At 41.9% G+C, this 272,538-nt stretch overlaps 1 protein-coding gene across 2 annotated transcripts; it reads right to left on the minus strand.

Moving 5' to 3' along the window:
- Nucleotides 1-30,233: 30,233 nt before the first annotated feature.
- Nucleotides 30,234-198,062, minus strand: ntrk3b (neurotrophic tyrosine kinase, receptor, type 3b). 2 transcript variants are annotated; one of them, XM_041935819.1, is made up of 18 exons: nt 197,821-198,062; nt 168,013-168,087; nt 164,792-164,863; nt 129,706-129,774; nt 115,291-115,445; nt 114,585-114,727; nt 113,364-113,505; nt 104,957-105,262; nt 101,344-101,399; nt 99,386-99,488; nt 67,924-68,112; nt 53,656-53,786; nt 51,183-51,355; nt 47,643-47,886; nt 47,213-47,241; nt 46,860-46,953; nt 34,551-34,709; nt 30,234-30,419 (listed from the first exon to the last, which is right to left on the minus strand). In XM_041935819.1, the coding sequence occupies exons 1-18, from the start codon at nt 198,060-198,062 to the stop codon at nt 30,234-30,236; spliced, it is 2,568 nt and encodes an 855-aa protein (XP_041791753.1). The 2 variants fall into 2 exon arrangements, with proteins under 2 accessions (XP_041791753.1, XP_041791763.1); XM_041935829.1 differs by lacking the exons at nt 46,860-46,953; nt 47,213-47,241.
- Between the last annotated feature and the right edge of the window lie 74,476 nt (nt 198,063-272,538).

Genomic DNA, 272,538 nt, shown 5'->3' on the forward strand with positions numbered 1-272,538 from the left:
GAGATGAAATGTCAAGAGCAGAGTGATTGCCAGGGAAAGGGAGATCCTAATTAACTCTCTCTGGTGGAGATCTCCCTCTACCTCTCTCGTACCCCGCGTGCCCGTATGAATCTTTCATCTCATCCTCCTCGCCTTGCCTCCGAGGACACGGCTCCACTCACAAAGCCAACCAAAGGACAGACGGATACAATGAATGCAAAGGTCAAAAAATAAACATTTTGGCTATGAATGACAGACTCTCTCTCGGGGATGGAGACAGACAGCAAACCAATCCCTCCAGGACTAAATCCAAAGCACAAGCAAGTAGCACTGAAGAAGAAGAGACATCAACTAGTGGCCTGTCATCGAGAAAAAAGGATAGCAGCCAATCGGTGGCCTCCATTGGTCGATACCATGGATATAATGTGGTTTGTTTTGGTCCTTATTTTCTGTATAATTAATACTTTACTTTGCGAAGGAGCAGAAGTGGAATTGATCTGTCCTGAAGTGATTTTCTTGTTTAGGCCATTGAAATGTGTGTTTTCTTGGTTTTCTCCTTTTCATATATTTCAAATATACCTTTGGGTTTTTAGTTTAAGACATTAGTTTGGGTGTGATTTTTTTAAGATCAAAATCACAATTTAAAACAGTACAGTTTTCAAAGAGGCATAATTTTGGGAGGTGAAACTGTCACTGGCAAAGTTACTCAGCTGCAGCTGATCAGTGTTAATACTGTGAATTGGCCAAACTACAAAACCAAATCTCTCAGCAGTTGTCTGTAATGTGGCATGTGTTTGTGGGCTGCATCTTTTTTTTTCCTGCTCAAAAACACTAACAGAGTGATTTCTGACAGCTAGCCAGCATGTTGTTGAGGAACACCATCGTTTACACTCTGCAGTCTGGTGTGAATGACAGACAGCTGATAAAGTGGTCCATCCTTTATATAAGAATTGTCTTTTGGTGTGAAAAAGAAAACGCTTGGTTTTATGGACAGAAAACAACGCAAGTGCATTATCTTATCTGTAGAAAAACAACACACTTGTGACTATGCTTGGCTCAAACAAGTCTTGTTTTGCGGTCAGAAAAACTGCATCTAGATTTTTCCTCCAGTTGTTCAGTCCTTGCTTAGACCCTAAAGTGAAGACAAGGAATAATTCAAATGAAAACATCAGGAGGGGAAAACATAGGTGAGACTTTGTAGTTCCAGCAGGGATATCCCACCAAGGATAGTCAGGAAAGAAATTAAATACCGGAGCAAAGTATCAGCTACGGAGCTTCAGGCTGAAAACCACAGTTATTGACCTTCAAATATCAGTGAAACCCTTACATCAGACTGAGCTGCCGGGTGTGTTGTCTTCGATTCTGGAAAACGATGAGAACCGGGAGGTTTCGGATCAGTATGGGGCCAACAGAGGAGGTTTCTCAGGGGACGGATCATAAGTAGCCCCCTGCAGAGTGCAGAGATCAAAGGCAACCAATTAAAAGAGAGCTTACACCTTTCTGTATTCATGCTCTTCACTGAATGAGTCCACCATTGCTACTGGCTGGAATATCCCAGGTACTTTTCTTACAGTCTCACACCACTCACAATGTATTTACAAATGCTACAGAGGCTATATATGTCCCTTAACTTGGCATATGAAGCAATCTGGATCATCAGCACATTGATAGTGGAATAAGCATTTGTCTAAATAATAGTGTGGATTAAAATCATTGACCTGCATTTATTGTCACTACAACACTAATCTTTCATTCATCTTCTCCCGTTTAACATCCTATTCATCTTATGCCTTCATTTAATTTCATTCATTTAGCAACATGCTAATCCTGGCCATGCAAATTTCTTTACTCTCGCTCAAGGCAGGCTTCTGACGGAACCGGTCATGTATTAAATTGATGGAGCCCTTCATTGCTCAGTATATTGAAGTGGGCTCTATCGATAAAGGTCAAGTGCTTCTCTGAAATGTACTGAGGTGCCAAGAAGTTATCTATCAAACAAGACATGGATGTGGCATGCATGGTTAATGAAGGCAGGCCAGCCATCACATGTATCATCTGGAAGCTGTGATGATGGACGGGAGCTACACAGGTTCCTGTAGAAAGCTTCTATATTACTATTATTATTATTATTATTATTATTATCATGAATACAGTGGGGATTATTACAAAGTAGACAGTGGATTGGATAAGGTTATATTGATCTTCACCTATTTGTATGTACTGGCAAAAAACTGCTACAGAGATGACTCATTATGAATGAGTCCATTTTGACTTGTGCATATTGCTTGATGCACATTAAGACAAAATAAACAGTAAAACCCAGTCAATTGCTGCTACCCAGCTACTGTCTGAGGTAGGACTCCACTGAATGAGCTGCCGTCTGGAAAGTGGCGAGCCTTCCACTGATGTTTATCGAGAAGGATATTGAAATGGGAATGGGTTCGGTATTATTTGATTTTCTGACTGAGCCACATTTTAGCCCTCAAGGTAAAATTGCATTTCCTGCAAGTCTGCATAGTTTATCGAAATCGTGCCTTTCAATTTGCGTCAGTGTCCATCTTAAATCAGGCAAAGTCTGTGCATCAACTGAAATGAGAAGTCACATTTACATTTTCTAAGACAACTGTTCAGTGTTGTCAGGGATGCCTTACCAAATCATACAGAGAAGCAGCATAGACTAAATGTGCAGACTGGCTGATACACAGTATATTGTGTATGCCACCCATACAAACACACTGGTTATTAGCATAAACCTTGTGTTTTCACACTTGTGGTGGGGAGTGCTAGGAGCGAGCAACCTCGCCACAAGTGGGGTGGCTGATTATTAAACGATGTGAGGTAAATCCTCGCACACAGCTTCAGCAGGAGATGTTAAACTGTCTCTTGTGTCTTGTCACTTGTCTGGAACAGGCGTACTCTTTAGTTTCCAAACGCCTGCAGGACTCCAGGAGCTGCCACCGTCAGAATCAGCTTATGTATTTTTCAGAAGTCAACACCAACCAAAGTATTAGAAAAAAAGCAACTTGCAACAAGAGAAATAGAATAAAATATTACCTGGGCTGGTCTTGTAGGCTTTGTTTACCGTGGTATACTCTTTTAGAAGAGTGACTGAATATACTAAAACATCTTTGTTTCTGCTAACACTGTGTTTTTATGCTTGAAAACATACTGCTTGAATGAAAAAGGATCAATCCAGGCCAATCCCAACGTGAGCCTTTAATCTGGGGGTTCCCACTTCTCTCTGTATTCATTTGTTTTAGTGAAATGCTGTTTCCAGGCAGGACTAACTGCAGATGGAGTTGTTTTGGCACCGTGGCTAACACTCCATCATGCTGGTAGAACCCAGTTTAAATTGGTGCATTTGGTCTAGTGGGTTTTAGATTGGAGAGCTGGACCAGTGTGGGTAGAGAAAGTAAATGTCCCCACCCTTTTTCTTACATACTGTCAATTAAGAGCCCAAAGTCAAGGGGACTCCCTTATTGCTTTAAACCCATCTGCCCCTGTGTTACTAACTTCTACACTCTGTAGAAGACGAGGTTTCGGTGTCAGTCGGGGTTTTCCTGATCAAGGCTTCTTTTGGCCCCAATCCAAACATGCCTCCTTTAATAATGAGTCTGCCATTACTGTCTGATCTATTACTTTAATTTAAATGTCAGCAGATATGCAGAGCTTATTAGATAGACATACTCACACAATGAAGTAACAGGTGTAGCCCTCTAAATTCAGTACACTCTTTTCTTCGCAAGTCGGAGCTTAAGTCTCGTTTCCACTGCACGGTGCTCCACTCACTTTTGGTTCCAGGTACTTTTTTGGATTTTGGTACCCACTCAATGTAGGCGGGATTCTTAGCTGATTGTCATAGCGACACCACATGAAACTGCTGCGACGTCTTCTATAACGCAACAATACTGACGGAATGGCGTTCACGATTCTCGGTATGTGGCTGATTCATTCTTTGATTCAGAGAGGGCTTTGGGGACAGTTTGGGAAATCCTAAATAGGAGCGTAGATAAGATTACTCTGGTTGGTACACAAGAGACGATTCTAGTGACGATTCTTTCTGACTTATCAGCACTGTGCAGTTTTCAGGTCGCCTGGAACCTCGACCAAAGTGATACCAAAGAAAAAGAACGAGGTACAATCCACATTTTTGCCAGTAAAAAACATAAAAGATTGGTTCCGAGCGAATCGAGTAGTACCATGCAGTGATACTGATGTCCAATCTAAAAAAAGCTGAACATGAAAGTAAACATAGTTGGTCTGAAAAGCTGTTTAAAGGGATGGTTTTACATTTCTGACATGCTTAGTCACTTGCTGGGAGTAAGATGACAACACTGATACCACTCTCATATCTGTAGCTTGGTTGTGTCAAAGGTCAAAAAAAAAAAAAAAAATCAGCCTACCACTTTCTTCCTCCACCGAATCCATCCCTGAACATTGTTATATTTTTAGGAATGAGTCGTGGCTGCAATCACGGACATTTTCTTTCATCAACTATTTGCTCAGACATCTGTCCTTGATTGAAAAGCAGAGAGTTGAAGAAAACACTGGGATAGAAAGTGCAAGTTCGTTCATTGATTTGGACAAATGAAAAAGAGCGACTGGAGACTGTCTCCTGGAATGAACTTGGAGAGAAGCAGCTAAAATAAAAACGTGTTGCAACAGAAGGTGAAATGGAGCGTCATATGGGATTGAAATGTGGACAGTAGTAGTTTAACTGACTTGTGCTGTTCCCATCCCTGCTGTAGTTTCTGCCTTCAGCTGAGAGTACTGTTTCTTCCCCTGCTCCTTCCCCTCTTTAACCTTGACCTGAGTCTTTGGTTTTACAGTGAGTGAAGTGTGTCTTCTAAGCTCTGGTAGTGGGTCCCAGCAGATCTGAGATGTTTCTAATGAGTCCCCGTAACAAACTCCACCTTTACTTGAAGGTGTGACCCTTCATGCATCTTCGAGAATCATCATATATGGTTTGTTTAATTTCTTTCGAATTAACTCCTAGAAACTTCTGGAAGTGCCACCTACATTATGTTTTGAGCATTTCAATCACAAATACTGGATTAAGCTCAGACACAGGACGAAGCGTCTCCCTGTTGGACATCTGTGTGTTATTGCTTTCCATTACAAGAGAGGAGGTCTCACATTAATGAGGCCTCTGTACCCAGGATGCTTCAGGCCAATGTTGACTTTTAGCTCTTCACCTGGCCGTCTTCTCCTGGAAAGCTGTCAGGACAGACAAGACTTTACGCTGTCATACGCTGTACCACCAGCATCATACTGCTGAACGACTTGATATGGTCACTACAACTGAGGGCACATTAGCAGGGAGGCAGACATGAAAACACTGCAGGGCTAACCACAGTGACATAAATGGAGGGATCAAGCCCGGCTTATTTGTTTCCATGTTCTGCAGTTTTATCTAAATATGAAAAAATGAAAAGAAGACACTGGCACCTACTTGATGTTGTTCTAGCGACTTGTCCACTGGCCATGGTAAAGCTACAGGCTCTTGGGAATAGTGGCTACAGTACAAAGTGGTTCACTAAATGCTGTTTTTGACCAGGAACTGGCAAAAATAACAGGATTCAGCAGAGCAAAAAGATTAAATTAGATAAAACTGACCTGATTTTACAAGGGAGACAAGAAACCCAACAGAAAATAAATACAATGAATAATCTTATAACTACTGCTCCAGGTAATCATACAGTGATGCTTTATAATGAGCAAGCTACCTCTCTCAGTAATAAACCCGGCGCTGATCATAAATCCTTTATGTCCAAAAGTAGAACGCATTTATAAATGTTCCCCCGAACACAGAGGATACTGTTCACACTCACTGTGATGTTGTGAAATCTTTGAGGACAGGAGTTCACAGTACTCCTCATGCTTTTTTCCCTTTCTCTCATGCTGTATGTCAGTCCTGCACATGTCACAGGTACCAGAGAACTGGAACAAGACAGAAAAAAAGCCCAGAAGCTCCTGAAATCACATCCGTATTTGACCACATCCCATTTAGCAATTTACGTCCAATGTTAACATTCAGCGACAATGCAGGAAGGAGTGAGTCCTTAACTGGGAACGTTACTTTTGAGCAGTTTTGGGCAAACTGCTTGGAAAATGTGGTGAGCTAAGCTACCAGCTACTCGACATTAGTGTGTCTGTGTGTGGCCATGTATTACTCATGTGGTGGGGACATTAATCTGTTCACACAGTCACATTGTGGGGACTCTCCTTCCTTATGGGGATGAAACACAAGTCCCTTTGATGTGAAACATTAAAATTTAGGGTGAAGACTTGGGTCAAGGTTAGGTTTAGGCTAAGGCTAGCATAAGGGTTAGGGTTAGGCAAGTAGTGGTTATGGTTATGGTAAGTCTCCAGGAAATGAATGTAAGTCAATGTAATGCCCCCCCAAATGATGGAAACACGACTGTGTGTGTTTGTTCTGTGTTTGTAGGCTAAGTTTAGACTTGGACACATTTGCAGGACTAACTTTTAACTCAAAATTTAATAACTCAAACCACTGCGTAAGAAGAATAAAAACCCAGACTCCGATGGGATCAATTCCTCGCCATCCTCAACCTCTGCCATATTTCCATCAAGTAAACTCAGGCTCTTGTGTCAGCATTTCCCTGCAGCAGAGACGTTGTAGGCATGAGCCCACGGATTGGCCAGTGATATCACAGTCATGTGGAAGTGCTTCTGTCAAATACACATAAACGTATGGCGGCGGCATCTCTTATTGATCCTGTGGCAGAAAGCTCCGCTGCGTGTGAGCTTCAGAAAAGCTTGGCAAAATGCATCTTGTGTGAAGTTACCACACAAAGTGATCAATAAAAGAGCTGAGCTGCTGAAAAGATATTTGATTCAGAAAACAGCGACGCTACCACCACGCTACCGAGAAATGTACTTTGAGAAACACTGCGATTTCAGCACCAATACGGCCCAACAATGCTCTCAAAATGTAGAATCAGAATCAGGGGCGGATTTAACATATTTGGGGCCCAAGGCAAAGGCGGGCATGGGGCCCTCTGAAATGAGAAGACAACACACAAAACAACAGGTCAGTTAAAATAAACATTTTAACAGAATACACACACACTATTTTTCTACCAGTAGGTTCTCTGATAGTGGTGAAATGTATTAATCATAATTGTAATAATACTAATAATAAAAGTAATATTTACTCAGTTGCTAGTAGAAATTTGAGGATTTCATGCAACTTCAATTTTGTCTGTATCTCAGAGGCAAATACTGCACTTTCTACTCCACTACTGAACATTATTTACATTGCTGGTTATATATTTCAAATCCGTCCTGCTCATTGGAAACCATGTTCCCCCAAAATGATGATTTAATGCTAATATTTGTGATAAACTTAAAGTCTTCCTTTGAGGGGTGACTTCTTAAGCCAAAAGTCTTCAAAAAAAATCATGTTGGGCCAGCTGGAAACATCATGACGAGGCTGAAAACAGGCTGCATGTCACAGGAAAGACTAGTGAAGATGTGACAATTGCTTAAACTGCCCAACAGTAAATTAATTCATTTAAAATTAGCTCAACCTTAAACATCTACAGCAGTAAATGATAACACATTGTACTCACTTTGGGGAATTTTGAGAGCAGCTTTCTGCTTTCCTCCTTTTTCCTTCTTTTTTCAGCACTTTAACTGCTTTGCATCTTCTTTCTCTTCTCGTCTCTTCTCTTCACGCCGTTTGTTTTCGTACGTTTTGCCGCTGTCTTCCTGGATCCTTTCTGCACATGCGCAATAAGATGGACTGATCCAATGTAGTGGAGACTGAAGGGGGGGCCCCTAGACACACATAATACAATAAGCATTCTGCTGGCATTTTATCGAAAGGATTTTAATCAAAAACATAATTAATGTGCGCAAATAAGTAATAACTATATTAACCATAAGTGTATGAGGAGTTTTATGGGGCCCTCAGGAACTTGGGGCCCTAGGCAACTGCCTAGTTTTGCCTAATGGTAAGTCCGCCCCTGATCAGAATTTAAATCGCCTTTATTGGCCAAGTATGTGTGCACAGAGAAGGAATTTGACTCCGGTTTAACATTGCCCTCAATGTACTTGCCTTGCAGAGAATGGTGAGGCAATAAACAATGTATACAATGAAATTTACAATGAGTGTTGACAGTGACAGTGAGTGTACATGTTAAAAACTGTGCGTTAATGGATGATAAATGTCCAGTCAGTGGATGTTTTGGCGACACTGTGTGACGGTTAATCAGGGTGACGGCATGTGGGAGGAAGCGGTTTTTGTGTGTGGTTGTGTCAGTGTTCAGTCATCTGTCGGGCCTTCCAGAGGGGAGAAGTTGGAACAGGTTGTGTCCAGGATGGGAGGTAACGCTCCCTGCCCGCTTCCTCAGTCTAGAGGTGTGTAAGTCTTGAATGGAGGGCAGTTTGGCACCAATGAATGAAATCCTCAGCAGTCCTTACAGTCTGCTGCAGTCTGGGCGGCAGACCCAAACCAGGCCATAAAACGCCACACATTAACAAAACAAAGCACTGGAGTGTGCAGGAGCGAGGCTGTCCTCCGTGGCTCCAACTTGAATCATTTCTATGTAATTTATTACATATTACTAGTTATTCTCATTTGAAACTTACTTTAAACAATGAATGTCTGTAATATTAATCAGTTAGGATTAATAAGTTACACTTTTTCTGTTTTCCTTTTATGGCAATGTTATCTTACCTTATGACTGGTTTTGACAGGAGGTTTGCTGTCAAGCTTTATCAGACCTGTTTTACTTTCTGGCTCATCTTATGCAGCAGATCAGGCCTCATTTTAATCTCTGCAGCTCTGTCTTCGCCGGCTCGGTGCAGCCTCGCACCTCAGCTGTGTCTCACAGGTGTAATTGCGACCCAAAGTGTTTATTTAGGCTTGAGGTCGATTTCTCCCCTAAACATGCGTAAACACAGAATTGATGCCTAATAACAAGGCACTGAATAAATATATTTATCCAGATTATGCAATCTAGGAGGAGCAGAGTGTGCTGCTGCAGCCACAAACAGTACCAAGCGAATCCTCCCTGTCAAGCTGTTGGAATGGTTTCCAGCAGGACAGACAGCAGCAGCGACAGTATGCAGCAGTTTTCAGTCAGGATTGACACATAATGTGCATTGATTACTATGTGTCATTGACTACACTTTTATTCAATATAGCATTGTTTCTGGGGAGTAGTGGAGAGATGCCATTAATCAGTTTTCATGTGTTTTTTTTTTTTTTTTCTGATCCTGCTCCCGTAACGTACAATACATTTACAGCAGTGGTGGAAAGCAATTGTTCAAGTGCAGTACTTGAGTACAATTTTGAGGTATTTGTACTTTGAGTATTTCCACTTTCTACTTCTATTCCATTACATTTCAGGGGCAAATATTATACAATTTATTCCAGCACATTTGTAATTTAAGTTTCGGTGCAGATTCACATTAATAATACAAAATATAATCAACAAATTAATTCTAATGGAATATTATGGATAAGATGATCCCCAGAGATAATTCACAAGCTGTCCACCTTTACCAGCTGCAACATTAAATTAATTATAGCATGTATTAATACATTAATAATTCTAATTCAGTAATAATACATTATTCTGAACTGGACCATTCTGATAATAATAACTTATAATACAGTTATAATAATATAACTATAATAATAATTAATAATATAATAATAGTATAGTAATTATAATAATAATAATAATTTAACACTTGTTCTAGTAGTAAAAGATTGGAGTACTTCTTCCACCTCTAATTTTAGTATGTCTGCATTCATATTTTCCTTGTGCTTCTATTGTCATAATTTCTCGCATCCTAATATATTCACATAAAATGCACAACAAGTTAATGTCTTTTTTCACCATCACAGAGGTGTTAACTCAACTATACGTTTTATCGAGGTCATTGTTCCTTTTTTTCCTCCTTTTTTTCCCCCCCATGTATGAAAATAATAATAGAAACACCTCTTAATATAATGTAGTTCAGTACATCACCACCTTTAACTATGATCTTAGTAATACACTTATTATTTAACACATTTACACTCTGTCACATTATAAACTTCATAAAAGAAGAATTCAAGGCAGAGCTGTTATGCACTTCTCTATCACCTCCTAAGAGAGACACAAAGAAGTGCTACGTTGACATAATGTTAAATTAAATGTCATCCAACAAGCGCTCATCAAAATCTCCATGTACACATTTAACCGCGTCATTATTTTCATCAGTCTAATCAAAGTTGTGCCACAGTTCTGACTCCAAACAGTTGTTTACCGAGAGATATTCTCGTTTCCGGTGTTTCTTCTTTACACACAAGAGATTGAAAGATCTCTCACTGCTGATTCAAACTGTCTTAGGGGACACTTTGAACGGTCAAAGTGGCCCCTAAGCAGCAGCGTGCTTCTTTCAGAGGAAGTCAGAATCACGATGTGAGATCTTTCTCTTATATCTGTGGTATTCTCACACATGAGCCAAGTTTTCTGGGGAGCAAAATCACATTATTCACTTCTATTAGTCACAGGGAGCCATAAACACGCCGAGTTGTGTTGTGCATCTTAAATCCATCACTGTATTCCATCAAACAGCTGTTCAAAATATGACTTCAGTTTTGTGGTCATGCACAAGCAGCTGGCCCAGGAGGCTGTTTTGAGTGCAAAGGAGCGTGAATACAATTCCATGTGCATCGGCTGTTTTCAGTCACAGGGCTTCTCTCCCAAGACCTGGTCCCACCACACGGCCGCCATGTCTTGGGAACCATCATTTTCTTTCTCTTCCACTGTATAAAGACTGTCCCTTGACACACACACACACACACACACACACACACACACACAAAAGAAACAACTGAATCCAGTCCCCTGTAGCTGAAAGGAAAGATATGGAGATGCCTCTGCAGCTCAAAGGTGGCAGCGCTGACGACGCAGCAGCCTCTCTGTCACTTGTTGTCTTGTTTACCTCTATTGTTGATTTGTTTTTACCTTCGTTTTTTTTTTTGCACACACTATGCAAATGTGAGAATTGATATTTCAATCCCTCTTTGTGTTCTGTACCTGTGGCGAAATCAAAAATAAAGTTGATTTTGACTTTGACTTAATTTTATGCTCCACATACACTATTTACATAGTTGCCAAAATGTGGAAAAGAGCTTGTCTGGGTTATTGTTGGTGAGATACGATATTTCGGCTCTACTACTCTTAAAATATACATTTTGCCATGTTTCTGTGAAGTATGTGAGTATATGTACACTTGCCAGTTAATTAGGTACACCGAGCTAAAACTAAAGCAGTCTCTAACAGTCCTGCAGTAAATCCTCCCTTCATGAAGATTATAATGTTCAGGTTTTGTTGTTTAGAGGCGTTGCTTTAACTGATTGTTCTGCAGCATACAGAGAGCTGTGCCTGACAGCTACATGCCTTGTTGCTTTCTGGATCTTTTGTAGATAACTTCGATGACTGAGGTCATCAAAGTCAGCCTCCCATGGTTTCACATGTCAGCTCTTCAACAGATAATCTATGAAGTAATTAGCTATCTGCAGTTCTACTTTCTTTATACAGTGATCTTATCACCCGTCACTGATGCACTACCGAAGAAACGATGTGTGTAATGACTGATTTAAACAAGAAACAACCTTGCTAGATACAAGGCAGCCGTGTTATGTAGTTGAGGTAGCTTCCATTCATTGTAATCAGGTGTACTGATGCTACTATAACAACAAGTCTATTAACCGTAAACAAACTTTATATGCTGGTGATAATTTTAACTATTAGTGGGGTGGCTGTTACGCTTCTTAACACCAGCTGTATTTAGCAACAGTAATTTTGAGTTCTTGTCCCCTGTGTTGATTTTTGTCAAAGGACTGACATCACTAATAGGTGTTCAACTCTGAATAGCTGGCAGTAACATGCTACGTAGCATAATGATTGTAATAATATGTGCATATCTTACTTTGCATGTTACCCCAGACACTGGTCTTTTCTGCAAGGTGGAAAGTGAAGGTGTGGAAGTCCCGGTGGCGGATGGGCATGCAGCAGTCTAACTTTTGTGCAAGAAACTGGAGTTTAGTGTATATATACAGAAGCACACGTGCTCGAGTGTTTCGTGTGCGTCTTTTCCACACGTGCTCGTGTGTGTCTTCTCCACAGGTGTTTAGATTTCCTCTCACAGTCCACAAGTCATGAATATCAGATGAACAGTTAACTGTACATCTGAGAAATGATATGTGTGTCCTGCCTCTTTGCCTCTTACCCAATGCTGGGATAGAATTTTGACTGCCATCCCACACACGAAGCTTAAAACTGCACAATATTTGGAAGTCAGTTCCCAGAAATGATGATTTAAGACACTGTCATTAAAGTAATCCTCCTGACATTTACCAACCCAGCCAATCATTGATGCTTTCTACTGCAAGATTAGAAAAAAGGAATGGAAAAGGAACAGCACCTTCCACTGGTAAATACAGCTTTCTCTGAGCAGATAGCTCACTCACTGCTGATTAGAATACTGTTTGCATTTCACTCTTAATTATTGAATGTTACATCCTGTGGGGAGCAGATTTCCTGCTGTATCAGTGTCCGTATCTGCATTTAATTTAGGCAAGCAGGGTAAATCAATGGCATCTCAGTCAGAGTTATTGGAATACTTCTCTCTTTTACAGGCAAACTTTTGATTTAATAAGACGCTGACTTTCATAAATACTAATTTGCCATGGTGCAGTTTTAAATGCTACAAATATTGTAAAAACAATCTTGAATCTGGTCTTTGATGTCACAGTCAAGCATTCGCCCATGCTCAGACAGCATGTCATTGAGAGCGTGGTTTCCTGGTTGATCCGTTAGCGGCCAGTCCTCCTCTTCTGATGTCCCTCTGACACTATCTGCTATAGTGCAGTCAGACAAGCAGACTACATGACTAGCAAATCAACCAGGAGAGACTATTTTTCCCCCCTGATAACATCTCCCTGCCGCTGTGCTAGCTGCTGTAGCATTCAGCAGCCGCTATTCAGCACTCAATCCTATTCATTCACAACCCACAGAGGATAAGAGGCAGACAGAGTGTGTGCCACATGCATGTGAAAGCAGCCAAATATGAGACCCATCTCATAGTCTGCTAAAAATGGCGAAGGAAAGGCTGTGTTTGTTAATACTATACCAGGTAACACCCGGTCTATGATACTACTCTGATGGGCAGAAGTGGATAAAGGCACCAAGCTGATATGTGGCTGCAATAAACTGAAGAATAATAATAATGATAATAATACAGAATTGCAGATTTACCACTCAAAATGTATGATCAGAGTAGGCCTACTAGGCTAATATAAACAGCAAAGCTAACTTTAGCATTGGATTGAGCTAAGTTTGTAAGATTCAAGATTCAAGAGTCTTTATTGTCATTGCGCATGTCAATGAAATTTTCATTGCAACCCCCATGTTAGGAACTGATAGTAAGAAAGATAAGAAGACTAGAAAGAATAAAATTAAGATAACTGCAATAAAATAAAATAAACCAACATGCAATAAAAATATTCGTAAAGCAATTAAAAAGCAATTAAAAATAGAAAACAGAATGAAAATATACTAAGGCAATAAAATATACTAAACAATAAACAATAAAATATGGAAGTGAAATGTGCCAACAGAATAAAATATACAAGCAGAATAAAATATACAAGCAGAATAAAATATACACAGTGAAATGTACCGACAGAATAAAATATACCAGTGGACAATAAAATATGCCAATGAAAATGAAATGTGCCAATATACTAAAATGTATATAATTTAGTTAAGTATATGTGTGGACCTGAAAGTTAAGAACACAGAAGGTGCAGGTGCAGGTGGAGGTGGAGGTGTAAAGTGCGGTGTGCAGTGGTTCACAGTTCTCACAGTCTCTCACTGCAGTGAGGGGCTGCAGGGGGTGATAGCTCTGACAGCTCTGGGGAAGAAGCTGTCCCTCAGTCTGTTAGTGGTGGTGCGGATGTTCCTGTACCGCTTTCCTGATGGTAGCGGTACAAGCAGTCTGTGGCCCGGATGGCTGGGGTCCGTGGCGATGGATCTTGTAAGCTACAAGTCTCGTCAGAAACGTGGAAGGCCCCTTCGACTGCTCACATTTACTTTTCCTGGTGAGATCGTGGTCTGTCTACCACGCCGCTTTACGGAGTTAGAGGAACACATCACTCTCCTCCCATGCTGGCATCTGTTGCTTCTGGCCACCTCACACACAGCTGTCATCTCATTGGTTGTGCTCCGAAAGGTCGGCCGCAACCGAGGTCAGCGTTGAAACAAACTGGACTCCGAGCGCAGCGCTTGGTTGCAGTTTGCACCATTTGAGCCACCGCTCCACAGTGGCTTCCGCACACTGGGAGAAGGGTGTGGGTGCGCTGTTGTGAACAGCCGTTTGTTTAACATAACCTATAGGCCCACAAAATGCAGCTAGCTATTGAAATTGTTATGTTTTCAAGGGTTTTGACAGACTCTACTGCCAAGTTCATACATATGAGACAGGAGTATGTGAAAAGAAATGTTTTTTAATGAGAGTTCAAGCAAAGCGATGAGACAGAAGAACAGTCTCTGGAGGAACAGTCTTCTGTTCTTCCGTCTCACCGGGAAAACACAGGAGCGCAAAACCTTTGCAGCTTACATTTTTGGTCTTGTAAAGGTTGAAAAAGAAACTCTTTAGATACCAAGTATTGTTTGTACTATGCACAGCGCTTTGGTGTGTGAAGAAATCCAAACCCTGACAGACATGCTGGACCCTTACAGATGTCTGATGAAAGGGTTTAACACATGGTCAGAAGTGCTCACATGCTAATCTGCATTTCTGTGGATGAAACTAGTTTCAAAACCTACGGAGAGAAGACGAGGCTTTGATCAGAAGTGTGAGGGTTATCGTTTTGTGTGTTCTAGGTCTATGGTGCGTCAACACATCAAACACGCACACTTATCTTAAATTTCAGTTGTGTGTGTTACCCTAAAAAGTGGCCGCTGTCTGGAGACCATAGAGACAGCACAGCTCATTGGCTGTATGACATATGATGAGAGTTTTCACAACAACAAATGCTGCCAGAGCTCCAGAAGCCCACGGTTTCTTTTTTCCAGATTATTTCCAAACTTTAAGAAGGTATTGTTGCTTGTTCCTGACAAAGCTGAGAGCTCAGCGTGTCTTTACCACTCGGAGAGGCAAGTCCTAGAAGTTAAAAATATTAAAACTTTTAGAAAAGGAGTCTTACAAACAGGATTTCAGTAAGCGCAGAGCAACAGCAGGAGCTGCAACCAGAGTTTCCCACAAGCATGTCTTAACCATTGCTAGACATAAAAAAGAAAACAACAAAAAACCAATAAACCCAGATCTTTGTGCATGCTGTTTTTTTTTTTTTTTTTTTTTTTATTTTGGCTCCATGACCCTGTCACTCCTCTCTCTGCAGACCCTTCCTTTCAAACACATGTAAACTGTCTATCTCATCTCTAACCAACGCTCATCCCTTTGCAAATCTGCATGTTTATTCATGACACGACTCACACTGTGGCACATCAAGAGGTTGCTGGAGGAAGAGTGGCAGGGCGCTGTGAATTTCCACGCTGACAACATGTCAAAGGCAGACAGACACAAAGGAATAAAAAATGCCCAAATTCAATTGCCGTACAACGCTTGGGATCGTGATATGAAATGAACACTCGAGGCATTATACTTGATATGTGCAGCGGTGGTACATACAAATCACCTCATCCAGGTGACGGCTGGAGCACTGCGCATTTCAGAGAAATAAACATGCTCTGTTCTCCATCGCAGATTCACAGAGACAAGCCAACATAAAAAGACGAGACAGATCAAAGACGTGCAGAGCAACAATGTCATATCCTGTAGACAAAAACGGCAAGCCCTGGGACTCTACTGCCTGTGGCTGTGCATGCTATCTGTGCCTTAAAGCTATGAAATCTCACCTTAATTTGCCAAAGGAGGGCAGAGTAGGCGACAGAAGGTAGAGCGAGGGAGGACCTATGACTCACAGTGGGTTTCCACCTTGTGCCTCTGGGTCGGTCCTGTGTTTAAACATGAAGAGCTGAGGAATGTAGTTCAACTCCTCCAACGCTAATGGGGCCTAGGTTCCACATGTTGAATAAGTAATATGAGGAAACTAACACCGTCGCGGCCGGGGAGTGTCTCTTAAGCCTCTATACATAATTCAGTCCAAAAAAGGAAAAAGAGGCTGCAGAAGGTTCTGTCAGGTTGTTGCATATTTTCTTATTCAGCTAACTTTGGCAGTGTCAGAAAGAAGTATTTTCATTTCTAACAAAGGGAAAGTTGGATTGTAAATTTCAATCTCTGAAAGAAGAGGGCAGTTGAGGATAAAAGATAAAGAATCTGCCCGAGTGTGTGCGTGTGTGCGTGCGGTGTTTTGGCTCCGAGGAGGGCGGCTGGCTCTCTGAGTCTGATGTACCGCTACTGTATCGCTACTGAAGGATTTACAATAATGTCACAGCCTAGTCTGAGAGTCGTGGAAGAAAGAGACATTTATAGTTAATGCAAATCGTATTATTATTCTGACATAAACATATGCACACATGCACAGCCACACAAACACACACACACACACACACACACACACACACAAAGTGAATGTGGGTAAGACGCTGGAATTACTGAGCCGTGAGGCTATTTGAATTTAGAGCATGTCTAATCTGTATATCACCCAAAATATGAACCAGCGCCTTCACAACCATATGGAGTGGGCAGTTTCCTGTGCACAAAATGCACACTCACACACACACACACATACACTCATACACACTCACACACATACACTCATACACACTCACACGGCATGGCAGAATATCTAGCAAATGCCTGTGAGCTGTCTGGGAAATGATTTGTTGAAAATCCTACAGTTAATGGACTATAGATCTTAAAAATATTTGCAATAAGGCATACGGGCAACGGTGCTCCGCTCCAAAGAGGCTAAAGAAAGACAAGAAAAGTCTTCAAACATCATCATCATTCACAGCCCTCAAGTTAATTGGGTCTTAATCCTTCCATCACACATCCATAATCCCAGATCAAAATGCCTTTATAGGTTGAAGGCCTGGACTTCTGCACAGCAGTAAAGTTGAGGGGACATTTAAGGCCTGTGTAATTAGACTCCAAACTTTAAGGTCTGACGCAGGTACATAAATTAGAGGCCCCAAAAACAGAGAATAGTCTCTCGACATGACCCCGCGAGTCAAGATTGTATGGTCTGTGGACTACAAGAGTGATATTTAATCTACTGAATGGTCTGCTCTGATGTCTAATATTCCTTATAAAGCCTCCTCTTCAGTCACCACTGGAGAGATCACTAACACTGTTTGATCTTCTGCTCCCCCCTCACGGACCTGAGAAACACATGCTCTATCAAACTTAGAGTATTCCAAACATTAAATGGACTCCGTGTTGCTGGGGTAGGGGGATTTATTGTCAAACTTGCACTTCATGTCATTCACAGCGTGTGAGCAGCCCGTCAGCAGGTTCACAGTTGAGTAAACTCACTTTGTTGCAAAATTTGAATTTGAATAGAGGTGCACTGATACAGAAATTTTAAAAGTAACATGCATACAAAGTGGGACACAGGGAGCTAAGAGCCAGTGTTTTGCTTTCTGTGAGAATGCTGGCGGTTCGACGTATGAGGTATGTCGGCCAGCAGAAATTCTTTTACTAATCAAGAGACGTGATATGTCGTTACTGTGCTGAATAATGTGTGCGCAGTAGCAGCAGCATCAGGAACACAGTGCATGTGTTCATGAATATATATCATATGAACATAAAATGTAGTAGGCTATGCTGAAGGATTGCTGGATAAGCACTTGGTCACAGAGGCATGTATGTGCAGTAGGTGTTTGCAAAATACCCAGGCATTAAAGGCCATGCTGTACACACTTCATATTGAGTTGACCTTGTGGTGTTGCTCCTCCATGAATGGATTTAATAGGTTCCTGTAGGAGAAGTCAAGGTAAAATGAATTAGGGACCCAGTCATTGTAGGGTTAAAAGTCCCAACCAGCTTCCAATCCAATGTCACTGCAGCAATGCTCTGATGGCCCTTTGATTGACAGGCCAGCAAATGAGGGGCAGTACCTGGGAGCCTCAGAAGCCAGGGATTGGATACAAGCTGTCTGGGTGCATTCTAATAAGACAGTGCCTTCCAGAGGAATTGGACTCACAGCGGTCCAAGGTTAATCTAGATGTCAACACCTGCTGAGTGTGTAGCGGATTGCTGTGGGGTGACATCCCCCATCTTCTCGTCCGCTGTGGAAACTTAATGTGGCAACTGATACCACCCTCCCTCCAGGAGGAAGCGTAGAGGTTAGTATTTCGGTGCTGCCGTGCATGACTGTTCCTCCTGGCACTTCGGCTGCTGACCTTCTGCTGCTTTGCTTGATTGCTCCCTACCCACTCTGGCCACACTCCCACCCTCCCCTGTGAGACTCTCAAAATATGTGTAGCATGGCATAAATACATTTGGGGTGAAGTTGGGGTGTAGTTTGTTCGTTAAAAACATATAGAAATCTATGGCATGGCTTGTTAGTAATATAATTAAATTCAAACACAAATTAAGTAAGCATACTTTTTTCCAAGTATGGCAATTTGGGCTTTCGTGGGCACACCAGTTGAACGCAGCACAGGAATGGTGGGCTCCACCACTGACCACACAAGCTAGTATATAGAGATGTAACTAATGAGTGTGCATACATTCTGCAGCCTGACAAGGTAGGAGATACACCTTTCACACTGTACACGCCGTAGCTTGTCTAGAGTGCACAGGCTCGTCAAAAACAGCCAAAGCATCATCAGTGAGTATCGCCCACTTGACCCTGAACAATTACTTTGACCAAACACTGTATATTAGGAGGCACCTGCAACCACGAAATCTCATTTCACAGGTAATTGTCACCCATTCCCCAACAGTGGAGTCACTTAACCCCCAGAAACCCTCTGAATCTCACCCCCCCTTCTTCCCGTCACACTCGCTCGTCTAATCCTCCCTGCACACCACCTCTTTTGCATTTTGTCAAAATTCATTTATTTTCTCCGCAGATCAACCTAATTAGAAGGAAGGCTTGTGGTGAAAATACGTCTTTATTGCTGTCATCATCAATATCACACTCCTTATCTGGGTCACTGCGCGCCGATTGGCTGCATGGCTAATGGAGTGGAAATTTTCCATTTTGTTGGGAGCCTTTCATGTTTCAAACGCAGGCCCATTGGGGAAACGATGCGCATATTGGAGGGTGTAAACAGTTAACAGGTCTCTTTTTCCCACAAACACCTTGTTGTGGAGAGAAAAGAAAGAGATGCAGAAATAGAAAATAGGCAAGATAAAGGTTAGCCTGTCTTCTGGGGACTGAAGGCTCTATTCAATCACACTTGATAAGAAAGCCTTGGGGATTAGTCAAAGGCATTCTCCCTGGGTGGTGAGAAGGCAGCTCTGGGTTCAGGTACTCAACAAAAACACTGTTTACAGTGCGATAGCGCCGAAGACTGCTTTGAGGCAGAATGGAAGATTATGATTTCTCAACTTATCATACGGAAGGAACCATTTTTGATCAAACAGCAGTGGGCAATTTGGCATTCAAGGTCAGTACGTTTGCTTGCGTGTCTGTGGGTAAGAAAACAGCGAGGTATTGGATTATACATATAATGAGCTTCAGTCTATCGTCTCTTTTTGTTTGTACAGCCTCTTCCTCACAAATGAGCTCGCCGCCTCATCTTTGCAATAAAAGACCAGATGCAGAGAGCTCCCAGTGCCCATTTCGTGTCCTTGTGTTTTCCATAAAGCCATCACAGTTATCAGTTCAGAAGTTCTATACCTGCTTTTATCCATGGCAAGCTGACACAGATAAATACAGTTCAGGATTATTTTGCCGAAATAAGACAGACCATCTTCGGAGTGGAGTGTGAGTCATTTCCTTGTAGTCATTTTGTGTTTTTGAAAGACGCGGATGAGGGTGAGTCATAGACTGAATACTTGAAGGTGAATGCACTTTTTAAAGCAATTTAGAAATGACGCCTTTTCTGTACATGTTTGGATTGTCGCTCAACTGACTTGGCTGTGTTGCAGCACTTGATGCTGACAAGCAATAGTGGAAAGCCGAGAAGCAATCCGCTTGAAAAACACAGTGTTTTCACTCTGAATACACTCTCAGCAAGAGCTTTCATGTCACTTGCATGGGGGACCGCTCACCGCAGCAGTCAGGTGGCGTGTATGAGAAGAAAATACTAATCACCTCAAGTTCAGCAAATAAATACTGTTTGCAGACCTGTCAGCCCTCCTGCTTTTTCTGGGATTCCCCAGTATTTTACCCCTCTCTCCAGCTCTCATCCAATTATTAATACATGTTAATATACTATGCCCGCCTATTTGATGTGTTTGCTACATTCCCCGCTGGCACAGCAGGTGGCAGTATGGAGAACATAACGTCTAGCGACGAGAAGTCGCAAACAAGAAGAAGAAGAAGACGGCTAAACGAGAGAGGGATGGAGTACCTGCCAAAACACTGAAAGTTTGTTTGTTTCTAGTTTGTATGTTGTTGTTAGGGATATTAACAATTTTCATCACATTGGTCTTAATCTCAGAGCACACGCTGCTTGAGTTTGTGTTTGTGGTATCTATCAAAGGCAGACACACACAGACACACACACACACACACACACGCACACACACAATTTCTATGGGACATTCTCAGCTTTAGTACATGTTTATAGAGCAAAATAGAAAAACTTTGTATCACTTTGTATCTTATATTACTATTCTTAGTCTTACATTTATAATACCCATAATCCATGCCTTTAGTGGATGCTTGTGGGAGAAGTTTGCTTTCAGGGCTTTCTTCCAGAAAGCCTGTTGGGGTGTTGGGGCTAAGGAAAGGCCTCAGGACAGGAGTAGGTTAGAAAGGCTTTCTGGCAGAAAGCTCTGAGGTCAGACTTCTCCCACGTGCCATGTGTCAAAGTCGAAGTCAAAGTTAGCTTTATCTCAAACAGAGAATTAAAATTATGTTACTCTCAACCTCTGTGACAAGACATATATTAAAAAGAAATAAAAATAAACACTGTATAATCTAAACAATGACACATTAAGAGAAGCAATGTGGATAGGAAGTATAACGTTACCATGGAGACCTAGCTGTTGACTGCATTGGCCCGTTTCTTTTTTTAGCCTACATGTATAGTTGTTCCATATTTGGGCAAACTGACGCCTTTACAAGTTTGCTGGGTTATCTCTTAGCAGTTCCTGTTTGCAATGTACTCACAGATGTGCGGACAACTGGATTACTTTGACACTGAAGAAAACCTAAAGACGTGATGAATCACAAGCAAATCTGGAGCCATAAGGATACATTTCCTTGGAGCTCTAAACTAATTTACTCATTTATTATTTTAATGTATTTATTTGAAGTGGCCATCGGCCATAATGGTATCCCCAGAAACTACTCCATGTTTAAATCTTACTCAGTTATGACTCCAAGAAGGAATGTGATTTTGGCGCTAATTGTGGCAATTGGGCGCTAATGCTTTAAATGTACTTTAAGTGCCTCCATGAGCTGTGTTTCACAGCAACTGCTTCAGCTCCAACGGATGACTGTGTTGATAAGTGGCCAAATCAGTGAGCCAAACTACAGCAACTAACTTCCCTCTGCCAGTACACTCACATGCACCCTCATCCACTTCTTCACCTCATGTCTCCTCCTTCTATAATATACTGTATTATTACTGAAACATTATTACTGCAACTAACTCAACTGTAAACTCAGGAGTGGCAATATTCGTTTCTGAGAGCAACTGCTCCTGCCTTCCATTCACTGCAATATTAACCCCAATCGCACTGACATAAGATGCTGTGTGCATCAGTCCCATTAGATAACCAAGGACCCGCTGCCCAGAAGAATTAGTAGTAATATTAATATGAAATATCCTCTGCTAGATATTATTGGAAATGTAAAATTAAATGAGTAACTTCATATTTTACGATTGCAGGCTATAAAACATCTCTTCTCTACAGAGATAGTGGTGTTTGGATTCCACCCTCGGCAGACAACTCAAAACAGGGGTCGAGCAAGTCCGCAACACAAAGAACGATAGAAGATAATCGACCCAGGAAAAGTCAACTCAGCAGTCACTGTGATAGATTATCTAAGTTATCTAAGTTATTTGAAAAAAATCGTACTGGAACAAATGGAAGCCAATGTCAACAATCCCATAATGCACTTCAGTGATAAGTGTCAGCGGCAACATCAAGTATACATGGTTTGCATTCAATGTGCACAACCATGGATATGGTCCTTGAACTAATCGCAGCAGATTACCTGACACATGAGTATGAAGCTGCTATGCTTGTTTAGTCAATAAAAAATATAGTGCATAAAGATCATCCAAACGGTCTTAATGCTTTAGAATCTAAAGTATCTAATATTGGTATTGACGGCATTGACTAGTATTGAAGTTTAGAATACAGAAAGTGCATGCAAGTTGTGACTCATTGACCAGACCTCATTAAAAAGAGAACATTGGAACAAACAAACACTTGCAATAAATTATGTGCAAAATAACTGAATCACCTGAATCGCTCTGGTGTATTGTTGCTCAGTTTGAGTGTGTTTAATTGCATGTGATGTTATTAGTTGTGGAGTTTTTTCTTCCTCTGCAAGTCTGTAATTTTTTAACTAATCAACCCGCAGTTTGGCAACAGATCAGTCAGCCTGCGTGACGCTGAATATCTAAAAACTGGGATAAGAAAGCACTGATGGTCAGAGCTCTTCAGTAGCGGTGTGTGTAACTGTATATCCGTGATGTGTTTACATTTTGTCTACCCTGCATGCATTTCTCAAACTTGTAACTGGAAACTTGAGACACTCCAGACTAAACCACAAATATGAGCATGCACAAACACACACACACTAACACGCTCACAGAGAAACCTGAACACACAAAACACTGTGTAATTGTAAATCAATAAACAATTAAGGTAGCGCCATCATAACACACTGCTTACTGACCTCAAATCCCTCGGTGCCGACCGTGTCTCCATTTTCCTGTTGTTTGTAAGAGGCCAGCTAAACAATAATGGGAAGGCTGTCGGCTAATATGTGGACACTTGCCAATGAAGCATGTAGCAGCGATAAAGCGTCAATGTCTCTGTGTCTTTTTGTGCATCGTCAGACTGTGAAGTAACACTTCACTGTGATGGATTATTTATCTCAAGCAATTTGAAGCTCGTGTTCATTGTTATGGGCACAGGGTTGCATGTTTCTCTGTTTCTTGATGGTGCAGTTAAATATGAGGTTTTGTGGCCAAATGGTCTCTGGTTAGATTCAAGCAAATGTTTGCGGGTCTTCTGTGAGACGTGTAATTTTCCAAGGATGTCTCTGAAACATGGAGAGTCAGCCGTGGAGACAGGCACCATTTCTTCCACCAGATATCCAGCCATAAACTGCTGTCCACAGTTAAGATCCAGTTCTGGCTGTGCAGCCATCGTTGGGCTACAGCAGAGGGTAGGGGAGGGTACAGAGGGTCATCTTTTGTGGGGTGTCACTCATTTCCATGTGCTTGATGGTAGTGGGTGTTTCAAGAGGTTTGAGGTCTTGTAGGAGACCTTCCTAAAGGAGCCCCATGTCTTTCCTGTCAAACTTAGGTAACACTCTCGAAGTATGAACTGAGAGTCAATGAAGAAAAATGAAGAGGAGGTACCTGTCCGGAAGTGAGATAAAAAGAAAGATAAAAGGAGGGCGAGGGAAAAAGAGAGCAATAGAGTATAACCGTGAATAACTGAATGCATATTCAGACGAGCTTTAACTAATGGGGGAGACACCTTAATAAGTTCAGCTAGCAACTCTGCTAACTGAAGTGTGACATACAGAGTTGTTAGAGAGATGAACTAAATATCCTGAATGGTCCACTGTGAAGTGACGTCTAAACAGATGAAGGACAGTGTCCCTCTCTCAGGACTCGGATGTCTCTGTCACGCCCGTGCTGCCGTCACTCCTCCCTGTTTTCTAGGCTCAGTTGTTTCCACGTCTCAGGGCAGCACAGCGTGCAGCTTGTGAACCCTTAATGTGAGGACATAGTGGCAACATTTGTTCTTTTTCTTCTTCTTCTTTCGTTCATTTATTGTTCTCTCCATTTTAATTCTGGAAAGATTGCAAGATTTTTAATTTTCTTTATATTCATATTTTGGAAACAGTTTTTGCTGGTGTCAGGTTATTTCTAACATAATGATGATGAAAGCTGGTTGGAGGGGCCCCTTGGTGATTTTTGCCTGGAGACCCAACAGACTCTGCCCCTCCGCCACTGTTGGCAGATCAGATGTGAGGAGCAGCCATGTTTTGTTATTCTCAATTGATGAGGAGCAGGTAGGTGTTATTTCAGCTAGACCACTGCATCGGTGAGGCAGGGGTGGCTTTAAAAGAGATAAATAATTAAAATGCTGCCACACACACACATACACACGCACGCACACACACACACACACACACACACACACACACACACACAAACACACAAACACACACACTATCCTGGTTTAACCTTTGCTGCAGCACTTTCTAAGATCATTTTGCTATGCACCAAGCTGGCCAGTCAAATATAGAAATAGCTAGATCATTTTGTACTGTACTAAGTATGTACAAAGTGATAGTGTGTCCTGCCTCAAAAAAGTGCACAAAGCTGCACCTTCATCATTTGAACCACAGGCTTATGGTGGGCTTCTTGTAAATGGTCAAGTTGTTTGTGAGTTGTACTGCACATATTGTTTACCCACTGTGAGAATGGAAAGAAGAGAGTATGTTCCAGGGATTTAGATGAAGGAACTCTGTTGATGGGACATTCTGAGCCTTAATAATATAAATACATTTCTGAAAATGCAAAACAATAACAATTACAATATTCATGTAAATTCTCCTGCTCTGTTTCTTTACTTACTTGAATTTAGAATAAACATGCTCTGAGTTTTGGGACTACAGTTCAGATTATGCATTAGGTAAATTACAGTACAGTGGGTGTGGACAGAAGGCCGTAGGTTTGGTTTCAAAGCCAAGTAGCAGCTGCGTTATAGCTATAACGACACAGATGAAACTGGTTATTGTGCTTTCTATAATACCCGTAGCTACAAAACACTTGCACTAACCCTAATCCTGAGATCCTGAGCCTTAATGATAGATAATATTGCATTTACAGTTTTACTACAAAGTACACTGTGCTTTACTGTGTTTTTACTGGTGTTCGATTCAAGCATTGTAGACTATAAACTATAATATACTATATAATACAAAGCAAACTACCTGAGTAGTGTTTTGGTCTGATATCCCTTTGACACTGAATATCCTGTGTTTAATTACATTTCACTAAATCTGCACGATGAAACGCCATGCTGCATTAGCTGCATTTCCATTGTGGCCTGCACAGACATACTGTACTGTTTTTGTACGATTTCTAAGCAGATTTATGTACGTTATGGATGTATTTATGGAAGAAACACATGTTGACAGGTATTGATGACACCACAGGAACACAAAAAGATGGTAAATATTCAACACGGTTGTTCTGACGAGGTAGAAAAACCCTACATGTGGACGAGCGTTACAGCTGCTGATGGGTCCTGACCTGATCACTTCTGGAGTGGACAGAAGAACAGCCGCTAACACAAAACACACACTGAACACATGCTGTTCAGCTGTCTAAGAGATTTAGATGAAGACAAGATTTTGTCAAATTTACACATCTTTATAAGACAGGACAAAATGGAAAAGGAGATCATCTGATTGTTTGAAGACATTTTCTTAAGAGAGTCACATTAATACAAAGATCTATCATGGAATACCAGTATTTTATATATTGCGGTTGTTATACCACATTTTTATATTCTGTAACATGTGTACATGGTAATATGCCAACTCTGCTTCAAAAAGTGTTCAGTTAGTTCATCCAAGAAAAGGAAAAAAAAAAAAAAAAACTTTTTAAACAATACTCAACTCACCATGAAAGGAGTACAATACCCTGCAAATGCTCACGGTCTGTGTCATAATGTCTTTAAGCGTTTGTCTTTACCACAAGAGAATACACAAAAACTCAACGCTTTGGGTAACTCGTTGGATTTGATCCTGCCTTTCATATAAAATACTTGAAATAACTGAATGCTCATTAATGATTTACACAAGGGGAACAGAGACAACACTGTAATACTGTGAGAATTCATGTCAAGATAATAAGGAAGAGATGTGAAGAGTTCCACTCCAAAATGCTATATTTCCAGATACAACATAAAACCGTTGCCTGAGGTTTATCATTCAGTGTCTGAGAAATCAACAGGTTACACACTGTGAAAATGAACTAATTTGGTCAACTAAGCACTTAATCATGAATGATTCTTCAAAAGTAATATCATTTGGTTTTAGGTGTTTTTTCTTTTTTTGCTGTTAAGCTTTTTGGAGGTCGTGTTTTTCTGTCACACTTTGGAACGAAACTCTTCATGTTTTCCACTTCATTAAATACTGTAATCATCAAAAATATGGACACCACACTATTAGCTGATCCCCTTGAGTGAATATTATTTTTGATCGACCGTCCATGAGTTAACACAAGTATCCACCTGCTTCAGTGGCTCCTCTCTGGTCAGAACAGAAGAGGTTTTTATCAAAGCAGTAGATGGGTGTAAAACCTCATCATTGCTAAACATGCAAAGGCCACGAGTGTGAGGAGGAAAGGAGCGACTGTGAGTCGTGTACAGTTGATGAAAACCAAACCAGCATAACAAAAAAAAAGGGTTTTATTTTGTTGTGGTAAAGGAAATGCAAGGAAGGAGGCCATCCTGTTTGTTTTCTCAGTGTGTGAATGACAAGATCCTTGTGGGATTAAACTAAAGTGTTTTAAACCAACAGTTCAACATTTTGGGAAATACAGTTGGGAAACTGGATGAGAAGCTGGATACCTCTCATCTCTCTACAGTAAATCTGAAGCTGTTTCCAGCCATGGACAGATCCAGGGGCGGGGCCACAGCGGCGTTGGCCACAGCTGAAATCTGATTGGCACCTGAGCTGCCTCTGTTCACTTCAGAGCACTTCATGTCTAGCTAATGTCAGCTGGCAAAGCTACAAAGCAGCTACATCATTGTAAGGTAACGTTATCTAATGTATTCCCGCTGGTCGGCCAAGAAATCTTTCGGCAAATAAAGTCAAAGCCGGTCAAGTCCAGGCTAGCCTCTGTTCCACGCCATACTCTGTAAGAAAAATCGGCATCCACGACAGAATTTCTATTAGAGGTTGAAACCCTTTGTGATTTTGGCAAAGTTACAGTAGAAACTGACAGCTTTTCAACCCCTCCTAGCCAATACCAAGCGGTATTATTGTTGATGCTGCTTTCGCAAAGACAACCGAATCAATTTCTGTTTTCCTCGGAGGCCAGTAACTACCAAAAACACAGGACGCTCTGTATTTGCTGCCAAATTTCAGTGAAGAAACAATCAATGACAGGTTGGAAATAAGGGAAAAGAAAGAAGAATGTTCGCTGAAGAGGTAACCGTCTTCAGTCATCATTTTATGAGTACAGCAGGGGTTGGTGTCGGGGTGGAGGGGGGAGCACCAGAAAACATAAGGAGAAAAAGCGCAAGTTCCTTTATTAATTTGGTCTATAATGGAGACACGAAAGCAGATAGAAATGGTGTCAGTGTGACTGGATCGCCAGTCAGCCTTCTTTTTCCTGGGACTACCCAATAGATTTGCACTGTGAAATCAAGACTTATAGGGAACCAATCCATTATTGTGCAATCAACATGTACTTCATAGTGATAGGTTGAAGCAAAAAAAACTTGTCTATTGCCAGTTTAAACAACAATTAATTTATTAGCATACGAAAAACTACAGCTCCCATTAAAAAGTAATTTACCAGGTGACAGTAATGCATGTTTATTTTTGCCACTACAACCTGCTCTTGTAAATCCCATCTGCGCTGCGTTGACACCTTCTTGTCAAAGGTGGAGATTTTTCCCCACTAAACTGACAATCGCAAATAGCTCAGTAAGTTCAGTCAATCCAGTGGAGCTGGGGTGACCATATCTTCAACCTTTAAGTGTGCTGCACCTTCATGCATGCACACCTATGGAGTTCATCTTTCAACAGCATGGACACCATGAACGTAGCATTGTCATTGCTAAGTACCCTGGAGCACTTAAAGACCAACTTTCTGTTCGGCGTGATGCCTTTGCCTCTGAAAGCTTGTCTATGACTCATAGGCTGGCAACAGCCTTGACAACAATACATTGATTGAATGACACACAAACAAAGAAATCAGTGTTGAATTCAGACAGCGGTGCATTGTTTATGTCTTTATACTGGGTTAGGTAATAATGATTGGAACAGAACATGATAAATGTCCATGTAAGCACGGAAACAATTATAATATTCTAATTATTATTATGCTAATTGTGGTGAAAATTTGACAATTTGATAGTGAAAGTAAAAAATATGGGACATGCGTTATACAGATATTTGTCGGGACACCCAGCTGGAAACCTGGACTAACCGGGACCTGGACCTGGTCAACGTAAGTGGATCACATAATCCTGTAATGTGCGATCCCATTTTTACTGAGGAGAAAGGTTCACTTTGCACTCGCACACATGACATGCAAACTGCGACTCCAGCCTGGTGGATCTGTTAGATAAATACAGCAATCCGGCCAAATCTATGACATACATTACTTCCTCTTGAGTAAGGCTTTGTGCCAGACTGAATTTGTATTTTTGTTTTACATTATTTTAAATGTAGGTGGGCTTTTGAATGAGGTTTAACATGTCAATTGGTGAACTGTAAAATGCTGGTTGAACAGAGCCAGGCTAGCTGTTTCCAGTCTTTATGCTAAGCTAAGCTAACCATCTCCTGGCTGTGGCTTCGTATTTAGCTGAGAGACATGAGAGCAGTATCAATCTCATCTACCTCTCAGCAAAAAGTGAATAAGCGTATTTCCCAAAATGTCTAACTATCCCCTTTAGTTACAGACTTTTCTTAGGATGTGTATGCTAGAAATACACCTGCAGCTAACATGTGGCTTATACTTTCGGTTACAAAAATGTTTTCTTCAGAGTGGAAAAGCAGTTTCACACCAAAAAGCCTGAAAATGACGGAACAGTTTCTCAAAGCGCGTGTATGAGTTTGGAAATGTGGTGTGAGATATTACTTAGCAACGCACTATTCTTGCCATAAAAAGCAAATGGACTGGAAAGTGAATATGAGGTTTCATCACCTCTTTGGAAAAGTGTCGTGTCGATGGCTCTGAGTCGTCCCCCGTTCTCCAGAGTCTCTGTGAGTCAGTGTCAGCGGACTTTCCAAACTGTATTCACTGTCGTTCACCTTCACCACATAAGATAACTTACCAGCACTGACACAGCTAATTCCCAAGAGAAATCTCCTCTCGATTAGGATGAGAACAAACACCACAGCTTTATACTTTAGCCACCCAGATCACAGTCAGAAAAAGGAACCGAAATAACACCCAAAAAAATAAGTTAACATAATTTTGACACATAGAATTTTACAATATGTACATTATTTTTAAATTAAAATAGATTTGTCGGTTGTCTGATTGGGTAGGTCCTCTACAGAGCGCTCCCTTTTTTTCAACCATCCAGTGTTATTCCACAGAAGCAGAGTTCCCATTAAAAGCTCAGTGCCAGCCAATCAGAGTGCAAGTAAGGCTACCATCGTCAAGTCCCTGCCAATAGTTTGTCGGAGATGTCTTCAGACAGGGCCGAGCCCTTAGCAACACACATGGCAGACCCTTCAACACCCTGACAAAAAGAAATAAATATAAAATATATGTAATATTTCTATATATATTCATAAAACCAAACCCAGGATAGATTTTAACTCTGATGTGTTCTCTCCATAATATAATAAAACTGTGGCCATTTTCCTATTGCCAGTCCACTTCACTTCCCTTTTCGTCTCCATTTTTGTGTATTTTTTGCAGTTTTTCGAGGGAAAAAAAGTCTTCTTCAAACCTGTACATCTTATACGCAAGTAAACAAAATGTAAAAGTGCGTGTTTTTTTGAATACGTTTTATCCACTATATCCAAAAGTGTTGCAGGCACTTAAGTCCTTCCCAAACATTGTAGGTGTTTTTCGACAGTGGAGCAGGTTGGTTTGGTTATTCCTGGATTCGTGTGGGTTGGTCTGTCTGTTTGTCTCTGTCGATCTGTCTGGCGAGGAACGGGCCACCCCGGGCCGCTGCTAGCCCAGGATGTCCAGGTAGACCGGCGTGGCTTTTCCCATGGCGAACAGGACCTTCTGAATGTCCTTAATGTTCAGTCGCTGCTGCGGTTCCCTCTGCCAGCAGCCCAGCATGATGTCATACACCTCCTTAGGACAAATCCGTGGCCTCTCCAGAACCCGACCCTGGGTTATGCACTCAATAACCTGCAGAGGAGAGAGGGCAGCGGAGTGAAACAGACGATTTTCAATGACTGATTGCTTTGGTTTGTTCATAATGAGAAAGCGGTGACACTGAGCAGGCTGTCCTTTGAGGTTTGAACTAATGAAACTGAGATGAAAGAAGTAAACAGTATGCATTCAGTCTTAAATTTGTCCAATATCGAAGGGAAAACAAGACTGAGTTTTTTCTGTCCTGCAGCACAAAATAACAATAATCCTGAATATTTGTGGGTGGATGTTTGAGATGCTGCTAAAAGGGTGATTGATCATTTCTTTGTTGGACTTGTGCTCTAATTAGCGAGATGATTCATTGCTGTTCTGACTATTTGACTTTGTTATTTGTGTCAATTCCAGGCCACTGTAGCCTAAGAGAATGGATGTGGCTCTATTAGTGTGTAATGACCGTGGCTGCACTGAAAACTGCACTGAAAAGTGTTGTTTTCTGCTTTTCTTTTTAAAACTTTTCTTTTAGCACTGCCACCACAAACAGTTTCTTTACACTTCAAACTTAGGCACTGATACCAGCTCAATGTTTGCTCTTTTTTACGTGTTTCAAGAATAATTACCAACACAGCTGAAGAGGAAAAATGGAAACCCTCCCCCTAAGACATATTATGGTGTCATGCAATTTCATGCTCTTGCAAGCTAGCAGCACAACAGCACGGTGTCAGAACAAAGCCTTTGATAATCTACTGCTATCTGAAGCCTAATTTTCTGGAAAGAATGTACGTCAAACCTGATTTGTGTTTAAATAAATCTGTTTTTATTCTCACGACCGTCAACAACAGTAAAAAGCTGAAACAAAACAAAATATTAGAACAAACCAGTGGAAAATCCTGTTCTGTTCTTCCACCTGTTTACAAGGGTAAAGCCCTGCTTTCTCTCCACTGTTGCATCCTGTTTCTCATGTGTTGTCACCAAAGGATGAGACAGACTATGTTGAGAGTGAGACTGAAGGGACGGAGCACAGACACGTAGAGCCTCTTGGCATTAATACAGATCACTAGCAAGCATTGCAAGTAAGCAACAGTAAAGGCTACAGTGGTCATGGCAACAGCACCCAGCCAAACAGATGTGAGACAATATTCAAATGATCCTGGAAGTAATCAGGAATGACCAATAATCATAATGCTGTTACTTTGGTGTTGTAGTAAATTCACATCCTGCAAAGCGACAAGATTGTGCTTATTTATTATGGTGGCAGTTTCATTCCCTGCACGTCCTGTTACAGACTAACCAAGGCATTCTAATTACATCATCAGACATTACCCACTATTTCCAGTCAGTCATCAAACTAAAACATGGCTTCAGGTTGAGGTTAACACACACACCCCCCAAGAAATGACCAAAATTGATTTTTTTTTTATTTCACACATTACCCACAATGCATTTCCACTGGCAATTCGGCTAGCAGCGGCTATTGTAGCCACAGGCTGCCAGCCTCAAACAAAGATGAGGAGCCGGCTACAGAGGCCAGAACTCCCCACACCCAGAATTTTTTTTTATTTCCTAAACCTTAAAGCCTCAAACTTTCCTGACTCAAGTGACCTCACTCAAGGCAATTTATCAGATTTCCACAGCTCCATCTAGATGACTTGTATGAGATTTTTCACATATGCAGTAATAGTGCCTAAGACCTGTAAAAAGACTTTGATGTGTACAGTTGCTGTACTTCCGCTTTAAGTGGCTAACTTAGCCCTTCAGTTTGAAGACAACATGGCTTTTTGTGTGTGACTGTGCTCATGGAAGCACAATGTGGCAGCAGTTCACTAAGTAATATAGCAACGTGATAAGTGGTGTCCAGTCGAGGAACTTTGGGCCTCGACTGGACATCACTCAAGCACTGTAGTTGGGTACAATTTTTATTCCCATTTCAGGCTAATTTATAATTGAGAGTATATATTTTCACAGAAGTGTTCTGAATTACCCTGGCTGATTAAACCTGTATTCAGCTGTAAGTGAATGCAAGCAAGGTGCAAGGTGAAGGAGATGTATGTGCACGTCCATGTTGTACTGCAAAGAGGTCTAATCAGGCAACAAGTGGAAACTCCTGTGAAGAGGGACTATAAGGGGCTTTAAGATTTTAATACAAAATATACTTGATGAATGAATCAAGCGGCAAATGTTTTGGCTTCGACCATGACAGTGGTTTTCAAAGTGCTTTCTGGTTCTTAATAAAGATCAAGTAACATGACTTTTTATAAAACTAAGGGGGAGTGAGACTCAGCTGCAGGGAGGTGCAGCAGGCTGGGAATGGATCAGTGCTGCAGTGAGTGGCAGTGCTGTTAGGGTCTAACAGGAGTCCTCCCTCATCCCTAATGTTTCTGCTGTGTTCTCCGCCCTGGTGTGTTGTGTGTGTCTTGCTCTGTTTGTGCATATGGGTGTGTCTGTTTCAATCAGGGTGTGACAAACCTAGTTTTCTCCTCCTGCGTTCTCACCTGTACACCTGCTGCCAATCCACTCATCACCTGCACCTGTAGCCTGCAGTATATAAAACTGGTCGTTCACTCGAGTCTTTGCCTGGTTGTTCTGGGTGTCATAGTGGTGCTATGTTCTGTCTTTGGATTTGCCTAATCCTATTTTACCTGTGCTTCAGGTCAATTGTCTCCTGCCTTCCTGCTCTGCCTGCTACGCCTTTATCTTTGTCAGTTTTCAGCGTTCCTCCTAAAGATTCAATCCACTGCCTGTCCTGCTCTGATTCATGATACATAGTCCGGCCAGCCTTGCTCCATCGCTCCGGATCTCTACAACTAACTAATCTTAGAATAAACTGCTCTTAGTTTAATTTTTTGTGGTCTCCAAGTCTGATTTCTGCTTTTGGCCCCTGAGTAACTACTGAAACTTAATAAGTGCAAGAGGAGCACTGCTGAATAAAAACAGTCAGAGACTGGTTCATCCCTCTGGTAGCAGCAGTATCTCTGCAAAATGTTAACATTTAGTTTACTTTTTGATTTCATTTGAGGTAGCTTCAGTGAAATATCCAAAATCACGTCCCATGTTTTTTTTTTTTTTTTTTTTTGCACCGCCATTATCAACATTATCATCATCATCATCATCATCCATCAAAAGCATCATCTTACACACATTTCCCTCAAATTTAACTTTTAGCCTGCGTTGGGGAAAGTTTTGTGGGTTTGAACAATGTTTGGAAGTTTATATGTCTGGTCTATTTGTGTGCCGCTGCTAGTTTTTCTCTGTTGTGCTTTTTTGGGAATAAATGTAGAGGAAAGTGGTGCAGCCTATAGAGCCCAGTGAAGACTGAAGCCTGTTTGAAACTAGTTCCTGCAGTATCCAGGTGATAATTGTCACTGATACCCATTTATAATCCTGCTGTAATGTACCTTTGTGTAATGCGCAAATCAGAATAGGTGAATAATACGTACAATATTCCCATGTAACGCTACCTGAAGACAAAATTACATTACAGGAACAGATAATGTGCCTATGACATAATACGATGCTCATCTTGTTACACTGTCATAAGGTTTCAGCAATGTAGTTTAAACAGCTGAGTGTCTAAATATCTCTGCATAAGACACACTGAAATGTGGAAATCCCAAATTGTGTCAAGCCCAAGAGCATATTGATGTTTCAATTGAAATACTTGAAATGGCAGGTTATTCTTTTAGGTCAATTTCATTTTCTCAATATGCTCGTTTTACAAGAGCAATCCTAATTGAATTTTATTGATTCAAAGCAGAGCCTCCAATGAAAAAACAGACCAATCATGGGTGTTATGTAATGCTGCGTCTTGTCTGGTGGCAAAGCAGCATTAATTTATCACTTCGTTGGGCCACCGCAAGTCTCAGAAAGAGAAAAGAAACAACATGAGGCAGTACATAAAGATCCAAAATGGCAGTGTTCATTTAAATCTACTATTAGAAAGCTCATGTTTTAGCCCTTGATCCTATGTGAGGGATCTATTCAATTTGTACATCTTTCTACAATTGCTACGACTACTTGTTTTTTTCTGTGATTTTAAATAAGTATCCTCCCTTAACATGAAATGTTAAGAAATCTAAAAGATGTCAGCATTTACCACTGGATAACCTAGAGCTATTATTTGATGTACAGCCCTTGATAATCTATATGTAATATGTATCTTGTGTCTTGTACCTCATTGTTCCCCAGCTGAAACCAAGGCTGCTTCCCGTACGTAAAGATCTCCCACAAGATGACTCCGAAGCTCCAGACGTCACTTTCCGTGGAGAATTTCCTGTACATGATGCTCTCTGGAGGCATCCAGCGAATAGGTAGCATGGTATGTCCTCCAACCTGAGGAGAAGAGTAGAAAAAGATAAGAGATATATTTCGCAAATGAAATGTTGTAGCTAAAACACAGATTAGGGAATGTAGTCATCAACACAACTCCCAGGCGCCTGGGGATTAACTGTCCTTGCATGTAACTGATACGATGGATTTAACGTCTCATGAATGTCTGCTGTGCTGCTGGATGTTGATGCTGATGCAGTGCAGGAAAATGCTGACTTATTTGCCACCTTCTCTGTATGTATTGAATCTGAGGATGTGAAATTCTTTAGGTTGTGGTATTAAACTGCCCCTTTGTTCATGATGAAAAATAGCAATCTGCAATCCCTTCTCTGCAGAAGTACCAGCATTAAGCAGAGGATCAGAGCCTCAAAGCATGGAATTGAATGTGTTCTAATTAGTTTTTTAAATAAATCGGTTTTAACCAAGGGGTAAGAGAACTGCTGAAAGGATCCGCATAGTAAAGAAGTTCGTATAGCATCTAAAGGAAATACAAATATTTAAATTCTCCTGTATTTTTCTCTTCACATATCAACATGTGAACCACTGCATTCATAAGAAGGTTTGCATGAGGCAGAGTACCAGCTGAGGCAGGGAAGATATAAGCTCTAAGCCCTTTTAATGGCTTCAAACCAGCAGAACATGAAATGAAGTCTCCTTTGCAAATCCTCAGAGGCGGGATATTAATCGATTAAACAATCATCCATTAATCATCCTTCCTCTCAGCTTCCATTAGCAGGCATTGTTTTAAAATCTATTTCCCATTCATCTCGGTGGCTGTGCTTTAATCATGGCGGTGATGAGCTGGACAAGACTGATGTGGGAATGAGCGGCAAAGTATTGCAAGTTTCAGATCAGAATCCTGCTGCAGTATTAATTACAGCGATTACTGTGGCGCTCAGGAGTCAAAGCACACTATTGACACATAATGTTATTAACACGCTGCTGTTATTTGATGTGGCGCCTGCTGGAGCCACTGTAGTTGTTACTGCACACTGATCCGCTGCTGTGAAATGTTTCTATCGCAAGAAAAGTGTTTGATAGAACAACAGTTTGTCTGCTTTCAACTGTATAACCACTGTGATCATGCACTAACACCTGTTATCATGCGATAGATGAAGGTCCATACTTTTCTTACATGAAAATCCATGATGATTACTCAAGACATCACTAGCAAATGCTCTCAGACCTCCACCAAGGAGGCAGTCAGTGCTCAATATAGAAGCCACTTTAATGTTAGATTTGTGAATTTGCTGAATTCATTGATATTCCACAGGCCAGATGGGAAGCTTTGTCTGGCCGGATGTGGCCTGTGGCGATCACCGGTTTAGGTGTAGCTTTAAACACTGCATTGCTAGTCTTGAATCTGGTGTCAGTCATGACATTGAATTCAGCTACATCACCATTCTTTTTCATCTTCTATTTGATTTCGCTTTCCCAGTTTGCTCCTATTATTCCCTTTTCTTTTCAATTTGTCTTTCTCTGACTGCATCCCATCAAAGTTGTCATATTCTCCAAATAGGTTTAAAGAAATGTTGAGGTCACTCTGCTGTAGTTAAATGTTAGCTTTTTGACATGTTTTGTTAGCCTTTTGACCTCCATTTACAACAATAAGTTGTAAATGTACAACAATAAGTTGTAAATGGAGGCTTTGACTGCGTCACTGTTGCTATGGTTACTCATTTTAGATACAGGCTGGTCATTAATTAACGTTTTTAATTAACGTAATTCACTGGAACTACTTAGTAGGTGTCCATTATCAAGAATAATAATAGTAATGCATATTATTTATAGGCACCTTTCTGGACACTCAAAGTCACCTTACATCATATAAACAAACACAGAGTTTAAGAAACAAATACGAATAGCAATAAAATACAATTTTAGAAAAGATTTGAGAGACAAGACAAATGAGAGAAAATTGGACTATGGTGGTGGTCAGATGGAGTACGCTAGTCTGAGCTTTGAGTTTGGATTTAAAATGTGGGAGTGAGTCAGTATTACAAAGGTCAGGTGGGAAAGAGTTCCAGAGCTGGGGAGCAGAGCGGCTCCCCATGGTAACAAGGCGAGCAGGGAGGACAGTGAGATGGATGGAGGAGGATCTGAGGATGTGGACGGATGTGGCAATATGGAGGACATCAGAGAGATATGGAGGGGCGTGGTTGTGTATGGTTTTAAGGTGAGGAGATGTATTTTGTAGTTGATACGGTATGTGATGGGGAGCCAGTGGAGCTGTTGTAGAATGGGTGTACTGTGGTGGATGGAGGAGGTGCGTGTGATCATACAGACGGCTGAATTTTGAACCAGTTGTAATTTATGGAGGGTTTTGTGTGGGAGGCCAAACAGAAGAGAGTTGCAACAGTCTAAACGGGAGGTGACTCGGCTGTGAACAAGAAATGGCAGTGGCGTGGGGAGTGAGGGAGGGACGGAGACAGTTAATATTACGTAAGTGGAAGTAAGCAGACTGGGTGGCATGGTTAATATGGGAGGTGGAGGAGAGGGTGCTGTCGAGGATGACACCCAGACTCTTTACCTGAGGGGAGGCGGAGACGGATGAGTTATCAATGAGAAAAGCGAAGCTTTGGAGTTTGTTTGATGTGGATTTTGTGCCAATTAAAAGAAGTTCTGTCTTAAGTTTTAAGTTAACCAGGATTTTATTTCTAGGAGGCAATTGGTTAGAGAAGAAGGAGGAAGTGAGAAATCAATTTTGGTTGAGAGGTAGAGCTGGGTGTCATCCGCGTAGTAGTGAAAGTGAATATGATGTTTACAGAAAATGTGACCAAGGGGGAGGAGGTAAATGATGAACAGGAGGGGCCCTAGAACAGAGCCCTGGGGCCCACCTGTGGTGACGGGGACTGGATGGGAGGTGAATGATTTTAACTGAATGAACTGAGAGTGGTCTGGAAGGTATGAATGAAACCAGTTGAGAGGTGTGTTGGTGATACCAATGAAGGAAAGTCTAATTAGAAGAATGTTGTGTGAAATAGTGTTGAAGGCCGCACTCAGATCAAGCACGAGGAGAATGGATATTGAACTGGGTTAGCTGCTTCAGTGCTATGGAGGGGACGGAAACCGTATTGTTCATATAAATTATTGCAAGATAGATGGGTATGCAGTTGAGCAGTAACTGTTTTTAAGAATTTTGAGGATGAATAGAAAATTTGAAATGGGACGAAAATTATTGAGGCTGTTGGGATCTGAGCCGGGTTTTGAGGGAAAAAGGAACAATTCCAGTGATAAAGGAGGAGTGAATGATGTCAGTAATGAGAGGGGACAGAGAGGGGAGGGTGGACTGTACAAGGACAGTGGGAAGGGGGTCTAATTGGCAGGTTGAGGATTTGGATTTATGAATGAGTTTAGATATTTCATTGACAGAGGGTGGGGTGAATGCTGAAAGTGCGGGGAAGGAGTAAATGGAATTGGGACAGGTGAAAACGGAGCAGAAGTGCAGCAGATTAAATCCAAAATGTGTCCTTTGATATGGGTGGGAAAGTTAATATATTGCTGAAGTCCGAAACTGTCCAAACAGAATGTGAAGTCTTTGGTGAGGGTATTATTGATATTGTCCATATGAATATTAAAATCCCCCAAGAGTATTATGTTCGGTGAGAGTGTGAAAAGGTGCGTCAGGAAGGCAGCAAAGTCAGGAATAAAATCCTTGTTGGACTTTGGTGGCCGATACAGAGTGGCAACAATAGTGGGAATAGGTCCAGAGAGCTGACATACAGTGACAGACAGGAGCATTCACAGGCGCTATCCTCCACTTTTCACAGTAAATTATCACAAGACCTCCCCTCGGCCGGAGACACGTGGTTGAGAGATGTAAACCCCAGAGAGGTAGCATCATTGAGTGGGGTAAAGTGATTTGGCTGCTGCCACATTTTAGTAAAACACAAAAAGTCAAGCTTTTTTGTTTTTTTCTGTGTTGCCACACAGACAACAATTCCAAAGTCCATCTACGATAAAATTAATTAAAACCAATTAAAAGTGGCTGGGGAGCAGCGCCAGCTCCCACTCCCACTACTCTGGCTTTATATGACAATTCTGAATGACCTGTGTTGGGTTTGCAGCAAAGACCACCTGACCATGTTGAAATGGCTTTGTGAAACAGGCCCCATGGAGCTTGAGAACTGATGGACACCCTGCAGCCAATCAGAATTGAGTATTCACCCAGACTATGGTATAAATATTTTAATTCCCAGTGTTATAAAACAACAGTGCAATACTTACAGTTCTTGTTGCATGGAATTTGTTGTCTTATCACTTCCTTCCTTGGTGATTTTTGCTGTCATTTAGTTTTTGATCTTTGGTTGAGTTTTGGAATTTGCTGTCGATATTGTTATCTTGACATTTTTGTCAAGATAACCGACAAGATGGATTTTTAAGCCTCTTTGTTTTCATCCCCAAGTCAGTGGAAGTGCTCCTGCAGCATATCAGACACACATCTGTCATCCATCCATGCATTCACTGATCAGTCTATGAACCATGCATCCATCAATCCCTCTCTTCTGTGCTTAAGGACAAAACTAAATCAACACAGTCACACACATACCATAAGCTCCACAGCATTCACCCTCACACGGGTCCTCTGCACTGTACCTCTGGGTTGCAAAACAATCAGATTCATTTAATCATAATAAGCTCTTCTCCAAACTCCATTTACTAGCTCCAACATCTGTGTGCCTTCAGCCGTGAGCATTGCGTGGCATTCTAAGTATCTGGAAAAAAAAATGTGGCTATGTTGAATCTCTTTACTCCTCGGCACACTGTGTTTGCAAAAGTTTTATTTTCTTACATTTAGCATATTTAAAAGTCCACAGAGGCTTTGCTGAGCACACACTTGTTTTTCAGCTCCATCCTGCTTCACATTAATACATTTACACATATTTACACCTCAGAGCTCCCCAGTATTACCACAGTCTTCCACTAATCCCACCAGGGGTTAAATACTCTGCTCAACTGCATCTCAGTTGGAAACACTTTGGTGATCCTCCGGTCACAATTCTGCTTCTCTGTGACTCGCCCAAGGGCATCTGAGGTATTAGCAGAATGTCAAAGACAGAAACATCCTTTAACTCCTAATTTTCTAACTCTTTCCTGCCAGCTTACTCTCTGGCTGAGTCCCAAACGAAACAAGCATGATCCACCACCCCCTGGAAGACAATCGAAGCTGTTGGTGTTTTTCTTCTCTGGTAGGACAGAGAATATAGTGATTAAGGTAAACATAAATTTGAGAGGTGTTTCAAGTAAAATGCCCCTTCTCTGCTTCTTGAACATACACAGTATTTACTGACAGTTCCAGGGTGAATTTTGTGGTAGTGAGAAAGGTTGGCAGTAGTTTTCCCCCACCTTCAACCTCATTTGCCAGGGTTCCACTGCAAGCTGATGGCCAAATGAACATTGACTTATACCCCAGCTGGTCTCATTAGACATGCTAGATTTTAGCATTGTGCACAACATTAGGCCAATATTGATGCTGGGACCATTTGCCCGCGTTGTGTAAAACCTCTGGGCTGAGCCAAGCTAGGTGGGCCGAAAGTGAGGTGAAGGAGTTGGCGAGGGGCTGTATGCCAATCTGTCCCCCTGTGGAGCTTTATAAAGATTAAACAAAATTAATTAAGTTCCTGTTAGTCTAAATGACTTATCTGAGGTCCACCCAACCCATTGCACGCAAGGCTAAACCTCATCAGATGCATACTAATGATTCCACTGCTGCCGCTGTGGCGAGGGGCATTAAAACTGGCTGACTCTCTGCTTCCCAAATGATTGCATGCTATCACCTTGGGTTTTTGTGACAAGGCCATGGCAATTAGCTTGGAACATGGGGGGGAAAAGGGAAAAAAAAAGGCTGAACACATAATAAAAATAAAATAATTGTGCCTGTAATTATCCTCATCTTTCTCACTCAATGTCACATCGAGAAGCTGGCAATGCTCTGCGGGGAGTGAGGAATGAGTCTAGGGCTTTTTTTTTGTTGTTGCTGTGTAAACTGGATTAGTGCTCTGCCTGTCCCACCGTGGCAGGGGACTGATTGGATTAACGGCGTGGAGAGCACAGCAGCATGGCATGGGGATAGATTACTGGCCCAGTTGGGCTCTTCGATGGGCGCTCCACGGCCTGCAGGGAGCCCTGGGAGGCCCCAGACATCTTAAAGGGCCCCGATAACCATCTATACACTCTCTCTCCCTGCTCTAACCACGCTGCTATCTTTGCTCTCCCAGCTCAAACAGAAATGAACACAAGTTCACTTTTAGAGGCTATGATGTCCGTTAGGTTTCTACCTGCTGTGCTGCTGCCAAGTGGAGATAAAGTGGTATCTACTCTGGCTGCTGCATGCCAGTGGGTGGTGAAAGTTTCTGAAGGTTTTCAAAACACACACACTGCACTACTGCTATCATGCAATTTAACATTCACATTGTCAGTATTTAGCTCTCTAGACGGTCTTGTGCAATACAATGTGTTGTGGCCCTGTGATGCTGTTAAATCACATGTCTTCTGGAACACTATGCACTGGAGAGCCTTCTACACAGTTTTTTTTCGGTGATAAATAATAACAAGACTAAGAAACTACAGGCATTCGAGGCTGTCTATTGACACATTGATGCTTTGAGCTAGATGCTGACGTCAGTATGGGAACATGCTCAAAATGACAATGCTAAGATGCTGATAATTAACAGGTTTAATGTTTACTATGCTCACCATAATAACTTTGTGTATTAGCATGCTGACATTTGCTAATAAGCACAAAACAAAATACAGCTAAGGCTGATTTGAATGTCGTTATTATTATTATTGCAATGGTGCTAAAGGAAAAATCAAAGCATCACACATAAGTATCAGTGCATCATGTGGACACCAGGGACATCTGTACCAAATTTTGTACCATTCCATCAAGAGAGTTATTGAGATAACAAGATTTAATGAGATTAATTGAGGGGCACCATGGATATCTCCATTAAAATTTCATGGCAATCCAACCAATAGCTATCAAGATTGTTGAGTCTGATGAAAAGTGGGCCGACCGATTGACCCAAACAAATTTTAGGGGAGCAATAATTCAGCATTTTAGGAAATATGCCTATCCTCTTAGAGTTACATGAGAAGATTGATGCCTCTCTAACAGCTGTGGATTAAATTTTAAGATGAAGTCGGTTATCTTATCTTAGCATAGAGACTGGAAGAAGAAGAAGAAGACGAAAAAGAATTCCTTTATTAATCCACCTTGGAGGAAGTTCATCTTTACACTCTGATTAGCACTTTAATACACACAGAGAGAGGTATGCAGAAAAACCTACGTATGCAATTGTAAAGATGTCAGAATGATGAGTCGCCACAGCGCAGCACCCCAAGTGGTTGGGGGTCAGGTGCCTTGCTCAATGGGGCCTCAGCAGGTCCCTGGAGGTAAACTGGCAGATCTCCAGCTACCAGACCCCAGGGGGAAGCTAGCCTGGCTCTGTCTAAAGGTAACAAAATCTGCCTACCATTCAGTTACCTTCACAACATAATATAAGTTGTTTTTCTAGGGCTTTGTTTGCAGAGTAAATGAAAGCAACAAAAATGACATCTTAGTGCAACATGTAACCCTTGTAAAACTGCAACCTGACAATTTTACACTTTGGTTTTTGTGTGTATTAAATTAATAATATATAACAAGCTTTAAAGGTGCTGGAAAGTGGAAAGTCACCTTTGGACATAGCCAGCTGTTTCCCAATGCTTTCAGTCTTTATGCTGAGCAAAGCCGAGCTGCTGACATCAGCCTCATATTTACTGGTATCAAACTCTCAGCAAGGAATATATAACTAACTCTAAAGAATGCAGAAAACTGTATGTCTCCGGCCATCCAAAGCCAGACTTCTTCTGAGGTCAGTGGAGCATCACCTTCATTTCTTAGATCATGCAAGACAGGAGTGCTGGACCAAGAGACAGAGAGAAAAAAAAACAAACAAAATTTTCATAGTAATAAATCTGGCCCGTGTACTCATTAGCACCAAGCTGCATACAGTTTTGAGGAGCTTGTGCTTGATAAATAATGCAGCAAAGGAGTGTCTGTTTGATCCTTGAAACAGTAGAAACCTAGGGACCATTTTTCTTCAAAGCCAAGCAGTGCAGGTAAGCAGAGGCTTCCTGGCAGAGGCACAGAGAACACTAAGTCCTTGAAACTGAGTCATTAGATTATGACATTGTTATGCAGTGTTCAATGGTCATTAGTCTGTGATTCAAAAATGCAGATTCTGGCTTTAAAACCATGTTTTATTTGCTTCTCAAATGTGATTGCTGCCTCTCTTCCTGAAGTAATTTTGCTTGACCCACGCTTTCTTTTTCTCAGCACCATCCTCCTTTACATTCAGACAACGTTACGCTCATTGACATGAACAACAAAACCCTGCCACTGCTAAATGAAAACACTCACACTGCAAGCAAGCCTCTGGAGGCAAGTCTGAGGAATTTTTAATATTCTCCACCAAAAAAGTAGAAACTGGAAGCCTCTACATCTTATCCCCTGACAGGAGCCTATACTGCATGTCACTGTTCATAATTTGGCTGTAATGAGCTGTTTTGAAGCAATTTTTCTCCTTGTCTTGACGAACCAGTGTCTAGCATTGCAATCTACCTGCAGCTTCCAGAAAACCAAACTTTAAACTTTTGCAGAACTTGTTCTCAATGCAACAGGAATTGAATTTGGCACAAATTACAAAAATATAATTAATTATTGTAACAAATCGGGGAGCAGCTTTCCTGGACCTCCTAATCAACACATCTGATGGATATTGTACAAATGTGCCATAACTGCCAAATATAAGAAAATAAGCTGTCAACATTACTGCAGTGCATATTGTTCAAGTCACTCTGCTCCGTATTAAAGAGGACATGCGATATAAAGAAACCTGTCATTACACTGCGAGGAAATAATACATCTGATAATGATATGAAGAGCTGCAGACTGACAGAGACCCTACATGACCTCCTCCATCTGTCCTCTAGGTGCTGTTCCTGAACATTTTTGATAAAAACACAGTATTTCACCCCATCTATATACCTCTAATGCAGAGGCACCTTTAGACCATTCACTGTCATTTATACCTACCTAAACATGCATAATTCATTGCTTCACTCTCTGAACTCGGGAAAACATTACCTGATATATTGTGAGGCAGCAGTATAAAACACCTACACAGCGGCACCGTGCCGCCGCCGGCCTGTGCAGGTTCTGCCGTTGTCTCTTTTGAAACAACACAAAAGCGTATTCAGTGCAGGCGGAGCAGGAGGATATGACAGATGGATGTGATTTAGGACAATATTCATCTCTTGCTTGAAGTTGTTCCCTCCTGCTGCAAAGTGTCTCGGGAGTCCCAAAGGGCAACACACGTCAATACGACTAGTCAGCAATGGGAGGATTGTGTTCCTGGCAGGGCGCTGCTATTTATAATCACTCAACACAGGGAAAGTGTCCAATACTGTTAGTAGCTCCTTATCTCTGGGCTCTGTCAATATTCCTCTGTGTAGGCGGGCAGTGATGCTATCACAGCGCACCAAACAGCAGCTTCACACAAGGCATACCACACTCTCTCTCTCTCACACACACACACACTCACCACCCCTGAATTTAAACTGACTCTGGGCTTTTTTCACAAACAGTTTCTCTGGTTTTTGCCTAATCCAACATACAGTACAGAACAGATTTGCAAGAACTATTCTCCCTTCCTCACTGGACTGTGTGTGTGTTTGTGCGTGAGTGTGTTTGTGTCTGCTGAATCAGTAAATTATTCGATAAATTATTCAACCGACTGAAATTTCCTCAATAAATTCACCACAGTTTGCTAGACGGACCAGACATTTGAGTGCGAAATTCCCCCAGACTGGCTCACTCCTCTTTAATACACTGTTGCTGTGAGGACTAATAACTCTTTTCTTCACATGCATTTAGTTTGGTCGTAATCACAGAACATGCACACAAGCACCCATTCTGATTAGTAAATAAAAAAATTTTCACCACTCGTCATTCTTCATTATCCCCTTTTATCCCAATTTGGACTGGCCTGTTCTCCTCACACTGCGGCCCTTTTCACTTCCACCTCCGTTGTTAACCTAGGCAGAGTGCGGATACACGTGGTGTCTGCATCTGCTTTTCACCTGTCACTCAGGAGTATAATGTGCTTCAAGGTCCGTGTTTTCACTCGCAGGTCCTCCCCCCTCTGCATAGACACCTGACCAACCAGCATGAGTCTCTAGTGTAGTGTCAGGACATGATCCCTCACTGCCCTCTGTGTTGGGCACTGCAATCCACGAGGGTCCCTGTAGTCGTAGGTGAGGGTTTTTACCCCACGGCACTGTGACACTCCCTTTTGACTATATATATCTTTTACTCACAGACACTTACTCTAACATAATAATCTATCTAAGAACAGTACAAAGCCCAGCTCACACAGCTCCGTGTTGTCTGGTTCGGTCTTATATCTATTAAAGCCTCTTGCAGCTCATCTCTGTCTGTCTTTTGGCTGAACAGTTAACTCACAGCACCTATACAGTATAATGGGCTTATAATTGTTCACACAAGAACAGTCAGCTGAGCCATTTAATCTTTCTTCTGAGCAGTGTCTGCCTGCTAAATCAGCTGTGACTTGGTCTTCACAGACAATTAGATGAACTGTTATTTGGGCCACAACAAGGAATCACACACACCGTTTTGTCCTTTATTTGTCCAGAGGGGCCTGAGCTCTCACTGTTCCACAGACATAGTGTGTGCTGCCCAGTACACCCACAGTCATACTGGCTGTCACTGCCATCGAATGGAGTAATAGTGTTTGTTAGCTTGCCTGGTACTATCTGCATGTTATCTGTCTGTTTTGTCTCTCTTTTTCCAATTTTAACAATACTGCGATTGATAATGTTTATTGCCATGGCCGACATAAAGTAATGGAAAATTCATATTTTAATAAAGCACACATGTAAGGCGGGAGAAGAATACCAAAATAACACAAGAAACTGCTGCTCAAATTAATAGTTTCCATGTTACACAGGCTGTGAAAAGAATGTCAGGGCTCTGCTGAAAGTAGAGGAGTGGGGAATATTAAAAGAAGATCATCTCCAAAGAAGAGGACATTTCATGCAATTGTCATCATGATCGCTCAAGTGAGAACTTTAACAATGAGATTTACTTCAACATAAACACATATTGGTCTTCTATAATTGATCTTAAATCGAGTTAGTCCAGAAATCAAAACCAAAAGCTGCCATTCAAAAGTCCAATTCAGGCTACTACAATGAGGACAAACAGAAATTCAGAGGCAGCAGATGACACACTCAAAATGGGAATGACACACACGAAATCCACGTGTGCATACTCCCACTAATGTAACAGGGAGACTTGATGCTGTAAAATGCGCACAACCTACATGCAAGATGAAGAGCATGAGATTTGCCATGGCTGCCATAAAACTGGCCTACGCGAAGCCGCCGGTGTCTAAACATCCAAATATTCTCCTCCACAAAGAGCTTATAACAAGTGTTCATGACTGTAAGTAGAGTATTTATATACCCTTGATGCTAAACCCACAATAAGCTTTGAATATCATATTTCAGAAGTGTGGCTGGAAAATGAATGTGTCATTATGTTACAGAGCACAAGAAAAGGGTCTTTGATATTCTGTAATTCAAATAGTTTTTACATGTAATTCAATTTAGCAGTGGAACTAAGACAATGTTGGACTCTATATGTACAGTATATGAAATGAACATACTGTATCTTTGTGTTGTTAAGTTTTATGTTGTTTGTGGTTTTAACAGCCTCCTAACACAGCTGCTCTGCTGTGATCAGACATCTTTAAAGTGAATTATGCATGACCATTTTTAATAAAGTCAGAGAACTGATTTTCTGTTTCCACTGAAATGTCCTCAGGGCCAGCCTGACAATTTTCTACCCACTGAGGGCAAAAGTAAGATACCGACACACACAGGAACGCAGCCTGCACTGAACAATACACACGCATACACACAGAATCCTGCCATATAACTCTTTAACAACCCAAACAAAATATTCCGATTTTGATAATATACACACCACACAGATGGTGTGCATCGAGGAACCATGTACCAAACACTAAACACATCTCGCTCAAATTTCCTTACAAATTATTTTATGTGTGGAGAGCTGCTCGCCCAGCAGGCAAGCACTTCATAACTGCTGGCGTTGCCCCCAGCAAAGTCAGAACTGGCCCAGCTGTCACGCTGGGAAAACAGAATCAGGCGCACCTAAAGTCATTTCACAAGACCACACTGTTTAAGGGATCCAGATCAGTAGCAGCCATCACTCCATAATATCCACTTATTTATTCAGCAAAATACTAAACTCTTCAGCCCAGTATTTGCTGCCCAGTTTGCAGTGTTCAGAGTTGCTAATCGTGTTAAACAGTAGAGGATATGAATGGGAAGCTATGCACAACGTAAACAAGCCTCTAAGCATCAGGCTGGAGGCTCAGCAGGCTCATCTCCTGCCACACAGCCAAATGTGAGGGCTGCACTGGGGAGGGAGAGCTGTTATCTCTCCTTTGAATCATCAGTCTGCGCCCCTGTGAAACATCAGTTTAGTTAGCAGCCCAGAGAATGTATTTAAGGTTGTTTGTTACAATCCAAGTCAAAAGTATGGCGAACACCCTCAACAGAAATGTACTTTTTGTGTCAGGTGAAATCTACTAATGCTTATACCACATATGTGCCTTATGAGGCAGGTAGTGATGGCCAGCAGCTACTTTAACAAGCCAAAAAGTGGATTGGTTAATGAGTTTTTGCCTCTCCTCAAGGCGAGGCGACTGCAGAAAATGCATTTGAAAAGTTGGCAATTTTTCCATTTTTATCACTTTGGCAGTCTGAACTCTGAAACCTCTTCAGCTCCCAGCAGTTTTGAAAGGACAAGCATAAATACGGATCCTGTAGAAGTCTTACCCTGTAGTAGTCACTGCTGTAGATGTCCCTGGACATGCCGAAGTCTCCAATTTTGACGAGCAGGCCATTGCCCACCAGGCAATTACGGGTTGCCAGATCTCTGTGGACAAAGTGCTGGGAGGCCAGGTAGACCATACCCGAGGCAATCTGGGTGGCGATGTGCAGCATCTGGGAAAGGCCCAGCTCTCCGTTGGACTGCAGTGGCTGGCCGTCGACCAGGATCATGGCGTCCGGGCCGTGGGCTCTGGGAGACAAAAAAAATAATGGTGATGAATGAGTTATCTAGTTTCTGTTTTTAAAGTTGAACTGTGGAACTTTTGCTGGACAGTGGCCAGGAGTAGTAATTACAGAGTAATTCACTGTGTATCTAAGGCATGATAAAACAGAGAGTAACAGTCACACAAGCAGGCAAAGAGTCATAACGTCAATGAACAGACTCAGTAATGTCAGTCATGAAGCAACATCTATCTCACAGCACCATAAGCCTCTGGTCATCCCAGACTGAGTGAGGCTGTAGCAGCAACACCACTGAGTGCGCTGAGTAAAGCAACTGAGTAATATTTCTTATGAATTAAATTTGTCATTTTTAAGAGGATATTTGTGTTTTTTCACTTTTAAAAGTTACATAATCTTACTTAAACATGCAGGAACCTTTCATGCCCTTTCAGCATGGCAGACAGTAACATGACTGCCCCTGATGCTCCTTACAGTGCTGGCAAACCCATCGGTGCCTTTTTCGACCTGTTGAGAATAATTAGCATAATCCAGAGAGAGACTGTTATATATATAAAAAATAACTATAACCTGCAAGCAGCTTTAAATGCAGTGATAAATCGTTTCGTGTCTGGAGTGTTTTTATTAATTCTGTGTCTGTTATATGAGTTTGTGGTGGTTTTTGCAACATTTTCATGTATTCCAGCCTGTTCACTTCAGGTTTTACATTAACCAGAACAAGAACTCTCAGGCAGTCTTTCTCTCACCATATCCCAATTTTATTGCAATCCAGTGATCTTTGTTTTAAAAGTTTGTGTGTAATAATTCTACTGCTCCACTGTAGAGGGATTAGCACCCTTCCTTAGTGTGTCTTTTTGTCTCTCTGCCTGTATTTCACTTCGCAGACATCTCGCAGTGGCTGAACGAGTGCAGGCCGCGCTCCGATTATCTGAAGGTTGAACTGGACCCGCACATCAGATACTCTGTTCATTCCTGCGGATTCTCCACACATCTCATTTGTTAAATGTGACCAACAGGACCAATAGACCAAAAATCAGCCGCGTCTTGCACCTTGCATGAAAGAATTTCATCATTCGCGACATTGCCTTTCATTTCAGGAATGATTTCCCTACAGAAAGTCTTCACGCACGCTTGAATCCACACACACACACACACACACACACTCAATCGTAACATGTCATCTTTTCAACTATTGCTCAAACTTCAAAAACGAGATAGACCGCACACACACACTGCCGCTGTCAACGCACTTGAAACAACACACTTCTATCCCAGACTCCTCCTATGCACGCTGACATCAACCCCACTGAAGCTTCCCATTACCAAAGCGCTCGCTGTACCGGCATCGTGTCGCTTTTGTTGAGGCTTATCAGAGGTCACTTCCCTCGGTACAGTCTGACATTAGGGAACAAAAGCACTAAAGCACTCATGTTTGCTAACCCAGAAAGCTGTGAGGTTGGCTGGATATTGTATCTGCAGCTGGAATTCAAACAAAAAGACAGAAATTCTAGTGTTCTTGGACTGACTTAAAGGGACGGTTCAGGATTATCTGAAGTGGGGACCTATGAGGTGCTCATCCATAGTCAGTGTCTTACCTACAGTCGGCACGCCCCCAGTTTGGAGAGGCAGCAGAAGCACTGGTGTAGAAAGCTAAGCACTGTACTGCTGTCAGGGGCAGCAGTGCAACATATTTTAGCCACCTAAAAAAAAATCCATTTCAGTTTAAGAGTCTGCTGTGTTAAGTATATTTCAGCACTTTACCTTGCCATCAGACAGCTCTCTCCTTTTGCACTACAGTTTCTCGGCCATAAACAACACTCCACACGTAACATTGTGACAGCGTTTGCAGTGATCATTTTTCTGAAGGGGATTATGTAAAACCACCGCTAAATAAGCTGCACAGACACTTGCTGAAGGGCACTGCTGTACTCAGCCATCAGGTAATATAGTGCTAAATACCCGCAAAAGCCAAACAACCAGTAAAGAAATGAAGTCTCTTTTGGCCCGTTCAGTCTCCGTCTTCTTCTGTATACTTCTACACTGTATACTTATACTGCAAACACTCATTTTTTTCCCATTTTCTTTTTTTTTTAAAATACATTTTCAGGTGTAAACTTACAAACATGTACAACCAAAAACATATAAAAGGGTCCGGATTGCTCTGTCTCCACAAAAGTTCTATAACAAGTTCATCAGTTCGTCCTCTTGGTTAAACAATGTCCATTTCTCCCATTTCTCTTGACATTTTTCCTCTTGAGTTCTTATTCTGTAGGTTAATTGTTCCATGTTGTATATTTCAGCCACAATTTCTAGCCATTCCTCTTGTGTTGGTGGTTCAGTTTTAATCCATTTCCTCGTAATGGCCTTTTTATAGGCTGCCAACATAATTTTTATAGTATTAGTATTATAGTATTTATCTTCCCTTAATATAGTATTAGCTGTAAAGCAACCAAAATACAACATTTTACACAATTTAGACATATCATAGCCCAGAATCTTGACAATAGTCATGTGAACATCTCCCCAAAATTGCAAAATTCCAGTACAAAACCAAAATATATGTGAGTGATTTGCGTTCACTACTCCACATCGTCTCCAACATGGTTGTGGTGTAGACAAATGCTTACTCCTAACACTGGGTGTAATAAAAAATCTAATTACATTCTTCCAACAGTGTTCTCTCCAAGCACGTAAGGATGTAGTAGATTGTTTAGTTTTCCAAATATTCAACCAGTCGTCTTCTGAAATAGTTATTCCTAATTCTTTCTCCCATTTATGTTTTTTTATTCCCCTTTTTCTCAATTAAATGTTGATATATCGTAGCTATTATTCTGTATTTCTTTAAATGGTAAACTCCGATTATTGTTCTAACTATTCCATTTGTATCTAAATTCACCCTATGCTTTATTCTTCTGTCAAAATAATCCCTTAATTGCAAATATCTGAAATGCATTACGATTGTTTAATCTGTAATCTTGTTTCAGAGCCTGAAAACTTACAACCTTTCCATCTTTTGTAATTGTGCATAATGCTGTTATACCATTAGGAATCCATTGTTTAAACCTCTCGTCAAGAATGGTTGGGGTAAAATGTTTATCATAGGCTCTCCACTCTCCACTCATTTTTATCGTCTTGTACCTCGTCAGTGCCCTGAGTTAAAACACTGCTAGTACAGGTAGGCACACACACCCAGCTCAGATTGCTACTGCCTGTTCATAATATGATGAATTTCTAATATGCTCAGCCAGCACTGGCCTGGTGTATCACGGTTAAATACACTGACTTAACCATCAGGGAAGAGCTGACCTGAGGAATTTGTTGAGGTCTCCATGCTTCATGTATTCGAACACCATGATGAGAGGGTCTCCATCGACACACACTCCGTAGAATTTAACGATGTGGTCGTGCTGCAGATTGGTCAGCAGCTCTGCCTCCCTCTGGAAGTCCTTTCTCGCCGACAAGTTGGGATCTTTTAGTGTCTGCAGGGGAAAGTAAAAAGTCAGATTTATGCATTCAGAGAGGGAAAACATTGGAATGGATGGTCGTCGATGAACACGTGATGCGCTGACGAGACCAGTTCAAATGCTCAGAAAACCCTTTTTCCCTGACATCTCAATCAACCTGTGTTTGCTGTCACAGGGCTTAACATCTTACCGTTCATTAGGCTAGTCATCTGTCTGAAGGTAAGTTACTGCGATTGTTTATGGACACCAGGGATGAACGCCACTGTTTGTTCTTGTTAGCAAGGGATAACAGTTCAATGGAGGTAATGTCATTCTAATAATGTATGTACATTAACTGCTCATTGTTAATTTGTTTGGCTATGCACTATATCCATCTATTAATCCTGTACTTAGTGTTTTAGGCCAGAAATGACTGCAGCTGTAAAGCTCAGGGAGTACAGGTGCAGCTGGCAGGAACAGCTCTACCCAAAACAAACTGATGTGATTGGAAAAATGATCGAGCAGAGAGTGCCTTAAACTCTCCAGAAGTAGAGCTCACATGAAACATGAGATCTTCCTGGGATGTCAGTTGAAGAGGCCAGTATCAATAAGAATAAAAAAAAAAAGAAAAAAACAGCAATAATATGCCAAACAACAGGCTCTACTGGGAGAAACAAAGCCCTTGACACTTAATCAGCAACAAGAAAATACCACATCTTGCTTCTCTTGATCTTCCTGGCCTTGAGTCCAGCTTTCCCAGCTGGCTGCTGACATTATTACAGATGGAAAGACCTTGGGATGGAAATACATGCACTTCCACTGTGTGTGCTCTTCTTGCACTGAAGTGCTGGAGGTGGTTGAGATGTACGGCAGAGTAGGTAAAATGGCCATAAAATTCTATTACCAAATCAAACCGCACTCTTAAGGAAATGTTTCTTGTCTGGGCGTCCCTCCAAAACAATACCTTCAAGTGCCCGACTACAATAAATTGAGGGAAAGAGCTGCAATGAATTTTCCCTTTGTTGACCTTTAAATGTATTCAGAGAGCTCCTTTCTGCTTTATCGCAGACAGGAACACGTTGAGATGAAAATGCACACTGCGTTGTGTTTAAAAGGACACTGTATAGGAGGCGTATTACAAAACAGACTCAAGCTCTCTAACATTCTTTTTGTTCATCCTGTAACACTAAGAAAAGCAAGTGACAGCCAGACACTCTGTCATCGCCACCTTAATTCTTACACCAGCGTCTCCTGTTGTCAAGGTCAGGGTGGTTTTCTGACAGTAATTTATTTTTCCTGGGTAGGTTTGCTGAGTCTGCAGCCTCATATTCAGCATCGCCCTGCTTCACATTCATGCACTTCCTCGTATTCACGCTGGAAGCTGCCAAGCACAACTTAATGTTGAGCGCCGTGAAGGCACCGATAGCCAGCACACAGGGGCGGTGGATCTAAATGCTTTAAGTGCTTTAAAACAAAACATCAAGTTCACTGGGGTACTAACTTTGCTCCAGGGTAATTGCTGGTCCCTCGGCTGATACTTAGACAGGTTCGGAATGGGTACAAAGACCGACAGAGGCTGGGAGAGGCCTCACCCACCAAACAGAACGCTTTTTTAAATCTCTTTTCGTCTGCATTGTGCCTCAGGCTACACATCTCAAAGCTCCCCAAACAACAATATTCATTTGTGACATTTTCATATTGGTAAATGTCCGTTTTACTTATGTATGTCAGTGGCAAATACCTGTAACTGGTTCACTGAAGAGAAAACAACGGTTCGCCCTGCTTCCCTTACTGTCATTATGAGGAATAGTTTGACATTTTGAGAAATATGCTCTCTTCTTGCTGGGAGTTGGAGAAGAAGATCAATATCACTCTCATATGGGTCCATTAACTATGAAGCTACACTCAGGAGACAGTTATCTGAGCTTAGCTTATGTGTCAGACTATGGCTGTGTCTGAAATCACTTCAACCACTCCAGTTGCAGAGTTGCTAATACCAGAGGAGTTGCTAATGAGTGGCTATTGGTAAGACGAGCATGTGTGGTGAGAACGGTCGTCCACTTATCAGAAGGTCGGTGGTTCGATCCCTAGCCGAATGTATGGGTTAATTCAGACTGTGTCATAAAAAAGCGCTTTGAGTGGTCATCAGACAAAAAGCGCTACACAAATACAGCCCATTTACCATTAAACTCTTAGAGACATAAGAGTAATGTCAATCTTCTCATCTAGCTCTCTACAAGAAAGTGAATAATTGTATTACCCAAAATGTCAAATGATCCCTTTAATGCTGTTTTAAAAGAAGCATGCACACACACAACCACACAGTGAGGATGTACCTTGACAGCCACCAGCATCTTGTCCTTGGTGGGGCTGAGGTTGTAGCACTCTGCCAGGAAGACTTTCCCGAACGCTCCCTCACCCAACTCCCTTTTCAGGATGATGTCTCTCCGCTTTATATGCTGGACAACTAAACCACAGACAGGCAAGGGGAGGAAAGAGGGGAAGAGAGAAAAATAGTGGCAGGAGTCACTTTTACAGGACAGAAAACCATGCTGGATTTGCAGAAACATATAGAAGGAGAATTTCACCCCCTAAAATTACTATTTTTCCTGTGTCTCTCAAAGCTGGGAGTGAACAGCTGCAAAAAGAGGAAAATCAGACAAGGAGAGAGAGAGAATATAACAGAGTGAAAGCCTGATGGTGTCAGAGTACATGCAAGGAGAGAGAGATGCAGTGTACTGGGTGCTCTATGTGCTGCACCGTGGCTGCAGCTACCTGGAGTATTTTAAGTTCTAGTCAAGATTTCAAACATTTCATACAAGGAAGTGTGTGCAAAATGATGCACCAGACATCTTATATTCTGTTATGATCAATAAAAAGTCCGATTTGAATATTTGAAATTTTCTCTTAATATAAGTGTAAAGTCTGAAAAAAAGCAGTCACAGAATATGTGATACTCTGAAGCTACTTAAGAGAGAATACTGGGAACATTAAGGATCAAGTGGATTTAAATCTCCAAAGCGCAAATAAACGGCGAGATGACATTGGACCTGCCGTGCTTCAAATTTCTTATCTGGATTTCCTGGTTTTAGTGTTGCCATTGAAACAACAAAGGGGGACGTCTAGTAATGAGAAAAGAATTGTAATATGTCTATTTCTGAGGGAAATGAAACAACTAGCTGAGCAGACTGAGGAAAAACAGTCCCTCTGTCTCTCTCTATACTTCTTACTCTATTTTTCCTAATACCTCAATCTAACCGGACCGGTTTAGACTCACAGGACGCTTCAGCCTTTCTTTTTTGGATTTTGTGACCCTCTGTACTTTTCCTCCCATCTTTTTATTGCTTGCAATGTTTGTGATCACAGAACTGAAGCTTGTTCTTCAGTTAATTACCGTGACAAAAGCGGTAAATCTTGCATGTTGACAACACCCACAAGAGTAAGAGGCAGAATACGTGAGAAAGAGGCAAGAAGACAGAGGCAAAAAGAGAAACAGTGAGACAAAGCATGGAGTCTGGTGGGTATTAGGCTCAGTTTGAAAGAGTTGGGGAGGTGCAGGAGTTGCTGACTGCTGAGCAGAACTGCTCTTCATACCTCACTCGGAATAACACACGACAGCTTGTAGGTTCACCATGAAAACTGTACAGACTCTATAAATGTGCACTTGAATATCTATACATAGTTTCTAACAACAACACATTCAGATAAAGATGAGAGGCACAACATGAGTGCTTATCACCACAATTTACAGGGCTGGATGTCATAGCTCAAGCAGCACAGCAGCTTTCTCTGCTTTAAAATGGGAACTAAATGAAGGTAGCATGTTTAATTCTAAACAGCATGAAACAAAGCCATAGGTGAGGGGTCAAAAGAAATATTCAATCAAATCACAATTTAGAAATGAATGGAACCTTAAGAATCAAATGAATTTCTAACATTTGCAATCAAACTACTTCAGCAGTGCACAAAGGGGAAGGCACTGAATTAACAATAACTAGTCATTATTGAATTATTCATACATGTTGTATTTGTGAGCCACTCTTCTTTTAATCTGACCCAAACCTTTTTGTAATCAAGATCTCAATGCAAAGGTGTACCAGGGACAATACATAACCAGGGAACCAGGAGATAATAAAACAAATCATGAAAGGAAACAACCCAGACTTTAAATTTCTTTTAAAATCAAGCCAGATTTAAGATAATACAAGGCTCAGTCCTGCATCTTTTATCTTCTGGAAAGAGTCATGTAGGCTAATGTGCATTATTAGCAATGCCCTAACTGTCTTTGGACAATTATGTGCCATAGAAAATATGTCTCTGAGGACTCAAGAGCACACAAGACCATCTGCAAATACTGTGAAAACACTGATACGCCCGCAGCAGGAGCGCACGAGCTGTTGGATCTGTTCCTCGTCAGCTAACAGAAGAGGGAGGCTGAAACTCAGAAGCAGGTCAGTGTTGTTTCAGCTTCTTGCGAGACCTGGTGTTATTTAATCTCTCTCTGCAGATAAAGCAGTTAATTTAGCCCACAATTTCCAGCTGACCTTTCGCTGAGCTCTGCCCCCCTTTTGCGCTGCTACGCCTGTCAAGCGTTCGGTTCTTGCGCCCCACATATGCAGTTTACAATGATAGTGGTGGCAGGATCACAGGGCCAGCAACTTTTCAATTTATTTTGGAGAGGAATTCGGTATGGTTGAGTTGGGGCGTGCTATATGAGTAGGCCTTTTGTGACATTACCCAAGGCACGGGTCAGGGTCATCGCTCCCCGACCCCCCCAGCTGCCAAATTCACAGTTTTACAGCATTTATAGATTGAAAGCCAGGCCAATAATCGTGGTCACTGATGATTAAGTATGGTTGATCAGCATACCTCCAGACATCAGTGCAACAGGAGACCAAGCCTAATCAGGATATCTGATCAGGTTTGAAAAGTGTTAATTTCAGACACTGTTATCCTGCATTCCTGTGAATTTATGAAGTCATGTTGTCACTGAAATGTGCAGATGGGAGGACAGGGCTGAAGGGGGCACTGAGGAATGGGACTCTCAGGAGGGGCTGGAAGTCTAAAAACAAACAAACTAGATTGTATTCATTTATTAGTTCCTAGCTGAACTCCTTTTTTTGGATTTGTCATATTGTCTTATTGATCATGTCAGAGGTGCTTTCACACATATTTACTGATAAGACTACAAAGGCAGCTCATCTTCTGACACTTTAGCAGCTAAACAAAGCTATTAACAAACACCAACGCATGACGATGGTTTGATTTTCATATTCGTAGTAGGCTACTCACCCCCAGGGGTGGTTTTAGCGTCACATTATTGGTGAGCCTAATTATTCAAATTAACATAACCTGCTTTAATTGCATTCAAATAATATTTTTTTATGAACGTTTCATTTTGTCATAAATGTGAAATGGACTTGTTTTTTGATGTTGGAGCATTTTGTGTGTGTCTGCACTGACTGTGTGCTTTGGGTTCTGGAAAGCAGAGTGTGTGTGCACAGAAAGCCTGTTTAGCATATAACTGTATTTTGTCACGAACGAGCGGCTTTGAGGCTCCCTCTTTTTTGCCGTCAGATGTGCCTTGCAGCATGAGAGCGTGTTGGCAGCCCTGTTTAATGTTAACCAAAAATGTATATTACTAGATTTCAGGATTAAAGTCTGTTTACATTCATGATTTTGCATCACACTGACCTACAAACCTATTACTGGGAATCGTGAGAAAGTTCCAGGTTGACAGAGACACAGGGTGTAACCATAGTAACTCTCTGTCACGCTACCTGTGAGAGGAGGGGAAGACACACTGCTGCCAGAGGAGCCTCTGACTGAGATTACAGCATGTATGGGAATAAATGACAGTATAATAGATTTGTGGATATTTCTCACTTTGGTCGTGATGGTCTGAATGACTCACTGCTGCCGCCGCTCTGTCTTGTCTGTCCGTGTGCCGCGACATTATCAGTTCTGAATTTGTTTGTCGCTGCGTGAGAAAATAGATGTGTGGCGTGAGAGTGTGTGAAAAGTGTCGATCGCATGAGTCAGTGTGTGAGAGCTGGAAGCCCTGGAATTACCAGTGCAAACTCTTAGTACAGCAGGTCCTTCATTTCAGACAGAGGTGAACGAAAGCACCTTCTCTTGTCTAACTAGTTTAGAAGACATGAAAATGCAAGAGTAGCATTGCTTTTGTATTGCAGTGTAGAGTTTCTATTCTAAAATAACCGCTTGGCTCTACTTCACTGAAAAGCCCCGCAGACTGTATAAAACATGGACGTAGCCTCCAGACTTCTGGCTAAGAGGCGGAGCGTGGGGGGTGCTGTGGTGGCTGAATGACGCCTGGTTGTTGAAACCTAGCAGCGAGCTGTCACTCAAAGTGGCCATGCCCAACATTTTTCATAACTTTAATCCATCCATCCATCCATTATCTCTACACCGCTGAATCCTTTGCAGGGTCACGGGTCACTTTAATCCTTAACGTAATTTAAAGAAGTGAGTTAAATAAAAAAGTCACTGTTTTTTGTACCAGGCTGTAAACGTGTTTGTCTCTGCTGGAAGGCTGGGTATTTTTAACATGGGGGTCTATGGGGATTGATTCACTTTCGGAGCGGAAAACTGCAGTTTTTGGTACTCCCGCATTGGCTTCATTTTCTTGCCCTGGAGGTTGCTGCTTGATAACCCCACAAAAAATAGTGTGAAATGCTCCTTGGCCTTAAAGTAACGCTGGGTTAGGTTTCTGCTGTAGGGAGTAAGCTAGTTATCCAGGCATGCTAACACGTGCAGTTTACGTTAAAGTAGTCAAACACACACTTTAATTCATTCCTCACGCTTTTGCTCATGAGTGTTCGGTTTTGGAGAAAGACGAGCAAGAGAAAAAGACACCACCATCCAAACTCTTTATATGCAGAGAGCCTCTCTTAGCACAGGCCCATGCACCTTGCTTTGAGATGCTGAGAAAAGACAGGCTGCCTAGTTATGGTTGCTCATCACTGATTGGACAGCTGCTGTTTGAGGGAGGGGTTTATCAAACAGTTTGATTAAAACATACTGTATCTGTAAGGTCACAGTTTGTCTATTTGAACTTTTGAACCGTGCTGCCTGCTGAACATTTGCCACCTGTGATCCTGTTACGTAACCTGTGATAATAAATGACTGGCACTCATTTCTTGCAGTGTTTGTCTTAGCTTTACCCAAAAGGAGTTCACCAAATGGTGTAATCTCTGAAATGTTTCCTCATTCATAGACGCAGATTATTAGTTCAGTGTGACTACTCCTCCGAGTGTTTCTCTTTTCTGTAATTTCTGCAGACCATCTGGTCATAAACATGTTGAGAAGGTGTTCATAAAAAATATCACCTGCTCCTCAGACGAAATTTTAGCCACCGTTTCTGAAATCGGTGTTAAATATGAAGAAATGTCCCAGTTTTAAAGTAGATCAGAACAGAAGTGTCTGCAGAAACTGGCAGCCAGTTTGCCGGGTGAGAGCCCCACCAGGGACACGAGCACATCGCTGCTGTCAAAGCTTCATCCTCTGAAATCTGCTCTCCAAGAGTTGAGAAAAACATCCTCAGGTCGATACACATACATTTTAATTCAAAATGTGTTTTGACTGGATTTCGCAGGCCAAAGCGTCTCTGACACTTTCCCAGCTGATAAAAGAACAGTGCGTTTTTTTTTCCCAAATCTGAAGAGACTTAACATCCATTTCCTGCTGAATCCTATCTCTACTTTTCTGCTGTACTTCCTTTAAGAATTATGAATAATCTTTATCCTCATCTTTTGCTTTAATTCTTCTCGCCGCACTCCTCCTGATCGTCATTCGTAATCATTAGAGGATCAGTGTTGGCCTTACTGTCGCCTGTCAGGCTGAAGATCCAGCTATTGAGGCTTATTCTATTGTTGCACCCGTCATTAAGCTTCTCCACACGAGATAGTTGGTGAAATGACAAAAATGTAAAATTGTGAAGGTTGTCATCTATCAGCAGGCTCAGAAACTCTTTTCAACACATGTGCGGTATGTTTCTCTGCCTAACTTTTCCTCAGAAGTTAGTATTTGATTGCTATCTTGACTTTCACTTCATTTATCATCTCCTCTGCGGTGAAGTGAGGTGATATTTCATAGATGGATTTCTTATCTCACATGTGGAAATTGTGAATTTCCGACTGTTTTAATCACATTTTATCAGTTTTATCGGAATCTCTTCACTTCTATCTCTGCCATTACACATGTAAATGAGCTGAAGCATGGTCATTGTTCATTTAACTTCACTATTTCAACAGTCTGTCTGACATGTTGGCCTCAGCTGCTACATTGGCAGGCCACCTTCACTGTGTGCTACATGAACTCTTCATGCACTCCAGGAGTTATTTGTATGAAATCCCTTCATGACACTGGACGTCTCAAGCTGTCCTCTGGTACGTTACAGGTTAAGTTAGCCAAAATGTGGCTTAAATTGTAGACTAGGTATCAACACGTGTCCAGACAACAAATAACTAAATGTCACTGAGTAGAATAAGTCAGGACTCTCATGCTTGACCAGCTGGAACACGAGTGTCACCAGATTTGGAAGCGTGTCCGACACATTTTTTAGCGGTAAACAGATTTACACTGTGTACACTAGAAAACAGGCTGATACACTGCACCACACTGACACTGCTTACAGTCTCAGACGACACAAGGATACTGTACGCCATTATACTGTAAGAGCGAGACTGACGTCGATATAAAAATGAACCCACCCGGCACTGATTGCATCTCGAGGTTTGCATATAGACGAGTGCAGGTTGAGGGGGGATGTAAACAAGCTGCTGTTACTGCGGCGGCTTCTCACTTCTCACTCACAAACCTGCACCACTATAATTTCAGACATTTGGCTTTGTAGCTGTTTTTGCGAAGAGATGTGACCTGGACACTGTAGAACCTGTTACATATTGAAAAGTATAGTCAATGAAACGCTATTGAAATAAAGGTCATAATTTAGAACACTTACAGTTTCCACCTGGATTCAGTTTGAACAGACTGCAAGAAGTCTTTGCACTTCCTGTGCTCGGCCGTGCCGGTATCAGCACGGAAAAAATCTGCAAGACTCTGATACCTGAAATTAATTTCACCCTAATTAATCTCCCGCTCTCTGTCCGTGTTTCCTGGCCAAAATTTCACTTTTACCATTGTAAGTGTGTCGAACTTTTAATAAATGATGTCCTTTATCTGATTTGGAATGCAAGAAATCATAGACTGCAAGTTTGTGCTGGCTGTACGTGACGCTGGCTTCGTTCTTCAGAACTTCTTCATCCAGACTGGAGAGATCGGACAAAAACAGCCATTGTTTCTTTAAGCCTTCAGAACTATTTTCAAACCAGGCTTATGAGACTAAAAACCTTTGCATTGGCTTATTTCATCTCTCAGAGTGGGCACTTGCCGACGCAACTGTCACTTTTTATTTATCTCAGTTTTTACATTTCGTCTGATGTACGGGAGAAAAAGAATTTTTCTTTTCTTTGTCATTATCCTGGAGAACTCACTTTCCTTAATTCAACTGTCCACTGTTTAGCCAGCAATTGATTTAAAAGACTCAAACTAATTCAGCATTGCACCCAGTCAGACACACTGGACAGTTTAAAACCATAAGGAGTAAAATCAGTGCAGCAGAATCAGAGACACCGTGTTTTTATTGCAGCCATTCTTCTCCCCTCTCAAAACCTGGTTCCAACGTAACCCTCAGAGCAACTCACCTGTATCAGAGTTTGCACAACACCCTGGCGACACACAAGGCGTTGTACACCTTTTTCCACACATGCACGCTTGCAACTTACATACAAACATATTTTGGCTGTACTAATAATAAGACTTAAATGTACCCGGTGTATCATCACCATAGCTGGGTGGGTAGCTGAAGAGATTCCAGGTTTATATTACAGTTGCCTGGCAACTGACTGTAAAACAATTAAACGTCTCCACAACAGCAGCAAATTAATGAAAGAAAACGTCTCCAGAAGACACCACAGTGCTGAAAAACTGTTCAACTTTCCATTTGTACCAGTTGCCCCCACTTCCTTATTCCCTGGATGTAAATATTCCATCCAGGTCTGTTGTATTCAGCTGCTAAATACTCACTGGCCACCTCATTCCTTCCCACTGATGGGAGTGAAGCAGCTATTATGGAGCGTGCCTATCGACGGTGGAGAGGACAAGTTACTTTAACCTTCAGCTTCCTCTGCAGGCAGACTCAGGCTGCATCCTGCAGCCTATTTACCAAGAGTGGCACGCCGAAAAGCCCTGAGATTAAATCTCCATCCCGCAGCTCAGCATCATTCATTTGTCCTGGCTCACCTGAGGCCTCGACACCAGCAAACATTCTCCCTGGAGGCCGAGAGACAACGCAGCGCCGAGATTTACTCAGCTAGTCAGGTCAGGCTGCTGGGGGAGCACAGATGTTTGGAGGGCTTTGTTCTGTACCTATGTCTGTGTGTGTGTGTGTCTGTGTGTGTGTGTGTGCGTGTGCGCATTTCAACAAAACTACCTGCCAACTTCCCCTAGTTTCAGTACGTTGTGTTTGTGTGCATATTTTAAGGTGTGTTTCCTCCGACTACCTGCCAACTTTGTGCGTTCATGTGTGTGTTTGTGCCTCACAGGTGTGTGCGAGCGTTTTTGTGCCTGACAGCCTCCCTGAGTGTGTGCGGTGGGTCGATCGATGCATGTCTCCTGGTCATTGACGACGTGTCTTTTGCAGGGTGGATGCTTTAATATTGAGAATCACCAATGCTGAAGACATCCTGCCAGTCTCATTTCAGGTCTGCGTTCAGCCACTTGTCAGGAATATAATTCGCTCAGACAATTTTTTTTCTTGGGGACATTTTTACGAGAAGGAGACACTGCCGCATTAGGTCTGTGCTCATAAAACATTACCACTATGATGTTAAATTATAACATATTAAAACTCAAAGTATCTCGTGAATGTTTATCACTGCTTATCAGCCACTCATTTTTTGATTCACGCTACAAACACAAAGAAAAAGGATTCTTTATTGATACTAAAAACCTTTAATATCTAAATTTCTTTTACTCTCCTCTGAGACTTTAGCACCGAAAAGGAAATCAAAAGAAAAATGATTCTGATAATGAGATCACTGTAATGTACTTCTGGCTCAGCTTGTCTATAAAGGGTTCCACAGGATCTTAATAGTTAGGTGAGAGGTACTCATCCAGCAGCTAATAGCATGCAAACAGCTCCCTGCCATTAAATTCACTGTAGCACAGGGCCTCTGTGTCTGTTGGCATCGTTGGGCAACTGTGACATGAACACCAGCGTTACTGTTGACTCTCAGAAGGTACCTCCACCTAACCTGCTGCAGCTGGCTGACTGCCGGCCTGTGTTTCTGTCGCGGCTGCCCGGCCTCGGTGAAGCACCTGCGCCTGGCTAAGCTGTAACAACAACAAATATGCTTCACCCATAAAATCACCCTGATTACAATTATTTCAAACTTGTTCAGAAATGTCTGGAAAGAAAGACTGAGTCCTACAGTATGGAGCCCCAAAGTGTTCATTAGTGAATAAATAAATTAGACATTATGAGATAAATAACCACATAATCAAACTGTGTGAAAAAATCTAAACGCATTGAACTCTTCATTCTAAAATGTTATTTCATCATTGTCAATTTCTTAGTAACAAGGTTTGACTGGGGTTCATTTTTATTTCATTATACTTATTTCTATTTCCCAATGTCACTATTACTTTTAGACCAAATTATATTTCAGAATGTCAGGTTTTTTTTGTACTTTGTATCTCATAATTACACATTTCATTTCATGGAGTTGTAAACAATGCCCTCCCCTTCACCGTTCAGCCAATCCCATGTCTCCAGCTGCATAGCTTTTTTACTAACAAAGAGTTTAAATAGTTGATTAAAGAATGAAGAAAGAGGACTGAAGGGAGTTCACACTCTGAAGAGGTCAAATCTCCAACAGGACTGGTGCTGTAGTGTAAAGAACATCTTTCGTGTTTCAGCTTGTGGCCTTCATCAGGCTCGTCCTGCAAGGTCACTCTGCTTCTTCAGAGGCTCAAACTCTGCCTGCGTGCTCAGCTACACACACCTGGAAAGTGGATGTGGGGTTGCTGGTTTTGGAAAGTTACAGGATTTCTGGACACTGTTCAACCATTCGAAAAGCGCTTCTGCTGAAGCATGCCGACCCCTTTACTCCCTGCCAGCTGGCTCGATCGACTTTTTGCTCATCAGCTGCGTGTCTTTGCTGGAGCGCTGCAGCGGTAACTCACATTAACCAGTTCAAACTGGGTCTTCACTTTGATGCTGAGTGATAAACTCAAACAGGGCGACCTCCCTACAGATGCTTGGCAAATGCAGCCTTGTTAAGCAAAATAATAGGAAATGTTAGTTTCTATGTCTGTGTGCAGCAGAAGCTAGCTGGTTGATTCAGAATAACGCTGGCGTTGTTGTCGGTCTAGCTAACAGGAACCAACTGGCCAAATGTGCCGGCAGTTGTTGAGCTTGCTTGAGAGGCAGGGTCCGTGTGATTGGCTGAAATGTAATTAAATAAAAAAAAAGAACTCCAATAGAAATCTGTTGAATGAAAATAAGAATAATGAAATGTCATTTAAAAAAAAGGATTCCCTAAATTATTCCAGAATTTACTCCTAATTTATCTAAATGTTTTCTACAATTTGATTAAATGGCTATTTATTTCGTATTTATGTATTCAATATTGAACACTTGTGTGGCAGCATACAACAACGCTTATTTATAGAGATGATTTCCTTTTGACAATGGCTTCTCCCCAAGCTCACCCTCAGTGTTACTGCTGGATTAAAGTTAAAGCATTAAGTACACTTAAGCAGTAAGTACTTTACATTTGCTGCTCAGGGGAGGTACTTTATAAATCCACCATAATAAAATAGCTATATCTGACATCTCAGAGGAGAGGCATGCCATCCACCCTGAGCTGTAGTCCTGTACAAAATGTCCAGAAAATATATTTATGTAAGAAAATGTTATTAAATAATATATTAAAAATTCAAGGTTTGTTTAATTCTGCTTCTAAGAAACCTACGTACTATTCATTGCAGTATTGACCTGTCAGCACTCATGACAGTGTTTTACTTTTACATCCATTGGTCCAGTGAAACAGTCTTGTTTCTTAGGTTTGTCACTAAATGGCCAGACACATGGTTACAGGCACTCCCTCTGAGTTTACAGTGGCAGGAGCCAAGAAATGTGGAGAAATGTTTTTTTATATTTTAACTGACTCTAGCTTCTGTGTAGCTTCTTGTCACCTCTCTGGTTTGTAAACCAACTGAACATGTTTGCTGAGGCATTTTTTCGCTGTTTCGTCTGCGTGGCTGTACGTGGATTGAAAACAGCAGCTGCATTTGATCTTCACTGTGTGTGTCATTACGGCTGGAGGCTTCTGTGATTGGATCTTCAGTGAGGTTTAATGGGATTCTGGTCTATCTGGATATAGTTTTCATAGGACTGAAACCTGGCATCGACGAGCATCGTTTTAGAGCTCTCCCTGCCACGAAGTTTCTGTTTGGCTCCTTTCTAGGCTGAGCTGAAAGGAACTCATCTTGGACTTCTTAACTAACAAATTAAAGTAGGTTGTTTGAGTTTTACAACTGGCTAGCCTGTGGGGCTGCTCTGTTTCAAACTATAATTCAAGGAATCACAGCCTTGGAACACGGTAACTGCCTCTCAATCAATCTTCTCTGCATTTTCATTCATTTGCTGGGTTTTCATGCTGCCAAATGACTCACTCCTTGTCTCTGCTGGTAACATTTTAATCTTCAAAAACATCACCCTGAGCATAATTATGTCTCTGTTACACCAAAAGCAGAGGGGACAGAGTGGGGATTTGTCCGAGCTGTGCCCACGTGTGATATCCCTAATAACATGGATATAATGAAAGGCTACGCGTTATACTCCAACATCAAAAGCTATTGTCTAAATTTGGCCAGCGGGATGTGACAAATCCGTAATTAAAATAGCAAGCTGAGTGATAAAACAAAGCCACTTGCTGGGAGACAGCGGATCCAGCTAGATATGAATCTGTCATTAGGCTAAAGAATTGTCCTTTGCCTTTTCTGCCCTTATCTCCCTAATGCGGCTACATTTCCCCAGGATTGGCCTTTTCCAGCTCGGCGTGGAAAAAAAAAACGAACGTCCTAATCAGTCACGGCTCGCCTGTTTACCCCAGCCAACGTCCGGGCCACCGGTTCATCTAGAAGATGAACCAATTGCATGACAGCACTTCATGTTTTTAAATTGGCATCAGGACAGCAGCTGCGCTTTTCCCGCGATGCCCCCAATCTTTTCTCTTTTTGAGCTGTTTACAACTGCATGTGTACAGGTTCAACTAGAGGGCAACTACAACTGGATGATATTTATGTCATTTGTTCATGTTTTTTTTCTTTTTTCCTGCAGTGAGGAATGACAGCAGCGCTTCCACTGTTTTTCCTGACAGCCAAGCTACTGTGTGCTCAGTCTGTCCTCTAGAACTATTAAACTAATGGTACAATAGTATGTATTTTTGCCAGGATTGACTTGAAGATCAAACACTCATGAATAATGCATGTGGTAAGGCACACTGGAATCACTGGTGTGAGCTCTGCAGCAGGCCATTTCCCATCACATGCAGCTGTTTTAACAGAAGCCAGCGTGGCAGAGTGCAGCAACAGACTGTTCCTCCTCCTCCACTGTGCTGCTATTGTTGGAGCTGATTTCAAAATGCACAGTTGGGAACACTATAAATTACCCAGAGGACTGGTGGTGGAAGCAGACTGGGACTGACCACCACTTTAGTGGACTCCTGATGGACGTAGGTAAGTGTGGGTGTGTTTAAATTTATGTGTGCTAGTGTCGCTGCTGCTGGACTAAACTAGGGAGAGGTGTGTGTGTGTGTGTGTGTGTGTGTGTGTGTGTGTGTGTGAGAGAGAGATGGGCTGGCAGCGAGCTGTTCTCCTGGACAAGAAGCTTTCAAGTAAATGAATGAATACATAATGGTTTGGTGGCTGAGCATCAATAAAGCAGCCATACTGTATGTGAGCTCTTTGCTTGACACGTGAAGCTGCAGGACGCTCAGGCTGAGTGAGGCCAGCAGGACAATAGGGACCCAAGAGACCCCTGACTGAAGTCACACATCAAACCATAGAGGAGGCGGAGGAAAGCACGCCTACATCCACATATACGCAGAGACTCATTTTCACCATCTTACACCTACACACATACTGCAGATGCACACACCGATACGTAGACATTTCCTTTCCTTGTGTATCCTGAGGGTAGAGAAAACATTCATATTCAGTGAATAATCAGCAGAGGCAGAAGCCGTTTGGAGCCATTTTGTTTTTCCAGCCGATGGCAGAAAGCAGTGCCCATTAAGACCTTGTGATGAACTCAGGGTTCATTTCCTGCAGTTTCTGTTTTCATGCGCGCACATAGAATTAAATCTAAAAAAAGACAAGGGATGCGGCATGCGGAGAGGGGGAGAACAGTCTGTAGAACCTACGTCAAAGCAGCCATCATGCACGGCCACGGTCCGACTTCCAATTCCAGGTGCACGGTAATCGGGAGAAAGTTTCATTTGCACCCACTGTCATTTATTCATTAGCTCGCGATCAGATCTCCTGTGCAAGGCATGAGACGTTATAAATCAGTCACTGGCTGCCCATTAACAATTCATGTAATTCATAATACATAAGACCCGTCATTTATTTATTTATCACCTCTAAATGGGATTTCCTTCCCTCTCATTGGCTCCAACTCAGAAGTCAACCTCTGTTAGCCTGACCACAGCCATTTTGAGAGCGGGCCAAGATGTAACAATGCTGATCTAAACCGAAAGGGACCAGGATAGCCTGGTCTCGTGTGCTGCCATTCACACAGGAGGAGAGTCTTTTCCCTGACTGAATCCGGTTGGTTTGACTGGTATCAGCTGGAAGGGAAGCAGCAGGCGCCAGGCTGCGGCTGGCTGCTGGCACAGTTGTTTTCTGCTCATTCTCTTGAGCAGTTAATGTAATTGTGAGTAATTAGGCCTTAAAGTGGTCTTGTCTTTCCCCCAACCTGGAACATGAGTCCCAAGGGAGAGTGAGTGAGTGAGGTGGAGGGGGGCTGTCTGAACACCAGCACAGAAGGCTGCTTTTGTCTAAACAGACCCTATACGAAGCGCCTGGAACGTTGCCACCAGATGCTAAAACCATATGATCACACTGACTCTGTAGATGACACTAAATTATACGATTGCCCCGAGGGTCCCAACGCCTTTCACTGTAAAGATAAACAGCAAATTACAATGGAGATGCAACGGTCGAATTGAGCCTCGCAAAGACGTGGTGCTTGATACTGGCTCTCTGACCAGATGCTGCTCTTTTCTTTGCAGTACATTATAATCTGGGAGGTTCTTGAGCGCCTGACAGCTTTAGTATACTTCGCCTCATGCTTGAACAACAATGGTTCATGGGTGCCTCTGTATCTCCATGAAAGAAGGTCAAATCATGTGTCACAGCATCTAATAGTGGTGTTCAATGGTCAACCATAGTAAAGAGGGACACATTGCCATGACGAAGGAGTGCTAGCACATGGAAATTGCACAGGGACTTACAGGTGGCTGGCTTGTTGCAGTTGTGTCCATGTCTGAAGTACTGTGGATTCTCCACCACAGGAATACGAGTCATCCCTATGACAACCGCATCAGGACCCGCATCCAGAGTACAGGGGGTAATAATCCCATGGTTGACATGATGGAGAGGGCTGGCAGAGTCTTCCTCACCACTGATTACAGCTACTGGACCTGCAAGGAGACAATGTAAATGTTAGTGAAGTTTATCTGACATTCATGTCTGTTGGTCAGTGTCATCGTTCCATAGGAGAACATAATGCAACTGTCTGAGGTATCATGCATGTAGGTCCTGCAGTTCGACTCCCCCTCCACTCACAATGTGTTTTTGTGACTTCACTAGGATGTTTAAGTTTCGCTGTGCTGAGTGATGTATGTACAGAGACTGACTCTTGAGGCTTGTTTTTGCATTCATCTGCTGAAGGAGGAGAGTATTTTATATGTTGTAAAACATGTCTGGAGGGGAACTTTAGCTAACAGTGCATGCGTCATCTTAACCAGATGACATATGGATAACTGTTGGGGGGGGGCGGATTTCAGCCAAAGGCCAGTGAAAATATTGTTATTATTATTATTAATGTGAATCTGAAAAGATGTGTAGTCACAGATAATGACTCAAATTTACTCAAGATATGCAAATGAAGTAATTAAACATCTTCAAGGTTGGATTTACAGTAGTTTCCTCCACATAAACCCCAGCATGTGGTGTCAAAATCCAATGTCACGTTTGTCAAATGTGCGAAAATATCATTCTGTTTGTTTTAAAGCTTGACAGAAAATTAACCTGCAGCTATTTTGAGAGTTGACTAATCGTTCCAGTAAATTTCCAAGCAAAAATGCCTAATTTCCTCTGGTTCCAGCTTGTCAAATGATATTATTTGATGCTTTTTTTTGTTCATGTATAATGGTAAATTGAGTATTTTGGTCTGTAAATCCAGTAAAATGGACAATTTAAATATGTTACCAGTCAGGTTGTAATTTTATGTGTAGTTTACATGCAAAACAATAAATTGATATAAAAAAATAAAATAAAAATAAAAAATATATGGAATTTGCAGGTCAATCAATAGTGAAACAGTCATTAGTTTATTCATAGATTCATAGATTTAAACATCCTTTCATCCATTCTTTCATGTTTCAGTCAGCAACATTAGTTATTACAACAACATTTCTTTATGTTTAGAGCATTATCTGGCCGTTCTCTGCTGGCTGAATTTATGGAGTCATACAACAAATTCCTGTCAGCCTGCAATAATTTCCTTTCCTTTCAGAAAAAAAAGAGTCCCCGACATGATCCGTGTCAGCTGATGTGATTCACTTTCCTGTTCCATCACCTTGCGTCAAAAGCAACTCAACAACTGCAATCTTCAGAGGGGAGGGAGGAAAGAAGGAGGGAGGGATGGGAAACAGCAAGTGGATGCAAAGTCAACAGCCAACAGTGGCTGATGCAGCGGGGCTGTGACAGTGAATCTGTTTACCCACAAAGCTGAGCCTCTCGCTCACCTTGACAACACAGTAAATAGTAATGAAGACCCAGTCATATCAAATTATAGACCCTGAGCTGCAGTTGTCAGGGGGTGGGGGGTGACACGTGAGCAGCAATTTATTGACAACGTTTGCTCTTATGCAGGGCTTTCATACCTGAGCACCTGTTTTATTGAAAGGATGTGCACGGCAGAGGCCAGGCCTTCACTGGGCGACTGTCTAGTCAACCACTGGGTACAAGTTACACTCATACAGTTACACAGCACAGGCAGTCCCTCATATCTGCAGCACACTGCTTCAAATCTCACTACACTTGAAATAAAGTCATTACATGGAAAGTCATGATGAGTAAGATGAACAAAAGTCTTTCAAAAATGAGAAAAGACACCTCAAAAGGATGATTTTTTATGTGCTTTTTAATACAACATGAAATGGGAAGAAAACCCATCTGATCAGAGTGCAGAGCCAGATCAATGTGGCCTCAGGGAACCTCCGAACTGCAGCACTCAAAACTGCACAAACCTCCGGCTTGATTCTTTGGGAGATGAAGGTTTTCCGACGTGTCAAGGGGAAATTGGACTTCTTGACTTCAGAACATCCTAAAAATTGTATTTATGTTACCTGAGTGACGAAAAGGCCCACTAGCCTGCGAGGGGGTTTTATCATCTGAGACATTGCCTGCGCACAGAATGGAATTCAGCACTGGACATTTCCCCTGAAAAGTCTATCTGAGAGTAAAGTTCCTCTCTATTAAACTAACTTTGATTTATTCAGGAGAACTGGAAAATGAAATGAACTAACTTTTGGCTATTTTTCAATTCTTTCCATGTCTCATCCTTTTCTCAGCGGTTCAAATTTTTCTAGTCCTCAAGTTATACAGTCTTATGACATGAGAGCTGCGATAATAAATATGTAAAATCCACATCCATCAAAATCAATGTATTATATATGGATGCTGAGGTCAATTTGTTTGCAGTCACCTCAACCATACAATTTGTTGGGCACAATGATGTAAAGCAGGCCATTGTCATATTAAATAAAATGTTCAGCATTTTGGGTATTTTTCACTTTCTTGCTAATATTTAGATGAGGAGATCGATGCCGCTCTGTATTAGTGTGCCCATATCAAATTTTTACACTGTGTTATTGGGGCCAGAATATCATGTTACTGTGGTATTTTGTAGCAAGCATTACTGTTCCTGCAGGGTGTTAAAACAATTTGAAAAAGGACAAATGTTTGTAATGGTGCATCGAACATAACTGGCCTTATAATTGGTCCTATAACACATAAGCACAGTCTGTCTGTCTGCACAGCCTCCACACGGCTACTAACACACACTACAGCCAGAGTGAAGATGTCCTGTGAGGAAGCAGGTTATGTGTGCAATCTTGATGCATGTTTCCTCTCTGTGAGTCAAAGAAAACACCTGATTCAGCGCCCATAAAGAAGCCGCACTTCAACAGGACGACTAGCCAACGTTAGTGCGGCAAGTCACGACCAGGGAGACTGAGATCCTGGTTCTCTGGTCCTGCTATGGTGGCCGCCGCTTTCGCTTAGCACAAAGGCTGGAAATAGGGATACAGCTTGCCTGGCTCTGTCCAAAGGTAACCAAACCCAACTACCAGCACCTCTTAAGCCACTAATGAAGACATTGTATCTCACTTTGAGTCCTTCTGGTTTTAGGCTTTTAGTTTAAAGAACCTTTGGACAGAACCTGACTAGCTGTTCCCCATCCCAGCCTTTGAGCTAAGCTAAGCTAGCCAGCTGCTGATAGGGGCTTCATATTTACTGTACAGACATGAGCGTTATAGAACTGGAGCACTCAGGTCAAAGTAAAGTGCTACGAGCTGCCCCAGAGCAGTTTCGCATTATCATTAAACAGTTATATCCCACTAATAGTCTCATTGCAAAGAAATGTGTTTGCCGATGTTGTTTTTGTTCAGTGTGCAAATGTGAACCTGCTTAAACCGTGAGCATATTTGGATAAGTTCTTGTCCGATGTGTGTAATGGGACCAAGGCTGGCATACATTGTTCTCGCAGCTTCATTGAATGCACCCCCAACTTAAAGCCTCTTCCTGTGGCAAGCAAATTGGCAAGAATGCAACTGATCATCAAAGGACATGCCACCATCGGCATAGGAATCGTTCATCTAACAGAGTAACAGGCACCAGTTTGTCCTGGGATTCCTTCTGGAAAAGTCTCAGATCGCTGTCGTTTGAGGATTAGTTAAATCTCATTGCTCACATCCTTACACACTTTGCCAGCCAATATGTTTCTCCAGCAAACATCCTTTTATTTTTCTGCTAGGGATGCATCAGCCCTGCTTAAATTCCCTCATTACTTTCAGGAGACGCGTCACTCCGGTTGGCATTCCTCAATGTCCCTAACCTAACCTTGCGCAATCCCGGTGCACCAATGTTTTATGTTTATGTAAGGTGCAGTTCGCAGGTGCATTAGCTAATTCAGTCACATCAATTGATCAAGTGTGACGTTTGCATCATCTGTTTCTCTGAGTTTAGAAGTCAATCTAATTTGCTCTACAGGAGCAGAGACAGTGTCGCCGTCCCCTCCTGGGTTTCAAAATGGACTCGTTCATTAAGCGACTGCACAAGTGCTGGGCCAGCGGGTCCATCTGTGGACGGCGCCTCAGTGATGAATTAAAAGAGCATGCGGACCTTTGAACTCGCCACCTTTCAGACACAAGACTTTTATCTCGAGGCTTTGTTCCCTTGTACCTTGCATAATCACACTGAATTAAACCCAAAACCTTTTTAACAATGCTTTAAAAAAAACTGTGACAGACAACCTCTTTCTTCTTGAAACACCTCTACACCTGCACACACACTAACTCATGACTACATAATTTATTTCATTCAGATTACCAGCTATTCATTGAGTTTGCTGTCATTGGATGAGAAGCACTTCGTGGCCTCATTGAAACTTCTAAACTCACTGTCACATTTAGCTGTTTAGTAAAGATGTGTGTGTGCGTGTGTGTGTGTGCGTGTGTGTGTGTGTGTGTGTGTGTGTGGCTGAAAATGCCAAAGGCCAAAGATCTTATAAGGTTGTATAAATCATTTATTTCTCCTTTTAAGTATCAGTGATACACACGTAGCATTAAGCTTTTCCAGATGTTGACTTGCATTTTTTTTTCTCTGGACAATAAAATCTGGTTAAGACCCTCTCACACCTGGCCCCGAATAAGCAGGGCATTATTTCCACCAGGATATGGGTGACCTCCTATTTTTGCTGCCCTCACTTTTATTGTTTCTGGTAAATTTTCTTACTCATATCGTCCTGACTCCATGATCCAGATGACAGACGATCTGAGATGATAAAAATGTTGGTGCACTTCCTTGAGTCACCTTCAGTTAGTGTACACTCAGCAGTGAGTAGAACAGGGGGTGCTGCGTGGACTTTCTTTTGCCCTGGGTTCTGCCTCTCATGCCACATGCAGCAGCTGCCCTATCTATCTTATTGGTGAAGGTTGTTGAAAGAATTCCTACTCTGGGCTGAAGAAACATTTTGTCAAAATACTCCATACTGAGAGTATTCAACAGAAAATATGCTGCACTCGTTTTCACAGGTTTAAAATCTTAAACGATGAAACACGCACATGCACACACACTTCATAAACAGCAACTACATAGATGGGAAAACACTGATTGCCTGCAAATGGCAAAAGCCTCGAAATCAAAGAGGCTATTACCTTCCTTGCCTGTAGGTGGCACACTTTAGCATGTCAGCATCTGCTTGTTTAAAAGCTAAGTTAGGTGATATTCCACATTTTTGTTATTATCCAGAAAATCCCATGAGAAGACCAAAACCAACAATGAATGAATTCAGCTGTCAGGTATGGTCTGTGTCGTCTGTGTCTTCATTTTTGTGCCATAGTCTTCCGTTGTTGTCAAAATCAATACAAACACATCAGCAGTTGCACTGTTTGGCATCCTGCTTCTCTACCATTGACACACACTATAGTTTATTTGGAATCAATCCCACATATACTGTCCTGTGACTGGAAATACTCACTTGTGGAATAAGTCTGTATTAATCCACAACTGAATATAGTTCCCAACAAGTGCTCAATTTACTCTTTTTTGCTGAAAAATGAATTATATCATTGACTTGTTTTTTATATTTACATCTTCAGAGGGAATCAATAACGGCAGAGTTGAGTTCCACAGATGTGGTAGGGAACTCAGCAAGTACTTTGGACAAGCACACAGTTGGAATTGTCCTTTTCAAGAGATAGAAATGTGGAACATCACATTTAAACTGCTGTTGTTACTTCTATAGATGCCACAGGTTGGACTGGACTGCTTTTGAAACCTCTGGCGCTGTGTCTATGGAACTGGACCACACTGGCCAGGCCTGGTTTTAGGTGCTTTGCACACACAATGATACTGTGTGTCCTCGTTGATACACTTTTCTCCTCATCGGTGACAACAGGTGTTTTCAATATGCCCATTCAGCATTTTTCCTCTTCGCTCGCTTCTGCGGGAGCAATTTTTTTTTTTACACCAGCCTCTGGGCTTTCTGGTCTCACCTACACAATTTATTGTTCCGGCTCTCAATTGTGTTTTCACTGTGTTTTTATTATAAGGATTATTTGTGCAAATACACCGCACCAGACTAAAAACCAGCAGTTGTGATTGCAGCAGAGAAACAAAAGGTGGCTCCACTGACAAAGTGAGTGCTGAAGGTGATTCTCAGGACCAAGGAAAAAAAAAAAAACCCAGTGGGTGACTCTGTAGGGTTTTCCCTGTGGTGGGGAACAAATTGTGCAGAGTGTGATTGCTTCCGTTCCACCTCCTTGTGGTAATTATCGCACAGATTTCTTTCAAAGGTAGTTAATTAGGACTGGAATTAACTTGAGGACATGTAAAATGAACAGGAGAACACAGGAAGGATAACTCACTGAGGCAAGGCCCCCCTTCCAGTTCACGATGGATTTCAGGCAAATTAAATCCATACGTGGGAAGGGTTGAAATCATCTTGCTTCTGATGAAGTGAAGACAATGGCTCTGCAACCACCAGCCTTCCAAACAAGAACGAATTGTTGATGCTCAAATAAACCAGCTCACGTGATTATTGAAAACTATGACATTGTGACTGCTAGCTTAGGAGCAGCAAATGTGCAAATCCACACAGCGAGCATCGTGGTATAAAAAGGCCAGCTAAATGCCAAACACCACTATCATTAGAAGAAGCCCTGAGGTTATGTGCAAAGCTCAAATGACAACTCTGCACTGAAGAGCTCTTCTGTCAGATGGTCTCAACCTGCTCACTCAACCTTCCACTCACAGATGAGCATGGTGAACATGTGACGGACATGCAGGCCCGCGGCAAACCCACGCTGACCCCATTTTGCGCGGTGTCCAAATAGCATCCTCTGTAGAGTGATATACCCCTGGACCGTGTTCTGCCTCCTCCACAGTTGATGGTGACCAACTGTGGCGAATACTGAGCACTTGGACAGCTAATGCTCATTCTCCTCCGCGATGTATGCTATCAACAATTTAAAGCCGTCCCACACAGCTCAATGTGCTTTCTCTTTATTGTGGTATAAACAATGCTGAACACTGAGGGGAAGGACGGCCGAGTCAAGGCAGAAATAAACACGCATTTGAAATCTGCTGTAAACCATCAGTCACCGCATCTGAAGCCACTCGTACGTCCTCTGAAATCAAGCGTCTACACCATGCTGAACATTATCTGCAATGACACAGGACTGAACCAATTACAGTTTGTGTTGCTGTGGTCTTGATGCTCAGAATGATAATAAAACACTGAGATTGTTATTCTGACTCCGTTCCCACAGTGCCCTATGAGCTTTTATATCTTTGACAGCACATTACCCTGTAAGCTCCCTGAAGACAGACGAAGCAATTTTACACAAGTCTGAAAAGTGATGGGAAATGACATCATCCAACAGTCGGGTTGTCCGGGGTCTGTTCCTTGATTTATGACTACGACAGAGTCAGGATCTTTACTAAAACTGGGACCTACGTTTTATTACCTGTTATGTGCCCAAACACAAATTGAAAACAAAATACAAAAACACACAGCGATCTGAGAATATATTCAGATCCATACACGTCTCCACTCTGTTTGGGGTTTCATTCTTCTCTCACGGAAATGAAATCAGAAAGGGCCAAATGAAAAGCTTGTGGTGGCATTGTTACGGAAACTAGTTTGCATCATAAACTCAGCAGTGAAGGCAACAGCGCATGCATACACACATATAGTACAAACAGATGCATAGCAGCATCAACACACTCGATGGCTATATTTCTTATCATGGCATTAGAATATGAAACGATTCCCTGACGTCGAGCTGCTGCCGGGGTTTGCATGCAAATCACAAAGGAGAGCCACATTCGGCCACTGCAGCCCACAAAACGGCTTGATGATTGTGCACATCAGTGCTGTGGGTGAAGCCTCTGCATGCTAATGTGTCCCATCGTCCTACTGGGGCGCAACAAGTGTGCTAGTGGTGGCGGAGGGGGCAAATTATTAGTCAGAGGGGGTGATTAGGATTTTTTTCATTGTGATAAAATGTGGTGAAAAGGTGGTTCAGGGTCTGCTTAACAGACATATATCACCAAACTGAATCAGCTCAAAGGACTGAAGCTGAACGATTCCCTATTCATAAATATTTATAACTGGCTCGGTAGCCAGACAGACAGCTACTTCACTGAGCTCCCAGGAGAAAAAAATGTTTTCACAGTCTGCACATGGAACATGAACAGTGTGTAGCAAAAAGGTATCTGAAAATGCAAAGACTCACCAATTTATCTGCAAAGCTCTTAATGTATGTGAGGAACAGTGTCTGTACATTGCTACTACAGGAAAGTGACGAATGGAATCGGGTTGCATCACACACATAAGTAGAAACTTCCCTGATGTTCCTCTGTCTAATCTCAATTCAGTTCACACATTACAAGATTATAGTTAAGATTATGGTGTCAGAGGGAGCAACCACCTCATGTAATCTGTGATCTCATGGGGAAGCAGATGTAAACAGAATGGAGGCTGACATAAAGCAACAACTTGCTGTTCTAATTTTTGCTTTGCAGTGAGAAAAAAAAGGTTGAAGGCTAAATGAGCTGGGATTAGAAACTGGTTAGGGAGACGTGGTCAACGCGGGTTATGTCAGTTTTAAAATCTGTCAACGGTAGTATGCTAGCTAACGATAGCTTCAAGTGCTGACAGCGCCACCGTCAGCTGCTCCAGAGCTTGTGGACTTGTGACCCTCAATAGACCTTCTTGGGGAGTACTGGCAGGATCATCCTGATTTTATCTTCTAAATACTGGATCTGTAAACCCCTCACATTATTATATAATTATGAACCAGGTCCCAGACCAGATTTCTCCTCTGATTGTGGATTGGGGTGAATGGGGGGTAAATCGTGTCAAAACTCCTGTCATCTCAGCCCACCTTAAGAGTCCACAGCCATTCTAGTGGCGCTGGGGATTCGAGCTAAATGCTCATATTAAGATAATATGCTAACAATGACAATGTTAACGTGCAGATCTTTAGAGTAATATTTACTTGTTCTCCATGTTAGTTAGGTATGCTAACACTTGCTACTTAGCACTAGAATTCATTTGCTGACCTTGACTAAAATTTCATGATAATCCATCCAACAGTTATCGAGCCCTTTCACTCAAAATCCAAGCTGTCAAGCTCATGGTGAAGAAAAAAGCAGGTGATTGACAAAGTCAGCAGGCATTATCTTTTAGGAACCATGAGGTCTACATGAGACTTCTTGGCAATACGTAGTTATATAGTTGTCAAGATATTTCTGCCCGGACCAAAGTGGTGGACTGACCTCAAGGTGGTCAATTAGTTTCACAGTGAGAATGCTACTGTACATGCTACCGTTTAGCAGGAACAGTGTTGACCATGTTCACCATCTTATTTTAGTGTATTAGCATGCTACGTTTTCTGCTTAGTACTAAACAGAAAGTACAGCTGAGGCTGATGGGAATGTCATTGGTTCTGCAAAAATCAAGTATTGGACAAGTTCACATTTTGAACTTGTGGTGCTTGATGAAAAGTCAGTGTTGCTACAGTTCATCCCGAGGGAAACATGTCAAAAGTTTCATGGCAATCTGCCCAATCATTGTCAAGATCATTCAAAACCACATACATGAACCTCAAGGTTGCACTAGAGGAAAAGTCAGGGGTTCACCAAAGTCACTGGGATACATTATGTGGGGACCATGAATATGTGTAGGAATTGTTAGTCAGTATGGAGATATTGCCTTAAAAAACAAACTTGTCAATCTATTGTGGACACTGTAGGAAACGTCAGGGGATCACCAAAATCCATGGAGTTCATATTTTGTGAATCATGGAGGATTTAGAGTTGAGGTGCTTCAGTCTGGACCAAAGTGGTGGACCGCCTGACATGGCCACCCCCCTTGCGTGGCTTTAAAGACACTGTCCCAGCAGAGGAGCATTAGACTCTTGTACTGTTGTGAACGAGGTAATGGTAGTTTAGAACACACCAGTGAAAAGCTGATTCAAAAGCTGGTTCAAGTAACAGAAAATTAATTGGAGGCAGCACATTGAGGTCATTCTTAACCACGTTTTCTGCACTTTGCCGCATTCAAGTCTCATTTTCTTAGTATTCATTCAGTCTTAGCCACAGACACACACACACACACACACACAGAGAGAGAGAGAGAGAGAGAGAGAGGGAGAGAGTGAAATCACTGACCCACTGTGGGATATCAATCAATCAGGTGCCAGTGTTCTTTCTTCTGTAGTAGCTCTCTTCTTCTTTCTCTCTCATGCACTCACTCTCCTTTGTTTTCCCTCCACAGCTTTATTTCTATTCAATGGCCTTTGCTGTCAGGATGTTGAACATGTTGCCAGAGTGAGTCAAAATACTAGCAATCATACTAATAATGAGTAGAAATAAAATGGCTCCAGAATGACAGAAATTGATCAAAACCTAAATTCCTCTATTAACATGTTTCACTCAAACAACTGCTGCTTCATCATAAGTTAAAAGCAGTTTTAAAAGGACTTCATCTCTCTCTGTTGTCCCTTCCTGTCAATGCCTCTTTCTCTTCCTACTTCTTGCTTTTAGCCTCAGGGGTCTTTATTCCTGCCTCACTTCTTTCACCACTGCCTCCCTGATTTGTTAGCCCGGGAGGTGGAGGAGGGAGAGGGAGAGAGGAAGACGAAGGAGGCAGGACAGAGTGTGTGTGTGTGTGTGTGTGTGTGAATGTGTGCGTGTAGGGGGGGTCATTTTAATTACATCCATCTAAGGACGACATATGAACGTTAATCAACCTTCACACTCCCTGGCTAATCTACTGCATACATCCTGGCCACCATCTCTGCTCTGTACTACGCCTGCTGTTGTGACACAGCCATGCCAGGCCCCCCCTGAGAGTATGAACTTATATGCAAATACAAAAAAATGCAAATAACTGTGTATCAATTCATTCCACAATTAACAACTGACTGACTGTAAAACATTGTAATGTCCAATGTCCAGTTGTAGCAACTGTCTTATTAGACTTTTTTGTGTTGTGTTCAAACAGTCGATCCTCGTCTTGGTTAAAAATGGATGAATTCAAAAGTGACCAACAGTAGCCCTGCGTGAAATAAAAAATGCAGCCCCCTCATTCATTTGAAAGGAGCCTGTCTGGCAGCACAGCAGGGGTGCCAACGCAGGGGACAAAGCCGGGTCGTCCGACATGAAGCTGAACCAGGCTGAACTTCTGCTGCAGCACAATGTGACATCATTTGCCAAGGCGCTGCGTAGCCCAATCAAATACATCCATACATGCAAGCAGACATTTCTGGTGGATTACTTTTTAATGTGATCATGAGATAAAATAAGTCCTGTCGTGACAGCGTCCCAGGGTTGTTAAAAGTCCTGTCTGTCCTGTCAAATACAATGTGCCACTGGCAGGTAATGTCAGTCCTGAATGTATGGATAGATGGACCTATCAGAGAACTGATCGTAACTAGTGTCAATTAAACTGAAAACAGTCCTCTGCTCTTGTTTCACTTTGCTGTCCATCCATTGCATGTCTACTGTACCTATGACATAGCATGCCGCGCCATACTCCCTGGTTGCTCCGTGTTGAGGTGCTGTAGCGAGCGAGCAGACAGGCTCTTTAATATTTCAGTCAGACTCCCTGCAGACTGATGGCTTACAGGGGCAGCCATGCAGGGCGCATAGCCAAGGTTAGCTGTAATATCAGCCTTCCTCCATTTGAACCTGAACACTGAACTACTGCGCCCCGAGAAAGGACCTGTCTTCATGGAGTCTTCTGGTTTTGGTTTCATATTACATAATGCTACAAATATGAAACACAGCTGGTAAAATTAGGAGTAAGTATTCTGTTTGCTGTTAAATGGGACTTTACAGCACCATAAGGAGTACATGTGGAGCCATTTTAACATGGTGCTACAGTATGTGTTCCAAACTGCAACTTAGAGCATTGTAGTACTTAAATTAATACTTATTTAGTTTAAGAGTCATGTTTTTAGCTGTTGGGTCAAAAATAAATGGAAAGAAAAGGCATGCAGTTTATACAATACAGTTTTTCAAACTCGATATTAGCAACATCCAAAAGGTGTGAATCATTTCATCAGTTTCAGTCTAACTTTACACTTATACTGAATTCTGTGCAATTTGTTTTTTTTCCACTAATCTAGTATATAATATAATCTAGAACCTTACCAAAACATGTTCTTTATAGCACCGAAAAGGGTTTTATAGTAATTAATGTACTTCATTTACAAATCATATTTCCTGCAAGGTTTAAGCACAGAAATTGAAGCAGTAAAAAATAGAAATTAATAAAGTGAATGGAATAAAAAAAAAAAAAAGCTTTGGGACAGATCAACAGCTCATTCTCCACAACTTTCAAGCCCTTAAAATGAATGATTTGTCTGTCTTTCTCCACATGGACGCTTCATCCAGCCTAAGCATACTGCAGGAGATGTCACGCAGGATGTACAAGAGCGTATAGGCATTTCAAACAAAACAAACATCAAAACTTCTCCGAGGGCGACTGCTGTGGGCGACATGTTGTGAAACGGAACACATCATTACCCACAGCAGGCTGTCAATCAGTGTCGTGTACATAGGGATAAAGTAGCTAAATTTAACTTTCCCCGCAGTCCGTGTGAGCACATCCTTGTCAATGTAAACACAGAGAACTGTGGACCCGAGCTCGTCTCATTGTCTGACGTTTGATCCAAATCAAACAACCAAAACTCATTTTAAGAGCAGCTGGTATGGACTGGGATCCTTCAAAGAAGCCAAAACACGACATGAGGAGGACTGGTAGCACTGAATCAAGATGGGGGGAAAAAAGCTAAACTAAAATGTAGGTCGCCTAATCCGGCTCACTGTGACTGGGGGGCACCAAGAAAGAAGAAGAGAAGCAAACCAACTAATGCAGCCAATTAAACTTCCCCTGCCCCCACACCACCCCCACCCTCCTTCAGCAAACACTTCAAAGTGCTGCCATCAGCGTATGGCAGTAAAGTGAATGAGCTGGCTGTAAATGGGCTTAGACGCCGAGGATGCTGAGGCTGGGGACTGTCAAATGATGCTCATCACACTGAGAAAACAGCGTTCCCGTGTCGTAAGAGCAAAATGGCTGTCCGACACCTTCCGCGCAGAGGCAACGCGGGGTCGGGAGAAATACACCAAAAAACACAGCGGCGAGCAGCAGCTTATTCAGTGAATGGACATTTCTGTTGATGGCCAATAGGGTCGATGGCCGTGTTTGTGAGTGCTATGAAAGGAAGGCTACATTATTAACGTACTATGTCACAATGTCCTCGACGAAAGAGCAATCTCCCAGCAGGAGCCCTGAAATGACAGCCTCTCCTGATGACCAACCTGACAGCTAAATCTGAGAAAATACAGAGCTGGGGTGTTTTTGTGAAAAGGATAGGCCCGGTGTTAGCTGAGAACAGCCGGCTCCACGAGGGACAGGCGAGAGGAGAGATTTTTATTTTCCAGCTCCAGGTAACGCTTTTTCAAAGAGCAGAATTGGGGTGTCTCATTACACAAAATACATTTCACACAAATCCCTTCCTTAACATAAAACCCTCAAGTTTCCTCTGTACTTTCAGAAGTAGTTCTATCTCTCTCCCTCTCTCTGTTTCCCTTCCAGAGCCCAGCTGTTTTTTGTCCTGCTGGGCATTCGCAACGGGACGATTTCCACGCAGATCTGAGCGCCATTTAAATAAACATCAACAGAAGATGTCAGAAGGAGCCTGTGAATAACACCAGAGGCTTATCCACTTGCACAGCTTTAAAGATAGAAGAGGAGCCATCCAGTTCCCTCATCTCTCTCTTTCTGTGTGCTGTAGCATCCAGCCATCACTGCTTTGGCTGTGTCCACTTTATGTAAGCCAGAAAGGCCACACTTCGGCTCCCAGTAGGGCTGGCTCTCCTGGAAGGGTTTCTTATAATATAGACATTTTTTTCAGCGTTTTCTCGCAGGCTCAGTGCCATGCTTGACCCTTGTTTAATTGCAATTGCAAAAGATAGACAAGACAGGGAAATCAGTTTTGACAATGTGTATTTAAACACAGTACGTGTAAGTATACTACAGTATATACACCATGGTATGCAGCATCCTTGTGTCTGACAACTACGATTTATGGTAATCCAAGATTGCAGGCGACGTAGTACAGAGTGAGGTCTTCATAGGGAGGAGATGAGGTGGATGGATGGCTTAAACACAGGAGAACGGATCCTGTCCACTGTGAAACTCACAGTCAATGTGGACTATTTTACTTACATAACGTCAATGTTACGTAACTCATCTTAGCTATGTGACTTAATTTACATTACTAATGTACCAAACCATTTCTTCCTAAACCTAACCATGTCGTTTTCATGCCTAAACCCAACCAAACTACAACCGTTTCACATCAGCCACTTTATTACTGTCACCATGATGATGAAGGTCTGGTACACCTGTCGCTGGTACTCACCAGCGGTCATATATATTATTTTGGGAGCCATTGTCGTTTATGTATGAGGTCGTGATAAAACGGCAGCTTCCATTGAAAGCATCCGAAGTTGTCTATGACTCTACTTTGAAAGTGTGCAGAAAAAAACAGCAACGACTACTCAGCACCAACAAAGAGACAGAAAAAGCATGGGTCCTGTGGATTACCACTTTAAAAGAATATAGAATATAGCCCTTCCACAATCAATCAGAAGCATCTCAGCTCTGCAAGCTCAGGACCTCCACACACCCCGAGCTAACTGCACCAACTCCTCTTCATGAACCTCTCTATGCCCACCACTCTCTCCTCTCGCTCCTTTTGTATTTGCATTACTAAGCTGTTGGCAGCGCTTGTCATTTTGTTTCATAAGTGATAGCAATTACTATTCCGGCACTCGGGATCAAAGAGACACCAAAAGGAGGTTTTTAGACAGGAGAAAACACTGCTTCCCCTCTTCTGTTTACACTGATAGAGGCTGAGGCCTAGGAGGCAAAGCTGTGACTGACAGAATGGGAATACACCTCCTGTTTTTAATTCCAGAGAAGGGGGGGATGAAGGGAAGGAGGAGAGGAGAGAAAAGGAGAGGAGAGGAAAGGAGAGGTTTCTACAAAGGGCAAACTGTACTATCAACCTCCTGCTAACAATGGATTAGTCACATTACTGATTCTTTTTCAGGTCTGGGAAAGCTGGAAGCATCGAACCGAGAAACAATTACACTTATCATAATGAGACAGCGGGGCCTTGACTTCAAATAACGAACCTCTTCCAGACATTATTTTTGCCAAGACACAAACAGACCAAAATTTAATCTGTCCGTGTCATCTACAGTACATGATCCCATTCGCCAGCCGATCTTTATGGATTAAAGAGAGGGGGCGTCCGGAAACTGAAAAACTGGGGTAGAGAGAGGCAAAATTAAGATGGAGAAAAAGAAGTCGTAGTTGTACCCTTAGGTGGGAAAGTGTGGACGTGTACGCATGTGAAAATGTTTATAGGGATTTTTTAAATGATAAAACCAGAGTAAGTAAAAATAATCCTCAAAGCCACAATGTGCACTTCAAAATTGCTCAATATGTGGCCCCCAGTAGCACTGAACAAAAATAACAGTCTGCAGACATGATAGCAGTTTTGTGAGTTTGTAATGCTAACATCAGCATGCTGACAAATACGCCAAGACAATGCTTACATGATGTTTTACAGGTCTTATATTTACCATGTTAATCATTTTACTTAAGTTTAAACACAAGGTACAACCAACGTTGTGACAATTCACCCTGGGAGGGCCATGGATGTCTGTACCAAATTTCCTAACAATCCATCAATATTTGTCGAGAGGTTTCACTGAAAACTACAAATGCTAACCTTGTGTAGGTGCTGAGAGCATTGTGGTGGACAGACCAACCAACAGAAATGACATGGCCCAGTCTGCTGCTGACAGATCGGCAAACAACAAAGCATGCAGCTACTCGTATCACATTAAAAGAGTGGTTTTAACATTTTGTTTAGCTTGGTATTTCACAGCAGTGGTTTCATTTCATGTCATGAACTCCTATTGGATACTTAAAACACGTGAAATAGTCAAACGGTGAACCTTGAAGCAGGACGATTCTTATTTTCCATTTCCAGGCTATTTTAATTGATAAATGAAAGGAAGGAACCTGCAGGCTGCAGATATTAATTATTTCATGATAAAAAAAAGCACATTTGCACACCATAAATCATCTCACTGGGCTTAGAACCAGCTACTCTATATGTAAAGTCTGCTGTGGTTTCTTGATTTAACGTTTCATCTGACAAGATGCTGTGTGTGGTGAAGATTTTCAACCACTAACCACATTTCACACCATCATCAACTTGTGGTGATGTCCAGCAAGCTCGCTGCAGAACTGATGTCCTTTTCTGGTGCACAAAGCCTTATAATTTCAGCTGACAAGACAGGTGTATTATTTCCAAAAAACTGAACTGTTGGAGTGGAAGTAACTCTAAATAAAGGCATCAGCTAATAGCCTTAAATGTCAATTAAAGTGTTGTTCCCCTGGTCACGATACATGTAGCCTACTTGTGTTGTGGGATTAATCTGCAGTCTGGTGACAAGCCCAGTCCCACAATGTGCATCGCCTCCCCTGTCCTCCCTGGACAATTCTCCCTGCCACTCAGAGGACAGCTTCCTGGCCCTTCTCCTCTCACTGTAATGGAGGCTGGATGCTGCTTTTCCGCATTTCTGCCCACATTAGCATCTCTAGTTAATTGGCACCATTTGCTCAATGGCATTGCTTGAGTTTGTAAATTACTTTTACAATTGTCACTAATTATCAAGCTCAATGAGTGGAATTGGCGCGATTGGTCCCCAGTGGAGCAGAAACACAACAGGCGGAGGAAGGATTAAGACTCTGGGGGCAACAAGAGGAGCTGGCTAGCTGAGATATACAGTAGTGCTACATGCTAATCAACAGAGGATTACATGCAAATGGTGCTACTGTAGCACTGCCTCTCCCTGCTGCATGCTTGATGAACTACTGATGCGCTTTGGCTGATCCTCAAGAGAGATCGTTCCTGGTTTTTTCCCCTCTCATTTGCACCATCATCATTTGTAACTTAGGTGAAGTTGTCCGCTGAGAAGCTGGTTGAGAGAGTTCTCTGAAAAACTATAGCAAATAATTCACAGAAGTGTATGATGGAGTGATGGAGCTTTTCTAAAACGCCTACCATTCTAAGATCAGAGTGCTGAGCCCCTAAACTGTCCCCCTTCCCCCCTTAGTTAAAGTTACCTGTCAAGATCTGGTCATGCAGGGAGCACGTGCAAAATACATTTACATTAGCACACATTTTGTAACATTGCGCCTTTGATGATGGACAATAGCAGCCTCTCAGGGCCGGTGGCGGTTGATTTTGTCAGCTGAAATAACCACTGTGGCAAACAAACTTTTGCAAGCTACTTAAGCTAATGTTATGTTATGAGCTGTTATTATTTTCTAGCTACTTGGATAAGCAATAAAAAGGTTAGGTGTTAAGGTGTGCTTCTATTTTAAAACAGCATGTTTGACTCTTAAAACATTACGAAAGAATATGATGAGTGCTAGGTTTGATGGATGTAGCTAATCTTGGGCAAAGCTGGACAAACTCTGATATAATAGCACCCAGTACCAGCTCCCATGGAAATAATGTGGTATGAGAGGCTCCTTGGTCTTGGAAGTAAGGCTGGGTTGGGGGGATGGCATGTTAACAAGAAGGATAGCATCCCCCCCTCATCCTTACTCAGATCGCCTGCTGTCTCCGAGGAAGTGCTTCTCCCCACCCAGAGTGACACACTGACAGAGTCCAGTGGTAAATCAACAGCAGACCTGTGGCTGCACTGTGGGCCCACTGCTTATCTTCAGCAGATGACAGGCATGCACAGCGCAGAGAACATTCGGTTCAAAGAAGTCTAATAATTGAGCATGGAGCAGTTATCTGAGAGACTGTTTTGTCTGTCTTGTCAGTATGAGCTAGACAGTCCAGCCTTCTCAAAGGCCAGACAATTTGCGCTCCAAATGTCATGTTGCGAGAAGGCAAACATGGCCTGGTGAAAGAAGGCCAGAGAGAGACAAAAGCTCAGGTTAAAGACGTGCCAGGCCTTATCATACAATTATTCTGCCAAAACTCCACTGAGAGTACAAACAATATATTAGCTGCTTCACTTTGTCCTACTGGAATATGCAAAAGATAAATAGTCATATCTTGCAAAGCATTAATCATTGATTAAAAAATGTTTTGCTTTTCTTGTTTTGCATTTTTTTTCTTCACAGTGTGGAGGAAATTGGATTTTGCCCTCTGGCACAGCGGCAGGATCAGATAGTGGGCTGCAGTAGTGTGGATCTTATCTTCGCTTCAGCATTGGTCCAAAACATATTGCTGCCCCTCTCCCAGTGGAAACAGGCTTCAACTGTGTCGTACTGTTGACAGAGCAAAGGTACTCGACACACACACACACACACACAAGCTATAGCCATTTCTGTTTTTGTGTGCACATGTACTCTCCAGCTATCCACGCTCAAATGTATGTTTGTGTGTGTGTGTGTGTGTGTGTGTGTGTCTAGAGGGTGGGAGGGGTTGATGGATAAATCTAACTGATGCCAGCTCTCACATGACCCAGAAAGTGCCTATTGCCGTGGTCGCCATGAACACGGTCTTAAATCAGAGCTCAGTCCCTGGAGGTGGTATTAAATCAACTGCCCCCCCCCCAGAGATGCACTGAAATGCATGTCTAGGCCTATACATATGTAAAACCCTGTAGACATGACGCGCATAAATGTGCAGTTTTGTATGCCATCATGTGATATGATGTAATCTTCAGTTTGTGTAATCCACTCTGTGGCGTGCTAATAAAACAGTCAATTCTGTGTGTTTATTTTGACTCCAGTTTTACTTCCTCTGTATATTTCTTCCCTGTAGTAATAATTCTAATGTTGTCGGATGTTTAGACCTACGGCCTAACTTACGTCCATCAGGACTACCCTCAGCTGCCTTCTGGGTAGAAGGAATTGAACCACCTACAGTGAAATGTTCATCCCAGCAGTCGCAGAGGAGAGTCAGCAGAGTAGCCCGTTCGCCCATCGGCTAAAACACAGCTGAGCCAGCCTGTCGGAGCTCCCTTAACACCTCCTCCTGCTCCTTTCATTTCCTCTCTCCTCCCTTTTCGATGCTCTCTCCTCCGTTGTTCCTCCTCTCTTCATCACATCTCCTCCTCCGTCTTTCCTCTCCATGCGTAAAGAACATGCTGTGTTCAGCGGACCGCCTTACACTGCAGCGCTGTAGCCCCGTTAGCCTGTTAGCCTGTTTGTTTAGCTCATCATCACCACACTCCCTTGGGCTGCATGGAGTTTATCTCCCTGCCAGTTAGCTGCCATGAAGCCCAAATACAGAAATAAGCCACTTTGCCAAGCAGCTGAAATGCAATATTACAGCAACAATGCGATATAACAGCACCTATTGGATTTTCAGAAGGCTCTCAAAAGCACTGCAAATGGAACAGAAAGACAGATACTCCTCTGGGAACGCTTTTTTTTTTTTTTTGTATCAAAGAATGACTGCTGAAAAAGCCCGACCTTAGCTGTTTCCATTACAGAAAGGTCAAGGTTTCAGTTCTACAAAGTGGGGTCTATTTTCATGGGAATGGATGCAAGTACAATCAAGTGTAAACTAGTGGGTATTGCTGGGAGGGTTTTTTTTTTTTTTATCAGATCTTGGTAACCAGAGAAAAATGCAAAATCTTGGTGCAGCATTGAAAAATCTGGAAGCTGCATGAACACACTGTCAGAGGGAGGAATGAGGCAGCGTCAGGTAGACTTCTGTATTTCTACTGTTTACTTCACCATTGCTGGGACCAAAAATCAAATCATTAAAATCCTTCTTATGAATGTTTCACACTGTTGTGCTGAGTTCTGGCACCGATGAACCTTTAAATATTGGTCTAACTGATTACATTTCACTGTACCTTAAACATCACTCCCCCGCCAGTGGAGCCCGCTGAGTTGTTTTAATGCAAGGCTAACTCACTGAACTATATACAGCTCACTGCTGCGAAATCCTGTTTTCTCATGCTCCGCTCCACAGGTCAGAGGTCAGGGTTAGTAACAGAACAGCATGAGTCGAGAATGGTTTCAGTGTCCTGCTTAAGAGCACCTCAGCAGGGCAACACAAGATAGACCTCTAGATCACAGAACGGTGCTTTTGAGCCAGCAAGATGTACAACCTGCAGAGTGCATACGGTCATTATGCCACATATAAAGACATGACGTGACAATCGGCCAGGGGAGAGAGAGTGACTGCTGCAGTGACTCAGAGCACAGGAAGCAACACCCTGATGCCATCTGGCTGCATCGTTTAACTGCTGTTCCCGAGCATCACAGCTTGTAATGCACATTTGAACTCAAGACACTTCTGGACTCATTATCAAGTGTCAAGGTGTCACAGAGGCGAAGGGGATAAAAAATGTAGTGACCCGAAAGACTGCGACCTGTAAAATTGACATAATCTGGTACCTTTGAGGAGCCAGTGATGACCTCTCATCACAGTGTGACACACTCCATCTTCATTTCACACCCTCTTAGAGCAGCACAGATGGCCTTGGCATTTCCTTAACAGCCTCTGAGGTCTTTCGTAAGCCTGGCTGCAAATCATGTGCATCTCCTGTTGCTGCTCACTGGAAAATATTTGAAAATGCATGGAGAAGGTGACTTCTCAATCGCCGCACAGTCTTCGAAGGCTCGGAGGTAACAGGTGTGCGCTACTCGGCCAGGTCCATCAGCAGGGTCCAGAGCAACACTTATGCAGAGCGGTAACCGTTTCCTTCCTCACAGATTCATCCTCCCATCTATTTTGCACGATTGTGTACTAACAATGCTTTTCCACGGGTTAATACACAGGTTAATGAGGTGGGACAAGGCCACTGCAAAACGCTGCTAAACCAGCCATGCAGGATAATTTGTCTTGCCTCAGAAGTGTCAGCTACTGCAGCTCCCTGCACTTTAATTCATTCAAATGAATTTTGGTTTAATTGTTTTATCCTCGGTGCTCACTGACTCCATTAGTGTGGAAAGAGAGAGGGGGAAGGAGAGAGAAGGAGATGAGAAGATAGAGAGATGGAAAGCAAGGTACAGGGAGAGAGAGAGACCCTGAGACAGTAAGAGGTAGTGAGCGATTTGTGTATGTGTTCTGTGTGCGAGTGTGTGTGTGCGTGCCTCTATGAATAATTAATCCCTAGTTGTGATTACACAACAATTACTCTGTAGAGCTAAAACTTTAACCATCCTTATGAAAGATGGAGGCTTGTTCTCTCTCTATAACACAGAGACTGCGGTCTGCCAGTCCCAGAGGTGTGTTAATGCAAACTGGTGAGAGGCTGATGGGAACATGAGCCGATGGGAATATGGGAAGATTGGAAGTGTTGCTGATGGAAGGACAGCTCTATAATTAACAGAGGGAAGGTGTTCTGATCATGATGAATTGAGGCTTACTGCGGCTCCTGGATGAGATCTAGAGGGGGGTGACTGTAGCTAGATGTGGTCTTTACACTTCATCTATAACTGCAGTTTTTGCCCTCAAAAAAAAGAAGCATTTTTATTTTTTTTACTTCTCAGATTGTTTCATGTAGTATTTCACAAGAAAAAGCAGAAATCAGACAAACGGCAGGAAGAAGTTAAGACAATGTTGTGTGGAATGCATTTCTTAATTATCTTCTTCTTCTTTGTTATCCCTTTAATACTTTGGTGACCCCTTTCTAGAACCACCTTGGGGGTCCTGACCAGCTGACTGGAACCATTACTCTAGTAGATTTTCCACTATTATTGTACAATATGGTTAATTTTAAATGTTAGAACAGCTAATATGATTCAATATAGAATTATGAATGCTTTTTAAATCATGCATTAAAAAATCCTGTCGTTGTTTTACATATAGAAATTATGACTAGAACATTTGTAGTACAATATTGTCATGCTTATATGTGCATAACATAAAGTGCAACCCAGAAAATTACAATAATAATAATAATATGCATTACGTAACAAGCCAGTTATGATAAACATCTGATAGAACTGCTTAATATATAGCAGAAATGTCAATGTAGTAGTGCATTCTCACAGCTAAAAATATACCTTAACATAGAACGGTCACTACATTGTTGTACAATACTGTCTTTCTTGTACATAGAGATGAATACTACTGTTAGATAATGGTAGAATCCTGGCAGTATTTCACATATAGTAATATGTTGTCATTATATACTGTCATTTTTTTGCCCAAGGATACACGACACCAGGAGGAGGGAGGAGAACGCTCACTACACAATATGCCTATTGAACAACATTGTCTTATATGTACATATATGTTATACAGTAGTCTAATTCTGTCAGTGTCAATAACGCCAATTATATAAATGTTCAACTTCTGACTCAATATTTACAATATTGTCATGATTATATTTGGATATATTGTAGTAAATATGCTCACTGTTATACACACACACACATATACACCCACATATATATATATATATACACACACATATAATGCTGTCATTATCAAACATAATGTCGCATCATCACTAATATAGCAAATAAATTCATTTCAATGCAGTAGCTTGTACTTTGTATCCGTCAGTATAAAAGAATCACAATCCTCTCCAGCGTAGGAGTGAGCATGCAGCACCCTACATTTGGCTGTTACATAATATGAGCTGTTTGCTGGGCCGGTGGCTAAAATTCACACTGAATTAACTAGTGGTTAGAGTGGGGGCTAAAAACCTTCACAGCATGCTTCTCCTTTTCAGTCTTGAAAAAAGATTAGACAGGAATATCATCTCAGACCCTGAAAATCACCTTCCCACCTCTGAGTGGATGCTCTCTCGGGTGGGATAATAAGCAAAGCTTCACCCTCCACGAGTAGAAAATCCCAAATGGAGTCATGCCAAGGGTTTCTGCAGGGGAACAAAGGGCTGAAATGTTGAGCTGCGCAAGCTGGAGGTTTATGATGGGGCCACACCTCTTCACTTAGCCTGTTACCAAGACTAATTTTACAGTGAAGGTTGCTGTCTCTTCAGTCAGTTAGCTGGTAGCTGAGCTGTTGTTATAGCCTGCAGCAGTCGAGGAAGTTTCTCTAGTTCTCCAATTAGGGCTTTCATATACCTATTTTAGCCCAAACTAGGCTTTAACATCGCTTTTTTTTAACGGCAACAAGAGCACCTCCTGCTGCCACTGTGTGGTCAACAGTCAGCTTTATATGAATAGAACGTGAGGAGTGCTGTACAAGCTGAGTTCACTGCACTCTGAGAGGGTTGTCTGGTGAGACTCAGTCCCTAAATGTTCATTAGCTTGGAAGAAACTCATCAGCACTATACCACATGAGTCTATTTCAAGGCCTCCTGTAAATTGCAGAAAATATGAGTGTAATAATCATTAGCCAAGTCCTCTAGGACAGGGAATACACTGTATAGTTGAGAGGTTGAATGAAAGTTCAAGACAGAAATAAATGTGTTTATGATTAATTATGAAGCTGACAGACATTCTCTCCCCTCTCACAATCAAAAAGAAAGAAGCTGCATCAACCATGGTGCCAACCATGTGATTTACACGGTTAAGCAGCGAGGTTAGAGAGGCGTTTCAGTTCCAGTCACAGAAATTGAGGGAGGAAGTTCATTATACAAATGTCCATCTTGTTAGCTGACTGTCAATGTGTAAAAACCCAGGTCATCAAAAGAAATATAGCCAACACTAAATGGCTGACAAAAGACTGTGGGCGTGCTGTGCAGGATGGATATTGAGAAATGTGCTGCTGAGCTAAATAAAGGTTTTTGAAAAGTGTGAGAATTCGGAAATGATTAAGCATTGTACTCACGTAAACTCTACCAATATACTAGATCAGAGTGGCATCAGGACAAAAGCACTGAGATGGTTAGATTCACACTACATCTATTATCTACTCTATTCAAGATAAAACACACGAGAAAAAAAATGGAGCCGCAGTTGAGGAGTTTTCCGGATCGATACTAATTGAAACATGGAAATGTAGAAGTTGTCCCTGATGCAGTTTCATGGACCTATTGTTCGGATGCACTGAAGACACTTCAGCCTCTTAAATTGTTTACAGAGGAAATTACATTTGTAGTCATTATAAAACAAAATGCGTATGTCGCTCACACACCAGCTCTTGTAACTTTCCATGGCTGAGAAAAAAGGAGCAAACATGATATTTTCTGAGCAATCCCCCCTGGGGACGGAGCCAAACTGCTGCAGCAGCTCAGAAAGCCTGCGGTAGAAAAGCCAGCTTCTTCCTCTGCTCCTACATCTGTATTCTGCCATATCCTGAAATTTTAAAGATGCTATATTAAGCTATTATTAAACTCAAAAGACCAAGGACAACCTTCTGAACTATTGATAGGAAAGACTTAAAAGGGAAGAAGCTTCCAAACACCCAGTCAAAGTGCATTCAACAAGACCACTCTGCGAGCCTGGCCTTTTACTGGAGTTACTTTACGATGCGTGGCACAGCAGAGCGGTGAACACCTCTGCAGAAAGACACCGAGAGGACAGAAGGCACTTAGCTATTAGCAGCCATGTGCTGACAGTCAGAGGTCTGAAATAAAATAAAATGAAAAATAGAAATCCTATTTGTAGCAGGCACACCATGTCCACAGCAACTACCCTGGGCCACCCTGCACTCCATATCCATCCAGGGACAGACAGCACCGCAACCAAGCTCTCAGGGACGGCTCTCATGCAACTTTTAAGTGAGATAAATAAGTAAAGGGCCCTTTTTTGTGTTTTCATTTTCCACGCGAGGTGCAAAGAGAACTGAGGAAAGACATGTGATCATGCTGTGGCTGAGAGGTTGAAGATAGTATCCAGTTCCTTTTAGGGTTTACTAAAAGCACTGGCAGTGTGTGGCATTAGCAGCAGAGAGTCTGAAAAACAACACAGTGTGACGACCGAGAGATGATGGAAGATGAACTTCGCTTCCGAAAAACGTCCTTCTTTTCTCAGAAGAGATATAACCAGGAACATTTAAAAAAAAAAAGAGAAACAAGCATTAGCTGTTGCTGTTTTCTTGAAAGTCCCCATCTGTCGCATGTGTTCAGCAGAATGAATTACAGCCAATTAAGACGGCTGGTGCTGTGGCAACTGCGCAAAGGGTAAACACCATTTGTGCAGGAAAGACAAGAGGTCTGTGATGTGCATCTCTGTGCCTCTGTTGATGACACAGGGGATTTCATATGCGCTTCGATGTTTTAAATGAGAAAAACAAAATGAAGATGGAAAGTGTTAATACAATGTCCTCTAGGTGGGCTTAGAAAACCAAAAAAAAATCAAATAAAATTTTGTTTTGAACAGCAAATTCTTCCGAGTTCGAAAAAGGCCTGAAATGTCCTGAAAACATCTGTCCAGAATGAGGAAAGCCAAACATTTAGCTTCCTCCGTTTAAAAGTCTCCATCTGCACACGATTAGCAGGAGTATTCATGAGTTAGCACTTTTCTGCCCTCTGTGACTGAGTGTGGATTTACACTTCCACTTTTTTACCAGTCTCATGGTTGTTTTTTTAAGGCTTCTTGAGAATCACTGATGATTTTTTAGCACACATATACTATGATTATCACATAGTAATACATTCGCTACTGTGCAGATAAATTATAATTGTGTCATGTATAAAACTGACTCTTAGAATCTTAGTTTCTTTACCAGTGTGAAGATGTAGATGAATAAAATTGGTGGAATATATTTCATTCATTAGTTTATTTATGATATTTTTCAGCTTATTATTATTTCTTATTTTAACTACTAACTGACTACAATAACTATTAACTATAACTGTCAGATAAATATAGTGGAGTACATTGTGCAATATTTGCCTGAAATGTAGTGCAGTAGAAGCAGCATGCGACTGAAATACTAAGTAAAACACAAATACCTGAAAATAGCTGTACATGAGTAAAGGTGTGTAGTGGCTTTCCAGCCTCTGTGCCACTGACTGTCCATTACATTTACAACTTACAGCACGTTGAATGGAATCAGCTTTTAGCTTCAGTTTAATTAAGAACGGATCCAGATTTAAGAAGGCGTGGACTTCACATTTTAGTGGAAGATCATTGGCAGAAAATGTGTTTGACATTTGTATAGACACACAGCAGGAGTGTCCGTCTGTCTGTTCGTCTGTAGATGTCTCACTGCTTGGCGGCGGAGCCCACTCTGGCCACTGGAGGCCAAGCGAAGCAGTGATGCAGTAAATGCTGCAGTGTGTGTGTGTGTGTGTGTGTGTGTGTGTGTGTGTGTGGGCTGATCATCCCCAGGCCTGTTTCGGGTAATGTAGCGGAGAGGAGGGTAGGCTGACCTGACACACACGCCTGGATCACAGAGGCCAGCAGGCAGCCGCGGGGTACGCTTTGTGTATGAGTGTGTGTGTGTGTTGGCGTAGGTGTGTGTGTCATTGTGTATCACTGTGCAGTGATTTAACTACTTGTCTTTCTGTATATCTAAAGACCTGAAAACTGTCTCTGTTGATTAAGTCAAAATTCTAATGAGAGTGGACAGGCCAGTGCCTTAAAATGTCTCAGGTTCAGTCCTCCCAACATGCTCTGCTGATCACTGAGAGAGACCCTCACCTGTGCACTCTGAGCAACAGTGGAAACTAATGGCTAGATGGTAGAAGTTTGATTAAATGTGAACAGTGTCTGCTCACCTTGACTTACAGGTAACCCCCAGCCTGGTCCCCCTGCCTGACCCTGACTTCTTGGTGTCTCAGCATTTACGAGTCAGCCATTTGCTTCGCTCAGCATTTTCAGTCTCATAGCATTAATAGGGTTAAAGGCCGAGGGACAAATTTCTTTCAGCTGCATCCTGCACTCACAGACTTGTGTCATATGTCATATGAGGTGGCCTAAGTGAAAACACTGTAATAATACATTTAATTTGGGGATATAAACTTATGTGCTTTCTTGTTAGATGAGGAGAATCTCATGTCTGTATGGCAAAATACAGCCAGCAGCCAGTTAGCTTAGCTTAGCATAGTGACTGGAAACAGAGGGAAACAGCTAGCCTGGCTCTGTAAGAAGGTATCAAGGCCCACCTGCCAGCACCTCCAAAGTGGGGCCTTACAGCTTTTCATGGGGACACTGACAAAAGGTTTGGATAGAGAAATAATAATAATAACAATACTTTCATTACATGAATTCTGCGTCAAACTAAAAATATACCATTCTTAAAAAAAGATTTAAAAACATGCAATAAAAAGAATGATACAAAAATACATCAAGTTTCACTTTGTTGAGAAAAAACATCCAGTGATTAATAACTTCCAGTGTCTTGACTTCCTAAAATGAATGTCACTCAGCGCCGTTTCTTCCATCAGTTGTCACTTCCTCCTGACATGTTTCCTCTGCCTTTGTTTGTTTACTGTACATTTTCAGTCTAAACTGCTGTGAAATGTTGCCAAAAATATCACCTGTATCATCTGCTCCTTATATAAACACACAGGGGCTGCCAACAACTATTGTGTATGAGCCCCAGAAATACCCAGAATGCAGCACAAGGTGGCATCTATTCGCAGCCCTTCTGGGATCCTCAGAATTAGTGCAGAATTTAGATCTGGGTAAGTGCCTGTATTGTTACGATGACAAAAATATTTGACAGAGAAATGTCAGATGAGAATCAGAGTATGACCAGAAACATGTCAAGTTTCAGCCTCTGACTTTTTTCAGTATTATCTTAGCTATTTAGCTGTTAGCGACTCCTAATCCCCTCCTTGTATTTTCTCAAATTGTGTTCACACAAGCTGGGGAGTAGTTAAAATCTCTTTAGTCCTGGTTAAATTTTCTGTTTAAGCAGCACAGTTTTAAAAGTCAGGTCTACTGCACCCACTCTGAAGGTAGATGGTGCACCCAATAGGCCTTGACACAAAATATAGCCAAACACGTGGCCTGGAGGAAAGGGAGGGTGACAAGATGATATACATTTTGTTATATATTGGCTGCACTTACAGCAGCAGGGGTGGTGTAATTTTCTATCTGAACATAAGAAAAGATGACAGGGGAGCATAATACTTATTACTGACATGCTGAGTGTCTTTTTCTGAAGAGGCATTATTGATTCCCTGCTGACAAAAATCTGTGTGAAAGACACTTCAAAACCCACTGGTGTGAATCACAATGTGAAAGATGAGCCTGCTGCTTAGACTGCAAGATGTTTTAGCTGGGAGGTAAGCTGACAACATATTGATCAGGGCAACAGGTTATCTACAGTATGAGTCCGCTTTCATGCATGCACACGTGCAGACACACGCACGCACACACACAAACACATGCAGACAGGCAAAGCATCTTTCATAAAACCACAATTACAACCACATAAACTGAGCTAGAGTCTATCAGTCAGAGCTGTAAATGCAACACAGTGGACAGACCTGGCGGTGGGCCTTGAATTGCTAGCAAATCAATTGAATGTAGCTCTCTCTCTCACACACACACACATTCCAGCCATATAAAAGAAAAAAAAAAGAAAAAAACAGAGTTTTTATTGGATGCCCAGAAACGGTCGGTGATCAAACTCCAACAGCCAAAAGAGCCACGGTGATTTAGTGGAGCGAAAATCCATTATGGCTCCATCCAAAGGTAATGACTTCTTCAGGCCTTCCAGCTGATTCTCCAGAACAAGAAAGGGAGGGGATAACACACACACACGCACACACACACACACACAAACACTGGTGCACACACACACTCACATTGGACAAATCAGGCCTTTGTACAGAACAGCGTGAGGTCCTGAAAGAGTCCACACCGACATCACCTCTATTTAAGTCTTTATCCCTTCAATCACTCACAGTGACAGTGGAGACAGGAGCGTCTCTATTTAAACTGAACTGGCTTATGTGCAGTAACCAGAGTCAAACTATGACATGACATGGGAGGGGGAACCATGGCAGCACTAACACTGATGACCTACCTAATCATTACATGAAGAACTAAAGCAAAGCATGATGGCAACAATGAGGTAAAACAGGGCAGAAACAATGAGTATTTTTCAGTTATGCTCCACATAACACTGACTTTAATATAAAAAATGGTAAAAGAAAAATCATCAGCAGTGGCTCAACCTGGTGATGTGCTCAACCTTCAGTATGATTATTTTTCCTGCGCTGTGACAGTAATTTACTGGAAGAGTGCACTCAGTAGAGTGCAGATCTCCGCCAGGTGTGTCTCATGGCACGTGGGTGAAGCAGTTTTTGATCAGTCCATAAAACAGGTTTTTAAAAAGTTGTGAATCGCCACAACCGCAAGAGGTCCTTGAGCATACAGACATAAATGTGCACAAAGATTGTTAAGAAGATGGGTCCAGTAATATGTTAGAATAAGACAGATACACACACACACACACACAACCAAACGCATGATCCCCTCCAGGCTCACACCTGGCACATAATAAACTATTTATTACTTTGAACATGGCAGCTAAACTCAAGTTTAAAAAAATCTGGGCAGAGAAAACTGTATGATAAATGCTTCTCTTGACAGAAAACGTAGAGGCGCCCTGGAGCAAAGCGGACAATCTTAACATATTGTATGAAGCTGTGGGTGTTGCTGGGGAACCGCGTGGAGCTCTGTGAGATGGCGCCGCGATGCAATTTTTTAAAAACGTCCTGCAGTGCCCAAGAGGGCTTTGGACCTCGCAAGCAAGGAGATGAATTACACTCTCAGCCGCTCCTGCTTGGAGAGTACTGAAACTGCATTTGAAGCACCCTTTTGAAAAGCATTGAAGTAACTCATACAGTAACGCTGGGTGCTCTGAGCATTAAAACATGCTAAGCTCTCAATGCTGCCAGCATTATGAAGCAGCGCCGCCTTTGATTTAATAGCTAGTGTGAGAATAAGGCAGTGCTGTAACTCAGATTCCTGGTAGACTGAGATTTATATGGTTTTTGCATGCTCTTGGGTGGATATTATAATATTATACTACTCTGTTGTGTGTAAAATACGTCATCTACCACATAAAGCAGCATTAGATAAAAAGGACTGATGCATCATTAGCAAGCAGCAATGACACCAATTAAATCTTATCTCATACAAACATAAACGGTCAAACTGCCTTCATGGCGTGGAGTTTAGGATGCACTGTCTGCGATCTCCTATTTGCAACAACGAGCTTTCATAATCTTTTATTTTATATCAGGATTTGTGACATTTTCTTTGTGTAGAACCAGTTTGTCAGCGCACAACTTCATATGGCTGGCCTTGACATTACAAACACGCCTGCAAAGCCTCATTAAGTATAAGACTCATCCTTGATTAGCACCAGGTTTAGGTCAATGCAATAATTGCCACCCCCTAAATAATTACAGCCGAGAGTTCTATTCGGCGGTAAGTAACGAACTCTAATCCTGTAAAGTAGCTAATTAAGGGTTGGCAGCGGCTAATGCTACTTTACACCACGCTTATGGTGTGAAATGAAGAACATGTACAGTTTGAGACGTTGAGTCGTGGTTGAGTGTTATTATTTTGCTTGAAGGGAAAAATGTGACAGAGGCGACTGAATTCAGACAAAATCAGGAGAGAAGAAGAAACGTGTACTGATTGGGATCATAACCTTGAATTCAATGCACCTTGTCATGAGGGGACTCAGGGACATGTGCTCTGTGATACACAGGCTCACCAACCACAAGCCGCTAAACACGAGCAGGTGCCGCTACTCAGCCTGCCAACTGATAAGAGCTGTAGTTGGGCGGGCAAACACTTGAACCTGAACCACAGGACCTGAGCCGCTATCATCCTCTCCCCTCCGCTCTGCTCTCTGTTCCTAGATCAGCGCTACGGCTGCTCTTGCCTCTTCCACAAACACCAATGCCAGAGAGACGGGCAAAACCTGGAGCCGACACAAAATGAAAGCTCAGCGTGCACAAAAGCCACATTAATCCTATTGAATTCCTCAGCATGATCGACAGCGCCGAGTCCGCTAATTAATTCAGGATCCCTTCTGCGATCGCTTCGCATAGCAGACACAGTGAATGTATGAGTGGCATGTACAGCGCGTAGACCTCTTTGCATGCATGCTGCTCTATAGTATTGATCTAGTTGTCTGTATGTGTGCATGTATATGGGTGTTTGCAAATGTATGGGCTGTAACATAGCTCAGTTACATGTAGCATAAGCCAACAACTCCAGTGTCCTTCAACAGTCACCAAGACCAAGCTTTATTTTCCCAAATGAGCCCTCTTGGGGATCTGCCTTAAGCACTGTTCACATGCAGTCAAAAGTGGGACTTCTACAGTAGCTGCAGATGTACATTTTCTGGTGAACAAAGGTTTTGAAGAGAAGATTAGCTGGAGGAATGGATCCTGCACAATGATGCAACTGGCAGAAAGGCGATAAACAAAGCTAGCTGCGCGCCTGCCTTTCTGCTCATCTGACTATTTGTGTAGACTTACCTTTCATACCGAATTTGGAGCGGCGGCCGTATTTGTTGATGAGAACAAAAAGGACGAGGAGGAGGACGCAAGCGAAGCCCGCCAAACCCACAGCAATGGAAACCTGAGAGAAACGAAGTGCTGTGTCAGATTCAGGCAGCGATCAGAGGACTGCGTTCACATCACAATCCCCTCCAGATTCCTGATCACCTTAAACACTGCAAATCAGAGTTTAATCCACTGGATTGTTACTACTGCTTTCTTGCAGATTACAGCAGTCTGGAAGAGCATTGAACACCTGTCTTGGCTGTGATGTATTCCAGTTGACAGAATGTAATCGAAATATGATCCATCACCTGTACTTTGACTCTCTGCACAGTTTGGACAGAGTTTTTCACAGCAGACATTTTGAAGTCATAGCAGGAAAAGCTCGGGTGTTATCGATAACATTAAAAGCGGCTGCATACCGTTTAGGTGGGATAATTCCAGGGTCATGCTAGCTAACGTGGCCTACACTTGATGGAACTCCATGGTGAACAAAACGTGATTCACCTGTGCTTTTCCTGCTATGACTAATCAAAATGTCTGCCTTGTCAAAGGTCTCTAGGCATGGCAGGCCTGTCAACCTTTGCATTTCTTCATATGTGAAAGCACCGTGCATGGAGCTGTACTAAGAGAGACACTTGGCATTTAAAGAGTTTGAAGCACACAAGTGGAACGAATGAATTTAAGACCGTGGAGCATTTCATTAGCTTACTACGTTTGTTCGTGGGGTTATAGGTTAAGTAAAAAAAAAAAAAACTATAACAAATCCACTGTTTCATATTTTCTCCGTGTGTGGAAGCTGATCCTGCATACTACCATGGTTTAGGTATCGTTAACAGCTTTGTCCTGCTCTTTTTTGGATCTGGGGAGGTTAAACTCCAGCAACCCTTCTCCAGAGAGAGCGCTATGTCTGCCAACACCTTGGTTACTCATCATCCTAAAAGCCTTTTTTCTTGTAATGCTAAAAGGGACGAACTGCAATATAATACAGTTTCTTTATCCATGTGTCTTCTATGTGCATCGTCAACTGATAAGGATGCTGTCTCTGAGCCTGGGACAAGCAGCTTTTAGCAGGACATCACATATGTAGCCAAGCGCATATTGAAGACCACTCCTGGTTAGCATTTTAGAATCGATGCAGGAAAAGAGTTTCATTAGATGGTTAGCACGCTAACTTCAGTCGCAACACAATACATAGATGACTTTGGCATAATGTCAGAACTGTTACTTCCTCAAAACTATAACTCTGGGATCCATTCCTGACATATTGCCACTTTAAAGCGAAGGTTTGACCCACAGCACACTTCAGTGATATGAATCTTAGTATTTTCTGTGTGGTTGCCCACATTGAGGCCTTTTTCACAGCGTATGTTTGCTCTTGCCATAGCAGGAAAAGGCACAGGTGTAATTAATAACACTAACAGTGGCTCAGTCCCATCTAGGTGCCCCAGCATGCACGTAACTGGGGAACAGAAACGTTCACACTCCACTGACTGCAGAGATCATTTATGTCAGTAATTACACCCATGCATCTCCTGCTATGACGTGTCAAAATGTCTGCCATTAAAAAAAGTGTGTAGTGCAAGCTTCTCTTTCTATCTACTGAACTGCAGCGGAATAACTCGCCAGCATTGGTTTCAAAAGCATCCCATATTATATAACATTTCAAAGCAGCAGCGCGGACTGCAGGATAGTGTTACCATCGTCAACATCATTAGTGTCCAAACATACAACTTGACTGTAACATGGCTTCGGTGGATTGCAGTCTCCGTACCTCAGCGCTGCATGTCAACACACAGTACAAACCCCTACAAGGGTCTTTTGAAAAATAATAAGCAGTTTAGATTTGTGTTGCAACACAGCAGCTCTCTGTTGAGTCCAAGGGCAACATCTTTAGCAGCTGTTTCACCGACATCGTCGAGGAGAAAACTCACCCCAAACGTATCTTCATCTGGTCGGCCTGCATCACCATCTGACGGCGTCGAAGGAACTGCAACACAAAAACACAGGGCAGGCGTCAGTGGCTGCGAATGAGAATTAACACCGAATAGCTGTGGTTTAGTCCCACATCCATCTACAGCGAATATCTCCACTGAACCAAACGGCTTCATTAATGTCTTGTGACAGATCTCTTTGCTATTGGAAAATATTACTTTGTGCTTTCCTCATTTGTGTGTCCCTGTATGTAAAATCCTGAAAATAAGAGTGCTTCTCATCCATTATGTAAAGTATTTAATGAATGCTAAATCCTTTGACATTGGACTGAAAGTGCCCCCCTTCTAGGAAGTGGATTGAGGTAAACAGGGAGAACCTTGCCTTGCTCCTGTTTTGTGCCATTAAAGCTTGAAAGAATGTGAGACTACGTTGATGAACAATGCATTTTTATGTGCAGAGGCTGATAAAAGGCTTTCAGTTAGAAGCCTGCGCAACCTTGACAGCCTGTCACCTGTCACGAGGCAGTTAAGAGAGTTTTTAGGCAGACCCTAGCCTCAGGTTAATGTAACACAAAAGACAATTTTCATTGTCGCACAAATGCATGCTCATGCCTTTACATACAATACACAAAGACACACACTGGTTAAAACAAGCTGCTTTAGATTCTTACACAAAAACAGAAAAAAAGCCCACACAGCTTTGAGCATCAAATGCTAAATCAGGAAAAATGAAGAACCAACTCAAACTTGACGTCTTAATGTAAAATCTCTGACGCATACTTTCAGACAGAGCGAAAGCCTGCTGGACTGAGGTCAAGTAGCTGAGTACAGTCTGCACTAATCACATTAATGTCTCAAATGTATCCTGAAATGCTCCATGTCACACTGCTGCAAACACGAGTTTTGGCAAAGAGCAGAGGTCTGGGGGTGTGTGAGGAGGAGAGGACAGAGACAGACCCATGAAATGAAATGAGCTGGTGTCAGAGAAACTCCAGTCTGAGGCCTGTAGCCAGGACATCAGAGAGTAATTGTGGGCAAATTAATGGCCACATGGTAGACTGGCTGCCACTGGCTCAGACACACACAGTACACTAAAGCGCATTGCTCTGTGTGTGAGTGTGTGCGCCCTAACCACCATCTCTGTGTCCCTCCCTCCCAGCATTCATCCCTCTCTCCTCTGCCCTCCTCTCTCCTCAGCTGCGTGAGTATCAGTCAGCCTGTCAGTCTTCCTTCCACGCCCGAACTCCCTCGCACACCGCTGCTATAATGTTTCACACTCTCATCACCCAAACACCTCCGCCTCACCTGCCACACTCCCAGAAGCTGTGTGAGTGCGCGTGTATGTGTGGCGTCATGAAGTCGTTGCCTGCCTAATGCAGCTCGCCACACAGCCGGCGTCCATCCGTCTCCGTCCCTGGCCATGCTGCAGCTTTATAATCCATGGCTGATTAGAACGAATGGCCTCATATGGAGATGGAAGAAGGCGCTGATGAAGGTCAGAGATCAGACCGGCCTACTTTGTTAGAGCCGTCAGCTGCGAGGCTGCCACAACAGCCTGAGGCCAAGCCACACATCACACACAGGAGATTTACAAAGCAGCGTGAGAGGGGCCCAAAGCGTCGTTCCGGCAATATGACTGCACTCACCGCTTCACACACGCTCACACATCGACAGCTAAAAGGGTGGGAAACTAGCTTGTTAACATTGTGGCTGGTTAGTTAGGGGTCAGAGAAGAAGTGCTATGCACACTGAGTTGCTGATGCAATTCCCTTTTACAGAGACTGACTAAAACCTGGGCTGTCCAGATGGCCCCAAAAAAAGAGGACACATGGGGCTGTGGTGGGAGCCATGCTCCACACGTAAAGAGTTTGGAGGGTGGTGTCTTTTTTCAACCGTCACATAACAAAAAACACAAGCGGTATCAGCGTTTAGGCTAACATTAGCAGCTCTGTCTTTGCCTTTATTAGATTTGGGGAATTTCCACACCAGTAACTACAGCCACCATTACCTGAGATAGCATTATATAGCATTATATTATGTTGAATCTTTTTCACTTGTTGCCTACCATCATCCATAATAGCACCATATCATGTATGCAGCCATCAAGAGCATGTAAGACATAATTCTTGCTTTATAATGACATCAGCTTGATGCATTGAAAAGTTGGGCAGGGGGTGCATTTTAAACAAACTCACTGAAATATAGTTGGTTATTATCATTAGCTTATTAGCTGATAAAATCTGTTGTCATGTCAGCGGGCATTGGCTTTGTGCTATAAAGAGGAGCATGTGTAGGCCTACCTCTGTCTGAGATAAAAGACTCATTGCTTCAAATATGACTTAGTCCTAAAGCAGTAAATCTGCCACTGTTATCATCAGGTGTAGCAAAAGCAACCGAGGAGAGCAACGCTTGGCGAACCGTTAACCGAGGCATCAAAGCCCAGCTGCTGCAGAAGCAGAAGCACACTGTGCTTGTGCAGGACACCTCGCTGCGAGAGTGCATGGAAATGTATGAAGGCAAAGAAGGGCATCACTGAAGCACCATGTGGAGCATCAATTCACCACAATACCCCACCCAAAAAAGACAAGTGTCTGAGGCATTTTTGTGAATTGGAGGTTGCCAGTTTAAATCTCTTGACTGGCTCGGGTGATCCAATCCAAGCAGGGAGAGTGAATGAGAAATGCTGCTCCATCTCTCTCAACAGCATGAGATGCCCTTGAGCAAAGCACGCTGCACGAGCATATGCAACCTTTACCTTTTCCCTGTAGATTAATGATACTATCAATTGAGCTGCGGTGCTAAGAGCTTTTCATGAACTGCAACACAAAGTGAACAAATTTCTCCATGGTAAAGTGTGTGAGTGTGTGTGAGAGAGAGAAAGTGTGCATAATGACGCCAAACAAACAAGGAGTAAAAACAAACTAGAAAAATAAGCAGAGTTAAATTGTAGAGTAAAAACACTCACCTAGTTCCACTATGTCTGCAAAAGAGACGACAGAGAAAGTCACGCTATGTCAATAAATCGACACAAGGTATTAACCTTGGAATATTGACCATGGGGAGAAATTTGCCAGTCTTTGTGGGTTTATTCCCCTTCCCTGTGAACTCGGAATGAACTGCAAGCGAACAATCTACCTGACTGAACTGTGGATGAACCCTGGCTGCGATCCAGGCAGCAGGGATCAGCTCCACAACCTGTACCCTGTGGAGGGAGATTTTAATAAAAGCTAAAAGCTCTGAATATTTACTCCGCCTAGAACAGAGCCTGCAATTCACACAACAGGTACTTTAAACAAGAATTTAGAACTAGTAAAAGACTTCCCTTCACAATGCTCAGTCACAAAAAGTGGGGCACGCTAGCTTTTGTGTGAATCACGGGGTTACTTGGCAACATTTCTTCTTTTCTTCTGTGCTTTTGTTCTTGTTTAAATCCAGAAGAATGAAGCCAGTAAAAATGTGTCAGTGATAACCCTTGCGTAAATGCCATTTTACCCAGGAGCGCACTCTCGATTGTGATTATGGGGACATCAGTGCTGCCGGCTGCCAACAGCGCATCACCCATCAACCACAAGCACAGAGAAGAATCACCAGCGAGCAGAAGTGATCCGCTCACCTTCGTCGTCGATGCCAGGGGCCGTGAGGAAGTGACCATACACCGTCTTGGTGACCGTCCCCAGAGGGTTGCTGGCCTCCAGGGTGTAGTTGCCGTTGTTGATGTGCGTTGGGTTCTGGAAGGTCAGACAGCCCTCCAGATAGTCCTGGTAGAAGTCCATCTCGGTGCGGATGTACTCGTTCTTTAGAATCTCCTTTTGCTCGTGGAACCAGCGCAGCTTGGGATGGGGGTAACCCCGAACCGTGAACTCGATGCAGGTATCGTGGCGTTGCTCGGGCTCAGCCAGTCTTAGGATGACTGGGGGAACTGCAGGGAAGGAGGAAAGAAACCATGTCATCCACATGACAGACAGGCATCAGCTTGCCAGATTTGTGTGCTATAATGTATGTTATGAGAAAGTTCCACAACCCTTGGGCTGATGAAAACATGTCCTAATTCTTAGAATAGCTTAAAAAATAAATAAATATAAGCATTAGCAGACACAAAGCTGTTTTGATTTGTTCTAAGAAATATGACATTTAGGAGGCAGGTTTTTCTTCTGTGTGCTACATATTGCAGCGGCACATAGGACGGTGAGGGAAAACAGATAGAGGGACTCCTCTTGCTTGAAATAGACAGGGGAATGTCCTGTGCATAAACAAGCACACAGCCTCTCTATCCTGAAGGGCAGCAACACACTCTGAATCCACAATACCACCAAGCTGAGAGGCAATTTATCACTTTAATACCATCAGATATATTTCATAAACAATTGATCCACTGATTTGTTTTTGCGATGAGTCACTCTTGCAGCTACATCATCAAAAGGAAATATTTGGCAGACGGTATTACCTGGCAGTCTCTCTCTGTGTCTCATTTACATACCAGCCCCCCACCAAACCTGCCCACCCACCTCCATCGCTCTCACGCACATTGTCTCGATTTCTATAGGCATGTGTGAGCAACCCTTCTAATATGGCTTGATCGTGATTACATGTGTGTTTATGTTGTCATTCAGACAACCCTGCAGTTTCATGCATGAGCTACTAAATAGTACATGTTTTTGATTTTTATTAAATCAAGAAATAAGGTTGGGAGATCATTTATTAATTACATACACCAAGTATTTGATGATCACAGGCTTGGTGCCCTTGGATTTACATAACCTCTTTGAAGGCCCCAGAGCAAAATGTTGTCGGGCCCCTATTGACTCCCCCATACCGATGACCCATTGCATTGTCTACGTACCTGCCAAGTTCCTATTAGTGTAAGAACAGTACACAAAACAGACTAACATGCTCGCATGCCAATGTTAACAGTGTGGATTTTTTTTTTTTACCATGTTCACCATCAAATTTAGCATGTTAGCATGCTAACATTTGCTAATTAGTGCAAAACACAAAGTGCAGCTGAGCCGGCTGATGGAAATGTAAGTACAACCCCAATTCCAAAAAAATTGGTTGTAAAGTGTTCCTGAGCCCATGCAGTAACATTCTTTATACAGTCATGTGTTCACAAAGTGGTGAACCTCGCTCCATCCTCGCTTGTGAACGACTGAGCCTTTCCAGGATGCTCCTTTCATACCCAATCATGACACTATCACCTGTTACCAATCAACCTGTTTACCTGTGGAATGTTCCAAATAGGTGTTTTTGGAGCATTCCACAACTTTCCCAATCTTTAGTTGCTCCTGTCCCAACTTGTTTGAAACATTTTGCTGCATCAAATTCAGGATAAGCAGATATTTACAAAAATCAATTAAGCTGATGAGGTAAAACATTAAATATATTGTCTTTGTACTGTTTTCAATTGAGCATCTGTCAAAGGGGATCAGCAAATTGTCACATTCTGCTTTTTTTATGTTTCACACAGCATCCTGACTTCTTTGGAATCAGGCTTATATGTTGTCTTAATACGTGTGAAAATAAAAATACTGGACAAGTGATGGCACTATATGATATATATATTAGAACTCATCCTCAGGGACATATAAATGTCTGAAGCAAATTTCATGCAAATTCTTCCTATATTTGTTGTGATATTTGGTTGAAAACCACAAATGTCAACCTCATGGTGGCACTAGATGATGGGTCATTAGATGACCAAAGCATACCTACAACAGTGAGACTTGAAAATAAGGGAAATTTTCTGGCACCCCGCCACAGATGTCCACATACCTTTTACAACATACCCCCTATTTAGACAAGGGTACACAGTGAAACCTAAAATCACAACTAGGCAACAATGTGCTTTAATTTTTTTAGAGCAACAAGGATTGAGTTAACTAGTTCCAACATGAAGTGACTACAGTCAGGTGGTTTGAGTCTGATACCTGGTTGAAAGTGAAATGCTGTGAACATCCCTGCATCACAGAAATGAAAACACTTAAGTACAGATACATCCAGCACTTGGTTTAAATATGTACTATTCAAAGGACAGTTCACACATCACTTTATGATTCAGCTGTGATTTTGAGAGGCTGCTGATGAGAGAGACAATTGGTAGGAGAGGGTGATTCTGACAATGGATGGCAGAGATAGTATGAATGCAGTCATTGGTGGAGCCTGTTTCTGTGCCTCTTGGGTGTGTTTGTGCATGGCAGACTTGTCGCTGTTCCCTCTGTGTGATCCACTAAAATCTATGGGGCATATTTTTCATATGCCTTCTATGCATATCCTTCTTCTTCGTCTTGTCTGTGACCGCTCTTCATTAGATGCTACAGCTAAGGGAGAAGGGGAAAATACCGGATAATCCCGGGTTAAAGCAGGAGGGTTGACGGGTTTGCACCAAAGTCAGTAGGATTCATGCTCTGGGTAACATTAATGTCTGTACAAAGTTTAATGGCAATCCATTTAATAGTTGACAGTGCCTAAAATAGGTGCCTGCAAGACAGGACCGAGATGAAGTTATAATGCACTGCCTGTCTTAGCTGATAATGTACTTTTGCAGTGCAAAGCCCTAATAAATTTTGCAATCAATTAAATGTCATAGAACCATGCACGACCAGCATTTCACCCCACCTTCCAGTGAGGACGTTCAGAACATGGTGTAGACACTTTGGATTTTCAATGTGGTCTGACAATTTCTCATACGAACTGGTTCTTTTCTAACATAACCCAACCCAAAATTGTAGACACTTCACTTGTGCTTTGCATTAATAAATAGCTATAAACTGTGATCGATGAATTTCTAAATCATTGTCGGATACATTGATAATAAAAGTAAGCTCTGGTTATTATGATGTTGTAGCGGATTGTTCATGTTTTCAAACCAAATGATCGTCCCGTAAAAAGAAGAGTAAAGTATTTATTAGTGTTTGAAAGCTGTCAGTTCATAATTTGCTTCGGTGATATTGTTCCTACAAGACAATAGTGACAATAAAGTCACTCAACTGAACTAAAGGCTATGGCATGTGTGTGTGTGAACGTGTTGGTGTGGGGGCGTGTGCAGAGCTGTGATTTTGAGCGCAGGAAGAAAGAGAAAAGAAAGAGAGGAGGGAGGAAGATGGGCATAAAGTGAGGGCGGTATATAGCTGTGCAGGCTAAAGACAGAGAGAGAGGAAAAGAGAAAAGAGGGAAAAAAAGAAATTCTCTCGTTGATGGACAGTTAGGGACCGATCCATTTTCCCCGCAGCGTGGCTGTCAGCCCAGTCTCAGTCAATACAATACAAATCAGTGCGGCACTCCATACTGGTCTATAACAACGTGGTGTCCTCGTGGAGCTCATGCAGATGACAAGCTTTGATAAATACATGCCTTTGATCTGTTAGAACACTGAATACAAGGCTAGCTGTGCAATGTTATCTTGTGGTAACACTGGTGGCATATTTCAAATGCCATGTTCCAGCCAGACTACAGATAGGACATCATGGCTGGCGGTGACAGGGGAGGCAACAGTTTCATGGGACAGATACTGTCACATATTCCCTCTGGGTTGAACCACATTGTGATTAAGATTTTAACCTGTAAGAGGCAGCATAGTGATATTACACAGAGTGTCTGGAGGGATGCAATCACCTAATTTCCTCAATAATTACATAAGAACTAATGCCTTCACTTAGCCACTGAGGGAACAGAACTACTAACCCAGGCGTTAGTCGGTGCCTTGTGCTTAGTAAAGACCAAAATAGTGCATATAGGACCACAGGAAAAAACAGTAAGTTATGCGAGTCCACAATGCTGTAGGGCTACTGTTGTTCCCGACAGCAGCAGGACAATTGGTCTGCAGAATTTGCATTGTGGTTAATTACAGTTTCACTAAAATAGGGAATTCATCTTTGAATGCAGAGAATGTTACTTGACGGCTGGTAATTTCACTGTCAATCAGATTACTCCCTAATCAGAGCAGCAGTTTAAGCTATTTTATGACATTTCCAGAGACAATAGGCTGCACAGGGGAGGAAATGTAATTACCATCAGAGCATGTGGTGAAAAATTAATAAGTTAATTTGCAGCACCAGCAGAGAGTGTCAACAGAAAAAAAATGCCTGGAGAAGTACATCCATAGAGTGTCCATGCGGAGGAAGCCCTGAAGACTACATGTTTCATCGTCAATCTGTCATTCTAGCATGGTCCTTAGCAGCCCTGCTCCAGTAGGGAGTGTTTGAATTGGTGACAAATCTCCCCTGTCCTGCAGCGTGATGCATTGCAAACAGCCACAATAGCTTGTGCGCTACAACAACAAGCTTGCTACTAAGAGAAAAGTGTCAGGCACCTTCAATAAATATTGGCTTTGAATATAGTCTGTCCCAAATGTGCCCAGGGCCAATCCACAGGGTAAACTTGTGTAAGAGCGGAGGTATATGCTGTAATTCATGGTCTGGATATTAGAGGAACATTCTGATGCTTACCAGATCATTTCTTTATCATTGCTGAGGATTTTTTTTTTCCTTCATTCTTTCCGCTCAGATCAAGGCTGAGCTTTCATGTGGGCTGGAGGCTATATTCTTGCTAATTGGCTACATCAATTTCACTTGGTTTGTAACTGTGCAACACCTCATTGCATTCTAAATGTACCTGCATAATTTGGCTGTTCTGCTTGATAAAGGATTTTTTTTCCCCCTTGTTGTAAATTATTCTCTTAGACTGTCTGTGTCATTAATACAAGATAGACTTCAGTCCCCAACATAGACATGAAAGACATCTAGTGCAAAAGAAAACTATGTAGTGTTCTTGGCCCCAAGCATTCGCACTGTACCAACTACGTTCTATGTAAGCATTTTTTATTCATTTTTACAGTGTTGTTCTTTCCTGTTGGCCAGATTTTGTCTAGTTACACTAAAAGTCAGTTGCAAGTGAATTGTTACTGATTCAAGATAATCTGAGGTGACTAAACAATACTGTGGCAATACAGTCAGTAAGTAAACAAGCTGTTTATTAAAACAGCTGGAAATCTGCACAGACAGCCATTTCGCCTACAAGACATACACAGGCATAAAGCACTTCCTTTTAAAAAAGTTATTAAATACATTCCTGCACACAGCCTGCCCTGCCGAGCAGGTATATTGATTGAATCAGAATATCGGGTGTGGAGATTTGTGCTCCGGGGCAATACCCACTCCCCCTCCTGCCGCTGTGAGCCGAACTGTAAGCCTTTATGGTGAAGGGCCGCAAGCAAGTGGAACTTCTCGCATTTACACATGCATATGCAATCGACAGTCAGCACCGAGTCAGTCAGTGTGACGAGACAAACAAAGTGTAACTATTCGGCAGGTCAGGTCTCTCTAGGCCTGAACTCTTTAGCAGCTTGAAAGATGTCAACTAGCTACCGTTAGCACTGATACTTCTTGATAGTAATATGAGAGTCAGTGGACTATGGCTGAGTTCTTGTGTCCTGTCCACTGAACAAGTGTGTCCCATCACACCACAGTAGTCTTAATGTTGTCCAGTTGTCCACAGAGCTATAGTTAAGAGTTCACAGTTACTGAAATACATTATACTTCTTTGTTTGGATCATTTATCAGGCAGCAGTGCTCAAACCAACCTCTGTCATGGGTCTAAGTAGTAAACTTAGGTATATATTCATTGAATCATTTGCAAAAATTGCCCTTTATGAATTTGGGCCTCTGGCCTTCTAACACAGGTCCTGCATCCTATGTGTTTAAGTTTAGACTACAAAACCACTTAAACTTGCATTAACCGATTGATTAGCCTCTTGGGGGCAGCAGAAACAAGCTTCAAACAGACTTACTGTACTATCGCCTTTAAAGTTGCACATCAAGTGGACTTGGAGCATTATCACAGTCACCAGATGAATGTTTTTCCAATACTGCTCTCCACTATCTCCAGAGGGAAATATTTGGCTCTTTAGCCTTCAAATGCTGCACTATGTTGACAAGCTAATTGCTAGCTTTGTCACTAGTTCAGTGTAAGTAGTGCACAGTCAGCATATTAGAGTTTTTTGCTGGAAACAGTTGTTTGCCGCCTGAACTAAAACAGCAAAGCTACGGGCCAGAAAAACAAAACAATGAGCTGAAAGATGTTAAAATGCTTTGTACAGCTCAGGGGAAGTGCAGAGTTGGGTCCTAATTATCTGTGGCTTTCTTACTCTGAGCGACCCCTTTCTCATTACAGATACTCGCTTGATTCTTAGTTAACATAAAAATATTGGTTATAGCAGCTTGAAGGATAGGAAAAAATCATGATTTTGTTTAAATATTGAAAAAATCAACACATAGCTTGTCCTTCACGTCAGGATTAATTCTTTCATTCAACACACAAAACAATCTTTCCCCGAGGCTTCGAGTTGGCTTAATGTCAATATGAAATGTTCTTCTGTGGGAGTTATATATTGTACAGACAACATAAGAAATGCATTTTGCAGACAGAAAATTTCCTCATGCTCAGGCAACACTGCATCCCCATAATTTGCAATTGCAAATAAGGGCAATATGAATGTATTTTTTAGTGGACAGGGTTGGCACATATTATCACACATTATTACCTCTGGCTGGTGTTAGCTCTTCACTATTGTCAGTCAAATTCACAGCCAGCACATTAACTCTCTCGACCCAGCCAGGCCGCCTTGTCTTGGCCCTATCCAAATAGTTACAGTAGCTGCAGGACATTGGTGTTACGCCTCACAAAATAATTGACTGGCAGAAGACCGACAATGAAGCTGTAAACTGTACAAATATCACTTCATCACTGAAAGTTTTTTTCAAATTTTAATTTCTAATCTGGATAAGATGTGGTTGGCAACAAGATTTAATTCCAAGCAACCACTGTGCTAGTGGGGTTCACTGATGATCACTGCCTTTAAGAACAGAGAAACATACTTTTACATTTCAGAGCATTCATGAAGAGTGAGCAAATAAGATGTAATGTTCAAGAAACGCGACTATTGATTGAGACCATACAGACGTTGTGGTGACTGAACTGATGATATGGTTGTATGCATGGTTGATGGACCCTGGCCTAACGCCTAGTGACTCCACATTTAGCATCATGGATCCAGCGGAGACAATGTCGTTTCATCAGTTCAACTCGTAGATCCAGACTGAAATACCTCACATTTTCTCTAGTGTCACCATGAGGTTGACATTTGGCATGAAGTGTCTTGACAGGTATTGGATGGAATGCTGTGCAATTTGGTGTAGATATTCATGTGAACTGTAATAACTTTGGTGATCCCTTAAACTTGAGCCATCATCATCATTAAGCTAATGACATTCCCATCAGTCTCAGCTGCAGTTTGTGTTTAGAGCTGGTTAGCAAATATTAGCATGCTAACATACTTAACTAGGAAGATTAACATATCTTTTAACTGTAGGCTAATAAACTGCGCCCTGTAGCAACCCTGGTGCTTAATGTAACAGTTATGATATTACAAAAATATGTTCATCAACGTATTAACCTGTAGCTACAATGTAAAATCCCAGAAACTGAGTACCTGGGGTCAATTATTAACCCAGTCACACCAAGGGGTGATATCACTGAAGGTTCACTTTATGATTAAGCTAACATTTTGGTATAAAAAGCCCTTCTAGTTGACATTGCTGGTATGTAGGCATACACACCTTGGGCAAAGCGACTGAATTTAATTTACAAGAAAAGGTATTTGAGATTCCTAGAGGTATTTGAGATGTCCCTCTATGAACCCTGATGATTTTAAACACAAATGCCTGCAATTCAAAAGATTAACTAAACAAATTTGTCAGAATCTTCACATAGCACATGGGCATATGAACTCTGTATCTTACAACAACGCAGGACATAATCATTCCAAGGGAATAGTATTTTCTTATTGCGATGCAATTTTTTGCAACAATATGCATGAGGCAGAAGCAGGTAATCTGACAGGAGAACCAGTAATGTAAATTTGAAAAGTTCATCATTTGTTCTGATGTAGCAAACAGCGTGACCCTTGTCTTCTTCGCAGTGCATGGCTGAGTTTCCCGAAATTTAATCATCGGAGAAATCCAACTCACATTGTACGTTGAGCTGAATGGAGGAGTTGGTCATGCCCACAACGTTCTCCGCAATGCAGGACAGCTGGAAGTTGTTGTCATCTCGGCTCATGTTGAAAAGAGTCAGGTTGATAGAGTGGATGTTGGGCCAGTACACATTTGACTAGAGAAGGAGAATGAGAGAAACAGACAGAGAAAAGAGAGATATTCAGGTATGTGAAGGATATATAACAGACATAATTATATTGCTGGGGTTTAAATCTTTATTTACTTAATTAAAATTAACATTCATCATTGACTGATTGAATAAAATAGAATAAAGTAAGGGCGCACACACTGCCAGTGAGAATTAAGCACGGTAGTGATTTAGTCTGATTTTACTACTGACAGACTGCAATTGCAGCAACAATGTAAAGAGTGATATGTTGTACTGTAAATTTTAGCACTAATTGGACTGACTGATTCATAGCTTTTCGCCTTTAGATAACCAAATACAATGCTTATGCTTCCCAGGTTCCCGACACCCCTCTCATCCCGATGAGCTACAGTATCCGTCTCCCCTAAAACATCAAGCCTGAGGCTGAGGTAACTTTCATCTGTAAAGTCACTGAAAGTAAAGACACAGATGACAAATACAGCACGCAGCCATTTCCGACACTGCTGTTCTCCCCGTGCTGTTTATCTCTTGTTCTGTCTCAGGGGGCTAGATTAACAGGTTAGCCGACTCACTGTGGGTTCAATCCAGGCCCTTCAGTCTCATGAAGGTAGTTTATTATGAAGGTTGGTGGCAGATCATCATGGTAACCTATAATACATAACTAATTGCAGACATACAATATTGTTCTAATGGTATGTGTGGGCATACTCCACAAAAATGCTATTAACTATATTTATCTAGATTATTATCTATATTTAGATTATGGCTATATATCTTTAAATTGGTTTACATATTCATCACATTTAATAAAATATAATTTCTAATTCTAGTAATATCCCTAGTTGCACTGAATTCATTGATTTGGCTGCAAATGAAGCCACATATCCCCATTTTCAGCATTTAATTGGTTAAATGAAGCGCCAGTCATCCGCACGGTTGATTCCACCAGCTGCAAGATTAAAATGCTACTTACACACTGTTGCATTAGTATTACCAATCTAATAATACAGTCATACAGTGCATAGAAATATGTCCTGTATGACATGCTTTTTTTCAATGCAGACAACATATAATGGTTGTCTGACCAGGTGTGTGTTGATGGAGTGCAGGCCGCTGACAGTCCAGTCCACTTCAGGCAGCGGTGATCCGGATCCATTGCAGCTCACCGTCACATTGTCGCCCTCCATCACCAACACACTGCTGTGGCTCACGCTGATCTCTGGTAAGTCTGCAAACCCACACACACACACACACACACACACACACATGCAAATGCACACATACGCACACGGTGTATGTTCACGTTAATATGCACCTGTCACTGCCTGTGTCTACATATTTTCACACCAAATCAATTAATCACTTTCCATTAATGTAACAAAATTAGTACAAAGGAGGAAAGGGGACGCAGAGACACACTCACTCACACAGTCACACACATTAGATGTCACAGCGATGAGTCACCACCAGGAGATAATACTGCAGAGTCTACAGCCTCTGTCAGGATCCACACACAGCTCCTCACATCAGATTCACCCTCTGAACTCTGTCACACCTCCTCCACGCATCTCGCTGCTCCTCTTCTCTTTCCTCCATTTCACCTTTAACCCTTTTCCTCCTTCTCCTGCTTTTCCTGTCTCCTGCCATCCTTTTAACCCTCTACTTTTTCCCCTCTCCTTTGCTCTCCCCCTTTCTTCCCCTTCCCCCCTGCTGCTTCCTTTTTCTTTTCCTCTTTTTTGAATGCACTTCACACCCTCCCTCCTCCCCTTCCACCTCCTCCCCTCGTCTTACCACAGTTGTGGATGTACATGTTGTGCAGTCGTATCTTGGAGGCTCCGTTCTTGCAGTAGAGCTGCTGTGTGTGGAGCCCGGCCTCCCCTCTCTGCTGCCACAGCTGGATCCAGCGGATATCACAGCCGCAGTCAAACACCACGCCATCCAGACGCCTTTCAGACACAATTAGATACAACATAATCAGCAATGACAGTCATACAAGGAATAGATGATGTATAGTCCCAGATGAACGTGGTGTTTATGACAAAAAATAGAAAGCTGTGGACAAAAGTTTGAAAAGTTCTCTTGGCTATTTTGGATTTTTGAGATGGTCCCTTCGTTGTGTCAAGTTACATAAATGCCAGGCTTCAATATCAAATCATGAGGCAAAAATAACATCAGTCAGGCTTTATTCTGTGCTGAACAATACGTCTGGTAAACACTGATGAAAAGTTATTGAGGATGAAGCTTGCTGAAGTCTGAATATCCATCTTCAAACTATCTACACCTCCATGGTGAAGTCCTGCTGCTCTGGCTACTAGAAGTCCATCTGTTGGCGTTTGTGATGTCAGTTGAGTGACAGGTCAGTTATCACTGCAATAGCTTGAAAGTTTTAGACTCTGTTCAGGGCGCATGATCTGTTCATATCCAAATTTGGCATTTGTATTCCTTTACACACCTACCAGCCACTGAAATACACAGCCGAGTTTTCTTAACAAAAACAGAAATAATAGAAGCTGTGACCCGAGCGTAGCAACAACAAGCTGCATTCAGTTCATATCTTCAGCAACATTAATAGTGCTGTAGCAGTGACAAAGCAGTCTACAACCGAAGTCTCTCCAACAAGTTTTGTTGGGTTGAATATGAGGGATTTCAGTCCCACAATTTCCTGTAAAAACCAGCTGAAAAGCACCATGTTGTGTCTGTGTGCACCTGTGTTTACATACCAAAGACTATCATATGGACTGAAACAAAGATGCCTTTTCCCATCCTCATTAACGCCGCAACGAAACTGCAACATCTATAGCCCGACCTTGAAATGCTGCTATTACTGTAATACAGCTTTTTAGCTACAGTTATTTTTCATGCTAAAATGGCAGCCTCTCGTTCAGCTGTGTGGCAAAATACTACTAATACTATGAAGAGCTGAGTGCAGAAACAAATCTACTGTATGCAGCAGTTAAATTGTTCAAAGAGGCGTTCAACAGGTGAAACTGTCCTAATATTATTACAACTAAATGTCCAGCAATTTCTCCAACCATCCACATAACATGCTGTATTAGACAAAAGGATTAGATAGCATTAATGACCTCAGGTCAGTACAATGCTTATACACTCCTTTGTAACCACTTGGAAGTGTTGAAACATTCATGTTGAGAGTGTTTTGGAGGTAACATGAACTTCAGTTTGCTTCCTGCATCAAGCTGTGCACCGGCTTCTGCTTTAGTAACAGCACAACAATCTTAAGACAACACTCTCAACCTAACCAGCAGCATTCTTCACAATATCAACAATAACAATATAATTAACAACATCGATGAGAAAAATCAGCTATATAATCAAACAACTACTCATATAGGGAACTCTGGCATGTATGACAGTCACCACAGATGTACCACTATGTTATATAATAGGTGGATTTATTCAAATTAACACACAAGAAGGAAAACAGTGAAGGCTGCGCCATGGCATTCAAATGTGAGAAGGTCAAAGGTCAATGCAGTGTTCAGGCGATCAGTCTCAGGCTGCATTAGCAGCAGGCAGGTATCATTAGGCTCCTCTGTGCATACATTTCATTCTCACAGCAGCATGCAGCAGAAAGTCACATTATTCAACACTATACGCCACCTCTGCATTTTGCATATGTCCAATTTGGAGGCTGTGATTGGCCAATTTTGTGAAGATGAATGTCCGTCCAGATGTCCTTGACAGAGGTCAATAAGTTATTGCAGGATGCATGAATAATGTATGTGGTATGTCCACTATGCCATATAAAGTAATGAGAATAGATTTCCTCAGGTGGATCTCGCTTATTATCAAGTGCTCACTGGATCTGATTGTGTAGTCAGAGCAGCAGCTTTTCATATTTACTCTATACAGCACACTCGCTGAACTGACTCGGACGCTACAGGGAAGGGACACATATCCACTTGCAAAGAAATCCACATCTACTCTATCTTTTCAGTTTATAATGTAGGAAAAACCACCAAAACACTCAAATCTAAAAGGGAAACAATTCTCCATGTGTCTGCAATAGCTGCGATTTGTTTTCTGAGTATAGAAGTTGCATTAGGCAACAAAACCACTTTTCTTCCCTGATGACTGTGTCCATCTAAGATGAAATAAAACCCTTATGGTTAATAGAAGAAATGTACATGACAACAAAGACAGAGCTGCAGAATGCATTTGCAGATGCACTTTTTGTTATGAACAAATGCAGCAAAATATTTTTCTCAGAACGGATCACACAGACCACTGACTGACTACTTTTCAGGTATTTTCTCAGGCAGATCATACTTTATCATTCCTAAAAAGACTTGTACACATACGTCCAGGTTTTCAGAGATACTGAGGCAATGAGTTGTATCCAAGATGCCAAAAAGAAAGTCTCTAAGATTGTTTTGCATGTATTTGGTTAGCTCTTCAATTGTGTCTTTATGCACATTTTATTTAAATGGAACATTTCTTCCTTTAGAAATGGACGGCGGCTCCTAAATTAGCAGAATAATCTAAGCTCTTACCACAACTGTCTCTGCACTTTGTCTCTACGTTCCCTACTATTAGTACCAGAGTACATATTTTTTTCACATTTTGTTTGAAGTTCAAAGTATCTGAAATTGGCTTACGACCAGGACCGTTCAAAAATATACACAGTGATGGACGACAAACAACAGGACGGCGTGGACAGATTAAATAGGAGTTCCTTCAGCGTCAAGGTCAAAGTGCAAAAAAAACCCCAACAATCTGAGCAATCTGTGCAAATAAGCAATCTACAGAAACATTAAAAAAACTATCTACTGTTTAACATGTAAGTGGCAGCAGTGACAAAGGAAAATTTATGCTGCTTCATCATCACAACGGACACCCTCCACTGATGACCTGAGGGTAACAGTTCAAACTCTGTGCGCTGTGATCTTGGCACTCCACCTTGTTATAGTTAATGTAGGTCTGTAAGCTGGGTTTACCTTCCTCTAATCTTACGAGCAACTTTGATGAGAGTACCAAGCATTTGTTTGTTGGCCAGAGTCAAATTCCCAGACCAAGCAACACTGAAGGCAGAACAAAACTGATTCAACAAGACTTCTATGAAAGAGAGCCGTCATCTCAGTGGAGACATTAAAAGAACGCATTTTCCTCCAGTAAGAAAGACAAGGAAGCAGCATGAGATTTAAAACAATGTTTGTTATCAAGAACAACACCGAGTATTTTTAGCTATCCGGCGACTCACTGCCAACACCTTTCATGGTGGTCAGTACAGGATTAGAAGTCTGAAGCTCATCATCAGGTCCTTTGTTTATGACACCTTTACTTAAAGGAAGGACTCATCACACCGGGACGCAAAGCCTTCGACCACAGGCCCATGATGTTGCTCCTCCCCTTTAAGAAGAATCACAGAATCATTCGCACACTTGATCGGTGGTCTGTTTGTAAGGTTGTGGCGACAGTCGTTACTGTGCACGATGAGGAGAGGCAGTGGAAGGGCACAGCCGACTGGGAAAAGAGCCGTTTCCCTTCACACACAGACCCATCAGACAGGAAGTCCAGCATCCAACCAAGATTAAAATCCAGTTCAAAAAGGATTAATCTGTTATTCTGCTAATAGACATGGCTGGAGAGCACTAAAAGGGAGGAATGTGAGCTTTTGTGCCCTCTAGGTGGCAATACAGAAAATGTAGTAACAGTAGCATCCTCCACACCTCTGCCAGACCTGAGAGCAAATTGCAGGGGATCCAGGGATTTCTCCACCTGCGATAAAACCTTCTTTTTAATGAGCTTCTCTAGTGCCTTCATAATTAAAGATTTCAACGCTCCTGGCCTGAAGCCATGTAATGTTCCAGGGGTTTTCGTCTTAACTACTGGGACAACTGTGGAATGCTTCCATAAGTTAGCAACCCTCTGTTGAAGAGATAGCATCAATATGAAATGAAAGGTGCTGCACAGCTGCTCAGCACAGGTTGGCTGTAGATATTATCAGACCAGGTCTCGGACTAGGCTTGGTGAGTCCCAAGTGTTTTTCCACACTTCTAATATAACAGCCTAAGCTGGAGGAGTCCGAGTGTTGTCCTTTAACACATTCAGTGTATCAGTGAAGTCTTGATCATCAAGTCTTAAATAAAAAGCATTTAACTCATCAGCCAACTGTTTATCTGGATTACAACCAGCCAAGTCAATGCTCCCATTGCCTTTATCAATCTATTTATTATTATTTTTAATCTGAAGGCAGCTTACGTTGTTCTTTTTTCCACAGCTATTGGGGCAATACATGCTTTTCTCATATTTTATTTTTCTTTTATAGAGTCAAATTTCATTTTGCTTGTGTAATATGTACATAAATATAGTCCTCTTGTTATTAGTTGTTTTTTTTTTTATGTTTTTTACCTCTGCTGCTATTTTTCTTCCCACTGCTATCACATGCTGCTGTATTGCCCAAATTTCCCTGGCTGGGGATAAATAAAGTTTTATCTTATGTTATCTTATCAATAGATCCAGTCATAGATTTCATGCTGTTCCAGGCTTTCCTCAAACTGTTGCTGCCCAGCTCAGCTTCAGTTTCATCTCTGTACCTGATTTTAGTCTTTCTCATTTCTGCCTTGATTTCCCTCTTTGTTTCCTTAACCGCAGTAACATCACCTTCATTAAAAGCATTTTTACTTCCACGAATCAGACCCTTAAGAGCTGTAGAGGCCCATGATTTGTTGTTAGGGAAAATCTTTACAACCTTAGTGGGAATAACATTGTCTCTGGAGATGTAGCTACACACAACGCCTGTTAACTCATCAGCACTGTGTGAGGATTGTGTGAACCCTGTCCATTGTGTGCAGTTTAAGCAGCCCGACAAGGCGAGAGAGGTATCTTCATTCCAGCCCTTCACCTGCATTTTGTGCACCTTCTCTCTTCTCAGCACAGTCTTGTAAATGCGCCCGCCTTGGACTTATATGCTCCCTTTATGGAGCCAAATAGAGGTCCGGAGTTCTATTATGGCGCACAGGACAGCTGTCACATTGATAAAAACTGTTTCTTCAAGTTGCAGTGGTTAAAATCTCCCAGTACAATATTGGGGGCATCAGGGAAGTCGATTGAAGTTTCTGTACCGCTTTAAAGATGGCGTCCACCACGTTGGCCTTAGGATGAATTTAAACAATGGCAACAAACACCTGAGGGAGTTCCCTGGAGAGATAAAAGAGCCTCACAGACACAGATAAGAGCTCTTTGTCTGGAAACTGCTCCTGCACAGCAAAATTGTTGGACCATCTGCGATTGATGTACAGGCGTACTGCCCCTCCCTTCAAGTTCTGTGTAACCTCACTGTCCCGATCCAGCCAGAGAGGAGACCCGAAGCCATTTATATGCAAGGAAGCTTCAGAGCCTGAATTATTAAGGTACGTTTTCCATAAATGCCACGAGACAAGCATCCCTGTACCCTCATAAATGACTGAAATCCCCCATGTAATTCCTCCATCTTATTCCTCAATTTGGACATTGGCCAGGATTACTGAAGGCAGGGGAATGCGATTGTTTTTGCAGTTGCTCCTGGAAATGCTGATGCGCGACACCTTTCCACCTTCTTTTTCCTGATATGAGCAACTTTCTTAAAGTAATTTCTTGCAATGACATGATCAATAAATATCTCCTGATTTATGCTAGGGACCCATGAGGAATGTGAGTCTGGTGATTTCACTGTAGATTTGAGAGAAACGTGTGCTAAAAGTGTACATGATTGTTTGGGATGGTGATGACTCCAGGCAATATAAAATCACCATCTCTGCACCTACTCACAAACAACATTATAACCTAAAAGCACACATGATACAACCCCCTGCGGCTGAGACAACATATGAAACAAAGAGTTTAAAATGCTCTCTGACTCTCTCACTCTGAGGGGGAAGTGATTAGGTTTAGCAACGTGAAGGTCGACATGTGTTTGAAAAGCCTAAAGTCTAAGTCTAAGTCTAAAAATACTACAATCATCCTAATTAAATCCCACCAAGCTTAAGTTTTTCAGCGAGTCACATACCTAAATTGCCATTAGAAATAAAATATCACACAGTGCAGCACAACACGGCAACCAAAGAGTTCTGAAATGCATGCACATTTATGTAAACAAATTCATGACCCTTAAACCTACAGTTATACAGAACAGAGGAGTTCACTCCGCAGCCAGGTAGCTCCCCGCATGCTGGTGCAGAGGATAATTTCACCGTTAAAGGTTTTCATTTATTGCTGAGCAAGTCTAACCACAAGGGATCAAAGCTCACCGGCACAGGGCGGCCCAGGCTTTCCCCCTTTATACTGTAATTATGTTAATTGTTAATAAGAACCACCACCTCTATACATTACCCTCTAGTCCTCCGGGTGGAGCTGATCAGGGCTAACATGCAGCTGTACAGATAGAATAAAAAGCAGGATATTGTACTTGAATAAGAAAGCTGAAATCCTGCGTTTCGTGTGCCCAGCCTGTACAGTACAGTAACATGATGATGAGATTCTACAGCTTTACCGTCTAAACAAGTTATGAGACAACAAAGAAAAAAACACAGCAAACTGACAGCTGGAAGTTGATAAATGTCTGGAGGAGAGCAGATTAGAGTTGGAAAAGAATAAAAGCAAACAGCGGCGTGACCCCAGATACAGAGAGCTAACAGCATGGTGTTTCCTTGAAGCTGGCTAACGATCCACCCCGCTACTCCAGAGGAGAGCTAATGATCACCACCAGAGGCTGTTTTTCTGGGAAATGTACACACAGGTGCTTTGGCTGGGGAGCTGTGGATCACAAGCACCGATAAGCTATATGCTGCATTGTTGCCCGCGCGCTTTGATCTCAGCTTGAATGCTCCGCTTCATCTTCTTATACCGTTGTCAGGAATTATTTTAGCTTTTTAAATCCTGTGTGTTTAATAAATCGCCTTATTTGGCACATTTTACCACATTGCTACTGATGCTGGGTGTGACTGTAGGTCGTATTTCCTGTGATGCCAGGCTTTGTGCTAATTCTGCAGGAAGATGTGCAGTAGCTGTAGTCGCTCTGGGTGTTCCTCTTGTCACACTGGCCAAAATGTGTGGCAACAGTACCAATTTATTAATTTACTAATATTATCATTAGTTTTATTAATACAATTATTAGCAGCTTTAACTATTTAACTATTTAAAGTAATACATATCCAACTGGGAACTTACTGTAAAGTTTACCCTGAGCCCCTTTTGCTAGCCAGCTGTGGGCGCAGGTCAAAGTGGTCTAGTGTAACATCCTGAGAAAAAGAGAAAAGTTGCACACAGAGAACCAACTGCTCAGACTGTGGTACCTCGCTACAGGGCACAAACGCGCTGCTGTGCTGGTTGCTGTAGATCTCTCAGGTCTTTAGTTTGACCATGAGTCTGACTGTTGGCACAGTTAATGCATGAACTGCTAAAGGTAACCAAAAAAATTCCTTCAAATTAAAAGCATTTCAATAAAAAAAATCCAATTTATTTGTTACCAACATTAGCCCCAATTGCTATTGTTTGGGTAAAGAATATGCTATATTTACACTATTTTGTCACCTTTTGTAGGGGTATCGGTTTTAGTGGCCACACAAGGTAATTTGTGAAGTTTTTTTATCGTTTAATGGAAAACTAACTGCTGTGCACAAAGCAGATCAGGTGTCACTCAGCACAGGTGTCCAGCTATATGAAAAGTCAATAGTTATACTTAGCATGCTCTGACCCATCTTTCACTAAAACAGATCCAACAGTCTTTCTTCTAATTATACTTGCAGGAGTGACTCGGTTTTATTCCATACCAGCAGAAAGCAACACCTTGTGTTTGATCTCCCTTCAGACTGGCAGCCAGTGGTTGCATGCACAGCCGGTGGAGGAGGGGCAGCGCAACCAGATCGATCAGATGCTGCTAAGAGGTGTCCCTAATGGAGCTGTGGCAGGAGAAAACTGTTCCGTGCAAGAAAAAAAATGAGTGACCTGAAATACAGTGCTGAGTGGGGGGTCACAGGCCACACCCCAGCTCTGCCATTGGTCAAACTGCGAGTATATATGAGTTCAGATTCTGTGTCTCTTAGAAAAAAAAGAAAAAAGAAAAAAACACTGTTGGAAAATGTTAATATTAAAAGCTACATCTACCTGATATTCAAGGGGGAACCAGCTTTTCCCTGCGATACGCCATGTCTTCTCTATGGATCATCTGGTGACGATGCATGGGGACATGCAGCTGTAGCCTGTAGTCTTTAACCATCATATCATGTATGTGGTCATTACGTGCATATTTAAGATCCTCATGCAGGCTTCTCGGTTTGAAAGAAATTGGCTGGAAACCTTTAAAAGTCAGCTGGAGATGGAGATAGAGTTGTAACCATCCAGCCATCCAGAGTTTTTAGCATTAGCATACTGCTAGCTGAGTTCAGGTGATTACATTCGCTCTGGCTAGAAGCTTGCATTTGTTGGCTTTTGTTCGAAATGGAATCGTTTCAAAAATCACTGTGAATTTTGAGCATTAAACCTGCCACCGCTATCAACTGCATATGTACAACAGTGTGGCCAGTACTATTACAATGATTATTACAGCATGGAAAAACAATAATCTGGCTGTCATGCCGCCAGACTATTGTAGGCAATAGGCTGAATAAAGAGACGTAACCATGAACTAGTCTCATTTTTAATGCATGTTGCTACATCAAGACAGCACTGTTTCTCTTCCATCAGAAATGTCAAATTAGGCTCAATTTTCATGGAACAGCAGGATGTGGACAGATTAGAGTTTTGAGAAAGATTAATATAAATCAACTGGGGGAATAAATGCTGAAAAATGCAGAGCTGAGTCAGCCGATGAAATGTAATACTCTTCTCACCAGCAAGAGCTTTTACAACATAAACCTTTTCCCCCTGATCCTGCTAAATTTGCAAAACAGTTGCTTTTGCCACACCACACTTGATGTGTATCATTGCTTCACCGCACTCCTGGTTGCAGCTGGACCGGCTCCATCATTCTCACACCGCATCGTCTGCTTAAGTCATAGATAATGTGGTATGCTGTAAATAATAATAAATCACCACTTTGTCCCAGCATTTCTTTTCAGCAAGCTTGCAGTCACTCAGCCATTCAGCATCCCTGCAGGCTCTCACGCTGCCTTTTCTCAAACTGCTGCGGCTGTTTTTGTCTGCGAAGCCAGACCTCAGTTTAGCTTATCGACAACGCCACCTGCACTGCAATCATGTAGAGGAGAGAGGACACCCGAGTCAGGTCAGGGAAGGCTCCAGGTAGGAAATATGGACAAAGGGTGCGGGAGCGTGAGGCAATTTCTTCAGAGTCAGAGATTTTAGCTGGGACTCTTCAGATACTTCTGGAGGATAGACGTTCTGAGAGCTGTTCTATGTGTATACTCAATATATATTCAGGATGGATGATATTCATAGTCTGACATGTAGAGTGTGCTTTCTTGTGCTGTGAATTTTCTGCGTATTTAACCGTAATGCCATCCGTTGCAGCTGGGATGATTGAAGGCCCCACTTTTCAGCTGATTGAATCCATGTTGCCATCATATCGTAACAGAAAAGAGCGTTCCCTCTGTAGTCTCTGCTTCGAGGTGTTGTGCTTGTCTACAGCCCTGCGCAACTACTGCAAACACGGTTTCCTCTGGATGATAGATAATAAAATATTATCAAGTGAAAGGGATTATTATGCTGAGCCATAACTTGCAATCATGTAAACATTGCTTTTCTGACAGCACTTGGACAGTTAGAATTAATGTGCACATGTAAACATACTCAAATCAAACTACTCCAGCAAACCATAAACATACACAACGTTAAAATAGAATGGAAAGTCAGGCTATTTCTAATATATATTTAATCACAGAAGCTGACATCGAGCCACATCTGATTCATATTCAAAATCTGAAATATCATCTGGAAGCACACCTACTGTAAGCCTTCTTCCTGTATAGCTGTATAACATGCCATCGAGGTATACAGCTTTTAACAGTAGAAGCCTTGTGTTCGTATTTGTACTTGTGGCTGCTTTCACAAAAACAGTGTTTATCAGCCAAGGTTGCTTCCTCGTTTTTCCTCCGTACAGCGAATTCCAGCAGACGGTCTGGGTTTTAAGATGGTGACATCTTTAATGTCGAGGCCACTGCTGCCCCCAATGTAGTCTTTCCCACTGCATTTAGCATTTAATATTCCCTGTTCTTTTTGCAAGTCACTCTTTGATGTTTTTGAAGCATCGGTGTAAATGTCATGTATTTCACTAAGAGTTTGCCCTGAGTGCAATTTGGCCCTAATAAAATGAAGGTTAAAACTAGGTAATTTACCTGTCGTGCAGCCTTTGGAAATTTAATGTTTAATTCATCCTAATCCACTGGCAGTCATATCAGAAGATTACAGGTTTGATCTATTCATATTTCATCCATATTCAAAGAAAAATCCATTTTGCAGTGAGAGGCGTAAATGTTTGACTTTGCGTTGGCCCCTGCTTTCCAGAGAGCTGGGATTAAAGAAGCGCTAACAGAATAAAGGGATTCGGGATGCACACTGCCTCAGGCAGATCGCTTCAGTTGCTAAAGAAGGAGAATATTTTCCTCTTTTTTTGACCAGACAAAATGAGCTTCTTCGAAGACGGCGTATCGGTGACTGCCGCTAACTCCGTTTCAAATAATCTCCAATAATATCACCCTGGAAGCCGCAGCGGCAGATTTAGCATTTAGCCGCCCCATTCACCCCGCTGCCGTTCTCAGGCTTTGGATTGGCTGGGCTGTGCACACCACACTGCAGCAGCGCCGATCCTTTGGCTAAAGGGCACACAGACAAAGAGGCAGAGCCGATTATCTGTGTCTCATCCAGAGGCAGCACACAGCAGATGTCTATTGTAAAGCTTCAATGTGATGTTGGGGCCTTTTCACAGGAGCCACAAAAGACTTGAGATTATTGAGATTTCACTGATAGCACTGTCATTGTCAGTGATATTAAGATATTGCAAGGGGTGTGAAATATCTGTGCAACAAACCTGCAAAACAAAGCGACTATTTTGCAGTTACACTTCCCTTCGCTTGATAAGCAGAGCCTGATCGGGGGAAAACAGACCTAATGTACAGTGACTAACAGGAAGTGCGTTTTCATTCAGGTTGACTTTTGTTCCCAAGTCTGATTATAATTGTGGAGTGGATGGTGAGGGAGCACCAGAGCACACTGGAGAGTGGACCCAATGGAGTGGCTGTTTGAGGTGAACAAAGTTAAGTCTTGTCTTTATGTTAAAGTAGCTGAATAAATGGTTCTTTAATGATTACACACCTCTGTTTGTTGAGCAAAACATGTTTTACACCTAATTAATTATGTGTGAAGTAGCACTTAAAGGCAGGGAACTCAGCTCTTAATTCAAAATTTGGCCAATCATTTTGATGGTCACTTTGATGAAAATACATGTACTTTCATCTGCTTTTGGTCAGCATTTTTCATATGTATAAATCACCTCTTTTCATTACAGTCATTTCCTTTGCCATAGTAAGCACACAATTTCCACCCTTTACTCATTTCCTTTATTCTAATTCTCCATAAAAAGTTGTGGAAGCAATTGGAGAGTAGCGGTGTAATAAAACACTGGACATCAATGAAATATACAATGAATTAATGAGTGAAAACATTGTTACATTAACGCTTGTGAACTTCAGGCTTGATAGTATTTGTGCATTTCCAATTCATTGCAGGTCACTCTCAGTATGTTTCAGCTTTGAAATTGGTACTCTTTCACAGTTAAAAAAGAATGAAAAACAATTACAAGACCAGTGAGTGACTGAGATAACACGGTGTAGCAACAGTGCCATGGCAAAGGGCCATGCTCTCCTTTCGTCACATAAAACGGAAATTATTTCAGCTGGTTTGATCTTCCTCTATTTACATAATATCAGTGTGGTTCAGCAGCATGGGTGGGCACTTATCATTGATACTGCATTGTGTTTTATTCTAATAATTAAAGGCAATAGCTGCGCGGCGAGCACGCTTCATTTGGCGCGATTGAGTGATTGGCACACACCAAGGTAATGTGGTTTGGGTGAGCACATAGACACAGTGAAGAAAGTAATGATGTCAGGACCATGTCGCAGACTCTGCCCATGATAGAGTGACTCATTTCCTATTAGCGAGGCCTGATTCCACATGGCTTCCTTCTTGCATAACGCCTCAGCCCACGTCTGTGCCGCCACGCCACTCCAACTGACACCTCTTAACCAAACACACCAAACGGAATAGACATAAACCCTCACTCCTCATCAGCATTCACTAGGAGGCACGGGCATCACCCTGGCCCTGATTTTCATGTAAAACAACAAAGACACCATTTGTACGCATCTAAAATGGTTGCTTAAGAAGAAATAGGCTTGCACTTCAGAGCAAATCGTGCTCTGTGAGCTGTAATGGTGATTCAGTTAAGGAAGGAGCTGCACGACTTATTTTACTTTGTGGCATATGATACGGCCTCCCAGGAACTCTACTACTGTACTCCTCGGTGCAGGAAAAATGGACCTGATCTTCCTTTTTGCATAAAAATATAAAATTAAAGCTGCACGATATAATATATTCAATAATGATGACTCATCAGCTTGTAACATATGACAATTCAATGTAGATTAAACTACCCAGCCTTATAAAACTTTGCTAAATATTACTCCATCTTCACCAGCTACAACACCTGAATGCTGCTAACACCTTAACACAATAAAAAAGTTGTCTTAAATAACAATCAATCCTAGGCACCCTTTGCTGATAAGACTTTAAAGCCTGCAAACCTGCGCTCAAATCTTATGTAATTATCTGTAACATTAAATATTCATGACTAAAGAAGCAGTTTGAAAAAAAGTTTGAAAATATATTTTATCAAGCATTAAGAATTCATCAGGGCTGTGTGAAAATTAGATCTGATCAGCAGTATACAAACAACCCACCACCTTCTGCTAAATCCTGATTGGTGCAGCGAAGTATGTGACATCCTTTCTTCCGGCTGAACCCTGCCCACTTCAAGTTAGTGAGTCAAGCACAGAGTAAGTAGTGTGTTTATGTAGGCTGCTGTTACTCATAGTAAGGAGTTCATTGAAGAAATATGTTTTCAGGGCCTTCAAGCATAATACGTAAAGCTGAACTAGCATTTTTATACAGGGGTATTGGTATGTGAATACCTTTTCCACCACTAAATACATCACATAATGCACTGTACATAGGGAAGCATGGGATACAATGCTTAGATGCTGCAGCAACAGCAATAAAAGAAGCTACAGGCCTATCTAGCAAAAGCAGAATTGGACAGCTGGTAAGACAACAGAAGTACAGAACTTCTACAATCCAGTGAAGAATGAAATTCACAACCCAATAACAGGCACAATGAGGGATTCAGAGACCCATCTGCCTCTGGTGAGGGCCCACAGTGAGATGACACTTGTGTAGCGCTGGTATGGGGTTTGGTGTGAATTGCTTCCTACACAGGATGGATAAGACAGGGCGTTGTGTAATACTGGTGGTCCGGCATGCACAAGGGACAAGTTTTCCTAAGGATGATAGCATAAGCTAAATGCCCAAAATGCAACACTTGACTGTCAGTGGAAGCTGGGCTTTCCCCCCACTCTGCTGTGTACAGCAGCAGGACTACCCCAGATCAGCATTGTGCCGTGCTCTCAAAGGACCTGCCCTGCTTCTACCTCTGAAAATAGAACAATAAGGAGGCCTGCTTGAAATAATCCTGTATAACACCCTGCTATACCTCAGCTTTATATGCCAGGAGGCACAGGAAGTGTTCTATGCTCACAGCGCAGTGAAAGTTCAAATGATGGACAGCGCTGACAGGTGTAATGATGTGTACATTACAAGCAGGTCGACATTGCGATGTTCTCCCTGGTGGTGAAAGAGCAAACTCATTTCGTAAACACAATGATCACTAAAATATTCATAACAAACAAGAAAATGGGGTTAGACTCCCTCCTCCTACCAGACCATTACATTTCCTTTGTGTGGGTTAATTAAGTCAACAAATGACTTATATGATCACAGCGCTACCATGCTGCCTATAGGTTCAGTCTTTTACATGGGCTCAGACAAATGAGAGGTTTTGTACAACAAAGACAGGAATTATAATGGCATGCAGTGGAGACAATTTGTATTGAGGCAGATAGTGCACAGGGAGCAATGATAAATTGCTCTAATAAAATACAAACAAAAGCCAACGAGAGACGAGGCAAGAAGACTTACAGCTCGGAGAGTTGGAGGTGCTGGAAGAGCTGCCATGACAGAGTGGTGAGAGGATTCTTTGACAAGTTTCTGCAGAGGAAGCAAACACAAAGAGAAAGTTCAATCGAATTATTAATTTATGTCTCTAGCTTGATGTCTTGTCTGTTCTGTTTTTTGTACCATTTCCTCACTTTTTAGTCTTGATGTCCTTTGGCTTCAGAAACCCAATTAGCAAATCTTGAGATTTTATTCTCTTGCTTTTGGGGTGAAATTAATTTTTCTGTCTCTATGGGCTTCCTTGTTCAAATCCCACATCACTGTGTACTATCTAGCACTGTGATGTGTATTTGCAAGGAAAATAAACAAAACTAAATCAGTATAATCAGTAAAATAAAATAAAACAAAATAGATTCAACTAAAATAACATAAAGCAAAATAAAATGAAATAAGCAAGTGGGCATCTTGATATACAGGCCTGCACTGATGGCTGAAAATAAGGCCAATAAGTACTATTGACAAAGAAAAGGCCTGGCTGTGTGGGGCTTCAGGGCACAGCCAACTCAATAAAAGAAAGTTGACCGCTTTCAAGTCAAATAATTCAATTGACTTAAGGAACCCCTCAAGCTCAGAAGCCACTAAATTCAATAAGAAATAGCCAGAGACTTACAAGTGTTTTGACCAGAAGTTTAGATATGACCATCAGACATCTCTGAGAGAGAATTAACAGAGCAGTTTGCCATTAAGCACACGATCAAATCCTATTATCGGTCCATGCAGCATCAATGTACTGTATTACATCATGAAAGAGAAATGAAAGAGTAACACTCCATCTGTTTGTTTCCAGTGATGCAATGGTTTTGCCAGAACGTTCAATTACTGGCTCACAAGCTCTTCACATTTTTGTGACATTGAATGCAACACATGATAGCACAGCTCACAGTGTCTGTAAGGGCAGCAAGGAGTCGTCCACCCAGCCACTAACTGAACTGGCACATACAGTACATGATATAGCATGTAGTATAAGATATAAGACACGGTGTAAATGGATAAATATTCACAAAAATATTATGAAGGCAATATGGATCAAAATATAACGTTATTTAAGTGAGCAGTTTAGTTATAGTATTTTAAAAATTTCTATTTAAGTACAAGACTGACTAAATTCATTATGACGCACACACACACATGCACATGCACACACAGACGCACACACACACACACACTCTAGCAGGTTAATTTGTATGGAAGACCTATATCCTGTAACCAGAAGTGTCGCCATGGCAACAGGGAGCTAAGGATGTTGCAGGTCTTTCTTATTTCCTGTGATATCACAAATGCAATTGCACATGCACATGCAAACACACACACACACACACACACAGAAGCACACAGATGTACAGACACGCAGGTAGGAGTACGTTTGTCGCTCACAAACTGGTTAAATGCTGTCTGCTTGGAATGTGTGCTTGTGTGCTCTGAATACAGCCGCTGTGTGTGAGAATACGTAAAGATGTTGCATGAAATTTCACCTCCCAAAGAAAACCTGTGGTCCCACAGGGACTGTATTATACACTGAGAGAATACATTACATGGAGAGAGAGAGAGAGAGAAAGAAAAGGTGGGCGAGCAAACAGCAGCTCATTAGGTGATGCAGAGCCGCTCAACACTTACGTCAAATCACACACCCCAAAATAGACATACGTTTATACCACAGATCTCCAGACAGACAGACGTCAAACCGCAGGCTCTTAAATAAACACACACCAGACCAAAGATCTCCAAATACACATTCATTAGACCGCAGAACTCCAAACAGACACGTTCTGTAAGATCGTCAGGTAGACAGACATCAGACCACAGACGCAATTGCACAGACAACTTCAAATGGAATCATTTCTGGTGAGCGAATCGCAAAATCATTTTAGAAACTCTTTTGTGACAGACCTCCCGGAAGCACATTCAGGACGCCTGGAAACATCTCAAGGAGCCCTGAGGGTCCTTGGACAGTGGGCCAACAGCAGGGTACAATAGCAATGATCATAAAAAGTTTCTGTTAGGTTTGTTGCTCAACATTTAGTTACCTTTGTTCCTTTAAATGTGTTCTCTCTGTTTTTTTTTTATCTTTTTCATGTCCATTACTTTAAAACCATACATGTATCATACCACTGAGTTGTCATCCAGCTAGCTACAGCGTAGAGCCCTGCTGAAGCTAGAAAACAACAAAGGGAACTACAGACTGGCAGGCTGATGGTAACTACGCCTCTCATGGATACATTTCAATCTGATGATTCGGGAAATGGGCTAATTTACTTCCTTGCAGAGAGTTCAATAAGAAGCTTGATATCACTTTCTTGTCTGCACGGTAAGTATCCAAACAAGTTATCCTTTATTGATCCCTGCAGGGAAATTCATTCTCTGCATTTAACCCATCCCAAGTATTGGGAGCAGTGGGCAGGCATTGTGTCTTGGTCAAACGCATCAACAGAGTTAATGTAACATAAATGTTTTTGATGGCGGTGGAAACAGGAGCACCTGGAGGAAACCCACGCGAACACTGGGAGAACAGCATAGCATAAGTGTATAACCGCATTTTAAGGCTTTGTTTTTTTTACGGATTTAACAAGCAACATATAACCTGTTGATTAATGAACTTTAGAAGAGCTGGTGGGCATATACTGTCACATTAGGACGGAATCAGCTGTTTCCCCTGTTTCCAGTCGTTATGCTATGTTAGACTAACCAGCTGATGTGAGGGTGGTTTCAATCTGACTCTCAGCAAGAATTCAAATGTGCCTTTTTCAACAATGTCAAACCACTGCTCTAATTTCACAACTTTGTACTGCTCCCTTCATCCTTTACATGGCTGTTAGATTAAAATGCAGATTTCGTATGAAATGCTTGTGCTTCATTTACAAGCGTGGCTGATAAAATAAATGTTAGCGACTACTTTTAAAAGCAAACTGTCAACTTGGAAGGTAAATACAGATTGGATAAAGGTATCAATACATATGTGTTAAATTAAATTAAATTAATTCATAATTAAGTGGCAAAAGCAAATGCACTATATGACCTAGTACAGAGGAGAGTAGAGGAGAGCAGAGGAGAGGAGTGGAGTGGAGGAGTGTTTTCTAAGCAGAGAGTGAGACCTCCTTCACATCTCTGGCGGGAAGTGTTCTGTTTTCAAAGGTCATCCTTCGCATCTCCACAAGAAATGTCAGCTAAAATTGGATTGAGGGGGGTAAATGAATTAATAAATATATAAACAAATCAGCAAATAAGCCATCAAAGCTGACGGAATGCCAAAAGACAGGAGGTGAGGAAGGCCAAGCGCTGTAGAGAGGGGGGCCAGCGATTATTAAATTAAAAAATTAGCGGCGTAGAAAATTAATCTATTTATAGGCAGCTCTGTTTCCAGGTCTGGAAGGACATATACCACCCACCCAACAAGCACACACACATACACACACAGACCTCCGCCGCTTTGACTAAACTGTAAAGCATCCACTGCTTTTCAGTCACTGAGCCACAAATCACCTCCGCTCCTCACACAGCCCTCATTTGAATAAAGAATTATAATTATGTGATTCACATGAAATTTTCATTAGGTTGGGGTAAAAATATGCGTTACAGTGGCGGATGTATCTAGGTGTTAATATTGATGACAGCATTGGCTCCCCAGCCGGAGGGCGACGGAGTGAATGCTAAACTGAACCTGGATGTTTGCTCCGCTGCAGAGGAGGTGCAGCTCCTCCTCCCCGCTTCTTTAATAATTCTGTTTGGCACAGATGCCATTGGGAGGGCATGGCTACTCGAGAGGGTTGGCTAATTAGTGCAGCATCACTGGTAGCTACTGTCTGAGTGTGGGGGAGCTCTGCAGATTGACATTCAGGACCACGCAGAGGAGAACCAGACAGCCACTGAGCGGGGTGTCGCAGCGGATCAGCAGTATGGACGTCGTGAAATCTAGTCGTCATCTGTCAGCTGTGGAGAAGCTGCTAATTTTTGCCGCAGCAACATAAACTAATTGCTGCCTTCTTCTGTCGTTTTTTTTACAGCATTTTCATCACTTATAAAGAAATTTTCTTTTTTCCGGAAATGTCTCAGAGCCCTTTACGTTCTGAGTAACGTTGATGACTGTAAGCTCCAAAAACACTTCAGCCTTTTAAAATATGAGGTCTAGCTTTAAAATATCATGGGTGTCAATCTGAAAAGAAAGTTGTTTTTCTTCAGCCCTGAAAAGCTGACATTTCAGAGAAGGGAGGTTTGTCTTATACAGCAGCCATGTGCATTTTATGAAATAATGTTGCCTTAATAATATAAGGTAAAGCAAAATTTGATCATCATCTCTGGTCTCAGGAAAGCAGCGGAACAGTGTGTACAGTTCATGTTTTACTTAAAACCTTAATTACAGTATTTAAACAAAATAAAGACTTGTTTTATGAACATACTCATTCATTCTGCTTTTCTCTATGACTGACTGATGCAACACAACAGGGATTCAGCCTGCAGTCAAGTTCTCATTCAAGCTTTTGTTCATCCAAACATCCAGAAAAAAGCCTCTTTACCTGGAAACCCTCTCTGGAAGAAGTCTGAGTCAATGCCAGCATTCAGATTCAAAGATGCCACACGTTATTCTGCACTTTCTGTATTTATTGTGCTGATTCGGTGCCTGAAACATCAAAGCCACCGCCGCTATCACCAAAGGGATTCCCAAAATAAATTGTTCCACTTATTTGTGAAGGTTGAACTTACTGCAACCTGAAGACTGTCCGATGGCTGGAAGGTCACACATTAGAAGTGAACCCCAAAGTGGAAAATACAGGTAAAAGCTACCAATAAGAGTCTGCCGCTCCAGCCTTCTGCAAGTGTCTGCCTGATAATGCACAGAACTTATTTCATGCCCTTCATCCCACCCAGTCTAACTATGCATCTCATGGTCCACTGGTCCAATGCACCATCCCCTAAAGCTGAAACCTACTGCATGTATCCTGCCTGAATGCACATAGTGATACTGAATGCATGTTGATATGCATATTCAACCACACCCGTGATGCCTCTGTCACAGGCTGAAAGTGCTCATTTGGAATACCTGAGCCTGCTTAGTTCACCCTCTTAGCTCTTTGGAGACATTATCTGGGGGCTCCAACCTTTGACTCAGATCTCACAGGACCTTCATTTACATTTTAATACAAATTACTGAGAACATTTTTTTCTCAGTTGTTGCCTTCCTCCAAATCCAAACCATGAAATCCGGTTCATGTAAGCCCTGAAACATAGCTCACCTAATCGATTTAAAACACCTTAGCAGCGCTACCTCCTAACATCCCCATTCCTGCAGTCCTGCGCTCTTCACTATTACTGGCTACAAGATCTATTTTCTGCACTTCCTCTGAGAAAACAAACACAGCACAAAGGCTACAGTCCAGCACCACAGCTTCCTCCAACCTCTACCTCATGTGTCCTTGTGTGTTGATGCTTTCAGTGTTATTGATGTTGCTAAGATCTCATGTTCTCATATGAGTACATCATGTTTATATATCTATATATAAATCTAACCGCTGTACAAACGTTGCAAAATACATTTCCTTCCTGCCAGTGGCTCTAACTGAACTATGGTTAAGGTAGATGGCTAAGGTTGGAAGTAAATTAATGGAAGAGTTATCTGTATAACAAGTTTACTATATACAGAGTTATAAAGGTGTCCCACTAGTTGCTGAATTTGCAGTCAACATTGGTACTGGACGTAAATACTGTACTGTGCAATCATCCCATATGAATGCAATTCCATAGGAGACTGGTCTTAGTATATAGTGCACTATAAAAACTCAAAATTGATCTCAAACACCTCCCAACATGACTCGAGTAGCTCCTCAATGCATTTATGCACTAACTAGTACACACTAAAAGTTAGACGACCACGACCTGCAGCATCCCCGGCTCGTGTCCAGCCAGAGACCTTTGCTGTGTGTCAGTTCCTTTCTGTCCCTCCCATCTGTGTGCTGTCTGCATTTTTATATCGACAATGGATCAAATGACAACGTTCACAAGTTCACTGCTTTGGTTCAGTTTCACTGCTCACTGTCTCAAGCCACAGCGGGCACTGTATGCTGTCTGCCAGCACGAAACAACACACAGTTTGCAGACTAATAGTGACGCATCTAGCAGGTAAAGAGGCGGTCGTTTCTCTCAGGAGTTGGTGGACAATGTGATCATCTCTCACCTCCCAAGGCTTCTTCAAATCTCCACAAATATTGCTGCTTTTTTCTTTTTTGGGGGGAGTTTTGTCAAAAGACATTATCCTTTTAAGTTCTAAAAGAAATCCATATGATTTTGGAACAATATAACTTGGGGACACTTTATGTTAAATGCAGTGTAGAAGCTGACAGTGAAGCTCAGCGATTGCCTCATTTGTTTACAGTAATTACCCAAAAGTCTCAAAATCAATGAGGTAATGATTTATTAATGCCAAAATGTGGAGCATAATTAAAAATAGAACAATTTGCACAAAGAAAATGAAGTTTGTCTTTTCTCGCATCCCTCCCTAGTTACACATTCAGCACACGCACTGTTGTCCCTACACTAGAAACAGCAGAGTGCAGTGTCAGCCACAGTGCAGCGCCCCTGGAGAAGATTTTGGGGGCTAGTTGACAGGTAGAAAACGATCACGTGTCATTGTCGGTAAAGCTTCAGTTACCGGTTCCCTTCTTTAGATCTGCTTTCCCACTCAAGAGGCTCATAAATTATATTGTTATGATCTATCTTCTTTTTTAAATGTCCTGTCCTGTCAAACGTGACGTTGTGCTGCTGTCAATGCCATCAGGATAAACAGTAAGTCCATCCATTATTTATAACTGCATATCCTTTGGAGGGTGGAGCTGATTCCAGCCGACACTGGCACCCGGACAGGTCGATAGTTCATCACAGGGCCGACACAGAGACAAAACAGCCATTCCCTCTAACATTCCCACCTACGGGCAGTTTCAAGCCGCCAATTAACCTGACACAGGTTGACACAGACACATGAGAACATACAAACTCCACACCGAGAGGCCCCCCGCCAGCTGGTGGAATAGACTGCACCCTCTCACCATCGTGCTGCCCTCAAACTGAAGCCATTCATAACTGTGAGTCATTGACAAAACTGTCAGTCATTTACAAAAAGAATACATTTATTATTTATTCTGTACTGATGGATGCGCTTCAACGCTTGTACAATATTATTGATGAAGGAATTAGAGCGAATGTGCTCAGAATCTCCCTCCTTAGGCAGTTCAATCACTGGAAATACAAAGTGTGTGTGTGTGTGTGTGTGTGTTTGGGGGGGGGGGGGGGGTACCATATAGAATTCATTTAGTCAAAACAGCCAAGGAGAAACTTCAAACAGCCACCACTTCATTATAGTCGAGAACATTATTCTCCCCAAATCTGCATCAAGCATAGGTAAGGTTGGCTCTGGGGAAGAGGGATAAAAATAGTTGATTCTTTAATCTCAGAAAAATCCTCTGGTTGTGGTATATGTGTGCATGTGTCGTGCTAATCTTTCAGGAAAATTCCCCTCATCTGCTTTTAAACCTGTTTATTCCTCCTCCGCATCCAGCTGGGTTAAATAACATGAAACCGGAGCTAATATCAAAGTACCCTTGAGCAAGGCACATGACCCTGAGCCGTTTTAATGAGTCAAGCCGTCAAAAGCGGAATTAAAGCTTTGGTTGTTGAACAGTGCCGAAAAAAATGCATGAAGCTCAATGAAACATTGCAAAAAAATAAAGGTCTGCTCGGACAGAAAGCAAATTATAACTTCACATTTGCATTTGCAGAAATTTAACTACTGGACAGTCGGGCTAGTCCATGCTGATTGGTCCCAAACAGCTACTGTTCACCTACAGCGACTGTGTACCAACTGTTCACCTCGAGTATCAGCTGTGAGCTATCGAGAAACAGACGCACTGACCATGTGTGCGGTGTGTCGCACAAACATTATGTGGCAGCTCGCACTTCTCCTCTCGTCTCTGTACTATATGAAGCAGATTCACAAAGCCCCGGGATGAACACGAACATTTCGTTCAAGCTGAAACGTGTTCAACTCGCGTGGACACTTTTCCGCCTTCTGTCTTTTCGTTTGCTCGTATGAAATTTCGTTGCACCTATACTTCACCTGCTGTCTGCCTGCACAAACCTCAAGGGTCCACAGCCACACTGGTGATTCTGAGAGGCTGGACATGAGAGAGAGCTCTTTGGGCTAAATGCTAACATGCTTACAATTACAATGTTAACATGCTGATTATTAGCAGGTAATGGTTTTATTCCAGTCTTCTTTGTTTGGTGTGTTAGCATGCAAACATTTGCTAATTAGCACGAAGCTCAAAGTACACGTGATGCTGGTGGATGTGTCATTAGTTTGCAGTTATTTTATCATAATTTAAAGTACAACGCTACAGTACAACAAATCTGTTTACGCAGGGGACACGAGCCAACATGTATAAGCTTATTTTTTCTTTGTTTTATATGTTGATCAGAGCATGTGCGTTAGATAATGTTAGCCAGCGTTAGCCTGCCGAGTTACGTGGTGATTCATGTCGAATGCTGACAGGACATTTCATGTGGCTTCGGGGTGCCGACAGAGAAAACACAGCAAACGTTATTTAACACAGTTTGTCAGATAGCGAAGCTGCTGATGAGGTTTGTGTGTTTGATGAGCAGAGTCGAAGCTGCAGGCGAGAGGTGGAGGGGTGGGTGGAGATACTGGCTGGAACTGCTTGGATCCACCATACTGCATGAAGGAAAAGGGTGTAGAGGTACATCTAAGATCTAATCCAATGTAAGCCATGAAGGAATTGTTTCACAACATTTCAACCTCTGAATATGTGATATTAATCTAAAAACATCACCATTTTCTGTATTTTTACTTTTGATGTGGCAGAATGAAGGATTTCTACAGTGTGGTATTGCTACTTCTACTTAAGGATCTGAACAGCCTACTTGATCTTCTACCACTGCCAGTTTCTGTACCAATCTACGATGATGTCGTTGAGATATTTCATTGGTTAAATGAACATTGTGACCTGCCAGTGACTTCAAATGAAAAGTCAGCAATCCATCGAGTAGTTGTTGGGATCTTTCATTAAAATCCAAAAATGCCAATGGTGGTACTAGATGAAACGTCAAGGGATTAGCAGTCTGTAGGTTTCATTATCATGGGATCAGTTATTGTCTATACAAGGTTTCACACCAGTCAGGACAGTAGTTCACTCAACTGACTGACCGACCGACACTGCTGTCCCTAGTGCCTCGCCATAAAGTACCCAAACATCTTTATGCATATTGCACGCTATGCATATGCTCCTTCAATCAAAAATAATGAACTACACATTCATTCAGTAAAATATTGCTACTTGAATCATTCACTATTTGAGCATAAATGTTTTTATCTTCTGGCCAATAACTTTTCTGTAAACAAATGCCTTATGGTGACTTATAACATTAATAACAGCCCATAATATCTGTTACTTTAATTCCAGCAACAGCTGCGAATGACAGGGAGTGATTACTTTTAATAAGGGCTTAATCCTGCCTTTTCGGTATCTTTTTATAAATCCTGCTATCAGCAGTGATAACACCAACAAATTAGTCTCCGTGTAGTGGCATTGTTTGGCTGATTCTAATCTCGAAGCATTTTTGTGCTACTTGTGCATTAGTTGATAGCAGAGGGTAGGGGAGTAAGAACAATGAAAAAGGAGTTTAAGTGAAAAGGGTTATGAGCCAGCATGAAAGAATGACACCTTACATCCGAGCTCACTGAGCCATTAAGTCAGGTAGCACCATTACGGTTAAGACATTAGTAACTGGAATATGTCCCTGTAATATCATTGGAGGTTTCAGTTTGTCAGTGTAATTAATGCAAGACAATATTGTGCACAGTCATCCGTCTACGCTGCTGATTGCAAAGGAGAGATGTGAGTCAACGTTCCAAGACACGAGAGAACGAAGCCTTTAAGCCATGATTCTGATTATTTTTCCAGATAGGGATGGAGATGTTAATATAGACTGAGTAATGTAATGAAAATTGTCATCAATCTAATGAGACAAGCAGAGACAGAACTGCCACTGGGCTAACCGCATTGCCACAGGTAGACTCAAACCTTTTAGCAATAATTCTGATTGCGTTTGTTAATTACGCAGATGAAATATGCAGAGCCTCAGACGAAAAGCGATGCAAAAATGTCTGTGTTCTAAGAGACCGACAGCGGGGAGAGAAGGAGCGGCGGAGGTTCTGCTGGAGCTTTCTAACCGTGAACTGGGGCTCAGGGTTCCCATGGAGAAAAGTTTGCTGCTTGTTCAGCTGAAGGTACACACTGCCAACCTGCTCTGGCCTGCTGCTTTATGAAATGCCTCTTGCTGAAATCGATAAAATGTTAGAGTTGATTAAAACACCAATAAAGACACCCAGGAGTATTTTTCTTCAGACGACTGCGAGAAACATTTCCCGCCTCTCTTCCGGCCTTGTTTCTCAGAGTGCTTTTCCAGCAAGCAGGCAAGTCAACAGAGCATGGATGTAGTAAGTACGTTCAATATTTGTATTTTCCTGCTACATGGTAAAATGCAAGCGCCTGTAATGGAAAAGCACTCTCCCATGTGTTTGAGCAGAGGCAACAGTGAACCTCATACTCTGACCAGGTAATTTTTGCTATTGGGTTCAAACAACATTGGCCTCCAATAATGTCCATCCAGAAAATAAAGACATGAAGGTAGTCAAGGGGAAAATATTGAAGAAAGCTGCGTGTTTTTGTCACTTTTTCCCCTAAGCAGGACTCCTTAAATCTCTTGCTGTGAGCCTGACCAACTGAGTGCTTTTTAGTCATAATCCAGAGGTTTCGGAGAAGCGATCGAGGCGTTCATAGGAGGCAGACCTGCATCCAAATCCACTGTAGCCTGAAGCAGGCAGCCAGACCAGACTGCAACGCTCGGCTTCTGCTGTGCCCATTTGTAATCCCACTGTCTCGAGGACTGGATTAAACATTGTTTCAGTTAATTAAAACATTTCTACTGAGCCACGGGCATAGTCCTTGTTTCTGTCTTTGCCACAATGATTGTTTCTCCCCACCAATAATGGAGACAATAGCCACGGGAGTTGCAAGAAAACAGACATAACTCTTTAGAGCACTGAAGGCCTGTGCAATCAAAGCTCCTATCAGCTAGATGTGTAGCAGGGGAATCCTGTGCTGCTGTCAGAGGCTGCAGGGGGAACTATTGTATAAATCCCACTTTTTCCTGCAGACTTACTGAACTCCTAATAGACATCCCCAAGAAAATTTTATTTGGTTCACCTTTGCCCTTAGGGGTTATTGGGAGTGGTCTTGGCCAGGATTAAGGCTTTGTTCTGGCTACAGACAAATGAGATTTGTTTTTTCCAATCAGATCTTTGAGACGGACTCTGATCAGATCAGATTTGTGTGTCCAGGTAGCATCAAGACATCTGCATGGGTTGGTGTGGTAACGACATAGGTGTCAATACCTAAGTACCCTGGCAACATGACTTTCCAATGCAGAAGCACGAGACATAGTTCACAGACAGAGCGTATACATTGCTGTTCTGATGCACTTCCGTCACTCTGGACCTGACATCGTTGTTGTGTGTCACATTGCAAGAGACACTTTGAAATCTGATTTGAGCTGCCAGAGCATCCGAACTGGGACACATCTGTAGATGTGCGATTGGAATCATATTTCAAACCGCCGCCAAATGTGGCTTGGATCCGATTTGCAAAAATTACAATTCATGCTGCGTTTTCCTGTCCAGACTTTCAAAAATCAATCTGACCCAATGTGGATACGCCAAATAATGAATTTGTGCTGGCAGACTGAGCAAGATCTAGAGTCCACAGCCAATCAAGCCGCTCTGTGAGGCTGTACAGCGCTTCTTCGAACTAAATGCCAGTGTCAGCATGCTCACTGTGACGATGCTAACATGCTGATGTTTGTCTGATTTAATATTTACCAATGTAGCCACCTTAGTGTGTTACCGTGCCCATATTTAGGAATTAGCACTAAACACAAGATACAGCTGAGGCTCACGGGTATGTCATTAGTTTTTCAGGTATTTGGCTATAAACCAAAGTACTTTGACCTGATGATAGTGCTACAAAGGAAAGAATCACAGAAGTTGTTTCATGGATTCATATTCATCCAATAGTTGACAAGACATTTCGCTCAAAACCACAAATGTTAACCTCATGGCCACCATGAGATTCACGTAGCAAGAGGGAAAGTCAGGGGATTATCAATGTCTATGGGATCCATCATCTGGGAAACATCAATGTATAATGCAATGAAAAAGTTACTTAAGTAAAAGCACAGGAGTATTAATCAAGCATAAAATTACTAACATTCAGAAAAATGGCCCTTTTCAGCGTTACACTATGTCACTCATGAGTGGATTAATGTGCAAGTTGCATTTGACTATTGCAGTGGAGCTAATTTTAACTTACTATTTACTACTACTTAATATACTGTTGAGTATTTGAATCCACAACAACAAATCATATTTTACATGTTGATCATATGATTTGTATTTAAAATAACTAGTAACAATAATAATATATAATAAAATGTACAATATTTCCTGAAATGTAGACGTGCTGAAGAATAAATGGAAGTAAATGGATATACTCCTGTAAAGTACTGCAATCAATGTAGTTATTTTCCATCACTGCTGTATACCATCCAAAGCACAAATGATGCTTTATTTCTATAGAGGCCAGAATATTCCACATCTTAACAATTTACAGCCAGACACTATACGGTTATAAATTATCCACATTTCTGGAGTCTGTCATGTTGAAAAATGGGTTTACATTCACACTGCGAGCCTTAGCGCCCAATTCGAATTTATTGCTCAGATCTAATTTTTTTGTTTGGCAGTTCAGATCATTTTTTTAAATGTGCCCCATATCAGATTCCAGTGTGAAGCCAGCAAATTTGTAAGCAGAAAACAATGAGGGAGGAAGATGAGGAGAAAGAGAGCCAGATTTTTAATTTTGGCTTTTCGTGGAGCCATGGCTGTAATTTCTGTGGGGGTGTGTGTGGATGCAGTGCTGCGATCATGACATGAACGGCTTCACAGACACAGATTTCACCCAAAATTTCAGGGTGTCAAGGGTTCCATTTAACTTCATCTGCAAACCAGTCCCACATCAAAATGTTTAATAGCTACGTTGGTCCACAGTGCAAATGATGATGATGATGATGATTTATTTAATGAATTGTTTAAATTATTAATACACTAACAGCAACTTCATCTCTAGTTATTTTCATGCATAATGAGATGATAATGCACAAATCAATTATAGTGCTTGGTTGCTTCTATGGGGAATGTGTCAATGCTACGCCAGTGAAACACACTGCCAACATAGCACACAGCCAGCACTTTGTAGTAATGGAGAAGCTTTCATTAATTTCAAAGGAAGGTTTTTTATTCCAGGGCTGTAGTGTGTCTTGGCCTCTCAGTATGCATCTCAAGATGTGTGAGTATTGGTTACTCTGGAAACCATGAGACCAACTGCAGCAAACAGTGAAACACACAGTTTTTAATTAAAATTGTCGAGGCAGTTCTTGGAGACAAAACACTGAGCTACTGCCTGTGAGAGACAGGCAGCTATTACCTACGTAAGGTGTTAGTTGTCACATAAAGGGTTATGTCATAAAGTATAGTAATCCACAGTAGCTGTTTTTATTGCAGGCTCATGCAGATTGCTATATTAGAGTCTTCCTATCTTGATGCCAGAAAGCTTATTCTGTCTTGCGAAGCAATTGCTCAGTGCACACTTCATACATATGATGTCCAAACAGCTTGTTAACTGCATATAAAAGGCAAGAGCAAGGCAGCCAGGAAGACAGTGACCCACGGTGTCAAGCCTGTATGCTTTAGCCTTCAAGTATTCTAACGATCGGATGCATGAAATGAGGATTGTCGCCACTCCTTCCTGTTTCATTAAAATAAAGACCAAGAAAGAAAACAGGAAAAGGAAGCTGAGGAGCGGTGTCTCCTTGACAGCTCAAACACACCGGCCTCAATGACACTCAACTTGCCAATGGCCCACTTACTTACATAACAACAATGGCAGTTTATGGAAATGCAGGTAAGAGTGTGGGGAATGAACATTTACTGCCAATGCAACTTCACATAATGTGCTATCTGAAAGTGACGGCTTACTACTCGCACCTTGATAGCGACTGCATAACGCATAACTTGGAGATGTATGGGGAGAGGTCAGGACGAGAAGCTCAGTACTGAGGTCACACAGGTTAAGGTCACCTGTACATCAAAGAAACGACAAAGACGATGGACTGCTCTGCTATAAAAAGGCAAAACTGAGTAAAGATCTGCCTTTTTTTCTACATAAAAAATGTATTCTGCCATTACTGTGAAAATAGTTTTAAATTGCACAACGACAAAGTGGCGCTAAATACTAGTAATCCGCTATAACTGCACTACTGTGTAGTACTGCATTCTGGATTAGGTTTAATTACTACACTAATAATGAATTCCTTATCATTGAAACTACAAAGCTAAAGCAACAGAGCTAGCGTTATTTCAAGTTATTGCTAGGTGGTGAGCTAGGAGGAAATTCACTAATTTGTTGATTGATTTTTACCAAAAGCTTATCTGAAACTGAAAAATATCCATTTTGATCAACCAGCATTCAGTTATTCCATAAGTGAGGCTGTAGCTAAATCACATCATGATGAAGGAAAACCCGCAGCCAAGCTAAACGTAGCTAGCATTTAAGCATCTGTCAGCTCAGCTTCTGACTTTACTGAAATTCATGTGATTAAGCTACCTTTACCTCACACACCAACATCTAAGCTGTTTATCAACGCATTATATGAATTTCAATATCAATATTAATAGTAGCTGGACAAACACAGAGCTAACAGAGCTTGATTTCCAGTGGACTATAAGTAACTAGTGAAAATGAACAAGAAAGCTGAGTTTATGGCATCCTCTGAACGTCAAGGCTGCGCTCTTATTGATCAAATGGATCTCTTGACGCTGTGATGGGTGGCAGGAGTGACGGACAGCCATGCCACTTGTTCACATTGACCGCTGTAACAAAAACAGCTGAACAGAATTCTATTCAAAATTAATAATCATATTAATCCAACACAAGGCATTTTCTAAAACTCTCCAAGAAACTGCATCAAAATGAATAATATTCCAGAGGCAGTCAATTGAAAGTGATTACGTGACCACCTCCCACAATACTGCTGAAAATTGCTCATAAAAGCATAATAAGAGCAGATTAAAGTGGTGGGTATAAGTTTGTATGCTAGTGTCGTCAGAGCCAGCCTGACGCCAGCAGAGATATAGGCTAAATAAGAGGTGTTTAAAGGATTTGGGTGGCACAGAGTGAAAACAGTAAGACTGATTATTGAAAAGATGGCAGCTAACATCAGCAGCGAGTGCTGATGCTAGCTGTGAGCGAGTCAATTTATTCTCAAAAAAAAAAAATGCATCTCCTTCTTAATGGTCAGTAAATATAAGCAGAGGTTTAGTGAACAGCAGCTGTTTGTCGGCTCAACCGGAGTTGTTGTGTCTAACATCTGCACAGCTGGCAGCTTCTCTGCAGACGGAGCGAATCGCGGAGGCTGTGAGCTGAATGACAATGATCAATTCAGGTGGATGGACCTCGTGTTTCAGAAACATAACCCTAGCAGGTGACATCCAAATCATTTCTACTCCCGCCGGCAGAAATGAGCACAGCGACATTCAGCACATGAAAAACAGCTCTGCCGCCCAGCCGGAGAGATTTCTCCCGGTTCGGCTGCAGCTGGCTCCACTCAGTAGGCTGCAGGTTGGGCCGCCTCCCTCCATTAGCCTGCAGGATCCATTTATCCTTTCATCACGCTGCACTCGTGCAACAATAACGCCATCACCTTGCTATGCGTAGCACACCAGAGCGCCTATGGCCAAGTGGCATTCCCAGTAATGAGCAATGCTTTAGAGAAGAGGGGAAGTCGAGCTAATCGCACCGACTCAGGTAAGCAGGGTTTAAACTCCTCCTGAGCCCAATGAGAGGAAAGACAGATGAAAGACGGAGGGATGCGAGATGAAAAGAGGAGACAATGACGACATCGCCTGTGAAGAAATTCAGCATTTAGGGCAGCATTTCATGTCACACCTGAAACTTCTCACCCTGTGTTGTTCAGAGCTGCAGGGTATCGAACTATCACACCAAATACCATCATTTTTTAAATAACTTTTACATTAACCTTTGGAGTTTTAGTAATGAATTGAAATTGACTAAAACATAAAAAAAAAAACTTTTTCTTGTGCAATCTGATACTTCATGACTTTGGCAAACCCTCTGAACTCTCTGCCGCTTTATGTCATCTGTTCCAAAAACGACTTAGCATTTGTGCAAAAGTGTGTGAAAAGACTCGAAGGATCATTTACAAAATGCAGAAGACGAGACATGAAATTGCAGACTGAGGAGTGAAACAGCATTAACCGCATCCATCGGCCAAATACAGCCATCATGAAGCAAGCTGAGCACCATCTCTGCTTTCTCTCTTGCAATGAAGTGATGGTGCACTGATTCGTGTTAGGTGAAGCTCTGGAAGTGTGGTGCTAACATCGTGTATAAATAAATACTGCAATACTGAAAAGCCTCTAGCCTCTGGACCAGACCAGGGTTACTGATAGTTACACTGATAGCAACACTGGTAATAACTCTGCTAACAGTGTTTCCATGAATGCTCTTAAATTTCAACACACATTTCCAAAAGCAGCACTTAAGAGTGAGAGCGTGTGCTCGCCATTAAGATCATCTTAACATCGGCTGTCCGTGGCGCAGAAGATGATGATGATGATGAATACACTTTCATGTTTAATTGTACGGAAATGTGCTACATGTAAGAAATACATACATCACAGTGTGTTGAAACAAGAAGTGTTTTCTACTTAAAACAAAGCTTAGTGTGCAGTAGAGCGTGTACAGCTTTCAGCTCGCTCCTCTTTATAATTCATGATCAAACTGACAGTCGGTGTAAGAAAGTCAACTTTGATTGATTTAGCTGCTGCTGGAGGCAGATGTTACTCTTAAACTCAAATTAAACCTAGAATGAAGCCGTGGCACGACTGTGCACGTCATCTGCTGCGTCTGTCATCATTTTGGAATTAGACCAATCGTATATCAGCTTGTGGCGAGACAACATAAACATTTATGACTACTCATACAATACACTAGTTTCTGCATGAATTTATCTCCTCTTAATTCCTTTTGTCTCATTCAGTGGCTCACAATAGTCCACATGGTCCACACGCACAAAATAAATGATAAAGTACACTGCTGGTCCATTCTCAATTATGTTTAATGTCATCTGAATGCAAGCCAGCTGCGCTGCTTAACACTGAGCATGCGGCAAATGTTTAGCATGCTTTAAATTTTCCCCATAGGGAGCAATCAACTATTTAATAGCTTTGAAAGCAACATATAGAATATTAACCAGTTTGTAGCACAATGGTGTTTTTCTACAGCCAATATACAATGCAATTAGCTTGAGAGCACGATACTGAGGTATAGATTCTCAACTTAGTGGCATAAATCAATATCCAAATGGATGAATTTTCACGCATTTAAACAGCTTGTAGGCTTCTGTCCAGATTGATCATTTAATGACGGTTGTCAAACCATTACAGTTTTTCCAGATCTTACTATTTAGACAACAGCAGGAACAAAAACAGAGCAACAGACAAACAGCAGCTTAGAAATCAAACTGCGGCAGACCTCGTGTTGTGGAGTTCAGGCAGTCTGCCAGCCCTTTGAGCTGATCCAAAGCTAACTCGAAGTCCCCATCCCGGGGTCTGTCTGGTGGAGGGGGCAGCGAGTTGCAACGTCACTGTCTCGCAGCCGAGAAGGTGTTGAGGTGGTTATACGGTATAACACCAGCTCGGGCCTGCCTGGATGATTGCCACTACCGCACAGCAGCTCTCAGCATCTCCCAGCATCCCCTCTGCTGTAGCTGTCATACACAGCCACCTGGGGCTGCCATCTTGACTTGTTTTGACGTCGCTGGCTGAGTGGAAGGAGGAGCAGGGGCAGATGGTACCGTTAAACTGGCAGGGGTGGCGTGGCTGGCGTTGAGCCGGGCATCCCTATGAGTCTCAGACAGCAGGAAGCCACCTTGACCCAGCCGGGGCTGCCAGATCTTAATTCCCATCAGCCCACTGGAGACAGAGGGCCGGGGGCCATGCAGATCCAGGCCCGGTGAAGACAGCTCGGACAGCCTGGCCTCCCAGCAGCCCCTAGGTCATTGGCTAGCACTCTGCCAAACATCCTATTTAGGATAATTTTGTACATCTTGGCTAACTTCAGTTTCTAAATGCACGGCTTGTGTTTATCTTTTTTTGAGTATAAAACCACAGAATATATGTTTGACCTGTCATTTTCAAATATACAACACTTCATGTTGTCGGCCTTCAGTAAGTGCAGTTAATAGATGTTTCCAGTGGGCTGGTCAAGACCACATCCGCAGGTCCTCCCCACTGCCGTCAATTTCTAGAGGAAATAATGAAAACAGGCCGATAAGGAGGGGAAGGAACATTCAATATCTAATAACCAGTCAGACACATTCCCCCACGGTGGCCTTATAGTGACTTACTGCTCCAGTTATATCATGCTGTGCTGTTTTTTAAGCAACAACAGAACCTCCATGGTGTCAAACAGAAGATGATGGGGAAAAAAATACAAATTAATGTGTTGAGCATCTATTTTATTTGTGAAAAGAGCACAGAAGCAAGTGGCCTCAAGCTGTGCCCAAGGAAGTGTGAAGCTGGTGTGTTTTATCGCACAGGACCCATTCAAACCAGAGGCCAGAGCAATCATCTCCAGTCCAAGGTTGCCAGCAAGCCAACTGTGAAGCCAAGGATGCCAGTGTTTTACTCTCCACTGACGTCACTTAATTAAAGTGCCATAGCATTCTTTCACTTCTTCAGACTGAACTGGATCATTAGCAGAGCAGATTTAATTACAGCCAGGGCCCGATGGTTTGCATTAAATGTGCACCTGGAAAACTTGGTCAAATATCAAAACTGAACAGAAATGGAGCAGTTTGTGAATGACAGGCGGTGCAATGCACTGGTTCTCACACTTCAGTCCCGAGTGAGCGTGTTTGTAGTTGCCAAAAAAGAAATATACTCTAAACTGAACAACACATTTGGTCCAGTGAAAACCAAATGACATCAATCTCACATCAAAACGGTCGCATCGTGTACCAGCTGCTATGCAGTTTTGTTCTGTCCTTCGGACGGCCTCTCAGAGGTGGAACGTTTTGTGTGTCTGATTTCACTGAGCTGCTCAGATTTTGTTGGTTTGGTCATTTTTTTCCTGACGTTTGTGCTTGTCCCATGGGTGAGTGGGCTACATAGTTAAATGGCTTCTTTTTTGTCTGTTCTTATTGGACTGTGCTGTATTGTTGGTTTATGATTGGGAGTCTGCGCAGACCTCTGGTCTATCACAAGCCTCGGAGTGGCAGCGATCAGTTCTGGCGGCCACATGGCAGCCATAACACAAAGCCGTGCCAGGTGCGAGTTAAAACACACACTTAGTGTATTTGTGATGGAAGCCGCGTCAAGCACAGGAAGACCATAGAGAATCTGGTCAATTTTCAAAATAGCACACCCTCACAATCATAAAACCAGCCAAACAAAGAGACTTCTTAACTAAGTAGCCTACTTATCCACAGTAGAAGCACAAAGATCAAGGAAAAATCGCCAAAATCTGATCAAGTCAGCGAAACAGGGCAGGCAAAACACTCAGCTTCTGAAACATTTCCAGTGTGGAGGACGCAGCCTCACAGAGCCAGCGAAATCAAGGCTTCAGGAAGCTGACTAAAAGAAGAAGAATAGAACAACAGAATGGAATGACACCCGCTTTGAATTGCAATGTATTGTATTATTACAAATTTGTCTAAATCTTTTCTTTTTATCAAGGTGTGGAATGTGTCTGGATTGAATTGTCTGAATGGGAAAGATACACTCCACCAAAAAAAAGGATTAAAAAACTGAAAGCACAAGGAAATGAAATTAAAACGCTCTGATGTGGACAGGGATAATGACAGCAGAATGTGATTGTGTGCGTTAGTGTGTGCAGCACAGTACACTCGCGGTGACATTTATGAGAGAAGGCTCGACTGATTATCAAAGGGTTCAGTGAGTCTTAAGCTGTGATTGCTAACATCACTTCAGTCTTTTAGACATTTGGAGAGAGGGAGGGAGCTAGCACCTCTGAAAATTATCACTTACTTGAGCTGTCTCATCTCTGAGGCTGTGATATGAGGCTGAAATGTAGTGTTTTTCTGTGGAATGTACGGGACACTTTGAAGATCAATAGCCATCTAGACCAATAACACCATTTAATGTGGAGCCTAAAGAATCAATAAGCTGCTAGGTTTAAGAGCACACTTCACTTGATCACATCCTACATTTTTTGCACAATAAAAACATACACACAAGCTACTAATCAGGGTTAAACAAACTGCAAAAGCATGCTTTGAAAGTACATGTGGCACTGCTGTGTTCCATCATACATACTGAGCTGAATGACGCGAGGAAAATATTAACATTGTATTTGCAATTTTAACTGTTTTTTTAACTTTGTTAACAACAAATGTAACAGCATGTATAATTTCTAGTCTACATTGTATCATAGAAGATAGTTCATCCCAAACCTATTCACAATGTTGAACTATCAATACTTATTATTGATGACCATCAGATAGTGAGAGAAAAGTGAAGCTCTGTGTAAACTCGGGCTGTTAACAAATATTCTGAATTCAAATTTCTATTCAAATTAGAATTATTTGACAGCCCAAATGTAAACCTGCTGTGTTTTCTATACACTAACTAACTAATTTAGCCCACATGTTGTCACACTGTGGTGAGGTTTGGCTCGTCTTGGGTTTTTTTGTCTTGTCATTTCCTGTTTTATTTTGAAGGTCTAACTCTCCTCTCGTTTCAGAGCACTTCCCCTCCTCATGTGTCACCTGTGCGTCCGACCTGTTGTCTCCACCTGTTCCTGATTACCCTCCACATGTTAAATAGTCCGCGTCTCCCTTGTCTTGTGGCAGTGTGTCTTAGTCCTTTGGTCAATTCACCCGTGCTTCCCTTGTTCACAGCCACAGCTACAGAATAATTGCCTTTGTGTCATTTGATCCTCTTCGTGAGTGTTTTTTGTTGTAATTTCTATAGTCTAGTTCTGGTTGTTTGCTTCTTGATAGATCATAGCCGAATTTCTGTTCTCAGTAAGATTGTTCTTTTGTTTTGTTTGTTTCTCTTAGTAGTGTTATTTTTCCGCCGTGTTTCAGGAGTGATCTTTTGTTTCAATGACACATGTGTAAAGAGATTGCATTAGTGGTACACAACAGCACTACTGCCATCATTTAATACTATCCAAACATAAACATAGCAACATATATAAAACAACGTAATGAGAAATTCTTGATAATGATGACAAACTGGCAGCAGGTCTGTGTGCTATAGCTGCTGATTCAACATCTGCTGTTATTTGCACTCAACAACTGCAGAGCTACCTGAAATTAACATGAGGCAACAATGTGGTTAAAGCAGTAAAAGACTTTGCACTCAGTTGGCATTTTTTGAACCAAAAAAAAAAACAAAAAAAAACACAGCCCAAACATCAAAATGATTCAGATTAATGTTTCCTCTTCAATAAAACTATTTTTGGCCAAGTGCAAACAGATCAGACACTGACCAGCAGAGATCATTAACCAGAAAACTGTCAACAGTTTCATGTTTTTGCCAACTCACAGAATCAGCGTTAATTAACCAGAACTGAAAACATTTGCAGGAGACAGTTGTCAGTGTTGCCAATTAAATTAACAGTTGCCATCAAACGCAACAGCTTGTTAAGACATCGTTAATTATGTAGGTTATAATTAAAATTGCCACTCTTTTGAAAACTACACTCACGATTTTGACTTTAAACGATGATTTTTTCAGCACAGTAAAAAGAGGATGATTATGGCCTTAACTGGGTTAATCGATTGCAAATATTGATGATTATATGTGGGGATAAAATTATTTTTTCCCACAATATGTTATTAAGTGATGAAATCTGTGATTCTTTGAATCTTCTTAAATGGAGAAGAGTGGGGATGGAAACAGACTGTAACTTCACCACTCCTAACAGCCATCTTATCATCCTCCCTGGATACACAGAAGGGAAAAAACCTTATTTCCTTTTTCACATTATCAAAGTCGGCCTCCTCTATCTGTCTCTGTCACAGGGAAATCAGCCCACTGCCACACTCTCACAGCACCACAGAGCATCCGCGTATGATAGGCCAAGGGGCTCCATCCAGAGGCCAGGCGGCGGAGCCACAGGGCCGGGGAGAAAAGGCCTGATCCTCTTCCCTCTGTGGCACAGTAAATAGCAATCTGCGCAGCTGAAATCCTCATCCTCTTGTCCAAACACATCTGAGGTTTCCTCGCCAGTGTCATTTGATTGACAGCGCCTGTGTCGAAGGGCTTGGCGCTGTGTACACTGAATGTCAGGCCTCAGCCAGACAACTGTCTGTCAGTGGACAGGTTGTGGAGTGAGTGGCGAGTGATGTGGGAGGATGGAAGGGGGCGGAATTGAGCGGAGGGGAGGGAGGCTGGAGCAAAGTGCTGGATTCAGAGACCCTCGTGTGGCCTGCGGGATTTGGCTGCCTCAGAGAAGAGCTGCTGCTGCTGCTGCTCCAGCTTTTCATCTCAGGCACTGGCAGACACACAGTTAGTTAACACTGTGAGAGTGGAGCATGATGACAGTGCATGTTCGACCCCTACACTGCGACTTGAAGGCGCTCCAGCGTCTTGGCTAAGAGGACGGAGCGAAGCAGACAAGCTCCTGCACAATGCCTAAAACCGATCCGTCATGAAACAACTATTTTTAGCTGCTACGTCAGCTCAGGTGAAGAAAATGTCCTGTCTCGATCATTTTTCACCCCCCCTTTGGTTGTTGAACACCCAAGAGATCAAAAACAACATCAGGAAAGCGAAGGCAGCAAGGTGAGGGTGCAGTGAACCGTCTGTGGTAGGCTCGAACTTGAGGAGGTAGGAGAAAGCTCAGTGTTACAGACGCGATCGATCTAGTCACGGCAGTTGACATGGAGTCCCTTGCGACTAAATGTCCTGTACTGCAGATTAACTGAAGCCATTATTCCTGTGGCTCACTGCGACCCACAGCCACCCACTGTCGTCTCAGGACCAGCACGGCCGTCATAAAGCATTAGGCTCAGCCAGAGTGCTGTGATTACGGATGCAAGGATCGCCCACACAGACTGGCCACTCTATGTCTCTCTGAATGGGCCTTGAGGTAAAGGCCTCCTTCTCCCTTAGTAGTGCTTTCATGCCTAATTTCTCTGTTTTTCTTGCTCTCTCTCCTGTCATTATCTACCTGTAGCCTGTGTCTCACAGTTGGTATTTCAGAATCTCTCTTTCTGTTCGTCTTTCCCTCGTTTTCACTCAGTTTTCAGGCTTGGTTGGAGCCAACATCACTTTGTTGGGAGTTAAGGTGAGTTAAGCAAAGATCTTTATAAAGATCCACACACACACTCTCAGAAACACATTAGCAGCTTACTTTCACCACATAATTTAGTCTTGAAGTGCATTGAGTGATTTTGGCCCACGTGGAGGACGACAGACTAATTTTTCAAGGTTTGGAAATCATTTCAAGTGGTTTTGGTAACATTACTGATAAAAGTATTTGCTGAGATCTGGAAAAGCTACACAGTGCATGAAACATGTGGTCATACAGGTTTAAATTAAACTTATTAGGAACAGATAATGAAGATAAACAGTGTAGTTATTACCCATTAAGGTATCTATGAAGTTGTGAGCAGGCACTGTTTCTCAATGCAATGAGGAACTATTAGTGACATTGCGGTTGTGCATAAAGTACATTGTTTTACTTTTGGTGAGCCAGCAACCTTTTCGTCTGAACATGTTTTAGCAAATGTTGTGTTAATGCTGTTCCCTGATCTCAGCTTTCATGTCGATGAGTGTAGTGTTAACCGACTGAAACGATGGCCAGGCCTACAAAATAAGATCCAAGCTGTATAAACAGTTAATGGCTCTAAACATCAGTGGGCTACAAAAAAAAGCTGAATCTAAACCAATACCACAACTAACATGCAGTGAAATGCCACAATTCCCATGAAGCAAGTGGTGACGATGTCTACAGAAGCCTTATCACAGATCATTAGCATGTAAGAATTCCAAGTGATAGTGGAGGACTAACACATCAAATCAAGAAGGATCTTTAAAATAAAACTAAGCAATTTCCAAAAACAGCTGAGCACTGATGTTTCTGGTAAATGTTACTCAAACAGGAGCAAATAGTGCATTTGTTGGGGACAATTTTTACCTGCGGATGAATCCACATTTGCTCTGTAGTATTTGCAGCAGTAGGATAAATGAATGTTGGAGTGTCTCAAAATGAAATGCAGTGGAATGAAGGAACATGTCACCCAATGCAGCGGTGTGGATAATTGTTTCTGGGCACAATACTTGTCGTAGGATCTTGTTTGTAGGATAAAGTCATTATTGGTTTGGTCTTTTCAAGCGGTATGTTGACAATGAGCAAGATATTGGCATACTTATCCTTTGTGGCCCTGATGGCCCTGATATATTCCAACATGGATTTGGATGACATGGGCATGAGGGCAGACAGGAGACAGGACAGGAAGATGACCCTCATGGCTATGCAAAAGTAGAATTTGAGCTTTATGGATCGCAGCACATCTTCGAGTGATTCAGCCAGTAGACGAGCCCTTTGGCTTGTCTTACAAGCCTCCCTGTTTGACACAATACTCATACACTTGTGTGTATGTTGTATTACTAGCGGTACTCCCTCAACATGAGCCTATCTAAGCTCTGCACAATCTGCCTGACGACAGAGCTTATTCTATAAAACAGAACCAGTATAGATCTGGAGCATGGACTGAAGCACTCCATTCACAACCAGCAAGTGTCCCACCGGTCAAGCCATGGCTGATAGTCGGCTGGAGAGCAGCAGAGCGTTTCTCCCTGCAGCCACACAGCCAGCAGATACCATGCTCCATGACACCACTATCAGAGGACGGCAAGCCTCCCTGTTTGTGTTTACAGTGAGATTAGCCACACGTACATCCGAGCAGCCGAGCATGAGGATGGAATGTAAATTTGAACTCAGTATAAATTTATGAATGTGCTAATTCAATTTGAATTGCTTGTTTGCTCTCTCAAACCTCCATGTCTGGGAAATAAGCCCTGCTATATGCCCTGTTTAACTGGCGCATCTAATGTGTTCTTCTCTGTTGTTGTTGCAGGGTTGTTGTTTTTTTTTTTTTTTTCATGAAAAATTCAATCTTTTCCATACTGGAAAATATCATCAACTGGAGAGCCAAGCAGTCTGCATTATCAAACATCAGTGTGATTCATCTGCTGCAGCAACGCAGCAGCTGGCACAGCAACAAGTCCCATGCTCCGTTTCCCACCCTGAGGAGTGATTTCATGTGGTGCATTGTGGGTGGTGAGGTTTTTTAAAAATGGCGGGGGTGGTCTACTACAAAATCTAATGTTAGAAGGAGATCCTGAAGTACCCTTCACCTCCCCATCAGCTATCTCCCAAAGTCACATGGCTTCAGCCCTGGCAGAGCAGAGCGGCAGGTCGGCCTGTGGGAGGAAATCAGGTCTGCGCAACCTTTACCCACAGAGCAACGCCAACTTCCAATTTAACAAACTCGGAAAGCAGGAACACAACCACACAGAGCACAGTGGGCAGGAGCCGTTAGAGTGTCATCTCAGCTGAATTGCCGTTGATTCAAGGATGGATTCTGCAGCAAGTATGTGCTTCCAGTGCCAGAATATAAAGCATGCACCCAGCTTAATAGCGCATATGCATTATTTGATGGAAATGAAGGCTCACTGGAATGATCTCCAAAGGGTACAGCCTGAGCGTAGGAGGAAGTCCACCTCCAGAGCAAAGCTAAACTGAGAGAGGACAGGAAGGGGAGAAATAAATAGTCGTTATGCATTTCTTAAAGAATTCAAAGTACACTATTGCAGCTCTGTAAACACGGCTGAATAGATATTTCCGTGTGTTCTGTATGGCTACAATTTCAGAAATCCCAAAACAGCTGGAAATATTGTCCTCTTGCGAGAATGGTAGTAGATATCTCCAATCTCCAATGAAGCACTTGCGTAGGTTAAGTTCCTTACTGATCCTCCCAAATTTCGCCAGCTTGTCTGTGTCTCAAATGCAGACTCCACTTTTCCGGCCACATGACTATTGCCACCTCAACTTGTTCATACCACAGTGAAGGGCTACGGTGTCATGAGAATTTGTGTTCAGAAGGATTTGATAGATCTGTTCTCGCCTTTGAGTCCAGGTAAAAAGGACGCATTAAATACACAATTAATAATTCACCTTTCTACCCCAGTCAGTGTAGCACCATCACTGCAGAACTCATCTTACAGAAGAAAGGTCTCAAGTTCAATCCCTTTACCTGCCAGTGAGTCAAAACAGTACTATGTTTGGTGGAGGTGACCTCCAGCATCGCGGTGAACCCTTCTTGCTTTCTCTGGGTTACAGCATCCTCTAACTTCCCTGAGTGTGAATGTGAGGTACTTGAAACAGACAGTATATCAGGTTTTAGCATTCATTTACACCTTGGAGATCAGCGCTCTATTTTTATGTGCCTGTGGAGGCGCCGGGCGGAACACTACATAGTCTGCAGGTGTCATCTGGGTAACCGTTTTATCTCGCAGTCAGCCGCTGCCTGAAGTGAACAGGCCACCTGAAAACCCGAAGAAGTAACTCTTTCAAGAAGGCACAGAGGAGAGGGGAGGAGAGGAAGTCTATTTTAAAGGAATGCCGAAGAGAAAGCCGAGAGTTTAAAAGCCTTGACAAGGTAAACAGAGAATAATCAGACTTCTAATTAAAGGTGGTCTCAGGCGAGCTGGCCAGCTGACCCGGGTAGGAAAGTGACATTTAGGGATAAAAAGAAAAAAGAAAAAAAAACACACGTAGCCGGGAAGATTTAATGAGCGAGAGTCTCTCCAGTTCCCTCTCCCTGTAGGGAGTGACCTTTCCGACTCCCCGGTGACATTGTTCCCTCCAGATTTATTGGGCCTCTCCCTCAGCTGCACTGGAATAAAGAGAAGAGTTGCCTCACCATCCAGACGCTGACCTTTAATTTGACACAGGCGGGGACAAGCACGACGCACAAAGCCCGACCGACCAGCAGCATCAAATAGAAAACTGGACCCAGCAGTGGCAGAAATAAGTTGAAAGCCCAAGGCCTTGTAATGGCGCCTTTGTTGACTCCATTTCCACCTGATGCCTCGTGTGCAAGATAAATGTGTGTGAGATGAATGTCATAGTGGCAGTTGCAAGAAAAGTGGGTATTCATAGCCAGGCACGTAGAGGCATCAAAGGGAGCAGCAGAACAGGAAGCGATTGCTGCGATGACACTGAAAGGTCTCCCGCTAGCTAGCAGCCCGCTATTGTCTTTGAATGTTTATCAGAGGTATACGTCACCCTGCCTCATTTTACATGGAAGTGACAAGTCTTTAAGTGATATTCTGGGAAATACGCATATTTGCTTAGTTAGATGAGAACAATGACACGACTTTCATGAATGCTAAATGTGAAGTAGCCAGTTAGCTTAGCCTAATGCAAAGACAGTAAAATGGAGAAACAGCTAGCCTGGCTCCGTGCAAAGGGCAAAAATACACCTACCAGCGATCTCACAGCAAAATAACAACTCGTTCACTGATCAGACAACTCAGACACAACCTGTTCTTTAATGAGCTTTAAAGGTGCTGGCAGGCGTCTTTTTTAATAGACATGAAGAGGCTAGTTTCTAATGAGTGCCATCAACCGTTTCATCTAAATCTGTTCAAGATAGCAATAAGCATATTACCCAAAATATTATACTACCACATTGGTCATATAGAAAATGTTTTTTTATTTAAGAAATGCCATTTCAAAAAGTGCTTTTTATGACATTAAGGAACTAGATATTTACATATTCACAAGAGCAGGTAATCATTTTGAGTGGACATACCAATGTAACAGTAGTGTAACAGTCAGAGGTGTTTAGTTCGCCCACTTTAAACTACAAGAGTTTCTGATGTCTTGTGTAACATGCTGCTGTTTTTGCTGCTTAGAGGGACGGAAGAAAAGCAGTCAAAATAGTCCCACAGCATCTTTATTGTAGAAACAAACCAGAGACAAACTCATCTGTCAGTCAGTTAAGAATTGCAGCTGCCACATAATGTCATGATGAAGAGTTGAAAAGGACAAGAAGACAGTGTGAAAAATGCAAACTGCAAGATAAAGTCCTCGTGATCACTTCAAGAGCCTGACAGGAGAGTATGTGACTTATAGATGAGCAACTGAAAGTGCTTCATGTTCACATTTCAGGAGAGAAAACACTCCGAGGATGAGAACCATCTTATCCTGGACTATCAGTATCCTAGTATCACTTTTTCCAACAGTGCCACTCTTATTGTGTTTTATGTATTCAACATATATTTTTCCAAAAAACAAGTGTTGGCAAACAGTTGTCTTGTAATCAACGCTGACGTATATTCAGGTCGGAGGAACTTGTGTGTGTCAGGTTATGTGTCAGGTTATGTGAGGGGTCATTGGTCAAGCACTCATACAGTTATCACAGGAAAAAATATTTGGGGATGCATGACGTCACCCAAAGCCTCGGTGAAAGTGATGCATTTTAATCTGCTGGGACACTATGACTATTTTTCAGTGGCAGTCCTCCTCTGTCTGCCTCACCAGGCAAAGCAAGGTCATATCAGCACTTCTCAAACACTTGTAAATGTTCTAGTGTGGGAGAGACCTAAATGGACAACGTTACAATAAGCAGTAAACAATAATGATTTAGTAATAATGAGGCTAACCCAGTGCAGTCCCATTGCCATGCTGAGACAACACAGTTGATTCATGCAAAAGAAATCTCCACAGCAAAAGATGATGTGGTCACTGGCAGGGTGGCAATGCAGCAAAAAACCCTCAGTAGCACTAGGTGTGTGTGTGTGTGTGTGTGTGTGTGTGCACGCTCTCAAAGACCATTCTGTTCTGAAGGAGATTAAAGGTTCATACAGTTACTATTATCTAAAGACATTTCACAAGGGTCCTTTATATCTCCACCATCACATTCAGCACATTCAGCAAGCTCCTATCACCAATCTGATGCTACAGATCCTGAAGAAAAAAATCTATTTCTGACACAACAATAACGACAATTGTGCTGAGGCTACCAAACATCTGCAGAAACACTTTGACATAGTGGCTACAGAAAGAAACTTTTAAAGCTACTGGTGAGAGAAAACAGTGTGGCTGTTTTACCTTTCTGCTATGTTTGCAACAAAGAGATCAAGAACTGGGTAATTAACTAATCTCTGTTCAGCAAACACATTAACAGTTTTGCCGATCATTGAACTGAATGTATTATTTAACAACAATATTTATTTATTTCTACAAAAGCCATTTGTTAATGTATATTTAATCATGCCAGTGAACAACACTGTGATTTAGTTGCATGGCTTTCTTTTCTCCAGAATCAGAGGGTGGGAAAGACAGGGAGAGAAAACACAGGGAAAGAAAACACAACTGCACACATAAAATCATACAGCCACTTTTATTATACCAAAATCAGATGGTTGTGCTTGTCTGAACCCTTCATCTGGCCCAGGGGCAGTGATACAATAAGGTCACAACCACTGTATCCAGTCCAACTCTCAATAGTTCAGTTGCACAGCTTGCACAGTCTGTAATATTGTAATCGTAAAAAAAAAAAAAAAAAAAAGTTTATTGCCTTACAGACATTATCTTCTGTCTATATACAGTTTTCACCTCTATAAGCTCAAGTACATATCTCATGACAAAATATCCACTCAATCCACAACCAGCAATATGGGCATTTCAGTTACATTGATTCCCAAAAAGTTGGCCATGTGACGTTTTGTGAAACATAAATAAAACAGAATGTGATCATTTGCTAATCCATCTTGACATAAACTCAATTGAAAACACTACAAAGACAACATATTTAATGTTGTACCTCATCAGCTTCATGGTTTTTGTAAATATCTGAGATGAAAATGCTAAGGGAACCATTCCCCCTCATTGTGTGGTAGTTGTATGTCCTTCCACACATGTGAAGATAAGTCTCATCTTTGCAAGTCCAAAAGCAGTTTGGTGGCACACCAGTGCCTTATCAAATAAGAAATACCCCTCATTTACGCATATAACTGATTTTGATCTCGCTTTTCTATTTTAAAACATCAGGAAAATATGGTTTCTGGGACACAGAGATGTGGACAGACAAGGTAGGATCTTACCCGCTATGTCCCTCATTACCTGTTGTTATTGTTGTTGTTGTCATTGTGTGGGTGTGGGTCTGGGAATCTCAGTTTGTAAGACTAATCAGAAATCGCTCAGTAGAAAAGCATCAGCTAGGTGTTTAAAAAGTAAACATAGCAGTTTGTTGATTTCCTGTTTGCAACTTGCAAGCACATTAATTCAGAGTGTTGCTCAAATATTTGTGTCATGAGTGTATGTTACACAGATTTAATACTGCAGAGCCAATCACGTACTGGAGCTTTATACAGCCTTGCACAAGCTATTATGCCATTCAGATGATACTCTCATCTGGATTATTTTTGCAGAAAGGGACACATCAGCAGCCGACAGAGTGAACACATTGGCTGCAACGTGGAGTAACTCTGCACCTCGATCATGCACCAACATCCTGCCGACCACAGTAAAGTACTCTCTCAGAATATGGTATACTTCATTAGGTTTATTTTGGACTCAAATAAAATGTAGTGAGCCCATAGACATCACCTCATAATGACAGCACTGATGCTTTGACAATAGCCGGTTTGTTTGTTTATTTGGACATCTGTTGGGCTCAATGTAATTGTGGTGGTGTGTTTTACACAGCTTGTCTGAAAATTTCATGTAAAAGCTTTCCTTGGTTTTGGTAGAATTGTTAGGCACCTCACAGTTCTTCCATTTCTTCCATTCCTATTTTATTTCTTAACTTCCGGTCAGTGCTGCTGGTTATAGTAAATACAAGTAAAAACTGAAGAGTTCATGACCTGAAACCTCCACACCACTGCAGCAGATTAAAAAAGTTTCCACTTTGTTTTGGATGAAGAAAAATTGTATTGATGCATTTTCAACAGTCAATCTTGAACAACTTGTAATATCATATTGTAATAAACACATTACGTACACACCATCACATTCTGACCAGTCGCAATGGCTGTATTATAACCGTAGCATAGCTGATCTAATTAGCACCAGTATGTAAGTAACAGTCAATGTAACAGATCTAGTGTAATTCACTGCTCAGTAAGTACCACTCCCCTCACTTAGTGCGAGTAAACTGTCAAGCTCTCTGTTCTCGCATGACACGTATTGCAGTTTACAGAGTCTTTGATTTCAGACCAATGTAAACAAAACGTTTTGCTGTGCATGTGCACAGTCATGAAGATTTTCTTTCACATCACAGCACACCATACAGCTGCTTCTCTCACGTCCTTATTTACAGTATATATGACTGATGTCGGTGGAGCAGGGGGCCTAAGTCTTGGAGGGCTTGCCTGTACTCACAGAATGTAGAGTTACAGTGCATAACTAGCGTTCCATTTCAGTTGGGCTTAGCCCTCTAAGAGCTCACACTATTGATGTTGTCAGTGCTCACAGTGACACCAAGCTCCACAAGCAGATAACGTACAGCAGTTCACAACTTCGTAATCACAAAGCATAATACGACAAGCAGCTGTGCCATGGATAACACCAAGTCACTCCCTCCACACAGTAGTGCCACCACCAAAATGTTGTGCATGTGCGTAAAAGCACCAGATCTGACAATGTTTAAACGTGTAAAACTGAGGGAGCTCTCAGGCACAACACGCAGGTAGAAATGGATGAAGTGGCACAGAGAAGACAAATACGCTGCTGCGCAGATGTCTACCACTGTCATCCAGCTGTGGTGGGCTGTGGATGAGGATAAGGTGTTCGTGTAGCGGGCCCTGACGCGCCGCAGACGCTGCGCTCTCGCCGCACTGTAGCTTGTGTGATTATCGCACAGCCAGTGAGACAGACGCTGCTGTGGCAGAGCCACGCCTTGTGAGCGCCCTCTGTAATGAACAAACAGCTGCTGCGTCTGCCTGATTTTCGCTGTGCGCTCAAAGTACTGAGACAAAGCGCACACTGGGCTCAGTGAGACGCTTCTGTCTTGTTTCTGTGAGGCGGGGGGAAGAAACTCTTGAAGGAAATAATTCTGCACTGACAGGACTTTGGTAGGACTTTAGGTGTAAATGAGGGATTGGCTGTAAAATTGCTGCATTCCCGTCCTCTTTAATAGAGAGGCCGGACTCTGAGACAAACAGCGCACATATCATTCACTCCCTTAGCCAACATGTGGCTATGGGACCACTGCAATACCATGAAATAGAGGGTCATGCTGTTCAGCTGTGACTGTGAATCCCTGAGCCATGGGAGCTGCCATGGTTTCGCTGCCAGCAGCTGCACCATGGTCAAGAACCAAGAGGTGCTGGTGGATTCTGGTGCCACCAGAATGACCACTAGGTCTTCCTTCTGAATGCAACAAATCCAAAACTGGGGGAAGGACGTAAAGGAGGGCTCTGTGGATGCTGGACTCCTGGTGGAAGGTTGTCTCTTGCATTCAGGGAGAACCATAGTGAACATTGTCGATTCTCTTGTGAGGCGAATATATCCATCTTCACCTTCCCAAACCTGCTTGAGACTCGGTTTCCACTTCTGTGGGTGGGACCACCATGAGACAACAAGTGCGCAGCATGCAACACGGCAATGCACAGTCGCCAACGCCACCCGAATTCTCTCATTTTCCCGCACCAGTCAAGACCTGCACACCTGCCCCAGATGGAGTTTGATGTGTTTGCCGAATCGTACGCGACAAAGCCGCTAACTGGCCGCCACCAGCACTCAGGATCAGCTCCCACACAGTGGATAAGCTAAATGCTACACATGACCAAGCTTTTTTAACACAACCTCTAATCCCACAAATTAATGTAGTATGAAATGCTGCTGGCTTTTGAAGTATCACTCAGTTAGTACTGTAGTAAGCAGGTTAGCCGGACGTGCTAATTTTATGTTAAAGCAGACAAATGAATTTGGATTTGGAGAAGGTAAAAAGAAAGAATCACCGTCCTAACTCAGAGAATCACTCTTACTACAGCCCCATGCACGCCGCTTCAGCATGCTGAGAAATCCAAAGTTTGACAGGCCTACTGTGCCTTGTGACAGTTACTAACCTAGAAAATCTCTGTCTGGAGGAGACATTTAGTGAACTGTCGTTGTCAAGTCACGGTGTGGCTCACATTTTCATATAAAATAATGCATGATACATGTATTAAAACACAAAGTAGAAGAATATTCATTGTAAAGAGAGTGTAACTGGGGAAGCTGTTAATTACAGTCATAAGGTTTACAGAATGTGCGATCAATGACGTCTTCACCTGACGTCTGATGGCCTGGGCTTTGAGCAGACCTGCCTGACACAGACCTGTCTGACACAGACATCAATGAGGTCGGCCTTCTGAGGATGAGCTTACGCATAATAATTAATCTTTTTTGACATCATCTTCCTCAGTGTCACTTAGCAACCATCCATCTGCATTAACGAGACCACAAAAGAGGCCTGTCTCGCACTGTCTGGGGTGGGACTCTCACTGATTACAATGCAAATGCCTCCATGTTGAAGTGAAATGTAGTGGGGGCTAAAGCCACTGAAACATATTGATTCAATTTATCACATTTTCAGCCCAAATGTAAAGAGGAGTATACTGTTTATAATTCATCTATGAAGGGAGAAAAGCTTTTCACTTTTCTGAAATGATTGCAGTTTTGGTGTCATCTGTAATTGTTTGTACTGTAATGATCACTCACTGGGGGTCTGAGTTTATCTGACCTTATCTTACCTTTAGTCTTATTCATCATAACCCCAGAGTTGAGAACAAAGAGGAAAAAAAGGCATCATCATCTTCTCACCCTTTTCATTACATCATTTTGGGTGCCTGCCTCTGTGTAACAACTATGTTTAGTAAGGGGAATTCATTTGTTTTTAGTCTTGTGTTTTCAAATCCATTTTCTGGAGAGAAAATTAAGGTGAAGGGGGGATTTGAATAATTGTGATTAAATGGTGATGAGCTTGATCAGCTCCACCAATCACCTGACTAGATCAAGACACAAGCAATAGCAACCTTTTAAAGACTCAAATGTCCAAAAGTCAGCTCAGAACACAACATACGCAACATAAATGTAGTAATCAGACTAGTCTGTTCTGCCTCACTAACAGACATGACAAATGCTGAACTGACTGAAGCAACCACATTTTAAACTACTGCTTGCTTTCTCTCTTTCTCTCTCTCTCTCTCTCTCTCTCTCACACACACACACACACACACACAAGCACAGTGCAAGGTGCACAGAGTCAAGCCTAACAGCAGTAATCCACAGACGTAAAGAGAGACCAAACTGCCTCTCAGCTGACAACAGGAAATTGCAAATGGCAATGTGTTCAGGTAAAAGACTGTGACTGAGTTGTTCACCATGTTTACTCCTGGAAAATTGGGGAATAACAGGCTGTCATATGGGGCGACACATCTGCCTTTGTTAAAGAAATTACTTTGTTCTTCACCCAGCTCTCTGATGCTCGGCCTCCTGCACAAATTGTCCATTTGGTGAGTCCAGACTGAATGAAACTGCGTATTTGGCATGTTGCTCTACCGAAGCACAAAGAGCCGGGCAGATAGGAATCCAATTATCCAAGGCAAATAACGGATGTCTCATTTAAGATGTGCGGCTGTTGCGACAGCGATGGCAGTGCCACAATTTTCCTGAAGCCAGCGTCAATCAACTGCATCATCTGCTGCCCGACACTAACTCATCTATAGCCATATACTACAAGATGTCATGCATTGAGATGTCATAATAAATCTTTTGAAAGCATGGGAAACATGGTTGTCAAAGATAGAATATTTACTCACATGTAGCGTAGGTGTGGGTTCTGAGCGAAAGCTCGAGGTTGGATCGACTTCAGGTTGCAATTCATGATGGTTCTGAAATGATAAAATACAGATGAAAGTGTGAAGGAACCGTCTAAACAAAGACATCTCCGTTCCTGCGTGGGCACATACAAACACTTGCACACATTATCACAGTGTTATGATCATGCAACCGCAGGAAGGCCATTTTGAATTGTTTTTTTCCCACTTTCCACTCCTCGTGGTGCATTTCATTGTGCTCCTGTCTGTCTGTTCCTCATCTTGTTTTTTTCCCATTATTTTGGTCTGCTCAGTAGAAGCCTCACAAGATTTCACTGCTTTGTTATTGCATCTAAGTTAGTTTCATTGTTCTGTCTCTTCCAGTTTGAAAATGTTTTGTCACTTGAATAAAAGGGCAAAAAAATAAAACTTTTAAATACACAAAATGGTGCACTGGTCCATTTCAAGACATTTTTCAGGCTCTGCTCAGCAGCCCACTGGAACAAATCAGAATAGTTATTTGTCTATTCCAATTATGTGTTCACCCTGCAGAGCTGACACTGAAATGGAAATTCAGCTTGAACCACCATTTGATGAAAGATTTGTGAACTTGAGTGCGAGTGAAACCTCTGATAGAGCGTTCTAACACATTTCCTCATTGTGTTAACTTGTATGGAGTAAAAAAAAAAACAACCTGAAATTAAACTATTCCTCATTTTTGCTGGGGACCCTGTGGATTCCTCTCAAGGAGTCCTGGGATTCCCAGAACACCGTTCTGGGCTACAATGGTAATGACTTTTAATCTTGTAATCACAGCAAAGTCATTGACATCATCACAGCGCGCTGATTATATCCAGCTGTTGGTGCCAATTACCTTCTAGACAGCTGATCACACTACTATGGTATTTGACTGGGACACAGCTTTTCGTCACCCAAAAGTTCCCAAGAGGGGGCATCTGGTGCCCCCAAGTGTCCTTCACAGGTTTTCTGGGTCCCTCGGGTACCCTATGACAGGCTGACCCAGAAAAATAATAATAATAATTTCACTATCATTTCACTCTCTAGAAATTAGCAGAACCGTGCACAAGGACAGCTGTTTTGTTTGATTCGATTATTATCCCCCCCAGCAGTGATGACAAACGTAATTACAATTATATTGAACATCTCTGTGAACAGCAGTGTTTTGATGTTTGCTGCATTCAATGGAAGATTTTCAACAAGCTGGAGCCTGCACTTCAACATGTTTGCTTAAAGGACACAAATCTTTGTGACATTTAGTTTTCTGAACCACATAAAGAACCAAGTGAAACATTTTTCTCACTTGAAGGGTGCTTTTGAAATATCTTGAAAACCTGCTAATCCTTCCATCCTTAAACATATAATAATCACATATCTGCCAAATAAAAAAGGGATAAAAGATGAGATAAAATTCTGGTCAAACATGCAATGACAGAGTGTAAGTGCCTAAAATAAAAGCACATATTTTAGCACAATGAGGCACTAAAATAACAGGAAAAGTCTGGTTAGAGTCTATGTAATACCATACCATACTGGTCTATGTATTCTTATCGTCAAAATATTGTCAAAATATCCCATCAGAGATTAGACAGTGGCGCAGAATTGGTTCTCCTAACTAGCATTCCTGTGATACATCTTATTCTTCTGTGTCACACAGCCCCATCGTTGTCCAACAACGATTAAAAATACATCAGTGAGCCACACTGTTGCACTGGGCGACACGTTCCTTCATTACCATGAACACACGCCGCAGTTTATTTTGACTCAATTCCACATACACTGTCCTGCTGCTGTGAATATGACGTGAGTGCCACAGATGAAGTCAGACAGTATATGATGCTCTCTTAGTTTTGATCTTTTATGGGATTTGTTGCAGAGAAAAATATACAATATAGCCAGCCTTAGCTTGTATGCTAACTGAATACTGAAACTACTGCACATGTTCAAACAGATTTATATCGGTTAGATTGCTGAGGACAGCTCTAATCAAAAAAACAAGTTTGTAGTCTATTGTTAGTGTTTCTCTAGCGAGAGTTTGATATTTGATAAATGGTAAGTGGACATTAAAATATGTGCACAGAAACGCCGGGAGAATATAACAACAAACAGCTGAGGAATGAGGGATTCCTACTCTGGAGATGTACTGTACAGTTACACAACATCTATTTAAAATGGATCGTTGCATATTCCTTTTTTCATTGTATTCAAAAAAAGGTGAATGAGGTAAAATGTAAAATGTGAGGTATCCTCGAATAACTTTTTTCTCTCTCATCCCTCCACACTGCTAACAGCCCCACAAGGCAGCATCACACAAGGTAACAGCCTTCCCCGGGAAGGCCCGACTCCAGCCGGGGAGGAGCCGGCGTCCCCAGACAAGGCAGCAGGAGAGCAGCGGTGGTAATGAGAAAAATGCTAATTTAGTGGTGGAGATATTGCACTTGGCCTCCCTGATGAGGGATCAAGGGGATCAAGGGAGAGGCCAGCTCTGACTTTGGAGGGCAAAGGAGAGTACGGTTCTCTGCAGAGAGAAAAAAATGAAGAGGAAGAAGGAGGCAGCAACTGAGGGCGGAGTGGTGGTGCGAGAGGAATGTAAAGGATGTGGCCTCATAATGCAGGGTAGCAAAGCAGGAAAAGAGTGGAACATTGCTTTGAGAAGGAAAGAGAGGAGAATTAAAAAAAAAAAAAACTTAACACAACAGCAGGGGCCCCTAATTCAATTTTCCCTGCTGCTTTTTGGCATTATTTGATCAGTGGCTGAGCAAAGCGAAGGGGATGTTCCACTGGCGTGGGACTGTCGAGAATTAAAAGCTTGTTTAAATATCAGCTTGTGTTAGGATCAGAAACACACCCTTCACTCCCTCTTCTCTGCACACACGCCTCTAACACCTTGTCACCTCCTCTGAGAATTAGTCGGGATTGTGTCACATTCAGAGAAGTATCGGGCATCGAATCCCGATGCGTCGCTAGTGATGCTGTAGCTGCAGCCACTTGCGCTCTGAGCTGAATTACTTGCTCTCATCTCTGGGAGAAAAGCGTTGGCCGCTCTGCAGCGAGCAGGCGGGCGAGCTGATGGAGCATTGGGATTAACAGCGGTACAGGTTCCACTGTCCTTGTCCAGACCTGCAGCACAGTAGGGCTGAAATACAGTGAAGTGTCTGTCACTTGTCTCCCATCGCCGCCCTCCAGATAACAGCATCAACACTCACAGTCTCTGTAGTCCAGTGTAGAGCTCCATATCGACGTCTCTCAGAGTCTGCAGTCCTGTCCAGTTCTCTATGTGTCTGTAAACAGAAAGAAAGAGAATAGTAAATGAGAGGCTCCTGTTCATCCGAGGAGAAAGGAAAACAAACCAGGAGATATGACGGGAAGAAAGGTCTTTTTTTCAGTCCCAAGCTGCAAAATAGTGGAATGTGTGTTGTCAAAGTTTTTGAATCCATATTCATTTAAATTGCAATTATTGGAACAGTTCTGACAGAGCGCTCTCTGCTGCCCTCTGATAGATTTAATTGCCAAGAGGCAGCTTCTGAAGCTTAATCTATGTGAGGGGAAGTGTGAGAGGGACCGACCAAATAAATAGTTCAGATGACTTTACTTGTACTAATACTATCACCAGACTCCCAGGGAAAACTCTGTCTGTGTGGTGGCATAAAAGACGTTAAGCTGGCACCTTTAAATTAGCTTTAGGAAAAAGAGCATTTGTAAATTATTTGTTTGTTATGGTTTGGAAATGAAATAGGCAACACACATAGGGCACGCTGGTTTCAATTAAGCCAGGGAAATGAGGGACTCTTGCAGAGGACATGGCAAAGGCTTTATTACTTTGTTCTGGAAAGAGCAAAATATGATTAAACGCTAAGGGGACTTTATACTAAATGTCAAATTTCAAATCAATGCCAACACAACAATCAGTGAGACACACGGAGAGGTTTTTTAAATGGCAGCATGACAGCTGATTGGCAGTTCACTGTGTCAAAATTTACATGTACAAATACGGTTTAGACATATATAGACTCATAAATACATACCATCCCTATCCATGCACACAGAAACACATACTAAAGTTGCAGCCGAAGCCTTAATTTTGAACTGTGCTTACATTTCTTGTTCAGCATGAGTTCTGGGATCACATAGCAGTTTGTATTTTATGACAACAGCAGGAAAATAATATTCCCCGCAATTGGTTTTAGCAAAACTCGTGTTCCTGTAGCATGTCTTTTGGCTCTTGTGCATCTGGTGAACAATGACGAGGCAGCATCTGAGACATTGTATTTATGTGAGCACTGCGCTCCGGGGTGCATCACCTGCTTTGGTGGAGAGGAGGATACAGGTCCGCTAAATGTAACCATCACCACCATGCATAGCTTTATTGTTGGCCACTGGGCTGCCATTTTTTTTTTATGAAGTCTGGCAGGTGGGAGCAGTTAGCAGTGAGAGTGATGCTTTTTCAAGATGTTTGTCCTGTAAATGAGTTTTTAAAATTCTGGCTTCATCCAGAATACCAGCAGTTCTGTGCGCATGTGTGTGTGTCTGTGTGTGTGTGAGTTTCTGTCAGCCAGACCACAAAACTGCAATGTGGAAAATAATGGCAGTTCTACTCCAGTCCATTGGGTGGCGCCAATGCACCTGAAACTGTCTAATGACTACCAATAGCGCCAGAAGATAAGCAACTTGTCACACTCTACCAGTTTAGTTACAACAATTGCTAGTTAGCAGTAACAGCTAGCTAGCTAGCTAGCTAACACATTTCATGTTGCTCTCTCGCTCAGACGGATCATTTAATGGTCAGATTGGTCAGGGATCAGATAAATTCACAGCTGAACAGCTAATTTCAGTATAATTTCAGTGGCACTGATTATCACATGTGACAGACCCCATAGAGACGTTTTCAGCATCTACAGTAGCCACGATGCATCTATCAGTCACTTCTTTGCAGATGCAATCGTTCGTACTATCACTGTGAGGCCACTAAAAGCTGACCACCACATGAGAGCAAAATACACGTTTGTGAGCACAAATGTCAAAGTGTTGCTGAAAACGCGTGTCAGCTGTAAGTGCTTCGCGCCAGCAGAGTAACAGGACTGATGTTGAGATGAGTGTCGAACTGAAGGCAGCTGATTCTGAAGGCAGGGAGATGAGTCATTAATGTGACCTGCAAGCACACATGACAGATCCCCCTCACAAGGCTTCGCTCATTCACAGTACCGCTGTGTGGCCGCATGGAGAGGGGACAGACTCCACACACTGTGCTATGAGGTTGGAGTCTTCCCAAAAGAGTGGCAGAACAAAATTTTAACAGAAGAAAGTCCAAATCATTTAGGTTGAACTGTTTTGACAGTTTGAGCATTTCCAGGTGGGCAAGAAAGAATCTCCCGGTGTAATCAGTTGAAGACAGGGCACATAACAACTGAGGAAGATACGGCAACTGGCATTGATATCCAGCCCAGCTGCCCGTGCCTTTAATAGTGGCTGACGTGACAGATGTTTACAACAGCTCAAAACAATTCTGGATCAATTCAAAAGATTTTAGGAGAAAGTCTGACTAAATTACAAACTAAACTCTGTTTTGGAAATAATTCTGATGCTGGTCTGTCTGTATATATATCTTTAACATTAACATTATATGGTGAACCAAATCACATACTTTATGAAATTAAGAAAATTCACAGAGCTCTGTCAGTCTCCTCTACATCAATTGAAAATTTTGTGATAAGTCACACATCAACATTAAATCCGGCTCAAGATGACAGCAATAGCAACAAGAGTCTGCATTTCAATCTGGGTCAGGCTTCGACGGGGCGTGTCAGAGAATGTGAAAACATACAGCTCAGACAGACACCACAATGTGGCTGAATCTCAATGATCTGCTGAGGACTGGGCATGTATCCTCTAAAGGATGCTATACCTCTCATTCAGAAATTTCTAAATAAAAGTGCTCAATAAAGTGCTTTCATATAACCAGAAGAAGCTACAACACAAACCGCAAGAAGATGGAACCAGCATAAAATCCAGCCAGACAGGTTAAAAAACTACAAAAGTTGAATAACTAAAGAAGATACTCCTCAGTCTTGGATGGAAGCTTCTAACATGAAACTCCCAGACAGCTTTTTCCCTTTTCCTAAGAAACTTCTCTGCCCCAGACTGACGCACCTTGATCTCAGGACTGAAGAGGGGTGATATTTAGCATTGGAGAGTTTTTATAGTTTTTCAATAAAAGAGTTTTGTAGTTTAGAGCAAGACAGAAAAAATCAAACTGACAGCAGGTGTGAACCATAGCGTCACTACTTTCGCTGCTGGGGCACCGAGTTGACTGGTAGCAACAGTAATTCTTCCTTAAGTCAAACGAAAGAAAGTTTCCTTGAAAGTAGTTCTATAGAGGATTGTAAAATGTTTCCACAAATGGAAACAAAAACATAATTATCATGTTTTTTTTCCCCCTAGAGTCACAAAAATGATGCCAAATAAGAAACAGCTGAGCAGCTTCCTAATACTTAAAGAGCTGGAGTACGCTGAGCCTCTTTCAGGTCTTAGCACTTGTTTTTATTCATACTTGGTCAGGCTAACTCGATGCACATAGTGTTTCTGTCCCCACTGGGTAAGGAATTTGGCAAGTGCAGTGATTAAATACAGAAGGCAATCAGGCCGGTTTGCATCAAAGGGACATCATTTCAACAGTGTTGAATATCGTAGTAAGATACTGATGCAACACTGTGTTATCTAAAAAAAATCATCATAATTTATCCGGGCACAGAACGTTTTCATTTATAGCACTGCTCTATGCTCTGTGATACAATTTAGCGCGATCCCCATTTTCATCAAGCCGCTGTCAACAAACAGCACAGAAGAAGCAGGCAACACCTCCCCGCGGACCTGAGCACGTTGTCGGCTCAAAACCTCTGATTGTCCGCGGCACATTGAATATGCATGTGGATTAGATTGCCGTGAAGAGATGGATATGAATAACAAAGATGCTATGATAATACAGGGGCATTCAGTCTCTGTCCTGTTATTCCCAGATCCTTGGAGGATGCACAAATAAAATGGTACAAAAATAAAATCAACATAATTCGAAAAGTAATGGAGATGCTAACATTTTACATTTCAGGCATTCAAGTAGACGCTCTCATCCAGACTTACAATGAGTCATGCAGTACAATAATTTTAAATCGCTGCTTTGTCAAAATGAATATTGCACAGAAGAAAGGAGATTTGAGCAAAGGAAAAAAGGGGATGTGAGTTTCTTTTTCCTTTCTTTTTTTTGACAACATGATTAAAATGAAAGTCTGGCTGTCTTATTTCCGTCCCTTGTCTCTTATCTGTCTTTAAGTACTTTTTGACAATCCTCTTTTCTTAAAGGACTTTCTAAATAAATTTGCCATGACATGACTTGATTAATAACAAGCAACCACAAAGGAAATGAGCAGGATACTATCAGAACAAATTGTTCAGACAGATCCACCAGTTTGCTCTCAAATATACAAGCCTATGAAATTACAGCCACCTTCCATCTGCTTTAGAAAATGGCCTCCAACAAAGTACAATCTGAGCTGGGTGGCAGGGAGGTCTGGTGCTTGAGGAGAACACCCTGGAACCAAACAGTAACAGATTCGATCCCAGCAACAGCCATCTGTTGTGTTGCCGTGGCCCTGGGCTACGCACTCAACCCCTACCTGCTATCTTGTTCTGGGCTTCTGTGAATACGCTGTTTTTCAGTTCTTAAAATGTAAACACAACAGATAACAGGCAGGATTTTACCGAAGAGAAGGAAAGCAATTTGATGATCGCAAACTGGAAAGCTCTGGATTAAAAGCCAGTGAGAAGCAATCTGCTCTCCTTTAACAACTGCGATTGATGTATGGAAGTTTATTAATGACAAAACTGTAGAGCGAGCACAGAACAAATGTGAGCAGTAATCAATATGCTACTCAGGAATCTGATGAACAGATTTGTCATAAGATTTATACTGGAATACTTTATACTTTAGAACAAATAGTAGGACTATGACCTTCTATTTGGTTGGTAATACTATAACTATTACCATCCTGTTAGATCCTGGCCTCCACTGTCGATGTTCCATCGGCATTTTCATTTGCCTAATATACTGTGAAAAATATACCACCCTAACGTCAACACATGACTTTGTCCTGTTAATGCAGTGATTACTGATTCTCTTTGGACACCTGGGGGCAGCAGAACAAGCTGTAAACACAACACGGACGACGGACGTATTAACACCCTTTAAAGTTGATATGGCTTATTGCCAGGCCGGCAATGACTCTCCTTTATGCTCGGTTTTGGCCTCCACCAACTCTATCTGCATCTTTAATGGCTAAATGTTCCACTATGTTCACCAACAAGTCACTTTTGTTGTTTTTTAGTCCTGTTTTGGTGAACACAGCCACCTACTGTGGCTGGAAACAGCCGATGAGAGCCGTGAGACTCAATCAAAACAGCTGGTGGCCGTAAAGCCAAAACGTTGAGCTGAAAGATGTCAAAATGCTTGGAGCTGAGGGGAACTGCAAAGACAGATGCTAAGTGTCCCTTCTCACGTTACTCACAGCCATCTAATACGCTGTTAATGTAAAATACTGATCAGTGCAGCTCTAAATCTGCTTTGGGTTCACAGATTTGAGGAGACCTTTAGCAACTTTACTACAAATTGCCTGATGGTAGGAGAGTACAGTCTTAGTGGGCAAATATCAAAACCAATGAAAATTAAGATGTTAATGGATAAGATCAGAGAGAGGTGGCTAGCTTGTGAGCCTTGCCTGTAGCATGAATTTGTTTGTTGTGATGAAGACGATTTTGATGCTACGCTACCGCTGAACCAAAGTGTGTGATAATATGAGAACAAGATACACGAGTCTCCCCTTAGCACAAACACCAAGTATCTTCTGTTTTCCGGCGATCTCCTCTGATTCTGCCCATTGTTTCCAATACTGCTGTCTCTCTGTGATTTACGACTTTGTTGGGATGATCCACCACGCTCGCGCCACCGCCTTAATGGGAAAATGTTTAATAAAATAGAATGTCTCTGGTGTGTTTGTGGGATATTGATCTACATTCTGCCTCCCTCCCTGTTTTCATAGATGCAGAGCGGCACTCTTCCACGGCCCAAACACTTCAGAGAGGGGACGCGCTAGTGAAGTAGCACTCCTCTAGATTAAAGCACATGCCTAACATCAATCAGATAACCTGTTTTTCTTAGTGTTTTTTTTTTTTCATGCTTGACTCAAACGTGTCTGCAAGCTGCATTGCAAAGATGGGGCCAGGAGATGCATGTAAAGGACACTGAGGAAGCAGGGATGCTGAAAAACAGAGCTATTTCTCTCAGCGTTTACTGCAACTGGTAGGCTGGAACAAGCCATCCTCCAAACCAATCATGAGGGACATTTGGCATTCAAAGCTTATAAATGGGAATCAAGTATTACGATCGCTCCTGTTTCCCTCACTGAGGCAAGCTCACGGCTGTTACCTCTATGCAAATGCAATCACACACACAGGCAGACAGATGTACCGACTTCCTTACTAATGTATGAGCCTATGAAATTATATCCGCCTTCCATCTGTTGGTCAGATTCTGATTTATAAAATGGCCTCTGACAACAGTATTAATATACAAAGCCAACTGGGGTGTGTGGCGTACTTTTTTTTTTCACCTTTTCCTCATCAGAGCGGGTTGTTGGAGCGCCACCCTGCTTCACTTACAGTTACACACACTGTTAGACACTGAGAAGCATCACCACAGGAGCTGGGTGCGAAGCGCCTGGCCAGTGCTCTCTAACAGCAGGTGCTCTGCATAGGAAGGTTGAAGTGGGAATCTTTCACTTGCTTTTCCTCTCTCATTTCATCCCCGTGCCTGCTCAGAAATTCTTCCTTTGATAAATAAAGGTTAAGATTTGAAAAAATGATTCAGTGTTCATATTGACAGACAGGAACATCATGGAAACAAATGGGGCCACAGCTCTTCTCCACTGCACTTTCAGTGGAAAAACATGAAAACCGGGCAAATTGTGACAATTTGTCTCAATTACATTAACAGCAGACAGTGTGAGCTGGAGAATATGATATCGATATAAAAGTGACAGGCAAAATTGACCAAATTACAGCTATATTAAAAATGATTCCCCCGCATAGAAACGATGGATTCAGCACTAAGGATAAAGCCCAATTTTTCCAGCAACTGCATCTGAAAATCCATGGGGACAGACAAATGGAGGCAGAGGGAGAGCAGTCGAACAGCTCAGTACAAAGCAAAATGAAAAAATAGCAGGAATGAAATTTCAATTGATTGCTTTAGTTATCAGAGGTTTCCCAGGGACTTGTCCTATAGGGGAAGGAAGGCCTGAATTACAGACAAATCAGCCACAGTTTTTTTTTCTGCTAAACTAGTAAAGTGCCCTTTCAAACATGTTTGGAAAAGGCCGACTGCTTGGAGATTTCTCAATATCATCGACCTGCAGAGCCACAGAGCCCTGCAGTTTAGCAACACAGTAATACTACAACACGCCACAGGTTTTAGACAGATTATTGGCAGAAACATAATTAATAATCATATATACTTACAATTTAGGTGTGGCTCATTTCTACTTCATGAAATCTACCTGTTAAATGACATTTAATTAAATGAATGTAGGCCAAAGACAAACTGCACACATGAAAGCAGAATATACAATCCTTTTCTGTACTAAAAATGTCAAAATACGCAATTTAAAAATTTGATTCTAGACAAACATTATCAGCATTTAAGGGAGATGCTGAAAGAAAAGCCCCGCCACAGACTCTGAGGTTTTCATCCAGACGTAATTCCAGTTTTACCACTGTACCATTAATATTAATGAAATTCATAAATTCATGCTGAAGCTGGCGAGCTATCCCATGTTCCCAGGGCGTTACAAAGGCTGACATTATAATTGACGATGGCTCGCTAATGTTAGCTTAATAACGTTGAGTTAACCACTGTGTAGGGTTATCAAAACGTTAAAACTCAAGTTAGCTGACACCTTGTTGGGTATAATCAGTGCTGTTCAGAGAGAGAGGGTTAAAAGATTTCAGCTCTGGTTGATTTGGTCAGACTGTAACACAGCAAATGTACTTTAACACTACAGGTCACATGTTCCTGTGGGCAGCAAACAAACTATTGTTGTTTTAATAAAGACAACAGGCAATCATTGGCCTTTTGTCCATCATTCTGTGATTTCAGGCTGCACACGGCATGAGTCTGTGAACTCAAAGGATTTGGTTACATTGCTGACTGACTTTCTTTTCCATTACTACCTGTAATATGTCAAACTGGTCTGCCATCAAAAAAAAACATAAATGACCGTTGTCTTGCGTTGTGTGTGCAGTCAGTGTCAGTCTCACTGAAAAACACACTGCATTTCCTGTGACGATTTTATAATAAAAGATAGTCAGACCTTTGTCCAGCGCTGACACAGTGCTGAGAAAATCGCTCTGACTATTCGAGACTCTAACACTATGCAGTCCTTTTTAAAGAGCACTACAAAGACCGCGTGGGTAGTTACTGCATATTGATCACAGTATATAGTAAATGATACCTACGTACATATTCACTGTTGTATTTGCACCCTAACCACCTGGTCATCTGTCAATAACAATCTCACTGACAACTGCTTTTAGACAGAGAATGCTGTTGCCTTTTATTTCCCTGATATCATTCTGCACTTCAACTCCTTATTGTCCAACATTCTTCAAATTATACCTCTAGTCTTCGGAACAGCTCAGTTCTCAGCTCTCACAAACAAGAAAAAAAAAAATCAAAATCAAAATAAGCAAAATTACCGGCCAACAGAATAGGAAAACTCCACTTACCAAGATTTTTAAACAAGTACAACTGTCTAGTCTCAAAGACTCACACTTATCTTAAAAATGGTGCAGCTATTGTAGCAGCCTGTAGTGTGTGTGTGTGTGTGTGTGTGTGTGTGTGTGTGTGTGTGTGTGTGTGTGTGTGTTTGTGTGTGTTTGAGGGTCAGGCAAACACCAAGAGATTCATTTTCAGAAATCAACATCAGCTAAAATATAATACTCCATTGTGTGAAAATAATGAACTGTGAAACCCTGATAATCAATCATTTATATTAGAGACTCGTGCGATTTATTTATTTCATTCCGTCTCTAAAACTAAACTCTAAGTGCGGCTCTGCACAGAGAGGAAAAAACAAACTGCCAGCCAGTTTACCATTCACTTCACTCCTCTATGTGTGAGAGCTGTGCTGTTCTGAAGTCATGCCAGAGCCATCAGCTCAGAGTGTTTTAACGCTGCTAATATTTCCAGCCAGGATGCCGTCCCCATGGCTGCCCCCAGACTGTTCTGTGTCACTGGTTTGCCGATCCAGCCTCGGGTGGAAACCACCTAAGTCTCTGAGTGTCACTGCTCGCTACAGGCCAATCCGCAGCAGAGATTTGGCAGTGCTAAACATCGTGGGAGCATTGGTCCGTGTTCTGAAAGGTATCAACACTTCACACATGACTAAGCTCAAGCGTTTCTGCCCAAAATGAAAATGACTATAATTAGTGTGCCATTTTGCCAAGTGTCATCAGGCTATGATCCTCTCCGGATTCAGCTCCATACTGGAGTTACTCAGCGGTAGCTTAGAAGGCGATGGATCTGCACATCAACGCATGTCACTTTCAACACACGTGCACCTCCATCTGCATGGTGTAATTAGCAGAGTACAGCAACACTGTCCACCCACAGTTATCAATAAACCATTAAATGATCTGAGTCTTGAACACAGGCAATTCAAAGAGTATTAGCAGCCTGTTAGCGCCTCATTCATAAAGTGAAAAGTGTATGTATAGCATTTAGAGGAGTTGATTTGTTTTGTTTGCATGGCGACCAAGGGACCCATCCCTACGTTCCCTGGGTCCTATGTCCCCCAGATTTACACTGCACATAATGGGAACATGACAAAAGGTCTTGTTTTCCCATGGTTATGTTCTCCTGTACTTTCTTCTACATATGTGCTCTCCCAAGGTTCTATGTTCCAAAGGTCCTATGGCACCATAGGAGGGTTAATGTGTGTTAACAGAAAAATGAACTGGGGAAATACAACTGAGAACATAGGACCCTGGAAACATAGGGATGGCTCCCTTGGTCGCCATGCAGACAAAACAAATCGAGGGAACATTGATCCGCTCCCACAGTCAAGAACTTAAGGCAGCAATAATTGATTTTGGAGCCAATTGACGGCAGCAGAACAATCTGCAATCATCTACAAATTAACAGTTTCAAAAGCTCTTATGCTGAGCAGGTGGTGTACAGCGGGTTTAACAAAGCCTTCTTGCTGAAAACAGCTTCTTCCTGTGCCTAAAGTGTCGAGAAAATGATGACAGTGAATCAAAAGACTGAAGCTGTGGGCCGTAAAACCAAAACAATGACTTCAAAGATGCAAAAATTCTCTGTAGAGCTCAGAGAAACTGCAGATTTTCTGTGGCTCTTGTTACAATTAACTCCTCACTTGTATTCACCGAGCTGTTGGTAATATACAAACAATATTGATAAATTCAGCTAATCAATACATTTCTTATACAAGTATATTGTGCAGATGTGAGTGTGCAGTTTGTGCTGCTATGTGTTTGCTTCAACTTTCAAACCGTGAATATCTCCTTTTAGAATACTTTTACAAAACTTGAATTTAAAAAATGATCAAAACCAGTTCAAGGACTGTCTGTTACCAATGTGAACATGGAGACTCACAGATGAAACAATCCAGAGCACACCGCTTTTTAGTTGTTTACATCTGTTCGACAGAAAAGAGAAGCTTGAAAGAATGACACCATTCATAAATGAATAAAACACTGACAAAAAAGATGTGAGAAATATAACATCTAAGCGGAGATGGAAATTATGTCAAACATACAAAAAAACCTCTCACAATGATCCTAATCCATCGAGGTTCAAGCTTACTGTCCACGAGAAACTAGATGATGGAGGGCAGAGCTTCCCATTCACGGCCACAACAAAACCTTAGATTCAAGATTCAGGCTTTCTGCTGCTGTCAGCAGTTATACCTCAACTCTTCTTACAGCTCCACTGTCCTGCTGAGCATGATAATGTTTAATCAAATAAGTGATCGTATAGCACTGGCTGTCTGCCAGAACTGCCATACTGCATGCAAATGTGGAAGACAGAGATATGCAGTGTACTTAAAACACACCCCATCTGGAGATATTAATAATTATCTGAATGATATACACATCTGCGCTCGTTCAAACTCCCCATCTTCAGCACACACAATGTCATAAAGTCAGACTTTAAAAGTATATATTACATATGGTTAGGTTTCTGATTATACTGTGGAAATGTGCAGCGGGGAAAGGTAGGACAGGGCAGGAGGAGCAGGACAGAACACGGCAGGATACAATAAGGACAGGATAGATTGGGATATAGAACAGAAAATGATAAAAAAAATGCTGAGATAGAGCAGAATATAATATAGAGGATAGGACATGATATAGGATTACCAACCCCAGCCACAGCGTGTTCACCTTCCTAGGTGCTAAGGACTACAACAAGCATTTTCTAATACAACCCACAAGGATGGGATATACAATTTGGGACAGGACGGGAGATAAGATAGGACAGAAAAGGCAATAGGATGGGATCCTGTCCTAAAATAGGATAGGATAGAAGATATAGGCTTGGAAACAATAGATTATAATAAGGGACAGAACAGAATAAGAACTGAATAAGAAAGGAAATGTTATAGGATAGGAAACAGGATACAATATGATAGGAAAGGTAAAATAAACAAACAAACAAACAAAAAACAGGACAGGACAGGACGGACCCGGAGAGGCAAGGACATGGGACAGGACAGGATTTGAATGCCAATACCAGAATAACGAGAGACAGTTCCTTATGCCGTTAGCCATTGTATCTGCCATTGTAACGTGATCCTCAACCATTTATATTACCCCCTGCAGATTTCCACCGAGTCCAACTGTCCTGCACAACGGGCTCGCCTTTGTGATTCAGCTACATAGCCACACTCAGCCTTTGTGTTAACAAGACACCACGTTCTGCATTTGACCACCTTCCTGATAAAGTGGCTTTGAAAAACAATCCCCCTTGTTAGCTATTCTTTGATGTCAATGCCATTCATCACTGCACTGTAGAAAGGAAAGGAAAGGAAAGGAAAGGAAAGGAAAGGAAAGGAAAGGAATGGAAAGGAAAGGAAAGGAGACGCTAAATGTCTATCAAGGAGAGAGAAAGTTAGAGGTGGAGAGAAAGAAAGATTTGGAGTAGAGACATATTGTGCAGTGAGCTGCATTTAAAGGACTTTGATTATGGATTATGATGCCATCTGTTGCAAACGGTAGTCATACTGTACATGACAGGCAGCATATTTGAGATGGGATGCTTGCACCTCCTGTGCCGCTCCTGTTCGTCTCGGGCAGCACTGAATAAAGACACCTCCCTGAAGGCCACTAGTCCACAGTGGGATAAGTCAAGTCCTGGCACAGACCACGGCGCTCGGCTTACAGCATGAGGAGTGGATTAAATGTTCTGCGCACGTCCTTCATGCAGCTAGTCTCCTCCAATTTCAGGATATGATAAATCTGCAGCTGAGGGGCATCTCTCCTGGAGAATTCAATTAGGTAAGAAAAGAGAAGAGGATCACAGCGATATTAGAGAGCTGATCGGAGAGCTCCTCAGCCCTCCCAGTAATGAACCACACCGTTCCTCCAGCTTGGCTAGATTGATTTGACTAGCCGAGCTCAGAGTTCATCCTCTTTCTAAAGTCAATCTCAAAAGGCTGGGTGTCATTGTGAAGGGGAGAAGTTTGAAATTTTGAATTGGATTGAAATATGAGTGACGGTTTGGATTGAGCGCCGGGGAGAGATGTCCCTGCGTGCTCCAGACGCCCGCCGACATGCTGAGATAACCTTTAAGGTACTTTGTGATCTTTTCACAAAGTACCACTTGACGGATCCTTTGTGCTCCTCATCGATCGCTAATTCTGTTCTGTAATTACTTCACATCTCGATTATCAGTTAAAGGCACTCGGAAAGGCCCACCTCTGATTTCTGTCTGTGCAAAAGGAATTTATTCATGAATACAAGACCGTGTCAATTGCTTCCGAGTAAACATTCGGCGAAAGTGACACGACTGAAAATGTTGCATCTTGTAACTACCCAGCTCAGTATTCAGCATATTATAGTGCTCTCATAATCTGTGCATTCTGCTCGTGTCCACGTTCCCCATTTAAAGTTCAGATCGGTTCACAGTCCTGAAAGTGAGTCTCAAGGATGTACCTAATTGTGCGGGTATAAATAGTACAATTAGCTTTAATAGCATCTGATAAGAATCTCTTTTATGAGATTACGTGACAAAGGCAAGACTATTATCACAATTATGAAACAGAGGAATTACCTGGGTTAAATGTGCCTATCTTTAACACTCCTGATGTTAATCTCCATCACTGCTTCCGCATTTAATCAGTATGTAGTGTAGCAGATCAGCTATCAGCTATTTAAACAATATGTAACATTTAGAGTTTGCAAAACTGCTCCTTTTTTCTTTCTTTTTTTTTTCCTTTAGTTATTTTTTGTATCAGCAGGTTATCCCCAGGTCGGCTTAGTGAAGCAGGTTAGGTCCACTGAATGGTTTTCACTCACGCCCTGACAAACAAAAGGCCATCATCTCAATTATAACCCTGATTCCAAAGAAGTTGGGATGCTGTGTAAAAAATAAACCAGAAGGCGACATTTTGTTAATCCTTTTTGATGCTCACTTGAAAACAGTACAAAGACAATATATTTCATGTTTGACCTCATCAACTTCATTCATTTTTGTAAATATTTGCTTATTCTGAATTTGATGCAGCAACATGTTTCAAACAGGAGCAACTAAAGACTGGGAAAGTTGTGGACTGCTCCAAAAACACCTGTTTGGATCGTTCCACAGGTAAACAGGTTGGAATGCTTGCTGTGAGCGAGGATGGAGCGAGTATCACCACTCTGTCAACACATGACTGTATAAATGATGTTACACATAGTGTTAAACATAGTTCGTTTGCATTTGATTTTTTTTTTTTTTTTTTTTTTTTTTTTTGGAATCAGGGCTGTAAGTCTAATGTCTGAAATGCACACAAAGTCGAAAACTCCAACAAACAAGCCACTGTCATCATCTGTTGATAAAAGCTTTACTGCACAATTAAAAGGTTAAAGTATAAAAATACGTTTTCCAGTATCATTTGCAGTTCAGCAATCTTAACCACTATTTTTGGATGCACAAATCCCATTTTGATGTACGGTCTGGACATTTAGGGGCTAAAAAGCTATGAGAAGTCTCCCATCTTCCTTATCCAGACAGTTCCATCAGCTGAGAAAAAAACCTGTAATTACTGGGTTTGTGCTGAGACACACTCCACTGCACTCCATCGCAGCATTGCTGTCTGAAAGAAGTCTGTCTCTATCATCTTGATCTTTTCTATCTTCTCTACTTTACCTCTTTATCGTCCATTTTGGTTTATGACCCATTGCTCTCTGGATGCTCTGACATTTGCCCTTTTTATGACGGCTGTTTGTTACGTTTGGGATCCAGAAAATAGCGCTTTTTATTATTGCATTTTTTAAATTTCCTCAGCACGAAGTACTGTGTAAACTGTGAAATACAAACATGACCCTGACTTAGTCACTTCATTGCTAAGCATTAAAATAAGACATCCCATTGAATTTCTGATGACTTGTTTCATTTTTCTATCAAATGTTGATATTCAGTGCCTTTCTAGCAGCTCTTTCCATCCATGAGGAGTATAATTGATTCATTAAAATATCATAAGTATTTTTTTCCCCTCACTTTGTGAGAGAAAACTGACATTAGCACACACTTGGAGCCAGAACGCTGCGATGGAGCAGTAAACTTACAGCCATTATTAAATGTCAATTTAAGCATTTTGATTACATTCTTAGCCTGAGACTCATGAGGTGAGCAGAGGCAGAGTGGTTTATTTCCTAGAACACATCTCAAATACAACAGTAATAATTTTTAATGCTAGTTTACATAACTACCCAGAATTTTCTTTTAAACCTGCTGTAATGCAACACCTCAACATTCATTTATTATACACTGATGATTACAGTGCTGACTGGGTGCAAGGCACTGCAATAATTGGCTGAAATGTTTAAAATTGGTTTGAATCTGAATATTCATATGTATTTCAGGTGCACCAATGACAAATTTTGCATCTACTGCAGGTGCAGACCGGTCGTCTGGTGTAGCTGCAGATTTTCCCGTGAGATGGTTGACCTGTAGACGAGCTCTGAGTCTGGAAGGCTCCAACATGTTGGTGCATTTTACATTGCATTTTTGCATTTAAAGTGACAATGATAAGTTGTGTATAAGTGTTGTTCATAAACTATGGCCACCTTTAGGAAATAACTGAATGATGTGCATAATAATATGAGCAATGTAAATGTATGAGCTCCAAGTTGCCACAACCATAGCAGCAGATGAAAACGTGGATATTGGATGATTCTGTATTTGTGCCCAGTAACAACGTTTTTAACATCTTTGCATGACAAATCAAATGTTGATTGTGACCAGTGGAAAACTCATCCTCCACACCCTTACGTTCCACCTGTTCAATTTGTTTTATATATTATCATTCTCAAAACACATTAAACTCAGTGTACAAGGTTTCTGTGCATAGCTTTTTTCAGATGATGGATAAAAATGAGTACACACAGACATCAGAGGTTTCATCCAAGTGATCTTCAGTCATTTTGAAACACTGTTAACTTAACTGTTAACTTAATTTTAAAACCCTACAATTGCTTCTGACAGCTTACTTTTGTTATCATTTATCTCAAAATCAAATTAAGGTGACTAGAAGAGGACAGAGTGGAAGAAGATGGATTCTGGTGAAGATAGAAGAGAGGGTCTCTTTTACAGAAGATATGTACATCAGTTCAATTAGTCGTGGAGCGGAAGGACCGAAAGAAAGAAACAAGCACAGGAAAGCTTCAATTACACAATAATTAGGATCCCAGCATAAACATGTGGAGGTATATTAACCTGAAGGATATGAAAAACACAAACATTCAAAATGATACACGGCGATACGACGTAGCTTCAGAACCGCAGGTGCAAACAGAGCTGTTTTCCTGTGAATACCAGAAATCAGTCTAGAGGGAAATCAAAGCGAAAGGTTAAGCTGCATCATGTGTGTGACACTTCTCCACCTGAGCGCTCGTGCTAATTAGAGCTCCCGATAAATTAGCATTTCCATGTTGACGAAGGACTCTGACAGGAGGAATTTACACCTGCAGCAAAGGAACGAGGCTCACAGCTGGAATTAGATTCAGCCACGGTGATATTTAGCCAGGTGTCAAAAGAACAGAATGCTATTTTTGTGAGAACACAGACACTGGTTAACGGGGTTGACAGTGAGTGAAGGTGTCCTGTTTTTAGGGAGTAAAACACACCGAAGAGTAGAAAGAGAGGCACAGAGACAAAGCAGCACCATCACATCCTCAAAAAAAAAAAGAAAAAAAAGAAAGGATCAAAGACTGATTGTGTTCAAAGGTTTAACTTGTTTAAAATTTCACCTCAAAGAGAGATGATTAAGATTGGAGGTGCATCCAGACTTCATTTGCCAGGCCGAATACAGGTGAGAGTATTATCTTATTTTAAGTAGCAAACATTATTTTAAGTGGTAGTAAGTCAATTTGTTTTTAAAGAAGAGTTTGACTTTTTGGGAAATGTGCTTATTCGCGCTCTTACAGGGTTAGATGAGAGGTTGGATGGAGCTAGAGCCAGAGGTTGATTAGCTTAGCTTAGTATATAGACTGGAAGCAGGGGGAAAAGCTAGCTTGGCCTTTCAAAGAAAAAAAAATCATAGAAAATCCATCATGGCAACAAGATTCTTAACTGGAAAATGCTCTCAGACCTCTGCCAAAGAGGCAGGCGTGCTAAGCACAAAGCCACAGTTCAACTACCAATGAATGCGTCCTAATCTCAAGAAAAAACTCCTCTTCAGGATACCAAAGATACAAAAAAAAAAAAAAAAAGAAAGATCAAAAGGCTTGAGACACAATCCAACAGTCGGTCAACAGAAATAAACCCAAGTGCGTCAAAAGACAAGTTTAGTGATGAGTTATGGATGTAGAGAATCCGATTCTGTACAACAGGCGAACTAGGAATTGCAGACTTTTTGGCTTGAATTCAGGCGGTCGCCAAGCTCATCAACGATCACTCTCCTCTGCTGGGGAGAAAAGTTTGTGCGTGAACTCTTGGCAAGAAGCAGTTACGTACATTTCCCAAAGTGCTGAGCTATTCTGTTAACTGGTGGTCCACGTGGGTTAAAACATATGTTCTTTCATTACATGAAACATATCTGTGCTTCTCAAATTGACTAAAATAATCATAATAATCAGCATTTTTCCTTCTTAATTTGAACTAAAATGCTTTCAACCTGATCGCACATTACAAACCTCACAGGTCAGGCTCCATTTAGTTCAGATGTGCTAATAATCCAGAGCACTTCAGTTTTAGTCTGAGATGCTGCACTGGTGGAGTTCTAATAATAAATCAAAAATGTGGACCACAGAAAAGATGCAGTTGACACTGTCAATGTTTGGCAGAAGAATCATTTCATTACTACACAAGACACATGGACTAAAAAGCTACACCTCTACAATTCCAACTCTCTGGGAGAATCAATAAACATCAATTTTCTCTGATTTAGTGAAACACGAGGCAGAAAGGGAAGTCTTAGAAGGTTCTTGTTAAATTCCTCCCAAATTTATCTTCTTGTTTTCTGACTGCAGTGTGAAATCCAATAACATCTACAGCAGTCCTCACATACCACAGTCCTCACACAAGCCTACAGTGTCAACCAATTACCTCCAGTAGGAAAGAAGCAACTGGGGAGAGATAGAGCTCAAGGTTGATGAATATTTGATTTGTTTGCTATTTTTCTCCTTGCTTCCATTTAATTAACTGCTTCTCTCAGACATGCACACACACATACACACACGTACGACGCATGCACACACACACACACACACGCATGCACACATGCACACGCACGCACACACACACACACGCACGACGCACGTACACACACAGACGCACAGACGCGCACACACACAGAGAGACACAAACACGCACGCATAGAAGCACACACACACGCACTCTCTCTCTCTATCTCGCTCTCTGTCTTACACACATGTGGACACGCACTCACACACAAACAGACACACACACACACACACGCACGCACACACACACACGCACGCACATGCACAGACGCACACACACAGATACACACCCACACACACACATATGCACAGACGCACACACACACATTCCCTTATTCTCGCTCTCTGCCTTACAAACATACGGACATGCACTTACACACACACACACACACACACACACACACACACACTCATACTCTCTCTCTGTCTGTCTTACACACATACAGTACAAACTTAGAAGCATTTAATCAAAATCAGGCTCCTTGAACGACTCCTAATCCACCCAGCCAGACAGGGTAACCTGAGGACACGTCTCATCAGTCTACCTCAAACAGAGAGCCTTGTCAGTTGGCCCTATTGCCTCTGCATAGGCCTAGCTGGGGTCAGGGGGCCCTAGTCCAGAGCCTCTGTCTGTCTGAAGTGACTGTTAATCTTCAGTTGTTGGAAAGTCATTCAAATGACCACAGACACAAAAGCACAAAAAAGAGACACAAACAACCACAAAGAGATGCTAAATGACCACAGAGACACACTAGATCACAGCCAAGAGATGCAAAGCAACTACAAAGAGACGCAAAATGGTCATGAAGATGGACACAAAGACTACAAAGAGACACAAAACAACTACAAATGACACTGCAGTCATTTTGTATGTCTTTCAATCTGGGTATCTAGCTCCTACAGGATTAAGGAGCCTTTTAAATGTTTAATCTGCCCAGGAAAAATCATTTTAAAGCACTAAAACAATGTACTTCAGCAGCACAGAAATCTGAACAAAATTGAACCTCCTCCCGCTGCCTCCTCTCCCTCCTCCTCCCCTCTAACCAGAGGGGAACAAGTTGATCTTTCCAGTAACAATAAACACATTAGTGACGCTTGACAGGTGATGGCTTCCTCTGGAAATCAGAGGCCTCTGCAGTTCACAGTGTCAAATGCAGACAGCTGCCGCCACAAGTCACTTATCCTGACTGATGGGCCAGCCAGTTTCTTCATCAAAGTCTTGTCAAAGGAGAAATGCCAGTTTTCCACACGGAGGTCAATTTAGCCAAAGCACCAAATCAGTTTGACTACCGAAGGCACCACTCCTGCTAATTATGTATGCGCTCACGGTTGTTGTTGTTGTTTAGCCCTGTTGACCCTGTTGACATTGACTCATATAATGTGGGGACCTCTTGTTATTAATAAATTACACACATACCTCTGTGTTTCATGAAGTGCGTGAAATATGGGATGATGAAATTTGCTGAAATCTCCTGTGTCCCGATTACAGCTGTATAAGGTCAAAATTTGCTTTTGCATTGTCAAATAGAAGGATTTTCAAATGATCATCAATATGAAAAATAATTTTAAAAGAGAGCAAATGAAGGCCAAAAACATATGATGAAAGTTCAGGCAGCAACACATTGGTGACCTCTAGAAGGTTATTTGTGCACATCCAAGTCAGAGCAGCAGTTACAATGTTTCCATCCAGCTTCATCAACAATGCACTGCTCGGTCTCCCATCTCACTTTATATGCTTGATATGCAGCTGAATAACTGTGATTCCCAGATTACTAACCCAAATGTTAAAAACGGAAAATAACAAAGTGCACATTTCAGAACAGCCCTGACACTCTTTTTACTTTTCATTGTTAGTGACAGGCAGCTTCTACATTAGCTACATTTTCATGTCACATTTACAAAAATATCAAAAAGGGAAAGAACAGCAAAAACATCAGTCTCATTGTGTTAAAACCCCCGTCAATTATGCCGTAATGCTCCAGCTCTAAAGGAACAGCTCGTGGTTGTCATCCTCACACAACGTGTTTCCCTGTACACAAGTTTTCCAGGCACACAGCGGTCAGAGATGACGGCTGTCCAAGCAACGAATAAAAAGATTTGTCACTATGAATACAGCCCGCAGAAATGCTGATACATGTCAGCTCTCAACACAGCATGAGAGGCCTGGACCTGAGTCAACCAATGGAACTCAAATCAGACTGAAAGCTACTTTGCTTACAGTTTTTCATGCAGAGGGGGGTTACCTGTGGCACGCCGAGGGAAAAAAAACAGCATTGATATCCATTGAGACGGGAGAAATCTTGAGACAAAACACCCAAATGTACTTATCTCATCGTGCGTGAAGGAGGGCCATCCCAAAAAGTTTTGGGAACTGGACTAATGTAGAGCCAAGTTTCTGGGAATGGAATTTGAGAGAGAAAGGCTGTGGGTTTTTAACTTCAAGGGGAGAGCATATTAGAGGAGGGAGGTATGAGAGAGGAGGATATGATTCAGCAGGAAGAGAGGGTGATGTCAGGTGCTTCTCATAAAGACGAGATTTTTAGCCTATGAAGGAAGATGGAGAGCGTCTGTGATATTCTGACTGGAGTAGCAAGGTCATTGCACCAACAGGGGAGCCAGTAGGAGGGAGAGTTGAGTCCCAGTGGACCATTTACTTTTAATGTGTTCTCATTTGCCTCCACACAAAGCTCTGTCGGGGTCTTAAAAAACCCCTCCTCATGCTCTCTACAGCCACCGAGAGTCCTCTGCTCGCTGAGAATGATCGGTGAGTACAGCTGAACGGCCTGCCAGGTCCATAACATTTTGATGTATTGCGGTACGCGCCAATAGTCCACAGAACAGAGCAAATACAGATATCAGAGCATCTGAGGTAATCAATAAATAGAGGCTGCTATGGTGCTCAGGGCCAATATATATATCTTTCTGCTTTCTGGGAAATATGAAGGTGCATTTTTGCTGCGATTGTTTTTCCTGCCCGCGCCGTTGATGGTGTTGGCGGCCAAAGCTAAACAGCCAGGAGTGCAGAGCCATTAATTGATTGTGAGTGTTTACCGCCCAAACATCAGCGTACATATTGCAGATCTCACTCATTTGTACAGATGGAGAATTGATGGATGGATGAGGGCAGGAGAGGGTAGCCCACTGCGGGTAATGCACTGCTTTGCCTTGTCGGAACAAAGACGCGGCAAAAACAAGAAGCGACTGCTTTTCAGGGCTGAAAGAAAGTGTTTTTCTAGTGCAGAGCTAACAAAAGGCCTGTACCTTAAAAATGATCAAATTAATGAGAATAATAAAAAGAATAGTGTTGTGCAAGGCTGGGATTAGCTCCAGCCCCGAGTGGCCCTGAACAGAAGCCATCTGTGGTCACACTGAGACATGCTGAAGTGAGGTTTTGATGCAGGCTGCACAGGAGGGCAGATGAATGGAATACACACAAAGATTAACTATTCATTTCTGAATCAGAGTTCTGGATTTAGTTTAAAGATAAGTGTTCGACGAAAGAGAGTAAGCATCCATCAACATGCACACCATGTCGGAGAATATGGCCGGAGCTGAGCGAGAACTGAGAGAGCTGCATTATTCACTCGGCTGTGCCAGTCATGGCTGACACGGAGGACAGTGGGGTGACTCCTCCTACTTGATAATACGTGATGATTGATGTTTTCTGAAACACACAAGATCCCACATGAATAATACGCCAGAGCTTTATTAGCAGACAAAGGAGAAAAAGGTGGTGTGTCTGGTGGGAGGCGGCACACAGTGATGGACACTGCAGGGGTCAGACATACATCCTCACCTGGGAGGAGGTTATCTTGGAGGGAAATGAATGGCGTCTCTGTGAGAGTGACATGTGGAGAGGAGGGAGGAAGATATCGAGAAAAGAAAGTTTCCAAGCCGACATCGTCACATGAACGCCTCACACAATGAAGAAGGAGGATGCAGAGGAAGGAATTAGCCATAATTCTGTCTTCAGTATGGCTTCACTAAGCCAACAGACACCATGTTTAAACATGATTAACTGTAATAAAGCTTCAGTACAGCTCATTCTACCTGATTACACACAAAAAAAACCCACAAAACTGTCTGCCTTGTGGTCACCAGCGGATATCACCTGTAGAACAGCAGCAGGCACTTGATAATTGTTGCTAACTAGTGTGTGATCACAACACACATTACAATAAGGAAAATCCAGCAAGAGGCAATGCATGTAAATAGATGTAAATTGAGGGAATCTGCACAAGGGAAACATTCCAGTCGAGTACATTTCATGTTTTTTCATGCTACCATGGAACAAATTGTAGTTTAAATAGGTAGATACATGATTTTTTCTGCTCCCTTCAATGTCCCTACTTTGACATGATAAACTGTTGCCCACAGTAGCGACACTGACTCATAATCTGCTGTATAAAAGCAGAAGCTCAACTAAATGTCAACAGAAAGCCCGTGGAATACGGCCGCAAGGCTTTAAAGGGTTTTTCTAATCCTGGCTGAAACAGCAGAGCCCTCAGTATTTTTCACCCCTCGATCCTCAATGCATCTTTTGATTGTTAAAGGGGGGACGGCGCTTCATTAGTATGCATCTTTTAAGGCGAGAAGGCTGCCTGCAGATGCAGGAGTTGAGGTGGTGGGGGCGTGGGAGAAGCTGGGTCAGTCACATGGCCCCGGACTTCTCACAGAATTTCTGCATGCAGAGGATCTTAACGAAACTGCTGCTCTCTCCTCCTAATTCTCAGATGGCAGCCGTGACCTACTTTCCACAAAGACAGGCTCATGCAAACTTGATGATACGCTCATAACAGAGGAGCCCGTCGTGTACTGCCTGAGGTGAGCCTCGCAATGCAGAGGCAGCAGGGGGTCTGTATGGTAGGTACCAACGGGCAGGACGTGTGTTAGCAACTCCGTCCTGGCTGGTTAAACGATATTCGTGATGATGACAACAACACAGCATGGGAATGGAAATGCAGCGAGGGTTCCGAAGGTTGTCGAGATCACCTGAACCCCAAGAGCAATAAAATTGCTTCAGTTCAAAATCATTTTACAGCCTGAGAAAGGCCAGTAATTAGTGACTGAATTTAAATTGCTCTCTTATGAAACTACAATGGCAGACTTCAAAAAATGTCTTGCATTTGCAGGTCCTGCACCTGCTGAAGACATTTTTAACAAACACACCGTCTAATCATGTATTCTGAGCCCGTCCACGCCAGAAAAACGGTGGCACAGGTCGTCCTTGCAAGTAGGTTATTATGGTCCATATTTACATGCATTACCCAGTCGCCTAAACTTAAGCAACCTTTCACAATGTCAAGCGTGTGACAACAAAGGGCCAGTATGCCTCTTGCATGCACTCTCCAACGGTCATACATGTGGTTTCAGAAATCTTTGGCAATCGACCTGTTCAGTCGTTTAGATATGAGGACATGTTGCTTGTTTAAGTGAACTCTGTGTATGACTGCTCGTGTTCAGACATTTACCATTTGACATTTAAGTTTGACTTTTTGTTCAGTGATAAAAACAGGAGGTTTGAGATAAACATGTTTAAGAGTAATCAAACGTTATCCAGCCCAGTGATTGAATTAACCGGTTTCTAAACAATTTGCTCTCAAATAAGGAGTAAGAGTGTAGCAGCGCTTGATATTTGCTTTACATCTGCTTGGATATAAAGGAAATCTGCAAGGCTCATGTCAGATAGGTGTAAAGCTCTGAGCTACGTTCTTCTTGAGCAGGTAACAGAGGCTACCAGAGCTTTAGGTATGATTTATTTGTGCCTTCAAATACTGAAGACTGCAGATCACACAAAGAAATCCCAGCAGGCTGATTAAAACACCTCACCTCTAAAGAGTAAAAAAGTTTACATGAAAATAAATGAAATAAAATAGATACGACAGAAATATCAAAGTGACAAAGACAAATAAATCAAGATGACAGACACAGGTGAGCTGGGCATCGCAAACCCAGACATCAAAACTTCACGTGGTGGAGGAGAGAACAAAGACAATGCAACGGATAAAGGACGTGGGGGAGGTGGTGGGGAGACAAAAAAATATAGGAGCGGTGAGGAGGGGATGGTAGGAGTGTTTCAGACTGAAACTGTGTGAGTGCTTGTGGATGGAGGGGGCACACCACTCTGTACATCCATCTGACATCCCAGATTGCGGGGCGGAACAAAATCCTTTGACTGCGTTCCAGCTGACTGAGCCTGAGAACCCTGGAAGTTGTCAGTTGTTTTCCCAAATAATATTCATCAAATCATATTAAGAATGTCCGAAATTCATACAGTCTGCTCTACAAGTGTGTTATAACCCAGTAAACCAGATCACATTAAAAAATGTCCAAAAATTTGTTTGGGATCTTCTCTTATATTTTATTTTGAGGAGGTATGCCGTACCACATTTAGTCCAGTCATGGGCATCTCTTTTAAACCCAGCACCTTTATTCCACAGACCAGTTTAAACAAGGATGTAATGAATGCTCCTTTAAACAGGGCCTCAAGGCTGAGAACTAAACATCTTTTACAGCACATTTATTTTCCCACGATCAGATTAATGTATTTTCCATTAATTAGTCCAATCCTTTGCTTCCTATTTGAGCACGCATTTCTACATCTATTAAAGGTGCCGTCCACTGATTTTACACATTATGATCAGTTTAGTACTAATCAGCCTGTGAAGGCTGAGGCAGAGACAGTTTGGGACGATGTCTTCTGTCACTGAAGACTTAGGACATTAACCCTGATGACGTCATGGAGCTTGAAAGCCTGTGTTACAAAGCGAAGGTGTGGGGCTTGAAAGATATGGGCATTCAATGAAAGAAAGATCTAATGAAAGACAATATGGAGTTGCATTATGGGAACTGTAGCTTTCAGGATTTTTGGAGTTTGACCGGTACTAAAGAATAAAATTCAGGAGATCAACCTGTGCTGTTTCAGTTTCAACCTTTTTTTTAATTGTCTCACAGAGTCCCCCAACTTTATTGAAATGCACCCAGTAAATGTGCAAAAGATCTTTTTCATTTTGCAGTCAACTAGTACTCCAGCACTTTAGCAACGACTCTCAGTTGAACAGGAAATAGTCCACTTCTGACAACAATTTCACTGAAATGTTATAAAAGTTAACTTATCAATTCCCATTCAGAACTATTCACAAGAATTACAGAGCCGATATCTGGACCTGAAGTTGCTACTGGCCACATTCACACACTTATGTGGGCTGCACAGGAGTTTTAAGAGGTAGGGAAAATGCCGGATTTATGTAATGCTGTAATTCTTGGTGTCTGAACCAGGGACACTTGCAGCCCACACAAGTCACCTATAAGCGGACCTTGGAAACATTCCTGTGTGGAACAGATTTCTTTGGCAGCACCAGCTAGCTGGCAGGTTTCATACAGTATAAAATGTGCAGTTGAAGGTTTCCAAAGATCGATAGTTTCAAGCGGAGCTGAGCTGTTTTAAAATTTGAAAAAGAAAAGAGAGAGAACTTTATAAGGAAGCAGAGTAACTGGCGTTGAATGTGATGGCTGGTGAAATACACAGTCAGTAAAGCAGTGGAGGGATGGATGTGACAGCTTTGATTTTTGTTATTTATTTTTCATTTTTTGCTCTTTTTCACATCCCTTTGGATCACACTCTATCCCATGATCCTATTTATGGTATATTACGACTGAAATTGCGTTTTTCCAGACAAAGGTCAGAGAACAGGGTCAGTCACAGGAGACTAGTCCTTTATCCTGGAAAGATTGCCTTTGGTTCAGTGCAACGTAAATAAAACCTGAGTCTGTTTCAGCTTCATTCCAAAGTGTCTTCTATCATTTGAATGTGACGCCTTCACTAAGCAAAAGACTAATCATGATAAACGTGACATTATGATGCATTTCAAAGGATAGAAAAACAGACTTTTATAGACTGGATCATCAAGATTTTAAAGATATTGAACAATAAACTTCAAGCCGTATTTGGCAAAAGAGATAAACAGTGAACCACTTCAGAGTGTGGAGCTCAGCTCAGTTTGTTTGCAGATAAACAGATGGCAATTTTACAAGTCTCCATAAATATTTTTGACTGAATAAAGAATTTGACATGAAAGAAGCCAAAACCATGAAACTTTTGGAAGAGAATTCTCATTTCAAAGGCAAAAAGAGGACTTCTGATTTAAACATTCACATTTATAGAGAGCACTATCTCCTAATGACTGTTCCAGTAAAATCAAATACCATATGACGTAAGACATCTGAATGGCATCAAAGGGTAAAGGGATTTGGATGTCCTTTGCCGGCTGGCTGGCTGGCTGGCTGGCTGGCTGGATGGATGGATGGATGGATGGATGGATGGCAGGATGGTTGGTTGGGTGGATGGATGGCAGGAGGATGGATGGTTGGCTGGATGGATGGATAGATGGATAGGTGGACTGATTGCAGGATGAAATCATTTGTAAAGTGTGTTGAGAAACACAGATTTTGGAGACGTCATTGAGTGCTATAACTAAATTATTTAAAGTCTCCTTCCACTCAAAACTCTAATTTGCTTCGTGTTGCGTCACTGCGATGTTTGAGCTTCACTGTGCAGATTGATGGATGTGCAGAGTTTGACACTAAAAGGTTGTTTTCAAGCTAATCTGCTGAAGGATGTGCACTTACAAGCATGCTTTTGTGACATCACAACTAGACAGCCAATTGTGGTCCAATATGCAACTTTCATAACTGTGCTGGTTGAAAGTTGAAGTCTCCAAGCGCGCTTTAACTGAGAATGGACTTTTCAGACCAGCAGGAAACATCTTGTGTCTAGTATTAAAGTTTTCAAACAAAAAGTATTTAAATATTCATAGACTCAGGATGTTTTAAAAGATGACGATCTGCTTTATACTATAGTGAACACCATGCAGTGCTATAATGCCATTATAAATGTAGAGCAACTTTCTTGGGGAATTGTGGGACTTCAAAAATAAACTTGTTCTTAACCCCATTTTTTGCCTGATTTGGAGGTAAGTGGAACAGAAAATTGAGCAATGTTACTTCAGAGAAAATGTGCATAATCTACGGACATGGAAACTTGTAATTATCTGTCAAATCCAAATTCAGCCTTGGTTTTGATTAAATCTCACATTTCAGTGTCCAGGATTTTTTTCTCTTTTTTTTTGTTGTGCACACTAAATAAGAAAATTTAATCTTTCAGGATGAGTGCATGTAGGGTTATTGTGCAGATATTACATTATATGACCATTTTTCTATTATAGATTGTCTATTATTACAATTCCACCATCAAAAATGTACCTTTTCCACTTCACTATCTCTCACAAATGGATTTTGTAGTTCAGTGCTTTGCAACAGTCTCAGCAGTGACACTGCATGCAAGGACGTTGATGAATACATATACAATCATAAGAGATGAATGGAAGGATGCACTTAGCAGCAGCAGTGATGAGGATTGATTTCTAAAATACACATTGGAGACATTTAGCAATTGATGCTACAGTGATAACTGCACTGATTGGTCCGACACTTTAGCCTCTCCATACAAACCACGATCTCAAAAAACAAAACAAAAAGAGGCCGTCGTGAGCGTCATGAACCGAGGTGGAAACGCTGATTGGATTCTGCAAACAAACACACACCTGCAGTGAGGGCTGCACTCACACAAACCTGTCAAATGCTTGAGCTGCTCTCAGAAAACCGTTTTTTCTTTGAGTATCACAGCAAGGCCTTATCTTATCCACTTCAAACAGTGATGCCTCTTGTGATGAATCTCTAATGTGAGAGAACTGGAAAACTATTATCTGGACTTGGCAGTTTTCTTTGGCTGGCCAATCGTACCGCAGTTCCTGCTCGGAGCCCTCGCTCCAGCTTTCCATCTCCATAAATTGCACCCATTTCTCCATGTTTCCCTTGTGATGAGTGAAATAGACTTCTTGTTAGCTAAATTCATGCATCTAACACCTTACAAAGAGAGAGGACCGAGGACAATTTGTACTGTTTGTGGCCTCCCTCACCGACTGCTCTACATTACTATGAAATCTGATCATTAAATTTAAAGAGCATGTTTTCTGGCCATATAATAAATAAGCACTGAGCAATTAACTACTATTATTTATTAGATGTGTTCATTTCTATGTCTCAGTTAGTGCAATATATAATTATTATCATTTTTAAGTGATCATGTGCTGTTGTTTGATGTCAAATAATGAATTGTGTACTATGCTTTTAAATTACATAATTACTTTATAGAATAGAGTATGCATATTTTATGATGAGATTTTACACAAAATGTGCAAATAGTGAATCATCTGTATGTGTTTTGAATGCATAAACCGGATGACGTGACATTGAGAGGTATTGTCTCCAATAAGCTGTCATTGAGCTGCTGGTGGTGTTGGGTGGAGGTTGCTGTCCATGCTGAGCAGCAAGAAAACAAGCTGCCTGCTGGCAAGGGGCCATGAAATGCACAATTACTCCAGGGGCAATTGTATTAGGGTTTCTCAAAGGCAAAAAGGCAATCAGTGCGCGACTTTGCGCTTATTACAAGCTGAATTTCCGGTATTTCTGCAATGAAAACCAAAGAGGCGGCTTCTACCGCCGATCTCAGTGGATAAGGGATGTATGACTGGAGCGGGGTCGACAAAGACTTCTGCAAATCTGCATGCGACGGTCACTCTGGGGTCACCTTACAGTGTGCTGTGACCTCTGACCCGTCACCTCTATGAATCCTTTGCTTTTAATGTCACTGAGCTTTATTCTGTGTCTCATTTGACTAAAATCTCTTCCTGATGAAACAGTCACGTTAACGACTCCAGTGTGGTAAAGAGCACTCGATTCCCGGTGTAAAGAGGGTACCAGGGTACCCTCTAGTGGCACAAGAGAGCGATGAACCGTGTCACAAAATAAGTTGTTGTCTCCCTCAGACGGATAAAGGGTAAACCGGATACCCAAACTGATGGGAGGAAAAGTCCTTTGTGGCGTAAGACTGCGCGGAGGAAGCCGTGCGGGGGGAGTTCCAGTGCGTTAACGGGAGATGTTTACTTTATATGCAAATCAGCCTCATCGACACCAGAGGTCTTATTTTAAGGCCCGAGCCCCCAACCAACACCCCCCCTCCTTTTTTTTCTTTTTCTTTTTTTTTTTTTTTACTTTTCAAGAAAGAAAGCTTTGATGTTGGCAGGAAGGATCGATGCCAGAGAGAGAGAGAGGGAGGGAGGGGGGAAGGGAGGGGATGGAGGATGCAGAATGAAAATGTACTTCTGGGGAGGGGGTGTGTAGAGAGGGGGGTGGGGGGTTGCAGAGACTGCCGTCATCACAGCTCCTCTGTTTTAAGATCACGAATCCTCTCAGTCCCAACCATCAAAAAGCACATACCCGTCCATCTATTTTTTTTTTTTTTTTTTTTTTTTTGACAGGGGGAGGCACAAGTGACGCTTTGACCCCCCCCAATCTGGACATAATAAAGTTTGTCGGGTCGCATCGGTCTCAGAGGAGGCAGGCTGAAATGTAACTGCCCGACCTAAGTGCACCATTTATTTCTGTTTCATTTAGCACAATCTGTCGGAGCAGTTGCTCGACATGAGGACGGGCACCGAGCGAGAGGGTGATGAGAGCTTCTCCGCAACATCCTCCTGTCATCTGGCCGCGCAGGCCTGCGGAGCCGCTGCGGAGGAGCAACTTTATGGGGACACACACCGAAAAAAAGCCCACAGTTAGGCGTCATGATCAAGTAGTTTGTTGCAACGTTGGACAAGGTTGCGAAGGATTTGCCTCAGTGTGCAGACAGGAGGCGGAATAAGCGCATTTCTCCTCCGTACAAGACCGATTAGCAGACACGGTTTGATCATAAAAGGCCACTTAACAGACTCACAGAAGTGCAAAAAGTCTCGAAATAAGAATGAATGTGGCAATAAATCAGATGAGTGCGAGGAAAGCAACAGACACCCTGCAAGCGCAGACGCCTTTCTGAGGATGTGATCAATTAATGATTCAAAATATCCAAAAAAACAAAACAGCGCATGGAATAATCCGCGTCTACTTACATAGAGCTGATGTTTTTGAATAACTCTGCTATGTCAACGCTGCTCCCATTGCTCCCAGTGTCTTGCAGGGCGAGTAAAGGGAAAAACCTGCCGTTGTCGGACTTATTGCAATAGATCTCTGTTTGAGAGCAGCTGCAGGTCAGCGGGCAGTCCAGCATGGAGCTCAGATAGTCCTGGAAAACACTCATCAGGAACAAAACCCTCCACCAGCAAATCCGGATCGAGTGAAACCATAGATCCATGTCTCCGAGCAAAGGGGGGGCAGAAGAGGTCCCGATGTCCTCTGCTGGGTTCGAACAGAACAGGAGAGAGGAGAAGAGGAGAGGAGGAGGAAGGGAGGAGGAGGATGGTGGCGCGTCTGTACAGAGGATGCTCTATGTGAGCGTTTCAGCCGTGGATGGATGCTGTAGTGTCCTTGCGCGTCAGAAATTGGGCGAAAAGGAGGAGGAAAAAACAGAACAGAAAGAACAGACGGAACAGAAAACCGGAAATCAAAAATAAGAAAGCGAAATAATGTGAGGCTCCGGTCGTCTCTTCAGCCTCAGATGCATGGTGTTACCCCGGAATGCCGTGCCGCTGATGCCGTCGTCTCTCTCGGAGCAGGACCAGGACGACTGGCTGGAGAGCAGAGAGACACAAAATGAGAAGTTGAAGCATCAAGTCCCTCCTACCGGCTAGTCATACTGACACCTGCAGAAACTGCAGGGAATCAACAGTGATTGCAACGAGACTCTCCGTTTGAGCACTGCTGATACACAGCAACATGAGTGCATTTTAAGATCAATATAGAAAGGCTAGCAATATCAATAAAGAATGATTATTAATCCAGTAAATAACGGCCAGAATAACCACACTCTTAAAAACAAACTACTAATCCAATCATATATTTTACTATTAAAAATGCAAAAAAAATCTAAAACAAAGTCAATAAAACGTCTCTAGGTCAGTACAGAGCAAATACAAAAGGATAAATGAAGGTTGAATTTATTAGAAGGCTTCTTCTGTAAAGTTACGACAGTAAGAGGCTACAAACAGTATGTATCCCCTTGTAAGTTTTTATTTTTTATTACTTTACAACATTGAATCAAAATAGATTTAATGGGACATTTTTGAAACCGATCAACAGAGAAAGACCATTAATGTCAGAGTGAAACACATGTCAGCAATGTCATCTAAATTCATTTACAACACAAGTGTACGTTTTATGAGTTACAAATACAGGCCTGCATACTGTAAGTGTTCAGCACCTGGCCGAAGTACAAACCTTGATAATCACTGGTGCAGCCATTTGGTTTTAGAAGTCACATAATTAGTGAAAGTGAGACCACATGTGTTGTCCAGGGGTTTTAATTGGCTTAAACATACCTGTATCTAGAAGGTCCAGGATTAAAGTGAGTCTGTGTCATGAAGGCAAAGAAACACTCCGATCAACAGCGGAGCGGCCGAGTCCAGCTCTCAGTCCAATTAAAAATGCATGGCTGGACTTGAGGAAGGCTTCACGCGTGATCCCCATACAACCTGAGAGAGCCAGGCCGAGCAGTTATGTAAAGGTGAATGGGGAAAAAATATTGAAACTGAAACTGAGTCTTTGTGCAATTTCCCAAAGCAAGTTCATTCAAATTCTAATAGCAATAAAGCTAATAAAATCTGAAAGCCAATAAAATACGAAACACTTGAAAAGCAAGATTAGATGGCTTTCTACTGGAGCATGCAGTTGCTAGGATATACCGAATCAGTTTGGATTTTTTAGATAATTTAGTCCATGTCCCATTAATAGCTATGTCCATTGTTGTGCCCTGTACAGGTAGGACAGCTTATCCTATATGCCAGAGAACAATGTAGTCTCAATTGTCACCCTTCCATTGTTTTGGTTAATATCATATTGAAGAGAAAATGTGACAAAAAGATATAAATAACAGTAAAATAAATAAATGATTAAATTAAATAAATTCAAAGTCAAATGAGAATGCATTTCTCATGTATTTATTATTTGAAAAGTACACTCATTTTGATGAATTTATCGCAGCACTATTGCATAGTTATTCAAATTTTACCATTTCATCAAGAGCTATTTTTCATTTATTTTTAATCCCTTTGCAGCAGTAAATTGTTCACATATTTATTACATTTTATTTCATTTGAATTTGCAGTGCATTTATTGCATTGCATATATGCCATTATTTATTTAACAAGCATTTAATTGAAATAGTCTTGTGTAATCTTGAAAATTCTGTTTGAAATACCTGTCTTTTCGGTTCTGAAAGAGTTTTTGGGCAGATGGACTGCTGGAAGAACCACCTGTCATAGTCCTTCTGACCTAAACTGAGATGAAGTTTCTTTTTTAAAAAACTAAACAGATATGAAAGCCCTTTGAGAATGGTCTTTTCAAGTGTCATCCAGAGCTCTTTCAAAATGTCATAGGTTCCTCAGATGCCACCCACTCCCTTGATCATATCCAGAACTTTGTCCTTGCCTTTGAAATATTTCCATTAACGAAGTTTGAAAAACTCACTAAAGACCTTGTCGAGCACATGACAGCTTTCCATCTCCAGTTCCATTTAATTTATCTGAGCCATCATCAGATTTCAAAATCACCCAGGTTATCTTCACTTCCCATTTCAAACAGGCCACCATCACTGTGGCAGTCACCCATTAGTCCAGCTCTCTCTGGGCCAACCTGGAGCCAAACCATCTGAAGCCTCCATCTGACTTCTTCCCGCTCAGTCAATCAAAGCCTTATCTTATCTGGATTGTTTGCATGACATCCACCTTCCTTCAGTTCTCTACCAGCTTAGCTGGTCTGCTAGAATCAATCAGGAACAGCCAGTACAACTGTACAGCCTTCAAAGGGTCTAGCTGAAGATGAAGGGCTACATGAGCAGAGTATGGAGTTGTTGAGGACTAATTAAATGGAGGAAGTGTTCTGCCATCTCTCCAAACTGAGCAACTTAAAAGACGACACACTCTCAGATCTCTTCTACGCCAGTGAAAGGAGCGATAGGCAAGTCTGTGTTACAGAACCACAGCAACAAACCAGGCTCAGGTTTAGCAGAACATTGTGCTTCTAATTGTTGGCTTTCCCAGCAAACTGCCTCTGTAGAAAGAAAGAAAGAACTCATGTTCACATACCTAAAATATGATACATGCATTTTATAGCAGTAAAAATCTGAGGGAAAAGGAAATGCAAAACTGTGACTTTGAGAGTGACTTTTTGCATAGTTGGCAACAGTTTTGCAACAAATTATACAAACTAATGCGTTCCTCTGTAGCTTTATACGTACGTTTGTCTCTTAGCATCATATCATTGACTCTAGGATTCAGATCAGGAAGGAAAGTATGACAATCGTGTCATTTTGAATACATTTAATCAACTTTTCATTGTAACTACCAATATGTGACCTTTGCCAGGCATCTGGCAGAGACACACTTTGCTGGCAAGGGGGCCATGAAATGCACGATTACTCCTGGGTCAATTGTATTAGGGTTTTTCAAAGGCAAAAAGGCAATCACTTTGCTTTATGTATGGATTGCAAGACATAATGTGCTCTTTTGGGAGCTTTAGGCATGCTGCTGAGCGGATTTTTTTTACCTTTCTTCTTGCTGTTAACCCCTGTTTCCAGTCTTTGTGCTAAGCTAAGCTAAGCTAAGCGGCTGCTGGCTCCAGCTTCATATTGAATCGATAAATGTGAGAACGGTATCGATCTCCTCAACTCTCGGCAAGAAAGAGAATAAGGATGTTGTACAAAATGTCAAACTGTTCCTTCAAAGAACTGAGAGCCTCAATGAATTCACAGAGGTTTGGCAGATGTTCCTTACTTGGAACCTTGCTCACCTTAAAGGTTTGATATCTCTGAACAAGATCGTGGAAATGAGTTGACGGTTCACTGATAAGATAAGAGATGAGAGTGGTTGCTGGAAGGAGTTTTACATCATATGCTGATCCAGCCCGTTCTCATTCCGATGCTTTGTCACGCCCCTCTGTAGCTCATACAGATGCACAAGGTGCTCTTCAGCCTCTGTAGGAGATGCAACAGCCTTACCGCCAACTTCAGTCATCCTCAGCAATATAACACGCCCAGCGCACACAGAACATATTGTTGACGCACAAAGTCTTCCTGCCACAAAGCCTTACTAACACGTGGCTAATGTTGTGACACAGTTTGGTTAAGTTTAGGCACAAAACCTCCTTGGTTTAGTTTCTCGTGTGACACTAACAGCGGTCTCATAGGATTCTTCTTCACCACCAGCAATACAGCAATATAAACCACAACAGCTCCTCCACTGCTGAAACTACGTTGTCATATTGAGTGGTATTTCAACAGAGGATGGACAGCTTACTTTCCTGAGCTGTTCTGTGGAATTTCTAAAACTCAAGCCCTGAAACTCTGTGGCTCGACCCGTCTGTCAGCAAAATAAACTACAAACTCAAAAAGGAGTTTATCCAAGCTCTCGGCTGGCTTGACAACTACTGGACTGATGCCTTTCCAAATGTTATACAGATAATTTTATTGCTGTTGTTGTGGTTTTGTCATTAAACTTTTCCTTCCTTGGCTCTTCACTGATTTCCTTTCTCAGTAACACATGTAATTGCCTCGCAGGTAATTGCAATGGTTTGCTCTCTTCTGTTGTACAGTGGACAGAGCACCACAAGAGCGAAGAAGGGCATCAGAGAACCAGAGCAGAGGACGGATTTATCTCCCAGGACAGACGGACACACAATAGATGTCGTGTATAGTATAGATCAGCAAAGAAATCCCAATATACACAAATCTTGACGAAAAAAATACAAAAATGTGTGCATTGTAAAGCATAATTGAAAATATGGATCGAGATGGACATTGAGTAGCTTCGGGCATCACCAGATGGGTCGGATATGAGCCACAAAACCTCCTCTCCGCCGTGGAGGCCTGGAAGGAGGACAGGCCACACAAACACCGAAGAGGCAGCGTTGCATTCACACACATAGGGAAGACAGACAAACAAACAGAGGGAGAGAGAGACATGACAACATGCAGACAAGGGAGAAGAAGAGAGGCTGAATCTCCTGCAGGAGGATGAGAGAGGTCCCAGGACGGCTGATGGTCCAGCAGAGAGGACCCTGAGTGAAAAGAGAGGCGAGGAGTAAACTAGAGAGAGAGATGGAGAGAGAAGAATAGAGAGAGCACAGCTTGAAACGGAAACAAAAACAACAGAAGGTTAGAGAGATTCAGTGGTTATCTGAATGTTTGTTTGCTGAGTTATTATCGGCAGGACAAATATGGACCATAAGTCGTAAAGTTAATGGATTCATTGAGACTGAAACCGACCAGCTGTAACAGCAATAAATTGAAAGTTAGGGCAAAAAGCTGCTTTTTTAGGCCCCAGCAGAGACCAGGCTACCTCAAATCAACAGGGAGGTGATTCCAGAGGAAAAGGGCATGACAGGAAAAGGCCCTGCAGCGTGCCGACTTCTTTCTAACTCTGGGGACTAACGGGAGCCCTGTATTCTGAGAGCAGAGAGCACGGGGTGATGAGATCAGACAGATATGAAGACCATTTACAATTTTATAAGTCATCAGTAGCACCTTCAAGTCTAATTTGGCATGGAAAGGAGGCCAGTGAAGTGAAACTATAATTGGTGCTCTATGGTCAAATTTTAGTCGTGCTGCAGTATTCGGAACCATTTGGAGACTTTTTGTATGTGGCAGACCAGTAATTAAAGTCTGGATGAAACACGAAGAATGGCTTAAGATACCCGAATAATCCATTGACAGAGAAGACCTAACTTTATCTATGTTACGTAAGTGGGAAAAGGCGATCTCAGTGGGATAGGACCAAACATAACACAGAGATTTTTTTTTGCTGTTATACTGAGGAATCATCCGGTTGTCATGGGTTACTATAACTTGGTAAAACTGGTATCTGTGTAAGCCATCTCAGTTGTATTGGAATTTAGGAGCAGGAAATGATGTGACCACAGTAGTCTTAAAGCTAGTGGGGACAGTGCCAGTTGTAAGTGATAAATTAACATTACTCAACATTGTAGGTGACAGAGATCTTCAAAAAGTTTAGCTGAAAGTGGGTCAGCTTGGAAAGCTTTCAGCCCTGTATACGTTTGACCCATCAATCTACCCAACCTCCTCCATATGTAGACTTTCTTGCTCTTTAAACGCGGACTCTTGTTGGCTATTGCAGGCTGTGGACATGACATAGAAGGCCATAGACGGTGAAGTGAGATGTCAGCTGAAAGGTCAGAGTGCAGCGACCATTCTGAAACCAAAATGTCACCAATTACATGCATACTAGAGTTAAAATTGCGAAAATGTGGAAGACTACCAGATTTACTTAACACTCCAGCAGTCCGAAGGTGGGCTGTCAAAGTCTTTTGCAGAAGAAGAAGCATGCTTGTAGTGCAGTGTGTGAGGTAAAAAACCTCCAGTTATGATTTATGCCATTTACTTACATTCCAGTGTCCTGCAGGCCTGTTTAGGACTATGTGTTTCATCTGTTATCCAAAGTATAGACATCCTTGACTGTCTAATTTTGGTAGAAAGCGGTGCAACTGAATCCAGGAGGGTAGCAAGGGCTGAGTTTAAGTTACACGAAAAATTTTCCACAGGCTCAACATCTAGCTGTTGTGAATGGAGCCAGTACCACGGTGCTGTTCATTAAGTGCAGTTAAAATTTCATGTCATGAGTAGTAAAAATATTGGTGCCAGCGTTACAAGGACAGGCTAGCGCTGTTTCAAACTTTATTCGAAAGTGATCTGGGGATGAGGACCATGGAAGAACACAAGAAATATTCAGAGCAATCCTGTGGGATCGAATCAAGTCCAGGGTGATGCCACTGCAATGAGTTGTTTCAAGCACAAATTGAGTGAAACTGAAAGTACCGTCTATCGGGCACCCATTTCTCTGGACATTATAATTGACGGATATGGCTTTAATACCAGAAGCTCAAATGAATTCAGTTTGAGTTTAGAGTTTAGGCCGAAAACAGCCTTAAAGATTAAGGCAACAACCACACCCTGTTTCATGGCCGTGCAACACGAGCATTGTTATAGTCGTGTATAGTGTGTATACACGACTATAATATAGTGTGTATAGTCTTCAACTGAGGCTGCAATTTTCAATACTAGACCAGTCCATATGGCTACTAATAGATAATGTCTTTGTTGGAACAAGATAGTTTTTATCATTAGTAGGAGATTTTGGTGGCCATTTGGTGATTATTGGCAATAGAACCGAAGAAGATGATTAGTGCTCTCGTAGTAGTGGTGGTTTCAAATAATAATTTCAACTCCTGGTGATAGTGGCTGGGAAATAACACCTGTAGGCTATGTCTGTCTAAAAATGAAAGATTCTCCTTCACAGCCAGTAATACAACAATATAAACCACAATGGATCCTGCACTGCTGAAAATGTGCAGTTATATTGTGTGGTGTGTGGAGGTTGGGCAGCTTGCTTTTCTGCGCTGCTCTGTGGAATCTCTGTAACTCTGTGGCTCAGCATCTGTTAGCAGAGTAAACTACAAACTCAAAAAATGAGTTTATCCAAACTCTCGGCTGGCTTGACATCTGACCTTGCTGGCTAACTACTGCACCGATGCCTTGCCGGATTTTACTCTGGGAATTTTTGTTGCTGTTGCTATAGTTTTGTTCTTTGCACATGAAACTTTTGTTGTTTGTCAAAGTGCAGCTTTCCTCGACTTAAAGGACGCTGTAAATCTCCTGTTGTATCAAGAATAATTTTAACAGGTCATGAGAGAGGACTCAAACTTGAAGTATGTATTAAAGAGATGGGTCAGATTAGGTTGAAAACGCCCATGTCCAACTGAAAAGTAAAATGGGCTGAAAAGCCCAAAGTATTTTATTAAACATGAAAAATTCATCATGCCAGAGCTGCTGCACTCTGCTTTGTTGGCTCTCACTGATGTGCCTCTCTGCTGTGTGTTTTTTCTCTAAGCAAAATCGGTGGTGCTGTAACACCCAACAGTTCTCTGTATCACTTGCAGGTAATTGCAGTGGTTTACCCTCTTTTGTTGTACAGTGTACGGAGCGCCACGGGAGTCAAGAATAAGCTTTTATGTAATCTTATTGAATCTTCCTCTCAACCTACCCTCAAACTTAGACACACTGTGTAAAATCTTCCTCTCTGATTTTTCCAGTTTTTTCTCATATACAACACGCAACTTCTATGACCATCTTACAGCACAAACCTTTTTACTTGTTAGGAATGTGACCCATGCTGGCGTACAGAGTGACGTAGGAAGCTGGAGTCAGACTGTCGATGATGCACTCACTGACTGTCCTTGCTACGTTTTGGTGAACGGTCTCTCTAATGAGTATGGACAGACTATTATTATGAGGAAATGTGCTGCTTCGTTTTCTTAGCTGTGTCTTTGTGCTAATGGTGGTGGAAGCTTTGTATTTAGCACAAAGGTATAAGAGCGACATCACATATCTTGTTTAACTTGTAACTCTTTGTGGTAAGGTTCAACTATTCCTTTAAAGCGTCAGTTTAAGGAGGACCCTCGACGAGACCATTTAGGGTCTTGTGCCTGCACTTGGTATGCCCGTTCAGTAATGGGCATGCTTACTGAAGCTGACGATGTCATAAGGTATTTATCATACCTCCATGTTTTGTCCGTGTGCAGGTGTTGTTTGTAGAGTAGAGTACCAAGTAAATGACAAGTGTTCTATTCTCTGTCAGTAACCACTACAAGCATGCCCATCAGAAAGGTATTTAACCTCCAGCTGCTCATGAGGAGCTTCTCTGTGGTCACTAACAGAAGACAACTGTTGTACCGAGCTGCTCTCAGCAGCCAGTGGCTCAAGACTGATTGTAATTGGCAGCATCATGGGGCCGTCAGGCTTCCCTGGTTTCACATAAAAGAACTCCAATGTGACAAAAAACAAAAACGTCAGACAAACACAGTGTGTGCAGGAAAGTTTTGCTTCCTCGTTACTTGAACGTTCGCTCATCAGGAAGTATGTTACAGTTCCATCTGGTCAAGATCAGACTTCCATCAAAGACACAGTCAATTTAGACATCGCATTATCAAGATCATAATTTGTTTTAAGAGATTAAATAATCAATTTTCCTGTGGGCTTCTCAGGACTAATGGACCGCAATCAATCAATTCAAATGTAAGAAAGAAGTGATTAGTGTCTAATGTTTTATTACACACTGTTTCATAGAAACAAAATATGAATGTACACTGCATGCATTTTACATTATACTGTATTATAAAAACGTTAGATCGAGTGAGTTGTTGTTGTTGTAGTGAAGATTGCTGAAGCTTTTAAAGGATGGGGAAAGGGAAAGGCGGGAAAAGGAAAGCAAGAAGGAAAAGGAAGAAAGACAGAGGGGAATTGAAAATGATGAGAGTGGGAGAAAAGACAAAAAGGAGGATCTGGAGAAAAGAGAGGTTTCACAGCGACAGAATGGGAGGAATGTTTTATCTCCGACTCTTCCGCGGATGTGATTCTCCAGCCACTTTAACTCCGTCGAGGGTGCAGCCAACACGCCCAGCAGTCTAGAAACTACAGTAAACACACCCCACCTCCCCGCACAACAGCTCCTACAGCTTCTCTGTTTTCACATCCATTCATCTCCTGCCATTCAAAATGTTACAGTCAATTAGTCAAGGTGCATTACACCTTGTCATCCTGACCTGAGATTTACACCCTTCAGTGCCCCCGCAACGCAGGAGAAGGATGTAATCCCCTCAGACTGATGACAGTTCATGTTTCTCGGCGGAAATGGTGGATTTCATGATTTTTCTCTATGTGGATTTATGTCATGGAGTACTATTACACCGAACTCACATGGAGCAGCCGTAATCTTAAAAGCAGATGTGACTTATCTGCCCTCTTCTTCAAAAGAGGCAGGTCACATATTATCTAAGACAATATGTAATCATCAGCGGAAATACCCACATTTAACAGGCTAAGCAGGATATTTATCACATATTTCTGAGTTGTGATGAACATTCTGAGCCACGCTTTTAGACTGAATGATTGCAATTGACTGTTCACTAAATCTTCCAGAACAAAACCACAAGAACAAAAGAAAACAGATTAACAGTATGTTTATCTGCTGTAACATGTGCAGCTAACTAGCTTTTTTTGCTGCTACAGCCGTACATGGTGTCATACGACCAGAAGCTTATGGTGGCTAATGTTTGCTAAAGTTAACTAAACCTTGGATCAATATTGCTGAGTAACTGACATTTAGTGTTGCCAGACAAAAGCCCAATCAGGAAAATACTCAATCAGCATGAAAGTAGTCCAACTTCTAAAACCAAATGTCATTTAATTAAATAACATTGATGGTCATCAGCTACTATCAGTCGCTGTGTGTCGAGGAGAAGGGCTGATATATGGAATTTATGGAATATAGTTAATGTTTAGTTAATTGTTAATTATTAATTATAACAATCCACCTTAGTTTTTTTTTGTTTTTTACCTGCCCAGTCAAATGAAAAGTGGCCCAAATGGATGGAAAACCACCCAACACACTGAAAATTCTGACTTCATGCCTCTTCTCCATTTGTATTATAGTTACAGTCACCTCAGAATTTATTTTTTACCATAATTGCTATTTTTAAGGTAATTAATTTTTTTAATTTGTAAAGTAATTGATAACCATAGATGTTGATAGTGGAGTGACAATTGCAGCATTCCCCTTGTAATAGTAGAGTGAAAGTATAAAGCCAGCAAGAATTAAACACTCAAGTATACATATCTTGAATTTGTGCTTAAGAGCAGTTCTTATTTTATTTATTATTTTATTTTCAGCCACTGTAAACTCATTCTAACCTTTTGCCGCATCTTGCTTTAATAACAGAACAACTCCTTCTATATTCAGTGCACACTGTATCACTGGGCCTTCTAGCTTTTTAGTTTGCAGCATAAGGGGCCAAAGGTTCCTTTTTTTAAAAGTGTTTCTCTTCCCAGCATGGCCACTGGGAGGAGGAAGACACTGGGGGAATGAGACTATGCCTGTCATTTATAATTAGAAGCAATTCTCCTCAGATGGACTGTTATCTCGCCCACTTACTGTACAGTAACTGAAGGGAGCAGGATGCTTTATAATGTTCTTTCCTTAAGATCGCACTACTGTACCTCTTACACGCGGAAACAACAACACACCCCCACCATTACAACAAAGCACAGACAAAATGAGGTGTCAAATGGGTTTTGAAATGGTCAAATTATTGGAAAACCTCTTCCTTGGTCTCCAAATTGTGGTCTTGATGTTGACCAGGACTCATCTGACAAAGGCACGATCGTCTCGGCCGTCAGTCTCGGTTAAATGAAACATCAAGGCACCGCCGTGCCGCCAACTGATTAAAAATGGATTAATCAAGTTTGGTTAGGGGCAGAACAGTATAGAGATTTAATTTATTACCCTAGCCTATTTAAAATGTAATTACATCACAGCCGTTTGATAGATTTGAACAAGGCACAAAGGTTTTTAGATGTTTCAAATTAGCAGAGCCCTGACACCGCGGCTTCATTCACTCTGTTTAAGCTGGTGACAGCAACGATGTCCTTGCCAGGCCGGTTGCCTGACAGCCCTGGAGGAATAAAAAATGATTTCAACAGATTCACCAAACAAAGTAACACAAGTAACACAACAATGGAGAATTTACTTAAACTTAGCTTAAGATCTTAATTTAAATCATAAGATCTGCCAATCGTCTAAAAGTGACAGCATGTTCCAGTCCTGGGTTTGAGCATGGACAGTCATCTATGAAGACAGTGAGCAGGCTAGAATACTGGATTAGAGGTAAAAACAAGAGCTTATAGAATATTTTAGAAAATAAGGTTCAAAACAACGGAGTGATTCAGCATTTCATCCTTTCGTCCTGTCATTGAGACTCTATTCTTTGAAGGGGTTGGTTAAATTTCAAAAACAGATTGTGCACATTGTTACACAAACCTAGCCTTTTGGAAAGCTTTGCTGCCTTTTCAAAAGAATTTCTTCTCTCTGCAGAAAAACAGTGGAGAGCAGCAAGCACGTAGCAACAGCTTTAGAACTTCAATCCTGATTCCTGATGTTATTCTGAGACTGGGTATATCCGTAGTGGGTGAGTGGCCTCAAACATCTGGCAAACTCTTTTTGTGCTGGTCCAACATAGCTTTGAGTAATTTAAGTAAGTCAGAAATCTCCACGTTCACTTCCTTTCTCTGCAGGATTTGCGCTGCTCTAGGCTAGAAAAGAAAACACAAAATGAATAACAAGTGATTTCTGGATGGCTCACAATTAGCTCATGGGCTGTGTGATTGGAGTGGAGGGCTTCCTGAAACGGTTTAAAGATGGATTCGTGAGCAGAAGGTTGTGTGACCTGCTGGGATAACGTGGGCTGGAAAAATGAGAGCAGAACGCCCTCATCATTCACTCCTGTTAACATGTGTTTTTAACACCCAAACGACTCAGCTAGCAGCGAAAGGCGGGAGCTTCCCAGCAGTCACAAAAAAAAAAACACCTGACCGTGGTCACAGCGGGCAGATCCAGGTGTGACACGGTAGAAGTGTTTGGTAAAAAGCTGAAAACTTTTGCATTGGCATTACAAGGACAACAGGAAAGTCAAGTTTTACTGAAGCGTTATATTGGCGCAGAACAGTTGAGGTTTATCAACTCTGCCTTCCAAAAAGGATTTTTATACACTTACTGTAGCTGCTGCCTGGACTACAGTCTGCTCACTGTCAAGACTTTTTCTAGTCTACACAGTTGCACATTATGACATCATATACTGGGGCTTGAGTCTTTCATTGGCCATGTGGTTAGCTTAATAGAGTACTGAAACATCTTTGTTTAAGGTTAGAAAACTCATGCTTTTGGTTAAATAAATACGTAAGAAATATCTTGTCTTGTTTATTAACTGATTGTTAAGGGTGTTGGAAACAAGCTGTAAACACAACACTTATATATTATCATCTTTTAAGTTGGTACGGTGACCTTGTTAGCAAACAGTTGCTTATTTACACATTCAACTTTACCAGTAATTTGCAGCAATTTTTCGGGCCACCTTAATAATAATAATAATAATAATAAATTTAATTTCTAGTGTACTTTTCATCGGCAGGATCTCAAAGTGCTACAAAGTTAAAAAGTTAGGCAAAAGACAAAAAAAGAAGAAAAGTTAAAGCAGTGCTCAATGGAAACAATAAGCAGGTTAAAATCAGTCCATAATCAACATTCATAGGCCTTTCTGAATAAAAAAGTTTTCAGGCCTGATTTAAAAGAGTCTAGGCTCTGAATAGCCCTCAGCTGGGTTGGGAGGCTGTTACAGAGGCGTGGTGCGGCCGAGCAAAAGGCCCATGGTGTGGAGCCTGGTGCTGTACCCGTCACCTTAAGAAGTGCAGTCTAATATTCACTCTCTTTTTTGGTGCCAGCCAGCTCTTGGCAGAGAAATCTGACTCTTTAGCGGCTAAAGTCCACTATGGTCTTCTGTGTTTAAAACAGCTTCTTGCTGCACCTGAAAATGTTGATGAGAGTTTACCAAAACAGCATTGTGGGCCATAAAACCAAAACAGGGAGCTAAAAGATGCTAAAACGCTCTGTAGAGCCGTGGAAAGCTGCAGCAGGGTAATCATCTTCCGGGGGTTCACCATTATAAGCAATCCCTTCAACTTTACATGTATCCATTTGCATAAAATACTAAGTCTAGTGCTTAAGTGCTTTGAGCATAACTTCAAAACCATCACTCATACTTTAGTTGCCATCAGTAGATAATGCAGGCGAATCAAATGAAATATGCTGCAGAGACGACTATCAATCAGACAAAATGACTTCAATGAGTACAAGTGATCTACAGTGGAGCCTACATGATTCTTCTCTTTTTTACACAGTCATAGTTTTTAAACCTGTCGATATGACTTTGCAGTAACTGATAGCCTGAGTATATACAGGCAGCATTACACTGCTGTTACAAATTAGTGTGTAAATGTCATTTTTAGGAGACAGGGTGACAAGCTTGAAGGTTCTTCAAGTTTTCACGGCAGCACAGTGGCCTAAAAACCTCCTCTCCTGTGATCTCATGTGTTTATGGCCCCTGTCTGTGAATCGGGATACTGGTTTGATGAAACACCATTTTGTATTTTTACATCAATATTGTCACTATTGACAATGCATTAAATATTGTGCTTCAGTCTCAGCAGCGTATGCGTAGTATCGCCCTGCAGGGAGTGTGTGTCATTGTGTGAAAAGAGTGTGTTTCTGCATGTGCACTTACATCATGTGCATAGAGAACATGTTTGAATCTGTACCTGTAACCCCCCTTCCCGCTCTCTCTCTCTTAGGGTCTGGCTCATTAACACAATGCTGAATGCTCTGATGTGTTGCGATGGAAGTCCTGTATTCATCTGCCAGAATCAGCTATCCAGTTGCTGAGATGCAGCGGTGCGATAACCGGTAGCCAAACTCCTCTGTTAGCTCCCAGCCAAATGGGCCGCGCCTGCTGGCAGCCACACTGCAGACAGATAATATTCTTATTATGTACACATTCCCACTGCGCAATGATTAGATTAATGGGAGTGCATGTGCGCCGTTACTGTTGCATTAATTATTCAGTGGATATTTTTACTTCTCTTCTCAGGATCTCGTATTTTTCTCGGAGCAGGCATGCATGTCCACAGCATGGCGAGTGAGGGCGAACACACAATGAGTCATCACCGCCAGCTAAGCCACACAAGTCGATGCCTGCCGACTTCTATCGACCAATTACTCACCAGGTCATCACCATGTGAGCAGGCCGACTGAGTTGTCAGCAGTGCCGCTGAGCTGGGATTGAATGTGGATGAGGAAGCGAGGAGGGTTGAGGGGCTCTTTCCATTGTGTTGGGCAGACAGACCACTGGACAACGCGGGGGCTAGGCAGCAAGCATCGCCGCCACAGCCCCTGTTTCACGGCAGCGGCAGGTCACTTCCAGGACCTTGAGAAAATTAGGGAGTCAGACTCCATTTGTTTTCCGTCTCTGTTCCCCGGGGAATCAAAGGGGAAGACATTTCCAGCCGTCCCGCCTGACTGGGTCCGACTCACTTAAGAGGTCCGTTTTCGCCTCGCTCCCTCCAAGCTTTGTTCACACATCCAGCAGACATGGCATGTGGGACAGTTGTGGTTTAGCTTGGCTAGAATAGCAAGAGGAGCAGGGGAGTGGAAGAAGCAGTGCTGGCTGGCAGGGAGGCAGCTGAGAGGACAAACAGCACTGTGGAGAAATGAGAGGGAGCATTATAAAGGCCAAAAACCCAAAATGAGCCCCTTTCTTTTTCAGAAGGCAAGAAAATTGGCTGTATGAGTGTGTATGGGGTGTGTTTGCATGTGTGCATTAATTATTATTGTAGAGTTGCTTCTTCAAATCCTGCAGAAATACCACAGATATTTTCTCTCAAACATCAAGTTACATGTGGCAATTCCTTGTAAATTCCCATCGGTGAAAAGTGAACACAATTTAGTTTTTCCTCTCAGTGATGAAGCCAAAGTGAATTAGCAATTGGGCAAATGTCAAGTGAAAAGTGGCACTTCAATAATGATTAGGGGCATATACTCCTACAAATTAAAGGCAGGAAGAACAACTCGAGTACAGACAGAGACAGTGTGAGATAGCAACTTCAGAGTCGTTTGTCAGGCAGGTGTAGAGGTAAGAATGTGGTTTCTGTCACCTTCGTTACATTTCAACGCATAGTGTGACAGGAGGAACGAGGCGAGTGTGGGCAGCTCCAAACTGAGACGTCAATCACTTTCACAAGTACAACGCCTGCTGTCCAAGAACGACCGCTGTCATGTGAGCCAGGCCTCCTTAAGATTTTTTTCACCCCCTTCTTAAAAGACATATGCTTACATGTTATGGAGCTGTGGAGGGTTTTCTCAAGTTAATGCTTGTTACGCACACACTGGGACACACTGCTGCTCCTCCTCAGTTAAACATCCCTGCATTTGCTCACATGCAGTCAAATGGAGTTGGCTGATGAGGATCAGGAGATGGCGGGGGTTAACCAGGCGAGGACCTGACTCTCACAATCTGCCGTATATGCAGCCACACATGCAGCTATATCAAGTTTTTCGAGCCATTCCAATAATTTCATTCAATTTTCCATGACACCAGCTGGCCAAGAAAGGGTTAAACCAGGATTTTTGGCGAATTTCCCTGCCATGCAACACAACATTATTTAGATCCCGGATCAACATCCCACATTGCATTCCAGGACCAACATTGTGATCAACTAATCCCAACTCTCTGACATCATCAGTGTGCTGCTCCTGTGCTTTTTTCAAAATTACTCTTAAGTTTTCCAAACTGAAGTCAGCACAACTGATCAGAATCCTCAGGAAAACATGTATTTTAAGTCATTTTAATCATTAAAGTCTAGGACCTACCGAGAGCCGTTCCATTTATTGTACATACTGTACATGTTGACCCTGGATAATTGGTTTACGCTGACCCAGGACCATCATCACTGTGGTTTATCCTGGATGGGTTGAGTGTTTTACAATGATAAAAATACTATTTCTGTGAATGGAAGGTGGTGTCTTTGGCAAGAGTGACAATTTTACTGAAAATATGATTCTATTTTAATGTAATTTCAGTTGTAAAATATGTTACATCATATTCAACTATTAATTGTAATAAAATGTAAGTATTTCCTAAATTATGTATTTTTATTTCTTTTAATTCAACAGTTGAGACATCTCAGTTGTTGAGAAATAATATTTATTTTAGAACGTGAAAAGATTGATGGATTATAGCATAGTACATACTAGTGTAGTATATAATGATTTTTTTTATATCTAACTTCAGTTTAAATAGGTTTAATTGTGGATTTTAATTGTTTGTTTTAGTATTGTTTTCTTTCTTTTGTAGGTATTTTGTTAAGGATATCTTATTTTGTTAAGACAACAAAGCACAGCATTCTTCTCTTGCCTTATTTGAAGAAATGGTCGTGCTTTTTGCAGTAATATTCATTTCCATTCTTCATAGTTCTCCATTGGAACACCCTGTTCCACTTGACTGAAGTAGGAGGAATGTGACGGGCCCATTTTGTGCAGACTCAAATCACTTACCAAATTATCCTCTTTATGGGAGCGCACATAGAGGCTGATGAAGAAAACCCTGGTTGACAGAGAGAGTTGATAACCTCCATTGTAATACCCATGATGTCTGATTGGGGTTTTAGGTTCTGTCAAGCCACCTCATGCAAAGAAGATAGGACAGGCGAGGAAGGGGGGATGACATGCAGCGAAGGACCACGGCTCAGAATCATACCCAGGCTGCTGCAGTAGGAGCACAGCCGTAGTGCATGCTGTACCAGGTGAGCTATCAGAGCACCCCACAAATTACATTCTATACGACACTATACATTGATTTATTGTTATCACTGATAACAACCTCACCTTGAAACAACCACCTCTAGTCTTCCAAATCCCTCAATACTGTCACCACAGAGGGTAGAGGTGGATATCCTCAGTGGAAGTCAGAACCTCAGTAGCCCCAGTAGGTGGTCCTCCTCCCATTACCTCTTGATGTATTCAGTGAGCAGCGAGCATTTGTTTTCCCTGTCTCCTGACATCATTATACTGCTTTCGGCATTGTTCGGCCATTCAGGTGATGGCAGAGGATGAACATATGCTCTCCTCCCATGGCTGCTGCACCTCAGGGGGCTTTGGTAGATTCCTTCTGCTCTCTTAGATGGTCTACTCGCACGCTTTCACTCTGCACACGAGCAGATCCATTTCCTCTGCTAAAAAAAACGTTCACTTCTTCAACTTCTCAAATCTACCGCTTATATAGCAGTGCACCAGGTGCAGGCACACCTGGCTTTTAAAGGGAAAGGGAGATGACACTCTGATTGGTTGAATTCATGTTACACCCAGAACACACCTATGAATGATTAGGAGACCAAGTACAATCCCTTTACACCTTGCACCTTACTGCGCCCAAATTATGCATGCTTTCACTAGCAATGGAGCTGTTGCAGCAGCCCAAAACGCACTTGTGATATGCACTTTAGTCCACACACTATAGATGCAGATGGACTGCCCAAAGGACTGACATGGGGAAGGCCAAGGGTCTTATGGAGTCAGGAGGTCCCTAAGTCAGAGCCTCCATGTGAGGTGACTGCCATTAAAAGCTCACATTGCGAGGTTAAGGGGCACAAAGTCTCAAACAAACTTGTCAAAGTCAGTGTTTATCCCCTCAGGTCATGTGTAGGATGTTCAGATCTTTCAGCCCAGAACTAGATGTTCAGATCTAGTTCTGGGCTGAAAGAAATCGCACACCTATATATCTGTATGGTCACCTGGCCACTACTGATAATATATACAGGCCCAGGGGCCCCTTACCTCTAAATCAATCCATTAAAGAACCCTGAGGTTTTTTGATAGAGGGAGCTTGCATTGGGGGCCAGCCCGGGTCCTGATGCTCTAACTCACACACATTATCTACACAGGCTGTGTGGTGATAGCAGTACATCAGAAGCACAGGAGCTGCAGCTTCAGTCCTCCATCAGTGTGTATGCAGGATGCATTTTAGACACAGACAGTGCGTAGGTCACCAGTGTTTTGGCATCACCCAGAGCCCAATACACTGCATAATGTATATTTTGTGTGGAAAACCGAAGACAAAATAGATATGAACCCTGCAATGTGGACCTGTGTTCACCGCCATATTGATTAAAATGGAAACTATGCTTTTTGTCAGACACAGAAAGACAACTTCAAAACACATCTGACGTGCCTCCTGTGTAAACAAGACTTCACATCTAACACTGTAACACTTGATCTTGTGCATTATAATAATTCCTTGCAGGCATTTTATTTGTTGTAAATGCTAACATATTATTGTATTATTGAACTAAACATGAGAACTATATTAATAATAATTGATTTCGCATCTCTTTAACGACTAAAAATGCAGATATTCTTAAAATAAGCTTAAGACAATAGTTAAATTATTATTTTGGTATTTGTCTATTAACAAAAAAAATATGCAGTGTTTTGGCCAATGTGCAGCTCCATCAGAGAAGTTGAGCATTTGTAATGCTGCTATTGCAACTCCTACACTACTACGCTACCATTAATTTACTCCATGTAACAACCAGTGTTGTGCTCGAGGGTTAACATTAATTTAACATTTATTTCTTCCTCTCTTTCCCTGGTTGTGATCCTGGAATATACTATATTTGTTACAACTAATTAAAGGTTTCTGCTGTATGCACATGGCCCTCAAGCCTGTTATCCTCAAGTGTTGATCATCAGAGTGAAGCACATTCTTCTTTTTTATTGTTGCTCTCTTTGGTTTCTTGTAATAAAGATCAAGTAATCAATGCCCAGGTTTAAGACTCAAATGTTTTGTTACACCTCCAGATCAAAGAACTATCATGGCAAGTCTAGTCATGGAGGGCTGCAGGTTGCGACCTGGTTCCCTCTCAGCTAGAATCTTCAGTAGTCTGGTATCTGATACTTCTGTACACTTATATCGCAGCAGGTGGTGTCACACAACGTTCCACCACAGTTCCCTGCAATTAGCCCCCTGTGCATAGAGGTGCATGTTGACAACATACAGCCACTGTCAAGTAGATGTTTCATCAAGTAATGGCCTGTCAGTCTAAAAATGTGAACTATTATGTGCCTCAGTGGGATTTTGAATAAGTGTTTCTTTTTCCTTTTCTCAATTTCATCTTCACCAAGCAGACAAAGTTAGATTCCTATTAGAAAACACCAAGAATACAAAATACATATAAATAACGAAGGAGACTGATTAATGTCATTAACCTGGCCTATATCAGCCACTGGTCAATTATATGGTGCAGGCAGGTTATATGTGTCTGTTAATATTCACAAAATCAGCCTGATCAGAATGAAATAGAATGAATAGAATAAATAGAAATGACAGCTTGGAAATGAAAAAGTCATGACCTTATTCATTCAGAGGTGTTACTAAGATAACCAAAATTAGAATCTAATAGAGGCTTGTCATGGTGTGTCCGGAGAGTACTTAGCCAACAGTTTGAAGAGACGTGCCACCATGTTGGAGGAGTGACAGCCAAATCAAAGACTGAAACACTATTGCCTGCTCCCTCATACCTGTGTGCTACCTGCAACATTGAAATAACTGTCACGTAACTCTTCTTCAGTAGACCCTTATTCCCCAAATGTTTCTGCCAATCTAGCCTTCATCAGGGAGGTGAGTTTCCAGTCAGAGTTTAGAAATGATTTTTATCTTAACAACTAGAAATGAAAGCGTGTCTTGTAACCAGTGGGTCGAGTTTTGTGCAAAAATGTGCTTCTACTTTGAGCCAACCTAGCAGTTTGGCTTTCATGAACTTTATGTCTAGCGCCATCATCAGGTCAAGAGCTGAATTGGTCCAATTTTTTGTTTTATGGCCAAACACCTGTAAAACTAATGATATTCCCATTATCCTCAGCTGTACTTTGTTTTGAGTGCTAATTAGCAAATGTTAGCATTCTAATGCACCAAACTAACATGGTGAACATGGTACCAACTAAACATCGGCATGCTGGCATTGTCATTGTGAGCATGTTAGCATCCTGGCATTAGCATTCAGCTAAAAGCACCACTCTGCCTACATGCAGCCTCACACAGCTGCTAGCTTGGCTGTAGACTCTCATTTCAGACTACAATGGTCATCAAGCCCCTCTGTTTTTGACTGACACACGCATGGATTATTGCCCCACTCTCTCAGGAGGACAAAAAAATATATTTCTGTCACAGCTTAGAGGATGCAACAGGGGCACAGTGGTTGTGTAGTTATGATCTGTTCAATATACCAAGTTCATATCCAGGGCAATTAATAATGAATGAACATATGGGTGAGCTTTCTGCTTGAGGGCACAACATGTTGTTGGACACAGTTCCAGGCCTTGAACGTGTGGCCGTCACTGTTGGTACAACCCAAGGACATCAATATTGGACGATTCTGCAAAACCCTGGAAATTCTCACTTTCTACAAAGTCTGTGTATGAACTGTGGTGCTGTTCAGGTTGGGGAAAGGTGGTTATGGCAAAGAATGTACGGCTACGTTGTGGTTAGGGTTAGGCAGATAAAACAGTTGGTTAAGGTTGGGGAAAGATCATGGTTCAGGCAAATGTGAGGTGCAAAATCGTCCAACGCAGACGTAGTTGCATGCCACGATGGTAGGTCAGAGCAGAGCCACTCCAAGTAACAAGCCATGCTTCCCTAACCTGCCATAACAGAAATCTATACACTGCAGAAGGACTATATTTTGCCTTCGCACACATTTCAATTTCTGGCTTGAAAGAAGAGGTTTAACATAATACTGCCAATTTGTGGGAACACAATTATATTTTTAGAAAAAAAAAAAAACAAGGACTAAATCCTAAACACCTCTCCCATAAATCCTGTTTTGTGTAAAAAGATGCTGTTTCCTCATTTGCACCACAGTGCCCATCCAAGAGAGATGCTTGTTCAGCAAGAACACGAGGCAGCAACTGGAGTGCAACATGCAGACAAGCAGACAAGGTGTAATCCATAGATAAACACTGACAAGGAGCAGGCAAATAGGAAGCCTGCAGGAGTAAAAGATGGCTGTACCTACAATACACATTGCTGGCCAGCCAAGTCAAACGAACCAGCTGGAGGTTGCTACCACAGCTCCATTTATATTACATTTTACATTCACCTTTTGATTGACACTGAGTGGCTACAGCAAGGATATATTTACAAGTTCACACTGTCTAAGGAGTGATATTCATAGCAACAAACATAATGCACTATGGAATATTACACATTAACTCAGCTACTTCCCAGTCATTCATAGATAGATAGATAGATAGATAGATAGATAGATAGATAGATAGATAGATAGATAGATAGATAGATAGATAGACTTGTGTGTATAACTATCTCATTGATACCTGATTAAAATATCATCAACATCTCCTCCAATCAGAGAGCATGTAGGTTAAACTCAGTGAAGAGAGTCCCTGTGGAGCCTAATTGAACTCTGGTCAAGTCCTGGTTGAGCTGCGGTGCTCATAATCCTAAACAGAAAAAGAGATGAGTTTAGATAAAGGATGCCAGTTGCATATGTGTAGGCTGGAATCAGATGTGCTTCTAGAGGAGAAACCAGGTGAAAGATGCTATGGGCAATAAGGAATTAATAAATCATTCAGCTGAGCTCTGTCTGTCTTTCTCTCTGTCCCAGAAAAAACAAAAAAATGTTGTTTTTTTTTGTCAAGACTTTAAATAACAGATTTTTTTTTTTTCTTTTCCAAGACGGCAGCCATTTTCAATATGCACTGGCTGTGACTCTGACTGGATAAGCTAATCAGCTCTCGCCTCAGGGATTACATTCCTTATCATATCTCTGCCACCAGTCAGGTTAAGCATGCTGCCACATTGTAACTCTTTTTAATAAAGCTCCATTTTAAATCTAGATTTGGGTAAAGCCACCCACTCAGTTAATTGGTTTCTATTATATTACGAGGGATTGTATGGCAGCCAACTCAGTAGGACCGGCTTGGGCTAAAGTGCGTGCCACACTGCTGACTCACACATGAAGACCTCACAACTCCAATCTGCACCATCACTGAAAAGTACTTGGAAACTACTTTAATGCATGTCTGATAAGTGTGGGGAGAGTGCTGTGGGTTTGGGGGTTTTTTTATGTGAATGTCATTACACGGGTCATGGTGACTGTTTGGATGGATGTTATCAGCTCGGCTGCTAATATCCAGTCAGGAGATTGTAGTGGTATCAGCTGCCATCTGTGTAAGGGCAACAATAGTTTGAGGTCCCCAACAAGTTGTTCAGGCTTTAGTTAATGATGGGATGGGCTCACAGATACATGCTTCAAACACTCATCATTTCAACACAATATGACTAAAAGTGTCAATAAAATTTCTTCTGAAGGCCAAATGTGATGTGTACGGAGTTGTGCACACACACACACACACATCAGATAACTGACATGATCAGATGCACTTTAACATGCGGGGAGGGTACTGACTGCACATGTACACCTGGCACAGGTGAGGTTAAATCCATGACAACCTTTATTTTAGAGATCAAATCTGGATAGTGTTCATTCACCTGTCGTTCATCTGCCGTTAGATGTCCTTTCATTAGTGCAAGGTACAGAGTTGTTATACAGGCAGAGCTGGCTGTGTAATCCAAGGTACAGACTAGACATTTTGATTGCAGAGGGAATACACAAGTCCCTGATTCTTTTCTATTAAAGTTTATAGTTTCTTATACAAGTCTGTGTTTCTGTCAGCCACTGCTTTGTCAAAAAAGGACTTTAACTGCTTTGTTAGCTCATTTGAACCTTTCCTGCCTGCATACAGCATCAAATTAAGTTGCAAACATTGCCTTTACAGGCTTTAAAAGACAACATTATATGTGGTTAGCATTGTTTCAGTAATAGCCATTCAATATACAGTAGTTGCACAATTGTAATATTAATTACCTCTCTGTATAGTACTTTTCATTGTTTGTGGTGTGCAAGGGGAATTTCACAGGAATGGAGGGCTGCAACAGTTACTCTTTATCAATCATCATCATCATTATCAACCTGTTCGTTGTTCCCTCTGCTAATACTGTTACAGAGCTGTATTACATGACGCCTACTGCCAGTGCAAACTGAGCATTTCACATTAAAAGCATTCAACTTGCAAAACGCAGAGTCACAGGAAGCCCAATTTTTTTGTCAGCCATATCAGCTCTGACCAAGATTGTAAAGTAAGGAACAACATGAACCGCTACCAGCACAACACAACCAAATCTCCAAACGAACTGTTGGCAATTAAGTTGCATTTTGGGAAACGTAGGCAGCAGGTTTTGTCAAGGAAGAAGAAAGTGTGGAACATCAAAGACAAGGTCTCTAGTTTTCTGCTTTAGTTTTTTATTTAATTTTTGTGAATGTGTCTGTGGATATGAGAATGAAGAGAATACATTACAAGTGGCCTTTAAAAGTGGTTCCTGATATACTCATCATGCTGTCTTAAAACAGCAACAAAGATGGTGTATCTGGTGTTTCAGCAAAGTCGTTGGCTTTAAAGAGAAAATGAAAAAAACGTCTTCAGAGTCTGCTGGAAGTTGTGAGAGTACAATATTTTTATTAAAGAAAGCATTAATTCTTCAAGCGTAAGTGCACGCATGTATGCAGATGTCACACAGAGAACCGAAAGCAGTCCATGACTCTGACAGTTACTGCCCAACACTTCCCATCATGCTGTGCAGAGAAGTGAACCCACAATCCAAGCAGTGTTGGTGTCTGACTACACATTCATTAACACAGCACCACAGGATATCCAGGCTTTTCTCTTTTAACACGAAGCATTCTGGCTGTTGTTAAGAGATTTTTTAAATAGGGCATAAAATCTGAGTTACTGTGTGCTACTGATTTGTGTCAAGCAAGTGTCAAGTTTCAACTTTTTTATACTTGATGACACAGTTGTACAGGTACAAAGTGCAGTTTTGCATGTACTGAGTGCAGCGGCTTGCTTGATTATGCTGTTCCTCTGAGATGTGAGGTGGGTGGAATAATCCAAACATTAAGAAGCTCCTACACAAATTAAAAGAGGCCTGTCACTGAGTGCTTACTGAATAATTTCCAATGGTTAAACAAGAAGAATGGCAACCAAGTGAAAATCTTTAATATCACCACTATTGCTACATCTTTCGCACAAAACGAAGTTAATATATCATTTTCATGCAGTGGTACTTTCCCAGCAAAGGAAATCATTAATTGACACCACCCCAACTCCAAAAAAGTTTGGAAGCAATGCATTACATAAAGAAAACAGACATGATCATTGGCTAATCCTTTTCGACATATACTCAATTGAAAACAGTACAAAGACAATATATTTAATGTTTTACCTCATCAGTTTAATCGATTTTTGTAAATATCTGCTTATTCTGAATTTGATGCAGCAACATGCTTCAAACAAGTTGGGACAGGAGCAACTAAAGACTTAGAAAGTTGTGGAACGCTCCAAAAACACCTGTTTGGATCATTCCACAGGTAAACAGGTTGATTGGTAACAGGTGATAGTATCATGATTGGGTATGAAAGGAGCATCCTGGAAAGGCTCAGTGGAGCGAGGGTCACCACTTTGTGAACACATGATCGTATAAAGGATGCAATTACATGGGCTCAGGAACACTTTGTAAAACCGTAAACAGTTTTTATTGACCTTTTACACAGTCTCCTAACTTTTTTGGAATCAGGGTTTTAAGAGTGCATGTACAAGAGCTTAGCAGGTTTAAAGCAGCATAATTGTGCCTTGCTGCACTCCCATGAAGTGGCGAGGGAGATTGAACTCACCTGATGGCTCTCAGGAAATGAGAGTTCTGCCCCGACGCTACCTATCACTGATCACCCTCACCTCCCTCTCACAACCCGCGGCGTCCTTTCAGGGAATGAATTGTTTGCCTACAGCAGACAAATACAAGCAGCCTTTCAACACAACCTTTCAGCTGAGCATTCAGATATCATCCAGACTCTGACAGCGGACGGGGACGTGACATGAGCCGAGATAGCAGCAGCAGCCTCAGTGAGCGTTCAACACTTCATCTTTGAGCCTAAAAATGGATTTCTACTTCTTCATCAGGTTGTTGCACCACCTGCTTGCTATGGCTTAATCACACCCTCTCGAAAATGCAACCACCATAGCAGCATCTTGACCTGCTTTGTGTTTTCTGTGACCGTAAATGCTGCTGGCAGTGTTTGTTGACAGTGAGATGTTGACAGCATGTAGCAGGTTGGAGAAAATGCTCATTAATCTCCTACATAATAATGCTAGACAAATTTGTATTTACATATTCAGGGATAGAGCGAGGATTTCAGAAATACATATGTCATAAGACTAAACTCCCCCAGCACAGCACAGCTCTGTCTATAAAATGTTCATTTTTTTCCAGATTTATTTTTCCCTTTAACTGACCCTTACATTTTCCATAAGTTTGATCTCTCTACATACATTGCTAGGAATACAAATCTGGTAGAGACATATAAAACCTGTTTATTTTCTTTTCATTTATTTATTATTAACCAAGTACAGTGAACAAAAATAGAAACACAGCATGTTCCAATTCATCCAAATTTCATCCAGCAACTGGCACGCAAGTGGTGTTGTGTTTTTGCTCAGTTTACTTGGTTTCTGGCCATTCTTATGTCTTGAGGAGTTCACATTCTGCATTTAAACATAATTTCACACATTTTAATTGCATTATCTTTAACTTTGACTGTTTTAAATGGTAATAAAGTTTTGAGATAATAAATGAATGAATGAGAAGAAAATAAAGAGATTTTTTTTTTTTGCACCACAGTTCCCTCAGTTAAATGAAAAATGGGAGCAAACACTGAAGTGTTGCATTTTGTTCAGTGTAAATCGATTTCCACCTCAGACCTTCTCACTGTGATTAGAACTCTACATCCCAAAGTTATTAAATGATGTAAACTTGACATTAGAGCCAAAGGGTTAAATCAATTAATGTAAACTATCAATCAAAATCAGCCGTGCACATATCTATGGGGGGACCACTAAAAGAGCTTCAGCAGTCCCAACCCCTCCCACATGTCAGTCACAATGGGGGTCACAAAAGCCAAGTCTCACTCCTGTCACCTGTCTTTAGGCCCCAGCTGGAGTATTTAACTGATTGAGGTTTTCTGCTCACAACTTAACAGTGTAGGTTCAGTCTCACATCTCTCATCACCACTTTCCAGCACTTTCCTGCTGTTTTCAGCAAAAAAAAAAAAAAACCTCTAATAGACCTACTGTAGGTCTATGCCACCTGCCCAGCAGACAGACAAGGTCATTGACTTGAACATAGTGGAGCATTTAGCTGCTAAAAATCCAGATATTTCCCTTAGGAGTTGACTAAAGACTAAAACAACTACAAGAGAATATTGGACTGTTTGCCAGTTGAACACAGCACGACTCCAAATGAATGCCAATGCTGCTAGATGTGTAGGCTAAGTAGGCAATGATGTTTGCCATATCAACTATGTCGATGCGCTTGTGGGCTGTGCTTCTTGTTGCGCTGCCACAAAGTGGGCGCAAAAAAAAAAAAAATCTATTTTGAAGATTTAACCTGAGCAAAAGCGCATCCTGAAAGAACCTACCTCAATACAACAATGTTTATGTGTAGCGCTATATAAGGATCAGTGTTTGGGCTTTATATGCTTAATTCTGTATTCTGACTGGTCTCCAGGCAGAGTTTGTACTCTAACACACTCTCTATTGTAGCTTGGAAAGGTTGCCTCAGTTAACCTGAACAAACAGTTGGTTTTTTGGCTTAATTAGCTGGCTAACTACCCATGGAGTTAATTTAGCGAAGCAACTGAAGTGAATGAAAACATGGAAGTCTGCTGTCTTATTCAAGATACGCTCCATCTGCGCTCTGTGTGCAAACCAGATGTGTTTACAATAGGGCGTAGTAGCCTAGCTACCTGAACGGATAGTATTACCTACCTGACAAGCCTATATTAGAGGAAAATCGAGTGATTGTGATGTATCAGAGATGATGAAAACAAACAGCACAACGTCAGTGCCAGAAGGCCTAAAACTTCCATTTCCTTTCTTGCCGATATGAGAGGATGAATCCTTCCTCTGATCCTTGAAAGACAGACAGGAAGACAGAACGGAAGACAGCGCCCTTGTCACGCACCCACATTCCTGTATTTTGGGTAAACATGTCCACAAAAAGGTTTAAGATGTAACATTTCTTAATTCATATAGGTACGAGATCAGTTTTACCTTTTGCGCTCTGGATTTTTCAGAGCCATCAAACCATCTGGTCGCGATCATGTTAGAAAGGTGATTCATGAGAACTGCCATCTGCCCCTCTGGTGCTTCAGTCAGATGGCATACTATTGCTATTTCTAAAATCAGCGCTAAGCATGACAGATTCCTCAGGAACGTGTGAGTTTCCCACCACCTCCTCACTTAGAATCCTGAGCCCTGCCGATGACAACTCTGACAGCCGTCATATCCACGGCAAAACTCTCAAGACGCCACAAAGAGCCAGCACACTATGTGTTAAATATGCATTACTGGAGTAGAAGAAATCGTTTCTATGCCATCAGTATTATTTTAGAAGTAAATAAAAGTCAGTATAGGCAGGCTCATGACAAGCAAAGCCTCTTTTGACTCAGTGTTTTATGTTTTTAGTGACTGAGCGGAGCATAATCAAACTGTCTCCAGCTGAATGAGAGCCACATCTGCAGCTTCTTCAGTCCCTCTCTTTTATAAGTGCTTTCCATCTTGGAAAGGCAATTTCAGTGTCATAGTTTTGACTTTGAGACAGTCACTTTTCCCTTTTAGCATGCTTGATTTGCTATCTGTGATTAATCCATTGCTTTTTCCATGGAACTCCAGTTGATAAAGTCAGTCCCGAGCCCAAGGCAGAGCTGGAATAACGGAGCAGTAGGCCCGGTCTTCATCACAGCAACAGTCAAGGTTCCTCCTAGGTTCTTTGATGTGGGCGGCTCTGAATAAGCAGGTGGGTGGACTGGAAATATGTTCATTAAACAGCACTGGAATGACTACAGCAACTACTTTGATGTGGAAAGAGAGAGAGGCATACTGTAGAAAGAGTGGGACAGGGAAAAGAAGATCTCCTTGATCATTAAAAAAAAGTTCATTTTGTTTTGGAGGATTTTTCTGTACTTTTAGTTCTTACTTGCGTGTCATATTAAATTGAATTACTTTCAATGATTCTAACGCTTTAAATATTAGGCTCAGATTACAGTTTACATGGCATGTGTCATCATTGTGGGGGGTTCCCCTCTTTTAAAGCCTCTCAATGAATAAAAAGGGATTTTCTCTAATTTCAAAAAACTGTGACAGTATGACCAGTTTGCATATTTTCTCATGACGGACAGTCTTTCCCTGCACACTGAACATTGCAATACGATAAGACAGGTGAGACAAGTGTTTAACTGTGTCTTTAACAACAGTGTCAGAGATCAGCGTACAAGACATTTCACTCACTTATTTAAATGTGCCAATGGTAATGTCAAATCTTTTATTACAAAACTAACTGACCAGATTCAACAAAGCTTGCAGCAGGCTGGGCTAATAAACTAACAAATAATAAACTTCAGGCATTCGCCTAGCAGTAAATATGATCCTTGAGGAAAGCCTTAGGAAAGTCAAATCAAAATAATGGAAAGTTGAAACACTCCAACTGGCTTGGACAATCTGGAACTTCCCACACCCACTGTCCTGCCACACATGAAAAAATAACTGTTAGCTCCTCTGCATTTAAATCTAGGCCTACACCAAATGCATGACCGAAGAACAGAAAAGAAAGAAGGAAGACTTCCTATTTCCTTACCATTTGATCTCCATGTGTTGCCAGTTTTCCAGGTCCCCTGCTCCATGAAACACAGCTAGTGTTCAAGCTAATAGGCTACTGGTACATGACTGAAAACTCTGAGAAAGTTGGATTATGCAGTAAGTAATATATTTAGGAAATCTCATAGAATAAACATGCACATGTGCATATATGTGAGATATATATTTAGCCAGTTTCATTGGCTATTTGCAAGCTGATTTCCCCATTGCACTATTTTTAATGGGAAATAAGGCCCATCTGATGATTCTGACTCGTTTAAAATGCTTGACAGTGTTTGAGTCAATAGCTAGTCATTTTTACTGGCTGACTCCCCACTGTTGACCCATGCATGAGATATTGTGTGCACACAATACTCAAGGGGACTCAAGGCAAGAAACAAAATGCTCCTAATTCAGTGTTGCATGAGAGGAGCATTTTGACCCCTTTCTTCAGCTTTCCATCTGGAAATGAATAATGTGTTTTTTTTCCTGTAGATGCACTGTAATTATTCTCATGGTAGAAATAGTAATTACCAGTTTCCATAAATAGTGTTTCCTGTAATATTTTCCATAGTGTTTTTATACTCTGCTGTAAGAGGAGTGGGAGTAGGGAACTGCTGTGGCAGTTTGTACTGAGCATGGTGTGTGTGCCTGAATGTCAGCGATAGCTATTTGCTTGACTTGGAGTTTCATTAATCAATGATCAAGGACACACAAAAAAGGGTAGTCACTGGCAATATACCGATAGTTTGGAGGCAGGAAATCCATCTGGTTGACTTTCAAGTGGGAAGCGTCTTCTTCAACCTTTGTGAAAAGATGGTCCAGCGCCACTTTTTTCAACAGAAAAAGTTTTCAGTTTCTGACTTTGCTCCCCAGCGGCCCTGCATGCGGTCTATAAGACGACAAAGTCTATAGGAAATCTAAAACAAATCCCTGTATAAAACAGCCAGTTAAGTTGAATTCAATTCAACTGAAGACTGACAGGCGGAGACAGAAAGAGGCGAGACAGGGAGATAGAAATGTGACTTTGACATGGAAACAGGGACAGAGACTGATAAAGACACAGACAGGGAGAGAAGGGGGGTGCCTGGCAATGCCAGCATACCCTGAGCTCTAATTAGAGTAATGCAGAACAGAGAAGAAGGTGCATATGAGTGTGTGTGTGTGTGAGAGTGAGTGTGTTTGGGGCGATCAGGTGGAAACGAGGTCACTCTCTCCTCCCTTAGATATTTACAACCCAGCATGAATGCCCTGACCAAAAAATGGACAGCGGCGTCGGCCCAGGGAAAAAAAAAAAAAAAAAAAAAAAAAACATCCTCCAGATTTGGGGCCTGCTGACTTGACAAAATGAAAAAGTCTGTCCCTTCCCAATGTCAGAGAGCAGCAGAGCCTGGATTCATCATCACCTGAGCAGCGGAGATAATAAGAAGCCTCATCTGCCCTTTCCCCATCCTTGAGATCATTATCATAATTCTGTATTAATCAGTGCCGCCCCCCCCACTCAGCAGCAGAGATCTAAAAATGACCCAAAACTTTGACTCTGCCCCCTCCTGCTCTCCGAGAGGGAGATGTGAAGGTTTGGGGATGGAGTAGGTGCTGAAATATCCCAAGGATTGTGATCCCACTCCTGGTATAAAAAGGGAAGCCTTTGATGTGGCAATGGAGTTGTGTTCTAATGAGGCTCGTTACGCAGCGATCTGTCCCTGCCAGACTAGAGGTGGCATCACAGAGCGGCAGCCAGCCTGCTAAAACACTCCTGCTGTTCTCGGTTTGTTCAGCCAGGCTCTATCACAGCCGGCCCAGCGCTACACTTTGTGGCTGTACATCCACACTTTCAATTATTCATCGGCCTACAGCACCTTGCAAACAGAGACTGGGATGCACATCAGCTGCTGTTACCGCTCTACATCTCTCATTTTGAAACCAATTTTATGTTTAACCCTATAGGTAACCTTGCAAGTGTAAAGATGCTTGAAAATCATTGGATCCAGTTAGGGACTGACCAGCTTACTGGGCACTGTTACATTGTACACTATTACATATTCTCCATTACTGCACTGTAGCAGTGCATCTGCTGCAGATGTTCAAATACAGTTCAATGATACAATCAGCATCAGTGACACCTTACCACAGGTAAGAACACACGAAAACACACACATGAGAAATAATTACATAGTACACACATTATTTATGGCCCAAAGCCAAGTAATAATAACTTAAACTAATCCCTTTCAAAGTCCAGGTAATATTTTATTGCTTTTATTAAGGAGTCCTGTGTATTTCACCACTACATTTACTTGTATTTGTATGAATTAAATGTCGTTTTAATGCTTGTGCTTAAAGCCATTTCAGATGATCACATGAAGTGACCGAAGGAGACGGAATTTTAACGCATCTTATAAATATGCAATGTTCCAAGCTGTCAAAAGTCTGAGTCAATGACTGAGACATGTCAGCATTATTCATATATTCACAGTATAGTATATGACACATTTTAGTTATACTGTGTATGAATACGGTGGAGCTATGAGGCAGCATGTCTGTCATACATGATCTCTGTCAAGTTCTTCTGTATGGGCCCTTTCAGACATCTATCTGTTAAAGTGATTTTTTTTGTCATTCATAAATCGGTGCCTGCAGTTTAAATGTTCCTTACCGCTTTATCCAGACATGACAGAACCAATACAGAGGCAGCGACGATGCTGTCATTATATTTGGCATCTGATGTGAGAGAGGGAGAGCGACAGCATTACAGGGCGACATCCATGAGGTGGAAGGTAATCATCAAGGAGAAGTGTGTTTTCTTCTTTCACAGGATGAATCAGAGGTGATTTATAATTGAAGCTTTAATTGTTGCACCTGAATATTGAGTTTCATGATCAATTTCACCATTTTTTGTTTTTATGTTTGTTTTTGCTTTTGCCCCAAACTTTGAGCGAAACAGTTTTGAAAGACTGATCTGACTTTAGAAGACGCTCCTCATCAGCTTAAAGGAACTCTGTGGGGTTTCCGACTAATAGGAGCACTATAGACTAATTTCATTTTCACGAGTGGGTCCCTGTTTTGTTTGTTTCAGGCACAAGCACAAGCACGTGGGCACAAGTCAGATCAAACGAAATGAAGTATTTAACAAACCTGGACATCGACCTGCTGTTTATCTCTGTTGATTTTTAGTCTCTGAACTCTGCACTTTCTAATTCAGAATTGATTGGTTCTGGCTGTAAGTCTGTTTGAGCTGCAATCCTTTGTCTTCTGCTTCCTCTCAACTCCACCACGTCAGACACCCGAAGTTAGTTTACAGTGTTTTCTACAGGCCAAACTGTGCTAATAACACCTCGTTGCTCCAGTGGACAAAACCACTGACACTGCAGTTGGGAATATGCTAACTGATCAATTCCATCGCTACATTAATTCCAGAGGTCTTTGGAGGGGTGTTGCTAGAAATTCTGCGTCCCCCGACAACAGCTCGACTGGGACCCTGGAACAGTAATTGTGTGTGATGTTTGGTCCAGGGCCCTTTTCTCACTCTGGGTCCCCTAAGTCATTTAACTTCCATCATCTGCAATTTTTTTAACGGGTTTGTATTACACCCACAAGAATACTTCCAACAGACTGAACAGACTGCCACTACTCTAACATGGACATTTGTGTATAGATGGACTACATTATAAGCCTAACTGTCTGTTTCCTCCAATGGCCATGATGCAGCAATAAATATAATTTAATGCTGGAAACATGTTATTATGCACCAAAATCTTGACCAGTGCACATGTTATCACAAAGACTTATTTGCTCTGTGTTTTATTTTTCGTTATCAATATATACGCTGAGTAATAGCACCAATCTTTAACATTAGAATTCAGCAGAACATACATGGCCTCACACAATGTATGCATAAGATGAATAGAATAAAGAACCTGTCACAATGCATTACGTAATTTAGTGAGACATGATGAAATATGATGTAAAGCAATGTGACATATTCAACTAAGCCCATTATCAGACTGCCAGCATGTGCAGCAGATCCACATCTGGAGTGTCTGTATTGGAGTATTCCTGACGAAAATCCCAGACAAGTAATATAAGGTGGACCATAATATCACATCAAAAACAGCTTTCATACTTGACCAGTATTGTGGGGTAGAGAACTGAAAATCTATACTCAGGTAAAGTACAATTACACCCACAAAGATTAACTCAAATAAATGTGAAATTTCCCATTTAATAAACCTAATTACAAGTTACTTTCCATCTAGCGGACAACATTGTCACCCACAGTCTGTGAAACTTGCTTTAATGTGCTTGCAGAGGTTCGTAGGGGAGTTTTTAAACATTATGCAGCTTTTTTGGATTTTGGTTTAACAAGTGTATCCAGAATAGGCCAGGGACTGTTGCAGAAAGCAGCCTCTTCTCCTGGGTTTTGCTCCATCACGATCACATCGTGGTCATAAGACAGACGCTACGTTTTCACTCAGGAGCATGACTTGTTATGCGTTAGTACCCATCCCTGTTCACCAAATATACTGAGCTCTCACTGCGTCAATATGTATCGCTGTCAGCCTGCCATTGCACAGTGTTAGCTGTTCTAGAACAAGATGGCAGACAGACTTCTCAGTAACTGCACATGAGGCCCAATAATAGGGATGTGACGATATATCGAATCTCGCAAAATAGCTCGTTGCAGGAATGTGACGCTGTATAATGTGACGATCTCTCCTTGCCAATTGTATTGTTTTGTTTGAACAGCAGAGGGCACAATCATAGTAGTCAAGAAGGCAGACTCTCATCATCCTTTGCGTGCAAGCCAAACCTGACGAGAAAATTTGAGATGAGGTGCCAATAACGAAAAAGAGATTGAAGATGCTGCATCGACTTTTAGAATGATATGTGGCAAACCATTTCGGTTTTCCCATTTTAAGAGCTGACAATGGCGAAAAGGAAACTGACAAATGCAAAACGACTTGCAAATACTGCCGGATGATGGTCAACTACGTTACGGGAAACACATCAAACATGAGAAGCCACAATTGGCACACTGACACCCAGAAAAGCTCAAATCACAACAAAGCTTCAGCCGGACCAAGGGAGGCCGAAAGTTGCATCTGGAGCCCCGCTTCCCTGTACAGTCCCAGAGGTGAAGCAATAACAAGATGCATCGGTGAATATGTAGCCAAAGTTAAAGTGACGCAGAGCCTCCAAGAAGCAGAGTGCATCTCAATAACCACAGATGGCTGGACTTTGCGAGCTACTCTGAGCTATATTATAGTCACAGCTCATGTTATGACCAGCGAATGAGAAATGAGAAGTTCTGTCCTACAGACAAGTCCAATCACACACTGGGCTCAACATTGCAGGTTTTCAATCTGCTGTTTTGGAGTTGGGAGCTCGACATGAAGAACAATAACAATCTTGAAAGTTTTGCTGTCGTTACAGACAAGGGACGATATATGGATGGAGCGGTGAGGAAGGAATAGCACTTTCAGTTATTTTATGAAAGGATTGCTACGACTGACACTGACGGCATTGTTTTTGTTTTGAATTGTATATGGTTCAATCATCCATTGCCAAAAACAATTCATGCCATTTTTTGCACATGCTTCGGTCGTGGCTCGCACTTTCATTTTATGGGTGTCAACCACCGAAAATGAGCATAAGATGTTATAGTGCGGCAGGAACCACCAGCAAACACAGAGTCAGACTGTTGGGGTTTTTTGTTTTTTTTGCCTCTGTTGGTTCCTCTGTTGATAGCTGCTGAAGGTCTGGCCAACCTCTGGTCGACAATGATGAACAAGACGATGTACAGTTAAGGGCCTGACATCACACCAGGTAGGAGTTATTCATTTGAGTTGTTTCTTAGCCAATAAATCCATTCACACTGTGGCGAACTTCCACTGAGAACGAACTGACTGTCCTTTCAGAGGTCAACAAGAATAAGAGGAAGAGTAACTCTGATTCGGGTTCTCCACTGGCTCATTCAAACAATGAGCTGCTGCTGTGTAGTCAAGGACACAGACATAAGATGAGGATCTGCATTTTTATGAAAATATGAATAAAGTTTAGTGTTTTGTTTTATTTGTCACAAATGATCGCTATGCAGTACTGGCAGAATCGAACAAGAAGGAGCTGCAGCACCTCGTCTGGAACAGGGAAACCTGGGACCCTTCCTGGAGCCAGACCTGGCAGGAGAGAGAGGGAGTGGGAGTCTCGTGGCCAGTCCTTGACCTACAGGCCATGCTCAGACACAGCCCGAAAGAACAGGCAGCAGCCACGTCATGGGCCATATTTTTTGAGTTTTAGCTTCTTGCACTCAGGCACCATGTCGTTCTGTTGACTGAACTTAGAGCAAAATGTTTCTTATTTGAATCACAGCGACATCACAAAATGATGAATCAAGCTTGCTCATATTAAATGATCTGACCCAATTTCTGTTTGGACCGGTTGCTGTTTCCAGCACTATTTTGTTTATTCGTATGTATTGTGTTGTGTGATTAACTCACTGTCAGAGACAATAAAGGATTGTGGGTGAAAATGGGTCTCGCTATTTAGGTTAAAGGAGACTGCTGCCTACAGGGCAACATGCATGCATATCGGGCACAAACATAATTTGTACATACATACAAAATATCCATCTAAATGGTGTGCATGGTGTTTATCTGAACCTTTGTGTCTATGTTATCTGTCTTCTGTTATCTCTGTATGTATGGATATGCAATATGCTGAACGTGTGTGACATTTTATTAACACTGTAAAACACATACATGTACACACTCAGTTGGAAGCTGAGAGGTGATGATATAGGTGGAAGTGAGAGGTTATAGAGGACAGCAGGCGTATGATCACCCCCCACTATCACCCCTCTAACACATGCACACACACATCTCATTAAGTCACTCCTACATACCCATCTGCACTGAGAACACAGAAATAGCTGCCAGCTCTGCGTGTGTGTTAGTGTGTGTGAACTGTTGCATGCACCGTGCTTGAATGTATATGGATGCATTTGGCCAGATTTATACATCACCGTCAGAGTGCTGAACAGGACGCGGAGGCTACAGTGCTGACGTGCACCTCCTCAAAAAGACCACAGAGGTGCCATGTGGGGAGTACGAGAATAGCGAGTGGTCTGCTTGGGTTGCTTGCAGTGACTGAGCTGTGGCAGAGGGATTGGGAGAAAGCCTTTTGACATTTCGATTTAGTTACTGTCGGCTAACTATTAATATGAAGTAAGAGAGCAACCTGTCCATAAATGGTAAAGTCTCACCTTGATGTAACGTCTTGAGAATGGCTGAATCTTAGTCAAGTTTAGCAGGTGGTGGCCATGAGATATGGATTAACAGAAAAAAATACTGCAGCAGGATGCAGCTCCAGAGTATGAAAACAAGACGAAACAAGACGCTCGCGGCTCAGTGAGGTTGTACTCACATTCAGCTGTGCCTTGAGGTAAATGCTAATGTCAGCATGTTAACATGCTCACAAGCAACTTTAACATGCTGATATTTTGCAGGTATAATGTTCACCATGTTCACAATCTTTGTTCAGTGTCAGCATGCTAACGTTTGCTAATTCACACGAAACATGAAGTACAGCTGAGGCTGATGTGGATGTCATTAGTACTGCAGGTAGGTACAAAAATACTGGACGAAGTAAAATTTTGACCTGATGATGGAAAGTTAAGGCGAAGTGATTGCAGTTAAGTCAACGGGCACATAAGTTTCTGTACAAAGTTTAATGGCAATCTATGCAATAGCTGTCCAGATGCGTCACTCAGAACCACAAATGTCAATATCATGACCAGTGCTTGAGGAAAAGTCAGGAGATTAAATGATTAGGCCTAATGCTCTGGGAACCATAAATGTCAGTATACAATTTCATGGCAATCAATCCGGTAGTTTTAATAGTTAAGATATTTCAGTCTGGACCAAAGGGATGGACCAACCACCCAACTTGACATTGCCATCCATGGAGCCACACTGTTACCATGGTGAATAATGTAATATATTCAATGCAGCTGAGCAGCGATCATGATCTACATTCACCAGAATGCTGATTTAAGGGTCACAACTTTATGCAATAGCTGTCCACACAACATGAGTTTGTAATGCTGCACTCACCAACATGTGTTTTTCAGCAAACTTATCAGTACAGGCTTTTCTACAGGCGATTGAGAGCTGGCCTTTGAAACTGGAGTTTTCTATTTCTGAGATACAAAACTTTAGTTTTTAAATTCTGTTTCCTGGCAGCACATACTTGCTCCACACTCCTGCATCGCTGGAATTTTGAACTCAGTCAGTTTGGTGAGGCTGATTGGACCATCGCTGCTGGTGAGATATGGCTGTTGCATGGGATAGTCAGCAGGAAACATGGCTGCTGCTGTTGGTGAGAAGTTACAGTAGCTTAGGAGAAAACACTCAAGTCATTTCTCCACACAATCCCAGACGTTTTAGTCAGATGTTATAGTTTGAGTAGTTGCAGCTTTTTTTGCCTCAGAGGTGCAGACAGTGAGAAAGTGGCACAAATGCACAATGTCAAATGCTTTCTGTCCCACATTTAGCTTTGTTGTGTCTTCTCTCATCAGTAACTGGAAGTCCCACACTCAGATCTGTCCTTGCCACAACATAGACAAATGGCATTTTCTCTGAAATGTGTAGAACAGTTTTGAACTTTTAAACTATTCCACTGACAATTGATGGGAATGCTAATTTGGTCTTGTGTGTTGGCTTGACTCCCAAGTCCCATTTCTAACTCATCAAAAATGGTATCTCTATGTCACTTCTGCTGGTCTGTCTCTTGTTCACTAGTCCCTGGTGGGCTCCTTCCTTGAATCGGACTGCAGTTTTCTTCTCTCGTTCTCTAAACACTCACACAGCCAGGTGTGTGAAAGTGGCAAAGCAAGGTTTAGACTTGTCTCTCAAGTTCTCCTTTTGATTTGTCACTCAACTACTTCCCTCTCTTTTCCTGTGAACAACCATGTGCAACACTATGAATGCCTTCGAGGAAAGACTGTCCAAAAGTGAGAACTGTTACCCCTGTCTGAACGACTGTCGCATCTCACTCTTGCATGCTTTTTCCCATTTACACATTCAAGTGTGGCCCTTCAGAACAGCTATAGATGAAAAGTGATGATTCATTTTGAGCATACAGACACCTTTAGGCGAACGGGACAATTTAGGCCAGCACATGCACTTACATAATAGGGGATGTACAGGAAGACCATAACAGCTTAACAATGTACAGTATATATTATTTATTTGTTACTTTATTGTGAAGAAGTTGGTTATTGTAGCTTTTCATCAGTGTCCCTTCAGAATTCCGCCATTATTCTGAATGCACTGAGCAGAATAAAAACATGTCCCTCAACAACCTTTAAGCTTTTAACCCATTCTGAATATAAAGCTGTTCTACACTCATAAATAATGCAGGATGTGTAAAGCAGATGCATTACGTAGAGCTCTATTGTTCAGACACTCTGTTTAATGAATAGGCGTCCCTAAGAGCCATTACCTGAAAGCAAAACCTTCCCCGATGTCTTCTCCTCCCTTGTGCATTAGTTGACCAGAGCTGTTCGCTGGAAAGGCGGGGGCTCTGGCCTGGTTCTGACAGTCTAATGTTCATGCTCAGAAAATTGTGTTGGAATTGCTCCCTTGGGAGACATGAACGTGACAATGGTCTGTGGGTTATAAGTACTCGTTCACAGACAATATTGTGGGTCTGCTCGCCCTTTTCCTTTGAATAAGGAATTAATTATTCATCCGCCAATGGATAAAGAGCGCAGAGGAAAGACGAGGAGGTGTTTTTGTACACAATAGATTCCGAAACTCTTTTAAGGTGTCAGTAACACTGAAATTAAGGCGTCAGGATAAATGGAAACAGCAGAAGCATCCTTTTTTTTTTTTTTTTTAATGAAAATATCCTTGTATTACTGACTAAATCTAAAGCAGCAGCGGAAATTAAAAATGCTGAGTGTAAAGAATTCATTCATTCTGTGACAATAATCAGCATCAGATCAGTCCCCCCCTCACCTGTTTGGTGTTCACGACATGATATATTTCACCTGAAGCCCAGATACCACCAGCACACCTTTATTATTATTATTATTATTATTATTATTATTATTATTATTATTATTATTATTATTATTATTAGTAATATTATTATTTATTATTTTTCAGACTGAGAGTCAGAATGCAAGACCATTTATCTTTCTAAATCTACACTATTAAAACACATCATCATCATCATCATCATCATGCAGTGGCCGCAATGCTCAGAAAAGCTTGAGTCACATGTTAAATTCTGATTTAATTTAAAGTGCACTTTCCTAATCAATTAATCATATGGGGTTGCGAAAATCTTGTTGGGACGGACGAGGAAAAATTTCATTGTTTTCCAAAGCCAGATGTGAGATACTTTGAGTTCTAAATGTTTCTTTATCTCACCTGCAGTCACCAAATCTTTTCTTCTGCTGAGACCTAAAACTCTTCCCTCTCTTCATTTCACTCAGCTCCTGCGTTGTTGTATGAGCAGCTAACGGCTAAATGCTCCTCTTCGTCACCTCTTCACTAACGTTGTCTGTGGCGACTAGTTCTGGACGGGTCGTGTACAGTAGCTTTATGGGGGCATTTTTCACTCAGAACTGTGGCCGGAAACAAGGCGGATGAATGCAGTGAGAGCAAAAAGTCACAGGAGTTCACACCAAAACAGTAAGCCAAGCTGACACCCTAAAAAAGTAGACCTTAGGGGAGCTGCAGAGTCACAAGATAATCCTCTGTCGGTTTGTCACTAAAAGCAACATCGTTCACATTACACATAGTGCTTTTGTCCACAGTTGATATAAAACTAAACTAAAATAAAACTACCAGTAGCTTTAAAGGCTGTGGCTCACCACTGAGCCAACTACTGCTGAGACCACAACCTGATCACAAATTAATAAACTGCTCTGTAATGATGTCCACTATTACCACAAATTTGCCACAACACAATCTTGACTTGTTTGAAGTTCACTCCTCCACTCCGGTGGGCAACACGTGCACAAGCCGGTCATTTGTTGCGCAGGCAGGAAGCAGTGGGTCGCCACAGCGCCATCCTGGAGCACCACGGACGCCAGGAGCCGGTGGCAGGAAAGGCGGGGCAGCTTGCAACGTGGGTGGCATTATATCAGATGTAGGATCACTGAGACCAAGGGAGGTGAAGAAGGATAGACAAGACAAGGCTGAAGGGGGGGGTAGCGGTGTGTGTGTGTGATAGCGGTTGTAGGGTTTCAGAGAAATTGCATCGCGAGGTGCAGCAGAGGACTATAAATACAAACCTGCTGCCAGCACAGTGGGCAACCTCCAGCCAGGTTGGAGTCGTTTCCATAGCAGTAAATGCCATTTATCTAATGTATTGGCCTATTACGACCTCTCCTTTATGTCCTCCTGCTGAGGGATCCCCTGCAGTCTCACAGCAGGGCCACCAACGCACAATTGATTGGGGAGTCGTTCTATTTCTGCAAGCAGACCCTCGCTCATGCTTCCGTCTCTTCCTCTTCCTTCATGCCTATTCTTCTCCCTCCCTCTATCTATCTGTTTTCCTCCGCCTGTTCCTCTTTATCTCCCTGCCTCCTTCTGTCCCTACGTCTTTTTCTGCCTCTGTCTCTTCACCCTCCGAGGACTGGCTGCAGGCGCATTGTCAGGCCGCTCTTGCAAAAATCAATAATATCATTCTAATTCAAACTGATATCAAAAGGCACAGGGCCAGCAAACCATTTCTCTGTAGACTTATCATAAGCCCATGTTTTTCCACGCCGTTTATTTTCTGCCGTTTGGTCCCTTCGATCTCCTCTTTAGAGGCCTCCTCTGGGCTTCACTTGCCCAGCATGTCTGAGCAGAGTTTAGATGTTACATTTGACGCTGACAAATTTGGCAGAGTAGCCGTGAGTATCCATGAGCTCCCGTTTATGAGATATTTCTTTCTGTGATAAGTACCCCAGATATTGGCTACAAAAGCACTTCTGCAACAACACAGGGAGAAGCCTGCCTTAAACATAATTTGAATCTTTCATAAGCTAGGCCAAGAGTAAAACAAGTAATTATGAATTCTCAGAAGCCCAATTTCTTAAGAACAATGCAGGGGGGATGGGGAGCAAAATGCAGGGATGCATTAAGCACTCATATTTATTCCATTTTATGTCAGCCAGCATCACTTTCTTAATGTAATTGTTGCAAATCACCAATCTCTTCCCCCCTCTGGCTATACCAAACCACTAATGCTATCCAACAAAACCCCCTAAAATGCATATCAGCAAATTTTGTCCAATCACCGAGTCATTTGTGAAGCTAAAATGCAGTCCAGTCGTATGACGAGATGTTCAAGGCCTCGAGGCACTGTTACAGTTCAATATTAATGAGATCATTTGATGAAGTTAGCATCCACACAGACATTTTGTGGTTGGATAATTCACATTCCGTATGGCTTGTAGTTGGTTTACCTTAAGCCTTTTGGAAATGCAGTAAGCTGTTAGACTGTTTGCAATGAGCAACTCAGCAAAACAGCACTCTACTTATTCTTGAGCAGGATGTCAAACTTTTTTTTTTCTTCTAAAAGCATTTTAAAGACAAGAAGTGCTGATTGAGTGAGACATTTTCATATTTCTTTGGATTTCGCCCTTTTCTCAATGAAGTTTCAGGGTTTTTTTCAAGGTACTACAGGCTCAAGTTTTACATAAACCATATTACTCAACCTGTTTCAAGACACTGTCCTGTATTTCTTGAAAGCAGTGAACTCTATTACACAATGATTTGCAGTTAACAGCGGCAGTCATTTAAAGAGTAGTTGTAATGTTCACAGGCAGTCACATATAATTCATGTTATATGGGGTGGGCGCAGTAAGAGTGTGCCACCTATTTGTCATTGTTTATATGCACCAAGTCGGCCTGACAGACAGTCAGTAGCAGTTTGTCACACTGAGAGAACGTCAGACCAGTCTATTTGTATAGAATGCTGTTGATAAAATGAAGATTAGATTTTGACACAGACTCCATCTGTGCATAATGAACAGTTTGTTCATCAATCGGAGAACAAAACTAGCACCAGTCTGATTTTGTCTTAATGCTGGTGGTTGGATTGCTGATTAATGACTGGCTGCTGACAGGCTTGCTTGATATAGTGTGAACCAGACTTAACTTAACATGATATAATAGCACAAAAAGAAGAAACGCTATGTTTGTATGCACACAAGAAATCCGGTTATTAGAAGACATCCGATTCAGGGACCCACATGCACCGCAGTTAGCTGGTTGCTTTACATTCAGCTGGTGAGTAATCAGATTCCTCCTCTATCCTTTTACCAGATTTTTCAGCTAAGGCTGTCTCATTTTAAGTGAATTAGCGATATGAGTCTGCAGCCTTTTTGTTGGAACATTTGGACTGACGGTGCAGTGAGAGGACGGGCTGTGTAGTGAGACTGCACAGCTTTTCCTGACAGTGTGCTCGTGTCTGGATTTTAAAAATGCTCTGCTGTTCAGCTTCAACAGACTGATTTTGATTTACTTATTTCAGTTTAGGCCAGACTTTGGATTTCATTATTTTCTGATACAAAAGCACATTGCTAATGGTTCTTATTTTATCCCACCACACCCCTTTACTTTCCCCATCTGAAGTCACACGCACACATGTAAAAACCCTGTTGGAGCCCCAAATGTACATATGGGCAAGAAATGGATGGACAGGTTTATCAACTGGTTGTATTCCCTTGGCTCAATAAGACTTCTGTTCAGGTTAGATGGAATTATCTGAGGTCAACAAACTACATAAAATGGCAAAGTGTAACTTTTCCACCTTAACAGGCAAAACAAAGCTAACAGGAAGCTGAGGCAGATTTCAATCAAGCTGAGTCTGTACACACCTACACTGCTCTCAGAGGTCTAATCAGGCACAGTAATTAAAATGACGTGTCTGGGTGGACTGTAGTTGCAAAGGGCCTTTAAGAAAACCAGGTTTCTCATTTACATCAGATTACTGCAGAAAACCAAGCATAGGCAGGTTACTTAAGTGCACATAAACACAGTGAATAAAGTTATTGCTTGTTCTTGTCACAAAGGCGACATAAATAAAATAAATGGCAAGATCCATCATTTTTCCAAAAAAGCATCAACACAGCAGAGTGAGAATGCAGCTCATCTTATAGCTAAGAGAGACGAGAGCCAGTCATGCATCGTCAGCATGACAGTCGGAAACATTGTTTTGATATCCAGAAACATCACAGTACAGTCAGAGCATTTGATGAGTTGGGCATACAGGAGGCATTTACACTGAGCTTTAGTCACGGAAAGGGATGGCTGCGTTCATACCAAACAACGTAATGACACCAGTAGTTAAAATACTATGTCAAGTATTTAAAAATACAGTCTTAAGCAGACTGGTTTCAGCTAACTTTCAATCCAGTTAGTGACACCATGTGCTTGCCCTTTACCCACACCCACCCAGCATCCCGGTTCCTCTTACCCTAATGAGACAATGTTACCTCAATGACATTATATCATGTGGGTTTTTTTTCCTTTTTCACGTGTAATAAGGCAACTGCACCAGATCCAACATAAATTAATCTATATCAACTGCATCCCACGAAGGGAAGTTTGACCACTATGGAAAATTGTTAGTTACATGTTTGTTTTTGTGTATTTTCACTAAATTGCTTTGAAATTAGTAAAGCAGTAGTTGGTGACTATTAATAAAGAAAGAGCTTTTTTAAATGTCAAAATAAAGTCTATTCTATGCAGTCCCTGAGTGTAGTGTAGTTATTATTAACTGAGTTAATTATTCCAGTAATCATAGTAGGCTCATATGGAATTGATGTTACTGTTTTTCCTGGGCCATTAGTGGGGCTGAGAAATGAAGACCAGCTCTTTTGAATAGAAAACGACCTGCGTGCACTTCCTGAAGATGACCCTTAGAAAACAGCCAAACAGCCTTTTTATCTATTGTTTTATTTTTAAATCATTATTTCCTGGATTTCTTCGACAAATTTTCTCTTCATATTCCCGGATAATTGGTGACCTGATTTGAATTTGCATCAAGTCTCTACGGGGGCCCCTCTAAGGAACAGCTTTTTGATTTCAAAATTTTTTCTCACTGCTCACATTCTAGACACTTTGTATGAAAAACAATCAATTTATTCATCTACACGAAGCAATGCAACAATCACTTCTGCTTCAAAACTGGAGTGAGTGTCTGCTGAGAAACTTGCAAATGGAGGAACGTGAACGTTGGACTTTGCCTTGGAAAACCCCTTTTCACTTCCTGTTTCCTACTTACAGTAAGACAGAAAAAGAACATTTCACTGCGATTAGCATTGATGTTTTATTAGGGTATAACTAATCAAAATTTAGGTTTGACCTAAATTCTACAACAAACAGGACAGGATTCAGGATTCAATACAACTGCATGTGATTCGGGACTTCTCAGGTCAGTGTAAACATACTGTAAATCATTTCAGACATTTGAACTCTTCTGAGGACAGTTGCAGCACACATCAATCAGCATCACCCTGCATTCACAAGTCCTGCTTCAAAACAAGACCATCAGTCTATGCGGCTGCAAGCTTTGTTTTGTAGAACTTTACTTTGACAGTATTTCGCTACATATTGTCATGATCCGTGCTTGCCACGTCCGTTTTATGTTTTTCTTGTTCTGTCATGATCTGTGCTTGCCATGCCTGTTTTATGTTGAAGATTCCCCTTGTGTGTTGTCATAGTCTGTTTTTGTCACATCCTGTTTTATTTTGAAGGTTCATGTTATGTTTCTTTGTTTGCTTTACTTCCTGTGTTTTCCCACCCTTGTGATTGTCCAATCTGTTTCACCTGTGTGTCATTAGTTGTCCTCCCTTTTGTATTTAAGTCTGTGTCTTCCCCCCAGTCTTTGTCAGGTCATTGTCTGCGGTACCCTTGCTGTTTGAGAATCCTTGCCATCGTGTGTTATCTTTGTTCATGTCCATGCCTCTTTTCATGTGTTTGTTCTAGCCTTGTTCTTGTCTTTGTCCATACCACAGCCAAAGTGTGTTTTTAGTGCTGTCTTAGTTATGCCATGTTTCATGTATGTGTGTTTCTAGCGTTGTCTTAGTCATGCCATGTTTTATGTAAGCGAGTTGCTAGTCTTGTCTTTGTCTAAAACCTTGTCACGTTCTATGTTAGTAAGTTGCTGTCTTTGTCTTAACTCATGCCCCGTTGTGTGTTGTGTTTCCCTGTGTTGCCTCATTTTAAGTGCAAGCCCATTTACCCTAGTGTGTGTTTCCTCGTAGTTCCTTGAGTTTTGGTTTTCTTTGGTTTTCCTTTTTTTGAATAAATTTATTAATTTGAACCAAGCGCCCCCTCGAGTCTGCATCTGGGTTCTACCCATAGCTCCCTTAAATCCCCACCCCCTGAACATACATACTGTACATACAGTTTAAATGTGCCAGGAAACTTCTGGTTTCTGGTCATGTTTCAACGTCCATAGACCAGTGACCAGGATCTGTTACTTCTTATGGATCAATGTCAGTTCTGATGGCCAATGCATACTTTGTACTGTGCGCAGTGCCTGTTGGATTATCTCTAGCTAGCAGCCACCACACATCACTGTAATACTAACTAAAGCAAATGCATATTCTTCCAAGCAATTCTCTTTCATTTCATGAGCGACAGCATTAGTTTGTCTGCATTTTGATGCTCTCTTCGGGCTGGGATTAAAGTGAGGGATTAGATGTTACATTCACTCACTGTGACTTTAACTTTGTCTTACCTTCAGGTTAAAATGAAGTGCTTCCTCACATGTTTCACGAGAGATCTTTCCTTCCGCACAACTTTCTTATTTATGCCATCGAGTGCACAAATGTAATATGACTAAACTATTGACACTCACATGACATTTCACGTAATTACAGGAAGGCCTGGTGAGGAAGTCCTGCATTTCATGGCAAGTTTCCCGCACTGCCTCTGAGGAAAACGGTTCCAAAATATTTAATAAGATTTCAATTTTTAGCCTCAGAAAGGCACTTACAGCAGGTCTTACGAGAAGCAGCTTGAGCTATTTGAGTTTAATGTTACAAAATTCAATTCGGCCTACAAATATGATAAAGAACAGGCTGCAGTGACGGATGTCTGTCTCAGTCCCAGTACTTGAGCACCCTGCCGCCCCTATCAGCAATATGAAGAGCATTAACATGATAAAAGACTCCCATCTGCACAACAAAGTGTGCTGCTCTGATGTCATATTATGATCTACGCGTTATCATGTGAAAGACCTCCAAATGCACACATTAGATCACAGAGGCCGACTTGAAACAGCTTTATCCCATGTGGGAAAACTTGTGCTATTATTTAGTATAGATTTTTAGCACTGTCCTGTCTCTCGACACACGTTCCTTAAACTCCTCCCTAGATCAATCATACCTGTGCTGTCACCAGCTACAGGTATTACTCTAGGCCAGTGGCCTCCACAGTAGCCATCTGTTTGCTTTCTTCTTAACCTCGCTGCAATCTATCCGCTGAAATAAGCCTGTGCCCTTTACAGTGACAGTGTAATATCCATCCATGTAGAACTCTAATCATGCTTACAGATTAACACAGATGGCTTCAAGCTGTAAACAAAAAAGAACACAATCTCTTCTTTTTACTGAATAAAAAAGGATGCTGCTTTAAGAACCATCTGGCTGATTGGAGGCTGCTGATGATGACTAAGCAATAAATGATGATAACCAATCATCTGTCAGTGTTGCATTGATTGTTTGCCTGATATCATGCTCGTCAATGAAAACATAGACTAATGAAGCCGGGCTCCTCCCCGCATCACTGTTGATTTACTGAGAACAGCTTTTAAATTGGTGTGATCATAGCCAGAACAATCATCCCGCAGCCGTTTGTCAACGTTTTAGCCCTTCAGATGGCAGCAAATGTTTGAGGCCGCTGCCCGTCCCCGCAAGCTATGTCATCTGTACAAGTAAGGGAATGTGTGTGAGCCTGCAATGTATGTGCTGCCAGTGAGCTTTCTTTAATGCGTCCAACAACAGCCATATGCTGATTCATCTATCATCTGCAGCCTGACTGTCCTATTAAGTAAATATGGAGTGACTTTCAAGAGAGGCCAAACCACCCTCCAGTACTTTCCACCTTCCCTACACCGTCGCTGGTCCATTTTCAGCTGTGAATGAATGCACATTTGGTGCCCTGGCGAGTGTTTGTGGCGGCAGGATGGCGTACGTGGGATTGAGTCAAAATAAACTGCAGTATGTGTGTTCATGGAAATGAAGAAACGTCACCCAGTGCAGCAGTGCGGCTCAGTGATGTGTCCAGTTCTTGGACAACAGAGGAGCTCTAAGCGACAGCGATGCAGAGGAGTGGCCGGGTGGTGGGGGGACATGGCCAACCTGACACAATCACTGGTCCCCCCTCGCAGGATTGTTGGGGATGACATGTCTACAACTCCTCTCCATTGCCAATTAGGGTGAGATAACTGATAAGACAATTGAAGAAACCCATCAAAACACAAATCTGAAGATAAATTTGTCATAGTCCTCCCAAAACTGTTATTTTGACAAGTGATCTCACAGTACACAACACTCAGTCATGAATGCTTCCCACCAAAGGTAGAGCTATAATTAAGAAGAAACAGAAACACTAGCAAAAAAAAGGAAATGGATTGAAAGTTGACATGAATGGTAGGAGAGATAAAAAAAAAAAAACTTTTAGTCTTGTAACAGAGAAAAGTAAATGACAAAGATTCAAATAAGCTGTTTAGGAGGAACTAAGTGTCAAAATAATCAGTTACTCCATTAATTAAAACCTCTGCCCTGTCTTCTGCTGCACAGTGTCATCATGTGGCCCCTGCTAATCACTTACTTTGATCTAACACTTATGTTTGTCACTTTTGATACCCATAAATGTTAAATCACTGTCACAGCGTTCAGGGACCATGAGCGCTGACCATCTTGTTATCGCTACCTTGAATTGTGGAGGATCCATGAGTTGATTGTACTTAAGGCCTGTGGAAAAGGGATTCAGCTAAATGCTTGAAATGTGCATGTAAAAATGCAGCATAGTCTTGGCGCGGAGGGGCCTGATACCGAAAAAGCAAGTGACATGCTCAGTGGATATTAATGCAAGCCACAATTTAGTGTGCATGTACAGTAATTGCTGTGATTATGTGGTGATTGCGTTATGTAGATTACACACCTGTTATAGCCCCCCCCCCCCCCCCCCCCCCCCCCCCCCCCCCAACAGGCAATCTGCATTTGACTGAGAGGTGGAAATTATTGTCTGACTTTGACTTCAGAGCCTTAAAATAACTTTCAGAGGGGTCAGTGAAAGCTTGCTTCTCCTGATTTAAAGTCGTACTATTAGAGACATCAGTAGGTAGTTATTTAATGCATGTAGCTCTTACTCAAATTGAACTAGACTGATTGCAAAACACAGCAAGCTTCTAATTTAAGATCACCAACGTTACAAGTACTAAGTAATGCAGGACATTAAGTAGCCTAACAATATTCCTGGGACAGATGTGCTATAAATATATAAATAAGCAGAGCAAAGGAGAAAGGTGGTTAGGCTGTTTCTTCAGTGCGTTAGAACAAGGAGGAAGATGTGGGTGGGGGTATGAGATGCAGTGTGGTGATTCATTGGTTTGCTGACCCAGTTTGGAAGAACTTCAGCATGTGTTTCAGCAATTCACCCTGACAACCAACAATATGACCAGCTCCAAACTGGTCGTACTGTAGAGTCGGTTATCGGGGTTGTGAGTGTAATAATGCCCTGTTTCTGTGTTATGATGGATGGAGCGTGGCTTTGGCACGCACACACTCACACACAAGATTATATAAACAGGTCCTTAAACAGTCAAGCAGGGGGAGCCTAGAAGTCCAATTTCAGTCAGTATCAGTGCTGCCAGTCCAATAAGAGCTGACTTTACAATTATGCTGTGTGCGCTGCCGCGGCAACCCTGAGAGCTGAATGTGGCTGATGGCTTATCACAGAATTGGATGTACTGGTTATCAACTCAACCATTTACACACCAGTCGGCTGGGCCACTCCCTTCCCAGTCCAGAGCACAACACATTTTTTCACACGCTTTTTTGATCAACATACTGAAAGTCCTGGTTCCAAACCATTAAGCTGATCAGCTTAAATTGCCAATATGATACGATATAAATGAAAGTTTAAGTGGGAGGTCCTAAAATTGATGCAATCAGCTATAGAGAAGATGCATCACTGTGTTAGAGTTATTACTGCAAAAACACTTCCCTCACAAATGATCTCTGGCTCTGTACAGACACCAGTTTGCAGAGAGCACACAAACCCGCCAACAGCCGAGTTTCACGTTACTCGTGCAGCGAGCACTAGTTAGCCACAGCTGATGTGACCTGCCACTGGCAACGTTTGTTGTTTTAACTGGCAAAAGGTCAGTCTAGGTCAGTCTCGGCTCTGCTGCCTGAATGCTCTGTATACTGCTCGTTGCTAATAAGAGTGAGCAGAAATAATAGTTTCAGTTAGTGTTGGAGCTCACTGAATTCATGTATTTTGTCAAATGAACAATTCTTTAATTTCACAAAACTCAAACTCGTCTGGTGTCTCAGGGCAGTCCGGCTTTTTGCAGTCCGAGCACCCAAAAAGCCCAGATAAGGCTTGTTAAATCTATCACTGCTTTGTATTTCATTATTATTGTTTTATTGTGCTTTATCTTTTTGTGTAGCACTTTGTAGCACTGTTAAGCCATATACTATAAATAAAGTTTTCTATCATTTAGCCGAGTTCATGTTATCAACAAATACATGTCGAGGACTTCAAAGTTGATTGATATTTGAAACTAAATATGCTGTATCAGGTTTCAAACTTTCTGAAAGGCAAAGTTGTACATATTTAGTGGAAAAGCTCAATTCTCCAAGGAGCTCAGAACTACCCACTGCGTGCTGTGTAGTGCGCTTGGTTCACATTATTTGATCTATAAAGAAATAAAGAGAAGGGCATATGGAAGAGGAGGAAAAAAGTCAAGAAAAAACAAAGAACAATAGAAAGAATTGGACTGAATGAGACAAAATACAGATGTTAGCATAGTCAACGAAAATGAGATCGAGTGTGGGAGTTCAGGGGAATTGCAGAGTGCTGTTTACACTCTCTGCCGTAAGGGCATGATGAAATATTGAAATATTGAACCAGATATTTTGCATGGCCAACAGGCTTTCATCAGTGCAGAGTCTCTTCTCTGTAATGAGGCCAGAGTTAGTCCTCCTATGGTGCAGTGAAGACAGGAACACAAGAAGGATAGACCTGCACCAAGCCTGGTGAGTCTTGTATGTGTTGTAAGGAGGTCTGCTGGGGCTCTTTGAAGGTGAGTTCACTTCCAGGGTCTTGCTGTTGACATTGTGGATGAAGGAAAAGCGACTGTTCTCCACGCTGATGAGACCTTTATGCTCATAGCAGGTTGAGTTTCTTTCCAAAATGGAAACATTTTTTATCATCATTTATTCATGACTATGATCAAACCCACTCATTAGCTTAATTCCTTCACTTGACATTTCCCCGCCACAGCCAAAACACGACCAAACACGCTGCTATTGTAGTGGGCTGTCATGCGTCTTTGGATATACTACACCTGTCCACCCCCGTGCCCTCACCTCGTCCCACCAGGTCTGAATATGATAATGGTCATTGTGAATTTATTTGCTGAAGAAGCATTTGCAGTCAACAGTGCATAATCGCGTCTGATTACAGGCAGAGCAGAGGGGTCTGCTGGCACGGGGATGGGAGATTTGCATAATGTCCCAGAGCATGTAGCACAGGTGAAGAAGACAGTCATTTAAAATGGACAGAGCTGCAGTTTATGCCTATGGAGTGCTGGATACCATGGTTGCAGGCTGCCTAGCAAGAAAGATGGATGAGGCCTCATTAAGACCTCGCCTGTTATATGCAGACTACCACAGTAAATGAACCATTTTCTGTCATAATACAAATAATAATGCTTTGTCCCAATTCTCCACCTAAACCCTCCCCCTTGTTTCAGAGTTGGCTTTAGTTTAGAGTCCCCTCCTTGAAAAAGAGTTGCAACTGCTCGCAGTAAAATATTTCCTCTCTGCTGTTCATTTTTTGACCTATTAACAGTGTAGATTAGCCCCAATGCCAGGTGCCAGGACACATTTTACAAGATACGTTTAAAGCATTTACATCATCATTAAATGAGGACACATGCTACCAGTAAAAGCATAAAATTCATACTGAAATTAACACTCAAATAGCAAATATACCTTTGGAAAAATTAAAATAGCAAAAGAGGAGCCTTTAAGTATACAGACTGAATGAGTTCACAAGTTCATCAAAGTAATACCTACATAAAAAAACTAATTAAAATAAATAAAAAGCACAATAATAAAAATGAAAGAAATAATTCTGTGTTCTGCTAAAAGTTTCAATTGAAAAGGTCTACTGAAAAGGTCTAACATCAAATCATTCCTATTTATTAAAACTTGCTAGAAAAGCAATGCATCTGCCCTACATGATGGACAAGCTGCAGCACTGACAGCAATCTGTGATTTAACCCAAGGTAGCGTTTGTTTGACTAGCACAACGTATCCCACCATGTGAGTGTAGCCCAAGGTGGGATGTAGCAAATTGTGGATAACTGTCTGAAGGTCTGCAGAAGATAAAACAGACATTATTTTGTAAATGTTCTCCAGCTTTAGAAAACAAGACCGAACAACCCTATTTACCTGAAACAGCCTTGAGATGCGGGTTTTCATCAGCCAGCCTTGAGCAGGGTATTACGAAAAGTGTCCATATGTGTGTTAAAAGAGCAAGCAAAGACAGCTTGTTGGGTTGATAGGTTTAAGGTATTTGCTACATGTCCACTGCAAAGCAGTTGAGAGGAGGATGCATTTTATGAAGCTGAGAAAGAAATGGGGCCAAGAACTGTTTCTCAGGGATTTGCTTTGAGAAGTTTAAAGATGAAGAGGCATTTTACAGCTACAGAGAAAGTTCTGTTTTGGACCAGTGGTCTCTATGTAGAATTGCAGAGCCTCAAAAGCTACCTGAAATATCTGTTCACGCGGAGGTGGAACATGTGGAACTGGGAATACTGTCATTTTCTCCAAACCTTTGATTTAAGAAATGTGGTAAAAATATGGCCTCCAATCAAGGTGATACCAAAAGAGTACCTGCTGCCAGGTACTATCCACAATGTCAAAATATTTCACTCAAAACCACAACTGTGAGCCTCGTGGTGGTGCTAAAGTGACAGACAGAGGATCCTGTCAAGTCAGCAGGATACATTGTGAGGGAGGCATGGATACTACAACAGAAGTTTGTGTTGATCCATCCAGTGGATGTTGAGTTATACCACAGGATTAGAGAAATTCTTATCCACTGGTGACACTAGAGTTAAAGTCAGAGAGTTCACCAACGTTATTAGGATTCATATATGGGCACGATGAATGTCAGTAATTTTATAGCAATCCATTCCATAGTTATTGAGATATTTCACTAAAAAAAAGCCAGCCTCATAGTGGTGCTACAGGGAAGGGCAGGGGTCACCAAAGTCAGTAGGTTTCATCCTCTGGGGACCATGTACAAAATTTCACAGCAATCCATCTAATAGCTCATCTAACAGTGTGAACAGAAGTAGTGGAGCAACACACCGCGGTGGGACATTGGATGTGGTGAAGCTGCTGTTTATGATTTTTAAGATATGCAGGAAAGCTGTGTTAGTAGTGTTTGGTTGAAATTTGGTGGGCATGAGGAAATAAATGGGATTTTTTTTTTGAAGGACTCTCTCAACACATAAAAGAATAGTTTGCTTATATGTGAGAGGGAGGGTGAAAATGAGAGAAATTAAAGTTGAGGTACCATAAGGTGTGTACTGAAAACGTCCGACTAGGAGGCAGCGTTGGCCGAATGTCAAAAGAGTGAAATAAAAGAAACGTAAGTTAAAGGATAGTAAAGAAGACCTTCTGGTTTAATAGTACAGCACAGTGATTGATGGTTTGATACCTCAGCGGAATAAAAAAAACAAAACAAAGGCATCATGGGGCCATTAGTATACAATCTTACCTTCGGTTCTTCAGCCCTGTGGCACTAACAACTTTCAGGATTTGTGAGTGCAATAAAGACACCATAGATTCAAGGTAATTTGCTCCACAATGAGGTGAGACCCGCAGCGCTCGCGGAAGGCTTGCTACAATGCCAGAGCAGTTAACCTATTCATCGGTCAAAACAAACAAGCTTCACCGTCAACTTTTATCAGCCCTTTATTTCATAACCTTGGCGCAGAAATGAGAGCCTCTCTGAGTGGTTTACAGGGAGACCGTGTTGAATGCTGGGAGATGGTAGCCCGCCTGGGCAAAAATCGCTCTGATCTACAGCAATCTATTGATCCAGCGAGCTTGTCCAATCAATACAAAAGACGAGGAGAAGGGAAACAACATTAGAGGAGAAAATAGCCTATTTAAGGAGCCTGAAGAGTGCAGAGGGGCTGCATGCACATTGTGATAGGACAGATGCTGTATGCGGATCCTGCACGCACACATAGGGCTAGATGAAAGGAAATGTATTTTTCCACGGAGACCAATAGAAAAGCTCTATATTATTTCCTTGGGAGTGCCAGGAATGTAATGAGAAAGCTAGCGGAGGGGGAAAAAAAATCAGTGGAGGGGCTGGTTGGGATGAGATATGAGATGAGGCAATGGAGCATAGCCGGCACGCCACGATTGAGTCGTCTGAGTTAGGTGGACATTCCAAAATACGCTACTGCGCCAGCTAGAGCAAATCAGATCTGTCAGCTCTGCACACAGATGTCTTCATATTGGGCACCAGGACGACCAAGTGTATAAAAAGAATCGTAACATCACACGTTTGACCCACGCAACAGCCAGTGTTTCCATAAACGGCCATGCGTTCTGTCAGTGTAACCGTGGGGTGGAATCACCTCCCCTTCCTCTTCATTCACTGTGCATTACTCTGCCTAAATTATTATTTCATTATAAAGAGACACTGAAGGTGGATGAGATATTAAACCAGTGCAAAAAACACCAATGAGGAGATTTCTGTGCGTCCACAGACAGGATAATCAGGTACAGGATGGACGAGTTGTACGTAGTCATGAATAAAGCTAAACATGTGCAGTGAGGACTTACTCCATGCAAGATATATTGTTTGAATGGGCACTTAATAAACAGAGTTAAGAAGGATTTTTTCTTTGAGCAGGATCAAAACAAGGAGAGGGCAAGAAAAAAATCCTATCACTGTACCATGTTGCTGTAACTGCAGAAAATACAGCATTTACCTGAATAGTTAACTATCAAATTACCAAATGAAATGACCATTTCATACATCTGTGGGCACCATGAATGTCGGTAATTTTATAGCAATCCATTCCATAGTTAGAGATATTTCAATAATTACCAAATGAAATGTAATTACCATTTAATTTGGTAATTGTCTCAAAAGGTCAGAAAGATAATACCATAATGGTTACATTTATATTGCCTACATATAAAATCTCAAACAATATGAAAAACATCACCATTGGCCCCATGTAAGGGAAGCAGATTAAATTTCTGTTTCTCTCGAACAGAGCATTTTTGTGTAACTTCCTTCTGACAGCATTTTAAAAACCTTAACCAGACCTCATTTTGTTAATTGGCTGTAGGTGACAATTCCCTGGTTCAAATTAGAAGAGGCACAACTTGGTTTAAAAGCAAGACATCTCTCTATTACCGAACACTGGCGCCACCGTCATTGTAATCTTACAGAATTGCCACATTAAGTTTAGCAAAGAAAATGTTTTAAGTCCCTCTCCAGGAATTATTTAAACCCCTAAAAACTCATCTCTGTTCATCAAAGTTTTTTCCATGAAAAAAGTCCATCCATGCCTTACATGGCCCAGATGTACCTCTACACCTTTGCCGTCATGCAGTATGGTGGATCTAAGCAGCCCCCGACTCCACCTCCCCCCACCCCTCCACCGCTCGCCTGCAGTTTTTGATTCAGCTCATCAAACGCACAAACCTCAGCTTTGCTATCTGACAAAGCGTTTGCTGTATCCTTTTTGTCAAGCCATATGAAATGTCTTACATTATATGTCAATACAGCATACTATGGACCTGATGGACACAGTCAACAAATAAGACATGACAAAGATGAACTTACAAACATTGGCTAGTGTCCACTGTTCCCTCAGGAGGCTCTGGAAAAAGTCTACGATTCTCTGCTAACACATGAAGGCTCACCATTTGGCAGGATAGCTCTTATGTAGCTTATGTTAGGTAGGAAACCCTGGCTGTCTGAATCTCTGTTTGTGAGACTGCTGCTGGTCCACTGCAGGTCCAAGGTGGAAATACTCAGGCGGGGTGTTGACTGCTTATTTTGCTCATGTCTCGTAGCAGCAGAATCGGGCTCAGCAGACTCCCGGCGACTACAGTGATTACAGTACCGAGGTGACTTACAACGGCTGCAACCAGGACTCTGACCCCGGGGACGACGAAGACATGGCAGGCTGCAACAGGACAGCTGTGAACCAGGAGAGCAGTGAGAGGAAGGTTGGAGAGCCAGAACATTTTCACTTCTGATTCAGTGAATAAGTGTTTACTATTAGATCGTTTTGGTGAGTTTTGTTTTGTTCCTGTTGAGTTTGACTGAAGTGTGTTTTCCGATGAGTTCGTGAAGCAGTTGAGCTCATCTTAGTTCGGTACAAGAAAGAAGCTTAAATTCAGAACTTACAGTTGTATTTTTCTATTTAAAAGGAAAACGGGTGTAAGAATTGTTCCTTTCTGGACATTTTAGGAGTTTATTTTGTTTATTTGACAAAAAGAGAGCTTGTAAAGTTTAGCAAACTCACCACTCGCATTTCCCAGCTGAAACTGTGGGCGGGGAGGCCTGAGCTGTACCATCGGACGTTATAGGCACAACGTCATAACTGTTACTTCTTCACATTCTGTTGATAAGTTCATTTTTCAAATGCTTTTAACTCAAATTCTGGCCATATTTTTATCATGTCATTGCAAGAGTCGATTTGGAAAGGAACTGCTCACACTAGAAGGTTTTTCCCAACAGAGGTGCAAACTTCAGCGCATGTCTCCTCAGAACGGGAAAATCCTCAGGACCTGCATACACTTTGTAGAACTGGAGCAGAGGGAGGTTGTTGTAGCTTTGAACACGTCTTTGCTTTGCAGCTCAGTGATTTCATGTTGTAGGGTGTCAGGCACATCAATTGGTTCCACATTAAAAGGCCTAACAGATATGTTCAGTTCCTTTTGTTTACTTTTCATGTCCTGAAACCTCTCACCAAACGCCTGAAGGAGTTTTCACTCTCTCCAACATATTCAGATGTCAAAGCAGCTTTTGTTCTTGCAGAGTAGGTAAATGCACAGTGTTTCCTCATCCCAGTTTAAATTACTGCAGCCCTTTAGTAAATTTCACTTTCTGAAACTGGGTGTGACTGCACCATCGAGGCTGGCTCACACCGGCCTTTAAATAGAACTTGCTGTCCCGTCAGAGAGCAGGCGAACAAGTTTGCGAACTGACAGTTCGCAAGCTTGCTAGCTCAGACAGGTTTTGTAACCATGATTGAGACTGACTAGTATCACGTTTCCTCAGCAGCTACAGTAGTTAAGAAAATACAGCTACAAGTAGTCACTGCATCACCAAGCTTTTAGCACCAGCTGTTTGGTGAGGACATGCACATGTGCTTGTGCCTGTGAACTTGTGAACACTGCGCCACCTGGTGTGGCCTGGCCTCGCTGCGTTGGGAGCGGTGGAAGGTGAAAGACTCATCAGCCATTGGCTAGACATGAGCAATTTAAAATGCAGCTACGACTGTTGCAGGCTATTTCAACATCCCTCCAGCCAAGGCCTCGTCCTCTAAAGATTTCATGTTGAAATGTTAGGTGCACATTATTAAATGCTTTATTCATAACTGTGCGCTTCAGACCTCATCCTCCTACAGTTGAGGAAAATCATTAGTTATGTGGGAGAAGAAGAGCACATGTGCCGCCCCTGCTGATTCACTTCCTGTTAACATGGCAGACTGTTTTCTCACTATTCCCTGCTTTAAATGTGTTTTCGATAGTCGTGCAGCTCAGCTCTTGCAAGATAAGGTGAGTTGTCCCCTTTAAAGCCTGAATAATTGAATCTGATATATAATTAATATGACCATGCTTAAAATCAAAACAAAGAATCCTTGCTGCACGTCACATCGATGCTGTTCACCGGAGAATCTGTGGAACTGGCACACTAAGGCAAAGCACTATAAAATCCTTTCCAACATGCTTTCTGTCTAGGAGGTCGTTGTCAGTTCCAATATTTCCATATTCCTTCCTCTGTAGCGAGCAGCAATGTGTGCAGGAGACCACGATTCTCTCTTTCTATCCGCATCACATAATGGAGTCCTTTCTGCTGGCACAAAGTCTCAGACAGCAGAGAGTTCAGGGCTGAGAAACTGTTTGAGGACTTTATTTCAAAATGAATTATTGTAAAATAAACCCAACACTCAATAGCAGGAACTACTTTTCTGATGGATAGTAGTTACTTAAGTTCTTGGTCAGCCAAATTCTAATAATGTGTAAAACTATGTTTATCAGACTGATAGAATATTAATTTTTTTATTTAGGAACAAAAGATGGAGGATCCATTGGACAATGAACTTAAGTTTTTGCTTTCCTCCAAAAATTGATGCCTGGCATTTGAGAGAACGATTCATTTCACTGCCAGCTCAGAAGGATACATATACAGATGTTTACAATGATCTTCTATGATAATGTATTCTGTTTTTGTTTTGTGAGGATTAGTAAGCCAGTTGCATGCACTGATGTTTTTTTTTCATATTAACTTCCATACTCTATGCATGTGTTCGTTACTGTATGAAGCACACTGAACTGCTTTGAGACCAGCAGGGAATGACTTTGAGCAGACGCTGCAGTTAGTGCCTTGCTCAGTGACACATGCTGTTAAGTCATTCACATCACCTGCATGACAGGAGGTCTCTCTTTAAAGCTCATTGAGGCAAATTTGTGATGTGTGATATTGGGCTAAATAAAAAACATTGACTTTGCTTGACTTGACTCTCTCGCCAAACGCTCCTGGTTTAACAGCTCATTTTCCCTGCCATCTTGGTAGCTCCACAATGATTTCACCCTGTCCGACAGTGTTACAGTCATTTTTCATTATTCATTAAATGTTTAAAGCCTCTAAAACCTTTGAAATTTTTCCCCTCTTAGACAAAATAATACTGAGCCTGAAAGTGTCTCCCATTAATGCTTAAATATTACATATGACTCTACAGCAATTAGCTCTCACTCTGTGATGAGGGCCTCCATATTTAACATTGCCTGGGACAGAGGAGGTGCAAAGCAGGCCATTGTATGAAGATCTCATTACGCTGCTAAGAGTTTCGTTCCATCTAAATCATGCTGCTGACGTGTCTAATAGGGTCCAAATAAAGTCAGCTCATTTATGAAGCAGTTAATGTGTTCATCAGAATTCTAGTTGTGGGCTTCTGTTTATGGCCATTATGCTGCTCAAGACAATTTTTCAACATGCTACAGGGAAAATCCTCTTCACAGCAGTTAGCTAGAGTCTGTGGAATAAAGTGAAGCCGTGGCTCTGAGCACATCTCAACACCAGTTGGGAAAAAATATTGGCGGCAACTATTTATTTGGAGGATAAGGCATTAAACACATTTGCATAATCTGAGCAGTGCTGCAGCTGGCCCGCAACAACATCAACTCATACAGCCCTAATTTCACTCTTATCATTTCTCTGCTAGAAGAGGAATAGCAAAAATCAACTATTCATCTCTTTTACATTTATTAGCATGGCTGCACCCACTGAGTCGTCAGCTGCCACTGTTCATTTAGAGAGTGCGTCTTCAGGGAGCGATATCATATGTTGTTTTATGAGTGTGTTAAAAACCAGTGGCCATGAAAAACCGCAGACATGCTGTAAGGGCAACCTTTTAGATAAGGTGAGACAAGGCCCTCAGGAGTGCTTGTGTTTTCACAGAGGTGCACTAATGGCATGAAGACATAAAACAACAGCTTCCAGATATGAGACATGTATTAATGCAAGGCGTCCAGAGGCTAAAAAAAAGGGGGGAAAAAAAGGATCTTAGTGACCAAAGACTTCCTGTGTGTAAATTTATCAGTCGGCTCATTGAAAGGTGCAACGAACCAGAAGAAAGACGCTGCATATTTGTAAGTGGTGAGAGAAGAACTCTGATCTTTCACTCACGCAGTGTAGAGATACTCTGTTACAAGTAAAAGTGCTGCATTCAAAATTTACTAGTATACTAATCAGAATAACGGTACTTATTATGCAAAATGGCCCATTTTATTGGATTATTAATGGATTTATTAATGTGTAAGCGTTACTTTCATCTTGCAGCTGGTAAATGTGGGGTTGTTTACAACTATTTTATATAATGCTGGGTAGCATAGTCTATAATAGTACATTATAATTTATTAGTTGATCATGATTTGTATTCATAATTTGAATTTTAGCTTTAGAAACTAAAGCTATCAGTTAAAATGGAGTAGAAGTATAGGGAATTGCATGAAATGGAATTACTAAAGTAATACACATGTACTGAGTAAATGCACTTTACTTTGTATTTATACTGGTATTTGTTCATTCGTGTCATTCATGGGATTTTGGAAAAGTTAATAAAATGCAGGTAATATTTTCACAAAGTCTAAAGACAGCGGTCACAATGAAACATGATGGTGCCTATAACACATAAACAAACAACTGCTTACTTGCATATCCATCAGACACAGAGCAACTCGAGGCTCCCTAAGATTGTTTGCTGTTGGAGGCAGTACTCCACTGATTTAGCATTGCACTCCAATAACACTGTCAGTCTCATGATGGACAGTTAAAAAAAAAAGGATCAAAACTGATGCAGCAGAACCAGATATGTCATCTTTGTTATTCTACAAATTCCTCTTCCTCCTCTTCTGTCAATGCCTACATTATCCACAATGCAACTCGACCACCAACAGTTCAGTCAGAGATTTGGGTGTGCTGTGCTTGCAGCTGGCCTCAGGTGAAGATGAGGAGCAGGCTACAGAGGTATGCTAATCTCATTTCTTTGTAACTTCAGGCCCCAAGAATTTTTGAATTTTCAGACTTCAACCTCAACTAGGAGTCCCCCTTTAATGTTTGGTGAAGATAATATCAGTGCATTTGCACTCCAGGTCAATAGGGGGCAACATGATATGATGACAGCATTTAACCTTGTATAATATAATGCAACTTTGCACTTAGCTGGTGTGTGTTGATGGTGGGAGGCGCAACAGTTCTTACAAGACTGTGATACAAGTCTGTAGCACATTGCATTTTCCCTTGTTGGCCACCATTTTTTCCCCTCTATGTGATACATTACAATTCCTATAGTATATTTTACAAGAAGCATGACGTCAACCAAGATTGCTTTTCATTAAGTGCGAGTAAGCCTCCTCCCATTTGGTGAGATACTGGTACAAACATTTGGACTTTTTGGCAGGATCCCTCTCACATTCATCCCTCTTTGTCTTCTTTTCGTCTTCTTCTTTTTCTATTGGCGGGTGCCGTTTGAGTGAATGACTTTTCATCGCTAGATGTTGCACGTAATATTCTACATATTGTCCCCTGCATTACAAGAGGGGAATGTAGCGAACACAAGATTTACAGGAAAATATTTTGACAGGAAGACAGCTGGTGAGAAGGTTAAAATACAGGAGAATCCCTGAAAAATGGGAGGGTTGACAGGTCTGCTCCACAATGAAAAAGTAAAAACTGGTTTTTGGAGTGTTCTGTGATTTTTAGATCATTCACTTAGAGCACCTTTAGCAGCAATGGCAGCCTCAGGTCTTCTTGGAAACAACTCCGCAAGCTTGGCACATCTTTCCTCTAAAGGTTTCTCCCATTCTTCTTGGAGGAACCATTCAAGCTTAACCAGCGTAGATGGAGAAATGCTGTGCCATTTTCAGATCTCCCCAAAGATGCTCTTTTTAGTTCAGGTCCAGACTCGGGGTGGTCCACTCCAGGATTTTCACAGGGCCACTTTTGTGTTTTCTAGGTAGGATGCTTTAGGACGTTCTCTTGTTTAATTGTAAACCTTCGCCTCAGCCTGATATCCTGAGCACTCCAAAAGGTTTGCACTCAGGGTTAACCTATATTTTTCTGCATCCATCTTTCCCTCTATCTCGACTGGTTACCCAGGCTTGTCACTGAAAATCATTCACAAAGAATGATGCTGCCACCACCATCGTTTTTGACTGTAGGAATGGTATTAATGAGGTGATGCTCAGTGCCTGGTTTCCTCCACTCCATTCTGCATTTATTTTGCTTATCATGATCTGAGAGTCATTCAGGTGGCTTTTGGCAAACTCCCAGTGGAGAGTCTCATTCATAGAGACCACTGGCATCTGGGTTACCTGTCTGACCAAGACCAACCACAATTGCTCAGTTTGGCTGATCAGACCTAGGAAGACTGCTGGTGGTTGCAAACTTCTTTCATTGGAGAACGATGGAGGCCACCCTGCTTTTGGGCATTTTCAGTGCTGCACAAACTTTCTTGTATCCTCCCCCAGATCGGTGCTGGGAGAAAGGATTGTGTCAACCTCATGGCTGGCTTTTCACCCTGACATACATCATCGAATGTGAGACCTTATTCGGAAAGGTGTGTGTCTTTACGCATTATTAGGCACAGGTGGACTCCAATCAAGTTGGAGACGCATTTCAAGGATCCCTGGTAGAAGTAGGATGCATTTCAGTATTTTCTCCTTAATAAATTAACAAAACACTCCAAAAACCTGTTTTTGCTTTGTCATCATGGAGTTTTATTTGTAGACTGATGAGAAAAATAAAGATCTTCATCCATTCCACCATTTTGTGGTCCACTCCACAAAATAAAATACTTGAAAGCTCTTGTGGCTCTATACAAGTTGTTTCTCTTTGTCTCCCTGTTTCTGATATTGGAAGCCAAACAAGAACTGGCCTTGTAACATGTCAGGTCAAAATACAGCAGCATGTTGTGTCATATTTGGTGCAGCTTTGTAACATTTGTAATACAAGATAGCTGCAGTATACAGTATGCAGTACATGATAGTTGACTTCACTGGTCACTACTCTGATGTTATCAGCATTTACTTGGGGATTAAACAGCACACACATTTTCAGAGACACGTTTAATCAGGCACACCACTTTAAGAGGAGACCTTTCTGCTCTCTCATCCTCATTTATAGAGCTTCGTGATGTCTCAGCTGTCATTTCATCTCACATTTTCTCTCCTCATTTGATTTTTCCTCAAACAAAGCAAACTAGAGACCATCTTGCACCAGTGCTGACAACAAATTGGCTTGTATGGTTAAACAGACAATATAAAATGAGAGAAGTGAGCTGGACCAAGCAGGTGACTTGTGCCAGATTTATTCAATATGCTGAACCAACTTTTAGCTTATGGAAGTATTGACATATGTATGTGGTTTGCTGATATATTGTCTCACTTGACACAGGGAACGTGTTGTGTCACAGCCACCTCTAGCTGAAACTAGGACACGTGATCCACAGCTTAAAATGAATGTGGGCTTGGGCGGCAATTCACCTGCTTCACCTGACCATCTTTGAGCTCTGCCTTCATTTCATCTCAACTCTTGCGTAGTTGTGACGCCATCATGTTACACCTGGGAAAGTATTCAAAACCACTTCTGTGGTGGTTACTGCTACAGTTGGGGTCTTCAGGACGGCATTTTGACATGATGGCACGCGCGCACACACACACACAGACTTAGAAGGTGAGAACAACACCAGTCACTCTGTTTCAGCTGGTAATACACCAGCTATGAGGTGTGATGATTTTTCTTCTTTCAAGCTCAGTTGAAAATAAGTTGGGGTCAAGTGGCAATTATGTGAGATTTTTATGTCAACCGAAGAAAATTATCGAAATGGGCTTGTGTACTCTGGCAGGAAGAGGAATCATCACACTCCCAATGCTCGACATTTTTCACTTATTTTAAGAAAAAATATGATTTTCAAAATATTACCCCCCCCCCAAAAAAAAACCTCCATGCAGCTTCACACTCCATAGAACCACAGCCCTTAGGGCTCAGCGCTTCATCCTCATCTATCATCCTGAAGGGGGGAGAAGGGAGATTCGAGTCTCCTTAGGGCGGACGCCATCGCCGGGGCTGTCAGCCAGTGGTGATTGATGGGTCGGGTTACAACAGGGCACAAAGCTCATCCTGGGAGCATGTTGGCTCTTCAACACCAGCTGGCCGCCGCTATTCCCCCTACACTACCTGCTGTCTGGAGCAGAAGGCGTAGCAAGGCGGTCGAGGCGCCTATAGGAACAGCCATGGGTGAAAGTTCTGTGTCAGAAGACCGATTCTTGTTAACAGCAGTATGGTTTCAAGGCAGCAGACATGGCAGCAGCAGGGGGAGAGTCGTGCAGACACCCACCACTGGGAGGATGACACATACAAACACAGACACTGACGCTGCTGTTGCAATACAGTAACTAAGCAACAGGAAACCTCACACACTGACCACTGACACCACATAGTAATAGAAATATGGGTTAGCATCTCACTCTCTTTCTCTCTCTGTCTCTCTCTCTCCTTATTTTTTCTATCAGACCCAGCAGACCTGACTCTATTCCAAACAGAGCCTCCTCTGCAGCTTTCTCTTCCTCCACCTACTCCTGCTCTGCAACACTATTATACAGCTCTTCTTTCTTCTACGTTCTGTACTTCTCTCCTCTTTCTCTGTAGTGGTCTATACCCCATCCTCCTCCTCTACAGACACTTCCACCACCTCTTGCACTCCCTCCAGCTCCTCTGGTCTTCTGTTTCTACGGTGTGCTGCTCCTCCTTTTCATTCTGCATCTCCTTCTCTCATGTACCCCATTCCTCCAGAGCAGCAATCACATCATCGTCCTCCTCCTCTCACCTCTGCAACACTCTTCTCCTTCCGTACACCACCTTGTCCTCCTTCTCTATTGTGCCTCCTTGTCCATCTTCATAGTATTCGCCTTCTCCTTCACTCCTCTTCTGAGACTCAGTGCCACTGCAGCAGACAGGTGTGCATTTCAAACGTTATTTGTTTCCCTGTTTTGTCATTCTACCAAGCTCCAGCGGTCATCATTAATAACCTCAGTCCCTCTGCTGCCTCTTTCTATGTCTCCAGGCTGATGTTTCCTGCAGCCTGTTGGCAGCGCTGCCAGGCTCAGAGCCTCTGGTGCACAGAGAGATGGAGGAGGTAGATCAGTGCAGACACACAGGAAACTAAATCCAAGCTGCACACGGCAACATAAACAGCAAAGTGGGCACTCGGAATACTAAAGGATATGATGATGGTCTCACAAAAACTACACAATGTATTCAAAAATATGTAGGGGTGTTACAGTTAATTATATTGTATCATATTGTTCTACAAAAGGCTGTTGAACTCATTTTGTTGTGATAGTAGATTGTAGATTGTTTTATGTATCTGTTGAACACTGTGGTTAATGCTTCTAACGTTGCTTTTGACAACTTTGCACAATCATCATATGTCAATGTTCTCTTGGGTTTTCTTAACTGTCAGTCAGGTGGAGGGGACGGGGTTGGGTAGCGATACCCAGTTTTATTTTGGATCCAGTTCAAAGTTGGTAAAATATCCAGATGTGTGAAAGCCTCCCTCCGCTCAAAAATGTGCTAATGTTACTTCACTTGGATCTTTCAGTTTTACTGTGCGTAATAATGTATGTGCAGAGTTTCACATGAAGGTGAAAGGTGCTCACATTAATTCTCACCTTAATATGAGTACCTACAAGCATGATTTTGTGACATCAAAAGTAGTTTGGAAGCAAGCTGGTGGCACTTCAACTTTGCAAGTGAAAAGAAACATCACTCTTTAACACCACCACAGAAATAATCAACGAATCATGCCAACATGAGTTCAGAAGAATCACATAGTTAAACTTCCATGCATATCATCAATATCAAAACTGATCAATTTAATACTTGAATTTGGACAGCCATTATTTATGTTAAGTGGCTCATGAAATATAAGGTGTGAAAGTGAGTTGGCTACACCCGTTACTTCAGTGTTTCAGATACATACAGAATCTTCTTCTGTTCATCTTCAAACACAACTTAAAACTGTAACTCTCTCAGGCAGATACAGATTCCTTTTATTTATTCCTTGCAAATGTTCAATTAGTTGGATTCAATAAGGGACTGGATGTTGGATTTGGATTGAATAATATCAAACCCCAACTCAAGAGAGGACAATGTAATTCCACCCTGGATTTGAATATGCGTGTGTGTTTATCTATGTTAGCCCCATAATGGACTGACAGGTCATCAAGGTTGTTTTTATTTTCTCTAAACAATGTGCTCTGGGACAGTCCGGAGTCAATACTGTGGACTAACACGGCGATTCAGTGCCAACCTTTGATTGTCTCTCTGTCTAATATCATTTCCTGTGCTGGACAACTGTTCCCCTATGGCCCCGGCAACAAATACAATCACCAGCTCTAAGTAGCTTATTTAAAGGACCATATATTCACTTGAGGCAATTCTGCACCTCCCACACAAGGACATTAGTTTCCTTTTGAGAGAGGCTCTTGTGATGCTCTGGACTACTACATCACGAAATTATCAAACTTTAAAAGGAAGGAAAAGTGCTTATCTGATCATGACTGAAGCCAGACGCACAAATAATGTGTTTCTCTAAATCCAACCTAATTTCCAGCTGCACTGTTTGCCTCTGGCCTCAAAATTACCAAAACTCAGTCACCACACCCTGTGCGCTCATATCCTGATTCACAGACACAGGGCCTGCAGTGAGATACTAAGGAAATAATGTTTCTCTTTTTATCATCTGTTTTATGACAGCAGCCTTTCTTCACAGTTAATGTGCTCAAACGGGGTCATACGTTCTTACCTTCCTCCTTCCTTCCTTTTTCGCTCCTGTCGCTCCCTGAAGCCTTCCTCCTTCCCTACTGTTCCTCTCCCTTCCTCTATCCTTCTAATACTCCACTCCGAGCCCTTCCTTCTGTGTTTTAGTTTTCATCTTCCCTCTCTTAATCCATCCCTTCCTTGCCTCCTCCCTATGCTTCCAGTCTGGTTCAGTGAGGTCATGAAGGGATCTGTGTCCCTTGGCCTCTGTGAGGCAGTGTCCGCTCGGTGTAATTATGATGGATGGAGTAATTTCCAGAGGCGCCTTTTGCCAAGAGGGTTTAGCCCACCATGCTTTCTCTTAGCTTTAATGACTTTTTAATAGAGCTCACTCCCAAACCTACATCACACAGTGCCAGTGAGAGTCACCGACAAATCACTGCTGTTAAAGCAGGTAATGGCACAGCAGGACATGGGTGGTCCAGGCTCTTTAAAAGGAACTGCCCCCTTAGGTAACAACAGCTCTCTGTAGATGTGTGTTGGCTCCCTGTTACTGGGTCCACACTCAGTAAGACTCCTCGACTTTAAGGCAACCTGCCCCAGGAGCTTAGGCTGACAAATCCGTTAAAAGACAGTGTTTAATATTTAGCATCTGGAGCTCCAGTCATTCTCATTTTTGAGTATTGTACTAAAGAATCCTCAGGTCCAGTAATGATGTGATTTACACAAATCACTAAAGAACTTAAATGACAAGTTAAATGACAAAATACATTGTTTTTCCACGCCAGGTCAACACATAAAAGATCACACACCCCTATTGGCTCCCATAGAAGGGCCCGTATTGTAGAAAGGGACATTTCCATATCTTTTTTGATCATAAAGCAGGTAAGGTGCTATATAAATATTGTGAAACTCTCAAAACGTACTCGAATTGAGAAACTGTGCCTTTACATGAGCCGTCACAACTTCCGGGAGGGTTTAATGCCACAACTATACTATTAATAAATGACTAATAAATGTTATCTTATCTTATCTTACAGTCACCGCCCTCAGTCATGCTCCCAGCATGGCCATGGTTGCAAAAATACAGACAGAGCTGTGAGAGCTGACCAATCAGAGCAGACTGGCCTTTTCAGGAGGATGGCTTGAAAGAAATAGGCACTAAAATGGAGCGTTTCAGACAGAGGGTGAAATAGGGGTGGGCAGTATACCGGTTTCGTCACCGGTGTGACATCATGCCACAATATAGATTTCATAATACCGTCATCATGGTGCTAAAAGTTTCAGCGTATTAAAAATAATGTGCTTTACTGTGGCTGGATAGCCTGCAGGTAGAGGACACGTGCTCACAGAACTGGAGTTACACACACTAACTTCTATTTTCCTCACTATAACACTGATTCCTTTAACATGAAGGTGTGAAGGTAACATTACGAGCAGCTCACGCCACCACAGTACAATACAGAGCGTGATTCACTTCAAAACTGATGCGCGAGGATGAACCAACACAGATTTCAAACTTACAAACTGTAAGATTTGACATTTTTATGTTGCTTTACTGTTTATTTTGCTACTTAGCCCAGGTGAGGAGAAGATGTTTTAAGTAAGGGAGGATGCCAACTGAAAATGTATCTTTAGAGCAGAATAGGGGCTCTGTGGCAATGTTACCCAAGACAGCAACAATGACACTGAATGCACACAAACACTGCGCCATGCGCCAAGCACACACAAAACAATGATTTTGTGCTCCGCAACAAGTTCAGCATCAAAGTAACACAATGCAGTGAAGCTGAACACTTTTCCCATTCAATTCTAATGATGTAGCTCTATTATAGGCATTTTGAGTGAAACTACATTGAAACTACATCAACAACAACAACAGCAAGAAAACGCTATGTTTATACTTGTAATAAAGATCGAAAGAATCGATCCACTGCAGTAAAAATATTTTGTCCAAAACATGATAATAGTCGTTGTCCGCTTGTCTGCGTTCGTCCCGTTCCGGAAACGTATACACGCAGGCACCATCTTGGCTCCCGTTGCTCTGTGGAGTCACAATGTGCAATATGAAGCCTAGCAACCAGAGAAGCCGATAACAGTCTGAGGTGAACAGCAGGGCCCTGTTCTCTTCCTCCGTGTGAAGATCAAGCCATCAAGATCGATTTTACAGATGACTGGCACTACGAATATCCATTGAAATTCTGAACACGGCAATGTGCCACTTCAGTCGGTTATTTACAGCCTCTGACACCTCAAATCAAGGATTTCAGTGATAATGGGGATATTACACACAATTTGAAGTGAAAAATATAGTAAATGACCTGAATGTAATGCTGCCCCGGCAACCACATTAGCTTTGGAGCAGTGAGAACAGAGAGCATTTTGCTGTTAAGTTCAACGTTTATTGATTAATAAGCAGTTTAACTTAACATTTTTTGCTGGCCTATATGTTTGGCTGACAGTTTTATTGATCACTGAGAAAGCACTGACTTGAAATGAAGACAATTCAATGTAAAACAAACAGCTTCAGTGTAGCAAGCTACTTCTGCCATGTTGCTGTAGCTTAGCTTGCTACATTTCTCTGGGTAGTGGGTGCAGTGAAGCTTCATTTAATGCAGAGTAACTGGTGGCTTAGCCCACAATACTTTTCAAATAGCTTGCCCAACACTGTCTGTGTCTGTTACTGCTGCTGCTGCTGTAAATATACTTGATAGCCAGACCAGTGGTACACTGACTGTATATATTATTATTACTCTGGATTTTCTGCCAAATAAATCCCATTGAGATGTATAATCCCAACCCTTGTATAACTCTGGACCTTTACAAGAAGTGTTTCGTTGAGGTTTGTGATGCTTCATTGTCAATTATAAACACTTGGTTAAGGTTAGGTAAGAACTGTGATTGTTATGTCTCGTCAGATTTGTTAATGTGTTTTGTTCACGAGCGTCATGTCTTGTCTTGCACTTCCTGTTTTATTGTGAAACCTAACTTTCCTCTAGTTTCAGGCCCTTGACTTCCCGGTGTGTTTCCCGCCTGTCTGATTGTCTACCCCGCCAAATTGTCTCCACCTGTTCACTGTTACCTCGTGTATATATACTCTGCGTCTCCCTTTGTCTCGTGCCTTGTCTTGTACTTGCCTTGCTATCTCGCTTTCATGATCCTTGTCTCCTGATTACCTTGTAAGTCTTGTCTGTAGTATAGAGTAATATCTTTTGTTTGAACTTAGCGATCAGTCTTGCCTTACGCCTTTTGTTTGTACCTTGTTACCTTGCCTTAGCAAATAGTCTTGCCTTGCGTCTTTTGTTTATGCTTTGTTATTCAGCCTTAGTGCCTAGTTTTTGCTTGAAGCCTTTTGTTTGTTACTTTCCTCATAGTCTTTTGTGCCATAGTTAGTTTGTTATTTTCCAGTCATTATTATCCTTAGCGCTTTTTGTTGTACTTCGATTAGCTTACCATATTTAGTTTGTATTACATCCATTTCTGTTAATAAATTATTCTTATTTTGAAAATCTCGCTGCTGTGTGGCTCTGCGTTCTTGAGTCCAGAAACCTCGTGCCTCCGGGCTTGTCAGTGATTGTGCTTTAAAAACAGCAATGCTGACTGTCAGTTTGAGAGGGGAAACAGTTGTCCAACCTTGTCCCTAAACTGAGTTAGTTGCTCTAAAATAATGTGACCTAACTGCCTCTTTTGTTCCCATCATTATTATTGTGGCCATGAGTTGGCAGTTGAAGATAAACCTATGTTGTTTTGGTACAATGAAACGACTGATGCTACTGTTCTCCTGAGGACAGTCTCTGTATATGGCATTATCATAGTACACGGCTGTTAGGTAAAGTGCCTCTGGGGCGTTGGCATGCAGGATCTGTGTGTGCAGATTGCTGTATTTGACATGATAATTTGTCTGGTTTTTGAAAGTTAATGTTTTTGAAGCCCAGAATTCCAAATAGCTTTGAGTAACAAAATCGTATGGCTTTGAAAATCATCATCGCAGTTTTGTTATAGTTCAAAACACTGTCATCTGCATAGAAATGCTTATGTCATGAAGACAGTACCATTAGCGTACATGTCAGTGGTAAAAAGGATTGGGCTTGATGTCGATTCTTATGGAAACTCTTTAATTATCTTTAGCGACAGTGATTGTACTTGTATGCGAGTACAATATATATTACTGTATATAGTAGTACATACATCTGTCATGTGCAAGTATTAAGCCAGAGCTGACAGACTATTTTTAAACAATTTTTCAACCAGTGTGTGAGTATTCAGCAGCAGCCACAATAACCTAAGCTGAAAGAGAAAAACAACAGGTCACACTGTCTATGACAAGTAGCGTGGTTCTCATTGCACGCTACAATATACACTAATACTGAGATAATATTAGATCTCAGACACTCTCTCATCATATGTGGGAGACTGCAGCGCTGTCTAACAAGTCAGCAATGTTCAGTATACGTATGTGAGCTCTTGCTTGCTTTTGTCCTCGTAACAGGCAACATGATGGTAGTCCCAGTGCGTGTTACTGGGTCTCCACCTCCTCACACTGATTAATGCCATCAATATATGTGTAAAAATGTCAATGCACTGCAGTGCTGACCAAAGTTTAAGTTACATTTTAGTCCTTCTTAAAGTTATTACTTTCACTGTAAAAGCTGTGGTAGGTGTGGTCATTTCAAATTACTTTATGTATTGCAGGGACTTTTCAAACAAGATCTTATGTTGGAATAAAGTCCATGTCTATTAGCCACAGCCATGGTTCACGTGAGCAAATGAAGGCATGTTAGTAAAATGAGTGGAAAAAATAATTAGCTCTAACATCATTGTTGTCCTAATAAATTCAGTGTGAGTGTGATCTTAGTCGTACTATCTTCAAGGCTCTGTCGCTCAGAGTTTCTTATTTTTATGGTTTGAATTTTAATTTGGTGGTTTATGGAGTAATGCTAAGTTGCTCTCTAAGGAAAATGGGGCTGCTTTGTTGAGTCTGTATTGCTAGAAAATTGTTTTAACAACAAACACAGCAAATGGAGATCAGGTATCTGCTGAGGAGACTCGGGTCTTTTGGAGTGCATGGCAGTCGGCACCAGAGACCACCTTCTATGGAGTGGTCTGCTGGGGCGGCAGAATCTCGACTGCTGACAGGAACAGACTGATTAAGAAGCCAGCTCTGTCCTGGGATGTCCCCTGACCCAGTGGTGGTGGTGGGAGGAAGCTTTAATCCCTGATGGAGAACATGCCCCACCCCATGCAGGATACTCTGACAGCAGCTCGTTTAGTGAAAGGCTGCTTCACTCGCAGTGTGTGAAGGAGAGATACTGCAGGTCCTTCCTTCCTGCTGCTGCCAGACTGTACAATCAATACAGCTGCCAGTAGACCTCACAGACCTAAACTGACACATCCACTCATCTGCAAAATCAGTGTGTACTGAACTGTGCAATATCAATATTTCCTAATATTTCCTATGTGCAATGATGTGAACTGCCTCCCTTGTTTTACTTGTTTTATTGTTTACATATTTATCATTCCTTGTTTTTTTTTTTAATTTACTGATGCTTCTTACTATCACACTGTCCCCTTTGCTGCTGTGACACTGCAAATTTCACCGCTGTGGGATTAATAAAGGATTATCTTATTTTATCTGATCTTGTCTTATCTTATCAGGAGGCAGAGAGTTCATTGCTAACAAAACAAAAAAGGCTAAAAACACTGGAAAGCTGGTCTCTGATACAAAGTGCTAAAAGTCAAATTCTAGACTTCAGTGAAAGATGAGATAAACGTAAAAATCCTTCGCATTTCCTCACAAATTTAAGAATAAAAGCTATTTATTACATTTCTGACAAAAACAAAAGATTTTAAAAGAGCACCTGCTGACAAGCAGATTCTAGATGACTGCAGTACAGAAACACAGGTGAGCACACACCTCCTGAGACATGCTCTGGAGTGACTGTACAGTAAATAATACATTAGCTGGAGCAATAATCAGAATAGGGTAGTCTGAGCCTATTACTTGTGTGTGATTTGATCATTTGATAAGATATTACACCAGGTTTAGTACTGTTTTTTGTTTTTCACTGATCAGATGTGTAAAAAACAAGAATATATACAAAGGTTTGGACACCCTGAGATATTTGAGCCCCAAGATGACAGATAACCTGGTGCATTTTGGAAACAAGTCCTGTTGGCTGGTGAATTTAAAATAGAACTGTTTGGCCAGGAGTGGATTGCTCATGCTTTGGCTTGTGTTGCAGCCAGCTGCAAGGAGAACATTTCACTGGTGGAGGGAAGAATGGACTCAAATAAATAAAAACAAATTATGGAAGCAAACATCTTCTGGAAATCAGATCATCTTTTACATGCTAGCTATTCACAGAAAAGCACAAAAACAGTACCCACAATTTTGCACGCTGCTGTATTCTAAATATATTTAACTGTTGGCCATTTGACATGTCAGTTGTTACTAAGGATCATTAAGGGATTTCACACAACTAAAAGTGAACCTTTTTTAAAAAAAAAATAACATGTGATCATTTTCTTTCTTTTGCAGAAACACAAATAAGTGATGTGCATGCCAGATGGGTAAATCCTTGTCTCTGATTGGCCATTTCTGCACAGAACATACATGTAGTTAGTTATGTGATGTTATTTCAGACTTGGGCTTAAATGTTACTCTTGCACTCGGCCAAATGTAGTGGCACAAGCAAAAAGCACAATCTCAGTGACATTTTGCCTCACAACCATTCACATATTCACACTGGGAAACTGACCAGTATAACCACAGTGTTTTTTTTACTTGTCACATTAGAGCAGGAGTTAAACTGCCTTCAGATGATAATACATTTTCTCATCGCTGCGAGGTCGGGCACTGAGCATCGTGCAGGCAGAGGACAAGTGCTGCAAAGGTATACACAAGGAAGCTGTTCACCACAGACAACAACAGCAGTTTCAGACTGTTTATGTATGAGTTTATTTCAAAAGGTACTTGTGATATGAAATATAGCCCCTGTCACTTGGTCTGTCTGGCATAGCTAACACACAAACAGCTAAGCTAACATTAGCATTGGATTTAGTTATATTTGTGAGCTATATGTCTATTTAGAAACCTCACATTTCCCCGTGCATTACTTTTTGGTCTGTTTCGATGGGTCTTTCTTCCATCACTCTCCTCCCATGCTTGCATGTGTTGCCTCTCTGTTGTCTCATTGGTCGTGCTTTGAAAGATCAGCTGCAACCGAGGTCAAAGTTGAAATAAATTTAACTTTATGCACAGCGCTTGGTTGCAAGTTCAAGGGTATGTCATGCCAAGGGGAGCACTCCCCCCAGAGGAAAACAATGATAGCGACTGAGGAGGTGTTGTGATGTGCCAACTGTCGGGGTTTGGGCCGGAGGCACTGCAGCTGCCTCTGGACCTGCTTGGACAACATGTAGTTGTAGCAAACTCTGCAGCAAACTCCTACCGTAACTCCACCCAACTTCAATCTATAAAGAGGTGTAATCAGCCACAATATGTGAAAGACCTATGGGAAGCCTTTAATCTTATAATTCCCATTATATAATTATAATTTCCCTTTAGTAGACTCACAGCATGAAAAATGATTATGAACTGTATGGACTGCCAATAGAAATGCAATGTCAGATTGTTCATTTTATTAATATATTACCAAAAATACATCAAAATCTTTAATATTGTCAATATTGTCAGCCTTTTCTGCTGCAGTTCTTAGAATTGGGTAGTAAAGCCATGTCGCCCTGGCTTGAAGTAGGATACACTTTGGGTATGATTCACCAAAGAGTTCACAAGCGATGGTTTCAAGGGCTTGTTGATAGAGTCTAACACATCAAGTGCCTGGTCTTCTTCTCAGCACCGAGTGAGATAACCTTGTGTTGGTTCAGTGCCTCTGCCACCAGCTTGAGTCGGGAGGTAATGTTTTCCCTGAGCAGCAGCCAGATCTCTCTTGTTTTTCCAGGAGCCTGTTTTTTTGTTTGTTGTATTTTTCCCAGAAGCCAAAAGACGTCAAATAAAACATTTCAGAGATGACATAACATTAAACATAACTTTCCTCCACCTCATATTTAGCGATTAAACGGTGCATTTTGAGTACTGATTCATTCTTTCAAGTGTATTACGATTTTCACAGTTATTGAACATTTGGCAATGAGGCAATAAAACAGTAAGACAAGAGACCACTTACCAACTGCTGAGTGCAGCCGCTGCTCAAAGCACTGCAGTTGGATCTGCTTGTTTTAGTGAAGTGGCCTTCGCTATATTTGTCTCGCCGTCAGTGTAACATGCACACTTGTCTGTCTCGACTCAACGCCCGAGATGCAAGGGCCTCAGAAGGGTTAGATATAATAAGACATAGATATTTAAATAATTGACTGAATAATTTGATGAAAATTCACATGAAGTGAAAAATACAAAAGGGGGTTCATCATAGGCCGTGGCTTTTGATGGACATTTTCTGGTTGGAAGTAAGAAAAATCGCTTGCTGTAAACACGATATGTCAGTTGGGTATAATGAATGGTAGACAGTAAAACAGCCCAGCTGATTATCAGAGCAGCACT

The sequence above is a fragment of the Chelmon rostratus genome, chromosome 1 (assembly GCF_017976325.1).
Source record: "Chelmon rostratus isolate fCheRos1 chromosome 1, fCheRos1.pri, whole genome shotgun sequence".
Taxonomy (NCBI): Eukaryota; Metazoa; Chordata; class Actinopteri; order Chaetodontiformes; family Chaetodontidae; genus Chelmon; species Chelmon rostratus.

Coding starts and splice junctions, on each gene's coding strand:
- ntrk3b (XM_041935819.1), bottom strand. CDS start 198,062: ATGGATCTATGGTTTCACTCGATCCGGATTTGCTGGTGGAGGGTTTTG. Junction 129,775..164,791: donor AACCCACACCTACGCTACAT/GTGAGTAAATAT, acceptor CTTCCTCTGCAG/AAACTTGTCAAAGAATCCTC. Junction 68,113..99,385: donor CTCCAAATTCGGTATGAAAG/GTAAGTCTACAC, acceptor GTCTCCTTGCAG/GTCCAGTAGCTGTAATCAGT.